We start from the raw sequence: 288,358 nt of genomic DNA on the forward strand, positions 1-288,358 counted from the left end.
ACCCAACCCCACCCGACACACACACTATCTCAAGCATTTCATGGGAACCGTTCTGAGGGCACTACAACCATTTTAGATGTTTCCCCATCAGAAGGAGGTTTATACAGAAATGTCAGCATTCTCCATTGCCCTGGATAAAGTGCCATGCCAAAGATAAAGCAGTAACCCCACATACCTCTGATCTATGCTGCTGTTTCTTGCTCTCAACTTCAAACATCAGCATGGCCCCTGAGGAAGCCGTGTGTGGCCTCTGCATGCCTCAGACTCTCTCTGCCTTTCTGGCCCCTGCATCTTCCCTGGCACTGTCTCAAGAACAGAGAGAAAGAAAGCACAGAGCCCACAACACCAATTATCTAATGGGGTGCTAGAGGCCCTGACAAAACAGCAGCAGGAAGCATCGTTTTTCTTCCTTGTGCTTCTGTCTCAGTCTCACACTCTCTCTCTCTGACTCACTTACTCTTTGTCTGTCTGCCAGCCTGGGCGAGGGGCTGCTGTGTCATTGTGCTTCAATCTCACTTGCTGTTCATAAAGCTTGTCTCCTATCCAGCTTTTTCAAAACTCAAGTTTGTCAAGGTACAAGCTACTCATAATTTCAAAAAGTTGAGTTACAATCAAGCTACCCACTGTAGTTAGCTACACTGCTGGCTACAAACAAAAAGTATAGAAAATTAGTTTGAAGCTATTTAAGAGAGCAAGATCTTTAAAAAAAAAAAAAAAAGTTCAGTTATATTGCTTAATCAACGCATATTTAACAAATAATTATAACAAAAATAAATAATAATAATTCACACATCAAGAAATCATAGGGTATTGTATAACATGGATTGTACAAAATGGTACAATAGAGGTGTGCCAGAATCATAGATATCAAACGTAGAGTCAGTTCTGTCAGGCCACGTTAGCCTATTACTGTATTCATATATAAGCTCCTTCAGTATTATCAACAGCTACCGCGTTTCTCAGGAGCTAATTCCCTACTCCATCCCCAGCTCCTCCTCTCTTCAGTCAGGATTTGGCATTCTGATTCCCCCTGAATCAGACTAAAATTCTCTAATTATGTTGTACATTAAAATTAATTAATGATATCTGCAATACATTCATGTTGGTTCTGTTCTGTTTACGCTAAGGGGAGTTATTGCTGCTCTCCCTGCTCTTAGGGATTTCTTGCCCAGAACAGAACCATACCGCCAATCCAAACTGTTTGCTAACTGTCAATCGTATTTGACGACAGTGGTCCTGACAGAATTTTAATGAATGTCCTATGAATCTTAAAAATATGGTATCACACACATGACATGTGGAGAATGGCCACCATTTAACTCAGGAGTTTTCTAATCAAAAACAGTAGGCCTCCCTTCTAACAAAACATACACAACGCACTGTATGCATTACATATACACAAATTCTTAATAAAGCTATGAAAGAAAGAGCAGTGAATGATTTTCTTTTTCTTTTGTTGTTTTAAACATGAACAACATAAGCAGCAGGTAGGCCATTATGGCAGCATTTGCACTGCGGGTCTTGATGCCTTGTTCCGATTTGTTGACTATATCAGATTCTTTCGACGACCAGCTTACATCTACTTTTAAAAGTGACCCATATCCACTATTCATACTAAACACTTGGCGAAACAACCAAAGGTAGACATACTTTTTCAATGACGTATGACTCACATTTGACGGGAATATCCGATCTGTCCTCTTACATGTCAGACACAAATGCCTGTATCCGATTCATAGATTTATTTCCCCATATGAATAAGGCCTGAAACCGATCTGAGAATATCGGAATCCAATGGTCTTTTTCCGGCTTACACGTTCGTAGGTCATATCCGATCTGTGCCACATGAGAGGAAAAAATCTAAATTGGGTCACTACCTCTGAAAGTGGGCAAAAGTGGACAAGCTCAAAATGTTTTAGACCCCGTTTACACATGTATTTAGTGTCGTCCACTGGTGATCTGATCGATCAAAATGCATTTTAATACCAGATGTAAACAGGGCCTAAATGCGACCTTTGAGGCTGCTGTCACTTTAAGACCTTATGCATTGATTCAATATTAGGATAATTTAGCCCAACTGTTTACATTCACTTTAGACATAAATGACTGTGTTTATCTGAATACTCACCAAGATGGGCATTTTGACATATAAATGTGTGTATTTGACTGTTCAAGCGCAATAAGTCGCAAAAGTGAACTGAATTCTGCTCTCATGCGCTTTTGGATGTGCGCCACAGAAAGCCACCTGTCGGTAGCCAATTCAGTTCTCTTTCGTGGTTTATTGTGCTTTTAATAACTCATCATCAAGCACGTCTCGCTCTTTCTTCTCATTCATCCATATTTCATCCCTGTGCTGCATGGATATATTTGCATACAGATAAACTATAGAAAAATCTCTATTGCTCGTCATATCACCCAGCATTACTCACACTTTGAAAAAAACACCTGATTTAACTAAAACGAGGGAACTATTACAACTATTGTATTATCAATTACAATCATGGTTAAGTTCGATGTTTGGGTCGAATGTTTTTGTACAATTCTGCCATCGTACAAATCGTCACAAATTTGTCTTCGAACAAATTATCACGATTTCTCCTGAGAGAGTGAGTTGAATTTCAGTTTCTAACACCAAAACATGAAGGGATTTTGATGGAATAAACAATTAGGTTATACTAATACATTTTATCAGATACATTTGCACCAAATGCAACTAATAAAACAATACAAACGACAGCAGTAATTAATTCAAGTTCAATTAAATATAATAAAAAAACTAAAATGCTGCACAAGGACTCAATCAGAGAATTGTTTTTACATGAGTCAAAGTTTTAGGAGAGCATGTTTGACTATAACATTGACTTACTAAATAATATGCAATAAAATGCATCATGACAAACAGCAATGTGTGATGTGACTGTTAGCTGTTGGAAAACTTTTTGGCTATTTTGAAAACTGTCATTGCAGAAAAACCAGCAGTTCTCCTCACTTTCATGGAAAACCTGGATATTTGAGGTAGCTGAATTTTAAAGCTTATTTATAGACCTGGAAAAATCATGTCAGTTAATACAATTTTATGACTCCATGGGCATTCTATGATGAATTTACATTTTTCTAGTTATGCCAAGCTCTAAAATATTTTATCGGGTAGAAATTGTGAATAAACAAAAACAACTACCTTAACCCTAATCCTCATCCAGTAAATCACATATTCAAATATTGTTGTGTATCATTAGTGTTGAGAACCAATTTAAAGGGATAGTTCTCCCAAAAATGAAAATCCTGTCATAATTTAATGAAGTAACCAAATATGCAGGGCCTAACTTTCAAAGTATCTTCTTTTGTGTTCAGCAGAAGAAAGAAATTCATACAGGTCTGGAACAACTTGAGAGTGAGTACATGATGACAGAATTTAATTTTTTTGGTGAACTATCCTTAACTAGAAGTTGCTATACTACTAAATTAACAAAAGTTCTTCTATGTTAAACAACAACAACAACAAAAAACAAACAAAAAATGTTGAGGGGGTGAATTAACATTAAAAATAGCTTGACAGTGAAAAATACTTTGAGGCCCCGTTGGAAGGTTGCTGAGGTCCCCTAGTGGGCCCCGGGCCCCTGGTTGAGAACCACTGTTTTAGTTTGTTATTCTCAACACTGCTCCAACCTTCACCAGTCACCCATTATTTTAGTCAATAACAGTGGCAACAACAAAAAAAAGAAAACGAAGGGGAATTAATCATGTTAATTATAATGCGTTTCAACTCACAGAACTTTTATAAATATAAAAAGATACATCAAGACACTTTGTATTCAGCGAATAGTCTGCTCTACAGATTAACTAGTGTTTGAGTGGCTAGACAATATTGGCAGTATTTGTCCATCTTCCTGAAACGTTGCTCAGACACATGTCTATTTTTTATTTTCTCATTTTTTATGTACCGTAATCATGACCAGCTATGACAGGCTGAAAGGAATTTAATTGAGCTAGCATTACCCTCGTGCAAATTGCAGAGCAAAAAAAAAAATTAGCAAAGGCAGCAGTTCGCTTTGGAGATAATTCATCAGAAGATGAAATGCTTAATGCAAAGACCGTAATTTGTAAAGATAAACGTGCATTTCCTTCTCCACGCACTTTCACACAGATTTAATAGAGCTGACAGAGCAAGAAAAAAAAAAAGAAAGGGGGAAGTGGGGGTGAGGGAGAGTGGGAGAGAAGATAAAGCCTCTATTTTGCTTCTCCTGCCGTACATTCGCAGCTGCTTCTGTGTGCTGCAGAGATTGAACCGCTGACACACGCAATGAGAGGAAGTGAGAAATTTCACCGCTGACAATAGCCAGACTTGTGATGTATTAACAACGTTTGCACCCTCAAAATGTTACTATTTCAGAGTATTCAGTTCCACCGCACAAACTAGATAATGAAGAGAAACAGACGTAAATACATGGGGACATAAGACGTAGGCGTATTTACAAAGCAAATTCTAAGAACGAGGATACGGCGGTATTTTACAGGTCTTTGACAGAGCGAATGAAGTTGTCAAAGGGAAGCCATTTTGAGCGCTTTTACTCCCTTACTTCAACGTTAACCATTGCCGCCCTCCCTTTTCCCTCTTTTCTTTCCCATCGGAGAGAACCTGCTCTATGATGTTTGCTATGCACGCCACAGCCGTGACAACGTCTCAATAGCTCAGTTCTCCCTGATGATCAATGGTGTGTCAGAATGACTAACTGAATTAGCTGAGGAGGTATGCCATGTTAATCTCCATCAAAAGGTCACTTTGAATATGAGCATAATAAGCTCTGCGCTGGTGTTTCAGAAAGGAGGAGGAGGAGGAAACTGAATCACAGCTTTTGGTGCCATTCTATTTTTTCTTTTAGGTCTGACTTGTGACAAACGCAACAAGTCTGTGTTTCCTTGTCAACAGCTCAAGATATGGCTCGGATCTCCAGTATTTATTTTACTGTGTCATTCTGTAGACATATTTCACAGCATGTGGTCTGAAGATTAAAAGCAAACATAGGTTGGATTTCTTTTTGTGTGTGTTAGCATGCTAAGCTTCTAGAAGGACCTCTATTAGGTTGATACTGATATCAAAGCAATGGTATCAGACAAGCTTGAGAACAAGTAGACATATTCATACTTTTATAACTTTTGAAATAAGCCTTTGAAATAATATTAAAGATCTACCTCCATGTTCTGTTTGGGGTCTCAGAGCCTCCACAAGCCTGAAAAACGTAACGAATGATCAGGTTTATACTTCAGGTCTTTTATCTTATGAAAACTTGTTAAAAAATTCTTTCATTTTCTCACCCTCATGTCATTTCATTCTTCTGCGGAACACATAAAAAGATATTTTGAGAAATGTATCAAACTTGGGAAGGTGCTTGGTCAAAAGAAATGAAAAAACCCGCAAACTGCTTTATCAACTCCCATAAAACGTTAATATTGCAAAGTTTTCAATAATTGTTTGATGTCTTCTTGCTTCTTTTTGCTTATTGGATAATTTGTTAGTTTGCTGAATGGCTATGTCTTTAATCAAGTATGAGTGTTTACCATGTGAATATAAAATCCCTTCATATTTGTAGCTCAACAAAGACATTGTTTGGTTAAAATATTGCAGTATATTAAAAATGTATGGAAGCAGATGAAGTATTGTGCAGGTTTTTTCTTTTATATTATCACAGAAGATAAAAATGACTCATGAGGGCGAGTAAACGATACCAAAATTTTCATTTTTGGCTGAATGATCCCTTTAACTTCATAACATGCATAAAACATTCTTCTTGAAACATGTTACTCATGTTTTGGGTCTCAGAGACCCCAGATGTGTTTTACTGAGGTCTATTTGACCACAAACAGACATAATGTTGCTATTGGATAATGGTCATATTTCCTAAAAGTTACATGACCAGTACTGGGATTCTCTTGGACCCCAAATATAAAGACGGTACAGTCAATCTCAGCAGAACACGAGGGTTAAAGAATGTTTGAATTTTTATTATCTATTGTGTGTTGGCATGTATTTGATTGCCCTGCACAAACAAGTCACTGCAGATCTATTAAGATTGATTATAATATTAAATAAATTATTTGCTCTCTAAATCTTGTTGTTGTAATGTCAGTGAAGCTCCAGTCAGGGTGCAGATGCTAATAAATCACACATAAAGGTTACATAACCATTAATAACTATGTCATCATAGTGCATACATTCAGTGTGGCAGTCAAATACATTAGACTTAAAATAATGAGCTACACCAGACAGCTCTTTACATTTTCAAATAATGCCATTTCAAAAGCCTTGAAGGCAAATTGAAAGATCCAGTCAGCTCAGTCATGAGCTGAGGCTTATATTCAATCTATTGAGAAGTATTACAAAATATAATCACTAATGAAAATACTATTGGTGCTCAAGGAGTCATCTTATTAGCGCTTAAAATGGACTTGCACTTTTTCTCTTTTAATATATGACTAGGTAACCACTACTGCTTGCGGATTGTGTGTGTGCACTGACAGGGACCATATTTGTGTGGTTCAATCCGCTTGGGCCTTGGTGTGTATGCTTTTCCATAGAGAGTGAAACAAAGACCATTTCCAAAAGAGAGATCAATGGGTTACAATTATACAATTCAGAACAGTATAATGATGGTGACGTAAGACCCGTTCACACCAAGAACAACAACTATAAAACGATAACTATATTAGCGGTATAACTATATATATATACCAGCGGATGAAAACTTTCTGTTTATTCTAAGCGCACGCTGCAGTTTTGTCGTCACAAGCTTTAAATGCTCAAGCTCTTTGCTGTCAAAAAAAAAATCTGAAAGTGATTCCAACGATATCGTTCCTCTGTGCCGTTATCGTTATAGTTGTGGTGTGGACTCTGCTATTCTTTTATATTTAGAACAATTGTTAGAACTATATCTTCATTGTTATTGTTAAAGGCACAATATGTAAGATTTTTGTAATAAAATATTCACAAATCACTTCCACAGTGAGTATATTTAATGCAGTTGTGTACTTACATGATCTCAAAAGTTCCCAAGGATTTGTAAATCCGGAGAAATTCCAGTTTTAAATAATGGCTCGTCCATTGTCATTGTCGCCTATCAATGGCGTAATATCCACGCTATCCTCGGTTTCCTCTTGTATAAACCATCGATATATACATAGAATTGTTTTAATCGTTCCTCTCCTGCGTCATCAAGCTCCGCCTTTGTTATTGTTTTGAGAATGCGACCGCTTTAAAGTTATTGTCCTTGGTGTGAATCATAGGCGTAGCCACGGGTGTGCCAGGATGTGCTGGTGCCACCCACAGCAGCTGGCACATCTAAAAATAGATGCAGAATTATTTTTAAAGTCTTAATAAAACAAGTTTTCTAAACTTGGGCTATTGTTGTTTACTTAATTTTTGTTAATTTAAAATTGAATTAAATTTTTTAATTATTATCGTTAAAAAATATATCTACCGACATTCAGACTGCCAACCAATCTGCAAACAGCCGCTAGTAACAAGGTTGTGCTTTTGAGGCTCGTGCCTCATGAGGAGAAATGGAAACAAATGAGCGCAGCTCACACAAAGAAACTCAGTGAACATACAGCGGTAAAAATTCATGTGTTTTCATATTTTTAACATGATAAGCAACATCACACGACCAAGAGTGCTGAATACCATCACGATTGAAAATGTGACACTGATTTCATATGACAGTTCAATAAACAAGAAATTAATATTAAGTCGCTTACATTTTAGACACAATATTGACTGTTTTTGTTCTATTTAAGCAGCGAAAATAGTTCCAAACAAAGATCACAGAAGAACCATAGCGCATCTCGCCAGGGGCCAGTTGCATAAACATAGCCATTATGTTAAGACTGTGTCTTAAGAACTAGTATGATCAACTAGAATTTAGTTAGGGGTAATCAGTCTTACTGTTCGGTGTCAAATTAGACCAATCTACGTTTTTATGTTACTGACTTTACAAAGTTATTAACAGTTTTAAAGAATAAAATTGGATGACTAACTTGTAAGACTAGTCTTAACAGTTTATGCAACTGGCCACAGAACACATTACCGTGTTTTCATTAGGCTACTGAATGATTCAGCGTTTTGAAGGAATTGGTTGAGTCAAAGATTAAATGACCCATTAATAAACAAATGCCTCATTCCTGAACGAATCAGCCATTTGAACGAATCGTTTGAATAAATGGCTCAATGACACACTCATTAAGATGGTCACCTGCCGCCACCTACTGGTGGTTTAGTTTCGTGTTTAAAAGTATCATTCTTTCCAATATTTCATATTTGTATATTCAAAAAATATTTAAAACAGTCTCATAACATTATTTAATGCAGTTGTAATATTTCAGTGTAAATTATTTAATTTGATTTGTAAGAACCAGTGTCTTATTATTCTAATTTAATTTATTGATCAAATTTAAGAATTCAAAATGAAAGATGAAGCATATATTTAAAACAATTAGGGAAAATGCCCTTTATAAAGGTTAAAATATCATAAATATGCAGATTTATATATGTCAAAGCTGACTGAACACTGATGAGAATATTGCTTCAGAATAAATTATAGCCCATTTCCTACAACACAAAAAACAACAAAAAAACTAATTTTCTGGACAAACGTTTTTTTTTACTTGGACAAGTGAATGACCGATTTACTTGTTTGAAGGACAATCACATGAAAAGGCTTAATGTCAAGCCCTGAGTTATATTTTATATAGTATTTTATGGTTATGTGGCGAGCCTGAGTATGGTTTTACACATGAACCCAGTCTATTCTGTAAAGTTAGTGATTTGCAAAGTTGTTGTTTTTTTGCACATTAATCTGACAAAAAACAAATGCACTTTCAGGAGTGTTCTAAAGAACAATCAAACTGACTTTTGATTAAAGTCAAGGGTCAATGTGCATTTTGTAAAAAAAAAAAAAAAACACAATTAGGATGGTAAATATGACTCTAGTTAAAGAGTGTTTTAGCAGCTTGAGAAAACATGTTTAAAAAAAGGCACACTTCACACTAGGGTAAAAGCACAAGATGATACCAAGAAAGACAAAAAGAAAAAACTCCAGGAGGGTTAAATATGTCACCTTCCCCTTCATAACTTTGTCTCCTAGGGATTGTGTGTGTGTGTCTGTGTGAATGAGAGACAGAAAGGGACAGTGTGAGAGACATAATAAATTGCAGATTCTTGTCTGCCTGACAATAGTTTACAATATTTTTGTATTACCTTCATAATGATATATAATTCAGCTTAAATATTATTATTACTATAATTATTATTTTCTTTATCCATATTTGTAACACCATATATTAATATAATATATATATATATATATATATATATATATATATATATATATATATATATATATATATATATATATATATATATATATTTACATTTATTTCACCTTTATTTAACCAGGCAGGTCAGTTGAGAACAAGTTCTCATTTACAACTGCGACCTGGCCAAGACAAAGCAAAATGTAACATATAATAGTAACATATTATAAAATATAAAAATATATGTATAATTATATATATCCCATAAAAAAAGCTTTGAAAAAATACATATAAAAGCTTTTAAATGGATGATACAAATGATGGCATGATCTTTGGTTTGACATCTCATGATTAATCACATACAGACTATATTAAACAAAAACTAATAAAATGAATACGTCACCATGCTGTTCTGTCATTTAGTTTCATGTAAGATAAAGGTTTAGGCTCAGACTGTGTGCTGTAATTTTGCTCTTCAGAGAGAGAGAGAGAGAGAGAGAATGAATTCCTGGGGCTGCTGGGGACAGCAGGCTGGCAGACGCAGCACGTTGTACTGTGTTCTCTTTCATGGTTTTTAATTAACAGCCTGGGAATTTCCAAATTCCGGGGGAAAAGAACTTGAATAAATGAACAGTTCTGTGAGACAGCTGTTCTGCTGTGCCACAAAGTGAGAGAAACAGGGAGGTGAAAAAGTCTATAAATATGCCATGCACATCAATCAGCATATATTTATCTTAACATGGGAAAAAGCACAACAGTCTTGTCAATAAAATTGAGCTTGGTTTTATTTAATATTCAGTGGATTATGTTCACTCTATCAACTTAGCTTCAAAAACTGCAGGTGGTTTTCAAAATCTTTGGCCTTGCTGAAGGTACGGTATTGACAACGTCTATAACAGTTTATCCTTTTGAAATCAAAGTTGAGTTAAAATTTCACAACATTATGTGTGTTGACCACAGTCAATGCATGGCCAAATAAAATATTGAATTTTGAGACAAGGCAGAACTGTGTATGTAGAGTAGGGCTATGACTAAATAGACAGAAATTCCCCAAATGCTCAAGTATGATTGCAGAAAAAAAAGACTAGGAAACCACTGGCTCCCAAAATAAAACATTTAGGTTTAAATTACAAAATTGCTTTTAAATTTTTTTATTTTTTTTTGAATACCATTTATTACAAAAACTGTTCCCAGTTCATTTTGAATTTGACATAACACAAAAATTAATCACAAATTGACACATTAATGACACATTAATGACACTGAAAGATCTATTCCCTGACTGAATGAGCCTGATTCAAACCGCAAACTCACGAGCAAGAGCGAGCCTGGTTCATGAATCTATTTGACTGAATCATTCAAAAGAACCAATTCATAGGAGACATAGGTTTATTGTGAATCAAACAGCAAATACACCTCACAATATGATATCTGGCAAAACCAGTCTGTATGGATGCACACAAAGTTGTCTTGACAATCTCCAACGGCCACTAGATTTTAAATTATTGTCATCATAATAATTAACAATCATTTTAGAGACGGGTGATTTCTATTTATATCCAACATATTGGGTGAAATAATTAGTTGGCATTTCAGTTAATATATTTATGTCATGCAATTAGCATAAAGGCATGAAGGCATGAACATTATCATGTATCATGGTGCATAAATGGTCTAAAAGAACATTCTAAATTTGTTGATTGCTCGCTTATGAATATTTAATCATTTTAATGGCAATGTCTTTCAAAAAGCAAAAGAATAAAAATGGAAACAGTAACAGCCACGTAGTAAAGAATGATATTAAACATAGCTGCTTGTTCCTGCCAGTTTTTCATTTCACTTCTCTACAGCAAACCTGTCTACATTACCGAACAAACATGGTAAAATAAAACAGGGTTGTATCAAACGGATTGACTAAGTTTGTTATGACAGACCTCTAGCTTGTAGGTTTTTCCATGCAGCCTGATTATCGGTTGTTCCTTTTTAACCCAGGTTTGGGTTCATTTTACCTGTGGTACAGGTGGTTAGTGTCCACAACAGTTGCTCTTTCAGACACACTCAATAATCAGTGAACTGAGACATAGCCTCAAGGACTTGGATATGACACATTTTAGACATTAAATTTAATTTGGGAAAAACTTTATTACAATTACTCGTGTCTTGGCTTGGCCTGAGATATCCTCTGCAGACTTCAGTTCAATGCATTGTAAAAGTTGATCAGATGATAAAAATGATAGGATCACACTTCCCAACTGGCAAGTCAACCCGAATACAACAATCTCTGAGGGAAACGCATCATCCTGTTAGAAGACACGCCACTCAGATGCAAACAAACATGGGTATATGGGAGCTGGCTGCTGTTGCTGTAGTTACTATGTTCCAAATCAGAAAAGAAACAGGCCAAGCACATTTGGGTGCAGACTTGGGTGGAAAAAGATATGGCCAATATGGCCTCTGTAAACTGCAAAGTGATTTGGAAGGGAATTAGAATGTTAGCTAGCAAGTTAGATGCACTGTTTGAGATTTGATGTTCCAAATTGTCAATTTGCATTGGCTTGTCACTGTAAAACTTCAAATGTGAGTTGTGGAGCAGCATACACTACTAGAAATGGCCACGGGAACTAGGGGTGTTGAGGGTGCAGGAGCACCCCCTGCCGACAGATGTTTCACTACATTGGAATTTAAAATGACAACTTAAGTTTTGTTTTTCAACATGTTTTTAATTTTCCACCTTTATTCATAAAATTACTCTAAAGATCGAATATGGTTTTATGACTTTGAGAAATGAATATACTGTAGGCTTTTTCAAAAGCCGATCTCACATGGAGTGAGTGACGTGACTACGCTGGTTGAGGACCAACATGTCTCAGAATTCATTTGACTTATGCATGTTCACATAGACATCGGTGAAAAACAAAACATAGAGGTCTTGATTAAAGCATTCATTGGCATTAGGGCCGTTCACACGCGTTTTTCCATTCCACTGTGCTACTTTAACATTGTTTTTTTATGTAAACGGGATAGATGGACGTCTTTAAACGTGAGGAATGAGGAAACAAGATACAGCTGGGGAGACTAATCAGCATAAAAACTACAAAACATGGCACAGAACAGAAATCTCATAAAAAGAGCAATGTCTATTGGAATGAGAAAGTTCTTGAAAAAGTGCTATGAAAGTAATTTTAGGAAGATGAAACTGATTATATCAGGGGTTTTAATGATTATACTTCCATTACATTTTGCTCACTACCCATTTTATTTTGCTCAGTACATATTTTATGATTCAAAAAACAAAACTTATGTTGAAATCAATGGTTGAAATGTTCCGTGCCTGAGAAGGTTGAGGATAACTTCTTTACAGGCTTTTCAGGAAGGTAAAATGAACATTATAAATCTGCAAGTACACACATGATTTAAATTGTATAAACTATAGTAAATAATTGGGCAGGCAACTGTCAAGAAGAAAGTTATTTATGGATCAAATGCATTGCTATGTGTTAAATGTCACGTTATTTGCACGTTACATGAATGCTTCATGTTAATGTCACTTGATTCTGTCTTAATGTTTTTCTGCAAATCAGCAAATATACAGTATAAGAGTGTGTAATCTTCTTTTCAGGAAGTTTATCTGTTGTTTAGAGAAGAGAAGAGAAGAGAAGAGAAGAGAAGAGAAGAGAAGAGAAGAGAAGAGAAGAGAAGAGAAGAGAAGAGAAGAGAAGAGAAGAGAAGAGAAGAGAAGAGAAGAGAAGAGAAGCACTAAAGATTCTAGCAAACACTAGCAGTGATGGTGTATTCTTGGATGGGACACCGTTGGGTTAATTCACAGGTGGTTAGAGTCCACCATAGGTGCTTTGGGACAGATAAGGAAGTTAGAACATTTCTAAACTCAAAATAAATCATTTTAATGCTTTGTTTTTTATACAATTTAAATGCATCTAACATAATTTCATGTTAGATACATTAACATAACAGAAATAGAGACGTGTGCTCTTTACATAAGTCTTTGTGTTGCAGAAGCTTTAAATGTACACAACTGACAAGGACATGGTCACCTTACAAACAACCTGTGAATCATCAAAATAAAAATTCTCAATCTAATAAGAAATGTATAGCTATTCAGGTTGTGAATTGAAGTAATTTCAAAAGAGGACTTGCAATTTAAAAAAAACATGAGAACTGGTTGAGAGTCTGAACACTATTATTTGCAAGGTACAGTGAGGTCTAAATCTGAGACCACATTGTGATTTAAACACCTGTGATTTAAAATCTAATTTAAACCTGAATACAAAACAAATCTTAAGGATTTAGGACATTTTGAAAAACCCTTTCATGTAAAATGAGTAAGAGATATTTCAGATTCTGCATTATTTGTGCGTCACTAATTAATATGCAAATTTGTGACATTGTTCATGTGAACTTCTTTGCACAGTTCATGTTCAAAACAAAAGGAAGACATTCAGAAATGTGTTTATCTTTTCTCTCAAATTGTTATGCTGATAACAATTTATAATGAAAAAATTTGAAATGTAAATTATCAAAAATATGCCAAAAAAAAATCTCTAGCATTCACAGACATTTGAACCTATGAATATTTAGAAGGTTGAAATACAGCTAAAGGCATCTAGGAGTCATCTAGGCTAAAAAAACACTAGACTACTTTTTTTGAATTGTCAAAATCCTGCCAGGTTTTATGCTCCTAATCTGCCACATTGATGTTGAAGCATCATTTCCTTACAACTCATATGATATTGATGTTTGTGTTTGCATCTTATTCAGAGCTTGGAATCATTCTATATTACTCAGCTCCAACACTCAAAAGAAGAACCTGATTTGCTCGCCTGTTTGTAGTAATGACAGGAATAGTCTGAATGCTGACATACGCGTCTACCAATCAACAGACAAGGACAGTCCCTTCACTTCACAGTCTCCACAACACAGTGAGTCGCATGATAGATTGACTTTAACCTTCCTGCTGATTTCTCTCTGGATGTGACAAGACAAAAAAAAAGAACTCCATGTGTTTTCTAAGAATCATAGACAACAAATCAATGACAAAAACAAGCTAAAATTAGATTCCCAAACCCACTCTTGAATTACAGTCAAAATTAAGTACTGCACTGTGCCTTTAACAGAAAACATATCAGTGAAATAGTCAAGGGAGCTCAATAGACTCAGTGAGGAATATGGAGAATTAACATTCAAAGCTAGTCTCTGACATTCAGCGAGCACTTTAGGAGCGAGTCTGGCTTTTTTCTTTTTTCCACGTGTGCAGGACGCAAAGTCTGAGCAAACAGGGCTATAAATAATATGTTGGGAAACTGTCACCCTACTTACCGGCTCCTACGGGCACATCTATGGCAGCTTTTAGCTCCTGCAGAAGTGGAATTTGATTCAGAGAGCCGAATCCTTTAAGCAGAAGTAGTAGTAAAGCTAAATCAAATATTTTATTTATCAGGTCGTTGAATGCAGCAGGACAGGAAGTCAAGAGGTCACAATATACAGTGTTTATTTGCAGCCATGTGTCAATTGGAGTCTGCGCTTCTTACTGTGAAAGAAATACAAGCCCAGGCAAAAGCCATATACCGTAAAGCAATCGCAGCCGCTCTACATTTTGAAAGGGTCTTTGCTGTGTGTGTGTGGTTGTGTCTGGTGAGCTGACTGAAGCAAGCTATGTTTTTATTTTTGCCATCCTTTTCTAAGCTGCAATTCATGCTGTCGGGAAATGATGACCAATGCGGTCCTCCACACCCTCCTATACCCAGAATCCCGATCCCTCCATTAGCAAGTCCATGAGCCTGTGTGTGTGTGTGTGCATGCTGAAAAGGGCAGATATAGTGGGTGACAGGACCTGTCTGGTTGGGAGGTACACCTGCCTCAGTGTGTGAGAGAGATCAAAGTTTCCTCCATCGCTCCTCATAAATCCACTCATACGTGTCATCCTCTCCTCTCATGCAGCAGATTTCAACATACAATAAAACCCTCATGAGCTCCATTGGAATATATTAAGTGATACAAGTTTAACTCTGATAATTGCTTTTCATTGCCTCCTCAATTCAAGCCTCAAAACTGCTTTAGTTTCCTTTATAAAATTATAATATCTCTTGGTTTTATTAATTAAATGTTCTCAATATTTTCTATACAACACTAAACCACAATTTCCCTAATAAAATATACACATTATTTTTCATTATCACCTTAATTGTTTTAATGAAAATTACAAGGCACATGATTCATTTATTACAGTTTACTAAGGGTTAGGGTTAGGAACAGGGGTTAAAGTAATACATTTATACTCTTATCATTTACTCACCCTCATCTCTTAATTTAACATAAGACATTTTGAATAATAATAATAGTTGGTTGCAGTAACATGGCCACAAAAGCAAAATAAAAGTATCACAATACTGTGATTCATCACAGACATCATGCTTCTTAATTTTTATCACTTTTATGATACTTTCATTGTTTGTTTGTTGCTTGACAGCCCCAGTCGACCATTCACTTGTCATTATACTGAAAAACATAAAGCATGGGAGAAATAAGGCAAGTAAATAATTAAGCCTATTTTCCTTATTCATATTAATGCATACTGATAATAAGATAAGAGAAGTCCTTCAAGCAGTAGTGCTCTGGATCATGCACAGGTCTGGGCCAAGTGCCACACCCCCTGCCCCGCCCCATCAGAGCATGACCTCATTCCACCAGCAACGCTGCCACCCTCTTATTGGGTCAGCGAAAGCCTGCCGACACGTTTTCACCTCATTCAGCTTCAGTAAATTGAATTTTAAAATACAATCTTCCCTCCGTTCGATATTGATGTGGTGTGATTTTTTCCCTCCCCCTACTGGAGGAAGGGCTGAGTGTATTTCATATGGGATGGGAGGCTAAAAGAGGGGAGGGGAAGGAGGAGGGGTGGTTATGACACTGTGCGTCTTACCTTCACACACATACACAACACATGGTATATGGCCTCACAGCGGATTCTACTTAACCTTTACTGTTCCTGAGGTCAGGCTTTAAATTCACCTTTAAAAGAGCACAATGGCAGCTCCAACAGGGCTCATGGGATTTCTGTCTACAGGGCAGGCTTGCGTTTATTTCATCCAGTGCAGGATGTCACCTCCTGCAGGCGTTTTTTTTCCTGCAGAAATGCTGCTGGCCAGAGTTATTTGGGGCCGTGTGATTGACTCATGAATCTGTTAGATGGGAACAGGCCGAACAGGCTACTCCACCTCACACTACATCAATCAGAGACAGTGCAGGATCCCTAAGCCGTGTGCGTTCTGTGGGCTTTCAGTCAAACTCACACATTCGTACAGAGGAAATTCCCAACCTCACGAGGGCTTGAAAACTGAAAACCAGTTCCAGTTCTAAAAAACAAATACCGAACGGAGGATTTTCTGTTCATCCATAAATCCACTGATGTGTGCAAGGCACCGCACTACCCTGAAAATGCATCCAGAAATGCAGTGCTATTGTATCTACAGCATCACAACTGTAGACGTTTTAGTTAGTAATGCAACAATAATTTTTTTTCATGTCAGGTTCAAAAAAATATTTTTATTCAGAAAAAAATAGTATAGAAATTATTTTTTTACAGTAAATGCTACAAGTCAAATTAAGCATCAGTAGTACAAATAAGAATGGATATTAATTTTGAGATTTACTAAAGATTATTATATTATACACACTACTAAGAAAAAAGATTATAATAAAAGTTCCTGATCAGTAAGATTTTTGAAAAGGGATCATGAACTGAATTTTTAATATACTAGCAAGATTTGTACACACACACACACACAAAAATCATAATTTAGAAACAATAGTCTATTTTTGACCCTCTCTTTGAAACACTGCATTTTGATGAAGTAAACTCTCACTGCTATGATTTGGTAACAGTTTTGCAATTTGCATATTAAAATAATTATCAATGTCCCCCGGTCCCCGCCCTTACACGTGGAATTATTTCGAAAAGTTCTGAAATTTAAAAAATGGCAACCAGTGAAATTCAACCATACATGTTTGATTCTAATCCAGACACATAAAACAATGAACCTACACCTCAAACACCAAGGATACTCCAGTCTGTGACAGTTTGGTTATTAATCATCTTTATTTAGTTATTATCCTAATCATCCTTATGTATTTGTGAGGTAGTTATTACATTATATGACATTATTATTAAATTATACATTATAGAACTAGGACAATACAGAAAGGTGTTAATCGTGTTAAATAGTTGAAACATTTTCCAAATGTGAAACATTTATGAATATTACATATGCTTTATCATTTTAAGTAGAGTGAGTACATATCAAACTATGTGTAACAGAAAAAGCAAGAGTGACACATAGTAAAAAAGTTGTTAATCACACTTAAGTGTTGTGACATTACTGTCGGATTCAATATAGTCTGCACTGCATCGTCTTTTATTTTAAGCCTCTCTGAAAAGCCTGCGTTGGTCTTGTTTTTAAAAAATAAATCCGCAGTAAAATGAAGCAAACAAACGAACAATGTCTTACTGATGCGATCCGGACATTTGTTAAAAATAACAAGGAAGGCAATGCAAAGACTGTTTTTCCACAACTTGGCACTGCAAAACGTCTTGTAATCCTCAGATGCATCTCTATCGTTTTGTAATTCGGGTAATCCTGTGTTTGCGTCTCTCTCGTATTACTTCACTTCTAGTCTCAGCCTCAGACATCCCGCCCACGGACCATGGCTGAACGTCTGATGCATATGGCACATTTTTCTGGAAACACTTCAGGAGTTTCGAAGTCGCGATCTGATTGGTTGAATTCTACAGGATGTCCGGGAGACGTGAGTGTTGCGTTCTTTTTCGGTCCACCTGGAAACAAATGCTGTGACGTCAAAACCCCTTGTGGAAGAAGAAAGCCATTGTGTTTACAACCGTGACAATGAGCGCTTATCAGGATCAACTAAATGCTGGATTTTCAAAAGTATGTGAAGTTCACGGCTCCATTTTTGCAGTAAACTTGCACAACGTTCTTGAATGAATAATTTATTAGATGCACGCTGGTCTGTTATTGTAGGGACATCAACATTATATTGTCACGCCCCTAAACATGACGCGGAACAAAACAAACAGTGATTGGTTGCGTTACATGTCAGTCAAACGTCCTCTTGGGTAGACCTTGGCCAAGAAAAGCTACGACAGAGTCCAGACCTTCTGCCGTCAGTCTGAAGGTCTGGCTACGCGAGACTACTTCACTTCCTACTTCATGCACGAATCAGTGGGCGGGGCTAAAGAGGCTGTATCGGTATCGGCCGATATATGTAAATTTTTAAGTAAATTTTTATCGTTATCGGCCCAATAAGAAAATTTGCCTGATATATTAAAGCCGATAAATAATGGATTATTTTCTTCAGCTGAGATACTTCAAAAGTGCAATGTTCGCTGTGATGGTTTTGAATTGCTTGAAATATGAATGGAATCACTTTGAAAAAAGGAAAATACAGTTTGTTTGTTTTTTGGCACTTGCCTTTTATTAGGATAGGACAGTAGCTAGACAGGAAGTGAGGTGGGAGAGAGAGAGAGGGGGGGACAGGATCGGGAAAAGTCCAGGAGTTGGGACTCGAATTCGGGTCGCCCGAAGCACAACGGCGCTACATGTCAGCGCACTTGCCCACGAAGCTAATGGCGCCAACAAGTCAATACAGTTAAGTGTGTAACATGTGCAGCGCAAGTCTGTCATATAGGCTATATAAAATTATAATGAGGCCATCATTATAATTGTGTGCGTGGGACATGGTGAGACTTTTGTTTTTGTTATCAGGCTCTCAAAAATTATATCGGCCTATATATTGGTTATCGGCTTTCAAATATAAAGAAATATCGGTTATCGTATCAGCCAAAATTTTCATATCGGTGCATCCCTAAGTGTTATATATGATCAATTATTCTAAGTACTACAACAAAAACTAAATGAATGCTAAGGAACAATAACCGGTCAAAATCAGAATCTTTTGATTCCTTTCAACTCCCATCCCCATGAATCATCACATAACGGCAGTGAAAATACTGAAACATTTCCTTCGGTTCTGCTCACCAGGCCTAAGCTCATAAATATCAGCCTTATTTTGACAGCTTCATTACAATATAATTAGATCACGGATGGCCCATAGCGGTATTAAGTAACACCACACTGTGGAAAAAAGGGATCTGTTGTTCTGGTCCATGTCACTTTGCTGAGTCGCTACCTTTGCAGAAAGCCTGTCGTCTAGTCTTTGCGTCATGCCAGCTCCTTAAGTAGGGAATAAGTGCCCAGTTATAGCTCTGTTTTACAGCAATGAATGTCTGTTGGGGAATAAATCATTTATTGTGAATGGATGAAAACAGCACTATAGACGTCTGCTTTAAAGGGCTTGACGGTCAGACTGCCTCACTCCGTAATCAGGCCAGAGTACCATTTCACCACTTACCGACACAGAGCGGGCACTTGTCTGCAAGAGCCTTGGCCATGTCCAGTGCCAGATAAAGCCGCCAAGATCATTATAAACAGAATAATAAAAAGTAACAGCAAAATGGCAACAACACATGGAACAAGACAAAAATCAAATGAATCACAGACCAAAGGTCTGAAATCTCTTGCACATAGCTCTGGTCTAGAACTGAGCTGTGTTTTTGTAGTTGAACCACACCTGGACTTGAATGTCAATGTGTGCTGTGTGAGCAAGCCATGCGTCGAATGAGGGGCATACAGATGAGGCTGCTTCTTAACAACCACAGATAATGATGAAGAATGGTCTGCTTCACAGGGTCGTAAAAGCACAAGGAGCTTTAGAAGCGTCGATAGCAACCCCAGGCAACCATTCTTCCTCCTGCTGTCCATTTCTTTCCATACTTAGCATGCAGGAGATAATGAGTCAACACTTCTTTCTGAAAACAAAGAAACAACTGTGAGTATGATAACCAAGATCATCAGACTCTCAGAGGAGTGCGGTATCGCGGCTAGACGTGCAGTTTGTGCGAAATTATCCAAATGGCTTGTGTCAAAGAGAACAGATGATGACGGATGAGAGAAATGTTAAAAATGATCTCCATTTCACATCTTACATGTTAAATGCAGACTTGATGCGCGAGTGTTGGTGCTCATGCATTTCTCTATTCAGTCTGCATTCCTTTCTGCTATGACATCCATTTAATACATACATTGAATGCTTTTTCACCTGAAGAATACATGTCTCACATGTATTTTATTCCTACACTCACCACAGCCCTGATATGCCTGCGAGGCATTGTCACTAAGCTCACTGCTGAGCTGCACATCTTTGAATAAGGAGGCTAAACTAGGAGAAGACATACATAGCAACAGCAAGGTCACCATGGATGAATCCTTCCTACATTATTAATATGAGCAGAGAAAAAAAAAAGAAAAAAAAAGAGGAAAATGTGTAGAATATGCATTGAAATGAAATCATGAATGTCCTTAAGCTTCAAGCTACACAACCTTTACTTAATGTTCTCCTGGATATAAAAAAAAAAAAACGTCTTTTTTTTTTTTTTTTTCTGCTCAGGTCCAGTTTTCAGTCTGATGCAACAGCATATTCATCACCCAACTGATCTAGCTCGCAGCCCTTTGATTGCATTAATTAAATCCCCTTTTCTTTTTTTGCATTAGGGTCATTTTTGTTCTTTTTCACAATGTCATCTCATTACTGGAAATTCTTGTGATGATTTGCATATAAATTATTACATCTGTAACTACCCCGCTTCCCTTGGTCAACTTCACACACACACACACACACAGACGCATTCACAAAAGAAGTTTGAAAAAAGAAAAAAATGCTAATCTGGTGTAAAAACAAAATATAAAAAAGAGAGAAAATTCAATCAAATGTTCATGCCAATGAGTGCACAGCAAGAATCGTTTTCTTGATCAGTATTTATTTATTTTTTTCATCTTAAAATCAATTTACAAATATTACTGATTGTTTTCAGAGAATTTGTCGTGAGAAATTGTTTTTCTTGTTTTAAGCATAAATTAGCTTAGCATAAATTAGCATAAATTTAATTAGAAAAATATACAAGAAAAATACACTTAATTCAAGGTATATTCTCTAAAATATGTCTTATTGTTTGACACAATTTTGACTCAAGTAAATGTTTATTCTAAGGATGTTTAGATAATTTAGGAAACCAGTTACGTCCGATGTCCAAGTTGTCCGAACCTCAGTTGCAGCTGCAACCCAAGCTTCAAAAATATCAAAGACACACAAGGAAAAAAAAAAATCTCCTGATGTTCACTGTCTTTGATATCTAGGAGGGAGGTAAGACCACAGAAGAGGAGAGGTCACACACGGGAGGGAAGCCTCCCACTTTTGATGTGTAAATCAGTTCATTTATATATCAGAGTGTGAAAGAGCCAAACGGAGATGTTCTGTTGAAAAGAACCAAACGGACTTGAATGGATCTAAATCCACGTTCTCCAACATCTATATGCTGATTAGGTTTGCTGCGGTAGTAGGTGTTACCGGTGTTACATTGTGTTCCATACACCGATTATATTACTTGCCCACTGAGGTACCAGTAGTTTTGCTTATTCATAGAAATAATTTTTTTTTTTAGTTCAGTTGGACAACCGACACTACAATTATAAACTGAAAGCGTCAGCAATACAGCACAAGCTTTACAGTGCAGCAGATCCGTAGCATCATTGACAAATATATTTTCTTGTACTTAAAATGTACAGTCAGTATGCAGTCTTCGTAGGGCACCAACTACAAGGTGTGCATCATCATCTTAAGTTAAAGCAAAGAGCGAGCACGTATTGAAAAGCGAGTAAGAAAATGTCCTCACTGTGACATCCCTAATACTGTCACACTAGGCTCTTATTGTTTTTTCACATATCTGTAAGCCAAAATCTGACCCTAATTGTAACCATAACTCGCACTTGGGTGTGTTACATAAAGTCTGGTCTATTTTGTAGCTTATTCTGGCCAAGAACCACCCACTTAAAACAGTGGCAGGGGCAACCACAAAAAAAAAGAAGAAAAAAAGATTGCCACATAAAAACCATCACGGGAGAAATTATCAGAACATTTTCTGTACTTCTATTTGCCCAGAAGAGAGAAAACAAAGTGTAATTCAGTTCTCCTTGAGACAGTGCAAGAATTCCACTCACATTTTTCAGATTCTTCTCTCAATCTTCAATGAAATTAACAAACATAGATTTCTCATGTCATAATCTGTTATAATTAAATATGCATGTGTTTAAGAGTGCTCAATACATTAAATATGCAATATTCTCTGGACAAAAAAAAATATAATCCACCCTATGACTTTATGCTCTATCCTATGCTTTACATTTATGTGCCTGATTAAAGATATGCACATAAAACAGCTTCTGCTGGAGAAGATAAGAACAAGGACTAATTAAAGCGATATTTTGAAGAAGAAAAGCAGAAAGCAATGGCATCTAGAGCAAAGGGTTCAGAGAACGCCAGGCTGCGAGATCTGCCTGTGGAAGGACTGTTCTGCAGTGTTTCTGCGTCTGAGAGCGCAGGGCAGCGCGGTGACACAAACCATCTTGTATATTCACAGGACGGTCCATAGGGAAAGACAGAAGAGACAGGAGACAGGGATTTGGTTCACTGGCAAAGTGGAATTCCAGAGCTTAATGGGCCTGTGTAAAAAAATAAAAAAATAAAAAAATTCAGACTGCCATTCACCAGACAAGTGGAGCGTTGGAGAAAGAGATGGGGGGAGGGATTTAGCAAAGGGATGAGGGAAGAAACCTAGTACATACTGCGTCCCATGAGCAGAATACAAATTAGAGAAAGCGGGAGGAGAACCATTAAATGGTCATTAATGTAGGAAACAACTCTAACTTTTTATGGCACTGTTTATGTAGTCTACAGTCATAACCATTTATAAAGCTCGACATCAATTGCTAATGATTGTTCTCTGCAGATTAGGGACGATGCATGAAAACTACAGAGTGAAACTAACAGCGTCCCTGAACGCACAGCCAGACACCTGAAGTCACATGTCTTCTCTTGAAAGAAGCGGTTTTGTCAGGGTGAGGTGCGGAAAGAGAGTGAGGCATGGAAAGGTAATGTTCTTTACCTGCTCCCTCATGGATTGACACAAACCAACCCGAGAGACGACGAGCATTCAAAGCAGACATTCCTCCCTCACCCCGTGTCCGAAGAAACGTACTTCCCTGCTCCACAGAATGCAAAAACGAGTAGGATATCCAAACACTCAGTATTCATGACACAGTCAGTGAACAATACCCGGATGATGAACTGCATCTGCTGAGATTCTGAAGTGAGCAACCAGGAGACACTTTGCTATCCCATAATGCCATTGGAGCTGTTAGCTGAATTTCTCTTTTCAAGTGCTATAGGTGCCAAGAAAGCTGTTACTTGTGGATAAAATGTACTTGTTTAACAACATCCAATTCTTAGTATAAAATGTCTGATAGTGCAGCATAGCAGGGCTCTACAGTGTGACAATTTAAGTCACATTTGTAGTCTGACACACTTTGTGTTTCAGAGTGAAGCGCAGCAATGTGTTCATTTTTCACGCTTGCAGCTCGTGATCCTGTGTTTTCAGTATGGACTGGGTTTGGTTTGCTTATAGTGAGCATTCTAAAAATGCAACATCCTTAACATCTTCCCAAATTTATAATGAGAATCGTTTAGAAATCGGTTTTCAAGCTTATGGGGATTTCTGCCAAAATAAAAGCTCTATGATTTAAAAGCAAAGAAATTAAAACCATAAATATTACTATTGTATACTGTTCAATGATAATATTGATAATATAATAATATGATAATAATAATATTATTACATTATATTAATAATATAATGTCCAGAATTTAGATTAGGGTCCAATTCTCACGATTAACTAACTATTAACTACGATCTATGCCTCAATAAATATTTATTGCCTAAATTCTTATTAATAGTTAGTAGGTAGCTGTTAAGTGTAGGTATTGATTAAGGGATGTAGAATATGATCATGCAGAATAAGCCATTAATATGTACTAATAAACTGCCAAAATCCTACTAATATGCATGCTAATAGTTAATAGGTAGAATTGGACCATAAACTAAAGTGTTACCAATATAATAATATATTATTTTTATTATTATTGTTGTTGTTGTTTACGCAGTATTATTTTACAGTAAAATAGTATTATTATTACTATAGTAACATATTTGTTGACTGATTTGTTTATTTGTTATGATGATGATGATGATGATGATGATGATGATAATAATAATAATAATAATAATAATAATAGCAATCACTTTTTCAATTATATTGATGATTTTTTTGCACCCTCATATTCCAGATTTTCAAATCTCGGCCAAATATTGTCCACAAGTAACAAACAATACATCAGTGGAATACATCTATGGAATTTATGTTAAACTTATTTAATTGTTAAATCATAGAGCTTTCAGATTATGTATAAATCTCAATTTCAAAAAATTTACCAATGTGACTGGTTTTGTGGTCCAATGTCACATTTGACAAAATAATTGTATTTTACAAAATTACATTTTGTATTCCATGAAAACAATTGTATAATGCTATCACTGCATATGATTTACAAACATTACAAGTGCTGACATGCTAAAAATGTTATTACACAATTGTCTCTATGAGTTCCTGTTATTCAACAGTTTCTGGTTATCCATTATACAAGAAGAAACAATTTGGGTCCTGTAGAAACACTGTAACCGTTATTTAACACCACTAGTAGATGCTTTGACATTGCCCAGCTTTAGGTCAGCAGTCTTTACAGAACAGATATAACTTTATTAGTTCTGGAGTGGAGGATACTAGATTTTCAGATAGCGAGGATGGCAGCAAATACAATCATGGATTGAAGAAAAGGAGACAGAGAAGGAAACCCTGAGGGGAACTGATCATATCTATGTTGTGTGTCCATCTGATGTGGTACTTTTACCTGTTGGCACTGATTTATTAGCCATGGCCAAATTATAATACATTAATAAATAAATAAATAAATAAATAAATAATTTTAAACAACTGGAGTAATTAATCACAATTAATTTCCAGCATTAATTTATTGTGCTGTAAATATACCTCCACGTAGCCTTATATATTTTTGGCCTTTTAAAATCTAGTACATTTAGTTGGAATGCACTTATCATATAACAAAAAAATAAATAATACAATTTAAAAAAAAAAATAGGTTTATGTGTATTACACAGCGGGAACTGGCTGTTCTTTTGGGTTGCTTGACAAAGAAAAGCTTTTAAAAACATACTTTCTTGCCAGATAGATTCTCCCACTTTGGACCATTTTGCCATGATCACAAGTAGTTCTGATACATCTCAGGGGTCTTGTGCCATTCTCTGATATTTCAGCGATGTATTCTTCCCTTCATCAATCATAAGCCAGCTACCACTATCATAATTGCTGTAATGTGCACACTAAGAATTTTCTCCCTACTTATTTTTTTAATCAATGAATGCCATTTAAGTCCACTCAACACATAACATACTGTAGATCTGTGTTCCATTTTCACAGATGTATAAAAAAAAAAAAAAAAAAGGATAATGAATTTCTTTAGAGTGCCTTTAGACATCACCAAAATTAGCATCCTGCGCTATTTACATTGATCAAAGGGTAACACACTATTGCTTCACATAATTTCATGACTCGGAGAGACCTAAACAAGCAAGAGAAAAAAGCAAACAACTGTAATCTGATTTAATAACAAAATATGGATTATTTTAATCATTTATATATATAAAAAATATATATATATATATATTAATGTTTTTGAATAATTTTTGAATCTACTCATACTGCACCACTTTCCAACTACTTTTTTTTTTAAATCTAGAATCAGCACATTTCTGTCTTGTTCTGCCTTTTATTTATAGGACGGGATATTTTTTCTGCACAACAATAATTTAATCTTTGATGACTGAATAAGGTGGCGATGTCTGATACACAATGATGAAGTGACATTTCACTTATAGTTAATGCAGGCAGAAAACAAAAGAATAGGTATCATCAGCAGAATAGGTATCATCAGCAGAATAGGTATCATCAGCAAAACTTGAAATGGCTCAGCGATTTACTGGAGAGCAAGTCCTAAAGAGAATCAAATATTAGTGTCAGTGTCACTTGATGGTGAATCTGGAGAAGAAGCTGTTAGCGATCAAAATCGATTTTGAAGATGTTGAAAATGATTGTTTTGAGAATATGTTTGAGATTGCAAATATGAACCAGATGTTGAATGTACTGGGAAATGAGCTCTGATGAGGACAGTGATGATGGTATAAAACATCTGCTCAAACTGAAAACTTCAAAGTTCCAAAAGGTAAAAAAATATATGCTTTGTTTTATTCTTCTGTAATTGCTACTCTAATATCAGGAGAGTTTTATATTATCGCGACAGGTAGAGATCCATCCATGTTAGATATAGATCCGGGTCGCAACTCGTTAAAGACCCAAATATGTAATAATGATTGGCAAACATTCATGCATTTAAGGATTAAATGGGGGGACTATTTAAAAGTGTCACATCATAATCCTTTTTGTCATGACTGTTGAATGAATTGGGGCAATACATGTATGTATATGTTGCCTGACACACATCTGACAGAGTATACTTAATTTGTTGGTGAAGTTATTTGGGCACACTCATATTGCCTGTGCTTGTGTGTATGTGTGTGTGTGTGTGTGTGTGTGTCTGTGTGAGAGAGAGAGTGTGTTAATTATCTTTAACACAGAATGATAGGCCATGTGTCTGTGCTGTATTCTTTTTTTGGCCAGAATGGGATGCTTGACCTCTAGCTGAGGGCTGCGCTAATGGGCCAGTTGCACACAGCAGATGTATGCTGAGAGCATGTGTGCCAGTGTGGACTCTGTCCAGCTAGACAGCCGGGGAAAAATGACAATGCTAGTCACTGACATCATTTACGAGCCCATTAAACCTTGATTCCGCTGTGATAATGACATGTGATGTAGCAAAGGACGAAGGCCTTTTTGACATGAAGCTGAGCATTTTGTTAAATCTTTCACTTAATATATGTAGACCCTCTCAAGGGCAGATGATAAACAGACAAAATCAACCAGATCTAGATGGATTAACTAGAATAAGCAGAGTTTATTTTATGGGTTTTAACCTTACGTATAGGCTTAAGGTATATTAATGAAATGCCATTAAAGAGTTAAGAATGGATATGATTTCAAGAAAGTAAAAAGAAACGTCTGAGATCGTACAGGGTTGACAAGAAAAATGTGACTTGGATTTAAAGAAGAGCAAGTTAAGCTCAGATAACAGTATTTATGGCACATTGTTAATTACCACAAAACATTTATTTAGAATTTTCATTCCTTTTTAAAAAACAAAAACATAGGTTACAGTGAGGAAGTGAATGGGGCCAATCCCTAAATGTTAAAATACTCAAGTGTTTCAATACAATCACAAGACTTAAACATCTAACTTGATTTAGTGTGAAAAAATCTAAAAATCTTACCAACCTTTTCTATGTATAGCCAATTTTATAACTTTGTTGCTATAACAAAGCCATTGACATTAAAACTCTAAAATGACTGTAAAAAATTGATTTAAACAGCATTTCAGCTCAGATAATACAAAAAAAAAAAAATGTTTTAACACAATAATTAATAGAATAATTGGACAAAGGACTGTAAAAAATGAAAGTTGTAAATAAAACAAATATTATTAAAGCACATTTGTCAAGAAAATGCTATTTCAGTCTTTCTACTTCAAAAAAGCTGTTTCTTTGTAGAATTTTGTGAAATTTACTAGCAAAAAGGAAAGGAAACACCTTTTTTTTCTCAGCGTGTTGAAATGCTGTTGATTCAGCTTGACTTGTACTGAACCCAAAATAATTCTGTAAGCCATGAGCTAGAGAAGGTGTAAATCCACAAAATTGTGATAAGAATCTCAGGGTGGGCGACATGAGCAAAAAAAGAAATAAAAAAAGGGTAGATGTCTGAAATGAGTCAGTAATGTTCTCAGCCAGTTCTCTCCCCTCCTGTGGAGAGAGACCTTTGGTGAATATTGAATGATGCTAATGTCAGTCTGCCTCCAAAAGTCATTCTCATTTTCCATCGACCAAAGCAAGGAAAACAATTCTGGCGGACCAGCAGAGCAGTCAGTAATGAAGCTGGGACGACAAATTAGAGCTGAAATTAAATAAAGGAGATTACATAAAGCGCATACAGGGCGTGGGAGCACGCTCCTCCACTTGTGTAGTGGAGAGAGGCAGAAAATATGAATATAAAACTCTTTTTTTTATTTTAAATCCTAGACAAAAAGGCTAAATTCAGACAGAAAATACAGTATATGACAATCTTAAACCAGTCTTTTGTTCACTTTCTTGAATTGGTTTTTCAGCATGTAGCCTCAATGGAGGCCAGCAATGATCCTATGAAAGGACATTGAACAGAGTCTACCTTTATCACCATGGTAACTTCAGAAGCCCATGTAGAACTGCTGGTTCAGATCTGAGGAGAGAGGAGAGAAGTCTCTTGAACAGTGCTGCATTAGGGCTCATTAATTACAGCAAAAATCAGTTACGCCTGGCCAAGTCACACATCTGTTCAACACTCCTGCCTGCCTCTGTCTAATGCACCACTGATCACACAGAACACAAACCTTCACGTATAATGCTCCACATATCATTCTCTCTCCTCTTCGTCGTCCACTTTCCCCTATTTCAGTCTTTCAGTCTGTATAATCTTGATTTCTTTCTATGCGTTCACGATTTACTAACATCCCAGATAAAGAACACTAATGTGCGCGCACTTCACTGGCGCATTGTGGCTGATTTGTTATATTTTTCAGAGAGAAATGTCTCTTATACTTTTCAGCCTATTGATGATATTCAGTATGTCATATTTGTTAGTTCCGAAATTTCTCTTAAACACTTGAATATATGAAAAATGCCAAATGGCTGAGACTTTAAGTGAGAACATTTGTAAGTGGCGATGCCAATCATTGAATAAATTCACTACTGATGTTTAAATCAGAGACGCTATTGCAAAAGTCTTTAGAATGCTCTTTAGAAAACTTTATAAGCAAAACAAAAAGCTAATAATTAACTTAAAATTAAAATCATTATGTTGTTGATAATCTCTCTTATCAGCAGCTCACTAATTGTGAATATATGTAATAATCTTGGCATCGTTCAGGCCTAGTGGTATATTAAGTGAGATGATGATGTAATGAGAATCCTGAATAAAATCATGGCTTCCACAAAAAATATTAAGCAGCATGACTGTTTTCAACATTAATAATAATAAGAAATGTTTTTTGAGCACCAAATCAGCTTATTACGAGTGTTTGTTCCAGTGTTTGTTTTTGATGGGTTTGGACACGTCTTACGGGACGTTTACAAATCAATGATGTACTAAAAACGGAAAGGCCTGGCAGCACAACACAGGCTTTTTAGTCATTTTCGCGGATCCGTGTGATCGTTTAAATCGTTTGTCATCTGTTTGTGAATAACACAAAGGAAAAACTTTTCCGTTTTTAGTACATCGGTCGTGTAAACGCACCCTTAGTATCCTGAGTGTTTCGTTTTAAGTTTAAGTTTATTAAAATTAACTGCCTGCATTTAGATCCAGTGCATTTCATTCCTTGCTTCAATCATGAGAGTGTGACACATATAATGGCTGCAGAAAATTTAGCTTTGCCAATAACAGGAATAAAATATAGCTGCAAGCAGCCATTATCGGGGCCAAGCGCAAAAAAGACGATAAGACATGCCAACATGGCTGGGAGTGTCAGACCAACTGCAGCAAGGAGCAATTAAAGACATTTAAAGATGAATTTAGGCAAAATGGCTGAAAAATCATATACATTAACTAAAAATATGATTTAATGGATTATCACTTTCGACCAATAGGTGGCGTAGTTACAAAATTGATGTGATGTGGTCAGAGTCTGGTGACAATGACAAACTTTAAGACCAGTGGCATTACAATAGGCAGATTTATTCAAAAGTTTTTTGCATTTTTGGAAATTTTGTTACAACTTTTTTACCACAAGGTGGCGCTGCCCTGAAACTTTTTGAGTAGCTTCAAGGCATGGTGCCGATGACTCATACCGAGTTTCGTAATGATACGATAATGCGTTCATAAAGTATAGCATTTTATATCACAGTACTGTACTGAAGTCAATGGGAATTTCATGTTTTGTTCTATTATAGCGCCACTAAGAGGCTCAATCCCACCTTTTTTTTATTTGTCCTCAGAGTGACCCCATACATCTGTGTGTCAATTTTGGTGAAAATATCTCAAATCGCTTCGGAGTTATAGACATTTATATGAAAAAACACGTACCGGTAAATAATGACTGACACCTGACTTTGATTGGTTTTTACTACCCCTTACTATCAATATTTTGACATTTGGGCATTAGCAAATAGCCAGCGACCTATGTTTCCGAACTTCCTATGCTGGTTTTGTCTCGATCGGACTAACATAGGTCTCCAAGATATTGGCAAATGTTTTTAAGCACTAAATCACAACACCACACAAACCGTAAGGCGAAACCTAGCATGTTTGGTCAACCACACCTAGAGTTATAAGCATTTGAAAATGTCCTTTTACCACTAGGTGGCGCTGGTTCGAAACTTCTCAGGCTCATTCAGGGCATCGTACTGATGACACATACCGAGTTTCGTAACGATACGTTCATGCATTCATAAAATACAGCATTTTGGTACAAAATTCAAAATGGCCGACGCCTAAAATGGTCGATATGTAAAAATTTGATATCAGTCGACTCGGCATGACGCCCTGAATCTAACAAGACCACTTTAATGATTTTTGGACATAAAAGAAATTGTAAGCAAAAATAGCCATTTTTCGTATCTCCGGACCAGTAGGTGGCGCTGTGCCGAAACGCAGCATGTAGCCTCAGGTCATGCTTGTGATGACATGTACCAAGTTTGGTCTGAATACGATAAAGCATTGCGGAGATACAGCCTTACGTCTGTTGTCGTAAGCGCTACATAATATTAGTTTGCGTGGTATTCGCGAACGGTTTGACGAATCATCAAGAATAGAAAAGCAGGTTTTTCTGAGAATTCAAAATGGCGGAAAGATTTTCATGACAGAAAATGACGTCATAGGATGCAATCGAATCGGCTTGAGCCACGTAATCAGAGGAAATTATTTTTTTTTATAGCCTTTACGGTTCAAAAGTTATTAGCATAAACATTAGTGAACATTTGGACAGTTGGTGGCGCTAGAAGAATTGAGTTAGAGACTCCAAATTTGCTATGGTGACTGTTCTCTATCAGTGTGCCAAATTTCATGACTTTCCCGCAAGCGTTTCTATGGGCTGCAATAGACTTCTATATGGAAAAAGAATAAGAAACGGAAGAAGAAGAATAAGAACTCTAACGATTTCAAGAGGTGCCTATACGCACTTTCAGTGCTTGGCCCCTAATTATATTTCCAAATTTAAATTGTAATATTTCACAGTAATACGTTTTTTACTGTATTTTTGACTGTAAGACTGTATTTTTGCAGATAAGCCACTTGCCAACCCCAAAAGCTTGAACAGTGTACTGTACATGTATGCATATTTACATTATACTTGAAGAGATTTATGCACCTCAAACACTTAATCCTTGATAGCAGATGCTAATAGATCAGCTCTGCTATGTTTTCACCCAAACCATTAGTAAATCAGGGTCTATGTTTTTCTCTCTCTGCTTTTCTGTCACCCTCTCTCTGTAAGCTTTCAAAGAGAAAAGCTCCCTTGACTGCCGTCTCATATGAGAAGCAGAGAGCAGTCTAAGTTCATTTATACCCAAGTGGCACTTGCATGAAGCACTTCCTAAGACATATTTTAAATATTGAGTGTTTGAGTGAAAATTAAAAGCTTTAGGTTAGTTATATCTGCCTGCCGTTCTCTCGCTGAATGTCCCTCTGAAGACATGTACAAAAATTGTAGTAGCCTAGTATGTACTTGTCAAGCTAACTATGGGAGTATTTTTGATTTGCATGTCTGTTGAGAATTTTTATTTCCATCTGCTGTTGTCAACAAGAACAGGATTAGTATTATAATTTATGTAGTTCTTCAAGACTCTATAAACATAAGATGAGTCCCTGAATGTATTTCTTACATTCTGAGACATGTTTATATTTAATAATTTGAAACAAACACAAGATACATATGGAGCTTATAATATGACAAATTTATTTGAATTTGAACTGTGTAAATATGAATTATTGACAAGTGTAATCTAACAAAATTGAATATTATGTGGAATTTTAAATCATTCTGAATTTGATTTCTTTAAATGAATATTGAACATTTGAAATTTAACGAATTTAAATGTTTTCATGGGTAAATTTTATAGACCTGTATTTTCAAACAGCTTTTTTTTTGTTCTGAATTCTTAGACCAGTTTTATAAATAAACAGTTTTCAAACATACAGATTCAAGTTTTCATGATTAAGAAGAAATTCGGAACTTCAAATTCAGTTTTCTAAAATTCAAAACGCTGGAAATTCAGATCGTACAGAAAGTAGGTCACAAGTCATCCACAGGGAAGAGTAGAGGGTCGAACGGAGCATTTTGGCCAGTTACAGAGCAGCACTGCATTAGTTTTCTGGCGCAAACGTGGTGGTGGTTCAAGAGAATCCTTGTATCATTTGTTCAGTCGTTTTATGATTTAATATTGAAAGTACAAAAAAAAAAAGGAAACAGCTTGAATATTAGATTTCTAATATTAGAATAATAGTCCTCCGCTGCTGCAGTCGTAAGGATTCTTAACGCGTTTATTGCAACTATTTGAGTGTGTATTTTAATATCTCTGTTGTTCTCTTTTCTACAGTTGTCAGATAGTCAGTCTGAATGACAGTTCATGCGTGAACGTTAGGCCTATTATATACCCAAGTCAATGCATTATTCTTTCCTTTTTGTATTAGTGTTTAAAATATTTAATGTACAACTAATTATATTGATTTATATCTTAATTTTTTATTATTATTTTTTTTAACTTGCTGGGCGACCATGGTAGGCTATGACAACCGTAATTTATCCTGCCATACCCTGCCATACCCAGCAGCAAAGCGTAGGTGAATTTATATCTACACAGAAGAAAGCCCTGTCTAGGCTCTTCCCCGGTACGGGTTGTGACGAGCCATTCGTTAGTCTGGTTGTTTGATGAGAACAAGTTGAAATGTAGTTGCAATAAACGCGTTAAGAATCCGTACAACTGCAGCAGTGGACGACTATTATACTAATATTAGAAATCTAATATTCAAGCTGTTTTCTAATTTTTTTACTTTCAATATTAAATCAAAAAACGACTGAACGAATGATACACGGATTCTTTTGAACCACCGCCACGTTTGCGCCAGAAAACTAATGCAGTGCAGCTCTGTAATTGGCCAAAATGTTCCGTTTTCTGAGACCCTCTACTCTTCCCTGTGGATGACCTATGGTGCATTCCATTCAACAGTTAGTGGACTGCGAAGTGGACTTCACAGGGTATTCCGCCATCCAATCCGAAGGGAGCGAAAATGTTCAGTTTGAAGGGCACTGCGAACGGCGTAGGGAACAAGGGAGCATCGATACAACCAGAAAATCCAGAAGCGATTTTAAACGCCTATGAGTTTACGTATGCATTTGAGTATTCATAAATATTGTTATTATTATACAAAGTATTTATGAATGGTTAGGGTGATGAATGCACATTTCCATAGTCTATTGTATGAATTTGTAAACAAATGTGAGAAGCAGCTGAGGTGCTGTCACTTTTTTTATTTTACTGCTTAGGAATGTTCTTCATTTTGAAAACTTGAATCTGTATTTTTTTAAACTGGATTTTTGCATTCTTAGGTTTTTTTGAAGAATTTGCATTCTTCTAATATTTGCATTCTAAGAATAACCCTATAGAAAGTACATGTAGTTGCTTAATATTACTCATTACTTCAATATATAATTACACTGTAACAATGACACCTTAAAATAACCCAAAAATGGTAATGAAAAACTAAATTATTTAGGTACAAAAACTTTGCATTTTGTAAAAGCATTATAGTGGGCAAATGCTAAAAATGTATGATGGCAAGTCATTTGACAGTGTGATATGAAGAATGATGGTCCTCATGGAAACATTAACCACAACAAATGAAATACTTCATGACACAGCAAACATTGGACTGAGAAAACTGATTTCCTGGTAATGCAAGTGACCAGCATTATTATCATCATTGAAGGATTATTGATATGTTGACAAAAAGAACACAGTCAAATGTAATTAACAAGAGCGAGGTGAGAGAACGGCTGACATTACTCTGTATAGGGTATTGATCAGATTAGAGTTTCGTTTAGGTGCTTGTTTTGTACAGACATTAGTCAACAATAAAGTATATAATCTGTAATATTCTAGTGAAATCTTTTAACTACTTAGTGATTTCTTTAAGGTCTATGGTTCAATCCAAAAGTATGAGACCAAAAGGAAAATGAAATTAAAATTAATTAGAAATCTTAAAAGATTCTACACTATTTCTAGGTCACTAATCAAATAAGCACATTTGTGATATTGACGATTTTGACTTTTGTTCAATCAATGCAATGTATTACTCAAGTTATGCTGATTATATAATATGTATATGTATAATTGTAATACATAATTGTAGCTATATTGAATTAGAAAATACTAATTTTCACTAAAGCATTTTTGCTACTTCACTTAAGCAATTTCACTCACAGTTTTTGGATGCTATACACATAATTGTTCATTTGCAAAGTCCAGGGCTGCGTTTCCCGATAACGTTGTCTCTTAGCGCACTACGAAGACTCTTAAGGTATAACTTAACTAAAGGTATACCATTTCTAGGCGTGTTCCCCGAACCATACCTTAGGAAGCTGCTTTAAGATATACCTTTTTACGTGAGACGTTACCAGGTGCTGTCCATGGCGATGGTGCTGAATTGGTTAATATCGATGGATCGAGAATCAATTATTCTCTCGTGCAGGGGCTGCTTCACTGCATTATGTGAGAAAGCGGTGTTCTTTATAAAAGAAGCACTTCAGAAAATGCATTTATATGGGATATTATAAAAAATAATCCAAACCATAATAGACTAGCCTACATATTTTAAAATTGTATGATATATTGCTGCCATAATAACCATTTAAAATTTTACATGCTTTCTTCTCTTTCGCATTTTTGTTCGCTGAGGTGGAGCTGCGATGAAATATTGTTCTTCTAAATACTTTCCAGCAATTCAGTAACAAAAGTGTACATCTTACTTATGGTGCTCGGCAGTGATCAAAAAGGATTTAAACAGTGAATTTTGAATCTCTTCTTGGAAACTCAGAGATGTGGATTCAGACGGCAATTAAATTACGACAGAAGATTTAATTGTCAAAAAACAGAAGGTTGGCTAATTTGGCCAGGGATTTTTACACAGGTTGGGTGAGAAAAAACACTGACAATTATGGATTCGGATGGCAATAAAATCACAGGCTTACCCCTGTAAATGTTTAAAATAGGCTACCGTACGAGCCCATGAGAAACAAGTAGCATCCGAATAGGACTTAAAGCTGCAGTCCGTAGCTTTTTTGGGTTAAAAATTATCCAAAATAAATTTTTGAGCAAGTACATCACCAGCCAGTGTTCAAAACTATCTGATTGTAATAATGTAATAATGTAATAATGTTTTAATTCTAGTGGTACTGGTGGATTTCCGTGGGAAATTCGAGCATGTCTTTGCGTCATTGCGTCACATCTGTACACATAAAGAAGGCGTCTCGGCTAGTAGGCTATATTGCGATTGCTTGTGTAAGGATGTTGGTGGTGGAGATTTATAGCCTTTTCTCACAACACTTGATATAATTAAACGTATCAATTTGATGGCGGATCCAGAAAGGTTCAAAGAACAATCACCAGTGACAACTGGAGATTTACCCGTTGTAAAACACGAAAGACTTCGGACTTCGGAGAAAAAAAGAGACTGCAACCGGGCCCATGCGAAAACAAGGACAAATATCGGAAGGGCATTAAATGTAGTCACGCAATGCTGATGTTGTTAACATTAACAATTTGAGAACAAAGTATTATTCGCACGGTTTGACGAGATATGATAAGCGATCGTTAGATTTAATCAGCGCTATTTACTGCAATGCTTTTTTCCCTTAGTTGGTCAGAACAAAAGTGGATGTTATTTACTTGTTCAGATGACATTTTCCGGTGAAAATTCTTATGTTGGTCATACTTCCAAAAAGTAGAATCTGTGATTGCGAATGGATTCATCCGCGCTGTGCCATGCCGAGGCACAACTCACGTAAGGTTAATAATTCCGCGAATAACTGCAATTGCAGATTTCGAACAGAGATGGCGACAAAGAGGAAAAACTGCGGACTACAGCTTTAACTGACAGTATGCTTTCACTGGCCTTTGAAAGCGCTCCACAGACGGCGCCGGCTTTTAGACCAACTATTCGCTGTATCGCTGCCATAGTTTGTGTAAACTCCCCACCACAATCATTCCCTTTAAATAGACTATTAAGCCTTTAATGGTTTGCCAGATGATGTACCTTTGGATAATATAATTAAAAATCTAACAACGATCAGTGTAATGACAATTTTATTCTTTGCATGAAAACACTTGAATCAGCCTAATTGAACACTGTAAAAACTATAAGAATTATATTCGTATAGACCTGCAACAGTGATAAAGTAAAGCTAAGAGTGGTCCAGACCAACCTTCCTTACGTATGACTTACAGAAGGTATACCTAACTAACGTTTCAGGAAACACGTATTAATGATAAGGTACAGCTTAAGGTGTAACTTAAGAACGACGTAGCGTTAAGAAGGTTTCGGGAAACGCAGCCCAGTTCTCTAGTTATTTTTAAATAGAATATTTTTGTATTCTAATAAAAAAAATTCCCATTACACTTTCAGATTTGACATACATTTTCCCCTTAGTTGTGCTCCTTCCAGAAGAATAATGTTCATGAAGAGTTTCAATGAAGAGCTTTAGTGAAGAGCTTCAGGGTTTAGGTCTTGTCAAAGCATAGAGACAGCACTTGTCAGAGTAACTTAAGTACATTTGATGATGGATGTATCTCTTTGCTTCTATTACTCGACCTTAACCCTGCATTTGACGCTACAGATCATAATAAAGTTTGAGAACTACTGTCAGCATTTGCTTGCCTGGTTTATATCTCATCTGTCAGATTGAGCGAGATGAATTCTCTCTTTTTTCTTTTTCCACATTAGCTAGCAGTAATCAGGACATTATAGACTGGGTGACCAGTAATTTTCTCTTCCTTGTCTTTGATTAAACTGAATTATGAGTCACTAAACCTTAATAACATCTGAATAAATCTCACAACGTTGCAAAAAAAGTGCAATAAAGTTCAATTTCCGTTTTAATGGTTTCATGTACTGCAATATGTGATGTCATAACTGACAGTAATTTAAAGGTGCACTCAGTATTTTCCCTCATTTTTACACAAATAAAAATCTGGCGATGACTACTAAGCAGTAATAAAAGCAGTGAGATCACTTTTTGAGATTACACAACCAGCTGAATACTACCATCACACAACATAAACCAAAAATACTAAGCGCACCATTAAATGTTGAAATGCCACTTGAATAAAGGAAAAACAGCCTTAAATATTAAGATGGTCTTCCATCCATTTGGATTACACAGTTGTGATGCACATTTGTCAGTCATACATAATTGAAACAAGTAAAAAATAAGATTTATGTAATAGTACTAACAAACTGAATGTGTAAACAAAATCCAATTTATTTTATGTACATTTAAATAAATAAATAAATAAATACATTTAAATAATTATTATTAATAATTAATAATTATTTATTAAATCTTGCTTGTTCTACAGCTAGCCATATTCGAACTATTTTTATACTTAACTGATTAAATTGAATTGTTTTTACAAATAAAAGGTAAGGTAGGCAATTTCGGAGAGACTAGCAATAGTAAGCTAGCTTTGAAGAGATCCCACCCTCACTCCAGGGCGTCTCCAAAGCTATGCCTCCTTCAAAACACATGCACAGCAGAGTCTGCAAAGTGTCACGAGACGAGAGACAGCGTTAAATTACCTCATGCCTCAAAGCACTTAACATAATAATAATTAGTTAAGTAAACAACTTACAGAGCTCTTACTTGTACCACCTGACTGCTGCAGATTCATTTCAGCGTTGATAGTGTTGACATAGAAACGCAGAAATCAGAGTCTGAGGACGTGAAAAGCTACAGGTAGAACGTCACGGGTTGCCATCTCGTAATTGTAGTTACAACATGGTGTGAACGCAGCATAAACTCGTTGTTTTGGTTCAGGAGGAACTGTAAAAGGCGGCTAGTGTTTGTTTTTGGCGCTCCGTGACTGTCTGTCTACAATGCTGCGTAGCCTTACTGAACACGCTAATGACATGTGATGTCTGCGTGAGCAGGGTGCACGGAGGTATGGAAATACATATGTTGACAGGCAGGTAGGATATCGCATCGGACCGAATGCAATGATTGGATGAACATTTTTTGGTACTGAGACTTCCACAGAAGATATATACATGTTTTAATATTAAGACCACTTCTATTATTGTTTGCCATCAGGATGTTAAGAGAGTTTCAACCAGCATAACAAAAAGTGTTTATAAAAAAATGGCCAACCCTACCTTTAAAAAAATTAATGAATATGAATATAATCAAATAGATGCAAAAACATAATAATTTCTTGATTTTTTTTTAATTTTTTTTTTAGTGTAGACAAAATAAGGAATGTGGTTTAAATGTCTGATTTGGAGTTGTGAGATTAAATTAAGTAAAGTACATTAATAACTTCAAATTGCTAAGGAGTATATAATGTACTACTGGCTGGATGCCCCATTGTATCCATAATCAAGCTTCAGCTGGTCTAAAACAGAGCAGCTTTAAAGTTCTTGGATCCATAACGTTTTAGCATGGCAGGCCTACTTTCTCCTGCTGGCTACTTGTTCAGCTTCTCATTGACTTGAAAATACCTGAGAAATCTCCAAAGTCTTGTAGCCTTTTGCACCCCCTACAGTAACAAAATGCAGGTGTTTTTATCACTACCAATAATAGTGAAATACAGAGCAGAAGGAAGATCCCTCTCTTATAAGGATAAGGATAAGGATAAACTTTATTTGTGGATAAATCTATATTATGTGGCTTCTAAACTTTGGAACAGCCTGAGAAGCCACACATCCGGCCTTCCCTCATCTCTCATGTGTAAACAGTGATGGATCTAAACAGTGAATGATACTACTCCAGTAACTCAATGCATCCCTGCAGTGGAATCTGGACTTTTGGCAATCTTGTATCATCTTCTACTCCCCTAACTGCAGGGGAGTCAAGCTTGTTCATTATCATTTGGCTAGCAATACAACATAAATGGCTGTTTAGAGTATCTTCATTTTTGAAGTCACTATAGTGCCTGAGACAGATCAGACATGCAATTTTTTTTTTATATTTAATAAATAGTCCACAATACCCCTCACTAAACACACAACCGTGACACACCAAGCCATTGTCAAAGAACTAGCGGTGACAAAAGCTGATTGTGTTGCCGCCTCGTGTTGGCTGCGTCTTGGCCAAAAAGCTGGCCATGAACACCCCGCAAAGACTAAAGCCAACTGCCACATAGCATGTGCGTTATGCGCCTGTGTGTAAGGAAATAATTTCTATATTAGCAGGTCTCAATAGTCTATATAGTCAATAGCCCGACAGTCGGCTTAGTGTGTCAGCCATAATTTAGAACTTTATTTACAAAAATATTGATCTGCAACAAGCGTTCAAGAGAGCGGCACGACGCATGCGTGTTGTGTTCAGACTCGCGCGTCAACAATGCACATGTGCAAGTGTTCACGAGTGCATCTCGCAAGAGCTGACATTGTTGCGCGAACCGCTTTGTATAATATTATTTTGTAAATAAAGTGCTAAATTTTGCACAAACAAAGCACTCACGTCGCTTCATAAAATTGAGGTTAAACCACTGGAGTCACATGGATTACTTTAATAATGTCTGTCCTACCGTTCTGGGCCTTGAATGTGTAAGTTGCGTTGGTTCTCTATGGAGGGACAGAAACCTTTCGGATTTCATTAAAAATATATCTTTAATTATGTTCTGAAGATGAATGAAGGTCTTACGGGTTTAAATTACATGAGGGTGAGTAAATGATGAGTAAATTATGAGAGAATTTACATTTTTGGGTGAACTAACCCTTCAAGAGTTTCTGTGGAACAACCTCCAAACTGCAGCTAACACCCAGATGCAGATGTATGTTAATTTACATTACATTTAGCTAACTCTGTAAGAATCTTGAAAGTTTTTTCTCTTAACACCCAATCCAATTTCATATGCAAAACATCCTGCAAGAAGACAAATTCTTATTGGCTCACACATCTCCTGAGGTTGTGACATCTTCATGTTTTAAAAGATCACTGGCTAAAAGTCATCAAAGAAGGAAGGAAGGAAGGAAGAATTATACATTTTGATGTAAAAAAAAAAAGGATGCTGAGGTAGAAATCTTAGAAGAACACCTAAGTTTGCTCCAGGCTGCTGCCTTGTCTTTACAAATAATCAAAGATCTTCTCCAGCAACCCAGTTCTCTCTCATGAACACAACTTCAGCAAGGATCAACTGGAACCTCAACAAACTGCATCAGGACAGTATATCAAAGCATATCTGAGTATGTCTTACTTTTTGATATATTAAGTATCACCTATGCCTTTTCACAAAGGTGTGTTGGAACTAAGAAATTGATGTTTTCTTCAGCCTGTTGGTCTGCTGAATATCAAATACTGCATAACTTCATACTTTTATTCTTTACTCTGCTTCAGCTTTAACCCTCTTCTTTTACTGTATGTGTGTGTGTGTGCATGTTAGAATAGTTCAAGTCAGTGTTTTTAGAGTAGTTAATAAAGTCTTGTTTGTATCACACTTGATGATGTTCATTGTTTTGCTCATAACCTTGGTAACCTAATCATACGGATCACAGATAACAGCTCATAGAAAGTGTCGGATAAGTATTAGGATATTATTGTCTATGCCCAAGAGAGTGATATCCTACTATAGTCAATAGATGTTCTCAAAAACTACGGAGGGAAAGTGTTAGCAGGACATCTACAGTAAGACTAATTCTATGCGTAATCCCGCCAAATCAGTTGCTTGATTCAAATACTTTTACTTCATAATTAATTATACATATTTGCCTTCTTGGCTAATTTGCTAAATCACTCTTTTCAATATAAAGGGCATGTATTGGAAGTTTGGGAATCCATACATTAAAAAACGTGGTTGTGCACTATAATCCAAGTTTTCTGAAGACATACAATAGCTTTTTGTGACAAACACCAAAAGTCATTATACACAGATTTAACTTCCAATCCAGTGAGCTGTTAAGTGTAGTGACTGGATCGTGAAAATTAACTTGAGGAACGGATCGGCCTGATTCCTTAATGAATAATTTAGATGGTTTTGTGAAGTGGATCAACAGATTATTTGAAAAGCTAGAGAAAATGTCAAGATTTTCAGTCAAGAACAAAAAAATGTCGTATTCGTTTTTCTTAAAATATCTTTGTCTGGGCTTTTGGAGACAGGGCATGACATTAAAAGAAGCAAAGTGGTGGAAGATACAAAGTGGCATGAAACACCTACAGCACCATTTAGAGCTAGAGCGACTGACCTCAAAAAACAGGGTGCTTTAGGTTTAAATAAAAAAAGGAAGTGTGCACTAAAGAAAATTACACATGCCAAAAAAAATTAAAATAAACATCTAGGCAACTGCCAAGAGAAACAATAATGCTGAAGAAATACATCACTGGGTTGAATACTTTTAACTGACACCAGTGACAAAATCTATACTTCCCAGAATAAAGGATCCTTGTGGTGGAAGATGGTGCCAGAATTTTCCGATACAAGAAGGCACAATCTCAAGAGACCCTCATCTGAAGAATGAGTGAGCACTAGAAAGTGCCAGCTAACATTACAACCCCCCTGAGCTTAAGACTGCATGACTCTGTTCCAAAACCCAGTGAAATGTCTATGTAGGCAATATTTTAAGGCATCATAGGACACAAAAGCTGTGCCAAAAAGGCATGGAACATAATTATGCTGCCTTGTCTGGTAGCATCACATGTATAATGTACAGAGAAGGCAATCCCACAATCCACTGCATGTAGACAATAAGGCAGCTTACTAGGTTTTGGAAGGGAGCCGATGTCTGACCTTTCACAGAGGGTCTGCCAACAGCTCTGCCAGACCTGCCATTCAAGGTTTTTTTGTCCGTCTATTTGTGAACCACCACTAAGTCTTCTGTCCTTTCAAAATGATACAAGTGAACATAAATATGAACAGGCTTAGATGACTGGTATTTAATTCATTCAACCACAGCAGTCCCACATGGGCAGCCATGGAATACAGCAGTGGGCAGGTGTTCTCTTGGATCTGTCTTATTTACAGTATCAGCCTAGTGCAGATGCTCTGTTAGAGGATCATCATTTGCACCACCTTATGGCCATTTCAGTTTATTAAGCCAATTATGGAAAATAATGTGCAAAAGGAAATTAAACGCATTACACTGTTTAACATTGTACATGAAGTGGTTGTAGCTTTGGAAATATGCTATTTAAAATATAATGATTGTAACATTAGAAATGTATTTACTTCACTTTTGATCAATTTAATTTTTTCCTTGCTGAACAAAAGTATTAAATTATTTTCTTTTTTAAACTGTACTCACCCCAAACTTCTGAACGGTAGTATATTAATTTATCAAAACAAACAAAAATACTTACAATAAGTCATAGGGATACGAGTGACCTGTAAACATACAAATGTTTAATCTTTAAGCTTTGAGTCCAGAGAAAAGCGCTATATAAATGTAATGTATTATTATTATTTAAAAATTTATTTGAGATATACCATATACAAGACGATGTTTCACAAGAAGCCTTAAATTTTTGCTATGACACAATTAGAGGGTTTCATGAAATGTTTATATTTTCAAGAAGCTAAATGTTTATATTTGTATGAAATTCAGCTTTTACACCCTTCGGTCCCAAACTCAGCATAATTATTATCACCCATTATAATGCCCGTACATCATTAAGCGCAAGATATTTTCATTTCACAGCTAATTATTGGCAAGTATGGAAAGTTGATTTAATTTCCTGAGGAATAATATTCTAATTGGTAAAGTAGTGTGATTCAATGTTTGAGGTAATATTTAAATGAGGAGGTTTTAATAAACCTGAAGCTTAAACTGTAGCGAGGGCAGCAGTATGTGTGTGTGTATATGCAAATCGACGTTTGAAATAAGGTAATTAAGGCAAGATGGTGATCTGCTCTCTCGCTCTCTCTCTTCACTCTAAATCGGTCAAAGTTGTCCCCCGAGGTCGACATGGCACCTCTAACAGGCAGAAAGTACCGCAAGCGAGCACGGACACCTCTGCCCCGCCAGAGGGCATATTTCTGTTCGCCTCTCGAGAGGTCAAGTGTTGAGTTTCATGTGACCACACAGGCCCAGTTTTCCGAGCGTGTCCATGACAGGCTGCGCAGCCTAAGGGAAAAACCAACAGATCAGCCTCATACTTCTGACAGACTGTGGAAACAGTACTTTGCTGAAAAGTACTGTGATTTCCTCTTCCAGACGTCCCTTCAGTTTGCCAGACTGTCAGATACTTTATGGAGTGACCAGACAACAACCCCATGCCTTACGAGTTGGACTTGTTTTAGGGTAGATTACTTTACTTATCTTTAAATCGGTGTGTCTCCAATACCCTCTGCTGTGCTGAGCCTCAGACTGTGCAGGAGGATCTGGTGGGATTCTGTGAGTCACGGTGTAAGAGAATCTCACCACTTTCTTGGACTTCATCGACTGTAGGACAAAAAAGGCAGAGAAAATAAGGGATACATGAGTGGGAGTTTATGATTTTATTTGCACAGGCAATTAAAGGCTGACTAGTTTATAAATTCAGATGCTTGTTTGTGTATGACTGTTTCCCCCATGTAGGATGCGTAATCGTGAACTCCTCTGTGGCCATCTTGATGGAGGCTGTTTAATGCTGGCTGGCTGAACATTGCTGCAACTATTTAAAGTAAGAAGTTGAAAAGTTCTACATAACGTCACAGTGTGTAGAGCAACGTGTGATGGCTGGAGAGCATGTGACAGTAAGATGTAATGATTTATAAATAACCTTAAGACCGTCACACTCCAAAAATGGACAGTTTTATGCACGCTTCAGCACAGACACATACTACAGTCTGAGAGCACTAATGAAAATGCTTTTACTTTGGTTTTTTTTTTTTTTTCTTCATTGCAAATTATATTATCAGCATAACAAAGAGTGATTTCAAAGTTGAATTGAAAACCGTTCTGAATATCTTTGGATAGCTTTAATAAGAGAACACAGAGCTGCAACTCTAAAATGTTGAGCAAAAAAATGATGATCATGACGTCATTCAGGGTTATTTAAGAACATGAGCTCAATTCAACTAGTAGAACAGAAACATCAGGCTGTGGATGTGAAAGCAAACTGTATGTCCAAATTCACATAGTATTCATAAAACAGTGAAAGTGAAAAGTACCCAGATGACTTACTACTTCCAGCAAGATTCTGAACTACGCATTTAAAGGACACTTTACTAATTTAATTTAATTTGTTACATTTATAAAGCGCTTTTCTGGATACTCGTAGCGCTTTACATTTGGAAGGGGGGGGATCTCCTCAACCACCACCAAGGTGCAGAATCCACCTGGATGATGCGACGGCAGCCATGGTGTGCCAGAATGCCCACCACACAAGAGCTAATTGGTGGAGAGGAGACAGAGTCACAAAGACAATCAGTATTTGGGGATGATTAGGAGGCCATGATGGACAGAGGCTTTTTCCGAAGCTTTTTGGCTTTTTCCGAAGGCCATACTGGGATATTTAATGACCACAAAGAGTCAAGACCTTGGTTTGACGTCTCATCCGAAGGACTTTTTGTCCTCTCTTTGACAGTATAGTGTTCCCATCACTTTACTGGGGCGTTAAGACCCACACAGACCACAGGGTGAGCACCCCCTGCTGGCCTCACTAACACCTCTTCCAGAACCAACCTAGTTCCCTATCAGTCACTCATGTTCAAAGTTACGTCGACGTGACGACATAATTGGGATCGCCTTGAGAGACCAATCTACTTCGAGAGTATTAAAACGAGCCAATGCAGATTGGCATAAGATAATTGCATCAGTTGCTCTGCTTGCAGCGCGAGCATATAACGAGCAGCAGGTGCGTCGCATATTTGTCTTTCGCTTCGGAGCCGAGCGGTTCAAAAGAAGGAAACGAGTCTGCTTCTTCAGGAGAACGCCTCTTCAAAGCTGGTGTTGGCGTTACAGCACATACAGCGCTGGCCGCGATCTCACAGAGAGCCTTGAATGTTGCCCCAGAATGTTGTCTCTTCAAAGAGAATGTGAGTGCTCAAATCAGGCTTGCACTATCATCCTGTTTGTTTTTCCTAAAAGAGCATTAACTGTTCGACACTGTGTCTTTTTGTCACTCGTGTGTTTCTGGATGCGGCCGTTTCCTATCGTCATATGACGTTTCACATGCCTGGGCTTAAGCATGCTGAAACTGCGCTTGTGGGTGGTTTATGTTCTCTCTTGAGAGCATGACCACGTCGGCATGTTGTTCGTCTTGCCATTTTCATTAAGGTTTAAGCGTTCAGCGTGCCGTGTGCCGTCGAGCTGCCGGCTGCCAGCGGGGGTTGTCACGGCAACCTAGGGGCACCCTATAGCAGCGTCCAGACCTCTGGAAACTCCATGTCTGGTCTCTGGATGGAACGTGGAGGTTCTAGGTGGACAGAACGCAAAGCCTCAGGACCTCAGACCAGCTCTTCGTCTGTTATGGAGGCCAGCGGAAGGGAAAGGCTGTCTCCAAGCAGAGGATGGCCCACTGGATTGTGGATGCATTCGCCTTGGCTTATGAAGCCCAAGGTGTGCCTTGCCCGCTCGGGTTGAGAGCCCACTCCACTAGGAGCGTCGCTTCTTCCTGGGCACTGGCAGATATCTGTAGAGCTGCGGGCTGGGCGACACCCAACACATTTGCAAGGTTTTATAGCCTACGTGTTGAGCCGGTTTCTTCCCGTGTGCTCGCTTCAACCAGCCGGTAACACAGAAGTTCCCACTCTAGTGTCGGCTTGCTGCGCCACTCCCCTCCACAAGGAGTGGATACCTGCGCTTTTTGCTCCAGTCGAGTTCCCCACTTGGCGAACCCTGTAGAGTTCCTCCGCACCCCTTCGGCAGTCAGACGTTGTGGAGCGTCCGACGCCAGGCCTAGTGCTCGTATGCTTGTGTAACTTGTGCTAGGCTGGGTTCCATATGTTGTGATCCCTGCGGCGATCCCATATGTGTATTCTTCCCATGTGTATACATTTGTAACTGAGACGTTTTCCCAGGAGGTCACCCATCCAGGTACTGACCAGGCTCAACCCTGCTTAGCTTCAGTGGGCAACCAGTCTTGGGCCACAGGGTGATATGGCTGCTGGCCATGGGAGAGGATGGGAGAGGATTTGTGAATTGCAGTGAAGCAACGCAACTGACTCTGGTTGGTCACATGACAATTACAACATGCCATGACGAATGTTGTATGTCTGGATTACAATCATACTACACACATTCATACTATAGAACATATTTTTTGCAGTCAATAAATAATGACTTGTTCAAAAGAAGTGCCTACTCAAAGTATAAGATTTCGGATGCAGCCAGCAAAACAGAGGATGAACTGTATAGCTTCAATGTAATAGTCTCTTTGGGACAAGTGTCTGCTAAATACATGATATGATCATTAACATTAATTTTTGTTTATTTTAATATTTCTTATGAAATTTTCATATAATTTTTATAGAAATATTATATATTCTATATTTATTTTAAAATATATTTTACATTTTAAATTACATTTAGACTACCAGACTTTCAGTGTGGACTTCAGAGCCCCACTGTACCAATATAATAGAATAATATTCCAATACAACAATAATGATAATCATAGAAATTATAATGAATACATTTTTCTTTCATCCAAAGCAACTTAAATACTGAATTCAAGCGATATATTTAATCTGAGAATCAAACCCATGACCATTTCATTGCCAGCGGCATCTTTTTATCTTTTAGGAGTGTCAAACCTTGCAGTTCACACCTTGTCTCTATATTGAAGCCTTAAAGATGAACTGTCCATATTCTCCCATGTTTTTACAGACCGTTTTACTAAGAAACCACTGGGGCTTTCAGTCCACACTCACTGGATCGAACAGGCATCTGACCAGGTTATCTGGTGTAGCCAGTGGGCTGGGACAGAAATCGAAGCAGAGTGAAGCTATGAACGAAAGAAGGGTAATGACTGCAAGAAACGCACTGACCTCAAACATGCACACAAAAACACACTTTGTGCACACAAAAACACACTTTCAACTTCCTCTCACACGCCATAAACTAAAGTGCTAAATAAACCCGCTAATGGATGCTTTAGTCATAGTGGATGAGGAACTTCAGAGAACCTCCTCAGTAGTGCCTAGCTGATGAACTCCATCAAATACACCTCCGGCACATCTATGACAGCACAAACGGAGAAGAAGAGAGCACCTCTGCTTTCCACTCATATTCCGAGGTGCTGTCACCATGGCAACAGCCTCCTAATATCCTACAGCAAGGTTTCCACGGCAGGCTCTCTCTGCACCCATAATCAAAGACACATATTTGCTTAGTCAAATCTAGATCTAGTCCAATCCAGCTGTTCTGTAAACATCAGTGATGACACACTCTGACTTGATGGGTCACGGCATTCACTTGTACATTAGCATATTTTCAGGGGGGAGCAATGAAGACGTCAAATGTCAGATAAATGTCAAAATGCAATAAAATATTCAGCCTTTAAATCTTTCATTTGATGCAGAATGAGAAGCGTGCTGGCTCAACTCCTGCGGTGTAACCGTATTATCTGTAATGCGTTTGAGATATTTAACAACTGGAACACAGGGCAGAATTTAGTGCGCACAATTCCTGCAGAAACACTTAGATGATAATGGTAATTACAGAAGTGGAGGTTCACACTGTATTTGCCTATGTACTGTTCTGAGGAGACTGGCGTACCCTCAGCAGTAATGCCTCTGCAAAACATCAATGAGAGCGAATCAATGCGGTTTATAGTGCTTTTAAAAGGATAGCTTGATCTGTCATCATTTTGAAGAATGTCCATGCAGCTCTTTTTCATACAAAGAAAGTGGATGGATACCAGAAAAAAGGAAAAACAAAAACATGATAAAAGCATCATAAATGTACTCCATATATTAATGCACAATATATTCGTCACCATATCGGTATCGACCAATATATGTTCATTTTTAATGTTATCTTTATTGGCCTGATAAGAAAATTTAGCCAATATATTAAAGCCGATAAATAATGGATTATTTCCTTCAGCTGAGATACTTCAGATGTGCACTGTTCACCATGATGTTTTTGAATTGCTTAAAATATGATTGGAATCACTTTGAAGATGAAAATACAGTTCAGTGCAACATGCACAGCGCAAGTCTGTCATATACATAAAATTATGAGAACATCATTATAATTGCGTGCTTGGGACATGATGAGAGACTTTTATTTTTTGTATTCAGGCTCTCAAAAATGATCTAAAACTTTGGATTTAGATTTATTTGCCAATATATTGGACGGTTATTGGCTTTCAAATATAAAGAATTATTGGTATAGGCCAAAACTTTCATATCGGTGCATCCCTACTCTATATGTCTTATGCACTATATTCAAAGTCTGCTGAAGTCATATAATAGCTTTAAAGCAAGAAACAGAATGAAAATGAAAATGAAAGTCAATAAAAGCTCATTCACAAAAACTGTTGCTGGGCACCATGGTCAACATTCACTTTTAATGTATGGAATGGAAAGAAGCAGCTTGGACACTTATATAAATACCTTCTTTCATATTTCACAGAAGAAAAAAAAGTCATATTGTTTTTCGAAAAATATTGCATATTGGATCACTTTAATATATATATATATATATATATATATATATTACTTAGGAAATATAGATTCGAATGTTGATGAAAACTACCAGGTTCAGCATTTAACCCATGTGCGTCCTTGTAGATATTTTTGTCTTTTTCAGGTTTGTTTTGTTTGATCATTTTGCCTATTTTAACGCCAACTGCATACAAGTGTGCATTTTTATTTGAATTTTACTATTTCACCCTCATTTCCTTTTATTAATCTATTTTACAATAGGTACACAAAATAGTTAGGCCCTACACTTAGGACCTCAATGACAAAAATGTCCCCATTGAAACCCATTAAAACTGCAATTTTTATTCCCAGGGCCATTTAACTATAAAACGATGTAGTCTTTGTTAATAGGCTTTCATTCTGTTGGCAAGGCTTTATAATGAAAAGTTTTACTGTTTTTTACCAGATGGTGCCATTTTCTCTAAAGCAAACACTCGCTTTATTCTTGTTTTCTGCTTCTGCATATTATAGAGCAAATTGGATAAATTATGCCGCTATAATTGTGTGTTGTTATGGATGTGTGTTGTCTGTGTATCAGTGGAACTTTCCTGGCATCTAAATTTGGTACTGTGCCCAAACAAAATCTTACTGAAAGCTCATTTTTTGAGATATCAACCTCAATTTTGGAACACAACTTGTTTAGATTTATGGCTTTGGTTCTCTAACAGTTTTTGAGTTCAACATGTTTTATTAAATATATATTTTATATAAAATAATGTTCATAAATCATTTTCATAAACTTAAACCACTATAACTTTTTTAACTGTTGTTTTTTACTTCAACAAAAATCAGCCAAAGATATTCTTTAAAATGAGATCAAACTTAAGTCTGTGCTCCAAAGCTTCAGTTTTTCTTTTTAACATGGACATTTTTGTCCTCTAAAGACCGCAGAGTAACTTTTTTAAATTGATCCACAAGGGTTAATGCTATCAATCGACTCTACCAATTCACATAAACTTAAGTTAATTAAATAACACACACACACACACACACACACACACACACACACACACACACACACACACATATATATATATATATATATATATATATATATATATATATGCTTATACTATATAGCCTATATATACTTGCACACTGGTAATGAAGGTCAACTGGTCCTTCGTCCTTTAAACCTTTTGTAAATTCCATTTCTTTCATTTACAAAACTACTTTTATCATATACCCCCACACACATGGCTTAAGCCTAGTCCCAGACTAAAATGCAGTGACATTGTTTTTGTCTCAAGATTATGTTACCGGTTATGTTTTTTTTTTTCTATGGCATGTTTATAAAAGCTACTTAAATGTCCTAATTGAACGAAGGTCTAATTCTGGCTTAATCTAAGCCCTGTCTGTGAAACCAGGCCTTAGATTCTGTACTGCTTTGAGCTCTTATTTATCATAAAGCACAATATCCTGAAAGCTGATTGACACACTAGAGTGGAAAAACACAGACACAGTGACATGCTGTGGTGCGAACATGTTGTTTAGCTGTGTTTTAGTCACACTGCCAGGCACAGCATGTCTAAATGGCTTGTCTATGAAAAGGTTTAATAAGCATCCCCAGCTGATGATAAGGACTCTCTGTGGTGGTCATACATGCAGCATTTCATCAGCAAACCACATCATGTTGAGTGAAATAAGGCATAGCATTAAGACTCGTTTCAATTGCAAATACCCTTAGTAACCTTGAATAATATGAACATACACATTACACAGTACTTCAAGCTAACGTACCATTAGCTGCTATTACATTAGGTCAGATTCCACATGGTGCCAGAAAATCATTGACAATATCACTCACTCTGTGCCTGTGGGCACTGGAGAACATGTCTGACAAGCGTTTCCACAGATTCTTTTTTGTAGCATTGGTACCACCGTACACCCATTTTATATAAATATGTACATACTGCTCTCTGGCCCATGGACAGCAGAGGAAAAGTGGAAAAAGGAAATACAAAAATAGCACAAAAGGACAGCTGTGCCTCATCAAGACTGATCAGCAGCTTCATAAGGTGAGCAAGTACTCCAAGCCAAGATCTCCTGTCTTTTTCAGCTTTAGAAGTCTAACCTGAGCCGCCTGACACCTCGCGCCCACCCCGGCTTGCCATCATCACAACGCACCTGACTTCAGCATAGCGCCTAGGAACCTTGTGCATACTATTCCCTTGACAAAGGCACTAGAGACTCTGTCATGTGAATTTTTATTTTAAAGTGGCTCTCCTGGGCATTTTCACTCCTTGTGCTCATTTTCATTCCCTGCCACATTATGTAATACAAAAGCTGATTTCTCCAGTGCCTTAAGGACTTTCAGCTCTCTCTTTAAGTATAATTAAAGAGATATACTACAGGTCTCCTGATTTAAAAATGTCATTACTAGTGTTACCCCATTTCTGCGGCCAAAAATGAGAATTATGCTGGTAATTTCTGGAAATCACTTTTTCTTTGATGTCATTCAAATGAATGTTTAACACCTTAGAGGAAACGGCACTGAGAAAAAGTGTTCCAGCTAAGGAAAAATGATTTTTTCAATAAAACAAAAAAGCACTAGATAGAGCAGATCAGGTACACACGGTTTTGCAACAAATAAAAAAAATTATATACAGTTATAGAGGCCTATATCTTTCAATTTTGTTAGTAAAGTTTCCCATTAATTGCATCATTCTCATGTCAAAAAATAGACTTTCCCTGTCTATGAAGCTCCAGGGACACTTACTGCTACACTTAACAGTTATAAGATGTTACTTATTACTTATTCAGAAGGTCTTTATTAACCCCATCTACACTTGAAATGTTGTCGCTTTTACAACATTTCAAATCCCTCAGTTCTCGCCATCTCTGAAAAGCCTAGCCAATGTTGACTCTTGTTTTATTACGAGTCATGCTCCATGTCAACCTTCTGGCTTGTTGTCACAACTAGCTATAGGCCTACCATTGCCTCACCATACATGAGTCAAAATAAGGAGCAACTTTTCTCTACGGATATGATGACACACATAGGAGATAAACAGTAACGTTAGGCCTTCGTAATTTGTTCAAGCAAAAAACATTCCGACAGGTATAAAATCTTAAACACTTATAAGCTTACCATAGTAAATCAGGGTCAAAGACAAAACACGTTTTGGAAGGATTGATGACTGACTCGTTTTTGATCTTGTTAAATTGTTTGTAACGTTAGTCAAAAAAGTTCCATCAGATAATGCAAGATAAATAACAAAACAACAACAGCAACAGCACAGATAGCCTACACATAAAAACAAACAAAGTTAACATTTGGGCGGTTACATGAATTTGAAAAGATTTAGAATTTGTATGTACTAGTGCAAAATGCCCGTGCAAAATCAGTTTTTGTGTGTGTTTTTTTAGTAATTGTTGGTTTGGTGCCCGTGAAAGAGACTGTGAACGCATTGAATTCAGGGAGCAGGCTAGGTTACTACAAATGATGGCTGTGAATAAACTATAATATTCAGAAGTAAACAGTGTAGCTGACTGAGTGTTTATGTATACCACAACCTTCTAAGTGCTAGTGCAAAATGCCCGTGCAAAATCAGTTTTTGAGTGTGTTTTTAGTAATTGTTGGTTTGGTGTGTTTGAGGGCTCATTGTTACAATTACACAGCAAAAGTTCAGTGACATTTTTATTTGTGCATGGTAGAAAACACACAGTGAACTCCGAGAAAACGCTTGAGCAAACAGTTTGTGAATAGGCTACTACAAATGATGGCCGTGAAAGAGACATGTGAACACATTGAATAGGATATGTTTAGTTGGTGAATAGCATAGGCTACTATTACACAGTAGCGATAACTTTAAGCGCACCAGAATGAAATCTAATATTCAGAAGTAAACAGCATAGCTGACTTACAGATTCAGTTTACATCCACAAATGAATAAGCGCGTCGATTCAGGGAGCAGTGCAAAGTGCCCGTGCAAAATCAGTTTTTGTGAGCTGATCGCCGTCAAAAAAGTTCAGGAGATATTTCTTAGTGATGGCTGATTTCAACAGTTTCAATATGATAGCATTTTGAAAAAAAAAGTGTCATGAATTTATTGCATTTTTGGGGAAAAATAATCAGTTTTTATAATAGATCTTTGAAAATCCAAAATGGATTTATCACGTTCTGGAACCAAACTATAATATTCAGAAGTAAACAGTGTAGCTGACAGAGTGTTTATTTTTAAACCACAACCTTCTTGGGGCTTCTTTGACCCATACAACCCTCTAATGTCAGAATGTTTATTTTTAAACCACAACCTTTTAAAAATGATATATTTAACGATATCTTTAGCATTTCTCATCCAAACAACGTCAAACTTGGCACTGCACTTACCCGTGCCCGTAGCAAGACACCTGTTGAATTTGAAATCCATCGGACTAACGGTTCGAGAGATATGTGGTTAACAGACACACACACACACAGACAGACAGACAGACAGACAGACGTTTCTGTAATTTATAGATAGATTTATAAGTTTCTTATTTGCTTCGATGTCATGTGAAAAGGTTTTTATACCACGAAAAACCAATAGAAACAGGTCCCTGTAACGACAGGGATTTTGTGTAACTTCCACATTTTGATATCTAGGCTACCTTGACCTTAAATATACGAAGATCGCGATTGATGTTGTTTACATTGACTACATTATTTATATAGTAGCCTACATTGAAAGCTATTAACAAAGCATTTTAATTTAATAATGATAAATGATTGTGGTATAACTGTATGTACTTGCCCACTATTTTACGATTCAAAATACTACAGCGACAGACAGTATCATAATTTGCATCAGATACATCAAACAAGCAACAATCTAAACGAGAGATATCGACATTAAAAAAGTAATGAATCTACATAGGCCTACCTATCAAATCCTGTTCATTTGTTAGGACCAGACTTCAGTAACTCCATTAGGTTGGGTTTTTTTTTTTTTTTTTATTACGAACAAATTATTCTTTATGTTTATGTTTATTCCACTAGATATGAAATGAGCATTGCGGTCAAGCTTTTTTTCAATTCCTCCAGAAAGCCAGAGGGCGCCCTTTAAACACAAAACAGCCAGAAATGAAATGCATATTATGAAATGTGCTTTTTTTAGGTAGAAGTTCAACAATACCTAAAAACAATATTAAGTTAGAGAAAATAATAAAGCTGTATGTGTTAATATTTGAAAACGTTTTTTTTTTTTTAAATCTTTTTAATATATTTATTTTTATTTCATGATGTTTTTGTTTTGTTTATCCACATAAATTACCCCCAGGCTGTAAATCTTTAATATCTATAGACCTTCTATAGTCTGTATTTTCACAGCGATTTTGCATTTATTAATGAACGGCTCGTTTTAAAATCTTCCCGGTCGACTGACATTAGTTAAGTCATCTGCTTTAAACATTACAGTCCTCATGATAACTTTCGTTAACTTTACATTAAGTAAATCCACTTCAAAAGCTAATTACTCCTGGACAGCAATGCCATAGAAATATACAGAGCGACCACAAAAATGGAAGTTCAAAGACAATATTCTAAAGATGGCGGCGCCCTCGTTTTCTCTGGCGCATAAGGTCTATAGGCCTATAGGCTATTCTTGGTAACACATATTTGGGTTGTTTCTCTTCGTGTTCATAAAGTAGAGCTAGAAACGATTTGACAGATGAAACATGAAGCCATTCCTCACTGCGAACATCACTTCACCAAGTACAAAATGTCCCCCTGGAACAACATTCCAATCAACCAATCAGATTTTAGGGACAAGTTTACAGTTTATGTCAAGTTTAAGCTTACAGCCAGGTTTAAGGTGATTCTAAGGTGGTATTCATCTATAAATTCCCTCTGGTTTTATAAGTTATAGGTTTAGGGAAAGGGATAGGATTAGGACAACATTTTTGGACAGGAATGTTGTTCTAGGATCAACAAAATATGTTGACCCAGCCATATTTTTTTATGTTTAGAAAAAAATATATAATTTTTATACATATCAATGTGCTTTCGTTTTTATATCTCTGTATTATTAACAGTTTGAGTAATTAAGTTGTGTGTAGTCAGAGGCACACATGAGTGGGAACCATTTTATTTTGGGTATGTCATCATGCACTCGTGAGTTTGTGATTTTTTTTTTTTTTTTTTTACAATGAGTTTGGAAACTCACACAGCACAGAAAAATGTGTTAATATAACAGAATGTGTTCTATTTCTATATCTCACCAGCTAAAAAACTCAGCTTTCTTGGAAAGAACAAAGTAATTCATGCCATGCGCTGCTGCTCAACTCTTTTTCTTTTCATATTTTGGCATTCAGATCTTTAATATTTCCCAGTAACATGACCGCTTTGACTTCTCTCTTGCCATCTACGCACTTGCTGTACAGCAACAGAAGATTGAACCTGATTTGAAGAGAGAAGAGGGACTGTGGATTGAAAAAGGAAAAGAGCTTGTGTTACAGAATCCATGAGCATCTGTATGTTTATTTAGAGGTAGGAAGCGTTGAATTAATAATACTAGATCCTGCATCAGTCCTATTGGAAATTTTGCAAGCCTTTCTTTGGAATCTTTAATGTTTCTGTCAATCATAAACTGTTCTTTGCATGTTAACCAGAGCTATAATCAATCTATATCTATCTGACAATCTTGTCACATCATGTCATAATCTGCATTTTACGTTCTAGAATATTTAATACATATGCAGCTCAACTCTTTTTATTTTAAATCACCCTTAAAGTGCTGTAACATAATTATAACTCTGGCCTTCTCACTGACAAGTGAGGACAACGCTGAGAGTGCAACTGGGAAGAGGCATTCAAATCTGGTGCAGATGAAGGCCGTAATTTAATGGATGATGACAACTGATTGTGCAAGGCTTTTCTGAACGACAAGTTGAGGTTGTTTTAATGAGGCATGATTACAGGGTTCTATATTCCTCTCTCTCTCTCTCTCTCTCTCTCTCTTTTGAGCATCTCCGTCAGAGAGCCTTGGCCCCCTTGGCAAATGTTGTATAGTATATTTATCACCTTTGAAAAACCAGCAACAAGCGTGGTGATTTTCCAAGAGCTAAATATGGAACGAATGTCAGTTTTTCTTCTCTTGACTGCCAGTTTTGAGCAGTTTTAAGGTCCCAAGTCCATAAAGGGGCTTGGTAAGACCATAAGCAAGGCCATAAGAAACCACATTTCCCACAGTGCAAAGCATCAAAGACTGGTAAAATGTAGCATAGTTCAAAATTGCCCACTCTTCTCTTGCAGGATAAAAGTAATTGCTTCAAAGGTGTTTGTATGGAGGAGCTGAGCTGACTTCTGGAGGGAATGTCACCATGGCAACAAGCCCAAGACGATGACATTTAGAATCAGTGATAAAACATTAACCAAGGAATACAGCAAATACAATTACCAAGATAACATTTGTTACATTGGAGGCCAAAGGCAGGATTCTGATCTTTCGACAGTTAAAAGCGTGGATGCAGGATGCAGAGCTGGCGTTTTTGCTTAACGGCCTTTCAAAGCGTCTCGCTTTCATCAGAGCCCCGCTCCGAGTCTGTGAACGGCTTGCTGGGAGCCAAGTTGATTTTCTGCCTTTGACTTTTAGAGGACCTTGAGAAGGCTGCAGTCACACTTTAGCAATGGGTTTCCTCCTGAGTCTAGTCTCTGCGCAGTCCCTGGGAAAAGCTCTGTGAATTGCTGTTCACCCTGAAGGACCGCGGCTGAGGAAATCACACTAACCTAAGACAAAAGAGACGGGACAATATTTACACTATACACTCACATTCGACATTCCCAGATGTTTCTTACCTGTATGTTTTACCCTTTATACAAAGGGAACAACAAAACCTTGTATCATGTGTTTTTGTGTGCGTTAGAAGATTTTGGATATAAGAAAACATCTATTAGTCCCTGCAGTAATTGTAATGCAGCACACCAAAGAAGTCTGACGTGAAAGGAATGGAATGAGACTGACATCATGAGGTCTATTATATCTTAATGGCTGATGTTGTCAGCAACAACAATGAAAGATGGATGATTGCACTGTGACATCTAGTGGTAACCGGTTGATTGATGGCCTGTCAAACTGGGGATTTCTCATACACAGTTCATGTACGTCACCCATCAGTCATTTATCGGCATTATTGATTAGCACATACGGCAGAAATATTAAAAATATCATCCACCCAGCACTTGTAATCAAAACTTATGGTAGTCACATTGTTTACATGCAGCACTATATAATCGATAATCAAATTGATATAGGCTATTAATTGCTGCTAAGCTGTGTAGTGCCTTAAGGCGAATTCATCAGCAAACATAGATCAGACAAACAAACGCTGATCTTTACAAACTCTACAGGAAGTGAGTTATAAGAGTCTAATGGGAGATATTTCAAATTAAGTTTGGAAGTATCTGAATGTGAGCTAGAAGTCGGTTGTACGAAAGAGAAGAAAGAGTTAAGTCCACTTTAAAATCTTTCAGAAAATCTACCCTGTCAATTCCTCCATTTCTAAATAGTCTGACATTGATGAGCCATGCTCATTTTGTGGTCTTTTAGAAGAAGCAGCTTTACTTTTGATTGTGAAATAATTAATAAACATTATTTAAGTTATTGTATTTTTAAACCACTCCGGTATTCACAAAATTCATAAAAAATTGTAAATCTCCATTGTGTCTTGTATTTTTTTCTTTTTGAATTCAGCTCTCTAATTTTATTCTTATACACAATAACTAAAATATATATTTTTTCTGCTTTATGAGTTTGTTTAAAGATGTGATTTAATTAATGACTAATCAGAATTAATGAGTTTACTTCTATCTGTGTATGTGACTCCATGTGTTTATTCTATTTTGATCTTATGTTGTTATTAGTGTTTCATATTCGATATCTGAATATGTTCCCTGTTCATGTATTATTCTGCAATAAAAAAACCAAACATTTTGAATCAAAATTACAAAGTAAAAATTTCAAAATGAAACGCGCATAGAATAATTGCTCAAAATTACATCAAGATGCATAGAAAATAGATGGAGTTAATATCCATTTCATGCTGACTTTAATGTATGAGAAAAGGACATGGAATGAAAACGTTTGTGACAAGTCTGACAACAATACAGTGGTGTATTTGAGTAAATATAATTAGTTACTGTACTAAAGTATCTTTTTGGCTACTTTGTTTTACTGAGTATCAAAGATATTAGCAACGTTACTCACTACTTGACTACATTTTTTAATGACTATGTGTACTCTTTACTCCATTACAGTTGAAATGAGTAATGCAATTACTCATTACATTTTGCATGGCACCTAACTTTTTCTGCAGCAGTTTATTTCTGCTACAGAAGAAGTGATATTGCCATCTACAGGGCATTAAAGGTAGTATATCTTGAGCGTTTTGCATTCAAACTTGTCAACAAGGCTGTATATAAGCGAATGTGAGTGCATTAGCAGGCATTTCATATATGAGATGAGGACATTCCTGCAGCCATGATGAGGCTGAAACCAGCACAAGCAGTTCATTTTACTTAAAATCCCCCTGTAGTCAATAATTGTATCCCTTAAAACTTATCTTTGATCACCAAAATTGCATATTTAAACGTTTTTTTTTCATTGAAAAAAATGTCTTAAAATATCTTGAATGTAACTCTACACCCTTGCCTCATTTAGTATACGCGCTTCTATGAATATGCAAATTAGCCCCGCCTCCACTCGCTCACACCAGCTCAGAGATCCACTCGTTGACGATCACACGTTGACCTGATTTGGTTATAAGGTAGTTTGTGACGTCAGAAACACCAGCGATTTTAAACCACGTTTTTGAGACTGTCTTTGGTTCACTGCAGTTTTAAAAAATAAAATACTCAGCAATGTTGTTGACTTATGCATTTGTACATGGTTTGTCTTAAAGCATGTTAAAAACACCACATAGACGTATAGCCTAAACATCATTAAAAGCTAGATTTTCACCACAGGGGGACTTTAACATTATTTTATTTATCCATCATATTAAAGAGACCTTTTTGAAGCATATTGGTTTATTTATTCCCTTTTTTGAGCACTTGAGCGTTTGAGACTTGAGTGTCTTTAGATGTTTAAGAGGCTGCTGTGTCGATTATTGAGGGGTTCAGTTTTATTTCAATTTCGATCAGATACTCTTAAGACTTTTACTTAAGACATATTGAAATTGATGACTTGGAACTTGTAATGTAGTAATTTTTGTAAGATTGTACTTTTACTCAAGTATGGTTTGTAGCCTACTCTTAGCGCCTAAACTGTAAGCTGGAAAATGACTTAGTTTTGAGTGAATTGTAGAGGTTTAGATTGTTATATTTTACATGCTACTGTGTGGTTAAAAGGCTTGTGATTATTTCAAATGGAACTGCTCCATATATGAATACAAAGTAAAATGCCAAGGACAAGGATGCCTGTGGCATGCATTAGTAATACCTGCACAGATTGGAAATGGGAGAAACTCATACTCCTATGGTTGGGAACGGTAAGGCATGTTAATTTCCTCTTGTGAGTAATACTTCTTTTTGTGCAGTGAAAAGATTTCGGCCTCCCATGGGGGACGTTCTTTCTCAAGATGTTATTTTTGTTCAAATCTCAAAGGCTTGCAGTTAAAGTTTATGAGGGATTGAAAATGGATAATTAGCATTTAAATGATCTAACACTTTTTTCTCCGCCATGGCTGTCACTGTAACCTTCTGTGATGCGCTCTCATCGGATAGCACTTATGTTCGTCTGGCTGGGGAGCTGACAGGGTCTGTGACAAAGTTAAGTCTTCTGGTGTGGAGGTTGCCAAAGGGTCATTTCTTATGGACTCGCAAGTTGTTGAGAAAGAGCTTGATAAGAAATGACCGACTGTTCAAACACCGAGATCACGTACGAGGTTAAAACCAATTCTTTGCCTGCAGGGAACGGTAGCGGGGTCACCGCAGGTGTGGATATTCCTAGCAAACAAAGCACATGAAGTGTGAAAATTTGCCGGGTTGCCTGTTTAATTACTCAGGGAACTCATTAAGAAGAGTGGCCTGCTTTTAATATAGGTTAATTAAAATTTTTATTTCCGAGTCTTGATAAGGCTGATGTAGTCATGCAAAGACAATAACACAAGCACGCACAAAATAGATAAACATGAACGGCTGGATGGAGAGTATAGGACCGTGGAGGATTAGATGTGTCCGGAATCTCTCTCTCTCTTTCTCTTTACCTATACTGAAGTAATCTCCTCCATCTTCTCTTCTGCTGGGCTCTGTACCTCACTGATTAACACAATGTCTAAGTGATTGACTGCAGTCATTATTTAAACGGACATTACCTCACCAGGGAGGTTCAGATTTCTCTCAATCAGCAACTTCTTCACACAATCAGCGACTGTTTCACACCTGGAACACTCATGTGATGAAAGTACCGATCCACACCAATTATTTCTGCTAATCTGCTCCGGTAAGTGAGGACGATGCAGAACACACAACTGACTGGAGTGTCTTATTGGGATTGTATATCTATGAAAAACGTGTGATTATTCGCTACATTTCATTCTTCCGTGGAACACAAAATGAGGTGTTTTACTGAAAGTTCAAGATGCTCTTTTCCATCTAATGAAAGCAGACAGTGTCCAGATACTGTTAAACTCTAAAATGAACAAGCACACACAGTAGGTACATAGTTCGAATGACTCTTGTACTATAGCCTGGAGCTGGCCCGGTTCCACAATCAAATCACTGAGGGTGCTCTAGTAAAGTGCAGAAGTCATCACTTCTTTTACCAACAATTTGAATAGAATTTTAAAGTTTAGCTACGAATATTTTTCTATTAATCTATTAGTCTACCTTTACATTGCTTTAGTGCATTACTGTTTTAACAGAGTGAATCCAGCATTTATATGTAGATATCACTTCCAAAACTTTGCAGCATGCAATTGCTCGTCTGTCCTCTTAGCAGGATGAAAAACAATAGTTTTATTCAATGGATTATGCTGTAGCCTCGAACGTGTCCCAAGACCTCTCCCTTTACAATCATTAAAACGCCATCAGTTCATCGCGATCTCACAAATTTGCGTTATAATCAACGAAGCTGCCAACAATGCACAATAAATTGCTTACATTGTCTACACTTTCTTTGTTAATGAGAGGTTTTGCGAGCCTGCATAACTCGGTGAGTGGATTCTGACTAACTTAAACACCTGATTGGCCATTGCGTTCAAGAGATCAACACAACTGTGTCTGTGATTGGCTAAATTGCTAGCCGCTGCAAAAGCACGTTGTAAATAGATACATTTGATGTTCTCCAGAGCGCAAACACAAATATGCACTAGAGCGTTTGCCAAAACTGGTTCGCCAATATAGTATTACAGTATCAACTGAGGGTGCTCTCTTGCTTGCGTTTGAGGGTGCTAAGCACATTCTAGCACCCTCGTAGAACCACTGGCCTGGAGAGCTGGCGATTTCCAGCAACACGAGCAACAGCATGTCTGCATGTCCAGCGATGCAAGAATGTTGAGATTTATGATTTTGGGAGCAACAAAGCCCCATTCACACTGCCAGTGACACACAATGTCAAAGTGACACGATCCCATTCATTTTCAATGGAGGGCTGTCGACTCCCGGCAATACGAGCGACAGTGAACGTTGGCGACAGAATGTAGGCGTGTCAAGAAAAAATTCAGAAATGTTAACTTTAGGCAAATGAGCAGTAAATTGGAACTCATGTCTGCGTCTCGAGCGAAGGCAAGGCAAGACAGAGTTCTGGAGCAATTTCACTGTAATATGATTTAACTGTAACCACATAGCCTACATGGACACAATAAAATGATGTGTGAGTTTTATTCATACATTGATAGTTTGTGCTGTTCATTAATTACATGAAATGCAGTGTGAGCAGTTTAGCACTGCAGCAGTTCATAGTTATTATGTTGATTATTAGGGAGTCGGTGTGAACGGGGCTTAAGTCGGTGCTCGGGAAAATTTCTTGTTTGAGATCAAGTCATGACTCGGCATTATCGGCAGTTTTGTGTGAGGGTGAAAAAGTTCCCCGCGCAGATTTTGCTCATTCTCAAGTTGGTCACATGAATCGCCACGCTGACCAACGGCTGACTGGTTTGAAAGTGACTTGGTTTGACAAATCAATTGAGATTTGATAGCAATGGCTGAGGGGAAACCCATTGAGTGGCTTTGGAAGAGTATATGGACCACTTTTATGGTGCTTTTTTGGCAGCTCCTGGTAACATATGCTTTCATTGTGTAAAAAGAGCAGCATGGACATTTTGCCCAGCATCTCCTTTAGTGTTCCACAGAAGAAAGAAATAAAGTTGTATGGGATTGAAACAGGTGAGTAAAAAAACAAATTTTCCAATTCTTTGTGAACTATTCCTTTAGCAAAACACTTCCTATCACTTCAAATATCATCACCCACCAACAGCAAGTCTTATATCAACACTGCAGTTCTCTTCTATTCCCTGAAACAAATGTCCAAATGAAATGGCCCATTTCCTCTGTCCAGATTACTCCTGACAAAACAAACACACAGACACAAACACAAGCAAACGAATACATAATGACCTGTTTGTGAGGTGGCAAAGAGTAAAATCAATGAGATGAGACATGTAGGACCTGGAAGATAAAACAACAAATTGACTTGGAAAAACACATTAATCTCATGTTCAGTGAAAGCAAACAGAAGCCCATCACCCTTGTTTATTTCCTTGGAGTGTGTTAGCAGTGGGTAACAGACTGCACAAATGCAATAAGATCCAGAACTCCTCCATCAAAAAGGCAAGAATTATCTAATCATACTGAAGGAAATAAATCATACACACAGCATCAAAGCTGGACGATTCCCAACAGGTGATGCAATATGCTGAGGCAAAGAAGCCTAAGCTTATCTATACAGTATTAGCATGAATACACCTTGTATGAGATGTTCTGCAAGGTCTAGAAGAAAAGATCCCCTGGTAATATTTTAGCAGATATTTCCCTTCAGTCGCCAGGCAACTGTGTCCTCATGATTCAGGTCCATGGTGAGAATAACACAATGAGGCAATGATCACAGATATGCTTCCTATATCTGGATCTTACACCTATACCTGGACCCCCCCACCCACCTCTCGGTTTGTGTAATTAACACTTAGAGAACCGTAAAACAATTTTTTAACACATTTGCCAGTGAGACGTACCATGTGATTACATAAAGAGACAGGCAACGCGCTCCACTGTGACAATTTTCCTAAGAGCTCAAAGCCACAAATTCCTGAGCCAATCAACAAAATTCACAGTATGAAGGGTGGTGGCTGTAGAACAATTCAGGCTTCCAGCTCCAACCGGGTGGACTGGCTTAGGGCTGCACGTCACATTGGCTTTTTATAGAACGTGTACCACATTTCATGACTGATACATTTTAGATTATGTTGCATCAATTATGTACGTGCTCTATTCTAGACTTCGTTCCTCTGTGCTGCTGTCACATTTTAATTAGGGAGACAAATCAAAGTGGTTATTAGAGGCTGAGTTTTAACATTTCTGTGAAATTGTACACCAGTAGACACCAGATGGTACATGCTCTTAAAAAAAAATTATATATATATACGATACTTACTACATACATACATGTATATACACTTAATATATATTTTTAAAATATATTATAGAAAAATATATCTTCAAAAATGATGTGTATATTGTGTGTGTGTGTATATATATATATATAGTTTTATATATTTATCTAAAAACATATATATATAAAAAAAATCATGTTCAATCATTGTTATACATGTATAATAAACCTTTAAAAAATGTTAAATATATATTTCTCTAAAAATATATAAACATGTCTCTTCAAAAATGAAGTTTGAAAAACAATGACAAATATTTTTACTCTCTCTACCTCTACACACACACACATATATAAATTATATGTGTATATATATTTTCTTTTCAAATATATATTATATAAAAATCATCTCTTCAAAAATTGTTTTACAAATAATGAGAAATTATATTTTTGCTTACTTGTATTGTACTTGTCTCTTCAAAAATGTGGTTTGAAAAACAATGACAAATATTTTTACTCTCTATATTAGAAATATATATATTTATCTAAAGATATATGATATATAAAACTTATATCTGTTCAAATATGAAATTGTAAAATTTAGAAATTCGATTTTCAATACTTTATGTATATAAGAAAGAATGTGTGTGAAAGAACGACAAAGTCAGTCAGTCCTTTGGCTGAATTTCAAAAGCCTGATTGCTAATCAAAGCCGAACCGTTGGACCCGAGCTTACCTGCAGCACAAGAAAAGCTTAATGCGCATGATTACTGATGCCATGCCTTTCCAGAGTCTCCCACAGAGAGGTGGCCTGATTGTCTAGAACAAGGGACAGAGTTGCTGAGACACAGCCTCCGGTTTGCTCTGAATTCAAAATATCAGGGAGGGAGCAGAAATGGCTCCTCTTTCATGTAGTCAGGCTGCTAGGTAGCTACAGTAGTGCGGGGTAGGACTGTCAGTTATCCGTGTTCTCCCCCTGCTGTTTGCACATGGTATTCCAAAAGAAACGGCATGGAAATAAGGAACACCTTGATGTTATATAACAGTTTTTCTTTCTTTTTTTTAAGCAATAACGCAAGCATCACGTGGTCTTTCCGTAATTAATGTTAAAGAGGTGAAGACAGTTAGCCTGGATGTGTGAGCTTTAGAAAAATACTGGAACATTGATGTCTGTGTGAAACAGATTAACCGTCTATTCTTAAAGGTATGACTCAATTCTGAAAGCAGCAGGGGATTGAGAGCATCACGCCGCAGCGACACGGATGATTTTAAATTAACAGCGAGCTTTTGATGGTGTGCTATGGGCATTCCTTAAAGGTAACATAAAATGTTAAATAAATAGTATGACCAAAGGCAGATAGTAGCATCTCTGAACGAGTGTGACTGCGTTGGGCAATTAACATTCGAAGAGAGTATGCGTCTTTCAGGCAGAGTGACCTTGGAGGCAGACAGAGAGGAGAGCCGCTGAGAGAGAGAGAGAGAAGATAACGAGGCAGACCAAAGACACGGAGCAGAGGTGAATTTCAACATCAACTCAGTATGAAGGCCAGCTGTGTAAGAGGGGAACAGAACAGTGAAGAGAAATTGGTGAAATTCTTCATTTGTCCTCCCATATTTTCTAAATATCAAGGTAATGAAAAGAGCCAGAGTCCAGCTTTTTTTGAGCAGTCATTAAAATTTTATTAACATTATGTACAAAATACTGCAGTGGAACAAGTCGAGATAACTTAATTAGCCACAGATGACAGTCAGGCAGCTATGTGAGCAAGCCTGAGACGTCGCTGAACTGAAGGTAGTCCTGAAGCAGTGTGGGGACGGGCAGCTGTTGGATAAAGGAGGTCTTAGAGAGAACATCGCTGCCCACCGATGCCCGCACTGCCAGCCTGCACAGATGAGTGAGGGGAGGGACTGATTCTGGAAGCAAGAGCAAAGGGTTACTGAGCTGTGGCCACTTACCACATCAGATGATACATTCCAATTCATTAGGATTGGACAATATGGATTTTTTTTTTTTTTTTTAAATAAAATTTATGAAATAAATTAATACTTTCATTCAGCAGGGATGCATTACATTGATCAAAAGTGACACAGTAAAAGCATTGTTACAAAAGATTGCTCTTTCAAATCAATGCTGTTCTTTTGAACTCTCTATTCATCAAAGAATCCTGGAAAAAAAATTGGCATATATATATATATATATATATATATATATATATATATATATATATATATATATATATATTAGGGGTGTGCAAAGCAGCCGGTATTTGTATCTGTATTTGTATTTGTTGAGGGGGGAAAAGTATTTGTATTTGTATTTGTATTTGTATTCGAGTAAAATTCAAAATAGGTGTAAAAATCCATTTTTTTTGCGTTACACTTCTAATTTACGTTATAGTGTAAGTATTCTTTAATTATATCCATTATAATAATTATGGATATGCAATATTGGTTGATGTTTTTCCATAAATCCAGCAATTGAACATGTAACAAGGAACGTCATTGAAAAGAAAATAACATAACAGCCATTACCAACAACTCTGTCAACAGCCTATTGTCTAAATTACAGAGCTAACAGAGCTACTAGTGTTGTCACGGTACCAAAATTTCAGTATTCGGTACCAATACCAGTGAAAATCCACGGTTCTCGGTACCAATTTCGGTACCAAAGTTTAATTTAGATTAAATTTACATATATTAAAGTGTATATCACGGTTACAAAGATGGAAACTGTAGTATTAAAAACACTTTACAATAAGATTCAATTTGTTAGATAACATTAGATAAAATGACCTAACAATAAACAATAGTTATATACTGTCGCAATTATTCTCCTTGGGGTTAATTTAAAAATACATTTTTAAAATCAAAAGTTAACATTATTTATGTTAACATTATTTAATGCACAATGAATGAAGTGAACAAACATGACCAATCAAGTGTTTGTATTAAATAACATTCACAAACATTAATTAATGTTGTAAAAATATATTGTTCACTCAATGTGTTGATGTTAGATGTGCATTAAGTAATGTTAATGAATGGTATCTTGTAGTGTTACCAAATACAGGAGATAAAACGTGTTTTATTTGACTTGGCTGTACTTTTATTTAAATCCAAAACTGCATTCATATTTAATTTTAAAAGGGCTTTTTAAACCTGCTAAGAGTTATCCAGCCAAGAATAAGCCTAGAACAGCTTTTCTGAAGGACTGATATTAATGACATGATGACAGCTTTTTATTTCATTTCTCATCTCCATAAATATATCTAAAGCTAATGCAAGGGCTAGAAATCAATTAATTATTTGCTGATACTTCCTCGTCATCATGGAGAGCGCAGTTCGCACCGCGTCTGTCGTTGCTATGCAACCAACATAGGCGCGCCTGGAAAAACGAGCGCGCTTACCGCGCGCCTACATTTGAAATCTGCACGCGCAAAAAAAGCGCTATGTGAACGACCGCTTATGGCAACGTGACATTAGCCTAATCCAAAATATTTCCGTGTCATTTCCTCCTTTCTTATCAAGTGGATTTACAGCCGGAGGAAACGCAGCTTTTTGATATAAAGTTTTTCTTGTTCCCGAATACAAATATTTTTTTAAGTATTTGTTCGAAATAAGTATTCGTAAAAAACACATTATTTGTGCCTTTCCGAATACCGTATTCGGGTTCGGCTCCACCCCTAATATATATATATATATATATATATGCCAATTTTATATATATATATATATATATATATATATATATATATATATATATATATATATATATATATATATATATATATATATATATATACACATATATACATACATATATACATACATACATACATACATACATACATACATACATACATATATATATATATATATATATATATATATATATATATATATATATATATGCGCATTTGCTCATCTGTACATTACTTAAATAGTTAAAACTTAATAATCTTCTTAGTTAAAACTTAGTTTCTTGGTAAACATTTTAATACATAAACATTCTAATGCAAACTAATTAGTGGGTTTTTAATCATTTCATTAAAACAGTTTGAACTGATTACAAAAAATTAACAGAACTTAAAGTGCCCCTATTATGCTATTTTAAACATTCCTACTTTTGATTTGAAGGTCTCCTACAATATGTTTACATGTATCCAAGGACAAAAAAGCATTGCCTCTTTCCCCTCCCCAATGTCTGAAATGGTTCAATAAAGGATTCACTATCTCTAAACCCTGCCTTTCCGAGAGCTTCCTCTGCTCTGATTGGTCAGATGGTCGCATTTGTTGTGATTGGTCTATCAGCGCGTGTCAGAAAATAAACTCCCATTACCATATCTGAAATTCAACTCGTGAGGCTTCCTCGGCACTTGTATATGTAGAAATATGAACAGTCCTCATCCTATAAAGTGCATGCAAATTAAATTCGCAGCAAAGAAAACAGCATCTTCTCAACATGTCCACATGCTGCTACAATATGATGCTTCTCAGCTACAATTACAGTGTTTGAGGACGGGTCAAAGTGGACGTTGCTTGCGGGCAGCCGATGAAGACCATAAGCTGGCATTATGCAAATTTGTTACAAACCTATGTAGATTTGTTTCGGAAGTGAATTACTGATGATTAGTTTCGGCAGTTTAGAATCGATCCTTTCTTTTAGGAGACAATAACTTTATTTGTTGTGCGCTCTGAGCTTTTAAACTTCGCAGACCTTTTGCATAACAGCTATGTGAATGAAAGGAATGAATATCAGCACTTTAACTGTAATAAAGAAACTCTTCAGGAAACTTAATGAACAAATAAACTCACTATTTAGCTTAATTTCACTTTACCAACAAAATAATGGTGAATGTACAGTTCATATATGATATATGCAATGTATTGTTGAAAAACACCTGATCAAAGTCATAAAACCCACACAGTTCATACCGAAATGCTTCCGTGGCGTCCAGGTGCCATCTGTTCGACGGTGAGAGAGAATCTGAAGCATTGCGGAGGGCAGAGTCTTCCAATGAATGAACTCCAGAAAGAAATTAAGCACTCTGTTCTCAGCTTCTTCAAGCCTGCACCCAATTACAGCATTACAGGCAGAAGAGAAGAGCTTAACTCAGTGGTTTTTAACTCTGACGTTAATAAAGCACGATTATTTATTAAAAGCCATGCATGGTGAATCCACTCATGATTAAAATAAAAAAAAGGTGTGACACAACAACCGTAATGTGTCACTTACATTTTGTCCTGTAGGAGCAGCATGGGGTCCATTCCTGCTTTGAGCAGCAGGGGGAGCCAAAAAGAGGCGCTCTGCAGCTCGGCAAGGGCTCTATTGGCCAGCTCTCCGAGTCGGTCACCCTGAGGGAGCCCAGCGTGCTCCAGGATCAAGGGCAGGTGCTCTGGTACATGGCCCTGTAACGCAAAGGCATATATGCCCATGCTCACATGGGCCCCTGCTGCCAAGAGCATCAGAGTGATCTCACGAGTCTGGTGACACTCGCTGTCCAAACTGAAAGACAAACGGAAAAAAGAAAAAAAAAAAGTCATACTGTCCAACTGATTGTGTTTAAAATGAAAAGCAGGACATGAGTGTACATCTATGTCATACTTCCAAGAGTTGCACCACAGAGCCATGTCCAAAGGGCAGCTGTATCCAAACTGTCGACAGCTCTGGGCGTCTGGACTGTAGCCCTTCTTTAGCAAGACCCGAAGGCTGTCCGCTTGTCCGCTAAGTACTGCCAAGTAAACTGGACTGACCTTTCCTTCACCCCGGTCACATTCTCGCTTCGTTACCGGAATCAGCTTCTCTAAAGCACTACACAGAAAGACAAGAGATGAGCGGCCAGATTAATCCAGTGTAGCAAAAATTATTTCATAAAGGCCAAAGTTACGCTCTCATTTAAAAAGTAGAAAAGGTTAGCTTTCAAATGTTATTTATATTATACTAAGTAAATGTCACAATGTGGATCGTTTTTTAAAACGAGGTCTTCGTAAGCACTAAACAGACCCAGTGTGTAATTGACAAGCTGCCGTACCTTAGGCGACTGAACTGGGCCGCCGCATGGATGGGTAGCTGCCAGCAGTCCTCATTGCAGTACAGGTTAGGGTCAGCTCCATGGGCCAGTAAAACCTCCACACACCGTACGTGGCCCTCCTGAGCGGCAATGAGCAACGGTGTGGCCAGATCGTTTGCTTGGCAGTTCACATTCGCCCCTGTGACAACGACAACCTCGGCTTAGGCACACATCCTGATTTTAGGGGTCTACAGATTTTGTTGATCCCGGAAAAACATTAATGTCTGAAAATTTTATCATAACCATATCCCTACCCCTAAACCTACCCATAAGTTATCCCTAAATTCAGAGGGAAATGATAGGTAAATGAAATTGATGTAGAAGCACCTAACCCTGGTTGTAAGCCTAAACCTGACAAAGTAACTGACTGGTTGATTGGAATGTTGTTTCAAGGTCAACAAAGATGTTGATCCAAGAACATGTTTTACTTTGTGAAATCAGGTTCTCTTGCTATTGGTTCTGTTGCTATGTTGTTCGAGGAAAAACAAAACATGTTGATCCAGGAACCTGTTGTGCTTGGTGTGGCATTCTTTATTTAATTCCCATTTAAGTTAAATAAGGGTGTTCACCATAACGAAAAATAAATAATAATTATTAGGGATGCACCGATACCACTTTTTCCAGTACGAGTCCGATACTCCCATTTTTGGTACTCGCCAAAACAGATACCAAAAAACGATGCCTGTATTTTCACTGCATTTCTAATTTTTAAATGTATTAGATACACCAAAAGATTATAAATCATTAGTGATGCACCGATGTGAAAATTGTGGCCGATACCGATAACCGATATTAATATTGCTGTTATGGCCGATACCGATATTTACCGATGCCGATATATCTCTGTATAGAAAACACATTTTTATGATAATCAAATAAAAATCTATTTTCCAAAACACACATGCATTATATTGCATTGCATATAATGTGTGCTGGTCAACTTGTCTAAAATTAAGAAACCCCTAGAAAACAGTATAAAAAAAAAACATAGGAACATTGTGTATAGGATAGGCTACTTAATTTATTATTCCAATATCCAAATATGATACTAAAAAATACCACAGGGAAAAGGGCTTCTATTTGTGACGTGCTGTCTTTGCGTTTGAACATTGCACATTTTAAACAGGACACGCATTAACTGAATAAATGTTAGTCAATACAAACATATTTATAGAAAACAGTTGACAATGAATAGACAGGAGTCCAATAATAGCATAACGAAACACTTATTCTAAAAATAATAAGTAGGCTATAAGACGAATCCGACATATGGGCTGTGTTAACAGTAAAACGTCCGTCATTTAACGAATTTTAAAAACACGGATGGATAATACAAAATGCTTTCTGACATTTTGACAGAAAAAAAAACCCAAGCAAGAACAAAATTTAAACTTAGCCTGCCAATTTTTCATTTTACAATGATCTTCTCTCTCTGTGTGTGTGCGTCTGTGTTTGTGAGAGAGAGAGAGAGCGCAGCACTGATACAATGGTAGCCTACTTTTTAACCCATAGGCCTAAGTAACGAACGCGCTAGTTTTCATACAAAATAAATATGTAACATATTAGGTAGGCTACTTTAGTTATTATTAACACAATAACGTAACACATGAAGGCTACGTTTCTCAACACTGAGAATGAATAAATAAACACCTGTTTCTCCACTCGCGCTTATCAGTAATCCACAAATCACACGTGCTGTCACTTTTGAGAAAAATCAAATTTGAACGGGTATCAAATATCAAGCAATATATTCAAATATCTACGAGTCAAAAAACGATCAGTCAAAAATGAAGAGGAAAAAAACATACAAGTCGCACTGGACTGCGTTAACAATGTTACGGACGGGACAGTTCTCCGTTATGGACGTGAGCACTCTGAAAGCGGCACTAAAAGACTGCTTTAAAACTTTCACAGAGACCTCAAATAGAAAGCACAAAGCCTGTATTTAAATTTAATTTAGTTTTGTATTAATTGTATCTTAATTTTGATCAATGTTTCATCTACAATTTGCCTGGATTTAATAAATAAGAAGTAAATATAGTAGAAAATATTTAATCAGGACACGGAGACGACGGTGCGTGAACCTGGAGCGCGTCTCATAAATGAAACGAAACCTACCTGCCTCACAGACCTGAGACATATATAGAAAGCTTGAAATGTCTATTTTTAAACAGAACAATTCAAAACGAAAGAAAACAGACTGTTCTCTGCTTATGTCATCTGTATGAAATGTGTATTTCTCTCAGGTGCGTTCACTACTGCAAAGATCGCGAGTCAGCATCGTCAACTTCATCTTCAACTTCACACGTCAAACATCGGCCTGTTCACATCGGCCATATTTTGACATCAGAACGATACCAATGTGTAAAAAAATGACCATATCGGCCGATATTATATCGGCGGCCGATATATCGTGCACCACTATAAATCATATTAGTTGGCTTAATTTGTTCATCAAATATATATTTCCTTAAGTTATTTTCATGCTTAATTAAGCCTGCTAAATGCATTGTATGAGCTTCTGTTACTTTCACTGTTCATTCTATTGTTCTATCATATTTTATCTTTCATTTAATAGCACATCACATATTTAGAGCAGCTCCAGAAGGGCTCAGTGCTGAGGATTGGGTCAGTGTTACAAATGTTTAGACACCAGTGAAATATCAATTCTTTATTCCAATTTTGATACTACAAAAACTACCAGCCTAATTAATGTGAATTTTAAAACATTATTAAAGACAAGTAAGCAGTCAGTAATAAAATAAGGACAAATAATCAAATTTACACATATATAGCACAAATAGCACAAATAAATACAATAGAAAAAAGAAAGGCTACAAATGAAATAAACTTGTGTTTTTAGAGTTTTTCGGGTAGATCTAACAGGTACAGACATTTTAATAAAGTAATCAAATGTGAAAAAAACATCGCATATTCTTTATAAATTAAATATTGATGGATATTTTTGTAAAGTTGAAAAGGGTAGCCTATTTAGCCAAGAACAGTGAGTAATTTATTTGTCCTTTGTTTGATTAACATTAAAACACAGCAGCAGGTTTATTAGACTGCTGCCCCTTTAAGACCGAACACGGACACGGATTTGAATATACTCTCTATGTTCACTTGAAATATAACCGACTTTGTTTACTGGGATACTCGCCAAGACGGGCGTTTTTGCATAAACTCTCTCTCATCAGTTAACGTTAATAATAAGCTAAATGCCTTGTTTTACTTTTCTTTTTAGTTTTCTTTCCACTGATGTCTGTGAAAAGGAATGCGCTCGACCAGCTCGCACGCTTCTGTGCCACTGCGCGCTCGATCCACTGCGAGTTTTTCTCAGCTCACGGACCACAGCTATATAGGCGTTACTATATTTCGTTTAATATTCCACTAATAAGTTACATTTACTTCATAGACAGCCTTCTTTTCTTTATCCCCATTATACCCTCTGTTGTCAATGTTTCTTTGCCTGGACACAAACACTGTTTACACGCTGCCTGTGGTAGGCTATCGGTTGTTGGTATCGGAGCATTTTTACGAGTAGCCTACATGAGCTCGGTATCGGTGCATGCATCCCTAAAAACGTGAAGAATGTAGGTCATGTCAAGTTCTTAGAACAACTCACTGAGAATGTACTCTTTGTATTAATGTTGGTTTAATATGACTTCTTTAATATAAACTTCTTAATGATTTTCAAGAGAAATTGTGATGACTAAAATGTCAAGTAAAAAGTAAAACAATTTCCCTACACATTTTACAAAACATGGGATAAAAATAAGTTTTTGTAACATTATAAATCTTTTATCTGTACTGTCACTTTTGATCAATTAAATGCATCCTTGCTGAATGGAAGTATAAAGTTCTTTAATTTTTAAAAGAAATATTAATAAGCAGCAAAGCAAGCAGCCAAACTTTTAATGAGGCTTTTTTCACTATGAAGACATATTTTTTACATGATCCATTTCTTTTTTTTACTTTATGCCACCCCTCCTTCACCACCCAAAAAGTGTGAACATGAATTTTAATTAAGAAATTAAAAATGTATTCAAGTCTCTGTATGTCTATATTGAATTTTTACTGCAATCATTGAATACATTCTTTTTTTTTTATTGACCCTTACATCAAACTGCTTATCTGTCTCAGAAGAATGTGTCACTGTAAATAGCACAGTGGATACAGTAGTGCTAGCTCTAATGAGTTGACACTGAACATTGACCAAAGCATTTAGTGTACAAAAGTGCAATGCAGTTCATACTTCATACAGGATTAATCATTAAAGAAGCGTTCTCACCGGCATTTGCAAGAATCTCTAAGCATTGGTGATGTCCATATTGTGCAGCAACAAATAATGGTGTGATCCCATAGTCATCCACTGCCTCCAGAGAGCACATGCTCACCAGGAACCTCACAATCTCAGTATGGCCCTGGAAGTGTTATTTACAGATATTTATTGCCTCAATTTCTTAATGAAAGATTTTGATAACTGCCTCAGATGTAGGATTTAAAAGCTTGATTAAATTACACACACTATGGCCCTGGGCTTTCATTTTTTGAAGTTTAATTAAACATTTAGAAGTATAAAGCTTATTGATAGAGGTATAAAAGCAAAAGAGTAATATCGGGCAACATAAATAATTTGATTGATGTTCTAAATAAGTAGTTGTTTTTTAATGATAACAACTTGCTGATAAGCCCTTACACTTAACGGTCAGTAAAAAGAGCTGCAGAACTTATACACTCACCTAAAGGATTATTAGGAACACCATACTAATACTGTATTTGACCCCCTTTCGCCTTCAGAACTGCCTTAATTCTACGTGGCATTGATTTAACAAGGTGCTGAAAGCATTCTTTAGAAATGTTGGCCCATATTGATAGGATAGCATCTTGCAGTTGATGGAGATTTGTGGGATGCACATCCAGGGCACGAAGCTCCCGTTCCACCACATCCCAAAGATGCTCTATTGGGTTGTGACTGTGGGGGCCATTTTAGTACAGTGAACTCATTGTCATGTTCAAGAAACCAATTTGAAATGATTCGAGCTTTGTGACATGGTGCATTATCCTGCTGGAAGTAGCCATCAGAGGATGGGTACATGGTGGTCATAAAGGGATGGACATGGTCAGAAACAATGCTCAGGTAGGCCGTGGCATTTAAACAATGCCCAATTGGCACTAAGGGGCCTAAAGTGTGCCAATAAAACATCCCCCACACCATTACACCACCACCACCAGCCTGCACAGTGGTAACAAGGCATGATGGATCCATGTTCTCATTCTGTTTACGCCAAATTCTGACTCTACCATCTGAATGTCTCAACAGAAATCGAGACTCATCAGACCAGGCAACATTTTTCCAGTCTTCAACTGTCCAATTTTGGTGAGCTTGTGCAAATTGTAGCCTCTTTTTCCTATTTGTAGTGGAGATGAGTGGTACCCGGTGGGGTCTTCTGCTGTTGTAGCCCATCCGCCTCAAGGTTGTGCGTGTTGTGGCTTCACAAATGCTTTGCTGCATACCTCGGTTGTAACGAGTGGTTATTTCAGTCAAAGTTGCTCTTCTATCAGCTTGAATCAGTCGGCCCATTCTCCTCTGACCTCTAGCATCAACAAGGCATTTTCGCCCACAGGACTGCCGCATACTGGATGTTCTTCCCTTTTCACACCATTCTTTGTAAACCCTAGAAATGGTTGTGCGTGAAAATCCCAGTAACTGAGCAGATTGTGAAATACTCAGACCGGCCCGTCTGGCACAAACAACCATGCCACGCTCAAAATTGCTTAAATCACCTTTCTTTCCCATTCTGACATTCAGTTTGGAGTTCAGGAGATTGTCTTGACCAGGACCACACCCCTAAATGCATTGAAGCAACTACCATGTGATTGGTTGATTAGATAATTGCATTAATGAGAAATTGAACAGGTGTTCCTAATAATCCTTTAGGTGAGTGTATATAAGGTATGTGAATGTAGTATTTGTGCAAATTTCAAAGTTTCCAAAACATAAAAGCTTCATAAATCATAAATTAGAATTGTAGTTTAAAGCTATAACCTTGTAAACAGCTTGATGGAGACAAGACCAGCCTGACACAGAGTGAGTCCCATTGACTTCTGCTCTATTTCGCACCAGCAGCTCCACAACATTTTTGTACCCACCATCTACAGCTAGGAGAAAAGAAAAAAAAGACAAATATATAACAAGACTCCAAAGAGGGAAAATACACATGGTAAATATGATCTGAGATGACCTGTGATCCTAGGTACTTTTGGGTTTACCTGCAAAGAGGGGACAGGAGAGCTCATTGGTTGTCCTGTTAATGTCCGCACCACCTTTGATTAGCCACTTCACCGCCCGGAGGTGTCCATTCCTCGCAGCAAAGTAAACAGGAGTCTCTGAGTTATGTGTCAAAGTGTTGACATAATCTTCACAATTCACTGAAGTAAAGAGGAACATTGAGATACAATTAAAGACCTGCACATTAAAGAAAACATATCTTGAACAGTTTAATAATTATACAAACATACCAGTGTGTCAAAAGAGCTCTGATAGTTGGTCTTCAAGGGACAGTTCTTGTAACTAAATCTGAATATGTGCATATTTAAATACTTAAAGGGTTAGTTCACCCAAAAATGAAAATTATGTCATTAATGATTCACCCTCATGTCGTTCCAAGCCCGTAAGACCTCCGTTCATCTTCGGAACACAGTTTAAGATATTTTAGATTTAGTCCGAGAGCTTTCTGTCCCTCCATTGAAAATGTATGTACGGTATACTGTCCATGTCCAGAAAGCTAATAAAGACATCATCAAAGTAGTCCAAGTGACTACAGTGGCTCAATCTTAAGTTTATAAAGCGACGAGAATACTTTTTGTGCGCAAAAAAATAAAAAAAATAACGACTTTATTCCACTATTCATTTCCTTCTCTCTGGGCCTCGAGTTAGTTCATGTAGTACTGCAGTACTGCAGTACAACCCAGATGTGCTACGCAGTTATACTACGTGAAAAAACTCGAGACCCAGAGAGAAGGAAATGAATAGTGGAATAAAGTCGTTATTTTTGTTGTTTTTTGCGCACAAAAAGTATTCTCGTCGCTTTATAAACTTAAGATTGAGCCACTGTAGTCACTTGGACTACTTTGATGATGTCTGTATTACCTTTTCTGGACATGGACAATATACCGTACATACATTTTCAATGGAGGGACAGAAAGCTCTCGGACTAAATCTAAAATATCTTAAACTGTGTTCCGAAGATGAACGGAGGTCTTACGGGCTTGGAACGACATGAGGGTGAGTCATTAATGACAATTTTCATTTTTGGGTGAACTAACCCTTTAAACCAGCACTGGAACTGAAAAAACAAGCAAATACTGTCTGTCTCATGAGGGGAAGATTTGAAGGACTATAAAACAGAAATGGTTTCTCACACAAAGCTTAGAATATGGCGCTCAAGTTGCATAGATAAATGTTTTAATACATTTATGTCATTTGTCAAGATTGACAACCCCAGTCCCCAATCGTTTTTACTTTGTGGAAAAGAGCAGCTTACACATTTTGCCCAATATTTCCTTTTGTGATGTATGCAAGAAAGAGATTCCAACAGATTTGGAATCATACAGGTAGCCTAAATGAAGCTAGAATTTCCATTTCTATGCGAACTCCCTTCCCTTCAACATCCCTTCATTGCCTAAACAAATAACTCTATTTGATGGTCCATAATGCATCTTTACACAGCTGATTTAAGGCGGCTCAGTGCCTGCTCAAAATTCGGTGTAAAAAACGTAATGTTGCCTAAAAGCCAGACTAAACTCTGTCGGCTCTGACCCACCTTAGGCCCTAGTATAAAAGTATACTATTAAAATGGCTGTGTAAATGCATTTATGCCACATTTAAGCAGCATTAAACAGTCTGCATAAAGAGACCTAATTGGCACTTCAGAAGCGTCTGTGTGTAAGTAAGCTCTTACCGGCTGCAGGGAGGAGTAGCCGCACACACTCCGCTGACCCAGCCGCCGCGGCCTCATGCAGGGCGTTCCAGCCCCGGTTATCTTTCACGTCCACCGCGAAGCCTCTCTGGATGAGCTTCTGCACCCGCCGACCCTTCCCCTCCCGGGCTGCCAGCGCGACGGCTGAACAGGTGTCTCCAAAGCACTCCGTGAAGTCCATCGATTTTTCCCTCCACACAACACTAACTTTACCCCTTAAACATTACTGAAATAGTTCATGCTAACATTATATAATTTCCACACAGTGGCTTTTAACTGTGCACGTTGACAGTTCCAGATCTTGAATTACACCTGCCTTATACTGCAGTGCCACAGGTTAAATCTCTGTAATGCAGTGAAGTCAAGTGCACACTAGGTTACATGATAAGCAGGGCAGAAAACGGTGCTTTGATTGCAAAATAACGAGTTAACCACTTCAAGTATGCTAGTAGTCTAGTTCATTTCCCCACTTTGAATCTTTAAGATGTTCACAAGACAACAAAAAGATCAAGTGAAAAATCATGTTGCGGTTCTAAACATCTGTAAAGTTTAAACACATAAATTAATAATGACAGAATCCACAAGCCAGACCAAATAAATTTAACGGAACTTCCGGCGATGCTGTTTCCTGATTGGCTGATTCAGGGCTCCGGCTAGAACAGACATGTGTTACTTTGCGTTCCGACTATAAATAAATAAGCGGAAATTATAATAACAATAGTATTTTATAAACAAAAAAACGATTCCAATATTTCGTTTTACATATTTTGAATTGATCCACCCACTTAACCGAAACCCGACACTTCCTTAAAACAGAAAGGGAGATATTATTAAATAACTGACAGTATCTAGCAAATTCATCATTCAAATATTTAACTAGATATAATTACATAACATATAACAGCAACATATAAAACAAAGGCGAGGCAAAGCATTGCTTGTCTATTGAACAAGCGGTCAGAAAACCTAGAAATACCATTTTAATTTGTGTAATATAAAAGTAACTAAGTAAAAATAAAGGAATGAATGAATAAATAAACAAACAAACAAATAAATCACGATCATTTCGATTTAACTATTGTATTTTTAACAAGTCTACATAGTTAACTTCCTTCACATAAATAACAATTATTGTATAACTTACCCATGGGTTTCATCAGAAATCCATTGCTACAACAACCAGGGGCGTAGTTTGTGGGGGGGTTAGGGGGGAGATAACCCCCCCAATATTTAAATCTATGCATTACAACCCCCCCAATATTTATACCATGATCCATCTACGCCCTTGACAACAACTATAATTATTAGCGTAAGAATTCTAAAATGATTACTACTGTACTGTATTAAATATGTTGATATTCTGGTTACAGTGGTGATTCATTGTAAGCGTTTAATTTTAAACCGGTAAACTGGCTTTTATTTTGAAAAATGATATCTCCCATTATCCAGTTTATACAGTCTATGGTTTATACCTTCAACTAATGGCGTACAGGTTTTAACGTTGATTTTTGTAAACAATGTTTTTTATGACAGCTTGTAAATTAGACGTCAAACGACGTCAAGAGAGGAAACTTGATGCGAGGCGACTTCGGCTGGATCTGTATCTGCCCTTGACAAGTATGTGTTTCTTTTGAAATCTTCAGTAATAAGTTACTAATAACACCTAACTTATGCATGCCAACCCTGTCACCATACCTAACCAGACTCGTCAGTGGCACGCAGGCCCTAAAAAACACGTCCAGCATCTACATATAAGTCGAGGCTGTCGAGTATGTGTTCAGCAGACACACCGTGAGCAGAGAGCAGCAAAGATGTGGGTTTTTGGTTACGGATCTTTGATTTGGAAAGTTGACTTCCCGTACGAGGAGAAACGAGTGGGTTTCGTCAAAGGTTTTAGTCGCAGGTTCTGGCAGGGAAGTACGGATCATCGAGGGGTGCCTGGAAAGGTATGGACCCGATTATTCCCTATCAAAGTCATACGAGTTGATCAACAGCATGTGTCCAGTCATAGTGACCTTTAAGGATGACAGAGCACTTAACACAGGACGATTAACACTCTTATTTCTTATTGATTTTATTTCAGCCTGGGCGAGTGGTGACATTAATAGAGGATCCTGAGGTAATGAAATACTGCTAACGTTACCTTTAAGCCATTCTACTTTTTTTGACCCATCACCCATGACTTGTTTTTCTATTGCATTTTTATTTTTTTATTTTTTTTACATATTTTGATTAACGTTACCATTATCTAACAGTAATTATATACAGTTATAATTCCCTAGCATTAAAATGTATCCAGTGCTGGGATGATTACTTGCAAATTGTAGTCCATTACTGAATACAAATTATCCTACATGATAAAAATTGTAGTTAGTAACTATTACATTACAAATTTAAGGTAATATAGTCAGACTACTTTTAGATTACTTTTGACCGAACTATTTTGAATTTTGAAACATTGCATTATGTCACGGTTTCCCAAATTAGGGTTTTGGGAATGAACTGCAGCTGGGGTTCAAAATAAAATAAAATAAAACTAAAACACACTAACTAAAAAAAAAAATACAATATTTTATTTGTTTATGCTGTGTGGCATCTCAATTTTAAATGTATTTATATGCACGACTAGTCGGTCTGTGTGCCATTCCATAAAACTGGAAGACTTTCTGAACATATATGAGCAGTAGGCTTTTTAGAAAGGACATTTTAAAAGAAAGAATAATTAGGGAGTCAATGAATTCTTGATAATTTAATGCCAATTTGTGAATATTAAGTAATCATGTAATCAATAAAAAAGTTACTGTAGTCTGAATATTTTAAAATGCAATATAATCTAATTACAAGTATTTAATTTTTGGAATCTGATTAGCCTATGTAATCTATACAATGAATAGTCTATTTTCTCATTTATGTTCTTTGGACCATTACAAATTATTTTTGCATCATGTAGTATTATTTTAATGACATTTAAGTATGCATTCCTGCTTTTGTTCTTTATTGATTTTTAAATAATTATTAAACGACTTTTTATACGTTGTCTTTGTTTTTCAATTAACTTGAAAAATATATATATATATTTCATTTTTAAATACATTATCAGTTTTATTTTGACCTCCTGAGGTTGACAATCAACATCTGAGATTTAAACGCACACTTTCACTTACCGTTTATTTAAAAATATAACTATTTAAAAGTTTCAGACCCTGTTTTGTACCATTTTCATGGGAAGTGCCTTTTTTTTTATATATATTTGTAATATTATCATTTAATGATAGCATTAGATTTACATGCATTTCATTCACATGCACAAATAATCCAAACTGTTTGTGTGTGTTCGTTCACTCTCCTCTTTCCTGTAGGGATGCGTATGGGGTGTTGCTTATAAGTTGCCATCAGGCCAAGAAAAGGAAGTGAAAGAGTATCTTGACTACAGAGAAAAAGGCGGGTATGGGGTGATCACAGTTACATTTCATCCCAAAGATGAACAACACCAACCAATGCAGGACACGTTGCTCTACATCGGATCCTTTAACAACCCAAATTACCTTGGCCCAGCGCCTTTGGAGACAATTGCTCAGCAGATTGTGAAGTCTGTAGGCCCCAGTGGCAAGAATACAGATTACCTGTTTGAGCTCGCCGATGCCCTCAGGCAACTAGTTCCTGAAGACTTCGATGATCACCTGTTCTCTCTGGAGCGCCTTGTGAAGGAGCTGCAGGAGCAGGAGATGGAGTGATCTGCTTTTGTCTATGTTGTCCTTAATCTTCTTAAGAACTCAGGAATTTAGTTAATTTCTTCCTCGTTTATCAACTATGACAGCTGATGCAAACGAAACCCTGTTACCCGCTAAAGCATTAGATAACCAGTACTTTTCTGTTCTTTCAATAGAATTATCCAAGGCAGTCTCTTTACTGAACACTAGATTTGTATGACGTGACGTTTCACATTATTTGTCTTTTATGTTGAACATTACAGCATACACTGAAATCCATTTAAGTATCTGAAAATGACCTGATTTTAAGTACCTGATACAAATCAGGTACTTAAATGGATTTCAGTGTATGCTGTAATATATATCATTGCTGTCCATGAAAATGTAAAAGTTATTCTACTGGGGAAACTTGAATATATTACAAAGCCATTTCTTATTCATTTCTAAAGTTCCTTATCTTCAAATAAACCATGGAAGGGTGAATCTCATGAACATGTTCGTCACTTTAAAAAAAAAATATATATTATTTATGAATTTGATAACATGAAACATGTTCTTGAGACCATTAAGAATTATTTTTGCTTCGTGTAACATTATTTGAATGGCATTTAGGTATGCTTTACCACCAAATTCCATTAACATACTATTAATTCTTTGCACTTTTTTACTGTAACATGGTAAATTTTTCTGGTATGTGTGGATTCATTAGAATTATGATTATATCAGTAGAAAAAAGAAAACTCACTGGGTCCTCAATTTTCCTTTATAAAAACAATACCATTGGCCGGTTTCACAGACAAGGCTTAAGCCTAATCCAAGACTAAAATTCATGTTTGAGCTTTAATTCAAAGCAACTTTCACATATCTTAAAATATATCGGTGTCATTGTTTTGTCTCAAGATGCATGTTTTTTTTTCTTTTTCTCGTTAATAAAATGTAATTATTTTATTTTATTATTTAGTTAACTAATTTAACTAAGGCCTATTCCAAGCCCTGTCTGTGAAACCAGGTGAAAACTTTTTGGAATGTTTCAAACTGAATTTGTGAGATTCACCCAAGTTAATCACTTTCTTTATTAAGGATACTTTGTCTGAATAGTTACAACTCCACTCTGTTGTTGTACCGATAACATTGTGTACTGGATCTTTCCTGAATTTACTACAATGTTCCAAATGCTAATGTCTCCCAAGAGTTTTTGTTTAGTATAATTATACTAGTCAATAAGGACTTTGACATATTGCGAGACCCAGCAAAAAAAAAAAAAAAGTAGCAATATTATGGGGAAAAATAATGTTTGCATTTTTAATTTGTTAAAAACAAAAACTCATTTATTGGCCTTGAGAGTAAAATGAAGCAAACATCTAAAAAAATAAAATAATAATAATAATAATAATAATAGAGAAAAATCACTGCAGTTTTGGCGTTAAGCTAAATAATGTTTCTGTTATGTACACTCTCAAATGTAAAACAGAACTAACCTTGGTAGAACCTGAAGCCCTTCCTGGCGCTGTGTGTGATTCAGAGAACAATCTTAAGTGGTTTTGTACTGAGGCTGGAGTGAATTGTGACAGAAGAACAAAAACAATCCCGGAATCTGTCACTTGCCAATAAGTAATGGCTCAAAACATCATCATCACCCCGCCATAATTTGGTCAAACTACAAACATGCACACTCAAACCAACATGCATGTGTATCCCGCCGCCTTCCACAAACTCGCACAATTCTCACACTAAATCTGGTCAGGCTGTTCTCGATCGAAGACGTGTCAGTCGTTTATGCATAGATAAATGCATATGTACAATACACAAATGCATACATACACATATGAATACACAAACACATAGGACACAAAACAAAACCCTGTTGTGATGGCAAGTGAGCAGAGAGCTACAGGACAATGTCAAAGCTACCTTCCTACAATAACGTCACAGTACTCAGACTTGCGTCCTCATGTAATGATAAAAAATAGGAGGGCTCAGCCCCAATATATACTTCATCAAGTTACTGATGCCAGTCTAGCGTAGAGCAATAACAGCCAAAGAGGTGCATGCCGCATCCGATTACCACGGAGATTTAAGTCGAAAAGATGCCTTTTTCTATGTCTCTCAACCAAGAATCACATGCTGCTAGCTGTAAAAGGCTTAAAGAAAAAACAAAATGCTAAACGATGAAAAATATCCCAGTGAAATGGGGAAAAGTGGTTTTGACAATTCTAAACATGCTCAGATCACTGAGAACCTCACATCAAGAGAGCATGATGGGGGCTTTGGAGTTGGATTTATGGGGCAACCCATAGGCATTATGTCCTTCATCACACTTTTAATGTCAACACAGGATTAGAGAGGGGGGGGGGGGGGGGGAAATCATCTAACTGTACAACAATATTACAGACTGCAGGCAGTACATCCCTGCGCTGGTAAACCTTAAATATTAAGTATAGTTGAAATGCAAAAATATGGGCTAGATATATACATACAAACAGTACGTACAGAGTATATTTCTAAGTCGTTGAATCGCTCGCTTCGTGTCTGTGTACTCCATTCGACTCCATCATGCCTATACGTGCCTCCTGCCCTCCTATTTTATTTGAATATAAAGTAAAAAAAAAAAAAGAAGAAATAACTAAAACCTGCAGAAACACTGTTTCAACCTGAAAAGAAACAGATAAAATATGATCAGGTCACAATCACGCAATTAAGCAGCTTTTAAAGACTAGAACAGCTTTCATTAATGAGTTACTTTGGCAACAGGACAGAACATTATTAGCAGAGTCTAAATCAGTATGGCTCACTGATCTATATAATGACTATCATGTCATTCTATACAGATCAGTGGTATGGCTGCATTTTAAAACCTAGTGAGCTGCCAACCTAGACAGCATTTATTGGGCATCACAGGATTAACTTCCTAGGCTGGCGGTTTGCTTAAATGAGCGTCTTTGCAACATACCCAATCTATGCATAGTAGCAAGGTGACACGAGAAGGTCTGTGAGCACCACGAGCTGGTCGTCCGTGAACTGCTGCTTGTGCTCCAGCCAGTTGTCGTGATGAGTGCGGCGGAAATTAGACAGAGTCTTTTTCACGGTCATCTAAATCAGACGGAGAAAGGCTTGTATTGATTTTTGTTAGATTTAATGGGCCGAAGCGCACAAGAGGGAGACAGAAAGCAATTGTGTTTGTAGTGACGAGCCGTGTACCTCGATAGGCTGCGTGTCGTTGAGGTGAGCGCTGAGGTCCATGAGGAGCTGAGGCATCCAGGTCGGGACATCATACGGGCTGGATAAGATGCAAGCGCTGATTCCCAGCACTCCGGCGTGACGCCGCACCAGATCTGAGGACAAATTAAACAATTTTCTGTTATTTTTTTTAATAAAAAAATATCTGTGTGCTTTAGTTTAGTTCTTTTATTCAGCAAGGACACATTAAATTGACCAAAAGTGACAGTGAAGACTTTTACTTTATATTTCTTATACAAATAAATGCTGTTCTTTTTAACTTTCTATTCATCAGAGAACCTTTTGTATCTGCATCATGGCTTCCGCAAAAATATTAAGCAGCTCAACATTTTTTCAACATCGATGATCAGAAGAAATGTTTTTTGAGCACCTAATCACCATATTAGAATGATTTTTGAATGATCATGTGACACTGAAGACTGGAGTTATGATGCTGAAAATTCAGCTTGCATCACAGGAATTAATTATATTTTAAAATATATTAAAGCCCTGTATTCCTTGAAAGAAAAGAGCAGGGGAACAGATCTAGACGACAACAAAAAAAATCTATTAAAATAGAAAACAGTTATTTTATATTGTAATAACATTTTACAATTTTGTTGTTTTTACTGTATTTTTAATCAAATAAATGCAAGTTTTGCTTATCAAGTGAACTTATGTTTCATCAAAAAATATATACATAAAAATATAAAAACAAAAAAAAGAATAATTTATTGTTTTTTATGTACAGGTGTTTCGTGCCTTTTTGTAACAGGATAAGACAGAGGGAATGGGGGAATGGGAACTTAAATTCTGTGGGCATAAAAGCTACTGTTGTGCCACAGTTACGACCCAAACTATTACAGCACTGCATGTGATTAAAGCGTGATCATACCAACTGAAGGAATGGTATCCACCACAGAGCCCAAGTCTCTTTTCCTCTTTTTGGGCAATCTGGTTTTGCATAGAGCCTCAAAGTGAGTCTGCATGGAGGCATCCATTGCCAAGAAGTTACACTGCAGGAAGCCGCTGAGAGTGGTGGCAGCCATCTCTCTCACCTACGGCACAGAGATGCAAAGAGATGAAGGTTGAATGAACATAAACTGGCATGCTGGCATCATCATTTATTCAGTGTTGCCCAGAAGGTACCTCCAGCTGCTCATCCTCCAGTAGCCTGATGACCAGTGCTCTTACGTCCTGAACAGCCTGCTCGGTGCTCAGTATGGTGAACAGATTATAGAACACCATTATCTGGAGGTATGTAAGCACTGAGAACCGTGCATGCCAAGAGCTGCTGCCAGCGATCTGAAAATATAACAAGAATCTTATGTTATGATGTGCTCATAACATAACATAACATAACTATGTCGTTCATACCTCTAGTTCATAAATGCCAGAGGAGAACTGGCCCACGACTGAGCCTGGGTTCTCCCAAGGTTTTTTTTTTTCTCCATTAGGTCACCTGATGGAGTTTTAGGACACCATTAGGTCACTTGATGGAGTTTTTCGGTTCCTTGCCACTGTTGCCTTTGGCTTGCTCAGTTGGGGATATTTAATTTTATTCTATCAATCAATAAATTCCACTAGAAACAAACTTTGTTGTATTATTTTATTTTAATACTGTGAAGCTGCTTTGATACAATCTGTATTGTGAAAAGCGCTATACAAATATACTTGATTTGATTTGATTTGATTTATGATTCCACAGCAAACAGTACTCACTAGAACTGGGTAAGTAACTAATTTGAAAATAAATACATTTATAGATAAATGATATAATAAAATTGTCATTATTTTTTATAATTATAATTACAATTATTATAGGGTTTTATTATAGCATTTTGTATGTTTTCTTATAAAAATGTCTTGAATAAATGTTTTCATTGCAAATTGTATTTATTAACATTACCAGTGTTATTTTAGGATTATTTGTAAATTATAACTACTAATATTTTTAATTAGCTTTTATTTTCATATTTTCAGTTCTTCATTTTAGTGTAGGTTGTAGTGATTTTTTTTTATGTGCTTTTGTCATTTTTATTAATTTTTTCAATATTTCTGTATAACTTCAATTTTTACTTCAGTTTTACAGGGTTGCTGCACACTTTTTAAGGCTTTTTAAGACCTTTTTAAGACCTGAAGAAATCAAAATTAATACCGTACATTAGGAGTGCGCAAAAATATATCTAGATATTTTCAAAGTTTTGTTGATAATAATTAAAAGATATTTTACTGATTGTGTTTTTGTACTGGTACCATGGCTGGTTTAGGCCTGTTGTTGACAGCAGACTCACAAAGATATTCATATTTTTCATATTCTATGCAGTGGTCAGTTCACAGCAGTGACAGAAATTAACATTTTTATTAAGGGGCAATATTTGCCACCTTAAATTGATTTCCTGGGGCATTTTCAGCTATATATGGACATTTTTTCTAAACTTATTTAGAGGTAGGCATCACCTTTTATATCACATTCTAACATTCCAATTAAATTCTATTAGAATAATAAAGAACTACTGTTACCAGTCAAATTAAATCATTAAATCAAAATCCATCTTTGCAGCGCAGAGATGACACAGAAGCGGCATCAGAACTGGCATTAATATATTTAAACTCCATTTACAATTGCATAAATAAAGCTATGATATTAGTTTTTTTATTCATTATTTAAACATGAAATTATTTCTAATTTTAAAGGAGAACTCTGGTTAATTTCAACATTTTTTTGTAAATTTGGAGTGCTGTCAATACAGAGAACAACGACAAAAATCGGTGTTGCCTACACCATGTTATCCTCTTTTTAAAATTTGCACCCCGTTGACTTCAATGGGGCAATTTTTAAACCTGCTTTTAGCCTCTTAACATCCTTGATGTGTCATTACAAGTGCCCAGCCATTTGAGTGATTCCTTCAGAGTGAACACGGTGAATGTAACTGCATTAGATGTGAAAGATATGAATAAAAGTGATGTCAATTCAGCCAGCGCACATACCTGTATTTACTTCCTGTTTTCGGTCAAGATTTTGTCAGATTCACCCGTGTTCACTCTGAAGGAATCATCTAACATGGCTGGGCACTTGTATGACACATCAAGGATGTTAAGAGGCTAAAAGCAGGTTTAAAACTTGCCCCATTGAAGTCAACAGGGTGCAAATTTTAAAAAGAGGATAACACGGTGTAGGCAACACCGATTTTTGTCGTTGTTCTCTGTACTGACAGCACTCCAAATTTACAAAAAAATGAGCTCAATATTAAAATTGACCGGAGTTCTCCTTTAACGTTTTAATTTAAGGGTAGCTACTTTAAATCTAAGACTAAAACCGCCAGTAGGTGGCGGCAAGTCAATGCCTTAAGTGAGTTGAGGGAGTCATTCATTCAACCGATTTGTTCAAACGGCTGATTCATTCAGGAAAAGCAAGTGATTGTTCATTGAAACGTTAAAATGATTTGTTCAAAACGCGGATTTCAGTCCAAAAAAAAAAATCATCGCTGTCTGTTGGACTATCGCTGTCTGCTACAGTTTCATTTTGAAATTTTTGTCGGCGAATAAAGGGAAAACAAACAATATTGACAATATTGTGTCTAAAAAGTAACTCACAATGTTAACTTACTGTTAATTTAACTGTTATATAAAATAAATATCACATTTGCAATTGTGCACAGGAAAACAACACTCTTGCTCATGTGATATTCTAATATAACAACATAATATGATATAAATAAATATAAGACAAAAAACTAATTTGGGGACATACCTATAACTGTACGGACACATCACGCAGTGAAAGCACGACAAATGTGATGCCAGCTCGCAGTGCCTCGCACATTGTTAGAACGATTACAATATCATCATAGACGATAAACATCACACATTCCATCCTAAGCACAAAGAATGAACTTATAATTGAACTGACATTTACCAACTTTCTTCTACTCTCCTCCTTTCGCGTGCAGGAGACAGACGTAATATGCTGCCGCGAATGACACGAATTGTCAGGTGAACAAGAAAATCCACAAAGATAGAATAATAAAAAAGAATACGTAGCCTAATTAGATAGTTTTAATTTGGAAAGCATTTAGAAACGTCTAAGTCAAAGTGTCATAAAAAAATTAAGACCTTTCATAAGTAAAAATAAGATTTTTTAAGGCCTTAAATTTTAAAAATCTATTTTAAGACTTAACCCTCTGGAGACCAAGGTGTTTTTGGGGCCCTTGAGATGTTCTGACAAGCCTTGACATTTGTGCTTTTTTCAGTTATTTATAAACATGTTAATGGCAAAGGTGTAAATTTACTCTATATAGCACAAACAGGGCTACCATAATATGCGAGCAACGTGTATGTAGATGTTTGTATTTTTAAGAGAATAATGTTTATGCGTGGTTATTGGAAAAAATAAAAATGAAAGTTGCTGAAATAAGACCACAAAACACATTAAATATGTGTCCACAAGACCTTTGACTAATGGATGTTGTCGCTTTGAGTTCTGGCTTCAAAATTATGTGAAAATAGTCTTGCTTTATCGTTCACAAAAAAAAATACATTGATTTAAATGGTGTAAAACAGGTTTTGCTTGGAAAGCTAATATGCGAGGGGGGCGTGAACGAGGAGTGGTTTACACCTGAGAATACAATGTCCCACCCATTACGTGTAATGAGCCATTCATTCAGGTGTGACACTGACTGAGCCACAATGCAAGGACAAAAGATATATTTAGAAGAAGACTTATATTGACCATTTAAGATTTCGCTTACATCTATCTTGTAAATATGTTTTGCTATTTTATTAAAAAGGTTACAATTACAACAATAATTACAATTTCAACAATATTTCAAGTGTACTCTTTCTTTGTAAAAAAAAAAAAAGATTATAGGCCTACATTTTATCATATGTATTCATTAGTTTGAATATAGCCAACATTGGAACATCTAACATCTTAGTCTATGACTTTATTTTTGACAAAAATAGTATTTTTTTTATATATATATATATATATGAGCAGAAATTGCTAAACAAAAGCTTATTTGATGTGGCAGTATATTCTACACTAAAAACTGTACCCAAATCTAGTCAACAAAATGTTGTCTTTCATACTTCGCCTGACTGTAACGTTGTTTTTATGAAATATTAGGGCATAAATGTTAATTTGCAGTTTAATACGTAGCTTATACAAATACATTTTATTTCAACATATTTCAGTCGATTTTTACTCATCTCAGTAGGCTATAGCAAAGCAGTTTATTCTTTCACACACAGACGCGCGATTCATATTTAGGCTAAACAGTCTTTACAAATATGTACCCTTCATTCATCTCACAGAAACTCGATTCATATTATAGAAACGCGATTCATCTTTTTGCGGTTTACATAGGCCTACACTAACGTTATTCCATAACGTTATTCCACATTAACACTTGAGAAAAGATAACAGCCTACCTCACTCCTCAGCGGGATCTATTGCTCCTCATATCAGCACTGTTCTGAGGAAACTTTTCTCCATAAGGTAGGCTATATTATGCCTCACTCGCGGCGCTTTGTTTACAGCTGATGTGGGCGTTTCACAGGTCTGAAATGGTTCTCAGAATTTGCGTTTGAACAGCACGCGCTCTCCGGGGAGTGGTCACATTACTTTTGAATGAGCTCGTAATGAGCTCGACTGGAATCGCTCTCTTTTTATACAGATTACAGAAGCTGAGAATATTTGTTTTTTATATAAATTACTTCATTTAAAAGATGCGATCTCAAGCTTTATGCCCGTGGGTCTGTTTGCCTGTTTGACTGAATTTTCGCGGAGTTATAGATCATTTTCGAACGCGTTTCAAATGGGAGTTTACTGACAGAGAGAAGGCAGAAATCGCATCATGTTAATTTTTCTTTATTTGTCAAAAAGCAAAACACTTTATTTTTATTGTAAGTATACAGAAAAAAAAATAGAAACTGAACAGGATCGATTGATGTATTACACGAAAATGAAAGATCAAAATTAACAGAGCATTCTGTGTTTATTTTTCATTGCAAAAAAAAAATTTTTTTAGTTAAAAAAACTAAAAAAAAACCTATTTTAGTTTCAGTAATTTTAGTAGCTACTTCAACTGCAACTTTATTTTGTGTTTTTACGATTCAATAGTTTGAATCAAATATTTATATTTTATTTCCACTTGCCTTTACTGACAACCATTTTTCAATAGTTTTTGTTTTTTTATTTAACAACTTGGTGAAAAATTAGTCAAGGTCAAATTCGGCCTTGAATTGTTGTCCTGTTATGTGTCTGGCACGGCTGAGGCCTCACCTCATGTAGCACCTTCAGTACCAGAGGGATCTGCTGAGGATAGAGGAGACCCTGAGACATGAGGGACAGACACGTCTTTGCATCTCTCTTCAGCTCATCATAGCTGTCATCGTTTTCAACAGGAGCAATCTGTAGATGGAGAGAAACAGGCACAGAGTGAAAGTCAGCATTTCACTTAAGAGCACTCCACACAAATGGATAAAAGATGAGCATACGCTAAGATAGAGATCTAGAGAGAGTATCCGAAACCTTAAAAAGCAGGGGCAGCAGCTGTAGATGCTGAGGTACTGGTGTAGAGAAGGAGCGCCCCGCACTGGCCATCAGCCACTTCAGAACCGTTTTAAAGAGTTTAATGGCCTGTGTCCTCTCGTCCTGCTCTCCCACTCCGTTCTCTTCCACCACGTGGTTCTGAATCTCTTCGTCCCCCTCAATCAGGGGCTTCAGCTGAGACAAGACCCTTTCGGTAAACTCGGCGATGTGTGGGGACTTAGTAGGCAGAGTACATGGCAAGTTGACATCAATCATGAAAATGTACGTCAGCACACTGCAAGTAAAGAAATCATGACAGCAGAGAATCAGTGGAACTGCTAGAGTATTATAGATTACAGTGACGGCTCTAACCGCAGACCTACCTGCCGATGCGCTCTCTCACATTCTTATAAACCTGAGTGAGTTTGGGCTCCAGGTAACTCAGCAATCTGTGTAGCAGCTCTGGGACCCTCCACTCCTGCTGCGCCAGACCACCCTGCAGCACATACAAGTGGCTACGAGAGAGAGAGATAGGAGAGAGATCAGGGTAAATATCAGGTATGCACTTGAAGTCTGAATGGTATCAGAGTTGGCCCATGAACCTAAACACAATATACAGTTACCAGGCATCTACAAAGGATCCACCTTCCCCACTGAGAGGACACTCCATCAGCATCTCGAGAAGCCAGTGGAGCTTTCGTGGATCTCGGCTCTCCTGAAAACATCAAACACCAACAGTTAGTTGTTCTCATAATTATAGTCCAGTCATTTTATGAAAAAAGGTTGAACAAATTGCAACAGAAGCAAACTCAACTGATTTCGTATCCTCAATATGTCCCGAGTAAGGAAAAAAAAAGTCCAGAAGAATCCCATAAGGGGAAAGTTTTCGAAAAAGACCCAAATATAGCCTATTCATACGCCTATTCATTATTTTTCTTATGTGAATAGGGTAAAAAAATGTACCTTTAGATATCATCATGAAAATTACTGTCTTGATTACTTGCATCAAGACAAACAAAACATGTATTACAAGATTTTTGAAATTGTTTGTTAACATGGACAAACGTTGCATAATCTAATTACATATGTGCTAATTTGCATAAATACCACAACAGGTCTAAACATTGGGCCTTGCCAGGTGAAAATGTCTTGTTGAATCTTGTTGACACATAACAGTAAAATACTTGATGTTAAGGTCTGAATGGAACCCATTTATGAAAATTAATACATAGTGGCAGGAAGAAGTAGGCCTACTTTAAACCAGCCTTTATTAATTAAGACTTAAAACATTAAGTCTTTTACTGTTGTGTCAACAAGATTCAACAAGACATTTTCACCTGGCAAGACCCAATGTTTAGACCTGTTGTGGTATTTATGCAAATTAGCACATATGTAATTAGATTATGCAACGTTTGTCCATGTTAACAAACCATTAAAAAAAAACTTGTAATACATTTTTTGTTTGTCTTGATGCAAGTAATCAACTCAGTAATTTTCATGATGATATCTAAAGGTTTAAATTTTTACCCTATTCACGTAAGAAAAAGAATGAATAGGCTATATTTGGGTCTTTTTCTAAACTTTCCCCTAATGGGATTCTTCTGGACTTTTTTTTCCTTACTCAGGACATATTGAGGATACAAAATCAGTTGAGTTTGTTTCTGTTGCAATTTGTTCAAGGCTGACCCCCATTTTGGCTTAAAATGACTGGACTAATAGCTTCAATAGCAATTTAAATGTCACATAAATTGTTTTATATGTATTAGAAAGAGAGAGAGATAATTTAACGCAACCTTGCCGAATAAAAGCATTCATTTCTTTAAAAAAATATTAATATTTAAATATATAATATTTATGAAGAGATTTTTTCTTTTTTCCCTGAAGTCCATTTATAATGTTTTCATGATCATTTACTGTTGGTTCAGGTAGTGAATTATGTGGCATAAAATTCAACATAGTTAAGATGTGACATACACAGGCAGTGGCCACACAGGTACCCCAGTCAGCGTAGGTCTCAACAGTAATCTTGGACAGTGCTGTTCGCATCAAAGGAATCAGGAACGCCCATAATGCCTCCACCTATGTGTGAGAGAGAGGGGTTTCAAATGTGAATATGGTTAAACATCTCCGTGGCTCCCTAATTTTAGTGCATCCCTCAAACTTGCAGCGGGGCTCACCTTGCCAAAGCTCCAGTGCTTGCTGCCTCTAACCAGGCCTGCGATGATCTCAGCCACACAGCGCTGGGTGCTCTCGTGAGAGTCATCTGCCAGCCGCTCCATATGAGGCTGTAGAACAGGCAGGAAGGCATCACTGTAGTTCCGGAAAAGTCCCTGTGGACATTGAATGAGAAAGCAAGCCATCTGTATTTTGTAATAATTTGTACGGCAGGTGAGAGAGGCAGGATTATGAGCTGGTAAAAGTGCAGAGATTTGCAGAGATGTGGCTGGGAGCACAACTGTATTTACTGCTCTCCACAAATCATTTATTAAATGCATCCTCAAATTCTGTGCGACCTCTCGGTTTGGGAATTACAGAAGGGGAAACTGCAATAAAACTGCTGAAATCAGTGAACATAAACAGGATGATAACGATCCAATAAATGCTACATTTTAAATGTTTTCTCTTTGCTGAGAACTAAAAAAATAGAAGCCAGATGAATTATGTGGGGATTGAACATATCCTTTCAACTATCTTAATGTACTTATGTATGCACCCTAGTGCAGAGGACACTGTAAGCAAATATCCAGGACAAACAGTGACTTGTTAACAGGATGTACAGGCACATCTAAAAATAATTCTACAGCTTACATCAAGGCCATTCAACGTATTTTAATTAAGAGCCGGGTAAGAAACGCGTCACACAAGTCACAACTCAATACACTGCAATGCATCATAATACAATTATTGGGTTGTGAATGAAACGTTGTCAAACATGTGAAAGAGAGAGTGAATATGCGTTGTTTCACGTCTCTGACCACACCGATTGCACAGTTTTCACATTTAAATGACCTGAACTGTAGGAAATACGAATGAATGCACATAAATAACCAAAGAAAACTGATTGAGTAAAGAAGCAAAAATCAATGCAAAATTGTGAGGAAAAGATTTGCAATTTGTTTTGGCACTGCATTACTTACAGTTCTAAAACTATATATACACTACTGATCAAAAGTTTGAGGTCAGTAAGGTTCTCTTTTAAATGAAATTAACACTTTTGTCTGAACAATATATGTACAGGTTACTATACTTGACTATTTAAACTGACAATATTGTCTCAGTTTCAGATTTAACAGTTGGAATTCATGATTATTGCCTTAGGATGCTGGTACCTTGAAGAGACAGAAGCGACGAGGATTGAACTTGTCTTTGCCCTTTCGGTCCTCAAGGGACAGGAACTCGATGAGCTGTTTGATAAACACTGGGTCTGTGAAATGGTCATAGATGATGCGTTCCCTCTGTTGGAAAATAGTTTACATAGTTACAAGTTCATCAGGAAAACAAAGTGTAGGGAAGTACGGTTGAGATATGTCCATGTATACCTCATTCATGTTCTCAGCAGCAAGATCCTTAGGCTGCTCTGCTTCTGGGGCATATAGCATCAACTTCCTATGTGCAAAGGAACAGAGAGAGTGAGGAAAAAAGGCTGGAAGCACAGATTTAGACTGAATCATACCGTGATCAGAAGCTGAGAGGGTTTACTTTGGCCAGCAGTAGTAGCCCCAGTGTGTCTTTTCTACAAAGCGGAAATTGTCCCAGTCCTGCTGGGTTTTCGGCAGGCTGTCACCGTGGTACTGCAGCCAGTCGTTCCCCGGCCTGTCTCCTGCCACCAGCCCCTCCGGCTCGGTTACACTGCCTGCAAAGCACCACATTTGTAATTGTTCCTTCCATAGATACTGAAACCTTGCAGATGGACCAACAGATGGATGTGAAGAGTAATTTAATCATCTCATTTAATTGTACTATTTATTTGTTTTCACAGGGATGTTTACTCACTTATATCACAAGGAATAACGGGTATTTTCTTGCGTGGTCTCTTCAGCTGTTTCAGTATGCCTGCCACAGCGGCAATCGCCATCTATATCAGTGAGCATTGGAAGCAAAACCAATTAATATACAATTTACACAATGGTTTTAAATATATAACGGACTACCATACACTACCATTTAAAAAGTTGGGGTCAGTAAGATTTGTTTTTGTTTTTTTTATTAATTCTTGTATTCAGCAAGACGCATTAAATTGATCAAAAGTGTAAATTTGTACCTTTTTTTTTTTTTCAATTTACCATTTTCAAATGATTTCGATAAAAAAAAAAACCTGTTCTTTCTATTCATTAAAAATTTCTGAAAAACAATGCATCGTTTTCCCCCCCAAAAAAAATTAAGCAGCACAACAATTTTTACCAATAAGAAGAAATTTATCAGCATATTAGGATACGTTTACATGACAACGATGTGCTAAAAAGTTTTCCCCATACAGACAACAACATTGTCCAAATGATCCCTGTTCACACGGATCTGCGAAAACGACTAAAAATGCTGTATTATGTGTGTCAGGCCAGCAGTTGGCGATGTCACTTTGTAAAGAGAAACTACTCGCCAATAGACTGAACACATAATACTCATGACATCACTGTTTTCACAAATTTGCCTTTTTGTAGTTTACACGGAGAGGATAACAGTTATTGTTTTCAAAACCTTGTACTGTGAAACCCATTTTTTTAAAAGTTTGCATTTTCAGGCCCCCAAAACACCATTGTCGTGCAAATGAACAGCCAAAACACATAAAAAGTTTTGTTGTGTAAAATCAGAATGATTTCTGAATGATCATGTGACACTGAAGACTAGAGTAATGATGCTGAAAATTCAGCTTTGCCATCACAGGAATTAATTACATTTTAAAATATAAAACAGTTAGTTTGAATTGTAATAATATTTAACAATATTACTGATTTTACTGTATTTTGATCAAATAAATGCATCCTTGGTGATCGTAAGAGACTTTACTTTTTTTTTCTTTTTTTTTACAAATCTTACTGGCCCTAATTCTTTGAACGGTACTGTATATTGGAATAGGTTGGAGCTAACGCTGCAGGAATGGCCACTCCTGATATATAGGAATTGAATATAAAATGAACAAAATAACAGCATTCAACCAACCTTGCGAACAACCAGCGCATCATGGTTGAGGCTCCGTATAAAGAAGAGCACCGCAGGAGCCGGGAGAGGATAGTCATCTCTCAGCAGTAGAGACAGGAAGCCAATAGCAATGTGCTCAAACTTCCAAGGCCTGATAACACGCAAAATAGCATATTCACAAATCAGTGACGTTTTTATGCGTCTAGTTTTGTAAAAATGTAGCACTTTTAAACATCTATTTAATACTTACAGATCCCTCTCATTTAGACATTCCAACAGATCTTTCAAAAGCGTTTCATATTTCCTGGAAGAGGGAACAGTGAAGATTTAGCACACCATGTTAAATGAGTAGTAAACGTTGTGAGTCTGCATGCGTTCAGCACTTACTGCTCTGCATCCTGGTTTTTGTCTTGTTGAAGTGCCAGCCCTTGCTCCAGCTCCTGGTCTACAGGAGTCCCAATGTATGGAGTGGGTTGCCTTGAATCGGTGAGGCTCCGGCCTAGAGAAACCGCACTCTCAGGTACCTACAGATTCATCAAGGCAAACATGAGTCTTACAAAATAAGATTGCTGTCATTTTACACCATACACATAGCCTAAAGGTGATAGCAAACTTTCGCAGTCAAAAAGTTCCATTGTCTATTGTCAAGAGTGTTGCGATTTATGAAGCACCAACTTGAACCTGTTGTGAAACATGCAATCCTAGGTGTATATGACATTCTTTCAGATGAATACAATCGGAGTTATATTAAAAAATGTCCTGGCTCTTCCAAGCATCATAATGGCAGTGAATGGCTGTATGTCTTTGGAAGTCCATCAAAGCGAATCTATTCATTATTAAAGTGCTCCACAGCTCTGCGGGGGTTAATAAAGGCCTTCTGAAGTGAAGAGATGCATTCGTGTAAGAAAAATATGTAACGTAATGACGAACGCGTTTGCCCAGCCTGTTTTGTTCTTTCGTCTGAAAGAAAAATGTCATATACACCAAGGATGGCTTCAGGGTGAGTAAATCATGAACTATCCCTTTAAGCGAAATTCTAGACATGGATTTCTATAGAAATGACTGGATTTCACCTGCAAATTTATGCAGAACAGTAAATATGTCTGAATCTTAAAGAGTCTGAATGACACACCGCTGTGGCAAAATATCTATGTTTATGAACAAAAGAGGTGACGCTGCTCACAGAAAAATCGATGCCGATGGTTTCGTACTGCCGGTGGACTTTGTCTGCGAGGTCATCGAAGAGTCTGACGATGGACGGCTTCTCTAGGGACATAGCAGAGCTGAGGCCTGAACGCACTATGGACGGCCATGTCTGAGTGATGCAGTCCCAGTCATGCAAGTTAGCAAGGCACACTCCACTATGGTTCCCAAGCAAGCAGTACAATGCTCCCTACAGCAAAATATGATAAAAACAATGATATTAAGTCAAGAAAATAAATTAACAAATGCAGCAGTTTCTATTATTTCTAATTATAGAAAGTGAAAACTATAGATTGCAGACCTTGAACTGTTGCTGGGTGACATCAGTTCGTGTGGGCTCCAGTAGCTCCAGGACACGAGGAGTAATGTCTCTACAGCAGAAGTTATAGGTGCCCAAAGCTGTGAACAACACATTCTGGGCCTTGCTGCGGACCTGAGGGGCCAAAAAAATGGACATTCAGGAGTACATATAAAATAAAATGATTATTTGAATGTAAAATTTGGCAGATGTGGAATCAAGACCTGGCTGTAGGTGCTGGTAGAAAGACGCAAAAGGTCCCTCAACAGGTCCTGATGAACAGACTTGTATTCACACCCCTCGACCAACAACTTTCGCATCTAAAAGTGGAGAGCAGATTTTTTTTTTTACTTCCTACTAGGTGTGTTGCAATATACTGGTATTGACAATAATCATCATGTTAAAGCTACACATAGTACAAATTCGTACATGATCCAGCGTTTGCCACCTGGCATAAAAAAAAAGAAGACAACGGCGCAATGTTTACAAATTTTGCAGCATTGGCCAAACAGCAGAAAACATAAGATAAAGTTAAAGATAAATTTGACTGAAAAAAAATACTTTTTTTTTTTATAGATATCACCATAATATTGTTCTTGTGAAATATTTTGGCCACGATAATAGTGTAGAGAAAATCTGATGTTGACAGCCCTAAAATATCTATTATGTGCCAATTCCCTATTATTAGCATTGGCTCCTACCTCATGCTGAAGAAGTACTCTGTCAATCAGAAGAGCTCGGATGTGCTGTTTCTTCCCATGAAGCTGGAGAGAATAAGAAGATTCATAAGACAATTATGCGTTGCAAATATAAAATGCCACAGGAGACTTCTCAGGCCCAACTACACACCCTATTCTCCATAGACTTCTTCACCAGGGTGAAACTCTTCCAACGAGAGTCAAACTCGTGTTTGTGGGAACCTTTGAAGTGCATTAAGTCACTGATGATCTGAGGGAGACAAACAACTGTTAAACCCAGAGACTTTAACAGCTAATTATTGCTATATGATCCCATTCAATTAACAGCCTTATAAACAATCAATTCATGTTGCTCAAATATCCACTGTGCTCACCTTGATAATGGCGAAAAGGGACTTGGTGTCATCCTCTGAGCGCTCCAGAATGTAATCTACAAAAGAGAATTAGAAGATGCATGGGATTACTGTCTCAAGAATTATGGGTAATTATGATGCAGTTTAAGTGAGTTTTGTGTGCAAGTAGGTGTGGTAAAAGAGGAGCACTCACGAAGCAACTGTCTCATCACTTTACAGATTGCCTCACGGTAGTTCTCTCTGGACTTATCTGAAGAAAAATCAGCAAAGCCTTACTGAAAGGTTCTGAACTGTACATTCATCACAACAACACGAAACAACAGGTTTCATAAGCAGTTTCACTAAGAACTTCCTCAGTTGTGGCTTACCATAGTCAACACCAATGTACAGCTTTGTTTCCTCCAAACTAATCAGGCTGGGAACACTACAAAGAAGAGAGAGAAAAAAAAGGCTCATTAAGGTTGCATTTATTTGATCAAAAATACAGCACAAACAGCACTATTGTGACATTTTAAATCATGATTTCAATGTATATAAAAATGTAATTTATTCCTGTGAATAAACCATTGGGCTACTCCAGTCTTCAGTGTCAAATGATCCTTCAGAAATCATCCTAATTTGCTGATTTGGTGCTCAAGAAACATTTCTTATCAATGTTAAAAACAGTTGTGCAGCTTCATATTTTTGTGGAAACCTTGATACATTTTCTTTCAGGATTCTTTGATGAATGAAAAGCTCAAAAGAACATTTACCTGACATAGAAAACTTTCTAACGTTCTCAATGTCCATTTTATTACCAACTTTCTTGCAAAAAAAATTAATTCTTACCGACCTCAAACCTTTGAATGATGCATTTTAAAATATACTTTCCCCCCGCTTTTAACAATTAAATACAAAAGATTAAATAATCATGATTTAATCAGTACTGTGTATTTCTTTGCACATCCACTGCTTAGAGGGAACATTGTTCTATATCTCAGTGTGTTTTAGGACTTACAGGCCTGTGACTAAGGTTCCATCAAGAGGGGGCAGCATGCTGCCAGCACCCAGCAAACAGTGCTGGACTATACACAGACTCTGAAGAACATCATCTCTGTTTAAAAAGCAGAAATAAGTCAGCATTAGCAAAAACAACTGAAAAGAAAATTGTTTTTGTCTTTACCATTATTACAGAGTGCACTTTTGACCCCTGACCTGCTCATGTCCTGTTCTCCCTGTGCGTATCTCTGCAGGCGCTGGAGCTCGGGCTGCAGCAGCAGGTCAAGAACATAGAAAACAAATGCTGTCTCCTCTGCGCTGGGCACGTGCCACTGGATCTCCAGATGCCACAGATCCCCTGGACGACCCCAATCCTGTGGTAAGAACAAGAAAGAGGGAAGAGAAAACTCATGGGATCTACAATGATCCAATACATTTGAGAAAACAGAAAAGACTTACACACTTACACAAGCCTACACAAACATTGGACACATTTGCAGTACCTTAATGGGCAAGTACTCTTGCAGGGGTCTGTTGAAGCCGCCAGGCACACTGCAGTAGTCCGTGGGGTAGATGAGCGCTGTGGAACGCAGGATATGGTGCAGCAGGTTGCAGGCCAGAGTGTAGCCCTGTTTACAGCGCATGCGCAGGGTCAGCTGCAGAGTCTGAACCAGCTGTGTGCGGTATGGGAGGAGCTTTTCCCCATCCACACGAGTCACCTGAAGAGCAGCGAGAGGGGGTGGCAATGTGAGACACAACAATCCTTGTCCAGTGTCTAAACTAAACTTGTCTTGTAAGGTGACTGATTTGAAACACTTTTTATAGGCATTGTCTCCATTATGCTCCTAATGGAAAGTGCATGCGAGACAAACTTCATAGTTGAGTCTAGTTTAAAACATATGTAAATGTGAGGCTGATCCAAATTATTTTAACAAGGTATATAGTATTAATGACAGCAGTTTAGAAGAGTCAGGACAGAGGCTATGATGCCTAAAAATGTTGCCTAGATAGGTAGCCATCATGATGTTGGAACACAGCTGAAGATCTTTTATGTGTAGTGGTATGATATAGTGTTGTGTTCACCTCAGACAGCAGCTGAAGGCTCCAGAGCAGTTCTTTATCCAGTTCTTCCTCATTCAAAACATCTTCATCTGAAATACACCAAAACTCAAGTAAAGATGGTGACACACACTCAACATGACACACAGATTTATTTTCTTGTACGCACTGGCAGTTAGATGAGTAATGGCGTTACAGCAGTGTGGTACAAACAGCCTGAGAGACTCAGCAGGGTGACACTGAAACAAAGCAGAGGAGAGTTGAATCAATGCGGCCTCACAGTCGTGTATCTGTCTGCACAAATTGGGGAAAGGGGAAGTATTACCTTAGCAGATGCTCTGCACATGTCTGCCACCATCCTGCCTGCGACACGAGTCTCAAAGATGTTGGTGGTGGCAAAGTTGAAGACTTTCTCAAGAGCCACCTATAGACAGATAACACCTCATATGAGTCTATTTATGTGCATGAGTATTTACAGTGCCACGGTTTAAAACATTTTTTTAATGTTTTTGAAAGAAGTCTCTTATCACCAAGGCTGCATTTAATTGATCAAAAATACAGTAAAAACAGCAATATCGTAAAATATTTGAATATGTTTAAAAAATTTAATTTATTTCTGTAATGGCAAAGCTGAATTTTCAGCATCATTACTCCAGTCTTCAGTGTCACATGATCCTTCAGAAATCATTCTAATTTGCTGATTTGGTGCTCAAGAAAAAACTTTTATTATTATTAATGTTGAAAACGGCTGTGCTGCTTAAATCTATTATGAAAAAAAACTTTGAATAGAAAGTTCAAAAGAACAGAATTTATTTGAAATAGAAATCTTGCACAACATTACAAATGTCTATACTGTCACTTCTGATAATATTTAATTCATTGCTGAATGACGTATTAATTTCTTTAAAAAATGAAAAAAAAAAAATTCCTGACTCCAATCTTTTGAACAGTAGTGTCACAAAATAATTTATAGCAGGGCTGCCAACTTTTAGGTTTGGCTTGGAGTGGTGGTGGTGGTGGGGGGTTAAAAACAAACTTGCATCAAAATAAGTGTATTGTGATTGTCAAAGTATTTGTGAACTAAACAGAATTTCATTAAGTTTAGTGACAACATGTTACAATGTTTACAAGGTACGATGACTGGTAGGCTACTGTTTTTATTAGTGCTTGACACAAATTTCACGATTTCAATTCATAAGCTTGCGATTCGATTCCGATCTTGATTCAATGTCGATTCATTTGAATAAATATCAGGTACAGTAGCTACATGTGAATTTTTCTCAGGAAAAAAAAAAATCTCTCAACTAATGCTGTAAAATACAGGGAGCCTTGCCAGCTGGTATTATTATTAAAGGTTAAAATTAACAGCTAAAATTAATATAATGCTGTTTTCATCATCATGTTTTTTGAGTAAAAATACAATAATTATATAATATAGTGCATATATTTAACAAAATACTCCTCTCTATAGTTAATTTTTCTAGCTAACTAACATGCTATGAACATTAAATGGCTTTTCCTGAGGTAAATATACATGACATTGTTCTCCAGCTTTTTTATTGACCTCTTTCCGCAGTTGAAACAGCTTTTTTATTGACCTCTTTCCGCAGTTGAAACACTGATTGGTCAATTACATGAGACATGATACCTTTCGGTAGGTCAGTGGCGGCCCGAGCCTTTTGGGGGCCCTAAGCAGAATTTGATTTGGGGGCCCCCTCCCACCACGAAGAGTCACTTGTGCTTTACGATTATTGACACAAATGTCACGCTATAGTGTTACATTATAAATTAATACAATGAGGTTATGTATTAATTCAAAATAAATACTTAATAAAAAATAGATACTTAAATAAAAAAGTTTTAACTTTTTCTTTACTCTTTTACTAACTCTTGGAAACTTCTGAAAACAAACTATAAAACATATCACAAAACATATTAAATTATTTGCAAAATATCCACCAACGTTTTGCAACACTTTGCAGTTTGAATCATGTCTTGTATGAACATGACGGAGTATGTTTTTATGTTTCCACTGTTCGATCGCGCCCGCGCCTCACACACACACACACACACACACACACCATAGCCTATTCCAGCATTGTAATCTTGACATCGCAGCCTTTTCATTATAGCCGTAATAAAATATAATAATAAAATAGTCAACCTAACATATAAAAATTACACTGCTCTGTTCAAATAGTCAGTAGTACAGTTCGTACAATTCAGCGTAAGCACCGCTCCACTGTGATGTTTCCAAGCACATTTTTGCGCGTGTGAAGAGGATGATTTTTTCCATCAATATTGGAACGTGAGTGAAGTACAAAGAAGCCTATAATAAAGAATAGTTTAGCATCCAAATACATCGCGAATGTTGAAACATTTTGATTCTAATGACGAAAGCGATACGTGAGCCCAACGCCTACTTTCACTTTCGCTTTAAAAATTTTTCGTTTTGGCTTGTTTACAGTTATTTTTTTATTCTTGTTCTGTTCTGAATATCATTAAATTTAAAGGATAAATTATTGATTTAAATGTCAATCATGTGAGGCAAATCAAATTTTTGTGGCATGGCTTAACATTACCGTGACTTTGCGCACGAATTGTCAATGCACGCGAGATGCACGTGACTCAAACACTGGCAGACACAGCAGCAGTTGTAGGCAGGTATATTGATCATGAAATCAGAATTTTCTTGTCTTGAATTATTCGTTCATTCACTCATTTATGTCACTTGTTTAAGTTAATTAATATGTAGTAAAAAAAAAATAATCGATTGGCCGCTTAGTTCGCTTATGCTTCGGGCCGGCCCTGCGGTAGGTAGGAGGGTAGGTTGTCATTTACTATTAACTAGTAGTAAAGAGAAAGTTCACGTGCCACTTGAACTGAGGCGCTACAGCAATCTGTCAAGTCACACTTAAGAGCGCCAAAACAGTATTTATTGTTTGAATTTTGTAATAAAATTGAGAGAATTTGAAAGCTGAGACCTCTGTTTCATATCAAAAGTAACCTGCTCTGTCTTGACTGTTGGTGTCAGTGTCCTCTTTGCTTCGCGATTTTCCACTGTGTGAGAAAATGGATGTGTGAAGCGAGTGTGAGAGCAGTGCCAATTGAATGAGTCTCACGCTGTGTGAGAGTTGGCAGCCCTGTATATAGATCATCAAAACAACTTTACATTGTGCTGTCTTTTTGATATAATTTGTAAGATTAGTAAAATCAGTCTAATTACTAAGATACGTTAAGATATGTAAAAAATGTAAGTGTAAAAATCCTATTAAATAATAAAACACCTTGAATATCTCCATGGAGCACTGTGTCAGAATGGTGCTGAAAGTGGATGAAAGACCCAGCTCCACCAGACTCTCTAAATGAGTCATTTTCTCTGTCTCCGTCTCCTCGCGCGTCTGCTCCAGAGTGCTGCTGTCAATTAATGCAAAACACCTACAGACACATAAAAGAGGGCATAAGACACAGCAATACAGTGTTTTATACTGAAGCAAGCACCACTAAATGACTCACCTGTCCATAAACTGCAGAACAAAGTCTTCGAACTCAGCTGAAGCCGAACACAACTCTCTCTCCATCTAAAAAAAGCAAAAGACATTAGGATCAAACACAGAAAGAATAATAATGTAAAAACTCTGTAATGGGTGTTTTTATATAATATTTCAGAGCCTTACCTCTGTCAAGTCATTCTTCTCATGGAGGGCTGATGAACAGTCAACTAAAGGCACTAGAGTAGTGAAAGTAGCAATGAACTGGAACGTGATCTAAGAACAAAAAAAAAAAAGTAGTTCAAGACAAATATGAATAAATTCACATTTGAGAGAGCAACAACAAGGAATTAAAATTGTCATATTCTGGGTGCTTTATTTCATGAACACCATTGTTAATGTTTATTTCACAGTTTACCCACCATGCATTTGCTGAAGTCATTAGGGTCAACACCAGGTAGTGCTCTCATAAGCAGGGGCAAGACGTGCGCGGGACCTTCGGGATAATGTCGGCCTCCACTGAGAAGACTGCGGGCCATGCCAATCATGCAGCTGAGAGTGGCAGTAAGCTGGTGCGGCTCCGTCAGTGTCTCCATAGCAGGATACGTCCTGCAGGGGGCAGCACATTACACACTGTGGCTTTTAGTTTGTTCCACCTTTGGGAACAGTCCAGCTCCTGCTTTACCAAACAACTGCTTACAAAGCCTATTTACAAAGATTGGATTTGTAAATCCTGACAGTGAATAAAAGAAGCCACTCTAAGGGCTATGATAAAGCTTTAAGACTGTCGCTTATTGATTTTTATACTGCAAGTCATCTCCTAAAACCATTTAAAGATACAAAAGTAAACATTTTAACATTTAATCAGCTCTACATTAGTATGATAAAATAATACACTAATACATGCAACAGAATAGATAAAAAAAGATTAAGGGTTGAATTCATATTTGTGTATATCTTTGCTAGTTTAGCATTTAAATCATCGTCATTCTTTTCAACACAACCTTTTTATGTAAATTAGTCAGTGCTATTTTCCTGATATTAGCGCCGCCTACATGCCCTGAACATCTCCAGCACTTCCACACACTCACTTCTCCAGCACAGGTGGGATGACCAGCTCTGGTCTCATCAGAGCGAGGTTCTGCAGGGCCTGAGCTGCGTCCATGCTGCCCGTCTTGCTGAACATGGCCATCAGTACCGGCTGCTTCATGCTTTCCACAAAATCCGTCACATCCTGGTCAGTGAGTCTGTGACTGGTGGGAACAGGGGTGATCCAGCAGGGTTTCTTATAGCGCTCCCGATGTAGACGTCGAACCACACTGGCAGGCAGACGCTGTAGAAGCTTCATTAGCTTCATCTGGAGAAGAAAATAAGACAAACACATGAGCTTGGAATCACTAAGAAAGGTTTAATATTGTAACGATTTCAATACGATTTTCACCTAAAGTTTGGTCCCATGTTTTCTGCAGCACCCTCCATAATAGTGAAAAGCTTGTAGATTAAGCTTATTCTTCAAAACCTTGTCTAAAATGTCAGCAGCAACCCAAAGTATTTGCTTCACTGTTGAAGATGAAAGTAGCATTTGGCATGTACTGTTCAATTTCTGTTCAATTAGCTCTCAGTCCTGGCTTGCTGCCTTCTTCGTAGACAATAGTGCTACTCATGCAAGGAACAGCCTTCAGAACAATAGACTAAAGGTTTTCTAGAAAAATTGGATTCTTTTTGGTCATTTTGAAACAAAAACATTAGCATTGTCAAATTCATACATTAGCATCTGAAAAATAAACATTTGCACTGGGCTTTTCACACTTCTTCAAATACCACAACGGTCTGCCAAAGTTTTTGCTAGTACCAAGATTTAAGGAAAATTTTGAAATGACCGTAGAAACAGTTTAACTGCTAAAAATTGGACTTTTGTTATTTCACACTAATAATAGTTAACTAAACTAAATTTTCGGAGTTACACGTGTTGCACATCATAGAAAACAATGTTAGCACCTGTTACTTTTTTAATCTTAGGAGAAAACTAGTTTGCTTTTTTGCGCTATTTTCATCTTCCGGGATTAAATTAGCCAGAGACAAATTTCCACTACGTGGACAATAAAGTAAAGTAAAGTAAAGTAAAAGTAAATTCATCTTCATGGCAATGTCACAGGATGTGACGTTTTCTTACACTATAGAATATTGATGACTAATTTGTGTCTCAAAAATTATTCATGAAACTGCATGCCCTTATCCTACGAGAAGACGTTTAACTTAATTATTCAACAGCACGTATTGATTTCATATGACTAGCACTTCAAACAGTGAGATCGCATACAGCAAGTGAGAGATGCATTAATGGATAAAAAGAGTTTCTGCATCGCATAAGTTCTATAGATCTTGAGTCTTCGGCCCAGACGTGATTCATCCACAATGTGAGTGCAACCGGTCTTTACGGCCCCATAACCAAAGAGCACAGCAAAATAAGCCTCAAAAGTTATTAAAGATGCAACAGCATATTCATATATTTTCAATGTGGAGTACAAATATGAACGGCTGTGCAGAGTACAAATGCATCACAGGATATGCATGTATTTGTGTAGTTTATGGAGAGCTTACAAACCGGGTATAATATAAGTTACACATGGTATAAAAAAGGCTTGACACTCTTGAATAACATCCGGTTTCAAAGAAGAAAGGCTTTATTGCCATTGAGGGTAAAATAATTAACTTTGCTAACTACACATGATATTGTATGACACTTTACTGAGTCATGAGTGCAGGAAAAGGACGCATGTCAAGGATGACAGGTGGTCGATAACTAGAAAGCTGTTACTGGTGTTTCAGAAGCTGGAATGTGGAGTGACCTCACTCTGCCTGAGAACCATGCGTCACTGCACATCACACTCATGCATGCAAACAAAGCTCAGCTGACAACACACACTGCAGACCGTTCTAGATTGGATTGTGGGCTGGACTTTGATGGGGAAAAGGGGAGCAAGATTTCACATTGCACCATATTGATCTATTGTTCTTACCAGCCAGCGTCCATTATTTGAAGGGTGGTAGAAGGATGCTATACTACTGAAGAGCCCATTAAGCTGTTTCTGGGCCTGTTTCTGTGAGCCGCCCTGAAAAAGATGACGAAGACTATTATAGAATGTGATCTGTAATATAAATGCGCCTCTTTAATAATTAACCTATTTATAGGAGTGTGACTCATGAAGCTTACCAGCATGGAGGAAATCCAGAGGACCACGTGACCGATATCATAGGAGTTGGTCAAGTATCTGGGAACGACCATTTGGCTGGTGCCAACAGGCAGATTGAAGCTACGTAGGATCCTGGTAAAGATCTGAAACGAGACAACAAAGTATTAGTACACAATGCACCAATGTCTTTAGATTATCATCTATAGTAAGGCTCAAACGTTTGGGGTCAGTAATGGGGGGGGGGGGTTCTTTTGAACTTTTTATTGAGCAAAGAATCCTGAAAAACGTATCACGGTTTCTACAAAAACATTAAGCAGCACAACTGTCTTTAACAATAACTATGTTTCCATTCAAAATTGCGAATTTAACTTTGGAAAATCGCATCCCATGTGTTTAAGAGAACAAAACCGTAACTTCCTGAGAAATTGGGTCACAGGGTCCTAAACACGGTCATGTTATCTTGCATTCGGATGCCTCGTGTTTAGGAAGGCAATTGTGCGAGACGCTTCTGGGAGGTCATTATACCAAATCATTTTGATGACAGACTTTGGTTCAGGCATTTCAGAATGATCAAGCCAACATTTGAAATGCTGTGCAATAAAATTGGTCCACTGATTAGTTTAGTTATCCAATCACATCCACTGTTGAGGTAAAGTCAACAGTTTTTTGTTGTTCATCAAGGGATTTATTTGGTAAATGTGTTTCAATCATAGTTTATACGCATGTCTTCTTATTGGATAAAAAAAGGTATCCGCCTCAATTGAACGCATACGTTATTTACAATTTATGTGCATCTTGGCGTTTCCATCCAGCCTTTTTTTAATGCGACATCCCAAAACGCATATAAAAATAGGTGGATGGAAACAGCTCTTGATTATATTTCTTGAGCACCAAATCAGCATATTAGAATGATTTCTGAAGGATCATGTGACCTTGAAGACTAGGGTAATGATGCTGAAAATTCAGCTTTGCCATCACAGGAATAAAATACAATTTAAAATATATTCAAATAGAAAACCGTTAATTTAAAAAGTAATTATATTTCACAATATTACCGTTTGAACTATATTGAGCAAATTATTGCCTTGGTGAGCATAAGAGACTTCTTTCGACCCCAACATTTTGAAACGTAGTGTATATAAGCAGGACAGTACCTTGGGAATGTATGGATCCCAGTTCACATAGCCAATGTTGTCATTAGCCAGACGTGCAAAAAGATTCACTAGATTCTGCAAGAGGAAACAGAGGATAGAAAGCCGATGGTGAAATAATTTTTTGCACTTAACAAATGAATTCACGAATGAGAAGTACTTACACCCTCCCAAGCGGGCAGGTTTTGCACTGAGACCCAGAGATCCATCAGTTCATCAAACCATAACCTAAAACATGCACAAATACTCCCATTACCCCAGGGTCATACTTGTTGGCTGCACTTTATGAATGACGAGTAATTTGTAAATAGACTGCAATCCTCTTATTTCATTACTAGGTTGCAAAAGAGTGTCTTACTTGAAGCCTTTGTGATGCTGTTCTGGGGACATGATGGTGGGCAAGAAGAGCTCAAAGTACCCGATGGCCTTCTGCATAGTGACATCAAATGGACACAGTAACGGTCGCCACTCATCAAGCATCTCCTGTGTGGCAGACTCAGGGAAATAACTACACACACACACACACACACACACACACACACAAACAAACATGAGATCAAAATCACATGCCAATTTCTTAGATCCACGGTTATTTATTTGTTATGTGACCTCTTGCAAAATGATGAAAAGTGCTTGTTATATGAACAAAATGGTATAATGTGTTAAGAGAGCTGTAATCGGCTCAGTGTGAAAGCTGTGGGCTTGACTAACAACGCCTGATTACATGATTCTTTCAACAGCACAACGGAAAGGGGATTAACACAATGTGCAATTCTTTTGTGAAAGGGCTCGAACATTTACAGGTTCATTAGTGAATGAAAGAGGATTGAAAGAGAACTCACAGTCTGCAGCTCTTTACTAGTGTCTTCAACACATTCTCAACCGAGCTAGAGGGAGAGAACATGGGAGAAATGGAGAAAAAAAAAAAAAAGTGCATTAATATAATATGAAAGGCAAGGCTCATTTGAGGTTGAAGCAAAATATGCGATTAGACCACGTGCAAAGCAGAAACCCAACTATGGTTCGTTTTGTGAAAGTGTAAATGAGAGATTCCCAACACCAGCGCCTGGGCACATGAGTGCAAAATGCCAGGTTATCAGGTTCTCCTCATGTACTTTTTATAACTGAGCTCAAAAACGTACAGTCACAATGCATTAACAGCTAATCCTAAATACATATTCACTTTACCTTGTTAAAGTTGGCCAAGTTGTTTAAACTTTTAGCTGCGGGTTATGACATTAAGAATACAATAATGTTATTAAATGCTGCAAATAGGGAAAGGTCAGGATGGTGGACTAGTTCATTAGGATAACTAGTTTTAGCTTTGGTATTTTTGGCTGTGGTGCTTCTAAGTCCATAGTATTTTTGTGAGGACTATGATAAATTATAAATTATAAATATTCAGCCAAATTATTGTTCGATATCAGCTGCTTTTTTTTAATGCAAGAACACATGATGAACGTCTCCTTAAAATGCATCCGATTGGGGTCTACTGGATCTTATTCATTGCTCAATTAAAAAGGATAGTTCACCCAAAAATGAAATTCAGTCATCATTTCCTCACCTGCAAGCCAATCCAAAACTGTATGACTGACTTTATTCACCGGCACAAAAAATATATATATTGAGAAATGTCTCAAAATGAATACATTCAATGGAGATTACAACGTTGTTTGGTTTGCAAAATTCTTCCAAATATCTTTGTGTGTGTGTGTGTGTGTGTGTTCTTCCACAGGAATAAAGTCATACAGATTTGCAACAACATGAGACAAAGTAAATATTAATGAAAGAATTTCAGTTTTGTGGACTATCCCTTTAAACAAGCTAGTAAACTAGTGGTTCAGATAACCCACTGACTAGTTGATAATTAAAATATGTTGTCTTCTACATCCTAAAAATACACCCCCAGTGATACTTAGCAGCTGTTGATCTTCCTCTCAGTGCAAGTGTAAACAAACCCCTTCCACATTCAGCGGCAGCGCACTATCATTTCGGACGAGATTAAAATAGAACACAATGATACCAGAACCCAAGGGGAAAATTGGCAAAAGTTGTGTGACCTTGTCCTCTAAAACAGCGAGCCAAAGTGATCCGACCCACATTTACAGCCTGACCTAAAAGAAACACGACTGACACCAGACTGTGTTACATTTCCCAAAAGCATTGTGAGCTTCACCCAAAATGTAGTATGACATTCATTCTTCTTCGGACCACAAAAGGAGATATTCAAATGTGTCCGTGTTTTTTGTAGAAGTCAAAGGGCTCCAATGTTGTTTGGTTCCCAAACTTAACAAAATATCTTCTTTTGTGTTTTAGGTGAACTGTCCCACTATACCATTGGTACCAGTGATCTCTATAGAGTGCATTAGGGCCCGTCCACTTTTTCAGCAGTTGTTGGCTCCGGAAGTATATTTTTCCAATTAATTTTTCCCATAGTGTTTATAATAATAATAATTTTTAAAGTGTTATAAGCCACGAACCAAACCAACCAGCTACGAGGTGAATCACAACATTACAAACTTTTATTTAAAAGCAAAAAAGTATTAGAAAATCTGACCAAAAAAAACAAAGCTATAAGAATGTGTACATAACAGCTTCAGTGAGGAAAAGAACTAGAATCCCAAATGACAAAATCTAATTAAAATCGATGATGAAATATAAAACTATTCATTTAAAATTGTTGACAAAATATTAAGTATATTGCAAAATATGCATACATGAATGTACAAATATTTAAGTACTCTGACAGCATAGCAAGACCAACTTGACTTCATCATCGCCACGACTCTGATTGGTGGAATTTTCTGTACAGCATTATGGGTAATGAAGTTTTTCATCATGAATTCAGCTGTTAAACATGATCATTTTAAAAATAAGTTGAAATAATGCAAATGGATGGCTTCAACAAAACAATCTCGTAGCTCACAGTACGTCTGACTTTAAAGGTTTATAAGTTATTGTTAAAAAACAATTTGCCTATGGAGAAAATGAATGTAGTTTTTACTTCCGGAACACAACTGTGGCATTCTACAGGGTTACGATGCTTTTGGGAAACACAGCCCTGAATTTTCTTTAATATAAACCCTTCGCCCACCTGTGAAAACAATCAAAAGATTCTTAGATTAATAGAATGAAGTCACAGCAATGAGTCTATCCCATTCCTGGAGGATTTGCGCTGAAGAACAGTTTTTTTTTAAAGGTTTTTGTCATTGTGCAGCTCTAGTTTGTCAGGAGAAATCTGTAGCCTAAATATAAAGAACTGACTGACACCTCTGAGCCACCAGGAATTGTGTTTGACAGACAAAGATGAACTATTAGAAACTTTAAAGGGAGCACCATTTCCTGATCTGTTTGTGAAGCATGTTATTGAGTGGATATGACTAGGCAACTAAAGGAACAAAGATTATAAGTACAAACCCAGGTGTAAGCTGTGGTGGGATTTGTCATTTAGATAGTTGATTTGCTTTTAATTTTGGACACATGCAATTAAACATGAGCGACTGCCCTTGGAAAAGTACAGTGCAACATGTAAAACAGGGCTGTGCTTACCGCTTCCGCACAATACTAAGCATTTTTTGTTTAGTTGAGGCTTCTGCTCGATAACTGAATGTGAGAAAAGGAAAAATGCATAAGCCAACGCTACACATACCAATAGCATAAATCTTACAGTTGTAATTGTTTAACAGGCTCTTCTAAGAATACTGTGTGTTAAATGGATATGGTTGTGTAATGAGAATCAGCAGTGCTCATTAAATGGCTCAAACTCAAATTTGGAAAGATAAGAATAATACAAGCAAATTGCTAAATCTTAGGCAGTGTCAGGGTCCTCTTTTACCTTGAACCAAACGTTGCACTGACAAGTATTTTTTCCCCATGATTTCAACTTGCCCTGTACAATGAACCATGTGTCATATCCATGTTCACCATACAGAAAACACTTTCCATCTCTGCAAATATGATATGAAATATACTTGTTTGCATATTTTTTGCTATGTTTTTAGGTTTAAATAAGGTAGATTACTACACTTTAACTGGTAGCTGAACGCAGAATCAAATTAGCTAAAATATCTAATAAACAAACTTTCAATTGTGGGTCAGGAATGTGTAAAACTTTGTGAATGATGGCCAGATGGCAAATTCTGATCACCAGGTACCATGCTATGAAAAAAAGAGTATCCAGTCACATATAAAATGTTGTTCCATGGACATTAGACTTGTAAGCAAAGTTCATAACAAACTAGAATCAGTGAGAGGTAGAAAGATTAAAAAAGAGAGAGGGACTTACTTTGGGAACCAGTTAAGACCAAGATGCTCTGTTTTGGAGTACAGGATACTCTCATAGAGATCGTACAAAGGCCTCCAAGGCAACTCCAGATCATCCCGGGAAAGCAGTTCTTTCTTTCTGTACATTAGAAAAGGGTTTTCAGAAAACAGAAAAAAAATTACATAACTAGGGCTGTCAATTTAAAACATTTATTCCTTAAAATGACTGCATTTTTTATGCTTTGTAAGGGCATTTCTTTATTATAACCTTATTAAACCTTATTAAATGTGTCATCTTTTATGTCAAATTCATAAATTGATATTTATAAATTGAGTTAAAATAATAATACACAATCAGGAAGAATAAGTTACCAATCAAATGAAAACAGTATCAACAAAATTCATCTTTGCACTGCAGAGGTGGCATCGAAGAACAAAAAAAGTGGCATTTAGGTATATTTACAGACTGTTTAATAAGGTTCAGAAGTGGCATGAATGCATTTAATTGAATTATAACAATGTTAAGAGATTAATGTTTTAAATAGAAGGTTTCATAAACGAAACACCCGTGTTTGCTCGGAGATATGCGCAGCGGCAAGTCACTTAATATAAACTTCATCTTTATTGAATTGTTGTATAAAATCAATATTACATTTGCAAACTCCCTTTATAATCATTAAAAAGCTGTCACTCGTCTCAGATCATCGCGATTTAACAAACTTCCCTTATAATCAATGAAGTTGTCTAGACTACACAATGAATCTCTTATTTACATTGTGTCTGTACTTTGTTTGTTATAATGAGAGGATTCGCGAGCTCGCATAACTCAGCACTGAACAAACTCCAGCGTTTTGAGCGGTGAGTGGATTTTAACTTAAACGCCTCCGATTGGCCATTGTGTCTCAAGAAATGAACAGATATGTCTGTGATTGGCTGCATTGCTCAACGCTGCAAAAACACGTTCTCTCATCACGCTCTTCAGAGTGCAAACACAAATTTGCACTGGCGCATTTGCAAAATCTGTTTGGCCAATATCCTAAATACTTTTTCACAGTCGCATGCAGTAGTTTTCAATTGCAAATGCGACTGATTTGGTTGCACTGTAGAGCCTGGATTAATCATGGTCTTGTGTTCAATTATGACAATGGTCAGGTGTTTGTTGGGGACACTTTCACATACTTCAATAAGTTGACAAGGAGTCGTGCAAAGCTCTGCATCATGCTGATCTCCAGGTTGGGGATGGTGACCAGCTCGTACAGAAGCTTGATGAAGAGCACATGGTCCTCCTTGCTGAACTTCCTCCCGTACAGCCGAAGGTACCTATCAAGGGGCAGAGATCATGTCATACGAGTGGAAAACAGAGAACAGGAGAGGAAAAGCATGATCCACAAAACAAAATCTTGCATATTCTCTAGAGTACAGTACATAGTCTACAGAAGGCACACTATTTCTAAAACAAATAATTACTTCATTTTAAGTTTGATCTTAAAATCATCGCAATAAAGCAGTGATAAACAACCAAATATGAAAGTGAGCATCCACCACACCATAACAACACATTATGAAAGAAAGCATTGGGGGGGGGGGGGGACTTTTGTTTGGGAGGGAAGCACATATGGCCATCAGTTAGGCTATCTGTTGGAGCCATTCTGACCTTATCACTAATCATGTAAGCACGAAGACATGATCATGAGAAAAACAGAGAGCACTGCGTGTCTGAATAAAGCTGAGTCAGGCTAGCATGTCAAAAAAATGATTGAAACGGGTCATCAAAATAGATTATATAAGAGAGCCTTTGAAAACACTCAACTAAATGATAAAAGCTTGCACTTCCTTTTCAACTATTAAACTGTAGAGTCATGGCAAACAATATTTATGCTAGAGCAGGTGTGTGTGTGTATATATATATATATATATATAATATATATATATATATATATAGATAGATAGATAGATAGATAGATAGATAGATAGATAGATAGATAGATAGATAGATGATTTTGATCTATATACACAAACATACATAACTGTTAAAATGTTTAGGTCTGTAAAAAAAAAAACTTGTAATGTAAGTCTCATACTCAAATACAAAAATTGTATTTGAACCAAACCAAACACAGTTGGGTGTATATTAATATGAACAATGCATATATTTTCGCCTTTTGCTCGCTCTGCACTCAAAAACGATCATGGGCTCAATGCTGAATCACTTGGCGAATCAATCTAAATGAAGCAGAGGAGTCATTGGTCAGAATTAAAGGTCCCGTATTATGCCCCTTTTCAGAAGATGTAAAATAAGTCTCTGATGTCCCCAGAGTGTGTATGTGAAGTTTCAGCTCAAAATACCCAACAGATCATTTTTTACAGCATGTTTAAATTGTCATTTTTGGGGGCTCAGAAAAACACGCTGTTTTAGTGTGTGCCCTTTAAATGCAAATAAGCTGCTGCTGGACGACTCAGTCTCTCAGGACAATTTCATCTCACGGAATGATGATAATATCAGAAACTCTCAGTAACGGTGTTAATTTCGAGTAGGACAATAATGCCTACAGAGTCAGAGTGCTGTATAGAGATGGAACAGGTATAGTTTAGTAGTTTAATTACGGTTATTATAACGTATTTGTCATCTGCTTGTATGCATCCATTATTTATTAATAGCCTACAAGTCTGCTGTTTCAGACCAGGTCCGAATGATGATCAAACATATACTGATACAGAGTTTAATAAAGTTTATTGTACATCACACAAAATATGAAGCGTCAGTTTTACTTCAGAAAATCACCGTAAGAGCTGAGTAAACACAGTAAGTTATAAGAAGTGCGCAAGTACATAAACGAATTTCAGTAGAGTTGAGGGAGCATTCCTGTGGGCGGAGGTTAGTCAAAAAACTGTTCTACTGACGTCATTAAAGAAGGAAGTAGAGGGATGTAGTCCAAACGGGCCGTTCGATGTAGGCGATTTCTGTTAAATAAAATATCTCGCTTGGCATTGAACTTTGAGCTTTATAATTTTACAGATATTATTTATACTCTAACAACAACATTACACACTAACTAAAGTTTGAAACATGGGATCACGAAGAACGGGACCTTTAAACACGGACCACTCACTTATTCACTGAATCGGGTCGAATGACTCACTAAACTGTAGATTATATCCATCCACTTACAACATGCCCGCCCTCGCTGCAAATACAAAACCCTTTAGGACTTTTTCACGGCCTTGAATTTAATCTAATGATGAGGTAAGAGGCCAAATGGATATGAAATTGGGTTTGTAAACATATTGCCCATTTAAGTATTTTGTATAATACAAACTCTACAGGGACTCTACAGCAGTCAGTGAGGGAGCAAAGCCACTGTGGTAATACACTTAACGTTATACGTGTGATCATACACTAATCATACGAAGGGTCCCATTTAAATGTTATGCAGCATGCACAAGAAACTCATGAAAGACTTTAAGTGTCATTAAATATATAATGACACAGATGAACAATTCATTACAATTTATTTAATTAATTTACAATTTATTTCATATTTAATTCAAAAAATGAAACATAAAACGTAAGCATGCGGCATTTTAATAGAACAATATATCCTTTATCTGACCTTTAAAGAGAGTCTTAAGTTAACCATAAAATAAGGTCCCATATTCTTCTGTCTGTTGTTCAACACGGTGAAAACTGACCATGCATCACTTAAATTTTTAATAAGAAACATATTAAATTGATCGAAATGAATAAAGGCAAGCCATAAAGGCATGAAATGAATATGTAGTCTTTTTAAAGTGTCTTTTTAAAGACTCCATATCCAACCACTAGTTGCAGTGATGCATGTGGCAGCTGCTTATCCAGCACTAATGTTAGCCTCCGTTAGCTGATTAGCTTAGAAATGAGCTTACAACAGTCCCACTTTTCCTGCCTTTTTACCGACTGAAGCCACTCTGACAAACTAGACCAACGAAATATTACGCTCGATATTATGAAAGGTCATCATGGAGTGCTAGCAGATGGATATGTGATGTTTACGTATAAGCAAGGACAGCTGAGTGACTCAGGTAGCGCTTAGCCTTTAGCTCGCGAGCTAACGGCTACAAGCTACCCGAGTCACTCAGCTGTCCCTGCTGTTTATTAACAAACCAGATTCAATTGCCACATCAAAGCATTTTTTGAGTCTTGAATATACTCACGTGGATAGTTTCCGGGTCCAAAATAAAACTCCTGGCCATAACTCACGGAACTGGACAGCCCGACCCAAGTTCCCTTTAATCTGGGCCAAAATGTCATTGGATTCGCGGTCTAGTTTATCTGCGTAGGGGAGAAGTTTGTTGTAAACGATCTCTTTCTGAGGGACAAAACCTAATATCTCGGCCTGCTCCTTTTTCATATTACGATTCCCAAAATAAATATCCTCTTCTGACGTGTCCGGCTTATTTCCTTCCCCTCTTGACAGAAGTTCCCTTGACAAATCTTTGTTTTATTCACAAAATCCGCTACTTTCGCATAAGTGTCGTTATTGTGGAGCGGGATTCAGATCAAAACTGGTTACTTCGACAGATCTGTCTTTCTGACCTCTTGTGTTAAACACATTAGCTTCAGTCACCTACATAGAGAAGTCTCCCCTCACTCTCTTGACACATATTACGAGTCACACGGACAGACACACACTCACATAGACACACGCTCAACTTCACACACATAACACACCAGCGGGTGCAACAATGAGCCATGAGCGGCGCGCCCCCTACTGGTGTTTAGCGGCACATTTAGCAATCACAACACGGCCCGTGAAAATGTTCAAAAGTGTGAAATTAAATTAAGGGATAGTTCACCTAAAAACGAAAATTTTGACATGTAATAGTTTCTTTCTTCTATTAAACACAAAGGAAGATATTTTAAAGAATGTTGGTAATCGAACAGTTGACGGTAGCCATTGAATGTCTACCGTCAACTGTCTGGTTACAAACATTTTTGTGTTCGCCAGAAAAAAAGTTATAGTAGCTATAGTAGACTATTTTGAGTCTTCAATGTCAGAACTTTTTTGTTGCAGTTTTTACATTACCTCATAGTGTATAGACTATGTATCAAAAATAACTAAAGTTTTAGAGAGCGTCACTGTAGTTAGTTGGGAAAAACCATCTCTTTTCTTGTTGTGTTTCTAAAATAAACATGTCCTTTTACCAAAGAAAGTCTGTGAACATATATGCATGACACAAGCTTTGTTTGTATACTGGTCCCTTCACTTTGTTTAAACAGTTTATCCAAGGCAATGATACTAACGAGATAACTTAAATCCGCTTTGGTTATTTCCTTGTGCACTGACCCAGTGCACTACTATTCACTTGATCTAGTGTCATGGCAGACGAAGGGAAGAGTGTTCTGTGAATTCACCCTTCAGCAGCTCTTCATTTGAATGAGCGCTCAGTTGTAGAGATGGGTGCATTTCTGTATCTCAGTGGGCCTTCGGTATTACAATTTAATTAAAATTTTCTCATGTTTCATTTTGTGTTCAGCTCTCAAGTGGTTTACAGTTTCTCACAGATATTTAATCTCGATGAAGATCTCCAGTCAATGAAAAATTAGCATACATGGCAGAGAAAATAAATAGATGCCACATTCCCACAGATCCTTTGCACAACAGATTCCTGAAGGTCATTTACTTACCTATCAACCACACACCCTACTTTTCCAACCAATAGAAAAATTCCATACAGAAATTCCAGCTAATCAGATGCAACGACCTTTTAGCATTCAGCCAATCAGGTCCTTTGCCTGGAGGGTTATTGCATTCCAGGTAAAGCAGATTTGCATGGCCTGATCATGGGTGTTGTTAATGAGATTCTGGATTAACAGGCCCACTTGCAAGTCTCTAAATTATGGTTGTGTGTGATGTAACAAAGAATACAGCACCTGAAATGACCAGTAATTGAATGCATATCAAATAACAGAATAATCACATGCTCATTTTTTCAGGTTCTATATGAAGTCACTCATAACTTGCTAGCATGTATACAAAATGTATGTTCATGGTATGAGCAAAAGTGTTGATACAAATTATTTGCAACAACGGCTATTACTGTGTGCTTAAATCCGAGTTGTTTTCTTAAATGTAGAAATGTCCTCAATCCTCAGTTGGACAGACAGGAAGCGGCTCCTTGGCCATACAACATGTTTAGCCCTGACTTTGATTGGATCATGTGACTTAAATCCCACTTGACCCAACAAATTTAAAGCCTTCACACCTGGTGTCCCAATTGTGCTCTTGTGGACTTATATGGCAGAGCTCATTTATTTTTTGGTAACTACTTTCAGTTTGTGCCATTGATCACTTGCATTCCTAATATAAAAACAGTGATTGATAGAAGGAAGCTTGACAAGATTTAGCTGTTGAGATTTTGGTGAAATTAAAATGATAAATTATTTATTATAAAACTATTGGAAATGTATTTTTGTTCATGTGAACCAAGGTTTTAAACAGAAATATGTCAAATTGAAGAATAAAAAAAGAATGCAAAGGTCTACTACTACTATTACTAATCTACTACACACTCACTTGTGGAACAACAGTGCCCTCTGCTGTTTTTTTTTTGTTGAAGTTCATTGAGTAGATACTATGACTATGCAAGTAGCAAATGAATGTATTTGAGAACAAGAACTCCAAGTTGGAAATTAAGATTACCACAATAAAACATTTAGTTAAATAATTTAAACAAACAGGTCTTCTACTCAAGGGCTTTTAATTCTTTCCAAACTATGTTTGTAGCACATATTGCCTGTGGAAAATCACAGTGTGCCTAAAGTGATGTAAAAATAGGAAAGATTTTGTTTTAAACTTTTGCGTTCCAATGATAAACTTTGCATTCGCTTGCAACACTCTGAGAAACTTTTTTGAGTGAACGCAAAGTATTGGAATATAATTTTTCTTCCCATTTCGTTCCTTTCCAAACAAACTAGTGTAACCATTCATTTTAAATGAAAAGTGATTAAGCAAGTGCAGATTAAGCAACGAACAAAGTATTTATTATCTACATAATACAGTGTTTATTTGCACCAATATTTATTTATATCACAAATATATCTTTAAAATGCAGACTAGCATCTGTCTTTATATAAACTGTACATGAAGGCAAGGCACTATACAACGCAGAATAGAAAGACATTTTCTCTTATTCCACAATTTCATTCAATCCTGTTTGAAGAGACACACACTGTATAGATTTACAATCTCCCATGAACAGTACACACATAGGGTTCTCAAGTTCAAGCATCTGTCTGGAAGGTTAAACGCATCTTGAGGTCATTTATGAGAGCAGATATGAACATACTTGCATAAAGTGCTCTTTTGAGCTTTCTTACATTCAGATAATAACTAAAAGGCTTTTTTTGAAATTATAGGGGGTTTATGTTAAGCTGAGGGCTGCCTTGTGCGTGTTGGACGGTGAATGACCATGCGGACAAAGCAATGCAGAAAAATAAAAACGGGAGGAAAACAAGCTGGAAGCAATCAAAACAAAACAAAATTCACAGATAAAAACAAAAATGGAGAAAATGGGAAAGAAATGTGCTACAAGAGGCTGGTAAACCCTTGCCAATCTTAGTCTTTTCTTCTTCCTTCAGCTCCATTTCACTTCCCTGTGTGGTTTGACACAGGTAGATATTCACTTGCGCTTGTCCCGTCTTGATCAAAAGGAATGAGAAGGTCTTCACTTGCAGATTCAATCCCAATCAGTTCCAAGTGCAGTCAGATTTCCTCTAAAACAATCCTTTGGCTTTCTTCACATTCACTTGCTTCCATCCTGGCAGTGCCTCATATTCACTTCTTGTCATCTCCAATGCTTTCTGTAGAGAACATATACACATATATACATTTAGGAATAAGGATTTAATAAAAACATGCAGATGACATACAAGTGTTAAATCACACTCAGAACTCTGAAATGCTGAAAAATGGATGAATAATCTCACACGCAAACACAACAGCTGTAGGATATTGGTTACTGCCATTCACCAATCCAAAAATGGAAACCTCCATTAGAGTACAAAGTTTTTAAAGTAGGAATGCACAATTTATTAACAGCATAAGGTATCAGTCAATGTTGGATATTTAATTGTTCATACTCATTTCAAAAGGAATATAAAAATTGTATACAGTACATTATAATGTTGTGATACCCACATTCACATGTAGCATTTAAACGATATTTTTTTTTTAGACAAAATAGTATAGATTAGCCATTTACTGGTAATTGGCCATAACATAAAAATAATTGTGTTGATGTCAGTTGATGTGAAAATTGGAGAACATATACAGTCTGGTGTCAGTAAGAAATTTGTAATGTTTTTACAAAAACACACACACACACACACACACTTGCGACTGCCAGCAAATTTGAAAGCCTGTTGATGGAAAGAGCTCATGAGGAACAAGAATTTTAAAAGGGACGCCAAAGTTGCCTGCTTTCTTCTCGACAGGTAATTCAGCCTATTTGTGTAAATTCAAAGTTTTATAGTTGCTTGGCTAACTATAGCATGGTTGTGCATAACGCTAGAACACTAGAATGTTTAGGAATAATACGGCCACCGTAGGAGTTAAAACACCCTCGGAATGGGAGGGGCTAGAAAGTAATATTCAGTTGGTATAGTCATATACAATTTCACCGCTAGATGGGAGAAAATCTTACACAGTGTAACTTTAATCAGGTAATCATTCATATTCCTGAATCTGTATTAAATTGAGAAACGTAACCGATTTCCATTCAGTTTAGCTTGTTTCCACTGAAACACAATAACAAAAACCATCTTGTGTTTATTAAGAATGTGACTGACATGGCTATTTTGTGATATTTAAAGAGATTAAGGTCTACATAAGGTGAATCTGCAGCTTTAAAGGAATAGTTCAGCCCGAAATGATGAAAATTATGTCATCATTTATTCACCCTCAAGTTATTCCAAACCTGCATGAATTTCTTTCTTCTGCTGCACACAAAAGAAGATCGAGTGAAGAATGTTGGTAACCAGACAGTTGATGGTAGCCATTGACTTCCATGGTATTTATTTCCTACTATGGAAATCAATGGCCACCGTCAACTTTCTGGTTACCAACATTCTTTAAAATATTTTATTTTGTGTTCAACAGAAGAAAGAAAATCATACAGGTTTGGAACAACTTGAGGGTGAGTACATGATGGCAATTTTCATTTCAGGCTGAACTATCCCTTTAAAGAAATTTTCATTGAAAAAACCTAAAGCTCTTTTATTCTACAAGATAAACTTGTTACTCGAATGCTATGTAGTTTCACAGAAAGTTAACTGAGATATAGTTAATGATGCGCCTCGGCAGGGAAAAGTGACGTCTAAGCGGAAAAGGGTGGAAGCAGTGAGTGTCTCCACCAGTAAGAGACATAGAGAGGATTCTTTAGCCAATAAAGTGGAGGTTTTGACCTCAGAGTTTGCCCAGATTAAGTCTTTAATATTAAATCTGCAACCAAGGGAGGCACCATCACCGATGTTGGGAAATCCCAGTAAGGAATTACCCATTCCTGAGGAGGATATGCTGTCTATGGCAGCCTCTCAAAACCAGTTGTGTGAGGAGGGTAATGAAGAATTCACTCGTGTATCCACTCTCATGATGACTCTCAGAACACGGCACGGGGTTCAGCAGAAGGAGTAGAATCAGATCAGGATGAAGTGAGACAAGCCATCCAGATTGCGTTGGCATGATTAAGCCTGGACACTGCCCCTACAGTGGCAGCTCCCTCCAGTGCCTTTTTCAGAGGGACAGCAAAACCATCTGCTCTTTGCATTCCCCCATCCAAAGATTATATTGAGGAACTACAGAGGTGCTGGGCTAATCCCAAGTTACTTACTCTCCATACCACAGCAAGCAGAGCCCTGGCAGCTATGCACAAATCGGACTCTTATGGCCTGGGTCAGATGCCTAAAGTGGATCCATTTGTCACCTCTTTCATCATATCACCGGAAGAGGCTTGAAGACCTAATGCTCGCTGCCCGCGACCTCAGTGCAGAATCACAGACGATCTTCTTAGTCAAGCGTACAATACTGCAGCACGCATGGGTCGGATAGGCAATTCGCTCTGCCATCTTATGCTGGCGCTGTCCCAGTCTAAGATCCCAAGCCACAAAAGACATAAATACCCTGGAGCTACAAGCAGTGCAATTAGCTTTGAAGCACTTTGTACCGGCCCTACTGAACCGCCATATTCTCATCAGAATGGACAATACATTGGTGGAATATCATATCAACCATCAAGGTAGCACGAGGTCCAGCCAGTCTCTGAGAGTAGCACAAGACCTTCTGACATGGGCCTTCCTTCGGTTCACAAGCATCAGGGCGATGCATATACCAGGAGTGTCGAATGTGGTGGCAGACTTCTTGCCTCACCACAGACCTTTGCCAGGAGAATGGAGACTCAATCCAGAAGTAGTTCAGATGGTTTGGCGACGATTTGGCAGAGCACAGGTGGATATCTTTGCCAGAGCACAGGTGGATCTCTTTGCCTCAGAGACCTCGACCCACTGCCCCCTGTGGTTTTCCTGGACAGAGAAGTCCAGCCCGTTGGGTCAGGATGCGTTAGAGCATGCCTGGCCAAATCTTCTACTCTATGCCTTTCCCCCAAACCCCTTAATTCTGCCAACTCTCCACAGAGATCTTCAAGGGCACCACAGGATGCTCCTAGAGGCACCGAACTAGCCAGGCAGGCCTTGGTTCCCAATGTTATGCCGGCTTCTCAATGGGGAGCCCCGGAGCCTACCCAGGAGGCAGGACCTGCTCCTTCAGTTGCAGGGGCAGATTTGGCACCCATGCCCAGCCGATCTGATCACAGCTCTATGTCTGGCCACTGAGGAGCCAGAGTTCCTGTTGAAGTCTTGTGATGTTAAGGTGCAAAACACAATCCTGAATTCTAGAGCACCTTCCACCAGGAATATATATGCTTGTAGGTGGAAGTGGCTTTCAATAAAGACTGGATTCCTCTTGGCAATAACGTTAGCCAAACGTTTTGGTGAGCTCCACGCATTGTCAACCAATACGTCCTGTATGCATTGGAATGCGGATGGAACAATGGTGACATTGTGGCCTAACCCCTCATTTCTACCCAAAAGGCTCTCAACATAATTTAGGAATTAACCAATTGAGTTGGTAGCACTCAATCGTTCTGTGTCTGACACACAAGATAGCAATCCAACGGAACAATTATGTCCAGTGCGAGCCCTTCGGGGCTATCTGAGTGCCACAGAGAAACTGCGACAGTCAGATCAACTCTTTCTCTGCTACGGCGGGCCAAGAAAAGGGCAGCCTCTGTCAAAACAGAGGTTGTCACACTGGGTGGTGGAAGCCATTGTCCAGGCGTATAAGGCCAACAACATGACATTGCCAGCCGGCATAAAATGCCATTCGATGAGAAGTATCTCAACATCTTGGGCAGCATTAAAAGGTGTCCCTCTAATGGACATCTGTGCAGCGGCTAATTGGTCGTCCACTGATACCTTCTCCAGATACTACAGAGTTAATGTGGCCGCCCCTGGTGCTATGGAAGCGGCAGTCCTGTTGGGAGTAGCCTCCTTGTGACCTTGTTGTTATGAGCCATCCAGTGGGAAGCACTGCCTCTGGCAGTCAGTAAGAACGGAATAGAACGAAAGTTACGTATGTAACTACGGTTCTATGAGTTCTGGATGACCGCCAGAGCACCCTGTCACTCGGAATCTTGCGAGAAGATTCTGTAGAGACAGTTTGCAGGATGTCACGGGGTTAAATAGAGGGGATCCCCATGACGTACCTGGTCATGTGATGGCTTTGTTGTTATTAGACTCGACCTGTGCATGAGCAAGAGAGATAATATTCATTGGGAAGCACTGCCTCTGGCGGTCATCCAGAACTCATAGAACCATAGTTACATACGTAACTCATTTTCATTGATCCTAATGACCTTGATTAGCTGCCTCAGGTGTGTTTAATTAGGGCTGGAGATAAAAATCGGACACCCCTGCCATAGTGCTTTCTTTTGATATTGAATTATTTATAGATTTTAGAAAAATAAATTAAATAAACAGATTTAACAATACTATAATCGTAGTTAGAATATTTTGTGTTCAGCAACTTTTTTTTTAAAGTGAATCATATTGTGTATATTAACATTCTTGAATGTCACTATGTATGACAACTGAATTGACTTGTTCTTGAGTAACATCATGCTTTTTTTTTCAGATTTCAGAGAACCCAAAGGAAGAAGCAGTAGTCTGATGTAAGAGATTTTTAAAAACCTGAACCGTTGGACAACCTGTAGTAATGACATCAGACTTCTGAAGCCAATTTTATTTTTAAAGGTTGAAATGCTTTTGTCCTATTTCTCCCCTTTTCTTTTTTAAAGAATGATCTTTTAATATATTTTTGTCATTGATTGATTGAATAAATAAATTGACTCAACTGCAGGAAAGGTGTCATTTATATTTTAAAAGGTTTTCACCAAATTTTGAAATGGTCAGGAATTTGTTGACACACCATTGAAGAGTAGTTGAAATATTAATGTTGTTTCAACATTAACTTAGTACATCAGATGGCAACACTGTTTACATTCCTTTTCAGTTGTATTTTCAGTGTTTCAACAAAATGTATTTAGAATCAACATCGCATTGTAACATTGATCAAACCATATTACCAAAGATTATTTTTATTCATTTCAGTGTTGATTCAACAGCAGTGATGTAGATTCAACATCATAGTGTAACGTTGATTCAACAATATTACCATTGATTATTTTTGTTAATTTCAATATTGATTCAGCATCGGTGATGTAGAATCAATCATAGTGTAATGCTGATTCAATAGCATTACCATTGATTTTTTGTTCAACATAGTTTCAACATTAACTGAGGGTGCAAATGTGATGTTGATAAAATATCACTTTGTAATGTTGAATCAATACTATTACCGTTGATTTTTGGTTGAAACCTCAACATTGCTTCACCATTAACTGAGGGTGCAAGAGTGATGCTAAAGCAACATCACTTTGTAACGTTAATTCAATGTAATTAGCGTTGACACTGACTCATCACTGACTCAACATTGTTTCAATGATTACATGCTCTCTGGGTAGTGTACATTATCCCACATAAAATATTAACCAGTTACACTATAAATCTTAAAGTGAGACCTATCAGTGTGAGAACTATCAGTGGTGAACGGTGACCAACACACAGCTAGATAAGGATGTGATGCACAAGCACATGGTGATGCAGTTCACACAGTGAGGATGCAGCATTAGTGGGAAAAAAAACAGTGTTCCTCATGAAACAAAACTCACCTTCCCAGAAGCCCCTACACCCTGCCATGTGAAGGGAAAAATTAACCTCAGTCAGATGCAAGACTACACCAGCATAAAGGGGAAAAGCAGAAAGATGCAGGGAGAGACAGATTAAGAGACGCAGCTTAAAGACGACAGTGGGAGCAGAAAGAGAAATATGAAATCGATGAAGGGAAAAATGGAAAAATAAAACTAGATAGAACTGAAAAGACAGAACATGTGAACAAACACAGGCAGACAGATTTTACAGAACAGATACAGTTCAGTAATATCAGTGTCCAATGTCTGAAAATCATCCAATTCTTTAATGCGCCCAGAACAATAAAGTTAGGCTTATTTACACAACTTAGAAAATAACGAATGAACCTTAAACACTACCGTAATAATCAACTGCATGAAACCTCAGTGTTAATGTGATTTTTCTCACCTCAAAGTCCTCATCTGATAGGTAGATCTCAAGACGCAGAGGGTCAACACCTTCTGGTAGGGGACGGGCTTGTATATCCGCCAAGGGGTAAATGGTCTTGCAGAGTCTAGTCAAGACGTCTTCAACAAGAATGATCTGATTACATACTTCAGCCTCCTATAAATCACAGAACACAACATAAAGATGATGTTTATTGATGTTTCACATGACACCAGCAGCTAAAGTTTCTTAAAGGGTTAATTCACATAAAAATTGAAAATTCTGTCATCATTTACTCACCCTCATGTCATTCTAAATCCGTAAGACTTTAGTTCATCTTCAGGACAAAAGTTAAGATATTTGTAATGAAATCTGAGAGATTTCTGTCTCTCCATTGACAGTCTATGCAACTACCACTTTGTCGCTTCAAAAAGTTCATAAAGAGATTGTAAAAGTCATCCATATGAATTGAGTGCTTTAGTCTGACATGATCGCTTTATTTGATGAACATTTAATTTAGGCCTTTAATCACACAAACTTTCATCAACTCACACATCAGAAACAGTAAATGGAAGCGCAAGCATTTACGCTTGATGTGTGAGAACAAATTCAGTTTATTCTCGTGCAACGCAGCATGTTTGAGCTTCCTCAAGAACCAATGAGGTTTGTTCTCACGTGTCAAGCAGGTTCAGTTGAGCTTCTGGTTATGTTTGCTGATCAATGTTTACATGTGAATAAAAGCCTAAATTTAGAACAAAAGTTCTAAGTTCAATGGGTTTGTAAAGACATGAGGCTGGGTAAATGATGACAGAATTTTGACAGAATGATGACAGCGGTACCTGTAGGTGAGTACTACTAACAGTGTAATAAAGTGCTTGCAGATAGTGTTCATTGAACCATATTATTATAACTCCAAAAAAAAAGGAAAAAATACTTGGTATGTGCATTTAACTTTCTCTCTCACCTTCTCTGTGATCTCAGCGATGTCCTCTCTGTGTTCCCAGCTGGGAAACATGTTAGTGAAGGTAAGGGGCTCAAGCCCTGCGTGGATCAGGTATGATTTGGGAGTTTTTTTCTCATTTTTTTCTAAAAATACAAAAGTAAAACCAATCTTGTTATTGAGACAGGAAACTAGAGAGTTTAAAATCATGGTGTAACAGAAGTAGCAGCAGACAATCTCTTTCTTATTGAGACTTACATCTACTTCATACTTTACTTTATTTGTCCCTTTTAAGGGAAATTTGTTTTGGGTAATACAGATGAAGCTGCATAATAAGATACCCACATCATTAACTATCACATAGTCGTGTCCTTTGGCTACAAGACTGTTAGTGTTCAACTCTAGTGCAAAGGAACAAAATAATTGTTATAGAGGTTGTATCTAAACTTTGGGGTACGAAAACTTCAACCAGATGGAAGTGGTTCGAATTCTGGATAAAGCACATGAGAAGGGTCCAGAGTCACTTTCCTTGCCTGTTTGAAAATAATTTAGTTGAATATAGACTCAACATGGGGGTAAACCCCCAGACCAACCAACTTAATTGCTGTACGCACCAAACGGTTCAACTGAGATTTAAGGGTAACTGTCAGATTACCAAACCAGGCTATACCATACAGTAATTTGGATTCAATACAGACATGATAATACAGCAACATGACCCTCTGAGCAACTTCATAAAGTCTAAGCCTCCGTAAAAAGTAACTTTTTCGTTGCACCTTTCGACACAGATTATCCACATGCACCTCCAATGAAAGTTTATTATCAACAAGTATTTGTACGAAGCAACCTGTCTAATAGGCTCATTGTTAATCATGATAGGTGAGTGGTTGCCTACTAACTTGGGATCAAAAATCATTTCCTAACGTTTTTCTAATGTTAATTACAAGACTGTGTTCTTTACTCCATGTAACAAAGTTGTCATTCTCTGCAGTATAATGTTGAATGTCCTTATCCTTATGCAGAAGACCAAGAATGGCAGTATCATCTGAAAAAACCTGACTGAAACAGACTAAAAAACCTAGGATGGGAACTTGGTTCTCTCCATTGCTTGTTGATTGAATGGAGGCAGATATGACAAGAGCTTGCAGTCAGTTGTAAGAATGGGACAGGGTTTAAACGGACTAAATGTTTAGACAAGTACAGCATACAATGTCACCAGAGAGGTTCATTTGAGAATGATATTACACAGTATCACTCTTCTTTCTTTCCTAAAAAGATCATTAAAGACAAGCATGTATTTCTAAGTCACCTTTGCTATATTGGAGTACAGTTTCCATGGCACACTTCCTGTCGGAGTCCCATCGTATGCGAGCTGAGCCCGTGCTCTCATTGTCCTGAGGCCACCAGCCCTGCCACAGGTAAACTTCATGGTGATTATCCACCAAAAACAGGGCTAAAAGACAATCAAACAGAAAAAGCAACATCATGATACTGCCACAATCATACCTCATGATTTTTCAATGAGTGTGAAGAATCAAATTTCCTTAATACATTATGCATGTAACGAGTGTAGGAAAGCCTAATTAAAATGCAACTGACACCCATCCAGAATAGCTAACAGTTAACAAGCAAGTTGCACACCAGACAGAACTATTAACAGTGTTTAGCGAACATTAATGTGTCAAACACCTGGCTGAGTAGCTGTATACAAATCCTCTTGTAGGAAAGGCATCGAGTTGACCAAATTTGGTTCTCTGGATGGATATACAAATTCCACTGCCACAAACTCTCCTGAAGCACTGCTTAACTGGAACAGCCGAGGAGTGAAGTTGAACTTTCCTGGATCTGAGAAACAATACAAAACACATAAAATCCAGGGTATCTGCAGAGTTTTTAAATCAAATTTAAGACTTTTAAAGTTATTTAAGACCTGCACAAATAAAATATTGTATGTCCATACAGAACACACCCTAACACTCAAAATAAATCATATACATGGTAAATGCAAGTTTAAAATAGTATGTATAAAGCTTAACTTATTTATAAACAAGCCTGAAATACAATGGTACTCTTATTTTGAAATGTCTGCTATCTCCAGCTGATCATTCAAAAAGATGAGGGAGATAAAATATGCAATCTTACAACTAGGGGTGTCCGTGGTTAACCGATTAACCGATTAACCGTTAAAAATTGCGTAACCGAGTGAAACATTTTGCTCGGTTAAGTGGCGTCAATGGCGTGCATTGAATTTAGTTGTAATACATTTTTGCACCACCAGAGACCGCTAGACCAGTTTTCTAATATGAAGCGGGCAAAGAAAGCGCGCGTCCGAGAGTGAAGGCTGTGCGCGAGCCAGAAACAAACATAGTATCCGCGCCACTGATCGCAGCACAATAATATCTGTCTGCAGAGCCGCAGAGGCACAGCTTTACCCCAGCAGTTTTACCCCGCGCATGCGCAGTTTCATCACAACAGTTTTACCCGCAGAGTCCGTTTACCGTTACATTAACCCATACAATTTGTATTATGCATTTCCTAAACATGTACTTGCTAATCAAACACTTTATATGAACAAACTACTAATCTATAAAACACAATCGGTCTTCCGACCTTTTACTATTGTGTTGATATGCGCGAGGGAGAGAGAGCAATGCAGCGCTCTTGTTGTTTGAAGGCGGTGAGAGTGCGCGCGCGCGCGCGGCCGGGGCTCTCTCACTGTTTGTTCATATGCGCCCTGTCCACTGATCTAAATAATTAGTTGTTACGACGAATTATTTGTTCCCTCGTTTTAATAAATCGTGGACACGTTGAACTAATTCCCTCCCTCATTTTGATTTAACGAATTACAACGTGGCCAGAAACAGTTTGATACTATTAATTAGTGAATGCTAAAGACCTATTTTTTTGTGAATTGGTGAATATTCAGGTGAATTATTTCGTGGCCACGAATTAATAATAATTATTAAACTGTTTTTCTTACCTGTGAAGATAGCTCTTCGGTGAAGGCCGACTATTCTCGTACAGCTTTTTATTCCTTTTTTTTGTGTGAATTGGTGAATATTCAGGTGAATTGTTTCGTGGCCACAAATTAATAATACCTCAGCACGTTTTACAAGACCCTTCTCGATCGCAGCGGCAACGAGCACTTTGATCATTTGATTTAAAAAACAAAACATTTCAGCGCTAGCTCGCCTAAAAAAAAAACGAACGAAATTAATGCTCTGCTAGATAACTGGAGATGTTTTGTTTATTTATTCGTGCCGCGAGATGTTTCAAAAGTGGTGGGGACAATATCGACCTTAGAAAATAGTGGTGGGGATGTCCCACCCGCAAATTACGCCTATCTCGGGGTTGCGGCGCGCACACTATGATTAACCGAGTATTAACCGCTAAGGGCCTCGGTTAACGGTTAATGAAAAACTTGAAAACGTGCAGCCCTACTTACAACCATATAAAACAATTACAATATAAACACCAAAATAAACATGGTCATAAATCAACAATAAATCATAAGCAATCGCTTGACATAAATGTGCAGTATGGTTGCAAACTCCTCTGAAATCGTGAGCCTTTAGAATGCGCAACAAAGCCACACTTTTACTTTGAAACTAGCAGTAGTTTATTTTATTTTATAAATAAAATAAAAGTAAATAAAGTAAAGTAGCGGCGCTCACATTTATTTAAATATAAGCCTCATCGTGATTCCTGTTTTCAGACTACAAATGTAAGACCTCTGAAAATAATATTTAAGACATTTGTTGTACCATTTAATACAATCCAAGACTTTTTATGACCTTGAATTTAATCAAACTGAATTTCAACTACAAGTGCCTCTATTATGCGATTTCTACAATAGGATTACATGCATCCAAGGTATAAAAAAAACAAAAACACTTTCATTTCCTCATAATATACATTGCAAATCACCTAATCTCTCAAAGAGTCTGAAATTAGCAATATTGCGATTAAACTTTACCTCATGCAAATGCAATACTTCGATCAAACTAGTGCGATTAAGCTCATAATAGTAGTAACCATAATCGCATTAAACTGTGGCGTATGCTGATTTTAAATTGCAATAAACAGGCATGTAAACACCTTATTCGCCTATCTGAGAGTGGTATAACCATACTTATTAGCCAATAATAAGAACAATTAAAATTGCATGTAAACTGGAGTGAAGAGTTCTGCTTGTGTCATGTAAATATCTTACTGCGATTAATACTAGGGATGTCCCGATCCGATCACGTGATCGGAAATCGGGCCCGATCACGTGTTTTCAGACTCGATCGGAATCGGACGTTACCTCCCGATCAGGACTCGGATATATATGTATATATATTCTCATTATTTTTTAACACATCTATAGTTATGCGGTGGCACAGAGTTACGCCGGTTTCACACTGCACGCATTAGCAGAGCGTAAGCAGCGCAGGAGCAGTGTATGGTGAGCAGGAGCAGGACACGCGCGTTTTGCTTTCACACTAGCAGCGTTTGTCACGCGCGGCTGAACCGCGGGTTGTGTTGTGTAGGCTACAGACAGAGTAAGCTACTCTATAATGGATAAGTTGCCATTGCTTTTTTTTCGTTTTCAAATACATTTAAGAGAAAAGACTTGTCAAGAAGCTTATTTTATTAATAATTTCATATAACTTTTGGTTCATCTTTGTTTTTATTGTTATGGCAACAAGTTTGTTTTTGGACATTTGTTTTCTTTTTAAATTGCTGTTGGTCATTTGATTGACTGTTTAAAACACAATAGATATCATCAGTGCACTTTTTGGATAAAACTGCGGTGTATTTTGGCCATGATCAATGTATTGTCACTTTAATTCAGCAAAAGCGGCGCAGCAAAAATAGACTCGGCGCCGAAACGATCACGGCACTCCTGCTCTGCTCTGCTACGCACTGCCGCGCCACCTCTGCGCGCTGTGTGAATGCTCTAAAGCCTGGTTTAATCTGTTAACATGGGCGGCGAAAAAAATACGCACTGCACGCTCTGCTAACAGTGCAGTGTGAAACCGGCATAAGAGTTAGGAGTGCAGTTCCTAAAAGCACATTACTGGCTTTGCAAACACTGTAGCACTTTTATTTTTTATTTGTTTACATGCCTGCCGGGTATTTTAAGTTGAGGTGCTATTTGTTTATATATTAGACTTTTTTTTATATTTACTGTTGCACTAAAGTCCAAAAGTGAAGAATTTATTTATTACTTGATTGTTCAAGCTACCTCACAGAAGTGCTCTGTTTGTTAACAGAGTTGTTGAATGTTAAAATAAGGTGAATTAAATATAAAATAAGGTGAATTAAATAAAAAATAAGGAACATCCTGGATCTGTTTTTTCGCTCTTCTTTATTCTTTTTTTATGTATTAAGTATCGGATCGGGACTCGGTATCGGCAGATACTCAAAATCAAATGACTCGGACTCGGACTCGAGGGCAAAAAAACCTGATCGGGACATCCCTAATTAATACCCTACTCTGATTACTAGAAATAAACGCATTATTGGTGCACATGCAAACGTAGTCAATAACTTTATTTGCGTTGCACAGTTTACTACGTGATCAGCTTAGGAGACTGACACAGAAGAGAAGTTATTTTTGTATTCGTTATTAGTATTCTCGTTGCTTCATAACATCAAGGTTGAACCACTGTAGTCACATGGATTATTTTAACAATGTCTTTACTACCTTTCTGGGCCTTAAAAGTTGCAATGACATTGCAGTCTATAGCTGGTTCAGAAACCTCTCGGATTTCATCAAAAATATCTTAATTTGCGTTCCGAAGATGAACGAAGGTCTTATGGGTTTGGAACGTCATGAGGGTGAGTAGTTAATGACAGAAATTTCATTTTTCTGTGAACTAACCCTCTAACTCACCTTGCAGCATGCAGTCATACGCCTTTCGATCTCTTCTTCCCAAGGCCTCCCAGAAGCCTTGTGGTTCAGCTCCCTCATCACACTCCTGGATGGACACTTTACTGCTGCTGTGAAGCCCCGCCTCCAGAGGACACCTGAAAACCAGACCGTCCATGTCAGGGGTCAGCCACATTTGATATCAAGTGCCGTTGGTTTGTTAGTATGAACTCACTGTTCTTTTATTTTGTTTGCAGCGGCAAAGCCCACATCACGTGTGTGCATCTGAGCCTTGCAGCCGTGCCACAGGTACATGCTGGCTTTAGGGATGTTTAGGAGGATCAAAGAGGTGCGAGACCGTAGGCTGCTACAGTGGCACACCACCTCCAGCAGTTGGCCCTCTATGGGTTTCTCTCCTCTCACACAGTATAAGCGCCAGTCATCTGCACATGAAGGAAATCGGGTCAATCCATACAAGTGGTCCTCACTGCAGATTCAAATGGGTGGAGCGTGACCTAATCCAGCTCCACCTCTGTGGATCTAAGGGGTGGGGCTTAACTTAATTAAGTTTAGGGATAAGGTTATGGTTAGGTTGGACTTTCTAGCTCCACCGATTAGGTCTAGAGAAGGGGAGCTGGATGCCATACAAGCTAGAACCGCCACTGCTCCACCCATTGGCTGTGTAGTGAGCAGTATCTCAGTCCATATGTTCAAAATATGATTTTCATTATGCATTTGTCTTTTGATTTAACTAATCTAAAAGGGTTATGGAAAAATAATGTAAACTAAAAATTTGGCAACGTTAGCAAAAGAGATTACTTTGTGTATTGTCTTCCTCCTCTTCTCTCTTTCCAGCATGAACAATCATTCCTCCATTGAAGCACTGCAGGAAACAAGGAGGCTCCTTTCCCTGCTGTACCTGGACCTGCAAAACACACACATTTATTGTTTTTATGCTAATATTTTAGATTTTGACATTACAGCTGAACTGATAACAAAGGACACTACTGTTCAAAAGGTTTAAGATCATTAAGATGTTTTTTTAAAAGAAATGTATACTTTCCTCAAGATCAAAACAGTAACAACATGATGTTACATATAATACATACATTTTAAAAAACATTTATAATCTTATAACGAAATATATACGTTTATAATGTTATCTATTTCAAATAAATGCTACTCTTTTGAGCTTTCAATTCAAAGAAAAAAAAAAACTATCCCAGTGTCCACAACAATATTAAGCAGCACAACTGTTTTCAACACTGATAATAATAAGAAATGTTTCTTGAGCAGCAAATCAGCATATTAGAATGATTTCTGAAGGATCATGTGACACTGAAGACTGGAGTAATTCAGCTTCTGCAATTCAGCTTTTCCATCGCAGGAGTAAATTATATTTTAAAATAGAAAAACTATTTTTTATCAAACTATAAAACAATTTTTTTTTTTTACATAAAAAAATCTTACAGACTTAAAACCTATTAATGGTAGTGCAGGAAATACTTAATAACATCCTAATTTTTTTTATAAAATCTTAAGTATAAAATAATACATAGTAAGTACCTGAGCACCTCTCTCCTCATCCAGCTCTACAGTCATCAGTGCTGATGTTCCCTTTTCATTCACCGTGGAGTTACGACCTTGCCAGAAGAAATAACAACATTTCTCCTTCCCTGGACCGATGATCCGTTCTGAATGCAGCCTCTTGCCAACTGCACAAAAAAAGCAGAGAGTTTTGGATCATGGGCAAACAAACAGCCCAGCAACAACATGTTCAGACACACTGTATCTTATGGTTTTACACAGTGATCATGTGAGAAAAGCAGGTTTATGGCTGTTTATAGAAAATTGTATGGTGGGGAGACAGTACGGAATCAGATCTTGGGAAAGCAGTTTATTTTATAAGAAGCATAAAATATTAAAAAGGTGGAAATATAGTGTCCAGGGGGATGAAGTGACAGACAGTCCTTTCTCCTGTGCACCCGTGTTATTTTTAGTATTATTTATAAACTACTAGTATTTATTAACATTTTTAATCAACGTTTATTTGTACATTTCATTCTAATTTTAGCTTAAGTTTGAGTAATATTGTTGTGCTTTTGTAATTTTTATTAGCTTTTTATATATTTCAATTTACTGTAATTTATTTTTATTTCAGTTTTAGCGATTTAAGTAATTTCATGTTGCCAAGGCAAGTTTCAAATTTTTTTTTGTTTGTTTTTTAATCTAAAATCTCTCTCTCTCTGCTTGATAAAATCATTTTTAATAGTTTTAGTTAACAAAAACAACACTGCTATGCACACCTTCAATACAACTCACCTGCTGTGCTGATCATGTACTTCCATTTGACCACGTACGTGTCCCCTTCATGGAACTGGCCAATGCTCAGTTTAGGTAATCGACTAAAACAAGCAAGAGAGAGAATGTTTGTACATAAAAATCCATTAATTTAATAGTTTTACCATATAAATAATTCATCCTACCTGTAGTCAAACTCTAGAATGTGCCAGACATCAACAGACAATGTGCTGATCTCAAAATTACGCCGCTCATCACCTTCCACCAGTCCATAACCTCGTCCCACATCGACTCCATCCAGAACGGTCTTGACTGGCATCCATACTGTTGACAACATCCGTGACGCATCATAGGGCCGACATTCTCCGCTCCTAAGCTCCTAAAGAAATTAACCAACCAATTGCATTTCAAGACTAACTACATTTTTAAATATAATCAGGAGTATCTAGTGTATTAATACTTGCTTTTCAGAAAAGAGGTACAGATACAACTTATTCTGTGAAAAATGTACCTTGTTTTCAACTAAAGTCGAGTCACCATTCTTTTTAGCGGATTTCTTGTTGTCACTCCAGTCCAAAAACTTCTCTTTAAAAAGAGTAGTCTCATTGTGCTGAGTTAACCTGCCAAACACAGCCCAGTCTGGTCGTCCCTGGCCTTTCCTATTAATAACAGGTTCAGCAAAGACAATAATTATTTTAATTTCATATAGATTTCATAAAAAGCAAGGATTTAAATTGTGAGAACAGAACAAACCCATGAGACACAAACACAGCACTCATTTATTTCTGCTGGTAACCCAAGTCTGCTTATACGAACACTGAGATACTAAGCTGTTGTTTTGACAGGTGTAGTAAGTTAAGCAACAATGCACTTCTGACCTGAGAGGCCTCTTTGAACGAGCTTTTAAAGGTCACAAGTGCCAAAACTTGATCTATGATAGAACAATACGCATCAACAGAGCCTCAGCACATACTCAGCTCTGATTTGTACCTGGGTATAAGTTTGTTGCACTCTCCAGGGTCCAGAGGATTAATATCACAGTTGGTGTAGTCAAAGGTGCCATTCCACAGGTGCTTTGCCAGCTGAAAAGCCACTTTTCTCTGTGCCAGCGTCACCTCCTTACCATGCCATACATAGACCTCACTACCAAAATCCAACACCAGCACCTAGACAAACAAGAATAAAAAGTTGGTTTACAGTTGAATAAGCCTCTCTATTACTTTAGTTTGAATTATATAATATAGCATTCAGCAGAGATGCACAATATATTGCTGACCATATTGATATGCAATTTTCAGATATTGACCCGAGTAGTATTTTTTATTTTTTTTGTTACATTCTAAAGCAAGTTACCTATCTTTCCTACTTCAATCATGCAAAATTGTAGACCATAATTTGATTAAAGTATAAATAAGATTAAATTAGTCAATAATTATGTATGTATGCATGCATGCATGCATGTATGATATCAAGTACTTCTTTAGAGTTAAGCATGGTGCAGCGAGGAACTCGACCCCAGTAGTCATCATCAGGAATAAGTTTATCCTCCAAGAGCCTATAGATGCAGTTGGTTTCTACGACAGCAGTCTCATAGAACTCATCTTCTTCTGGAGTGCCAGCGGCTGTAGGGTAGAGGACCATATTAAGAAGGACTGCAGTAAGTAAAGGTCATCATTCCTTAGCATTATGCTTGTATAAACAAATAAAATTGTTCAAAGTCAAATGCTGCTGAATTGTCAGCAGATGAGGAACTACATAATATCTCACCTTGATAACTGGCTTGGCCGCCGAGAATCTTCCAAAACTCTTTGGCAGCAGGAGTGTGAGTGTTGGCACCTTCCTCGATGGTCTGCACATATGTGGCTCTGCATCCCAGGTCATGCTTGGTCTGAATGAACGTGGACAACTCTGCAGCCTGCACGATTGAAGATACAAGCACATTTAATTTTCATTTGCACCACAAATGCAGATTATAATATAATATAATATAATATAATATAATATAATATAATATAATATAATATAATATAATATAATATAATATAATATAATATAATATAATATAATATCACTGATAATACACATCACAAAAATCCTCACATTTTCATTAAATTAATCACTTTATAGTAAGGTAAGATGTAGGTCAAGAGTTCAATGACCTGCAGTCTGGACTGAACAAAGAAAGTTGTGTGTGTGAGAGAGACACATGAGCTTTTACAATTCACCTCCTGCTTCCTTTATGGTTCCTTTGTGGTTAATTCTGTTTACTTCCTGCACGTGGGGGACTCACCGATATATGAATAGTACTGAACACACCAAGGCAGAGTACAGGATATGACATGTTTAACTGTAATTAATTAATAGTTTGAATTTTTATTTTTATATTTTCCATTTTAATTTTATTTTAATAGTTTTATTTAGCTTTAATTTATTTTTATTTCAGTGTTAGTGATTTTGGTACTTCAACTAATTTTATTTCAGTTATTTGCAACACTGCTAACAGCTGGAGATTAAGCAACGTTAAAGTGATAGTGTGATGTTCGTTTGTTGGTACATGCAGCAGGACACTCACTTTGGCCTTCTCAATAACATTTGCAAATTCTCCAATCCAGACAAAGCAATGATGGGGTGTAATCAAGAGGAAGCAGTCACCACTGTTCAAGGAGGAAGCTCTGGGCTCAACCAGTCTGGTCTGAACGTGCCGACGACCTAATTAAAATGCACAGAGAAATCGGGACAATAACAATGTGAGTCACATGCTAAACCCCCTGATGTCAGGAGCAAAAACACAAAGTGATCTGTTTTGACTGTACAGCATTATCTCGGTTAAATTTCAAACTCAGAAGATAATTATGTTATGATATAAAACATAAAATGTGATCTGAAAACAGAAAAAAATCAGAACGTCCTGGTAAGCAGAACATTACAACAGTTGGACAATGCTGTTGTTCTTGGACTGCTCACATGTTGCTCTCTCCATTAAGTCTATCTGGTTTCTTTCTCTCTGTTTTGATTAAGGGAAGTGTAGAATGTTGTTTTGGGAACATGCAGGTGGGATTAGATTGAGAGGGATGCCTTATGAGGAATTGGTATCCACAGCCTTCTACATCATACAACAACAGCCCCCACAGCAGCATCTTATGCAACATGAGGACAGAAGTTCTCCCATTTACTTTTAAGTAAACAACACTATTCATGGCAGTCTCCCTGCCTTCTCTACAGGAACGCACAGATACAGCACACACTATGGCCACATTCACACAGCAACAGAATATGGTTGTCAGCTCTGTATTTGGACTAGAGTAGAGGTCTGTGCAGGACTGCTTTTTTCATCCCGCTAGGTTCTATTCCGCACCCACCCGCTCTCCCCCTTAATATTTATTTCTCTGTTCACCAGCTATCCACTTAGAATAATTTTTTCCCGACCCGACAATCTCACATTTAAAATTTCCCCTACTGAAAGAGAGATTGGATATAACAAATATAAAATGAAAAATAAATTAAATATGACATCTGTCACTCAAAGTTATAATAGAAAACCATTGGCTTAAAGCTATGGCGAAAATCACTTTATGAAACAACTATTTAACATCCACGCAAGAAAAGAATGTCCTGACGAGAGCCGCAGAATGCAGGAGAGATGCAGGAATGCAGACCTGTAGACTGGAGTGATAAAACTTTTCAGTTTTATTGATGGTGCCATCCATGATATTAGACACTCTCGCTATAATTAGTATTAATATGGGCTTGACTCCCGTTGCACATTCATACAGACAGTTGTCAATCCCAAAAATGACAGTGTGCACGTAGCCTATATGGCTGGCTTCTAATCAGAGACCATTATTCTTCATAATCAAAAATAGTTGTGAATAAAACTGCCCAAACAAGGTCAGAATGGATGATGAATATTATTGACCTCTAATGGCTCTTTTCCACCGAGCGATACAGTACAGTATACGATTTGGGACGGTAAACCCTGATCCGGCTTGCGTTTCCACCGGCAAACGTACCCTTACTTGATAGACGTGGTGTAGAGATCAACGTCATTCTTGCTCGAAGAAGAAAACGACATACAGCAGATCTTGTTTTTGCTTCTCGGCATGTGGCTGTTTGTCACAAGACAGCTTTGTTTGAGCAAAGACTGCAGGGAAAAACACAGCCGAAAAAACACGCACAAGTGGCGATTCTCTGTCAACCAATCAACGTTCTGCAGTGAGTCTAGCTCCATCCTTTAGGTACCGGACTACTGTGCTAGGTACACCAATGGAAGGGTCCCAAAAAGTGGTACGGTTCGGGATATTTGGTACCATTCACAACTTCTGACAATCGAAACAAAAATAATTGTGTACCGCACTGTACTGTACCGCTCGGAGGAAACAAGCCATTAGTCTGCAGTGCCATTTGTAAAAAGAGTCCTCCATCCTGTCATTGAGCTCAAACATTGCAGATCACAAACAGCTGCTGATATCACTGTCACTCACCTTTGACCTGAATGAGCATGAGTTTTTTATATGGCATGGCACTGTTGTTGGAGCTCTGCTCAGAGGCGTTCACACTTCGCAGACTCACACTGCTGAAGTTTTCTTTACTCGCCAACCCAGCAAGAGCAACCTCAGAGAAGCCGCTGTTCTTATTCACTATGAAAGAGAGGACAATAACAAGAATGAGAAAGTGCAAAAGTATGAGCTATAGCATACCACAATCATTAACTACAGTATTTGAAATAGATATCTTATAACATTCTACAGTCAATTTATTTAAAGCATCAATTTAATGCATCCTTGCTGAATAAAAGTATTAAATTATTTATTTATTTCACTGACTTACCTGAATCCCTGTGCAGAAACTTTACTTTGTTCTATACAAATATTTCTAATTAAAAGTTGCTGTTCATAACTATAGTTTCTAATAATAGTTTTATTAATTGTATTTATTGTAAATAAAACAGTTATGCTGTTATGCTAATTGATTATTTTTTTAGTGGCATATAGCTTGCAGACACGTGATTTTGATGATGTTCGAAATTCAGATGGAGGGCAGGAGGTGAAAAACAGAATGGACTATGTTGGTTTCGAAAGGTAAAGTCCATACTGTGCTGTTTTAGAAAGGTATAAACAGAAAATCACAACATATGTTGGACGTTACTGCTACAGCGGTTCTTGAGTCAAGAACTGCAGTTGTTGCAGTAGTTCTTGAATCACCAGTACAGAACCGAGAACTGTTTCTTTCAGACACGTTCGATACGGAGAACCGATGAGCTGGAGATACTGAGCATGCGTGATAGCACCGTCTCTGAACCGAACTTTCTTTCGGCCAACTGCATGCTGTGCTGATACATGAGCACAGGTGAACCAAGGACTTAAATGAGGGGCCGAATCCGGCAAAATGTAAGTTTATTTAATAACAAATAAAATAAAATTGATGAAGACCAGTTTATTCACTTTATAGGCTATCGTTTAGACATGTAAAACATCCGCGTTTGCTGCACATTGCCTGTACAGGGTTCATTTGCAAACGTAAATGTAAGAAACTTATCCATGATGATTATGACGATGATTACTATTATTTAACTGAAGTTATGATTACAAATGCGAGATTTGAATATTTACAATGACAACAATAAAACTCCAGTAAAATTTCACCTTTCCAACAAAGAAATGGATCAATTTCTGTCACCTTGTTTAACTTTTTTTTTTTTGTGTCGGCAACATATATGCAACCTATTTTTTTTCGTTTAACGCAATTAATGCAGCATCTGTTTTTTCTGTCATCCTTTGGCTGCGCTACATTATAGGATCATGCTCCTATTCATGAAAATGCTTTTAAACCATTCAAACATGACAAGACAAAAGAGAATGTGCTCTGTGAATTTCCCAACACACACATGACGCACAGAAAGACACGCACCAGTATCATGTGCACAGATAGCGCGCCAGAATCGAGTTCTCTTTCACGCTTGAACGAACAATAACATACATATGTATATAATATAAAATTATATCCTTTCAAACTAACTGTGATACATTTTTGCACTATATGGTAAAGAGAATTGAGCACAATTCAGTTTTGTTGAGTATCCTCATAAGAGCAGTCTTAAATTAGTTAAATAAAGTCTTAAATGAACAGAGTTGTGAGAAAATGGAACGCGTGCGGTACGTGCAGCAGCGGCAGATCTTAAAGTGACAGCAGCCACTAATGCTGTCTGTTATTAATGTTGATCAAAGAACAGAGGTAACAGAAAATTGCACTCTTATTCAATTTCTGTACATTTCCTACCTGTTAGACAGGAGGGCACAAGTAAATATTACATTTATTATGGGTTTATGTTGTGAGGATTGTTTTAAGTTAATTTTTGAAGCCTAACAAATGTTTAAAAATTGTTAGCTTTCAATTACATTGTAATGTTAAAAAAAAATGAATACTGGCCTTCATTCAAAGATTCCATTAAATGTTTCCACGTTAATGTATCAACATTAATTTGGAGATTAACTGTGAAATTATTACATTATAAGATATACTAAAAACTTTTAAAAACGATTAAATCAAAGAAAAAATGTGTGATTAATCTAGTTTTTTTTTTTAATATATATATATAGATTGACTCCACAATTTTTTTTTTATTTGGACATTTCTTCCATATGATGGCTGAAGCAGCAGCGTGTGACACTGTTGTCACAGTAACCAGATCAACATTGTGAATGGAATACTCCAAAACCAAAAACAAATGATCACGCAATGGGATAAAATAGCTTCTCATCCCTACAAACGATACCATGAAGAATGTGAAAATTTAACAAAGTCAAAAACAAAACAAAAGGTAAGCAAATATCCATATTAATTTCAGTATCAGCAGACGCAAACCAGCATTAAATGTGACAACTTTTAAAGTAAAAAAAGCAATAAAAGTTACGTAAACAATAAAAGCGATGCTTGCTTGATGCTCACTTTACGCGGCACACTTATCCTACCAGCTTTCGTCATCACTTTCTTCCTGACTGCTCACCTCACTATCTTCTTTTCTCTCGAACATGGTAGATGGTGATGTTTTTTTTTTTATTCTATTAACATTAATGACAGACAACAGCAGGACTATTAGGCTGCTGTCACTTTAAGACCATATGCACAGACCGAATATACTGACACACACCCACTTATCACAAATATACTTACACATACACAACATAACCAAGAAAATACTTGCCGAGACTGGTATCTTGACATAATTTTGTGTATATGTGTCCATTCAAGCGCAAGTAAACGTGAAAGAGGATTAAACTCGGTATTTGAACGCTGTCTGAAACGCGCCCCCCGTCTCTCTCTCTCTCTGCGTGCACGGCTGTGTGCGCATATAACAGCATGCGAGTCCTGATTTTTGCCTTTTCTTCCCCATTTAAAATCATTTGAATGTGTAAATTGGCAAGACAAAACACGTCCAAATGATAAACTTTCACTCTATGATGGTTATACTTAGCATTTAATCCACAAAACACATGCGTGCCGAATCGTGGGGCACCCCTAATAATTAATGCACACACTTATGATTGCTATCTTACCAGAGATGGAGAAAAATACTACTCCAGTCAGTAAACGTGTCCATGTCCCCAAAAATGTTGGTACTCAAAAGCGCTTCCCTTCACGTTTTCTGCAGCGCATCGTTTATTTTCACCACGCATGCGCACCAGTCATGTGCACCCCTGATTATAAATGTGTAAATACTGGCAATAAATTAACAAAATGTGCATAAAAAAAAAGTGTTCATAAACTAACTACTCCACCTCCTTCATTCACTCACTCTTTTCCTGTTTCATCCTCTTGCTCTCCAGAAGGCCGATGTTTAGCCTCTGTTCTGTGTATTCATGTCTGATGTCCTCCCGAACAGCCAGCATTTTCAGAGGGTTTCTGGATGACTGAACATTTCTGGTTGGCCGTACCGCCCGCTTGTGCTGCACCATCTCTGAGGTCAACCTTAAAAAAAAAAAAACGTTTCAAAGCTAGTTCCTCAATCTCACGCTTGTTTAATTTCAAGCTGTAGATAGAAAATTTAATTGTCAATAAAACAAAATATGGCTGCTTACTTATTGCTACAGAGATTATATTAAACTCTACTGTAATAGCCACACTTTGTTTGGTTTTACCTGGGCAGCTCCACTCCAAAGATGGCATCAAAATCGTCGTTGATTTCCACTCTGCTGGTAATCTTGGCTATTTCCTCAGTGTGTCGATAAAACTTATCGAAGGTCTCATCATCCAGAGTCATGACCTTTTTAACCGACTTCTCTGTGACTGCAATTGTGGCTTCCTGAAGTCCTGCAACTAAGAAATGTATAAGAATACATGCATTAAAAATAAACTGAATAAAATAATAAGTTGATATTATAGCGAAAGTCCACTGAGTCCACCCAAGTGCAGTTTTTATTAACAAAACTTGAACAAATACAAAAATAAACAGACGTGGCTTGACTAGGCTTGAGCATGAACATGAAACAAACTGGAACATGGACATAAATTCAACAAACAGGGGTACAGGAAACCAAGGCTAATTATACACATGGACTAATCACTAAACAAGGAACACCTGAACACAATGAACCAATAAATCAATGAGAACAACACAACACACAAAACAATGGAAGCATATGACAAGATCACATGAGGAAACAAGGAATCACATGACTATGTCTGATTACAAAATAAAAGACATCCAAGCATGGACTTGAACAGAAACTAAAACCAACCGTGACACATATAGGAGAAAATATGTTATCTCTAAGGTGCATTACACATTTTCTAATCATACTCACCTTTACCATTGAGACGACCAAGGAATGACTCCAACTTATCCAGCTTCTTGTCTGACTCCAGCTTCATGTCCTGTCTGACTTCAATCTCTACAGAAGAAAATAAATATGTATGATAGGCATATAAAAACATATATTGACCGACATAGAAGACAGATGACAGGAAATCTGATTGGAAGAAAGGGGAGTGGGACCAGGAAATGACACAAGCTGAGTACAAGTATGGCTTCTCACCTTCGTGTGGCTTTGAGATTGTATTGGAGGCATTCTTGTTTTTAGAGGACAGAGGGGACAGCACTGGGTTTGTAAGAGCAGAAGGTGCTGCCAGGCCTTGGAAAGAGAAAACATAGTGGAAATTGATCTTAACTGCACATTGTTACAAAGCAAAACCATTTTCAATATGTTTTGTCCACACAGTACAAAAAAATATAGCCTGGGTTTCCCCATGCTGCCTTGAGCGCAGCGCGATTTTATTCACGCTGCTAGGCAGCCTGGACACCATGGACCAGATTTTCCCCTCAAAAAGGGAACCAATCACAGAACGGGGAGGGAGCAGCAAGACGATGACGACGTCTATGCGACACACCGAAGCAGTTTGTTTATATCTATGGATCCAACATGGCATCAGACGCGAAGTTACCTTTCGATGCAGCCTTAGATAGTGTTCTAAGTAGTTTAGAACGCAAGTTTATTTTGTCTTCTTCCTCGTTGAATTTCTGTCGCTCTACATACGTCATCTGGTATAATTGAAACGATTGGCTATGAGCTACATACAGGCACATTTGATAGACATTCGTAGCGCCCAATAAACGGCTCTGGGCATTCGTAAACCTCGCCTCAAATACGTGAAAATTAACATGTGGTTCCCAGACTACGTCTCAATGAGACGAGGTCTGACTTTAGCCAGGCTACAAAAAATACATAAAAAAGGCTCAATCTGTGTCACTGCAGTGAAGTAATAAAATATGAATGTGTGCATTTTTCACTGACCTTTTTTAACCATACGGCCAGCCACTGTAAACTGAGTGGAGTCATTGGCTGCTCTGTAACCTTTGACCTTCCACGCATCTTCTTGTGAGGTGATGAGCTGCTTGCGTTCCTGAATAGACATCTCTACTCGATCACTCCGCTGGCTTTCCACCATCTCATTTCCCATCCTCTGAGATGCCAAAGGAGAAACTAAATTAAGCATCTGAGCAAGTATTTATATCATTGTCAGGGCAACTTTTCACACTTCTGCCAGTAAAATTCTTCAAGTTTAAATGGTAACACTTTATTTTACGGTGTCCGTGTTACACGTTACATGTAGTTACTATAGTAATTACTATAAATTGTGCATAATTACATGCAACTAATCCTAATTCTAACCCTATAGTAAGTTAATGTAGTTAATTATTATTACTCAGTACTATGATGTATAATTACACTGTAACATGGACACCTTAAAATAAAGTGTAACCGTTTAAATATCTTTTTGATTTTAATCTAAAAAAAAGGGATGCTCAGTTGATAAATATTAAAATTGTAAAAGTAGTGAGAGAAACAACATCTCATAAGAGATTTAGTAAAAACAATAATAAAAAAACAATTGTGAAGTGTAAATTATAATTTTCCTAACATTAACCTGCAAACCATTTAACCATTGTAAAATACTACAAACACACTGACCATACATTTACATACATTACAACAACAGTCTCAGTGTTGTGTTATGGAGGAATAATGGATGTGTGTTTGGGGGTGAGAAGCACCTTCCGTCTCCAGGGGTGACGCTCATCCACCTGCAAGGGCAGGGGGGTAGCCTTCACACGGAGGGAAGAGCAGGAAGACAGGCAGGAAGAGAAAGGGATGAGAAAAGAATGGAAAAAAGGATGAAAGATGAGAGGATGCATCCTAGACTTGAGAGGCTCTTATTAATAGACAGAGGAAGGTGATGCTTCACTTGAGATCTCACCACTGACCTGTTAAAAGACTCCTCATTTAGATTTACAGTCAATCATTGTTGTCTTTAATTATACAGGCTTGTACGCATCCTATCATTTGGTCATGATAATAAAGATAGGTAGAAAGACTTCATTATAATATAAAGGTTAAGGTTTAAGCGAAGTATATAAAAACATTCAAATTTACATAGCCATTTATGTAAAATGTCGAGAGTTCTTATCAAATTAAATATGGATATAAAATGAACAGAACAATACAACGTAACTGCAATTTTGTGCATAATGAACTCTTATACTATTATTAAAAAATAATAATAATTAAATAGTAAAAGGATGTTCCCACACGTCTGTACTTGACGTCACAATTGTTATCTTTAAAGGGGTGGTATAATGCCCTATTCACAAGATGTAAAATAAGTCTATGATGTCCCCAGAGTGTGTATGTGAAGTTTTAGCTCAAAATACCCCACAGATATTTTTATATAGCGTGTTAAAATTGTCACTTTTTGAGGGCGAGCAAAAACGCACCGTTTTTGTGTCTGTCCCTTTAAATGTAAATGAGCTGCTGCTCCCGGCACAGAGGGCGGAGCTACAACAGCTTGTGTCCTGAAAATTTAAAAAAACATTTAGCCTTTTATGTTCAAACCGGAGTCAGACAAAGATGGAGAGACTCAAGAAGAAGTGACAACATGTAGACAACATTTCTGAATGGTTAGTTGATGAATTTATGTGTAGTTATCTTTTAGTCATTGATTAGCATATTCTGTCATGATAATCTATAAATCGCGTTCCCAGGGCCGGGTTTATGTAAATTTTAGGGTTAGTGATGTCACTAACCCGGGAGAAATGTTGTGTAGTCCCTACAAGCCGTTTGTTGTAGTCCTTAAAAAGCAATTTCTTTAAAAGAAAATATCTCCCTTTGCTTTGAACTCTGAGCGTCGTGACTCTGCAGATGTCGTTTATGCACAAACAGCAACATTACACACTAACTAAAGTTAAAAAAGTGAAATCATAAATCAACTACACCTTTAAAATTTATTTAAACACTATCCTGTATTTTGTATGATGGATTTATGGAAACCTAACAGTTTTTACCATAAATTTGATAGGATTTTGTACAGTGTGGAAATTACAACTGGAAAAAAAAGAGAGACAGGCTGTCCGTATCAGAGGGTGGAATGTGGAGGAGAGCTTACATTGGGTGGGAGTTCTTGCTCACCTTGGGGAGGATTGCTATTTGATCCAGTGGCTCAGATGCACATGAAAAGGAGGAGGAAAAGACAGGATCCTACAGGACAGAGAAGGGAATCAAGACAAAAGATGGAGAGACATATGACAAAGCAGGAAGGAAAGAAGAGGAAGTTCAGGGACAGACATCAGGCAGGTGACATTGGTCTAAATAACCACATGACATCAAAGAAATTTGCAAGAATGCTATGGTCAAATCTAGAGTACAACACTCAACCACCAGCCTCGCACAACCACCCTGAATCTGAGGATACTCAAATCTTTCTCCAAACTAACTGCTCTCAATCAAGCAGCTTCAAAAGAAACCACAATGAAAAGTGCAAGAGAAATTGGTGGGCAGATACAGTACTATAAATAAATACATAACAAATTCAGGCTGTTTAAATGTTTGACTGATATGGTCCCAGAGGAGGCAGATCAGTAGAAACTAAAATTGGGAGTAAAATTTAAATCTAAGTGACTAAAGCTAACTAAAAGGCCTTATCTATAAGAGTGGTTGAACAAGGCAATTAATTAACCACACCATAACCGTCACCACAGGGTAAAATGACAAAGTCACCAAAATGGCTGTTAAAAAAATTAAATAATAAAAAATAATTCTTGGCATTTCAAAATTCATACCGTCACCATGGTAGATATGTAAAAGGACCAAGCAAATAAAATCACCACCACAAGCAACTGGCTCATCCTGAGTTGATGACAAGGTCCGAAAACCAGGACAGCACACAGACATCACCAAGATTACAAGTCAAGGATTAATTAAATGCAAACACAAAACCATAACCCTTGTACACTGTTAAAACCCGTGCTAAGCCTGTTAGCATGGTGGCTAACGGCTAACAGCCTTACCCAGAGTTGATCAGACACAGCAAAGTCATCTATCATCATCCCATCATCCTAGAAAAAGGGGTAAAATGAACAGGGATGACCCTGTACTTAAATTTGGATATTAAACTTAACAGTGAATCTGGTTACTGTGAGAAATAAATATTTCATAATGCAGTTGATTATAAACATAAAATAATGTGTTTCTTGATATTTTTGCAATCTCATTTGTTAACTCAGTATGAAAAACTGTACAAAGTATTTAGATGTAAAAATGTCTTTAAAGTCACAATGAAAAGCGAAGCGGCAGATTTTTTTTATGTAATGTGGCGTACATCAGAGTGAAACAGATAAGCAAAGAAAGAAATGCAGGTCAGGTTCTATCCATTGGTTTTTGATTGGATGGAGGCAGATTTGCATGCAAGCTTGTGTAACTGGTTCTACTAATTCGAACCAGTGTCACCGGCATGGGAGGCGGCCATTCTAACAAGGACACTAAAGACCGCAGCCTCTAGTGTCAGTTACTAGTGTGGCTCTTGAGATCAGAGGAGTGAGGTTTACCTGCACAGCTCTTTACCAGCTGGCCTTCATTACATTCACTCCCCTAAACCTCACTCCTTCGGGTCATGGCACCAACTTTACCGGTCCTACTCGCACCGCTTCGAGTGGGATTCTAACCAGTCTCACTGGCAAGGGAGGCAGCCAAGCTAACGAAGACGCTAACCGGCATGAACCGGCAAGGGAGGCAGCCATGCTAACAAAGACGCTAAAGACCGCAGCCTCTAGTGTCAGTCGCTAGTGTGCCTCTTGAGGCAAGTGGAGTGAGGTTTACCTGCACAGCTCTTTACTAGCTGGCCTCCGTTACACTTGCAGTCGACCATTAGAAAAGGGCAGGGTTTAAGCAGACTAAATAACTGGAGAAGTCTGGCATACATCACCAAAGAGAAGTCTATCATTTCCACAGAAGATCGAATGATATTTTAATGCAAAATTACGAGGTAAAAAAAAAAAAAAAAAAAACATTCATAAATAAATCATTCACAATAAGAAAGACTGTGTGGATTTTGAATTTAAAAGTTTCTGTCACCCTCATTGGTTAAGAAATTGTGCTTTTACAAAATCTGATCTGCCAGATCATCAGCTAAATATTGGATATAATTCTAGCTTCTATAATTCCCTTCTCTCAACTAGCATGTAAGTGATGTTACTACATTACAAGACTTGCGCAACCTGCAATGAAGTGACTGAAACCGTCTTCAGAATAATTCCAAACAGAGAATGGCACGTGAAACCTCACCCCATTCCCCATTGCACTAGAGAATTACTATGAAGCATGCAAAGATTTTAAACATTTTTTATTACAATAAATTATATTATAACAATAAAAACACAAAAACATGCAGTAAAGAAGTGGAGTGGCAGAAAGACAGATTCATGCAAGTTAAGAACACATACTGTCTCAAACATACTAATAATCCAGAATCTATTGCTACAAAGATGTACACATGCATGTTGACCAACTTCCCTCTACTAGCCCTACCAAAAACAAAAAGAGCAAAAAGGATCACCCATTAATGCTCTGGGACTAACATTCGTGCTGTGACTTTTAAAATTATTATATTATATGTCAGTGACTATAAATCAAGGGTGCATAAATTATAGTCTAATTTGATCATTTCCAAACATGATTAACAATGAAAAAGTCTACACCATTTAAATTAAACGTGGGGCAGCTTGCACTGAGCAAACTTAGTGTTCTTGAGAAATAAATAACATTGTGAATATGACCAGAAAATGCAAATAGAAAAGGACAGAACATAAAGAAACGAAGAAGACAAAATAATGGATAGCACTAGGGGTGGGCAATATGACCAAAATCTTATTTCATTTTATTTCACGATAACGATATATCTATTTTTATTTTATTTTTGTAATTAAAAAATAAGAACAAAATAAGCTAAATTACAAACAGTAGGGCAAATACAATAGAGCAAAGACAAAAATTAAATAAACTATGTTTTTTAGCTACAGTAGGTTTATTTAACATACAAGAAATACTTCAAAAATGTAATCAAGTATATAACTAAAACACTTAATAGTCTTCACTTTATGAATCAAATATTAACTGATTCTTATTAAAGATACAAAAGTGATTCACTCAAGAGCAGCGAGCGATTTTCTCTTTGTCTTTTGTTGTTTGATTAACATTAATGAGACAGACAGACAGCTCCCTTTAAGACAGAATGCAGGATCCAATTGACTGACATGCATCCGGTTTTCACCCAATTGTTTATTTCAATTTAAGACATAACCGACTATGTTTACGTAAATACTTCACATGACGGGCATTCTGCCATTATTGTACATCTATATGACCGTTCGAATTGAATTCGCGATCACATGTTGTCTGAGAGAGGCCGCTTTCTGTGTGCACGCTTTTAGTGTATGTTAGTCACGGCCACGGACCGTGGGATGAATGTCTGGTGCAAATGGCGCACAAAATTGGAAACCCTTCAGGAGATTCAAAGTCTTCATCTGATTGGTTGAATTCTACAGGGAGACGCATGTGTCGTGTTCTTTAATGGTCTACCTGAACACAAAGATGATGTGACCCCAAACCCCCTTATGGAAGAAGCAAGCCGTGTGTTTACAACTGTGACAACGAGCGATTATCGAGATCAACTAAACGCTGGATTTTCAAAAGTATGTGAAGTATGTAAAGTTCACGGCATAGACTCCTTAAAATACGTCCAAGAGTCTGTTATTGTAGGGACATCAATGTTACATTTTCATGCCCCTAAGCATAAGGAAAAAAAACAAACTGTGATTGGTTGCTTTACATGTCAGTCAGGTGGCCTCTGGACGGTCATTGGCCAATAAAAGCTGCTATGGAGTCCAGACCTTCTGCAGTCAGTCTGAAAGTATGGCTACGTGAGCACCAACCGCATGGAGTTCCTTCCTATTGCGCTCAACATCAAGCATGTCCCACTCTTTATTTTCTCATTCATGCATGTTTCTTTATCACTCTTACGTGTATACAACTTTAAGTAGTGCTGTTTACATATGGTGAAATAAACTATATAGTAGAATCTCTAACTATAGACACGTTATACCGTGGTCACGATATATACCGTCATACTGCCCAGCCCTAGATAGCACACACCCTTCTCTGTTTAGAGTTACTCAACTGCACAAAGGCCAATTCTATGCTAAAGGATGAACTCTTCTGAAATGCTGAACTATGCAACAAATGCAAATAAAATTACTAAAATCACACAATTAACCAGTTGCATGATATTTGCTCTGCATCGCCTAGAGCTGATAATACAAGATGCTATTCATCAACCTAACACAACAGCTGTTGAATACACATGGCATACGAAATTAGACAATGAACCGTGACCTATGACCTGTACAGTCAGGTGAGACAGTTCAAGGTTCAGAGGTTACCTTCTTCTTGAAGCTCTGCTCCACTTCCCATAGCTGGGCGTGTCTTTCAGACACAGCAACCTGCACCACATCCTGTTTTTTATTTATCCTGTTCCTCCAGTCTTCTTCTCCACTCTTCTTCAAGAGGGCCAGCCTGCAAAAGACAGAATCTTATGAATTCTTGCAGCATTTTTGATTATCAAATGTATTGCCGTGTGAACACATTTGAGTTTACGGTCTAATAAAAATTATTTAAATGCTTGAATTTTGTAGATGCATTTGAATTTATCCTACTTTCGAATTTCTTCACAAAAATACTCATTTACATTTTAATGGATGAAAAAGACAGAATTGTGAAAATAAAAACAGCTAACAATAGCCAAACATGTATGGGAACTGCTGGAAAAGCAACCCAGGAGGACACCTCACAAATAATGACAGTTAATGATAATAATTAGATTACCAATTTGTTTAGATTAATTTAAGTTACACTGAACTAAAAGCTGTGCTCCCAAGCTTAAAATGATCACTTTTTTTTTTACATTGACATTTTTGTCCTCTATGGACCTGTGTGTAACTTTTTTTTATTGACGCACAAGGGTTAATTTTAGATTTTTAAGTTTATTAAGAGTCTATTTATGTAATTTCATCATTTTAATAACTTTGCTATTATTCTAAAATAATGGTAAAAAATTATAATGCAAATCTATCTCTGTGGAAAAATAAACAAAAACAACAATGCATAGGCATTTTTCATGCTTATTCACACACATTTAAGCCAACTCATTTCAAGTGTGGGTACATATTTGTATCTGCATACACATGAGTGGTTTTCTTTTCATCATGTCATTATTAATCAATTTAACCAGCTTGCGTCAGCTTGCTTCCTATGGCAACAGACATCTGCCCATCAGTTACACAATACTTTGATCTCTAACCGTACACAGCAGTACAGATCTGACTGAAACAAACCAATCAATGAAAATACACAGCACAATATAGAGTTACACTGAACTGCAATATCCGTCTCTCTTCATCTGTATGCTTAATGTCAGACCACAGCACAAGGATGCAGTCAGTATCAGTCAGTATCATTTGTATTAACAATGAACTAGTCTTAAGTCAAAAATTGTATAAGGACTTTGAGCATCTGAAAAATTTCCATTTCTAATGTAATTTTTTTATCCTAGCTCTCAATCTAAATGGAAAGGACAATGCGACTATATTTATTTGACATATATTCAAAAGACACACAGAGCAACCTACTTTCCACAAATAGTCTTTTCAAACTGTGTGTTCCACTTTGACTAAGGCACCCTCAAAAAATATACAATGTCCTGCTTTATACAAAAATGGAGGAATATTTGTTTTCAATATACATCTATAGTTTAAAATACATGTTCCTATTACAAAACAATAATACGACATTCTGCTAGCTGACTTCCATATAAAAAAACGATCACAAACTACACAAACTTTTCAGAAATATCATTAGGGATATTTCACATGTTCATACACTGACCTGTCTTTGATGGACATCTGTCTGGCAGACATGATGTCTGAGAGCTCGTCTCCCTCCTCTGTTTTAAAGTCCGTCTCCTGCTCTTCTTCTCTCCTGTCGTCCTCTAGGAGGTGTCCGGCTGACTCTGCGTGCGCATGTTGTGCAAGAGAGTCGCTCCGTAATGAGGATAAGCCCTGCGATACAGCTGCCGCTGCACGTACTGTGGCTGTGTGCACAGGAAGATCTGTTGAACACAGACACAGGAAAGGGTTAGAGCAGCTCTAGTGATACCATCAATAACAGCTCAGTGACAGGCGGAGCCACCACAGACACCCAGAACACAGCAAAACTCTCTCACACACATTCAGTCCTGTCAAGAGATGATGCTCACGCAAGCATGTGAATACAGACACAGTAATGTGATGAATATGTAAGAACTACTACACAGGAAGTGAGTGTCAGTTTCTAAACATAAAGGGAAGCTTTGTTGCCAATGATGTGCAACATGTGGCTTACACAGACATCTTTGTCTTTTTAAAGGGGGGGATCTTTAAAACCATCAGCCTGCATGACAGACACAAAACAGGAAGATGCAACAGAAGAGACACATCACATCCTATCCACACCTATCTTTTGTGTAGTCACATTGATATCAGCACAGAACACATGTACAGCTGTCTCTGGAGGAAACCATCATAACAAGCCATCCCTGATAAAAACAAAGTACTGTACATGATTGTGTAAATTGTAGAGTATGATGGGGTAAGATAAACTTTAATTTCCTCTTAGCCTTAGCCACATGTAACTAATTCTAAATGTTTTAGATAATGTCTAAATATTCTAAGTATTTTTGTTGATGGGGATTTGCGGGCACAGTAATTCATTTAGGCTGGAGAGAGAAAAATGCATTTTTTTCTATTTTAAAAGGTAAAGTTTGACACTTGGGGTAAGATGCAGAAAAAGCCTGCACTGGGTATGGTGTAATTTTAAATGCTTAACTGGAATTAGCATTTACTAATTCCATACAACTCATCTTTTACATGTCCCCCCCCCCCTTGATTGTGATTTAGACTATTTTAATTTGAATGTTTGATTTATTCTTTTTAATTAAAGACACTTTTTCAAAGAAATAGACAGGATATTTTTGAAAAGTCTCTTATACCTACTAAGGCTGCATTTATTTGATCAAAAATACAGTAAAAACATTAATATTGTTAAATATTATTACAATTTAAAATAACTTATTTTAAAAGGCAAAGCTGAATTTTCAGCATCATTACTCCAGTCTTCAGTGTCACATGATCCTTCAGAAATCATTCTAATATGTTGATTTGGTGCTCAAGAAACTGTTGTACTGCTCAATATTTTTTGTGGAAACAGTGACTTTTTTCAGGATTCTCAGATGAATAGAAAGTTTAAAACAACAGCACTTATTTGACAAATCTTGTTACATTATAAATGTCTTTACTGTCATTTTTGAACAATTTCATGCATTCTTAAGTATTAATTTTATTCCAAAAACATATCTCACTGACCCCAAAGTTTTACTTGGCAGTGTAAATGATTAATAATGACATCAGATATATTTAACATTGAGCAAATATCTGATTATTGCTGGGACCTGACCCTTATCCCAGGGGGCTTTCTGCCCTATTTAGGGGCTCATCTTATAAGTGAAAATAATGTAATGTAATGTAATGTAATGTAATGTATTGGATGATGTGTCTGTGTCACCAACCTGTACATGCATCTCAGTATATCACTATTTACCAGTAAATATTCACACTGCTCTTACGGAGAGCATTATTTTCTTATTATTAAATAGGAAAATGAAAAAAAAAAAGTGTGCATAAAATAACAGTACAGACACACAGAAACAGGTCTAGGAGGAACGATGGCACTTAAAACACAATCAAATACACCACTAATATTCCTCTACCTGACATGGCTGCCTTTGACTTGTGCTCTCCATCTGTTTCTGAAAGGTCTTGAGAGGTCACCAGCACCTTATTGTGCCCTTTGAGCTCCTCACAGTCTTTGGCCGGCTGAGCGTGTGGTGTCCGTTTCATGGTCTCTGGAGAGGGGAGCTTCCTCTTCCCCATGTTCAATACCAGCCTTTCTCCTTGGGTCACCAGGGACACATCTGGACTCTGGTGTGACTGGATCTCTTGGGCAGGTTGAGGATGGTGAGGTAGGGAGAGGTTCTGCTCATAGTAGGCGGGGCCAGATACATTGGACATGGTCAAGTGGATGTCCCCGGCATGTTCAGTTGAAACAGTGGAGGATCTCAGAGCGGAGGCAGAGGTGGACGCAAAACGAGCTCCACCCGTAGGCTGCAGCTACAAGAGGACAACAAAAGAGAGCGATGGAGGACAGGAGCAGATGGTATTATAGGAAATGGAGTAGAAGGGAAGGATGGAAGGATTTAAGAGCGAACCGTGTGAGAAAGAGAGAAAGATAAGAGCAAGATGGTAGATTGAGGGGAAAGTGAAAATGGGATGAGAACAAAAATTGAGTCAGCAAGGGGCAGGAAACAGCACATTCATCAACAATTCATCATGCTGACTAATCAGAGGCTGACTTAGTGCATTTCCTGTAGCTGAAAGGCAAGCATCAAATCAGCCGCCAACACAACCATTCACAAAACCATGCCCTTTATGCACTGAACCAAACTGTTCCCATCATGCCCTCAGAAACAGATACATTAAGTCACAGACTCAATCGATAATATGTCAACTCTAATGTGTCAGCAGGGCTTTAGGCAGAGCTGTGCATTCAGAACAAGATTACGCTGACTCATTTGTCCTGTTAGCTTAAAGGTACACTGTAACTTTTGGAGCTCTAGAGGTTAATAAACAAAACCGCACGTGTCTTGCGGAAGAACATTGTAGCCAGAGCTACAGACTAAATTCAGTTGTCTAAAATAGTCTGAATATAAACACTTATCATAGGCCGTACCGTAGTGATTCAGGATAAGACAAAAACACAGATTCAAAGATGGATTCATAATGTGCTCGCTTATTAAATATATTTTGTACATTTGGAACAAACAAAAAAAATTACATAGTGTACCTTTAAAAACACTAAAAATCTATGATAAATATTCACATGATAACACTCAAAATACTCATATGATAGTAAAAATAGAAGGGAACAATAATGCATAGGGGTGGGCAGTATGATGAATGAATGAATGAATGAGGCATTTATATAGCACTTTCATATGTACTACTGTACACCCAAAGTGCTTTACAATCATATCAGGGAATCTCTCCTCAACCACCACCAGTGTGCAGCAGCCACAGTACAATGGCGCCAGTGCGCTCACCACACACCAGCTATAGGTAGAGAGGAGAGAGAGTGATAGAGCCAATTTAGTGGATGGGGATTATTAGGAGGCTATGATTGGCAAGGGCCAATGGGTGGAATATGGCCAGGGCACCGGGGTTACACCCCTACTCTTTACGAGAAGTGTCATGGGATTTTTAATGACCACAGAGAGTCAGGACCTCGGTTTTACATCTCATCCAAAGGACGGTGCTCTTTTGACAGTATAATGTCCCCTTCACTATACTGGGATGTTAGGCTATAGGGATGCACAGACCACAGGGTGAGTACCCCCTGCTGGCCTCACCTGTTTTGATTGATTTTCTCTTTTTACTTTACATTTTTATTTGTTTACTTGATTGATGCAAACCGAAAAAATATATGATTGTTTGCTTTGTTCTGAAACAGAGACGTAAATTGTTAGCAATGTAGCATTTTCTTATTAGTCCATTTCGCTTTCACAATGCAACATTTGAAAGCATACCCAAAATATGTTTAATCAAATCAAATGTAAAATTGGTCCTGAGAGGACACCTGTTTACGTTTAGAGATGCCACTCATAGTGGTCATCCATCACAGAAGCCTTGATTACTGTTCCAATTAATAAGTTACAAAGTACATATACCGTATATATACACACATTCACACCTACACTGTCACTTGGGTAGTTATTTACCCCTAAATGGTACATATTAGTACCTTTTGAAAGGGTACCGCCCCAGTGACAGCCTTTGTATGTTTTTTCCCCTGATATATAAATAAAAACAGCATCATCCAAATTATCAATATGTGATTATCAAAGACAAAACATTATGACTTATTTCAAAAGCACATAAAGACTGAAGCCTGTACTCGAGCTACCAGCAATCTGGAACTACATTCACATAGCAGCACACCAAGGATGATAACTGTAACAATAACGATAAGATATAATTTTAAAAATCATTCTAAATTTAAAAGAAAAGTCCACAACTACAATGATAACAAAGAAATTATATTGGAATCACTTTCAAAACTATTTTTTTCCAGCTGATGAATGATAAAGACTATTGACAGCCAATCAGAATCCATTCTGCTTTAAAGACAGATCTCCAGCACAGAGTGTTATCGTGTTTTGGTGTAGTTATTGTTATAGTTATCTTTATTGTTATTGTTCTTGGTGTGAACAGGCCTTTAAAAGACTTCTTTGGGATAGTAGGATTTACATTTAAGCAAGATGCTTATAAGAAATGCCTGAATTCAGCTTACTAGCACATAGGGACATATATGCTGAAGAATTAGAACAACTGCTTCTAAAACACAGGACAATGGTTTTACTGCAGGCAGTGTAAAACCTTGGGTTCTATAAAACATCATACGATTCTAGGGGACTCAGGCATCCTCACATGTTCCAGATCACTCAGACCCTCTGAGAACTCCGATTCCTCGTCAAACATCTCAGAACCAGAACCATCCTGCATCAGAGATAAACCTTTAAATGCTCAAAGCTCAATCATGTGTGTCTGTGTGTGTGAGAGAGTGAGAACCATGTCCATTGTGTACCTGGGTGCTAATTGTTCAATCGACAAAACATTAAAAAACATCAGCTGTCAAAAGTTTGTGGAAAGACATTTTTCAATGTTTAAGCGGTAGGGTTAGGCTGTCATTATACTGTATTCCTCACAGATTTTTTATTTTTTTATAGAGTAAAATATAAAATAAAGTGTGTCTGTGATAAGATTGGACTTTATTTATAGGTGAAAAGTATTCGGATGACCTACTACTTTGGCAAAGATTCTGAATGGTATCCAGTGGACACTTTACTATCCCACGAGGCCACAGGAGAGGATTTGTGAATGTGTACGCATTTAGTACACATTCATACTATATTGAACATAATAGTCATGAAGTATTCAAAAAAAAACTATAGTAACTGCATCTGATTTTGGATGCAGTCTATGACTTCTTAGTCCTACTGAACATCCTTTCTCTTACAGGATATGCATTTGTTGGGCTATGTCGGTTTCTGTCTGACTGGCTTTGTAGCTTCATTGTTTGTTTGCTTGTCTATTTATTTTTTGTCTTTTCTCTTTACCTCCAGTATTGAATAGACATACATTATATAGCCAAAAGCATGTCCACACCCATTTGTGCTTAATTGTATGACCAGTCATGAGGAGTAAAGTACTAAACTGATACAATTCTCATTTGAAACATGAATAAGCATGGTTTAATTATTCAATGAAGGAAGAGACATGGTACGTACCTGTTCAACCTCTCCAAGTGTGATTGGCTGAGTCTGGTACCGAGTGCCGCTTCTGCGTGCACGAGTGTCTCCTCTGGCCCGAGGGCCGTGGTTGGAAGGCTGTGCTAAGCGATTGAAGAGTGCCATCTTCTCTGCCAGAGTGAGCGTGGAAAGGTCTGGTTCCTCTTGGCCATCCTCCCCTGGAGATGCACGGCGAGCTTGATCTGTCTCTGCCGCCTCTTCAGCCAGCCGAACTTCTTTGGCCTGTTCCCTCACCAAAGACTTTTGCCGAGACGATGCCTGCAAGCTGTATGACACATCCACAACACACTGCTCAGGAACACTCAATGCGTTTCATATGAAATTCATTACATCACAATGGGCTAGGCGGCATGACTATTTACAATGTGAAATAAAGATAATAATAAAGAAACGACACAATGTTATCAAGTTACATATTATAGATTAAAAACACATGCATGGATATACACTATACAAGCAATTGTGATTCATGTAACAATTTGAATAAAGCAGTATAAATGTAACCACAAAGAAAAATTGCAATATTTTGGATGTGTTGTTCATTCCATAGTCCATTTATCAACACAAATGAATACATGTCTGTTAAACATTGTCATGCATAATTATCTTCATATTAATATTATAGTAGCATGTGCAGACAAACATGTCATGCTGTTTTATATGCTCAACATGCGTCTGATGAAGCAAAAAAAAACACAAAAGTGGCATGACTTGAATCCCTCCCAACAGTGTCTCATACTTTTACAAGCCATTTTTATTATTTCATGGCTTTACAAAGCATTACTAACAACTCCCTTATGTATACAAATCCGTGGCTAATATAATATTAAGTACTTGTAGTCATGAAATAGTGGGTGTGCTAATTCTCACTCTTAATTCTAAAGGTAAATTTAAGCATGACTTAGACAAATGTTCTGTGTTGGCCTGACAGTACCACAAGAGGGTGCTGCTTCTTAATTACGTCTGTCTTCCTACATAAACCACAATTCTTTGACAAGCACACACTACCCTTCAAAATTTGGGGGACAGTAAGATTTTTTTTTAATATAAATTAATACTTTTATTCAGCAAAGACTACACTTTTCTTATGGTGCATGGATCTACAGAGATTCTCACAGCATGCTCTCAGTGACAATCATTAGTACTGGTAAGTGTGACTATGCCTGTATAACACACACACTCATGTGAGTGTTTATATGCGTGTTCTGAGTACCTGAATTTGGTCACAGAGCTGTTGAGTACAGTGTGACTAGGAACACGCGCTACAGAGGTTTGTACAGTCGCGGACTGTGACAAGGGGCCAGGGACACTTTAAACCACACAGAGAAGGAGGCAAAGAAACAGAGACAAAGGAAAAAACTGAAGGAAACTGAAGAAAACAGATCAGAAATACATACACACCACATGAAGTAAAAGGAAGGGAAAGACATATGAAGGAAAAAATAACATTGAGAAGAATGTACATATAACATTGTTCTGAAGCCATATTAATTCGTTTATAGATACATGGTTGTAAGATGCTTAACATTTTGGGGGTCAGTAAGATTTTTTATGTTTTGAAAGAAATGTACACTTTAATTCAGCGAGGACACATTAAATTGATCAAAAGTGTCAGTAAAAACTTACATTGTTACAACTTTTCTATTTCACATAAATGCTGTTCTTTCGAATTTTTCTAATCATTGACAAATCCCAAAAAACAGTTGTTTATGTGGTTCATCATGGTTTCAACAAAAATATTAAGCAGCACAACTGTTTCAACATTGATAATAATAAATGTTTCTTGAGCACTAAATGAATCATTTCTAAAGGATCATGTGACACTGAAGACTGGAGTAACAATGCTGAAAATTCAGCTTTGACATAACAGATTTTTTAAAATGTATTAAAATAGAAACAAATATTTTAAATTGTAATAGTATTAAACAATATTACTGTTTTTACTGTATTTTTGATTAAATAAATGCAGCCTTGGTGAACATTTGACTTCTTTCAAAACATTAAAAATCTTACAGACTTTTGAATGGTAATTTACTGTATATCTTGCCAAATTTTCATGTTGACTGTAAATGTGGAACCTAACAAATGTAAACATTTGAGTTTTCCCCCTCTAACTTAAAAACTGCCTCACATGAAGATCTAACGGGTATGAACTTACGTAGCAGCAATGACCACTTCCTCTGAGGTGACCGGCTGAGTGCGGGAGCGATCCTGACCTCTCCTCAACCTCCGTTCAATGGCAGGATTACGGCTCCATGCCTTCAGAACTGAACCATCTGAAGTCTTCTCCAGCTCCTAAGAAATAGTAAGACTTCATAAGAAATAGTTTACACAATAACAAACATATATACATATACATATACATATACATATACATATACATATGTATATCAGATCAGAAATTTTCCTTCTGCTGGACTCACTAAATTGTGTTTTTGGTCACATTTTCTTCTGGAGTTTCAAATGTCATATTAAAAGAATATTAATAATTGTGGGGTAAATTGACTGAGGTGTGTCCTCTTTACACACTTCTTGGAATGCAAAATGAATAAACTGTTAACAGCAATACGAACAGGAGTACTAGTACTGAGACCTGCATATGCGATGGACATTGGTTATGCTCCTCTTTGCTCACTTTTGAAGGTTTCTTGAGTAAAACAGCTCTGTATTAAACAAAGCACATACAAAAGGCCTGAACCGGAAACGATACAACCCGTTTTACAGAATACAGAAGTTTGTTGCACATAGAAGTTTGTTGCGCAATATGAACTGAGTACTAGTACTGAGACCTTGTTCTTTTTATTGGTGGCATTTTATTCGAATTAAATATGTTAGTGAGAACAAAACAAAAACAAAAAAAACCTTTTAGATATCAATCTGCATATGCGATGGACATTGGTTATGCTCCTCTTTGCTCACTTTTGAAGGTTTCTTGAGTAAAACAGCTCTATATTTAACAAAGCACATACAAAAGGCCTTAACCGGAAACGATACAACCCGTTTTACAGAATACAGAAGTTTATTGCGCATAACCTCTATTGTTGGACACCAATAACATTTTCTGAACCCAAAGGCTATTTTTAATGTGTGCTTTACGTAAGGGGCGATATATGAGTGGTATGCATGAGTGACCATTGATGGTGTTGATACCAATGAAGAGAGTTTCAAATAAATCCCCAGCAGAAAGAGCAGCAGCCCTCTTCAGCATTTGGAACAGAAGTACAGACATACCCTGAAGAGAGAGCGTTTGGCAGCGACACTCAGCTTTGCTCTCTCATCTAGCTTCTCTTCATCCACTGGAAAAACAGAAAGTAGAGATGAGTCAAGCTTTTTCATGAGAACTATTTCATGAAACCCCATGACTTTCAGAGGACAACACAATGCTAAACACATGGTAGAAATGTTACGCAAGCAAGTTTCTGCTTCTCCTCTGCTTTCAGAGGTTAACCTTAAAAGGCACAACAGTGCAAAATAAATGCTATACATCTACCAAATGCAATGTATTACATTGATATCTGTTCTAACAAAGCGTTGCATGACTACTGTAACACTAAAAGGGGTCTTATAAATTCATAATTTTACTATTAGCCAGAGGTCCACTTACAATGCTGAATCAGTTAATATACACTACTAATAGTACACTTAACTGTGTATATAAAAATATCAAGGAAAACAGTAATATGATCCTTGAATGTTTTTTTTAAGCATATTCCTTGAGGCAGCACCTTAAGTAACACACAAGTGTTCAAAGGTCTGGGGTCAGTATGATTTTTATTTTTTAAGAAATTAATACTTTTATTCAGCAAGGAAGCATTAAATTGATTGATAAAAGTGAGTAAAAATATTTATAATGTTACAAAAGATTGCAATTTCAAATAAATGCTGTCCTTTCAAAGAGTCCTATGTTTTCTACAATGTTTCTTGAACACCAAATCAGCATATTAGGAATAAATTACATTTTTAAATATATTAAAATAGAAAACAGTTATTTTAAATAGTAATAATATTTCACAATACTGCATTTTTTAATCAAATAAACGCAGCCTTGGTGAGCAGAAAAGACTTGCATTAAACATTAAAATAAAATCTTACGGACCCCAAACTTTTGAACGGTATAGATGTTAGTTTCAGTGAACACTACATTGCGATGCAAGTTGACACTGCTTACACATACAGTACGGCTAGAAAAGCAAAACAGTACTAGTTTTAACAGATCCAGAGGCCCCAAAAAGTAGGTCTGCTGCTCTCTGGAGTATTCATGGATTCTCTAAACAGAAGCCGTTTGGCAGAGTTATCTTTAAAGTCACAGTGCCATGTCTCCATAAGCTTTTCCAAGTGAAAATGTTTCCCAGTCAGTTCAGACTCAGATTAACAGTAACTTATTGTATGTAATATTAACATGTCTGTTTATATTACAGTGGTGCACATATGAAACAAATGCAAAAGTTACGTAATGTTATTGCGTCATCCTGCACCATCACATAATAAATCTAAGACAGCATCTAAAGCTTGCTAGAGTGACTTTCCATTTTAAAAAGGTATAATAGGAAAACATGCTGAAAATTTTGTAGTGTATGCAAGCAAAAAGACTTACCCTCAGGGCTTAGTGGTTCAGGGCTTGGACAAGACCTAAAGAGAACAAAAAGTAAAAGTCTTACAATTAAAGTCTTACAATTAAACAGATCGGTAAGGATTGGAAAATTATTATATCAACCAGCTGATTTGGAAAAAAATTGCAGCAAATGCAGCAGCGTATTAGGAAAAGGGGAATAAGGAAAACACAGCAGCTAGTGGGAAGGTGCAGAAAACACATCAGAACAGCTTAATCCACAGCGTTAGACAGAATTATAGATTTCGCCACATGCCACAGAAACAAAAGAGGAGGAAAAAAATACAAAGAACCTTTCATAAAAACCACTGACCAAACATTTGGATTAGAATCCACTACACATAAAAACATTATACAGCGTGTGTATTATATAGCATTAGAGATAGTAAGCCAAAAGCTAACTTTAATCAGTGAATTTGTAAATACAGTGCCGTTAGAAAAAGAAAAAGTACTAGACATGACACAGACCAAAGTTTTCTGGGTTATTACCAAAAACAATTTATTAGACTACTTCAAGTGTAATTTTAATGTGCACTCCAGGCTAACTCCACAATAACGTGCATAAATCTACACATGAGGCCTACCGGTCCAACTGTTCACGCTCAGTTGATGTGATTGGCTGAGTTCTAAACCTCTCAGATGTCTTTCTATTCTCAGTGGGACATATATACCGCAAAGGGCGACGAGATAACCGATCTTTGACCCTCTCACTTCTCCAAGGTGCCTCTGTAACCACAGGCAGCTCTTCTGCCCTATTATGTCACAAAGCATGACTGAATGAGGCAGCATTGAAGAATGGCAGGTGCATAGGCATGACATAGAGCAAAACACCAAAGCTTGATGAACTATAATCTGAGCATCCTCATAGCGGGTTAAATGAACTACTGAAAACAAACATCAAAAGTGGTTAAGAATTATTCTGTCAGCACATTTAGCATAAACATCCAACATTGTCTCTAGAAAGGCAAGGATGCCAAGCCAAGGTGAGACAAAAGACAGGAAGAGATGGTTAATTGACAGTGCACACTAGTCAAGCTGAGCAGCATGATAGCTAAAGGAATAGAGCATTAAAATCTGCTGGTTAACTCTGAATGAGCGATTCCTCTGTAATATTAAGGTATTTTCCTTCATTTAATTCTCAGAGCAATTACATTATGAGATTTTGATTGTTAATCGTCAATGTTAGACAGGTTAGTAAGTCGATACATAATAATGTACCACCACCTACAGTTCGGCTTTCCGGGGACTCGCAACACTTTCCAGGTAGGTATGGCGAAGTTTGGCCACTGAAACCCTGGCATCAAGGGATAGGTGATCGCCATTGGGCACAGCCTCTCTGACTGGGTCCTGGACGGGGTTCTCTTGAAAAGCTGCCTTTTGGACATTTCTAACATCCAGGGGTTTGGATGAATTTGGCATATATCTCCCTCTGGAGGTCTGAACTGGGGCGTAGCAGCTAGGGTCAGCCCTCTTGTGGGCCTCTCGAGCTCTTGCTTGCATAGACTCTTCAGCCTGAAGACGGGACACATGCTCGGTGTAAACTTCCTGCCTTGACCGACCTCCACGCCACCCTCTGGGGTCATCTACAGCACCCTCTTCTGTGCTCCGTTCTTTATGTCGAATCTCAGAGGGTAAAACGGCCTTCCTGCTCCGCAGTAGCCCCTCAGTCCTCACGTTCTGTTTTCCCTCCACTTCTTCAAGTACTTCCTGAATCTCTAGTTTATGCCTGGAACCAGGTTCACTACCCATAGAAAAGTAGCTCTGGCACCCCAGGTCATGGCGTTCCTCTTTCCCAGGGTGAGTCAGCCGCTGCTTGGCTGGAGCATCAGGGAGGGTCAGAGTGTGTGGGTGATATTGAGGGTACGCCTGGGGAAACTGGTTGTACGCAGGTACCTCTGTTGTTTGACCCCTGTGAAATGGCTCGTCACGGGCCAGTCTCTCCCTAACTCGGATTCTTCAGAAGAAGAGAAAAGGGTTGGTTACTTAGAATAAAATAAGTAAAATATTCACTGACTGAGCAAAAGAAAGAAATAAAAAAATAGAACCATTTCATTGGCCTGGAAGTAAGTGAAAGGGAAAGAGTCTGATCCAACCAAAACAACCCTTAAGCCACAGAACCAGTTGAAGCATCTCAATATGGTTTGTGCTTATTAGAATGTGGTTAAAAGCAACCTTGACAGTATTTGGAATAAAAAGACACTAAAAGTGTGTCAAAGTGGATGTTTTCACAGTGGTCGAAATAAGTAGAACCATGTGAAAAATTGTTGCGCTCACTGTAAAAAAAAGAAAATCAAGACACAACAACCGTGATATGAAACATAGAACATACATATTAAAACAAATAACCATATTGAAACAATCTGAAAAGTAGGGTTGTAGTCAAAACATTATAAACAAAGGTTAGTTCTTTGGTTCAGGGTTTTTCTTACTATTTGATGCGAAAGATCCTAATATATGATGTTCCCTATGCAAGGGATCCCATTATTATAATATAAAAGCAGCTATATTTTCATGTATAATGAGCCATTTATACTGTGTGAGGAAAAATAAATATAAAGAAAACATGTTGTTTGCTAAATTAGCTTTGATATTTGTTTTTTATTAATTATATTCATATTATATCAAGGCCAAATTAAATTAAAATATTACATGGGAAAATATTATCCGTAGTCCTTCATGTATAAACCTAAAGAGAAATAATTTCAGCTTAAAGCAAATATTTGTAAATATTTTTTTCTCCCAAATTTTCTGTGGACTCCAATCACCTTGCGGCATCCCCGGACTGCAGTTTGAAAACCCCCCTTCTTCAGATGACAAAATCCAACAGATTCTGCTTTGAGGATTTTACATAAGTATATTTATGATCCTCAGACCATTTTCAACATTTTGATACATAAAGGCGGGTTCTTCCCTGTATATTATCATATAAATTTCTAGCTATGGGCATCAGTTAATTTCACACTACACAGCGTTTTATTACACGCTGGGTGAGAGAGGTTTGCTGATAAACTAGCTTAGTTTGTGATGACTGGCTCTTTAGGTTTAGGTCAGCAGAATCAATGCTCTCAGCAGGGGGAGGCAAAAGACTCTCTCATCCAAAACCTTTTGCAGTTAGTGCACTACCAGTGAAGTGAGACCTAAATCACAAAGAAAACCTCCTATAATGCTTTTAAAAGACGTCTGTTTATTTCAGGGTTACTCTCTGTGTCTAACTCTTCTTTTCCACCCATTCACCCAATTAAAAGTTCAAATTCCATTAGCTGAGAGCTACAATAGTGTTAAAAACAGACTTTTTAAGCAACCCAACCCTCTACACATCACATCCTTTTTATGAGATATATTCCACACTCCACTAGCTGCTAAAATCGGTTTCTCCTGACCCAAGCTTGACGGCTGCCATCTATACACTCACACTTCAGTTTTACATATGGTAACATGCACTCTTGCTTAGCTCCTCTGGAACCCTGTTTAAGTGAAACCATGCTCTGCACTGTAATTGTTGAGTCATATGAACTGTTCTTAACCTCCTCTAAGTGGACTGCATTTTCAAGACTAAATTAGAAAAATGGCTGTAACAAAATGCAGCCAAAAATTATGTTTGGTATATGGTTCATGAAAAGGAAAAAAAGTGGTTGAAACTGTGCGGTAAATGCAAATATAAAAGACAGAAGAGACAATTTCTGTTGAAAGGGTCATGAACTGCATTGTTTTATTGTTTTATAATGTTTGGGGTGCACTTATAATGTTTTAATGATTTTTACAATTTAGAAATAAAAGGAATTTTCCAACCCTGATTTTGGCCTTCTGATTTGAATGCTCCATTTTAAGGGGCGTGTCTGCTGTGAGACTTCAGTGTAAACACCCACTGCTGTGATTGGCTGACATCTTTGCATTTTAAAATAGCTAGTATTACAAGCGGAACTCTCTCGAAAACTTTTAGCACGTTTTTACTATTATTACAGCTTTCAAGGTTAACTAATCGTGAAAAGTTTTGATTATAGCATTATACTTAGATCTATGGCAATATATTTAGATTGTTGCAGTGATGAGCATTGTAACCGATCAGAGACATGTTGAGCGCATGAATGCAGTGATATCGTCATTGCAACATGATTTCTGCACACTAACGAATACTTTCATCATAACTAACAGTGCAAACACAATGTAAATAAGAGATTTGTTGATTATAACCAAAGAATATAGATAAAAGGGATTTTGTTATAACGGGAGTTTTGGCGAGAGTCCAGAAATCAGTCAATGATAAACTTGTGCGTTTTGATTGACAGCTCCAGCGATTTTAAAGGGAGTGTTCTTTGATCGCTTTCTATATTATATATATATATATATATATATATATATATATATATATATATATATATATATATATAGAGAGAGAGAGAGAGAGAGAGAGAGAGAGAGAGAGAGAGAGAGATAGAGATAGAGATAGAGATAGAGATAGAGATAGAGATAGAGATAGAGATAGAGATAGAGATAGAGATATAGAGAGAGAGAGAGAGAGAGAGAGAGAGAGAGAGAGAGAATTGACCGTTTAGTCACTGGTTTGATTTACTGACACTGACAAAGGACTGTAGGCTACATGAATCATTACATATCAGGAATCACTGGTCACAGATCAGGCATTAAAATTAACAGTTACTTAACATGTGGTCGCATTACTGTCAAGTCCATATTGTAAAAGTTTCAAAGCCTGCACCAAAATTGCCACTGATCAACCAAAGAATCCACCGTGAAACATACTGAATACATATAAATAACGCTCAACTGAGACATTCACATTGTTGAAAATAAATAACCACTTCTCTAGCATTAGGATCCTTTGGATGGTAATGTTATTTTTATTCCAGTGATCCTGTATCGCTCTTCTCTCCTAGTCTTCTCACTAACACGCAAGTGGGCAGGGCCAAAGTTGCAATAATGAAGTAGGCATTGATTTTCTTCTGCAGAGGCTGTCTTTCACCAATGCGTCATTTGCTGGGCTTGGTTACAATAAAAACAGTTTTTGGACTAACAAGGAAGTTTTCAGTTCTGAAACTTACAGGATATTCTTTTAGTATGATGACCTCTTATATGTCAAAAGCTCAAGGAAAATGTGATTTCTCAGTTCATGACCCCTTTAAACATTAACTATGAACATTAACTTTAGACATTTGCAAGAAACATCCAAAGGGGAACCTAACAAACAAACAAATAAATAAATGATGATAAATTAGATTAACTCAAAAAGCATCTATATCTCAGACTTGATCACTATAACAAAAATAAACTATTTTTAGAAGGTTATGCTTGTGCAAATACTCTGCAGATTCAGGGGATGAGGTGGAGATGGACAGCCTATGCCGCTCTATTTTGTCTCTATATAACTCTTTTATCTATGTCTGGGTTTGTCAATGTCAGCAGACATTCAGTGACAAGGAATTGCAGAGGAGGAAAAACCCCACAGTAAATAAACCACTAGGCTAGTAAAGTCTGGGGAGGAACATAAAAGAATAAAAAGTTAGAATGAGAGAATGGGGCAAAAATAGAGAAAACTGGTGCGAAATGGGAACACAAATTGCGTGTGAAATGATTCCCAGAAAATGTGGCTCTGGTGTTTTGCATGACTAACCAAGTTATCACGCTCTCCATTTGACATATTGAGCTAATGCAGGCCAAATTATCTGCGTTTACATTCTTGTCAAGTTTGGTGACTCATAGGTCAACAATTTTCTCACCACAGTATCACAAACACAATCTCAAGTCACGCTTGATTCAACCATGTACTGAAAAGCAATATGAGAACCAAACCTGCCATGTAGGGATAAACCACACACATTGGACTCATTGGACAGTGGACTGTGAATAAAGTATATTAGAAAAAGTTAAAGGTACACTGCAACAAAAGAGTCTGAATGTTCAATGATCAAATTCAAACCCACAGCACTCATTAACAGTGTGGATGGGATGGGTGGTAGAAATGTGCACAAGGATGGCAATTTTGTTACTGAGATGATGAGCCCAACTCAAAACCACTCCCTAAGCCCTCTACCTTGCTGGTTCCAAACAACCTGACAGACTAAACCATGGGTTTCCAACCTTTTCTTTAAAGCCAACCCCCTGTGACTGAAAATATTTAGGCCCTATTTGAGGTACCACCTCTGATTTTGAACAATGTATAACAAAAATAATACATATCACAACATCTCTGCATATTCACTTTCTTTTTTTAAATACATTACTAATCCAAATCTAGGATCGGTAACATTTTTAAAAATATTTTTGAAAGTTTTAAAATGCTTACATTTTCACCAAAGCTGCATTCATTAGATTAAGAAATTAAGTAAAAACAGTAAAATATGTGTGCATTAAATTTATCAGAATGAATTTCTTCAACCTCAAACTCTTTAAACGGTATTATATAGTTATATGTAAAAAAAATAATAATAATAATTACACCTTTTTTATTTTTCTTGTAACTGGCCTTTTGATCAGAATCAAAAATCCATGGTTTGAAAACAACGCCAAGACTACAGCAAGAGAGAATAATTAAAATGGAATTGATTTCATCATCATACAGCACACCCTCAAACTGATGCATATTATTTACAAAGAGTTAGTTTGCACTTTTTTATAAGCATTTTGTAAAACCAGGTTGCTACAATGATCACTTAATAACCACTAGTTTCTTAATTTACAACTTTGTCTCAGTCTTCCAAACTAAGTGTGGTCCCTAGCTAGAATAACAGTGGACCAGACTTTTATTCCAAATAGACAATAATCAAATAAACCACTAGAAAACACATGACTCCTATCATATTGTCACTCTCACCCCATTCCAACAAGGACGTTCATTGGACAGGACTAGAGGATGGTTTGAGATAGGGCCATGAAGTTAGGCGGGACCACTGTTAAGTGAAGGGTGTCAAACACACCCATAAATCCCAAATGTATGGTACCTGGAAGGCCAGTTGATTGGAGAGAGGGTGTCTCCTTCCGAATCAGTCTGAAGTGACCATTGGTTGGCTGACTGGCTACGGGAGCTAAATCAGTTGAGAAACACCCAAAAGAGTGAACTACTCAACGGTTTATGCGTAGAGAAGGGACTTTAAAAAAAAGAGGGGGAAAAAACTTAAGAGAAACCAGGTTCCTGAAAAGAGAGTAGGGCCTCAAATAAATTACGAAAATTAAGTCTGGCTTGCTGGGAACTGGGTTTTAAAAGCCAAGTCCTCATTTGTTGACATTAACTAACCAATCAAACTTTATACTGACATTATGAATGGGCTCTGGGTCTTTCCTGAATATCATTCTTTATCATATTCATTTGTAATTTTTTGGCTTGACTTCATGTTGGGAATTTAGATTTGGCTGGAATCTTTTGTTGCTTAATTTGGCAAGCACTTTAAATCCAAAGCATCACACAAAGCATTGACCCATGCAAATAAGAAACAGCTGCCAAATGACAGTAAAGGTCAATGCTAATGTTTCATACTGAATAGAGCCCACCCATCTTTAAGGAGTTGTAGAAACACTCCTAACAGTATACGAGCCAAATCCTGCAAACTGACGGCTTTCTTTTGGGGAAAATACCTGTGAAAGACAAATTCAGGGGAATACCGGCCAACATTCTTTCCAAAAAAAGGAAAGAATAATAGAGGAAAATTAAGATACTGACATATTAAGATTTTACTTGGTGACTGTAAGATGGAGAGACAAAAAAAGAAGAAGAAACAGCTAGCGTGTTAAGACTCACCCGTGTCTTTGAAGGATGTTGTGAGCCTGCTGCTCAATAAACAGATCACCAGGAGATGCTCCCTGTTTGGGAGATGGCATCATGGCCCTTCGGCCTGTATTAGGCGAGCTGGGAACCCCCATCGCCCCTGGTTCCCTCCCTGGAACCCTGGCAGACCCGGACACATCCATATATGCAGATGGGTTAGGTGCAACCCCTCCACTTTCATGCAATCTATTCCGCTCTAGGGCCCTCCTCTGGTTCTCCAGATTCATCATTCTTTCGCGCTCAGAGATGGAGTCTGTGCGTTCTCTGCTGTATTTTGGATCGGTGTGAATGTGAGAGCTGGCCCTATCTACATGATGGCTGGTGGAGTAAGCATTATGCTCCACTCTGTCTTCTTCTACACTTGACCTGGGTTGTCGGTCTGAGCTGTCGGACTCTCTGGAGGTTCTGGAGTAGCGAGCGGAATAGTCGGTTTCTGTTTCCTGATCCAGAGAAATGCCATAGCGCTCTGCTAGTTGACGGCGCCGTTCTGCCTTGTAGCGAGCAATCCTTTCAGCTTTAGAGTCCAGCTCTGCCACATGAGTGGAGCCAGTGCTGTAGACTGAATCCGGTTGGACTGTGTGGGTTCTGGACTGAACCTCTGCACTGTGTGGATTTGGGAAGTTTGGATCATTTTTGCTATAGTGCTGAAGAGAAACTGCGATGAGAGAGAAAAGAAGGCAGTTTACACTAAATCAATTTGACCAAATCTTTAACTTTAAGTTACCGAACACCAGCTAATCAACCCAAACCTATCATCATGTGTGTTGATATGCACCATATAATTATTATTAAGGGTGTACTCACACTAGGCACGGTTGTCTTGTACTGAGCCCAAGCGCGATTGTCCCCCCTCCCCCGCTAGCCTGAACTCACATTGCACTTAATGCTCCGAACCGGAACACACTTACGTCATTTACGATAAAACTTTTTCTTTTGAAGAAATGTGCTTTCGCAAATAGACTGTATGGATTTATCATTTATGCCACGCAGCGATTTTTACTTTATTGGGCTGCACTTATCAGAAGATTATTACGGAGGCAGCAGACTTTGATGGAATTTGCAGCTATACTCGCGAATTGCAAATCCTGTTCGTCAACAAGGTGGGAACCAGACCCAAAATACTCTAATTAAAAAGTGTACTACCAAAGTAGTAATAGAAGATGTTTGCTGTCGTAATAATGATAAAGTAGCGCACACAAATAGTAGCTGTTCCGTGCTCCGGGCCTACGGAGCTATCACATGCGCCAGATCGCCAAGTGTGAGTACATCCTAAGATGTTAGTGTATGTAATTTCTCATTCATGTTATAGAGGAGTGAACAAATCTATTAAAAAATAAGCACAATTCTCACCTGTACAGGGGTCACAGCTGTCTGCTGCACGGGTATATCTAGGAGTGTCCTCCTCTAGCATTCGATTGGTTACTAGACCGCCACAGCCTGGGAGATTTTGAAGAACATCACCATCGATTCCCTCCAGACGCCGTGCAATTCGTTCTTTCCTATAAACAGGAGTGGTAGTGTTAAGGATAATTCTCTATCTAGGAAAAACATATTTACAATTCAAAATAATTTTTTTTATGTTTCTGAGTCTCTTGTTTTTTAACAAGGCATAATTTATTTGGAATTAAAAACACAGTAAAAATAAAAGTAATATTTAGAAAAATTACTGCAATTTAAAATAACTGCTATTTGAATATATTTTAAAATGCAATTTATTTCTGTGATGGCAAAGCTGAATTTTCAGCAGTCATTACTCCAGTCTTCAGTGTCACATCCAAAATGTTTATTATACATTAATTATTTTGGGGTGTATGCTACTTTAAATCTGATGAAGAGCATTGCTTGAGACATTGTGTGTGGTGGGAGGAAAATTAAAGTCTTTTGGCAATAACAGCAAGCAGACAATTTTGTGATTATGTTATTCTCACCAAACACCTGCAATAACTGAACTTTGGCTGTGCATGCTTTGTAAGACTGATTTAACTTCTCACCTGTTCATGTCCCAACTCTGACTCGTGCTTATACTCTCAAAACGTTTCCTTAATTCTGAGACTAAAGAGAAAAAGAAAAGCAAAGTGATGGATGGGTAAAAGAATGAGAGACAAAAGAGGGAGGATAAATAGGATAAATCAAACCATTACAAATAGTGAAAAATTGTACTTTATATCATGCATTTGTGATATGTCTACTCAGAAATGTAAGCAAAGCAATCAGAGCTTACTGTATACTGTAAGATGCACAATGTTTCACCCAACATGAGCACAATCTAAAGACTGGATTGTAATCCAATTTTTACATAATTTAGCTTTTCTGTATTTAATACCAAGTCATGTTTCATGATGTATCTGATGCATTACACTAACCCTGCAGCCTAGCAAGTACAGTATACTGCTATGTCCTTTCAGTGACATTTCCAATAATAGTCGAGGTGACAGAAGTCCAGTGTGTTATCTGAAGCAAAAGCTGCTTACACTTAAGTCGTCTGACATTCGCTAGGAGAATGGCTGCATTTCCACAAAAGTTAGCCAATCATAGGTGCATCCTCAGTGAGTTTTTCAGCAGTATGGAAATATGACATTCAACTGTGTCCTGTCACTAGGTGACCAGTGAAGTGATTGAGAGGGGACTCATCATGGGCTAAAGTGTACACACACGACACACTAACAGTGCTTCCTTAGCCTGGGGCCTATACCATGAAGCCAGTTTAGTTGGTCAGCCAGGTATGTTTCAGTTTAGTTTGCGCCAACCCTGGGTTTTAGGCACCATGAAAGTGATTTGGCTTTTAGCAGCGTTCATCGCCATAGTAACTCACGCTCCACGGCTAACCTGGTCCGGGGCAAGTTATGTTCCAGGTAAGAGGTTGCAAACCAAACTTGGACCAATCAGCTGTGCTCAATGAAAGTGGTTTGGCTTTTAGCAGTGTTCATCGCCATAGTAACTCACGCTACACGGCTAACCTGGTTAACCACGGCTAACCTGGTTAACCACGGCTAACCTGAAGCAAAGTGACATGTCTGATGTGATAGTGTCACTCCACCTATTTCTGCTCCAAATTAAAGGTCACTACATAGCAAATGATTTTTAAAGACAAAATCGTCTGGCTTTTAGTAATGCTTATTTAGAATAATACATTTGTATGATTTAGATATTATTTATGTAATTATTATACCCTTAATCGATCACACATGTACAATTTTAGTTAATCAATTATTATTACGCAGTTTAAATGAATAAATATATAAAGGTAATATAAATCCGAATCAATTTAAATTTAGAATCAATAGATGAAGCTATAAAATGACTACATGTGAGCTTAAATGTTCCTTTATCAACTGTATAAACTAACTTCACAACTTTTACTTGCACTGATATACAGTAGCGAGACTTTTTCTTTTAGTTGTCCTCTTTCATAGACCGCTATAAATAAAATAAGTGAAATAAATGCCTTTAATTCTTTAAAACAAACAGAACAATAAGAACAATTAATCATATTTATCATATTTTTATTAATTTAATCAGACACTTACAATGCATTTAAGATAAGACAGCATGAGTGTGTTCAAGTTGTCATGTTTTAAATCAAGTTCCCACTTGGAAAGGGGGGAAAAATAAACAGCAGCGTGAATCTGACATTAGACAGACCTGATTCTAACCAGCCAGGATTACACAACTCCAAAAGCTGCATGTCAGCAAAGTGAAGTGAATGGGAAACAAACTTTTAGCCAAGACTAACCACTGTCATGAGGTTTTCTGAAATGGGAACACCAACTGTTACCTCATCAAATAAACAAATAAATGAATAAAAGAGAGAGAGAGAGAGATTCACATTGTTAGCCTTTGATCAGATTTCACAATTCAATGTGGATTGCCAACCACAATTCGTTTTATCATAACAAAATATTTGATTTTTTGACTTGATTTCATCCATCAGGAATTAATTGGATGGTGAAAAGTGTTATGTACCAGAAGGGAGCCAAACCAAATGTAAGTTTGATAGATTTTTTTTTTTTTTTTTTTTTTTTTACAATTTTGCTATTAGGTAAATATCCAATAGACTGTGTAGCCTATAAGTGACATCAGCAAAAAAAAAAAAAAAAAAAAAAATTATATCGAAAAATAATTTCAGTGGAACAAAGATATTACATTTTAATTGAAGATTACAAAGAGAAACTAAGCCAATTTTTTTCTTTTGAATAAAATGCACAATGAATTATTCACAATAAGACAAATATGGTAAATTTTGTTTTCTTTAAGCGTTATAACGTCATTAAAATCAATAAAAAACAACAATCTAATCAGAGACTGACAATGTGTTCTGGCCTATAGAGCGGATTACATCAAAACCTGGAAGACTAACTCGCCAATGATTCCCTAGAGATTCTTCTATGGGTTTTTCTATATTTTTAAATGTATGAGTAAAATAAGGTCTGTGGTAAACCGAACGATATTGTGACGTTTTGTTCTACAACGTAAATTATACACACCCATTCTGAAAACGCAAATTTTGAAGCAGTTGTGTTTATTTTTGAAAATGTATGTTTCTAATAAGTAACTAGATAAGGGTGTGTGTGCAGGGGAGTGTGTGCAGTTTAAGTTGTAAAAAACGTCAAAGTATCGTCAAGTCATGTTTACTACAGACTTTATTTTACTCATGAATTGAAAAACCCTATTATAAAACCCCATAGGAAAATCTCAAAGAAACCACTGGTGAATTAGTCTTCCTGTTTCTGACATCATCCCTGTACTACTGGGTAAAAGTAACAATGTAACAACATCGTTTATAATATCTAAAATGCAAAAATGTCTTTTGGGGCTTACCAGAAGCAGGCTGCTCATGCGAGAGCCCCACAGAATCCTGTTCACCCACTCTCTTTCACACAACCATCACATTTTCAGGGTCAGTAAGCAAGACAACTTGCCCAACAACAGGTGGCCCCAAGCAGACCAAATATAGGTCATCAGTGTCCCATCCCCCCCAACACATATGTCCAGCACCCATCAAGACAATGCTAAGTGAAACAACATACAGTCTTGAAGCAACTTGTAAGAACTTTGATCAAGGCACTATTACATACTTATTTTAGCAGACAGTTGTCATCTAATGTGAATACAAAATGTCTCATGTGAATACAGTATATCAGGGACAGCCCTCCTTAAATTAAGTGGGACTAAGAACCACAGTGATCATTTAGTGTTCAAATCCTCTTTGGGATTGAACCTTTGTATTAAAATTCTTGACCATTAGGATAACACACCTCCATTAAAAAGGTGCAGAAGTCAACTGAATCTTGCCAAGTACAGTCGTTCTCAGAATTAATCATACCCCTGGTAAATATGATCAAAAATGGCTGTAAAAAATAAATCTGCATCGTTTATCCTTTTGACCTTTCATTCAAAAAATTGGCAAAATCCTAACCTTTCATTTAAGTAAAAGAATTGAAAGTGTGGGGGGGGGGGGGATCACATTATGAAATAAATGTTTTTCTCCAAAACACGTTGGCCACAATTATTGATACCCTTTTATTAAATACCTTTTTGCAATCTCCTTTTGCCAAGATAACTGCTCTGAGTCTTCTTCTGTAATGCCTGATGAGTTTGGAGAACACCTGACAAGAGATCAGAGACGATTCCTCCATACAGAATCTCTCCAGATCCTTCAGATTCCCAGATCCATGTTGGTGCTTCTTCTCTTCAGTTCACTCCACTCATCAGGTCAGGGAACTGGGACGGTCATGGCAGAAGCTTCATTTTGTGCTCCCTAACACATTTCAACACAATCAACACGTGTTGATTTTGATGTTTGTTTTGGATCGTTGTTCTGATGGAAGATCCAACCACGGCCCATTATAAGATTTCTAGCAGAAGGCGTCAGGTTTTGATTTTTTATCTGTTGATATTTGATAGAATCCACGATGACATGTATCTGAATAAGAAGTCCAGGACCTCCAGCAGAAAAATAGGCCCACAACATTAAAGATCCAATGGTATATTAAATTGTACACATGGGGTACTTTTTATCCTTGTGTGCACCAAACCCATCTAGCGTGTTTGCTGCCAAAAAGCAAACACTTTTTTTAGTTTCATCTGACCACAGAACCCTGTGCCGTTTGAAGTTCCAGTCGTGTCTGACAACTGAATATGCTGGAGTTTGTTTTTGGATGAGCGAGGAGCATTTTTCTTGAAAACCTCACAAACAACATGTGGTGATGTAAACAACCCCTACATTTTTTTTTTATAGGCTTTCTGACCCCAAGACTCAAGTAATCTCAGCAATTCTCCATCTGTGATCCTTGAAGAGTCTTTGGCCACTCAAACTTTCATCCTCACTGTCCATTAAGACAATATAGACACACGTCCTCTTCCTGGCAGATTCGTAACATCTTTAGTTGATTATAACTTCTTAATTATTGCCCTGATGGTCAAAATGGGGATTTTCAATTCTTTAGCTATTTTCTTACAGCCACTTTCTATTTTGTGATGCTCAACAATCTTTTGCTGCACATCAGAACTATATTCTTTGGTTTTACTCATAGTGATGGATGATTAAGGGAATTTGGCCTTTGTGTTTCCTCATATATAAACTCCTGTGAATCAAGAAGTCATAGCTGGACAATTTCATGTTCCTAGTCACCCTGGTGTGCTAAAAAAATGTAAATATTAATGGGAATATACTTCAGACATATTTTATTCATAAAAAATTCTAGAGGCATCAATAATTGTTGCCAACGTGTTTTGGAGAAAAACATTTATTTCATAATGTGATTTCCCCCCACTTTCAATTCTTTTACTTCAATGAAAGGTTCGATTTTTGCCAATTTTTTTAATGAAAGATCAAAAGGATAAACGATGCAGATTTATTTTTTTACAGCCATTTTTGATCATATTTACCAGCGGTATGATTAATTCTGAGCACGACTGTATATGACAGAGCTTCTGACTGCTAGTATAGTGAGAGTATTCACTGTGTAAGTATTTAACTAGTATATAATAGCCATGATAAAGAACCACACACCTGAAGTGTTGATGTATTTTGTACTTACCCTTGGGTGTATTTCCCAGCAGACTGACATCTACTTCTTTGTTGGTTCCCTCGTCTTTCTCCTCAAACGAGAACTCTTTCTGGAAGCTGGACAGAGTGAACCAACTTTAAATTTCAATACATTTAGCATATAATACAACAGAAACAAAAGAGGTCTCAGTATTGCCTGCTTTTGTAGAAGCAGAACCTGAAAAGGCATCTGAATCTTGGCAGAAATCACACAGTCCCATCCCAAAGAAAATGTGAAATGCAATATTTGCATATTTTCTTTTTATAACTGGATTTTTGTTTTTGTTTTTTTAAGATTAAATATTTTCCTGACATGAAATAAGGTCACAGCATACAAGAAAAGGGCAACAACAAAAAATAATTAGCTGGGAGAATAAATATCACACATTTATCTAAAAGTGTAGACATCTCAGTGTTCAAGTGAATCCACCATTTTAAAAAGCATGACTACATCTGTACACAAGAGGTACACATACAAGACTTTTAAAGACTGAGATACTGTTGGTGTGGATATTTTCCATGGAAATTGTACAGTAAATCAAAACCCAAGTTATATAAACATTCTACATATTTGCATAAAAATAAGGATCTTACCTAAGAGCTCTCCGTTGTAGTTTGGTACTGTCAACTTTAGGGGCTGTTTCTCCTGTGAAGCCTGTGCACACAAAAGAAAGCACAGCCTTCAGACTAGAAATACTCCTGCTGGTGACAGAACTGATCAGCGAAAGATGTTTCAAAGGCCCCATGTGAAGGGCAGGAACGAAAACAATAGTATCCATTTCATGGACGTCAACATGGTGCTGTGTCCATAGCTGAACAGACTTATTTCTGCATGCACACATGGGTACATCTGTATGCAGAGAGTCAACTGGCTGGGCCCATGTGCTGAATGCTGTTTCAACAGCTTTGTTAGTCAAAGTGACTACCATGTAGGCCTAATGCACAAAGTCATCTGTATCTCATCTGCATTTATACTATCTGCGTGGTTTATACTGTCTCTCAATATAAATATAAAATAATAATATAATAAAATATATCAAATCAAATAATGGCCGATAACCAATATGGTGATAACCAATATACAAGCATCCCTTCAAAACAAGAAAGAAAAAAAATATTAGTCTGAAGGGATTCATTTAACAATGTTTTGGTTCAATATTCACATGAGTAATGCAATGAAATGACTATATGCTGTTGTTATCATGTGAATAAACACATGGAGATCTGACATATGAGCCTCACAGAGGGATCAGAAGACCAGAACATGCGTTTCCACTTTACCCACAGATCAATAGCCTTACCACACACATTCATCCAGACCAAACAACCTTTCTGACATCTAAAAATTTGATATTCAAATATGTTAATCCACATTAAGGACTGTGGTTAGATGTCATTTCCTCCTCCTCTCTACAAACACTATTTGAGGAGAGAAAGTGAATGAGAGTGCCAACTGATGGACTCTGTTTTGGTACAGAGCGAGTTTTCACAGCTGGGATGAGTATCTGCTAAAAACATTCCTCAGCACATAAAAATCTCCTCTTACTTAAGTCACAGGGCCTGCGGATGAGACAACATCAACTGAAGGGGGAATGAAAGAGAGAACAGGAACATTTTGGAAGGAAAGAGAAAATATACACTTATGAAACTGGGTGGAGGCAAAATAATGTGGGGATTTGTGCAGTTATAGAAATTGTTGTTTTTTTTAAACTGTGAATTCGCAACAAATGACAGACATTCTGGTACCCTGCACTGAGGCTAACTTCATGTACCATTTGTTACTGATGTTTATTGTTGCATCTGGGATAATTCAACTACAAAGCTATTGCTGCTCAGACAAACTAAGTGATTAATGATGCCAACGTTAAAAACAAATCGTTGACAGATTTTCCAATGTCCTTACAGTAAATTAACACTACAGGGTAAATGAAAAGTTAATGACAATGTTTCCCATGCAGAAGCAGGAACAAAAACACACAACCATCAAGCAAACTGACAGTTAGTAACGCAGATAAAGTAGATTCACTCAAATTTTCCTAAGCACTCATTATGTGCATTGCATGGTCTTGTTGAGAGCACCCACCGCTAACAGACATCCAGAAAACACTGGCTCTGTGCCCTCTTAAGTACAGATGCTAATCAGACACAGTCAAGTGTGACATTTGAAGCACTTTAAATAGCATGCATGTTATTCCACAGCCCTGTAACACACCAAAATACCTCTCTGATCTACAACAAGCATCACATTGAAGCTGATCGCACAGCTCTGAAACTTGTTCCGGTTAATTTTACGTTCCAGCATATCACACCTGTTTTCCAGCACAGTCAGTATCTAAATAATAATATGGTGACTGATAAACTTGCATAACTGTAGGGTTCAGTCATTGATATCTGGCATTAGTCGGAGATAAAGCACATGGAGGTTATTGAAGCAAGTCAAAGCCTGTGCTTTGGTCATATGACCAGATCATAAATCCAAGGCTTACAACAATTGTCACAGTTTATGAAGGCACATTTAGAAAACGTTTACCACAATGTAAGTAAATACCGTAACTTAAAAAAAGTTATAATATTTATTTATTGTATTAATAAACTATGTAAATAGATTTAAATTAATATGTAATATTTAATACAATACATGCATTCGATTTTGTAATATTTATCAATAATGAAATACTTTGATATTTATTAACAATAAATTATTCAAAAGTTTGTGGTCAGTAAGATTTTCATCGTTTCTGAAAGAAGTCTCTTATGCTCACCAAGACTGCATTTATTTGATCAAAAATACTGTAAAAAAAACTGCAATGAAATAATATTACAATTTCTATTTTAATGAATTTTAAAATATTCTTTATTCCTGTGATTGCAAAGCTTAAATTTCAGCAGCCATTACTCCAGTCTGCAGGGTCACATGATCCTTCAGAAATCATTCTAATATGCTGATTTGGTGCTCACGATACATTTCTTTTTATTATCAATATTGAAACGGTTGTGTTGCTTAATATTTTTGTGGAAATCGTGAATTTTCAGGATGCTTTGATGAACAAACTTCAAAAAAAGAACAGCCTTTATTTGAAATAATATTATAAATTTCTTTACTGCTGCTTTTGATCAATTTAATGCATCCTTGCTTTTTCTTGAATGATGACTGAAACGTTGTATTGCTGGCAATTTATTGCTTTTTTAAAAGCAATACTTTGGATTAAAGCGTCTGCTAAATGATTAAATGTAAATGTTCCTGAATAAGGATCGATCGATCGATCGATCGATCTATCTATCTATCTATCTATCTATCTATCTATCTATCTATCTATCTATCTATCTATCTATCTATCTATCTATCTATCTATCTATCTATCTATCTATCTATCTATATATATAAATACAGCCCCAAATCACTTCAAGTGGTAAAACTACATGAAAGTCATCAAGTAGTACATGCTAGTCATGAATTCAAAACACAGTTACAGGATGAAACCTGTTAAATAGGAAAACACTGTGCCAAAATGTGGCAGTGAAGTGTTAGCACTTGTCTCAGCTAATAAAGGATTAGTCTTCAAGAGGAATAGGATTAGCCAATGTGGACACAGGAAGTGTGCCATAGTGCATATGTATGGCATCACTTAAATCATGATTTTTAATGGCGCTTTATGTTTTAATACCAGATCAACTCTGAACATTCTTCAATGCCCTTCAAAAGAGTCAAACTGTAATTTAGCAATACACAGACAGAGAGGGAGATCTTAAGAGTCTTTTAAAAAGACAGCTGGTGTCTGCACTCCAGGAAAGGGGGAATTAGGTGAAGGGGAATCTCTAAACCCATTCACACATTTACGCATTAACCCATTTACATTTAAAGCAGTCAAAACACTGACTAGGATACTTCCACTATAAATGAAAGCATATTGAACATTTTAATAAACTATAAATTCATTTGATGCATAAAATATGTCTAAGAGTGCATTGCTGGACACAAACACCTGTTATAAATGTGAAAATGCACCATTTACTTAAGAACGCACAGGATAAATGGAAAAGCATGTGCCGTTGCGCAAGTGCACAGTCCCAAACAAAACCATTAAAAGGCAATACTATGCGTCAAACTCTCTTAAACTGACTAACAGACTCAACTACAGAATTTAAACTAGTGAAAATATTCATATCTAAACCACAGTATGCAAAAGAGACGACACTTGCTCTGCTTCAAAATGCCTCAGTTCTCTTTTTTAGTCAGCGAGTCCCTTGTCCTGAATACTTCTGTCCTTGGAGGCTCTAGCACCATTAAAACCCAAGCAGTATTAACAGAGATGTGGTGGGCCCGTCCTGTCCTGTCCCACCCCAACTGCCATTTACTCACCTTGGCACAACTTGACATGGTTGATATAGTTGAAGATCCAGGGGTTCCGGTACATATTGATAGAATAAAACAAGGAGTGGATGACTGATAAGAAAAGAAAGTGACCAGAAAGGTGGGAGGGGGAATAGTGAAGGACCAAAGAGAGGAGGAAAATAGGAGAAAGAGAGAGAGAGGACTGCAGAAAGGCAGCAGAGTCTGAACTGCAAGGTGATGCAGAGTTAGCTGCAGCAGTCCTGGGACAGCCAGAGAAGGGAGGTGGAGAGAAAGAGAGAGAGAAATGCTGCGAGAGGAGGAGGAGAACAGTATCTCTCCAACACTATGACACTATGCTGACGGAGAGCCTCTTGCTGTCTGCATGGCTACTGCTAAATGCTAGCAAGGTAACTACGGTGCTAATGCTACTCACTGCTAATCAGATTAACAATACTGAGGCTGGGGGACGAGGAGGGAGAGAGAAAGATATAAAGAAAGGGGAGAGAGATGGAGGACAACAACAGTCAGACAGTAGCGGTTGTGTGCACTAGCAGCTGCATACAGTGGATGTGTGTTTAGCTTTTAGGACAGCTGAAAGGGTGAGAAAGTAAGAGAAAATAAGTGCCTCAAAGGAACAAGAAATTCCAATCGTCTCTTAGCAATGACATACGCGTGGTACTTAGAGAAGAAGAGAGTGGAAAAGCAAGATCTCTGCCATGGAGAACATAACTTGCCAAGTCATATTGTTGTGCTAAGTGCTCAAAGGAGGGACAAAATAATAGACGATGTGTGGACTAGAAAAATGACTTGATTTATGGACTCATCAGGTCTTTCCCGTTCTGTTTTCCCAATATCAACAGAAGATGCTGCGTGTTAAATAGGTTTAGATTTTTCACTTTTACTATCCTGGTCCCTGTAGTGTACGGGGGGAGGGGGGGACTTCATTGCTTGAATTTCTTCTCAGGATTACTGGTGAGTTTCAAAAGAATGAATCTGACCGTGTGCATCTGTTAACTCCAGGGTTCAAATGAAATAAAATATCCATACCAGCAGCCAAACTCAGAAATTCTCATGCAATAAAGTCACCCGTTTGATGAAGACACTGACTGCTGAAGTCTGCTGGATAATAGTATAAAGAGAGAAAAAAATAATGGTAAAATAATGGATAGTGGAAGAGAGCTAAAGTTAAAATGTAATATTATTCTATTATAATTGCAATTTAAAATAACTCTTTAAATGTATTTTAAAATGTACGTAATTTCTGTGATGGCAAAGCTGAATTTTCAGCAGTCATTACTGTCTTTAGTGTCACATGATCCTTCAGAAATCACTCTAATTTGATGATTTGGTGCCCAAGAAACAGATTTTTTTTTATAATTATCAACGTTGAAAACAGTTTGTGTTGCTTAATACTTTTGCGGAAATTTGTGATACATTTGATAAATTCTCTCAAGTTAAAAAATAAGCATTTATTTAAAACGATTTTTTGTAATATTATACATTCCCTTACGGTCACGTTTTATCAACTGAATGTATCATTGATGTATTCAATTAAATTAAAGTTTCAAAATCAAAAACTTATGGATCCCAAACTTTGGAACCAGTTTATAATAAAGATTTAACCCTTAAATACCTATACAGCTGCCGTCGGCTAAAAATAACTGTTGTTCTTAAATTTTTTAATAACTTTTGAACTGCTAATCCAATCTGTATGCTTTAAAAATTCCAATAAAGAGGAGATTCGCTAAACTTTTGTAACTTTGGTTAAAGCAACTTGAAAAAATAACAAAGGACCTTTTAAATATTGCCTGTAATATCATAATTCTCCTCTCTTTTATAAGCCATACATGAACATACCAAAGCGGTTCACAACACAAAAGAGTTCCCAGTCCGACCCAGAGGATTTATGGAAACTACATAGCAAAAACTGAATGTCCATTCAAAAATCTGTGACAAAGCAAATATGCGACAAAAACCATACATCCAATTTCCAAATCTCTTATCCTATGTAAGATCAATATGATGCTGGAGCCTTAGCCAAGGAAACAGCCTGGACGGATGGCCAGTCCACTGCAGGACACAACAACCATGAACATATCCCAAAAAACTAACAGAAATTGACTAAATTGACACAGTCAGTTTTGGGGACTAGCAAATGTATTTATTTACAGATTCATCAAACACACTCTCCAAATCAGGTATGGCAAACACATTCTGTTGCTGTGTGAATGCAGCCCAAATTACTAACATTATAAATGGACTATAAGGGGAAGAAATATATTGAAAAATGCACAACTGGGACACAAAAGAAAGGACCCAGGGAGGCAGTGTAAAGAAGGCGAGACATTAGAGAATGAGGCCAGTGTGGAATGTAGGGAGAGTACACAGCAGCAGAGAGAAATAACCTCAGTGTGCATTCGAGCAAGCAGGGCATTTGAACACTCATGTACATGCAGAATGGCATTTGGCCTGCACTATTTCTGGCCTTTTATCCTGACTGCAATGTTTCCACTGCAATACTTATCCTCGTACACAAACACACACCCTTAAGGATGGCCCGAGACTGAGACCCATCAAAAATCAAGAATGTGTCAATGAGTGTCTCAAGTGGCCAGAAAAACCAGCTGCTGTTGTTCTTGACACAATTATAGGGCCAATTCAAGATAGGGCGCATCAGTATCTGATGGAGATAAGATTAATCAAAGACCATGATCAGGAAATCAAAGACATTCCAGAGACTGAACTAATATCTAAGATAATCAGCACTTGAGTTCTTGTCAGGATCTAACTAAAGTCTGAATAGGGATGACATCACCATGTGACTCTCGAGAAGGGCATGTGCACTGCCTTGTCATTACACATAATCTACTAGTTCCTCAGAGACCAGTCTGCTTTCTCAGATGACAAATACCACAAATATGACATCAGCCCTTAATCCAAAACACACCATCTAATGACACCATCGCATGCACACGTGCTGAGTATTTACAGCTCAAACTGTTGGGCTTGGTTTAACACCATCTGCTCGCTACAGTTGTAAATAAAGATTGAAGTGGTAAATGGTGACAATATACTCAAGCAAACAGAAATAAAGGGGAATTATGAGACAAATTAATCAAAAAGGCAATGTAAAGGGTCTAAGCTTAAATCCAGATTTTTAAAAAAATATTATAGACTTCCTGTGTATCAGAAAATTTCATAAAAAAAAAAAAAAAAAACTGGCCACAGTTTGTAGTTTGTAGAACTTTAGCTTCAGCATCTACCATTTATCAAACAGTAAATGGCAAATGTCCCAGCAAACATTAACGGAAATTAAAGGAAACCTGCTTTCAGAAATGGTAACATATGGGAAAAGACAGAAAAAAAAAGATCGGTTTTAACAATTAATAAGATGGAAAGGGTCAAATATGACTAGCAGAGAACTAAACCAAAGGGTGTCTGGGCTCTCTTGATAAAGTTAACATACTGTAACTCATGTTCAGCTTGGCTCTGACTTCCACACATATCAACTTTCAGAGTGTCTCATGCCAGAAAAACAAATCCTGGCAAGGAAGTTTAAGTTATTCTGACTTTTGGTTTTCTAATAGATCTAACTTATCTTCTAAATGAAACCAGACAAGTCTGAAATATTCTGCATAAATGTATGTCACAAGGTGCTGCCTTATCTTGCACTGGATTATAAAAATAAAGTTTAACTGCATCTCTTTAAATTAGTATCTGTCTTTTCCCTAAGAGAGTCCAGTTTTAGAAATACTGTTACTGTATGTATATATTTCTTCCCTGCTACATTCAATAATAAAGTAGAATAACCTTACCACAGTTTACAGATCCAAAGCAGCCCATTTGATGAAAGCCATTTCAGGTTATGACTCTGAATTTAAAAAAAGCAATGCTGAACTTAATGAACATCTGTGTAAAACTGAATCAACTGATAAATGGCAGGAATCCTCAGGCAGATCAAGATTCCATTTATGTTTATGCTAGAAACCTGAATCATTATAGGTGGAATGTGAATAATATGCAAAAGAATCACGCTACATCAGTTACTCAGTGTTTCACTTCACCCCTGTAATTGATGTAGCAGAATGAAATCTCAGACTGTAACAAAGGAATGAACCGATGACCCATAGAGGCATTCTGCTCCATTTAACCAGTATGACTTCTACAGTGCTTGATATATGATCGAAGTCCTGAGATTGGGAGGTGACTGGTAAACGCTCATGGAGTCTGGTTTTAACCACTCATTGGTCACCTGATAAGGGTCAGTTTTACTATGCAATAGGAGGTTAGAAAACTGTCCACTGGGGATGTGACGGTTGGGACATTTTCCCACCGGTTAATAGACACGTGACAACACCGGCTCACGCTGAATTGAGCAGACTCGTTTAGTTGTTAATCATAGTGTCTGTTCTCTAACTGAACTCAATTATTTTTATTACTGTAAAAAATAATAATAATAATTACGGTGGGGGGCTGTTTAACACCGACTATCATAGCAAGCCTACTGTCCACACATTCCACATCACATTTACCTAAAATTACCACACACACACTAAAAAGGGAATGTGTTTTCTGAGTGGCTGACTCTGGGTCACCTCTTCTTACTTTCCTTTGTCTGAACGGCTGGACGGTGTCAATGATGTGGCTGGACCGTGTCAATGATGTGGCTGGACCGTGTCAATGATGTGGCTGGACCTTATGTGTTAAGCAATAGGAGGGGTGTGTGTGTGTGTGTGTGTGTGTGTGTGTGTGTGTGTGTGTGTGTGTGTGTGTGTGTGTGTGTGTGTGTGTGTGTGTGTGTGTGTGTGTGTGTGTGTGTGTGTGTGTGTGTGTGTGTGTGTGTGTGTGTGTGTGTGTTCGTTCAGTGGATAACCTTCACTGAGTATCTAGGGCACCAATGACATGTCATCTTCTAAATGAAGCCAACAGTTTCAACCAGGGTTTTGAACTTTACAGAAAATATAAACAAGTTTAAGTATACAGAAGACAACACTCACCCAAAAAGTTGTGTGCTATAATGTACACTATTGCTCAAAAGTTTGGGGTCAGACAAAACTTTTATTCAGCAAGGACACACTGAATTGATAAACAAAGTGATAGTAAAGACAGTTAGTGTATAATGTTACAAAAGATTTCCTTTTTTTTTTTTTTACTTTCTATTCATCAAAGAATCCAGAGGCTGCTTTAATATTTTTTCTACAAAAATATTAACCAGCTGCATTCAACATTAATAATATGAAATTGTTTCTTGAGCACCAAATTATGGCATAACAGAATGATTTCAGAAGGATCATGTGACACTGAAGACTTGAGTAATGAATGCTAAAATATTCAGCTTTGCCATCACAGGAATAAATTGCATTTTATAAAATATTAAAATTGAAAATGCAGCCTTGAAGAGCGTAAAGACTTTTGAACATTTTAAAACAAAAAATCTTACCAAACCCGAAATCTTACCGAATTTAACTGTAACGTACACATGTCAGAATGATGTCTTTGGCTGTTCAGCGCATCACAGAATAAGCATTATTTTTAAGAAGCTGTCAAGTAAAAAATAGTTCAACATTCTAAAAGGCATCTCAGCAATCCTGTGTTCTGTTCTTTGCGTTCAACGTCTTTTGAATACAAACTTGACACTTCAGAAATGCTCTGAGCTAAACACTGTTGTGACGCATCACACAAGTGAATTTTGTTATAGTGACAGAAAGCACAGAGAATTATCCTTAAGCCAGATAATAAGTCATTGTTAGCCAGTTGAGCTTCTTAAGCTAGAGTGAGTATATTTAGCACAAGGCATATAATTTACAGCTAACACGCAAGTCATGCTATTAAGGACTACAGACACAAATACTCAATGGAAAATGATATTCCGGTGGGGATATTTACATAGCTTAAAAGCTTATCCAGCAGTACAAAATGCGTTTTCACATCCTAATCACATTTGACTGCATATGGGTATAAAGCCTAAGAGCCTAATTTCCTCTTCTGACCTCATGTTGTACAGAAAATATTGTTTGTAATGTGTATCTGCCATTTGTGTGGGTCTATTTTGGTCAGAGAAGTGATGGAGAGAGAGCAGGTGGGGTCACTGAACAGCTGTAAAGCATGAGGCATCGTTATTTAGGCTTACTGCCCGCACACATATACAGGCACACACACACCATTAAAGGATACACAACAGAAAGTGGTCACTGGTCAGGAAAAAACAATATGGCTGCATCTATAATCTAAGGTCAATGATTCACAAATAGTGGTTATGTACAAAAGCACCTCCCATTGAAACAGGCTTTCAATGCACATGATGTCTAGTGATCTAGAAGGCATTCAAGTGAGCTTTAAGCAAATATAATTTAGTCACAACATGTATTCCTCTGTACAAATTAATAAGTTGTAATTTATAAATACATTTACTCCGTCAGACACTATTTCTGTTTTTTTCCACCAACTGCCAAACTGCACACACAATGGGTAGTGAAGAACAAATCAGATTGGATTTGTGTGTGCCCTGATGGCTTCTTACCTCCATATACATTTTTCAGCTTTCAGACTTAACCTATATTGTTCAGATGGGATGTGCAATGACACCCAGTGGAACAAGCTAAATACAGTACTGACCTGCCCACTATGATGTTTAAAAAGCATTTATAGCAACTTCACACAGTCCAAAATACATTCTTACCTAGAATTAAGTTTTAGAAATTTGTCTGTAATGGGAGGTAACAAATACCCTTTAGGATTCAAGACCACTCAGTTCTGCAGTCTATAAGCACTTTCTGCTGTCTTTCTGTGTTTGTCTCATATCAAAGTTCACTCAGTCTTAATGGACACTGCTCAGTCTCTCTGCACTCTCAGTCGCTGTACTTACAGTAAAGAGAAACCAGATACTGGGATTCTGGGTTCATTAAAATCTACACACACTAAATCTTATAAGAGGACACAATTCATTAAAATTCACCATTTTAAAAGTCTCAAACACCACATACTTAGTTCAATAGAAGAATACAAAATACATATGTCCAAACTACTTACTATAGCAGTAACGGTTTTCAGATGCACCTCACTGGGAAAAGTGGCCTACAGTTTCAAAAGTGAGAGGGTTAAACACAGTAGTATTAAGGATGGATGTATTCGCTGCTCTTCAGAGGAGATGTATCAGCTCTGGAGAAGGTCAGAGAGTGAACAAGCAACAGGAAGAAGGGAGGACAGCAGAGGGCCATGTGGTACTGGTACACACACACACACATACACACACTGTGTATGCTCCCCTTCACTGTCAGTCACACCCCCTCTACAGGAGTACTGTGTGGCAGCTAAAGATCTATGTCAAGACAGACATCAGATGTATTCAAATATAGCACGGTGCTTTCCCACCACAGCCATGCCATAGCAGGCCTCACAGAGTGACAGGGAGGAGAGTAGTGGAAAAGTGATCATGTGATATGAAAGCTCAAGGACAAAGTGAAGTTTGACACACTGATGTGATGTGCGAGCCAGCTAAAGCATGAATGCAGATCGAAGTAATAAAACTGATAAAACACAAATATTTCTGAAATAAATTATATCACGTTTTCCACAAAAATATTAAGCAGGCATATGAAAACCATGTATCCCTGCTTAATGTTTTTGTGGAAAGCGTGATACACTTTTTTCAGAATTCTTCGATAATTAGAAGGTTAAAAGAGCAGCATTTGAAATTTTGGAATTTGGTACATTAAATGTCTTTATTGTCTATTCTAAATGTTTTATTTGTCTCTATCAATGTACTTTAATAATCATTGCTAAATAAAAGTATTATTTTATTTTTTTAAATACATACTTATGAACCCAAACTTACATTTGAACAGCAGCACATACTTATTGAATAAAACAAGTTATTTTCATTTTAACATTTACTCGAAAACTGTACTGATAAAGCTGTGAGTAGAATTTGGAACTGAACAAGTGAAAAGATAAACTGCTGTTTGTTGTTAATCTGAAAGTGGCCAAATATTGTGTGATTAATGTTCCTGCTGAATTAACTTTACAGTAGGTCTAAATCACTAGGCTGGAACTAACTGCTGTACAAATAACTTTTTTATTCTGCTGCCTCTTAGATCAAAGCAAATGTGTAACACATTGTGAAAGGAAGGTGTCCAAGTTGTTTCCTCTCTAAACAAAACTAATGTTCTAATAAACTGTACACTAAACAGACAGAGGGATCTCTGGAGTAAATGTGATGACAGTGTGCAGGACAGAGTCTAGGTGTCAGCATGAGATAAAACAGATCATGGCTGTTTAAGATTACTGCAATCTGTGAGAGTGAGGAGTAACAAGGGATAGCAAATGAGTGTGTGAGAGATATAGATATCACACAAATAACACAGAGAAATACACTGAATATGGCTGAGATCATCACCTGAAAGAATCCAGAGCTCCACCTAGTGCCCCTTCTCAAACCCTCACACACGCATGCAAATTCAACTATTTTTCCTTTTCTTTTTCCTTATTATCTTCACTTGTGCAAATAGGTCAAGTAAACAACTTATCAGTAACCTTTGAGGAAAGTTAACTTTGAACAGAATTAGCCAACAGCCTTTCCAGCAAATACTTGAATTTTCTAGCTAAATAAAACAAAACATTCCTTTGGAGACATAATTATTCATTATATACTTTTTGTAATATTTTTGTAAAAGAATAAAAGATAATATATACTTTAAAAATTAAATAAATTATATAATATTATAATACTTTATTATTTATCTAAATGAGGACATACATATATACATACATATATACATACATATATATATATATATATATATATATATATATGTATATATGTATGTCCTCATTTAGATAAATAATAAAGTATAATTTAATAATATATATATATATATAATTCTATAATATAATTATAAAAAAATATATATATAATAAATAATAATAATAGTGTGTGTATATATATATATATATATATATATATATATAATAAATAATAATAATAATAATAGTATATATATATATATATATATATATATATATATATATATATATATATATATATATATATATATATATATATATATATATGTATATGTATATGTATATGTATATGTATATGTACTGTGTATATGTATATGTACTATGTCCTCATTTAGATAAATAATAAAGTCCTCAAACAGCAATTAAACTGATAATGTCTTAATTCAGTTGGGCAAAAGCCAAGACATATCAGTGAAGTTCAGTTATGTCTATATATGTAAAAAAAAAAAAAAAAAAAAAAAAAAAAAAGTACCATGATAAGTGGCAGGACAGTTTTCCGGTTACTTGTTTTCTATTTTATGGAGTTGTGTTTTTACTTTTAGTCCAAATAGTGTATCTGCATGCTTTACCCATAAACCAGTAAATAACTCAATTGAATGACCACACTCTCAAACCACTCCTAAATCAACAGAATAATCCTTACATAGTAACTTGTGTTCACACAAACAGGAATCATCACTATGTAATCAACTGGTTATTCTGCTTTATGTTCTTGGCTCAAAGCAGGACACTCTTACACAGTTCAAAATACTAATATGACAATGTATTTTTGTAGGCAACCTTGGAGCCCGGAATAAACATTTCTCTGTCACTAGAAGAAAAATCTTATTAATCTTATAATACCTTATTAAATATAGTATTAGGCAAAGCAAGTTTGAGTGATAATGCATATTTATAGGGGAGTAGGAACAATTACAAGTTAAACTCCAACACACAAAAACGCATTCTTTCATATGCCTCATTCAAATTTGCTAAACCAAATGAGGCTTTATAACACACAACAAGAAACAACGATAAACAGCACAAGAAAGAGATCTCTGGATGAGCATTATCTGAATAACTTATCAAGATTAGATAAGCAAAAATATGACAGCATGGAAACAGAGTAAGAAAGATATGTTGAATCTATAAGCACTTTACCTCTCAACATGCTCTCTCCCTTTAGCATTTCTCTCTTTGCACATGGACACCAGAGTGAAATCTAGGATCAGATCTGATCCATCCTACAAAGACTGTAGTCACTGTACACAGGCATGCCAAATGGGATGGTCTGGGAAGGACAAGACAGCCCAGTGAACTGAGAAACACGTGACAGGACAGTGTGCCCAAAACCATGATGTGGTTTCACACCAGAGCAGCTTTGGTACCACAGACTGTTTTTGTTAGAGGTTAACTCTTCATGACCAGTAAGATGCGAGAGAGTTTTAGGGTAGCAGGCAGAAAACAGACACTGGACCTTGCCAAAGCTACAACGGCTAGCCCAAACCAGGGGCACAAAGGGATAACAAAAACCTGGCCAATTCATCAAGAACTCAAAATGAATGGAGATAACAGTTCATTAGTGCTGCAATGTTTATAAAGGCACAAATCATCACGGAAAACTTTTAATGAGGGTAACAAGTGGGTCACGGCAGGAAAACATTTCGTTTTAAATATCATGGAACGATGCCAGTTGGTCCATCTGGCTAGACACACAATCAGTGTAGCCTCTTTATTCGTTGGGACATCTGCATCTTCCTGTGTTAGCAAGGAACTGAAAACTCAGTCCTTGCCAAAAACAACCAGATCTGATCTGTGAACAAGCCTGATGCTTATTATGAATAAACAAACATAGAGGGACACTTAAAAATACACTTACTCTATAATGTACATTTAAAAATAATAATCATACACGAAATTGGGAAAGATTTTATAGGAAAATGTTATTTTAGGCATAACAGGTGGATAGAGGGAAAAAAATGTAAATGACCAATAATATCACAGTTGTCAATCTGTTGTATCTGGGAAAAGCTGACTTGAGTCTTTTGAATTGATGACAAGACTTTCTGAGAAAATAATATTTTTTTTTATTACTCTCTTTCCTTCTGTGCTGTTGGTCTCCTTTTTACTAGTTACTATTGTACAGCACATTGGTCAACATTGTTTTGTTTTAATTGTGCTCTATAAAAAAAAATAAAAAAAATTGAAATAAAAATATAATATAAATAAATAAATTAATTAATTAAAAATAAAATAAAATAAAATAAAATAAAATAAAATAAAATAAAATAAAATAAAATAAAATAAAATAAAATAAAATAAAATAAAATAAAATAAAATTAATATTCTATGTAATTTAAGATAATTTACTAATTTAATTTAATTTCGCTTAACTCTGATTAATAATTTGAATGGTTGTTCGTGAAAAATAGTAAGTTAATTTACCTGTGAAACACCATTGGAATTTTTTTGTTTGTTTGTTTTTCATACACAATAGTACATTTCTGTTGTTGGATATTTTGTTGCGTTAGAACAACTGTCCCACATTAAAAAACAATGACATGGAGTGCAAATATTGGTGAAAAATATTCTAGTCAAACCAATTATAATTAGTGCCAAAATACCAATTTATTTTGATAAAACAAGATTGTTTGATTAAACAAGATCACAACATTCACATCATAAGACAGTTTTAGCCTTTAAAATGAAAGACACTTTAGGCTAAAAGACAAAAGGAGTATTATATCCAGTTATATAAATTAGTACCCCCCTTGTCAGTCCCACCCCAAATGTTTCATGCTTAAATGTTAGAAACCTATTCTATTACTAGATTAAGACAGGTAAAATATATACAGCTTGACATTACTGTATATATGCACAGCATGGGGCAGGAAAACAAATATAGTTAAATGTGCATCACTTTATCTCTGTGAATGCTTTTCAAAAGGCCAACCATTAGCAATAGAACAGGAACGGATAATAAAAGAGTGTGAAAAAGACTCATCCTCTTTCCAAGTCTCTCCTCAGGCAATTTTTCCATCTCCGCTTCTCCATCGATCAAATGAAACTTAGAGACTTATCTCTCCATTACTGCATTATGTCTGACAGATATATTGAGCAAAGATAAGCCCTAATCTTTTGATAAGCATTACTGGGAGAAAAGACAGTGGTCTCATAAAACTGTAAAGTGCCCAATTTCCTGTGCTTCTTTTTTTAGCTACTCTAATGTCAAACTAGTAAATTGAAGTCAACATGATTCCAATGTTTTACCAAATTATATTGTAACTCATGGCTTGTATGTTAAGGACAGTAGAGAACTCAAACATAATGAGGTCAGAAAGTCTGAGACCAACGAAAAACTATAAAAAGAAGACAACAGAAGCATTTTCACTAGCGTCTCAGACTTTTAGACAACAAAGTACACTAAATAGAGAGGACATTGTGTAAAGATATATTTACATAACTACGTAATTTACACATGTAAACTATTTTTTGCATATGGATTACTAGTATATACAAACTTTAATATGGAAACTATGCAAAGCTTTATGCAGAAGCACCTGTAGACACAACACTCTTTTCTGCATAGTGCCAAAAAGCAAAATTGGAATCAAGGAACAGGTTATTTCCAGTAAAAGTGTATTATACTACATAAACTGAAGGTACACTATATGGGCCAATGACAATGAAAGAGCTTTAAAACTACACTGATGTTTATCGAGTTTAAGGTTTCAAACATAAAATTAAGCCATAGTATTTTATTTTGAACTTATTATCAAAATATTTTCTTAGTCTGTTAATTTGTGCGGACTGTTGTGCCACCTGACATTTTGGTTTTAGTTTAATAGAATAAAGTGATAGGCCTACATGTCTTGAATGTATCAAATTATTATAAAAGTAAATAATGCACTTGGACACAAAAAGATGCACGTCATGTCATTGACCCATATGTGAAATCAACACAACCCTATACATTGCGAGTAAATTACTTGAATATTCCTCCTAAATTTCATGCTAGATGCCTAAATAATGTCTGTCCAATTGCTAATTGCTGGATTTCACTCTAGAGACGTTACTGTAGCTCATTTAGGAAGGTGTGGAGAGAGCAGGAATACAGCAAATTGGGTCACAAGTTCGCAACAATTGGGTTTTCCCTCTCCATATTTACAGAGCACATGCATTGATATCAATGATTCGGTGCTAGCTTACAGGGTTGAATATGAAGTCATTAGCTAAGTTTCCATCCACTTGTCAATCGAATTATCTGAAGTTCGGTAAAAAAAACTCATGCGAATAAAGCTGTTGAGAGTGTGTTTCCATCCAACGGCTTTAAAGCGAATAAAAACCTGTGCGTAATGACGTCACATGCTGTTTTGCGATCAAATTGGTATATCGAATTGATTTGAGACATTTTAAGGCGTTTCCATTCATTTTCGCACTGAATCGCACAACATTCAAGCAAACATTTGCGAACAAAGTTTTGCTAGACAAAATGGATCGCGCCATCTACCAACAAATGATCAATATTGCACAACTTGTAATAGTGCTTATGTGCCAGCTGATAGCGACATATCAAGCTATATAATAAAACAATGACGCTATCAACACATTGCTATGATGATGCAGATGCACGTAAATGCCCGACGATATTCGGCAAATAACGTTTCCATCAGCGTTTATCGCATAAGCCGTATATCGATCAAGATAAAATCCGATGAGACCGAACGTATTTCATTTGAGTCGATATTCATGAAATTCAATCGAATTTTACTGTTTCCATAAGGCATTTTTCATTCGATATCACTTAACTCGGATAAAAACGTGTGGATGGAAACATAGCTATTGTCAAAATACCACACAACATGAGCTGTAAAATCTTTAACATGGACTTGAGACTATTGGCATTCTACTTAAATTATGTTGAAGAGAAAGATTTTAAACACGATGGGGTGGGTTCTTTGTGTGTGTGTGTGTGTGTGTGTGTGTGTGTGTGTGTGTGTGTGTGTGTGTGTGTGTGTGTGTAATTTAACATGCACTAACTTGGGTGGAGGTTTGATCTCCCTCCAGATCTGGCTTTTTGCACTCTTACGAAGAAAATTCTGAGGGGAGCCTTAATTGAAAAATCATGTTCGCTCTCTTTCTCTCGCTCAACCACAGGCTGAACCCATCACCTCTGCAAAAAACTGCCTCCTTCCTTTTTTCCTCTGTGACATCCACTTTGCTTAAGCTTAGTGCCATTTGCACAGGCAAAAGTTTGCAGCCGACAAGGCTGTATATCGACAAATCGATATGAAAAACAGAGTTGCACTTAGAGTGCAATCCATCCACAACAAACCATACAGCAGGCAACCAGGAAAAATAAGACGTGTGTCTCCAAAGCACGTTAGTATTTTTCTGAAGTGCGTCCTCCTCATGACATGCAGGGATTACTAGATAACCTCAGGTGCATCCAATAAAAAGCTTGGATCAATCTCCACTTAAACCATACCAATAAACGATCTCATTCTCATTTTGTGTTTCTTGGCTAACTGATTTAATTGGCATCATTTACTTCAAGCTACAATAAGTTACAGAAACAAAAACCATCCACGTAAAAGTTCCGCTAATAAAATTACTGCTGACTACCTGCCAAAGTCGAATGATTTCGCTGAGAGCAAAAGAAAGGCTAAACTATCCAGCCAGGAAAAAATTAACACAACTGTGCCTGCATATTCCACATTAAGAAAGTAACCAAATGCCATTTGTAAACCACACATACTGTAGTTTAACAACTGTCTGGAGTTGTTAACTTCCATCAAGTGGGCACCAATATTTTAAACAAATGCAATTAGATTTAACCTTCTCAAAGCAAGCATTCAAACAGCTGACGGTGCACATAAAGAACCAACCTAAAAGCACTGCTGTCTCAAAAGGAACGAGTGGAAGAAAAACAAAGATATGACCCTTCCTAACCTCGAAACGGATGTGCTTTTTCTGCTGTGACCCACTTTCACAAACACATAGATTTGAGCAAGCAAATTACTCAAGAACAATAACAGTCGTGGCCCCCATAAGAGGACAATGTCTTCATTAGGCCTTAGAAACAGACTGTTTTTCCCAGAGTTCCAGAACTCATGTGGCCCACTGCCAGAGAACATTCTGAGCGATCAACACATCTGGGATCCTCATGTGAGCACTAAGTTTACGTTTTTAACTACGTGTGTCTGGGCAGAAGGTATGTCAGTGTGTAAATATGGTGCTAAGTCAGTCTATGGTCAGGAGCGTACTCTGCAATGAGAAGCTTAAAATGGGTCACATCACAAGGATGAAAATCTGATTTTCCTTGAAATTTGCAGAAAGAGTTCAGTGTACTGTAAAAACATACTATGAAATAACTATGTATAACTTTCGAAAACTTTAAACTTCCTCCCCTGTGAAAAAAAGACATTTTTTTTAAATTAAGCTGCATGTCTCCTGCTACTTCTAAATTAAACATCAGACAAATTAACACATTTATACATCAGCAATGGTATTGAGAAGCGCTACTGTACCTGCCCAAAGACAGAGATGTTATATGGAGAAAGTTGGATAAACTATTGTTCCTAACAACAAATGAACAGAAATAATAACATGTAGCACCTACAGCTCTGCACTTCCTTTTGTTCTGAAGAGCAACAGCATTATTTTTTAACAAGATCCCTGATCAATTTCCCAAAGGTTATGTCCAGGCAAAATCTTTCAATGGAGAAACCAAATGCAAAGGCACACCCACCAAGCTACAGTTTGGCCTACAAGCAAAACGCAAAAGCCAGGTGCTTGTTGTGCTTCAGTTTATACTATTTCACAATCTTTTCATGCCTCATGAGCCCCAGCTGCTCCTCATCCCAGTGCAGGGGGAGATTTGAGGGCCCCACACCAGTTCACGCTGCTCTTCAAACCCCAGTGCTGGATCTCTAACAATGATGTCAGCCTCTGCGCTTATGCAACAGGGTCAGCCATTACTCAGAAAGAAAGCAGGAGGGTCTACAGAAAGGTTTTGCTCTGGTATAACACTGGGACTGTTTAAAAGAAGGCTCAGGGGCACTAGAAAGGGCACTTTTAAGAACATTAAAGTTCTAATTTTTTACTTTAGAACGAGCAATTGTATCTGTGACATTATATGAGCCTGTCATGTTTATATAATATTGTAGGCAAACTTAAAGGAAATATTTATTTTGTAAATGTTCTCATTTTATTCCACACAGCTCCTCAGAGTGAGATATTGTAGAGTTAGTTCAATAGTAAGATTTGAAAAGGACAGATGAACAAAGAAACAATGATGTGCACCGTCATCCTGTCATATGATAAAAAAACAATGACTTTGTGAAGGAAATCACAATATTAATCAAGGGTAACAGGAAGTATACTGTTGGCGAAATGAAAACAATTGCCTCACTGACTGGTACTCTGGTGCTCTCTCCTCGCGCAGACCAGAGCAGGACTACAAGCTGCTATTATTTTGTTTTATTCTGATTAATAAGCAGTTGCTTCAGTAGGCCCTCTGTGTCTGTTGAATGATGGGTGTTACCGTGCCAACGTCGACACATGGTAATACCCCCATTAAGCAGACATATGGTCTGAGAAGTGTGTGTGAACTGAAACATCAAAGCAAAATGAAACTGATGTATTACTCATGCATTTTCACATGCAAAATATTTTAGGATGGATTTTTTTTTTAAGCCATTTACAAGTACAGTAAAAGAGTTTTGTAAAACATTTTAGGCCCCACTGTTAACAAGTAAACAAGTAAAGTCAGGTAACAACAGAAATACCATGACAGTACTATATCAGTAATTGAGCAATATTAATAGAATTTTTCAGTATCATTAAAGTAAAACTATTTTTAAACAATTGTTAATTGAAATATTTGAATGCTAGTGCTACCGATCCATAATCCGATTCTGACTTGTGACGTAGCCTGAATCATAGGCTTCTGTCACCTGATGGAGTTCGGGTTCCTTGACACTGTCGCCTCTGGCTTGCTTAGATAGGGACACTTAATATTCAACGATATTATTGATTTGACTCCACTGACACTATTGGATGAGAACTGAACTGAGCTGGACAATGACATCACTGTTTTCTACAGAACTGCTTTAATGAAGTAATTTAATAATTTATGATCTTTACAACGGAACTGAATCAACACTGAACTGACTTCAGCTGAACAATGACACTATTTCCTTTTAGAGCTGCTGTACAGCCAAAATAAACTCTTTGCATCATTGAATAATTTTCCTGTTCTCACTATCTTTGAAGCAATCTGTATTGTATAAAGCGCTATATAAATAAAGGCTAAATATTAGATTAAAAAAAAAAAAAAAAAACTAGAGTAAAGTTAGAAATATTGCCTTGGCAACTAACTAAACATTTGAACTATAAAAAAATAAATCTAAAATAAAAATCAATCAATTCTACTAAAGTAATATAAAAACAAAACTACAAAAAAATACACTAAAATAAAAACTGAAAATACCAATTGAATGTTATTAAACAAATAATTTAAACTGTTGAATTTATTCTTTAGCAAATCTCAAAATTAATATTTTTTCATTCTGTTCTTCATAACGCGATGCCTAAATTCACTTTTAACGTTTAAAACCACTGACATAACTTGAATACCAACAGAGTTTGCTGGGACTCTAATTCAAAGACCATTAAAAAGTGAACCAATTAATACAAATTATAGATTTAGAATGATTTGAAGCAGAAAAGGAATTAGCTTTGAGCAGAACGTATACATTACAACAGTCATCTGACTGGAGTACCACAGACGGAAAGTGAGGTTAACCATAGGCTAAACTTACTAGACTAGACATCCTGCTCTGTAATCCACATCATGCTCCTTCCACTGATTTTGCAGAAATATAACAGCCAATGGAAAGACAGCTTTGTTATGAAACATAAGAGCTATGATCAATCACAAGGCAAAGCTCTCCTGATCATCACTAGTATGATGAAAACAAATATGGATAGACATAATGATTTTAATCAGTATTCCGGCCCATTCCTACTGGAGAGAACATTTGCACTAATATTAAAATACATATTTTTTAAAAAGACAAGACTAGGAATAATCAGCATATTATAAGATAAAAATAATAAATGGAAACAAAAAAATCATATACAATTTCATATATAACCATTTTAGCCTACTTTCTCCCTGATGGACAGACGGACATGTCAGTCTCTTTAGAGTATAAAACAGACCTGCATTACTGGGCCAATTCTCTGCTTCAATCTACACCAACCATGCCCATATTTTACCCACTCTCTATCTCTCTCGTTGAAGATCTATGCTAATAGCTGCCAGCATTACAAAACCCATTAAACTCAGATTTTAAAGGCCAAGCAGGAAATCGTTAAGAGGGCTTCCAAATGCAACCCAGGCACACCCTGAAAACAAGGGAACTGACAGCAATATGCTCTTATTATTGCTGTGCCATTGTTTTATATACCTTTAACCTATGCATTTGAGCCATTTCTCAAACAAACTGACAGCCTGCTAAAGGAAATAGTGCAGAAGGTAAATTAATGAGATTAAATTTGTTTTTTATAGCCTGTATAAATGCAAAACAAGCTTGTTCAAATATAAGGGTATACACTTGCTTGTAATACTGTTTGGTTTACAGTAAGGGCTCTTTGGGATGGGTGGATCACTATCACAAATGTAATTCGGATCACTAACACAAATGCAATTTGTTAACCATGTGCATTTAGGTCACCACCTCTAATAAAATAAAAAGAAATGTAACTTTAAGGAACTTGGCTGAAAAAAAAAAAAAAAACGTTAAGCCGATTAAAAAAAAAAATCTATATCAAGAATTTAGGTTAAAACTTGAAGGTATAATGTAAAATGTATCTTATGTCCTAAAGTGGTCAACTTTTAATCGATTTTTATTCATTTATTTATTTTTAAGTGCAAATATTACATACAGTCGCTAAAACTACTTGCCTTATTCTAAACTGATTATCTAGCCTAAATTATGTTTAAAATTATTTTAGACGCACGTCATAGCATGTCACACCGCAGAACAACTTCCCATAACCAATTCAGGCAGGCCAACTACCCACATGTAAAAACAAAGTTGTTTCTGGCAGAACTAAACAGAAAAAGGAACCATAAAAGTCATAAGGCTGCTTTACTGGTGGTGTTATACTGCATTAGATCAATGCAAATTAGACTAGATAATAAAATAATCCAGAGCAGTGCAACAAAAGCTGGTATTGTTTTGTTACTCTGTGTGCAAACTGTACATAGCCTAGAGCTGTGCAAAAAAGGCTCTTAAACTACGAATAGGCTACTTTTACAGAGTATACAACTAACGGAGCAACATTTAGGATTTTTAATGCAAAAGGACACATACATACACACACACACACACAAACCGAGTCCGTCACATCACATAATAAGAGCACCAGTCATCAGGTGTCACGTTAATTTAATTTCTCTGCTTTTGAGAAGTGCATCTCCTCAGGAGCGCGCTTCATGACCGCGCACCCCAGCTGGGAAACATGTAGTGTATCAAATAACGGGAGCGACCCTTCCTTTAACCACAATGAAGGACAAACAGACCACTGGGTACGCTTTACGTGGCGCTTCGTAACCTCACCCTATATCTACCTTACGGATACACTTCAATAAAGTTTATCACTTCAGTTCACGGTCTATTTTGCACACTTTCCACGTGTGAGCACAACTATCATTCAATTAATGGCGCACGGGAGCGCGCATCATGTCCACTGTTATACTCAAGAATCCTTGATGTGAACTCCTGAAACAATTACAAAATTATAGTCGAAGGCTACTACTGCTCAACTGTAGCGCTTAAAGTTACTAAGTAACGTTAAAGAAATACATAATGCCTGTGAATGATTTAAAAATCTCTCTGAGACCGCTAAACAAAATGACAAAAACAAACCACCAACAAGCTTGAGGAGAAACAGCTTTTTTTAAAACACTATTTATCTAATTACTCAAGAGAATTTAAACACAAACCTATTTATGTTTTGTTTATTGTTTGGCTAATTGCTAAAAACAAGACAAAACTAACTTGGGGGATTGCGCACAAGCGAAATGTATGCAAACAATTAATTTAACAACTTACCCGCGGGATTCTTGTCACTGATGTTTAGGAGTTTTTTCCAAACTGTAGTTCGTTAATACAAAGGCGTCATCAAAGAATATCTCAACAAACATATCTTCACAAACTGATGAGTTGCGTGAGTGCAGACACCGCGCGCGCGTCAGTCTGTCATTCACGCTCACTAGAGCGCGCCTCGAACTTGCATTTGTCCTCAGCAGCTTCCGGGCGACGTGAGCTTAATCTTAAAGGCATAGTGGATCCACCAAAATAATAATAATAATAATTTTCTACCAGACTTTTACAACCTGCATAGCTTTATTTGTTCTGTAGAGCACTAAAGAAGATGTTACAAAATGTTAGGGACTTGTATCTTTGTTCCATACAATGAAGTTGAATGGTTGGTGACTCGTTCTTTCTAACATCTCTGTTTTTGTTGCTTTTTTGATTGGAAAAACATGAGGGTGAGTAAATGATATGGCCAACAATTATTAAAGTGAAAGTGTACTTTGGAAATCATAATAGACATAGCAATTGTTCCCTTATCACCAGCCTTTCCATTATTCATTATTTTGAGTGAATACACTAACTGTCCGATATTGTGGTTTGCAACCAAATTCCCTACAATACAAATTCAGCTACAGCAATAAAGACCTCTTTGTGTTCAGAGAGCTAAAGTTTGAAAAGACAACGATTGTGGTTGGCGGCGTAACAAATTCAAAACATGGAAAACATGTGGTTACCAAGTGTGAGACAATGGACCCAGAAGAGCTGTGACACATTATTGGAGCCTTTTAAACATTGGTTACTTGTCATTCATCAGACCTGGAAATCTCACAGTACATTGATTCCAGTATAGTCCCTCTGGAGAAGCTAGAGGTCATGAATACATTGGTGTTAAATCTGTCCATCCAGTTTCTGAGTTAAAAACCTGTGTTGGATATGAGACATGTTATTTTAATATTATAAGACCCACTTCAATCCTCTTTGTGAAAAGCAGAATTCTGCTGTAGAACACTGTAAATAAAGTTTATAAAGTAAATAAAGAACCGCCATTTTACACGCAAAAGGGAAATATGATTGCAAATCCATTTGGTGTTTTAATATGTAGGAAACAGATGTGACCTGCATCAGCGATCTTGCTTTTTATGTCTTGATACTGCATTTCAACTCTCATGCAATGCACTCAGACCAAGATCTATGAAAATTATGCAGAAATATCAAAACATTTCTGTTCTAATCAGTGTTGTTATTGTTAACTAAAACTACTAAAAAATGTATTGAAAATTGAAATTAATAAGTATAATAAAACTTAAATTAAGCTTAAGTTGAAGCACTAAACTATAACAACTATGAAATAAAAATGACTGAAAATATAAAAGTAAGCTAATTCAAAATACCAATAAATACTAATATAATAATATAACACTGTTTATAATGTTCTTATGAGCAGAAAAGGAGTAAAAGAAACAAAACACATAAAATGAAACCACAACCTTTGGATTTAAAAAAAATAAAAAAATAAATCAGGATGTGTAAGGTCAGATCTGGATTTTCAGCCAAGGAGGGATAAACAATGCTCTTTTGACTTAGGCTGTTGTAATGCCACCGGTGTACCGTGGTGGTCAAAGAGGTTCTGTTCATTGGTCACAGCTCATATCCTCAGTGTCTGATAAAGAGGCATATGAATGAAGTATATGGATAGGCAAACACACAGAGAATCTGCGTCTGACTGTTACCGCATACATCATCTTTTAATCCCAACACTAAAAATTGATTAGCCTTACATTTGTTATGAATCAGTTGTTGTTTAGCCTATAATCTTTCAAACTTTTTCCTATTTACACTTACACACAAAGAAAATGTTTCACACAAGCACATAATTGTTACTCTTTTCATTCAGAACAAAGAAACAAAACTTTATGCATAATTACATCACACATACAGAACACAATTTCACTAAATCATTATTATTTCAGCACAGCAGTGGGTGTAAAAGCCTGGAAGAAAATGACCCAGATTACAACAAGCAAATGTTATGAAGAGGAGGACGCTATCAAACAGGGTTAGTGTTAATTATACAGATCCTGAACTCTGTGGATCTGAAGATTATTTCATGAAACTGTGTGTGGAGATTGTGACAAACTTCCAACTCTGACACCAAAGAATATGTTAATGTAGTTTGATTAAAGAATTTATTAAGCAGCTTATTTGTCATGTTTAAGTTTAGTGCCTCAAAAAATGGATGGATGGATGGATGGATGGATGGATGGATGGATGGATGGATGGATGGATGGATGGATGGATAGATAGATAGATAGATAGATAGATAGATAGATAGATAGATAGATAGATAGATAGATAGACAGACAGACAGACAGACAGACAGACAGACAGACAGACAGACAGACAGACAGATAGATAGATAGATAGATAGATAGATAGATAGATAGATAGATAGATAGATAGATAGATAGATAGATAGATAGATAGATAGATAATATGAATTATTCAATAGCTTTTTCCACTGTGATTATCACAGTAATGGCCACTTGAACACAACACTCTGTACAGCCCAAGCTCTGAGGCCTTGTTTCTTTTTCTTCTGAGGCCATGAGACAGAGAGCGAAGGATAGATGGTTCATGAGGGACAAGGAGGAACATATCTAAACAGAAAGGAATGAAGACATGGAGTGTAAAATGAGAGTGACAACAACAGAACTTATTACATTGGCTAGTGTTGATGAGTCTCTGGGTTAGAGAAGAGAGCGAGAAATATATGTGAATGATAGGAGGTCTATTTTGCCTACAACAATGAATCTCCATGCAGTACAGATTTATGGGAGCTAGATGCTATTAAATCAGACATAACTTGGAGGTGAGAAGAAAAAAAGCCTAATAAAAACCCAATGGACCCAGGTTACACCATACAGTATCCAGATAATAGGGAAAATGTGTCTTTTGAGAGCAAAAACCATTAATCATGGGTTAAGTTGACTGGAGAATTGCGAAGCTTGACTTCTTGTTGACCGGTTGTCCTTGGCAGTTTGCATGCACACTCATCACCTACTTTATGATTTATTAATCTCACATGGCACAAAGGCTTTGGTTGCTTTGGTTCTCTTTTGTAGAGAAAATGAGATAAGAGCTGTAATTAAAACTGGACCTTAAATTAAAACTCATTAGTCCAAAGATTCAAACTATAAGCTTAACCTTCAGATCGAAGCGTTTTGAAGGATTTTAAGACAAAAAAGAAACAAAATAGCATAGAAACACTGCAAACCAGTTGTGAAATGACGAGTAAAATAGTCCTGACATTAATTACAACACAGATGCACAATAGCTAAAAAGCAATGCTTTCCACATGTCTCCGATGACTAAAACTACTGAATTTGTAATGTAATGTCTTTTTCATAATACAAATCTTTTTAATAATCCAAATTGCGAAATTTTTTATCTATTAGTGTTTTATGCTCACGCTGAGCAGAGTCAGATATTTTTAGCCCCTGCTGAGACAAAGCATGTGCTAAAAAAGAAAGTAAAGGTAAAGAATACAAAGGCCTCAAATATGACCAACCTCCCCCACCCATTGAGTTAGACATCATAATAACATTATGGATCAACTATAACATCCCCGCGGCTGTATTGTGTTTATGTCAAACTGTACTTTCATATGACTCAGATATGCATTATTCAGTCAAGCCAATTGAGAGGAGGCTGAATACAGAAAGATCTCATCCTGTATATGGCCTCCGGTTACTCTCACTAAATAATTTAAAGCCATCCACCCACTCACTCATATAAACAGAAAAATTACAAAAGAAGAGAGAGAAACTGACAAATAGGCCCAATAACAGAATGAATGAGTGAGAGAGAAGCAACCCTCTGTCTAGTTTAAATAGTTAAAGGTATTTTTGATCTATTAACAGAACTATTGCACATCCAACAAACCAAACCAAAATGTGATTAACTGTAAATTAAAGCTAAGCAATTACATGCACAAAATGTTTATCAAAAAACACTGATTATTTTCACCAAAACTGCATTTATTTTATTAAAAATATAGTAATAAGAGTAATATTGTGAAATATTATTACAATTCAAAAGAACTGCTTTCTATTTGAATATATTTTAAAATTTAAATTTTAAAATTTTGGACTGTTGAGATCTGAATGAGATTTAAAATGTGAGAACCAGAATTAACTGTATCTAAATTAAGATGGTACTGATAGATGCCTGTTTGCTGAATTAGGAAAATATAAACCATCAAATATTAGGACATAAATGAAAAGCATATATGTATTTTTTCCTCCATATTTCACACACATATAAAATATCACACACAGACTATGGGATAGGTCATAGGACTTTCTCTGTGGGATATATGGTGGGTTAGTTGACTTGGGCAGGCCAAGCTCATAATTAGGTGGGCCAAACCCTCCTGTGGAGCCGGGCCTGATTCCAAACATGATTCTGATGGAAAGAATTACCAGTCAACAGCACACTTTTAGATCTTTTTACTTAGTGAAGACTACCAACTAGAATGTCTGCCATCTATCCTTGTCACAAGTACAATCACTTTAAACCTTATCCAGAGCTTGGGACAAGAAACCGCATGGCAATCCAACATAAAATGCATTTTGGCAATGAACTTTACTAAATCACACTGGACAAGCTGGGTAAGATAGCAAGGATTCCGTTGCATGATCTCAATCTGGATTGAAGTACTGACAGTAAGTAGTTCTTCAATTGCCAGTGGAAAGTGAGTGCACTGAGATTGCTCTGAAAGGTCGGTTAGGTGGTGAAATCAAATGCATTAGACAGACAATAAATGGCTTTTTTCTATGTTGGTCTAATTAGAATGAGCTCATGTCCGTTTGCTGCTGGCTGAATGCTCAACTAAGGGTCAGTTGTGGAAAAGGCCACTGGCTCTGGCTCAGTCCATGGAAGGGTAATTCTTTAGCCTAACCTTTTCTTTCTGTAACTTGAGACAAACACACACACACAAACACTCATCAACTGACAATTTCGCCTGTGACTGTAATTGAAAATGGCTGGTGATTTATGTTCCTGACCTTTTGAAATAACACAGAGGCATGGGAAGGAGGCAGACAGGCTGACAGAAAGAAAGCTGAAAGATTTACTATGAGCCACTCAGGGAACCATAGTGATACTCAGACTATCTGCATTGAGGGGCCTGGGGGCCCAAGTTTAGCAAGTTTATGTAATAATGCAAATTTTAGTAAATTGCACTTAATTTTAGACTTTTTCTTCTTACTTTGCCCTCTTGTCAAATCTTGGAAAATGCAGTTGTAACAAGGTTAGATGTTGTGGGAAGAAGGAAGCGGTAACCGACCAACATACAACAGCTTTAATAATAAAATAAACAAATACAAAACGAAAGTAAAAGACAACAGCCTCTCACGGACGACTGGGTTTCGGCACCAGTGTAACATAGTTAGATGTTGTGGGCCTGGGGTCCCAAGTTTAGCAAGTTTATGTAATAATGGAAATATTTGTAAATTGCACTTAATATTAGACTATTTCTTCTTTCTTTGCCTTCTTGTCAAATCTTGGAAAATGCAATTGGAACTAGGTTAGAAGTTGTGGGAAGAAGGAGGTGGGAACCGGCCATCATACCACAGCTTTAATAATAAAATAAACAAATACAAAACAAAAGTAAAAGACAGCAGCACCTCACGGACGACTGCTGTCACATACAATAAAAAATAAACATCAAATAAAATAGTCCAGGCCTGGCCTCTCTCGTCCTTCACTGTCGTCGCTCCTCATTTTATGCTTCCACTCCTCCGTGAGAGATATGAGACCGGTGTGTCGCGCAGGTGTCGCTCATCAGTAATCACGCCACCGGCCTCGTGCCACTCTATCACGGCCCTCGGCCTCGTCCTGCTCGCCACAGCAATTTGATTAATTAAAGGGATAGTCCACCCAAAAATTACTCACCCTCATGTTGTTCCAAACCTGTATGATTTACTATATTCTGTGAAACACAAAATAAGCTATTTTGAAAAATGTTGGTAACTTCCATGCTGTGCAGTTATTAAGGCCAAATCCAGAATGTTATCTCGAGCCACCTAAGATATTTCCTTAGATCCCAAATTTTCCCAATCAACCAGGTATTCGAGACGACCTCCACAGTGTCGAGAGTCCAAGATGTCCCCAACCTCATAAATGGAGTCCCTGTAATCCAGGAGCGGAGGAGGGGTTTCAACATCACTGCCTGGCTCTGTGAAGGAAAGACAGGGGTGAAAGGACTTAAGAAAAGAAACATGAAAAGTAGGATCTTATAATATGCTGGAAGTTGTAGTCTGTATGTGACAGGATTGATTTTATCAGTGATGAGGAATGGACCAATGAACCGGGAACTTAACTTCTTCGATGGGAGCCGCAGCTGGATGTCTTTAGTTGAGAGCCAGACCTTCTTCCCGGGTTGATTGCTGGGTGGTGTAGATATTCACACATTAGCCTGACTCTGATGTTGGCATACGGCTCGCTGAAGATGGAGATGTGCTGAATCCCAAACCCACTTGCTTTGGCGAAACCAACGGTTAACAACTGGAACCTTTGACAGCTTGCTGGTCCAGGGGAAGAGTGGAGGCTGATAGCCGAGTAGCCAAGATATCCTGTGGTGGACTGTTTGAGTAAATTCTGTGCATACTCGGCCCAGGAAATAAAGCTACTCCATTGGTCCTGCTGGTTATGGCAGTAAGTGCGCAATTAGCATCCAATCTCTTGAATCTTGCGCTAGCTTTGCCCATTTGACTGGGGATGGTAACTAGAGGATAGACTAATGGTCACACCTAGCAGTTGGAAGAAGGCTCTCCAGACCCGAGAGATGAACTGCGGCCCATGGTCAGACACAATGTCTTCAGGAATGCCGAAGTTTCTGAATATGTGTTGAAAGAGAAGCTTTGCTGTCTGCAATGCCGTGAGTAAGGCCTTCAGTGGAATCAGTTTGCAGGCCTTAGAAAATCTGTCCACTACAACCAATGATCGTCGTGCAGTCGTCTGATGGTGGTAGATCCATAATGAAGTTCACTCATAGGTGTGACCAAGGGTGCTTGGAGGAGCTTGCTGGATGGTAAGTGGCGAGGACTCTTGGCCATGGTGCAGGCAGGACATGTTCTGATGAACCGGACACCTTCTGTGTGATCTTATGGCCACCAGTACCGGTTGCGAAGAAGCAAAAGGGTTTGAGAGACTCTAGGAGGTCCTTCTGCAAAGATGTGGGGACGTATGTTAGCAGAGGCGGACAACCTGGCGGGTGGCCTGGGCAATCTTCTCGTCCAGGATCCATTGGATAGGACAGAAAAACACTGAGAAGGTAAAATCAGTGGAGGCAGTCCCTCACATTGCTCTGGAGCATTGAACCGGTAGAGGGCATCTGCCTTGGTATTACGGGACCCTGGGCAATAGGAGACAGAAAAAATGAAAGCGGGCCCACCTGTCTCGACGTGGATTCAACCGTTTTGCCATTCTCTGGTATTCTAGGTTTTTATGGTCTGTGATCACGGAGGATGGAGGACGGGCCCCCTCTAGCCAGTGTTGCCACTCCTCCATGGCTAACTTGATAGCTAGTAGTTCTATGTTCCAGATGTCATACTTTCTCTCTGCCAAGGACAGCTTCCTAGAAAAGAAAGCACATGGATGGAGATTAAAGGAAGCTTTATTCCACTTAGATAACACCGCCCCCATTCCTGTGGCAGAAGCATCTACTCCTGCTACAAATGGGAGTTCAGGATCAGGATGTTGAAGGATGGGGGCTGTAGTAAAGGTCAACTTGACTGACTCTAAAACAACCGGTGCTCACGAAGATGCTGCAGGGCCTGGTGAACGTTCCTGCGGTGCTCTGAGAGAGAAGAATAATAGATCAGAATGTCATCAATACAAATTAGCACATTTAGATAAATAGTCACAGAAAATTTCTGGAGAAGATTGGTTCTGGAGAAGCTGGCTGACAGGAAATAGCAATAGCACTATAGCAATCCTAGCTCCATGGAATAATTTCCACAGTTTTCCATGAAAGTTGAGGAGAATGCTGAATTAACCACGGTCTGCCTAGGATGATGGAGGTGGTGGAGGATTGGAGTACATAGAAAACGATGGTTTCCTTGTGGCAAACCCTCACATGCAGTTCTAATGATGGGTGATTTGTCCTCTACCCAGGGGCTGTCCCACAACCGACTGAATGGCCAACAATGTGTTCAAGGTGATGGGTCAGAAGTGTAATCATGCTGAGCTCCTGGGAGATGAAGTTGCTCGCCGACCCTGAGTCAATGAAGGCACCTACAAGATAAGATAAATTAGAAGTAGTAACAGTCACTGGCATATGCAGGGGAGACTCACTGAGACTGTTTGATGAACAGAACTCATTTTAACTCGAGGTGGACGGACAGGACACTCAGCGAGTTAGTGCTGCAAGGAAGCAACGAGGAAGTTTCCGTTCTGAGACAGGTAAATGTGAACAATCCACTTGCATGGTTGAATCAAGGCTAATGGAAGAGCTCCAGACGCTCCATCCTGTTCTCATAGGGGTTTAGCCCATTGTAATGCATGGCCTGAAAGACGGGAGATAATGAAGCCCACTTTGGCTTTCTCTGTTGTATACAGGTGAGGATTCATTTTAATGCGTAAGTGTTAGCGGATGTAAACAAGCTAGTTGGAGGACTACCGCTCACCTCAGATAAATCAGCAGTGGTGGGGTTGGTAGAAGTCAACAAAGAGGGGCGCAACTCCTGCACAGCGTTGTCCATGGTGGCAGGAAGTAAATGGAAACCTAAATATTTTGATTATGAACATTCTTCAAAAAACCTTCTTTTGTGTTCAGCAGAAGAAAGAAATGCATACAGGTTTGGAACAACAAGAGTGAGTAATAGAGTGCTGCAACCGTGACATCAAAACCCGGAAGACTAATTCGCCAGTGGTTCCCTTGAGATTTTCCAATGGGCTTTTATAATGGGGGTTTTCAATTAATGAGTAAAATCAGATCTGTGGTAAAAAATAAAAAAATAACTTGACAATACTTTGACAGTGGACATATTGTTTTACAATGTAAACTGCAAACACCCACACCCCTAATGTTCTAATCTACTGTAGTTACTTAGAAACATGTTTTTAAAATAAACATAACAGCTTCAAAAATCACGTTTTCGATATGGGTGTAATTTACAAGTTATGTTTACCACAGTATTTTACCCAGAAAAAAAAAGAAAGGTTAAATCCCATAGGAAAATCTCACTGGAAATAGTCTTATGGGTTTTGACATCACGACTGCAGCACTCTATGGGTGACAGAATTTTCATTTTGGGGTGGACTATCCCTTTAATTGCACAAGACATTAAGCATAAAAAGTTGAATGGTTTTAATTTAAAAGTAAACATGAATTTTAAGTGACAACAATGAATGTGAATGAATGAGTGTGAGAAACAAAATTTCAAAATAATGACTCAAAATAAAGACTTTTGAATAATGAGAAAAAGGTTTTCTTTATTACTTGGCATTCATTTGTTCAACAAATGTGTTTGATTATCATGTATATGTTTGCTTCTATGAACACTTTATTTACACATTAATTAAATGCATTGCAAAAGAGAATCATCTTTTTTTTTCCAGAAGAATGCAAGCGCTGTTATAGTCCAAACATGTGAATTGTGTTTTGTTTTATATGACTCTTCATAAACCTGTTAAAGAGGAAACAAGTAAATTGTTTCTCCTTTCCATGTTACACATAAAATTATTAATAGATGAAAATAAAACAAAAGTCCATGCAAGGATTTTATTAATGAGCAATCTACTATAATGTACAAAGGAGTTTCCTCTCAAATATTTCATTCACATTCACCCAATACTTCAAAGACACAAGTACTGAGGTGCACAGTAAACTTTCTGTAAAATATTCAAAAATAGCTTGTTTTGAATTTAAATATTGTTCAAAGCTTTTTTTAGCAGGATAAAAATGTGCACAATGTAATATAATGAATATATTTTAATGTAGTACCAAATGCAATTGTATGCAAAACATTTTTCCTGACCCCAGTTTACATCTTTTATCTAATGCAGAGAAGGCAAATCAGTTCCAACTCAATACAAAATAATCATGTACAGTTTCTGTATGAAAATAGAAAAAGATATTAAATGCCATATACGTTATATGCAACAATATAATCATCTGTTTTGAAAAACAAAATTGTACAAAATGGTATAAACAATCAAGGACTACTTACAACAAAAATGTGATGCCAACTTACAAAAAGTAAATGTGATTAATGCTAAGTCTTATTTTTTCCCTATCCACTGACTACAGAACATCTTTTTTCATGAATTCATGGTTTATTATAATTATTCTTATGGCAAATATCAATAGTAATATTACTATAGCATTATGGTATTTGCACACTTTATCCACAACAATAACTATATTCAGAGTAAATGGAGGCAATGACTTAACTGGAGTTTTTGGCAGAGACCACTATTTCTGTTTTTTTGGATGCGCTAATTTGTTTTTACTTAAATTCATTTTAGTGCACTTTGGACTGCATTTATAAAAACCATGTGATGGAAATATAATTAGGCAACTGTTGTCCACCTCAACTATGCAAGTACAGAGTCATAACAGAAAGTAACCAAGCAATTACAAGGGTAAACTAGTTAAACACTACATCTGGTAGGTATACTCACAATATAAGTTTTTAGAACTGAGATGGACTTAAGATTCAGAATACTTCATTTGTGCATAAAGAAACATAACAATATCTGACATCTGTGCAACAAAAAGCACGCCACACGGCACAATAAAAGAATCATTCATTGCCAGAGTAATACAGGATAATAGACATTCAGATATGATATATCCATAATGATTGTAATCAAGCAAACAAACTCACAAGGTAAAATAAAATCCACTTTTTCAAATATATTTTCATCTGTACAGATTGTTGATAGCTTGATAAAAATAAATACATTTTTCTTCTTTTTTTATTGCATTTTGTGGTGAGATGATACATTGTCAGATTGCTACTCTGAAAAGCTCAAACTGCATATGAGATGTGAAAACTCTTAAGTGCAGGGAGTAATTTTAAAACAATTACTACGGAAACTAAAATCACTGCAGTTAAGATTAAAGTTGCTGAAGACCAAGATTTTACACAAAATATCTTTAAATCTTTGCCTCTCTTCACCTTTCTTCTTAGCTGCCTATTTTGGGTAAAAGCATCCTATTCCATAATTTGCAAATAATAATAATAATAATAATAATTTTGTATTGCAGTTTTACCACAGTGACATACATGGTTTCTTACTTTCCTTTTAACATTTCTTACAAAAATATTTTTCTGTGATTAAAAGCACAGTGTAATGTCACTGATTCAGCTGCTACCTCGCCAGTTCAGTTCATTGCTTTGTTACATCAAGGCCTCTCTCCTTTCTCTCATTGGTAATACTGCAGAAAATGAGAAGTGCAAGCTTTTGTGTCTTTCTTGTTGCTGTTGGCACAATGACCCTGTGTTCTGTGAAAGCCAAACAGAACTCCAGCATTTGCTGGTGCAGAGAAACTTTAGAAAATTATTAAGTCTGTACAGACTGATTTGTAGCTATATTTGTGTAATATCTGAGCTTTACTTGATATACATTATACATTCATATCTCATCTTAGCTATTCCAGCCATCAACAGGTCATAGAAATTCCCAGGATTAATAGTCTTAATAGGTGACATGAAGTCCATCTGCCTGCTTATAAACTTCTCTGACTATTTTTAATAAAATGAGTGGTTCTAGCCTACATCATTCTCAGTTTCAGATGAGTGTTTGTTTACAGCCTGTATTCCAGTAACAGTCACAGGGTTTCCTCTGACCGTGTCCAAGTTTAGACTCTCTCCACATGACTGGGGTCATATCCATCTGAAAACAAATAAAAATTATATTAATCACTTTGACTCAAAACCATAGCATGACATTATATGTCTAGTAGAAAAGGAGAGCAATATCAGTTTAGACTAGAGTAAACTTCTTTGAAAAAAATGTTTTTATAATATAATATAATATAATATAATATAATATAATATAATATAATATAATATAATATAATATAATATAATTGTTTTGGTCCATTATCTATTCTCGCTTGATTTGTTATAGCAATGAATATAAATCATACCACACTTCCCTCTTGTGGTGAAAAAACTCATTGCTCATTGCCCTCAAGTTTTACGACCAGTTATTGTGGCTTGGCAACTCATAATGCTACAGAATGTGCCAGGAAAAAAACCAATCATTATTTCCACTGGAAGTTGATTGTCTGTCCAGTTTTTTTTTTTGTATACCACACCAATTAAAACATATTGCTTAAGGTGACATTTCCTAGTAAGGGACTTCACATGATAGACATCACACAATACATAAAGCAAAACTGTAATATTGGAAGCAGACTGCTATGTGTTTAACTATTACAACCTAAACAACAGCTAAGCTGACTGTTTGCCAACTGTTATCAACATCTTTAATAGGAACTATTATGAAGCTAAGATGTATCTACTCTTTAATGAAACTGAGAAAATCTTGTTTCCATATATGATTAAAACATTTTATATTGCATTTAATTAAAAATGTTTTTAACGTTATGAATGCTGAATTTAGTCTACTGACCTGAAATAAACAGCTTGTCATCATCCTCTATTGCAGACATTGTATTATCCATGTTGAATCCTTGTGGCAGAGTGATCTCTCGCTTTGCTACCATGCCGCTACGGGGTAGTGGGATTGGACGTGCCATAGTCTTTGGTTGCTGTGTTGATCTGGCTTGTATCAGCTCTTCAGCTAACACTTCCTCCTGAACCCTTTCCTCATCCTCTTCTTGCATATAACTCGTCATGTCTTTGTTTTCTCCGATTGCATTCTCACCACATTGGTTCTCTTCCACTAGTGTTTCATCCACTTTTGTTGATTCTTTTAGTTCTCCCTCTTCTTCCAAGTCTGTCTCTTTGGCCAAGGTGATCCTGGTGATAGTTCTCACTAATGACTGAGAGCTTTCTTCTCTTGCATAGACATCGTACTCCAGGGATGCTTGATCATTTGTGAATGAGAGGGGCAGAGGAGATGAGCAATAAACCTGCAACTGGTCCTGTGGCGCTTCTGTTATCTCAGCATTAACTGTCTCCTTCTTGTTTCCCTTACTTACACTAAGAGTCAATTCCTCATCCTCAGCAAGTGGAAGCGACAAGCATAAGTTACTCGGAGGAAACTCTGGCAGCTCCAACACTGAAGAGACTCTCTGGCAGTGCTTCTCAGCACTCGGTAAATCTCCAGACTCCTCTCCTAGTCCTACCTCTGACACATCTCCATGACTTTCCATAGACCTATCTAGTACCTCCTCAAACTCTCTACTGGCATTCTGCGTCTCCTCATTTAAGCGCATCTCTTTGGTTTGTGTTGCCAAAGCTGGAGCATCTGTGGTTATCAAATTACTTTCTACTGGTTTGCCATCAACCTGATCAACAACCAAGGCTTCAACTGGCACAGCAATGCCAAGAATCCTGGCAGCCCTTTGTTCAATGGATTCATTTTCAGGAATGCCTTTGGCACACTGGACTTCGTACAGATTACTAAGGTCTTCGGTCTGCATACTGTTGGCCTTCTCTTGACTCAAAAGAGTCTCAAGATGTTCATCTGCCAAGGTCTTTTCATTACTCCAGCTCATATAATCAGAATAAAAATTTTCGTCATCATCATCATCCTCAAAATTTGGCTTAAACCTACAATGAAGACTCTTGATCACATGGATGCGTGAGGACCTCCCTGATCTAGCGACCTCTGTGCTTTCTCTCCCAGCTTCCTTTTTGAGAGCTTTGGAGTTGAAGGCATTATTATTGTTCAAGCTTTGAGTACCATCGGCAAACTCAGGGCTGTGCCTGCTCAGATCTCCGCTACTGTCTGATGATGTAATCTGCAAGGTCTCACACATCTCTGAGTTATCTGAAGGGCTGGTTAACATAGGTGACTCAGGACTCAGGCATGTGGGGGATCCAGAGGTCACAGTGTCTGGAACGGCAGTGTATACTGTTAAACCAACATCCTTAAGCATACACTCCTTTGGCACTGGGATATCCTGCCGATGCATCTCTGGATCTGTGTCCTCACTGTGCAGAATCTCAAAGTTGACATAATTATCAGTTTTGGTGACAGGCATCTCTTGCATATGGCTGTCCACCTCTGGCTTGGACAAATAACTTTTTGTTCCTTTGTATTCTGGATGGCCTCTGTTCCCTGAATTGGACATTACATTTAAGTTATTGCTTTTGAGTTGTGTCTCTGTGACCTGCACTATATGTGACTGCTGAACAGTTTCTTTCTTCGGGTGAACTGGGGTGGTTTCTTGTTTTGTATTGTTGACCTCTCTGCTTGTGTCACTCAGCTCCAAAATACTGTTCAATGCATCATCTAGCTCCTCTATAGTCTGGTCAACATTTGGAGACTTCCCAGTATGATCCTGTATTTCCTTATTAAAAGACTCAAGCTCCCCAATAGCATCCCATTTTCGTCTGTTCACTGGCTTTAGCAAGAACTGTCCAAAAACTTCTTGACCATCTCCTGTTTGCTTGGTCTTTCTCAGCAAAGGTTGACGGTCTGGAGATGGTGGAATTGATGCTGAATGGGGTAGAGTTGGGCTCCTTATACTTGAACTACTTCCAGTCCCAGTTCTGGAGAATGCACTGTTGCTGGAAGGATTGAGATCCTTTTGACCTATCATGGGATATCCGTAGCTGGCACTACAGTCGGTTCCATCATCATTATCAGTGATTGCGTAACTGGAGGGATGGTCATTTGCAGGAGGATGGGTATTTCTGGAAACTTCCGGAGAGCCCGTCTGAGTTTCCTGGTTTCTGTACTGATCTCCAGGCCAGGATCCTGCATAGAACAATTCATTGTCTTGACTTGGATCAAGTGTCCTAGTATCTACAATCTCTTTCCTCAAAGGGGAACTTTTAATTGACAGGGAGCTGCTGGACTGTATATGTTTATCTTTGCTTGATGTTTTTATAATGTTTTGGCTGTCATGCTGCACCACTGTGTTTTCTATTGAATTAGTCACTTTTTGATTGTTATTTGGGTCAGAGACACTTTTGTTTGCTTGCATACTAATAGGGACAGAAACCAGGCAAAACATTGTCTCTTTCAGCTTCTTCTTTGAGTTTTTCTTGTTCTCAGCCACAGTTTTTGCCTCAAATTTCTTTACTTGTGTCACTGTCTCAATCAAACCCTGGTCTGAGTTGGAGTTTTGTTGCATTGTCATCTGAATAGCAACTATATTGCCATGGGCAGCTGGATGCCTGTTGCAGTTTTTGTCAGGTATTGTGTTTGAATTGTCTGTCTCCTTCAACACTATCTTGTGCATACTGTCCTCATTAACAGAGACACTAATATTGCTTTTACTTGGTTCAGTGCGGTCAAAGGGTTTCTCTGTGAGAGAAAAGGCACTGTCATTAGACTTCTCAGATATGAGGTTGACCGGAATCTCATTTCTGATGTTTCTGATTTTGTCTGCATCCGTTAAAGAGTTCCCATCTATCCCTGCTCCTGAAATGTGTCTGACACGGGGGTCATCAAAGGGAATGTACTGAATGTTACCCATCCGTTCTTCACTGTAGCCTGGATATGCCTGTCTCCTGCAGGGCATACTTCTTCTTCCATCTCTGTAATGGTCTGGCCAAGCCATCCCAGTCTGCCTAATAAACCATTCCTGCACTTCTGTCATGGCAGAGCCCTGCATAAATGGGTCACCTCTATACTGGTGGTTAGCCATTGAAATAGGATAAGTTCTGTGAGCCCCTTTAACTACAGACTGCCTCCTGTATGATGGAGGAGGGATATAACCAGGGGGCTCTACACCAGAACCACCAAGTTCTTGTACAAAGTACTCTTGCCTTGAGAAGGGCAGTGGAGTTCTGTCTCTGGCACGAGGAACAAGCTCCCCTGTGAGCATCTCTGCGCTCCCACGCATCTGCTGGTGGACTTCGTAAGATGGAGGTCTGAGAGGTCGGCTGAATCTGGGTTTTGATAGTGGTGCGGACTGTGCTCCTGATCGGTCAGTCCACCGCAGCCTGCACTCTTTATCATTAAGATGCCGTCCATGAGGGTCTCGTGTGTGGTGGCCGTTTAACTTATAGCTCCCATATGAATCTTGTCCAGCAGTTGGTATGCTGAAGTACTGGTGGCTTTCAGATTGCAGAGCCATTCTGGGCAGTGACTGGGACTTGTTTTTGGTTCTGGGTGGAACGGCTCCTTCAGCAGTTCGTGGCCTACGTTGCTCCTGTGCCACCTCGTTTTCAGACGGATGACGGCTCATGCTGGTCATCGGACGCCACTCCTCTGTTCCCAAACTTTGGTACTTTCTTTCAGCAGCAATTCTCCACTGGTGGAGGGCCATCTCTCTCTCTCTGGCACGTGCGCTCTCTGCCCGCCGTTGTCTTTCACGGTTATGTTCCTCTGTGCTCAAGGCGGATTCTGGCCTCCGCTGCATGCCCTCTGGTTTGTTGGGAACCCCTCCTCCACTTCCACGTGGGTCCCTGAAGTCTGCATAATCCAGAAGCACACTAAAGTCCTGACCTCTTCTCCGCCAGTAGGACACATCCTGCTCAGATCTAGGCTGAGAATGTATTCCTCTGTGGGTCTCAAAAAACCTGCATTAAAAAACACACAGATGGAATTAAATAAATAGAGGTCAGCTGTTATATTTGATAAGCCATACTTTGGCAGGCAGTATTTATAGGACTTGAGGATGTGAGATGAAGAGATTTAATGCCTTTTTTTTTAACTATAAATTTCCTTTTTATATTAAGAAATATTAATAACAACATATTGATTCATTATGTCAGTGGTTTTCAACTATATGTCAGTGGTCCAGACACAAAAATCATTTATACAAATAATAAACTGACAATGAAATTGTTTCTAGTTATATACAGTATAAAAACATGAATATACTTAAAAGTGAAGTAAGCGAATTCTGAGAAAAGCAACTGAAAGTGGATCGAACCGAGCACCACAACACACATGTAGTTAATCAGCAGTAGGGGGCGTATACACTCATGATGGGGAGGAGAAAGAGTGAGCAAGAGGAAGATTTGAAGAAAGACTGTAGAAAGAGAGATGGCTGAGAGACATTACAAAAGACAAAATTTCAATGAAATTTCACTGGAAAAAGAAGGGTTATGATCAGAGCTTTAGGACCTGCATAAATATTAGAAAAGCTTTCCAGCGCTGGAGAGACCCACGCAGGAAGGCCTGGGTGCAGATGCATAGGCTGCGTTGTTTCTGCTTCATACATGAGTAACATTGGTTTTGCTATGTTTCATAGAACCAAGATATGATATTGTTGTGATGTTAGCTATAGTAACAGGACAGTTTTGAGTGTCATTGTTTGTCTGGAGCTGGTGTCCTGCTGACGACTAACAACAAACTCTTACTTGTGTACTTACTCTTGTGTACGGTATGTTAATTTTTTATCCTTCCTTCTCCTTTTTTCCTCATCTTTGCTTTATTTTTCACAAAGCATTATATTGCATTGCTTCAGCTATGATAGAGAAGCACCCACTCTTGCATTGCATGTTTGTGCATTTTGGGGGTGGAGCAATGATGACTGTTGATTTCAAATATGATTTTCAAAAATGTTCAAATCCCACTATGCCAACACACAGGCAACATCACACTAACATTAAAAGAAGGAGGTGCATGCTGACAATGATGTCAACAAAGCAGAAGACCTCAAAGGCCCCAATAAACTGGGAGGTTTTAATGGTGCAAACACACCAAAATAAATTAGCATTTTATCTTAAGCAGGAACATGACTAACTTGTGTGGTGCAAAACGTTGAGTCAGCACTGAAGGTCTGTTCTCTCATCCAATATCTTGGCAGCAGAGAGCATATGATCTGCATGTTAAACAATTCTGACCTGCACTCATGGAAGGATAATCAAGCTTAGTAACAGTCACAGCAGTGGAGCTGCTTCCTGCCCTGAACTGCTGAGTCTCAAAACATGTGACATGCAATTACTTAAAAGTGCAGAGATGCACTATAGCTTGATAGTATGCCAATAATTGTCAAAAGAGACATCTATCTATCTATGACATTTATGACATTCATAATCTATGACAAAAGGACATTATGACTGACTAACTGATGAATGTAGGGAAAAAATGACATTTTGCAAAATTCGTAAGGAAAATTAAGCATTCTCATGTAATTTTTTTCTAAAGAAAATTAATCTTTGAAGCTGCTCTGCGACAATGCAGCAGGCAGAATTCAGATATTCACCATGTTTTATTAATAATGCTGTTATATAAGAGATTGTTATAAGGAATGGAATATTGATCTGACAAAGGGCTCATGGCCATGGGGCATGTGGTTTACTGTTGGCTCTGCTTGCAGAACTGAGCATGCTCAGCAGGGGGTGCTGCGGGCTTTCAGACAACATTGGTGTTTATTCCACTACAGTCCCGTGTGAAATGAGAGGAAATAAAAACCGCACTGCACTAAACATATTAATGAATTCATCTGCTACAGGGGGAGTGAGGTAGGAGAGAGTGCAGGGAAATGAGTGAGACTGAGGAAACGGAGTACATAAAAATGTAGGAAGTACAAAGAGGATGACGTGAGGATGAAAGAAAGTGCAAACAAAAAATAAGAAATGGAGGGAGAAAGGCGACAGGGGAGGAATTCAAAAAAAAGAAAAAAGGGAAAACTGGGATATGTCCTGGTGCAAAAGGGAAGTCCTTGACAGCTCCTACCTTTACGTAACACTCTTCATCATGCAAGACAGCTTAAACCTCAGATCAAAGGAACGAATGAAAAAGAAAGAAAGACAACAGCAATACAAGAATGTTGGACAGAAGATGAAGAGGTCAAAAACAACTCATGAGCACAACTCACCCACTATCCGTGGTCATGCTGTCTTCTGGCAAACGTCCATCTCCTAGGTTACCGTTGTCCACGTCTTGTGTCCTCTGCTTCCTGACCCTGTTTTCAGTGTCACCGGGGAATCCCCTGGCAGGAGCTTGTCTGATAACTCCACCGCTGTAAACATGGTCCCCCTCGTAGCCATTCACGCCGCTGTGTCCTTTCCGCTTCTCAGCGATTTCACACCGGCTGTCGCTTCGTGACGGCAGACATTTCTCATAGGTTGCAGGGTGGGGGGAAGACGACTGTGAGACGGGGACATTGTTGCTGCTCCTTTGTGGGACTTTGTATCCATGAGAGATGAGAAGGTCTTCCACGCTGTACATGGCTACGCGGTGTGTTTATGCTTCTAGTGGTGTGTGTGTGTGTGTCCGTGCGAGTGTCAGATGAATTCCACTCCTAGTCCAGATGAGGCAAGCTCATGAACAGCTGCACAGGAGAGGCCATCGCTGTGAAAGAAAACGGGACAGAGGGGAGGGAGAGAGAAAGAGAGAGAGACACAGACACAGATGAAGTTAAAATGATTATCTCTCACAGTTTTTTTCATAAGAGGATTGCTGCTCACAGCCAAAACAAAAAGGTCCTATCTTGCCACGAGAGAAACGATTCGTATTGCTGTCGGTCTGTCTATCCACTGACCCAGTCTTCTCTTCTCCCATCTGCCCCCTCTTCTCTTCTTTCCTCTGTTCTTTATCCAGAAGGAAAATCTCTCCAGGATGACTGACTATCCATTCTTAGAAACTTTATCTTACCTAGGTGTGGAAAAAAATCTTGAGCCACTATACCGACTTTAGTTGTTATAAAGACTTTATAAGAGGCCCTTTGTGTCTTTTATTTTAATAAGATGACAATTAATGACAAATGCAGTTTGTTTGGATATTTGAATATGCGTGGATCTTTAAATATACAAGGATAGAAAAACCTGAGATTACTTACAATGGAAAGAACTTTGAAATAAAGAATTTCCCCTATGAGGAAACCGGTTTAATAAAACTGTTAAATAATGTCTTAATGAATATATTAAAAAATGCAAAAAGGTTTGCATGAATATTAAGTTAAGATAGAAAATATCAACTACATTATTTAAAACCCATATTACAATGATGGTAATTCAGATTGTGATGAAACCTAATCTCATGAGATCAGATTTACATATACATGCAACAGATTAAAAAGTAGTAGGCCTACTGGTGTAGACAACAGGCAACCAAAACAAAACCTGCCTTGAAAAGTCTGAGCAAGACTAAGGAAAAAACCTAACCTGTCCTAAACACACACACACACACACACACACACACACACACACACACACACACACACTGAGAGAGTAAGAGAAAACAAAATTGCCTGCAATCTCCCACCATTGTAAGTATTACAGTTACTTCATTGATCTGCAGAGGGTGAAGTCCAAATGGTAGCTTAGACTTCCACAATACCTTAATGTTCTCACAGCTTTGCATGCTGACTGATTCTGTAATCTCCCTTAAACAAGCTAAAGCAGAATCTTTTATGGAAAAAACATGATTAGGCCTAATTATAAAAATGTAGTCAATGACAATTATCACCACAATCAATAAAAAAAACAAAATTGTTACAATGTTACATGTTAGAAGATATGGACTGAGATTGAGATTGTACTGATGGCACTGAAACAGATAGGCATGTTTTCATACCACATTTTTCCAAAAGAAAATGTCTGTTTTGATCTAAATGATATTTGTCAGAAGTTGAAGGAAGCAGTTAGCAGAGGTATGACTTTCACATTTTCACACTTTCCAACCCAGATACTCCAGACTGATCCACATTCACCATTAAAAGCCCTTAGAGAGAACTGCCTTTCACAGCATCATCTAGCACACACAGAGGTCAAAAGGGGCAATAAAAAAAAAACTTTCTTTTCTCTAGCTCTTTACGTCTCCTCTTGCAGACACTCACACTGACAAATTTAGCACAAAAAAAAAAAAACACGAAGGAAGAGTTTCCATCTCTACTGGAAAATTCTTAATGTGAATTTTATCAATGACATTCATTAACACTAATCATGTCTTTCAGAAACATTTAGTCCACCTGCAAACACACGCACACACACACACACACACACACATTTACTGTACATCTCACTAATCAAATAATTAAATTTGTGGCACTGATCATGTGAAATCCTTTGTACAGTCGTTCAGATGTTATTCAATTGAAGCAAAGGATGCTCTTTGCGTAATTCTCAAATAATGCTGGATAACACGACCATAGGCTTTACACAAACTTCTGTGGTTCATATCAGCTGGTGAGCAGCTGTCAGTAAATTCTTATATTTAAATATTTATAAATAATTTATCGGTGCACATCATTATTTTTTCATTCATGCACCATATTAATATTTAATTAAAAACATTAACTTTCCCTCCCCCTCGATGACATCTCTTCTCTGATGACGCGTGCACTGGATTGAGAGAAGGGCAATAATCCCTCCCCTCCAGCAACTTGTCACTCACATGACATCACAGCAATTAGCAAACAACAACAATCCAATCAATTCCAGATGGACAAAATCATGTCACGCACTAAAGAAATTCTCGTTCGAGAAGAAAGAAGCAGTTTCACTTGGATTTATGCCACAATAGGGAAGAAAAGACCCAAAATATCTCTGTCTTCATCCCATTGCAACACAATAAATTCAAAAGCCTAAGACTTCAAACAATTCAAGCCAGGTCCATGGAGACTCTAAATAGCATAGAAATGTCTGCCTGCTTCAGAGCACAGCTGACGTTTTCTCGATGACAAACTGCCTCTTAGAGCATGAGTAAATTCATAAAATTGCAGATACGTGATCTAGACTACATTGCTTTTTTTTTTTATTAATGACCTGCTTTTATGGCTAACACATGTCACAAGCTAAAAATGAACAAAAGCGCAGACAGACCAGTGATGTCATGAGGCTGCTCTGAGCCAAAACGCCACAATAGCAGTGAATCATTTAATTCCATGCAGATATTGAGAACTTTTTCCAGCAAGAAATGCTGAAGACCACCTTTTTGTGTCACCCACTTCGTGTAAAATCCCTTATTTGCAGCTAAATGCTAAAGATAAAACCCATAAAGGTGGTGGGCCTCTTACCTCAGAGCAAACTGAACTCTTTTCCTCTATAGACTGCAAGGTTTGCCTGTGGAGCCAGCACTGCCTTCCCTCATAAATGAATCACACATTTTTAGGTCTGGCCTGCCTCACACCCCCCTCACCAGCAGTCCTGCAGAGCCCAGAGCTGCCGCCATGACAGTTTGGTGTCAACTCTTTATTCTTAGACTTAGTCAGATTTGTGGTATGTGTTTGTGAAAGAAAAAAAGACCAAAAGAGAAAAACCCAAAACAAAGTACATTTTCACTCAGAATCGGACAATGTACTGAATTTTTGCAAAACTTTTTTATAAAAGTTATTATGCAAAAGTGTGATTAAGATGTACAGCAAGCTTCATTGACTGGGAATTGAGTAAAAAAAAAGATTGACTTGCATGTCAGATGAAAAAGAAAGTCAGAGGTGGATCAAATACAATATTTTGTATTCTTTGAAATAACATAAATCAATAAATCATGCACATTAAGACCAGGAACATGTATTAGAGAGTAAATAAGGTCAATTTTGATTTCATGTTAACTTCCAGTCTGGAGTGACAGAACAACTGCGATGAAGCTCATGATGAACGACCTCATCAGACTGATGTCTCCTCACAGATTGCCTAATAAGTGCCATAAACATGAACGTAATGGCCAACGCAGTTTTAAGCCTGAGAGCACAACCACTGTACCATGACACAACATCATCTCATTCACTGAGTCAAATGTAAATAGGGATTCTGAGTGTCTATGGTTAACCAAAATAATATGTTTTATAACAAACAATACAATGTCCACCCTGTCCTATAAAAAGTCCTTTCAGTGCCTCACCCCTTCATTGTTCAGTCCATCCACAAGGAACTCCTACACTGTCCCTTAACAGGCACGTGTTCACACTCGGACAACAGGCGCTTCATCGTAAACACATCATCATGTGACATCATCACTGTTGACCTCTTCTTTCTGAGGATGTGTGCACATTTCAAGAGACAGAGACAAGGGCAGATGGCTTGAATAAGCCTTTAACATTTACATTACAGTAATTTAATAGATGCTTCATATATTTAATAGAATGGTAGACATACACTACCATTTAAAAGTTTAGAGTCAATAAGATTTTATTTTTAGAAAGTAATTAATACTTTTGCTCAGCAAGAATGCATTAAAGTGACAGTAAAGACTTTTACATTGTTATAAAAACAATCTTTTTCAAATAAGTGCTCTATTAATTGCGATTAATCACATCTAACATAAAAGTTTGTGTTTATATAATATATGTGTGTATATATAGTATTATATTTATATGTAAATTATATATACACTCACCTAAAGGATTATTAGGAACACCATACTAATACTGTGTTTGACCCTTTCGCCTTCAGAACTGCCTTAATTCTACGTGGCATTGATTCAACAAGGTGCTGAAAGCATTCTTTAGAAATGTTGGCCCATATTGATAGGATAGCATCTTGCAGTTGATGGAGATTTGTGGGATGCACATCCAGGGCACGAAGCTCCCGTTCCACCACATCCCAAAGATGCTCTATTGGGTTGAGATCCGGTGACTGTGGGGGCCATTTTAATACAGTGAACTCATTGTCATGTTCAAAAAACCAATTTGAAATGATTCGAGCTTTGTGACATGGTGCATTATCCTGCTGGAAGTGCCATCAGAGGATGGGTACATGGTGGTCATAAAGGGATGGACATGGTCAGAAACAATGCTCAGGTAGGCTGTGGCATTTAAACGATGCCCAATTGGCACTAAGGGGCCTAAAGTGTGCCAAGAAAACATCCCCCACACCATTACACCACCACCACCAGCCTGCACAGTGGTAACAAGGCATGATGGATCCATGTTCTCATTCTGTTTACGCCAAATTCTGACTCTACCATCTGAATGTCTCAACAGAAATCGAGACTCATCAGACCAGGCAACATTTTTCCAGTCTTCAACTGTCCAATTTTGGTGAGCTCGTGCAAATTGTAGCCTCTTTTTCCTATTTGTAGTGGAGATGAGTGGTACCCGGTGGGGTCTTCTGCTGTTGTAGCCCATCCGCCTCAAGGTTGTGCGTGTTGTGGCTTCACAAATGCTTTGCTGCATACCTCGGTTGTAACGAGTGGTTATTTCAGTCAAAGTTGCTCTTCTATCAGCTTGAATCAGTCGGCCCATTCTCCTCTGACCTCTAGCATCAACAAGGCATTTTCGCCCACAGGACTGCCGCATACTGGATGTTTTTCCCTTTTCACACCATTCTTTGTAAACCCTAGAAATGATTGTGCGTGAAAATCCCAGTAACTGAGCAGATTGTGAAATACTCAGACCGGCCCGTCTGGCACCAACAACCATGCCACGCTCAAAATTGCTTAAATCACCTTTCTTTCCCATTCTGACATTCAGTTTGGAGTTCAGGAGATTGTCTTGACCAGGACCACACCACTAAATGCATTGAAGCAACTGCCATGTGATTGGTTGATTAGATAATTGCATTAATGAGAAATTGAACAGGTGTTCCTAATAATCCTTTAGGTGAGTGTATATGTAAATTATATATATACACATATATATGCACAATATATGTGTGTGTGTGTGTGTGTGTGTGTGTGTGTGTGTGTGTGTGTGTAGATATACATACATAATATATGCATACATAAATGCACACATAACATATATATATATAAATATAATAATATAACACACATATTATATAAACAAAAACTTTTATGTAAGAAGCGATTGATCGATTTGACAGGACTAATTTAAATGCTGTTCTTTTGAAAGTTCTATTCATCAAAGAATCCTGAACAAATGTATCAGTTTCCACAAAAATATTAGGTGGCATAACTGTTTTCAACACTGATAACAAATAGAGATGTTTCTTGAGCAGCAAATCAGCATATTAGAATGATTTCTGAAGGATCACTGAAGACTGGAGTAATGATGCTGAAAATACAGCTTTGCATCACAGGAATAAATTACATCATAATTAGAGAAAACAGTTATTTTAAATTATAATGATATTTTATAATATTACTGTTTATTTTACTGCATTTTGATATAAGAGACTTATTCCTGAAACATTAAAAAACTGGGTGAACCAGAGCAGTACAAAAGCTAATGCAAAAGAGAATAATGGAGGAAGTGAAGAAAGATTTATTTAATGTAGTGCTTGCTGATGATGTCTATGCCTTCAAGTTCTTTTTTAAAGTATGTGATGGTCATAGTTGCCACCAAATTATTTATGCCTCTATTCTCTTAGTGACAGACCAAAGCTACAGCTTTTGAGGAAAAACAAACATTAAACAGCTCTTGTTTTGTTTGAGCTGTGGTCATGGAGCCATTTTGCTTTCTTTGAAAAGCGGGGTTTCAAACAATAGTCTACAAGTATCATGGTGTCACTGGCAGCACTAAAGAAATGTTTTCAAAGTCTGGTAATTCAATTGGCAGGAGGACCAGAGGATCATCAAAGTAGGAAGTAATGCTTTTCCAGGCTGGAACTAACCACAGCTGAACAGTACAGAGTCAAACAGTACAACTCAGTTCTCCATGTTCTCCTACAACCCTGAAAAATACTACATTTAGAATTTACCAATAGACAAAGTTACAACAGACTGTGTAAGATCTAGATCTACATGCCATCTTTATAAAATTAATTCCAACAGATTTAAAAAGTTCATACAGAAATTAGATTTTTGAGCCAAGATGGGTTTATTTACTCGTCATTTAAACCTAACTAAACATTTAAAAGCATAAAGTGCCGTTTCTCTCCTCGCAGTCCTGAAATGTGCTGGCTCAAAATGAGGTATTTGCATCAATGCTTGAACACACTGTCAAGGTCAACTGCTGCTCTGTCTTCTGCTGTTAATGTGGCAATTTAAACTGAACAGAATGGTCAGCACTTGAATGAAACAAATCAAAATTTATATGTCTATTAAAATATATGCCTGTGACTGTCACTAATGGGTGACATTTTCAATGTCATTTGAGACATTCGTGATTTGTATGCCCAATCTTCTTGTTTATGTCAGGAAGCACAAAGGCCTTGAGAAAGATGATCCAAAACCCACAAGAATATATAACAACCTAATCGTGAGGGGGAAAACGATTATGTTAGGCCTTGTAGAAGGTGATTTGACCGAGGACGTCTACAAAAGCATGCTTATAAAAAGCAACAATCAAACAACACACAGAGTACGACTTATTCACGGTCTTAACACTGACGATAAGTACGACTTATCCACAACAGGGTTTCTAATGAACTAACCCGCATGGCTGTACATAATTCGAGTGAGGAGACTTGACTTACAGAGAGACGACAGTGACAAGGTTTATCAGTTAAAAACACTCTGATCAAAGGACTGGCATACACAGGCATTCTGCTAATTACGCTCTTATCCTGCCAAAGAATATGATCTCAAATGAAGGGGAAGAAGCTTAGAGACGTTTCAAAAAACACCACTGTGTTAAGCAGCACAGACAGGAAAACTTGGTGACTATAGACTATCACTGAAACTGCAAGAGCAAATAAAAGCCTACAATTTAGTATTAACAAATAAACGGCAAAGTAATGACACTTAAAACTGAATAGGCCACCTAATACCAGTACTACATAGTGCTATACTTCTGCTCATATACCCTTCAAACATTCAACAGTGAAGAAGGTTACTGTTATAATCAGAGGAAAAAAGCTGACCAGTGATTCTTATCAGTTTCTATTCCTCCCCTGAGCTTAATCATCTCAGGCTAATGTATTTGACCAGAGGAATCCATACAGGAGCATTGGAAAGTTCAGTGGTCCATCTGTTTTCCATATGAGTTTAAGGCCTCTAATCTAATGTATGACATCATCATATGCAAGAGCTATTACCAATCCTTTACCCTGGATCTCTTTTAATTACCATTAGGCCGCTATTTCATTCCACAGTTTCATCTGCAGATGGTTGCACTTAGCTTGTTAAATGTTTATCACAACCAAAATGCTTCTGATCTTAAAGCAGTTAAATTGTTGATCCACCAGCTTTCATTACTATGCAATATATAAGGAATTTGTGGGGGGGGAAGCTTGTCTTTTACATTTTATTGCACCCTAATGTCGACCAATATGCAACTCAAACTATTGTAATTAGCTTAGTAGTACTGTATATCTATCAAACTTGTGTTTTTAATAAACTGTTCTGAGGTGAAGTTTTAAAAAATAATAATAATAATAATAATTTGTTTTTATATATTATATAAATCTAAAAACTGTAATCCAAGTTTAAAAGAAAATAAAACTTTCACAGATTTTCAAATGCAGTGTCAGAATTTTGGAACTTCAGGTATCTTCTGTTCTCTTTCTGTTTTCTTTTCCAATACAGGCAATGGCCATTCAATTACATTCATGATCTGAATGGGAACCTGTGCAATGATTTGCCCAATGCTACTAAAAAAAAAGGAGATTGTAAGAACATTCTCTGTTTTTTGAATGAGGAAACTCTATTCATTAATCTCTATTATGGATTAGGTCTTGTACGCTCTATGCATGTTTACAAATGAACACACCACTGTAAAGTGCCTAAAATTCCACTGAAATCTGAATGAGTAACTGAGCAATTTTTAAAATTAGGAAAGAATTATGTCATCAGTCTATTCAGTAATGAACTGCCCTCACCACTTAAATGTGACCAACTGCATGTGTGCATCAGTGGTATCAGCACATTTCGAGGAAACAGACTCCAGCCTTTTCTCCACGTACCACTAGATAAGTGATGCTCTGTGATTCAGCTCTCTTCCTCTTCTGTCCTTCCATTGCCCTCCCTTTCCTTTAGACTTAAGGAATACTTTAGTAGACTATACTTTGGATGTACATGTTCTTAGTTCAGTGTCACTTGATGAAGATAAAGTTCTGTGAAAGAAAAAAGCACATCTTGACGTCAACCAATATGGATTTTTATGGATAACTATATACAAGTGATATTGACTAAATACTCAATTGAATTGCAATAACTGCCTTTAAAATAGGCCTGATTTAATAGGCCTATAGCTATTTTGAAGTCTCTTATGCTCAAGCCTGCATTTATTTGATAAAAAATACAGAACAAACTGTAATTTTGTGAAATATTATTATTTTCAGCATCATTACTCCAGTCTTCATTGTCACATTATCCTTCAGAAATCATTCTAATATGCTGATTTGATACTCCGTTATAATCAATGTGTTGTTGTTGTGTTTTTTTTGGAACCTGTGATACTTTTTTTTAGGATTAATTGATTAATAAAAAGTTAAAAAGAACAGCACATATTTCTAGCCATATAAATCTTGTTTTATTCATCAAAGAATCCTGAAACAAATCACAGGTTATAAAAAAATATTAAGCAGCAAAACTGTTTCCAACATTGATAATAAATCATCAACATATTACAATGATTTCTGAAGGATCATGTGACACTGAAGACTGGAGAAATGATGCTGAAAATTAAGCTTTGCATCACAGAAATAAAGTATATTTTAAAGTATATTAAAATAGAAAATATAAATATTTCACAATATTATGTTTTTTTCTGTATTTGTTTAATCAAATAAATGCAGGCTTGATGAGCATAAGAGACTTAATATTTATATATATATTATTTTATCCTTTGGCCAAAAAAAGCTGTAATGTGGGTGGAAAATATATCGATAGACCAATATATTTTGGTTTTCAATATATTTATATTCTGCCAAGATATTTTTCCCTCACATTAGACATTTGTTTGATCATTTGATCCTTTTGGCATCAACTTGACCTATTCACATTTTATTGTGATCAACCATTTGTTTGGCTTCTTCACCTTTTACAACAGCTTCCAACATGCGAAGCTTTATAACAAATGGCCCACATTCTTGCTTTTGAAAACAAAGATCTGTAAACCACATGAAGACAGATATGCTTGATTAGGTCCTTTCCAACAGCCTCTTAACAGGACCTTGGCAATCAAAAGACCTGTTGTACATTGTGCCTACTCTGATCACAAAACATCCCTTCACATAGATAAGGGCTCATTCTAAACCAGACTCCTCTGCACTGCTGGCATCTAAGTCAAGGTCAACCAAAAGCAGCCCAGCTCTTGAACAGTAGCTTCCCAACTGAGTGGAGTTACCATCCGGCGCAGAGTTGTTGACCTCGCACCTCACTGTTCGCATCCCGCGAACTGACACAGGTCGCTTCCTCTGCACGTGAGACACATGCCCTTTGATGTTATTCACTATAACCAGCCAGTGTCAACACAACAGGAGGCTGTTTGTCTGAACAGTTTAACAACAACTGCTGACACAACCAATAGAAGCTGCCTGATCTCCATTCACACAGGTATAATACGGGAATAGGCTACTATCGTTTTCAGAGAGGTCGACTTTTTTTGGGTCCCCAGTCAACTTGGTTTATTTTGTGTAATAATGTGTCAAATAATAAAGGGCTGTCCACACCCAAGAAGTATCATAACTATAACTATAAAGATATAGTTTTAAAAATCATTCTTAATTTAAAAGAATAGAAGAGTCTATCACAGCAACTATAACGAAAACGGTAGGCTACAGAAAGATGATCCTATAGAATCAGGTTCACAATCACTTTTTCTAGCTGAACATCGACAGCCAATAAGAATCCATCCTGCTTTAAAGAGCTCATTTAAATCAGCAGATGACAGAACTGAAGCGCGTGCTTAAAATAAACAGAACCATATGGTGTGTTAATGTGGACGATAATATCGTTCTTGGTGTGAACGGCCTTAACGCTAGTTCGGAACGATGTTGTTATGGTTATCTCCTGATGAACGCGATTTGCGAGCGCCTTTTAACCGCCAGGTTGGAATTCGCTAACTTATATTGGCCTAACCAAACTTATATGGTTATTGAAAAGTTTGAAAACACACTTAAAACACAGCCTGTTAATATAAACGTTAACGACGTTTATAAACGTTAACGACGTATGCTAATTAGGGGGTTAAACAACACCCCCTAATTTTGGATTGTGCGAGTGACACCAAAATGATGGCGTCAGGCGTGCGTGTAGGCTATGGCAAAAAAAATGCATGTTGTTTTAAACATTAAAAAAAGAAAGAGTTGTCGTAATCTGTGGATTTGAGCACTTGAAATAGGATAGGCTACAGAAAAACCGTCTGCACAAAACTTGACATCAAAGTTATAATGGCATGCTACGTGAAGCCCATTTCTCCTCTGCACTAGGCTACACAATCTGCTCACTTCACCCTTTACCTCTCTAATGTAACACACATCTTGCGCACTGCGCCCGACCCCTAAGCACACAATTTACAGACAAGCAGCAAGCTGTCTGCCTTCTGGACTATTTTTATTTATTTATTTTTTCACAGCGGAAAGCAACAAATTAGCTGATAATCATCAATGCAATTCATCTCAGTCCACAATATCATTCCAGCCGTATTCGTGGTCATTTATTCTGTGATAGATGCAGGGACATTAGCCTAAGGGACGATAGATGCATGAGACCGTTATCTCACAAGTTCATCCCTTAGACGCTTCATTCCCTGCGTTTATTGAACGGCCCGGGTCAGTGTACTAACGTCAGCAGCTGAAATCGCGTTTAATTCGGCAATGTCTACAAGAAAGCCTCGTCAATAAGCACATTTTCGAATATGTTAATCAATTTCAGTAAAACGGAACGTCCACGTACCTGAGATGTGCTCTTTTCGAGGACCGCGTTTAGTTCCTGATGTAGTGTGCTGAATCCGCTCTGTGTTGAGCATATCTGAGGGAAAGGTTGTGCAGAGGAGAGGGAGAGAGAATTGAGCTCAAATGTGTCTTGCGTGGGTCGGCTGGCGAGGGGAATGGTTCCTCCCAGCGTGTGGGTAAACTTTTACTGACGAGACTGTAACATTACCCCACCCTCCCCATCCCATTCCATTCCATTCCATTCCACTATTACACAAACCCAAACTGAGGCTTATTCATGCTGGACATGATAACTACAACTGTTGATTAATGATGAATAATGCGTTGTCTAACAAACATTAAGCTGGAGTCGGAGACCAGCTTAAGAAGGGTTTTTAGTAGGAGATAGGCTACACTTTGAAATAATAATATTTTACAAATTATATTCACTTTGGTACTTTTTTTTTTTTAAGTCACCTTGAAATCCAAATTGGCAATTATTGTTTTTTATGGGATACTGAAGTATTTATTAAAAATGATTTAAGCACGTTATAAAAATAAAAAAAATCACGTGCCCTCGTAATTTCTAATAAAAAAAACTTCCCCTATAGCAACAGCATCTCTTCTCTGATAATGTGTTTACTGGCCGGGACAACCTGTCACTCACATGACATCACAGCAATAAGAAACAATAAAGATCCAACCATCAAATCAATTCCTAATCGACAAAATCAAGTCCCGCCCTACATTTTTTTTTCATTCGGATATACAGTATATAGGCTACTTTACAATAGGAAAGAAAAGACCATCACAACTTTTCATGACGACTTCAAGTAAATGGTTCAATACCCTCAAAAATGCATTTATAAAAAAATCTGCATGTTTTTACTTGATTTTGTACAAAATAATAATAATAATATAATTATAATTATAATAAAAATAAAAGTGCTTCATCTTTGCTTCAATTAATTTAAATAAACAGTTCATTCATAATGCAGTAACTAAGATACTTTATTGTCATTGTACAAGTAGGCTACAACGAAAAGCAAAAATAAAATGTGCATCTATTAATTTTAATTCATTTGACTAGCATTTAATCCATCTTATTTTAATAGTTAATCAACAAACCATATATCTATTAATTTTATATCAGAAATGACAAAAAAAAAAAAAAAAAAATAGATGTCCGAAACAGTATTGCAAAAAATAGTGAGTTCATATTACAGTAGTGTCAATATATTGTTTACCATATATATATTTACAAACTGTGTGTAAGCATTTGCAATTAATTAACATAGAGTATAGCAGGATAGACTGCCAAAGAGAGGAACCAATCAATGACTATGTGAAAAGGTCAAAAAGGTGAATATCAGATTGAAGGCTGTATCAAATCATTGTACAGTGTCCCATGTGTAAAAGAAAAATCTTACCATGTGGAAGCTGGCAGATACTGTAATTTGCCCTTGAATTTGAAAAAGGTCAACAGCAGTATTAGTCCAGTCATAGCTTTAAATGAACAGCACTTTAGTAATCCGTAAACATATAGTGTACAGTATTACTCTGTTTTACTCTAAATTGGCACAAAACTTCATGGCGGTTTCATAACACATTGGATGGATATGATGATTACCGGATCAATTATTAGTACATTTCTTGCTTTAATCCTTAAAATCAAGGCCTTTTAGTTGTTTGTTTGCAAACCTTCAATGGTTCAAGGCAAGTTCCAGGAAAGTGTGGGCTAAAATATTTCCTTGGACGCTTCAAGTAGTTCAGTAGCACACACACACACACACCCCCCCCCCATACCTGAGGGTTTTCATGGCTGACCATTCTCAGATGGAAAGTGGTTTGCTTTGAGCAATTTAAAAGCACAAAAAGGCTGACGGATCTAATAATATTGACACAGATGTTCCATATAACAGAATCCACACAAGGTTTTTGGAATGGGAGTGGGTTGTTGGAGTTTCGATACATGCTTTTTTACTTCTCATATTGAAATCACCAGAGTTGATCGAAGCTGTGGTTTACTTGTGTTTCCAGTGAAATCATTAGGTTTGTTTTGTGAGGTCACCTTACACTTACACATCTGCTGAACTAACTCTGAAGGTCATGGACCTTCATCCGCTTCAATGTTTGCGATAATTCAAGCCGCCTTTAAATTGCCTAGTTGCTGCTTATCTGCTTCCTGTAAATCTAGCCATTGTTTAAGTCTGCCTCCCTTCCACTAAAGTTTGGACAAACAGTATTAAGGAAAGTCATAGCTTGTGGAAAAAGAGGTAGTGTCTGATCTACCGGTGTCCATTTTGCGAAACAGAAACAATACAAAGGTAAAAAAAAAAAAATTGGAAATCTTCCAACTGACTGCTGCGATTGAACAAATCAAGCCAAACCTATACAAAAATTAATGAATATCAGTGCACCTGGAAACCATTATAGTTGGATTTATTATAAAACAATATGATACATCACTGTTATATCCAATAAAAACAGTATCTTAATACATATATTAAAATATTTTAAGTCTAATGTGAATCAGTCTCTCATCGAAAAACAGCATTTTTTACTTCTGTGAAATATAAAGGACATACCATCTTTATAAAACGAGGTATTATTAGCATAATAAATTATATTAAATACTGGGTGTGTGTGGTATACGTATTATATTAATTTATATTTGACATACAGTCTAAGTGATTACTAATTGATATCAGATGAAGTGTTGAAATGTTTTCCTTAGCCTGCGTGAACGGGAGCAAAAGGGGAGATGCTTGGCAGCCTGAAACAGAACACAAGGTAATGGGCTTTGGAGGACAATCAATCAGCTGTGATAGCTAGCATAGCTCCAGCCCCTTTAGCTCAATCATACACATACACAACTTGGCGTGGTGAACAGAGAGATTGTCTACCACTCAAGGTTTCAGTGCCTCTTGGCCAATGTGCTTCACCTTGGACTGTCTGCTCAGCTCTGATCTGGTTCACTTGGCATTTACAGCCTGTCAACTAGAAACTGTCAGACAGATTATTTAATTGGCTTCCAGTTAATCTGTAAATAGATCAAGGGGGCGCCTTTATAAATATGAAGCATGAAAACCTCAACAGCTTGAACAGACTATATTGTGTTGAAGACTGAAAATTCATATCTGCAATTAACATTAAATACAAACAACAGCAAATATACTAATCTCGGTTTTACATTTTAAAGATAAAGTAGGTGTTTGCGGACTGACATACCTTACAATACTGTGGCTCTCCCATAGACATCTCATTAGTCTGCCAGACTGAATAAAACACCAAAATACAGACTTGTGGTTTTGAGATGGAAACCATTGCAGGGGTTTGCTAGTTCCTTAATTGCACAAAAGAAAGTTTCCAAACTCAGATCTGCTGGAATAACCAATAGTGTTCATAGACATATTCTTAACATACACTGAAATCAGGCTCTGCACTTTTTGGGTCCAAAGTGAACCTATAATTTAGAGTGACTATTTTAGGGATTGCAGAGTGGCTTGTGGTGACTGGACCCATGCCACCTCAGAGCCAAATACCAGGTCGGAGAGTTATCCATTCCTCAGACTTGTTTGACCGAAACGGGTTGACTGTCTCCACATTGATTGCTGTTGACACACAAGTCTGTTAAAAAGGAAATTGAGAAACCAGGGGGAACATTTTTGAGATATTTAGGCGTAGTTGATTTGCATACAAGGTTGAGCAATGATTGAAGGCGGCAATGCAGTTATTGCTGACAGAACTGAAACTGTGACACAGTTGGCGTTAAGAACACTTGGAAAAATACGGTGGACAAGAGAGCTGCAATCGAAGAAAACACATGCAAATACAAAGAACACCAGCAGATTAAGAAAACATCTTCATCAGTTTGACAACAGATGTGCTGCAAATACTCACAACGCAACCATAAACAGAAACGTTAAAGTAAACAAAAAACTCACCTTTCAGGTCATCGACAACACCACTGATGAGTAGACATTGAACAATACGCATGTCCCAGCCAGGTTTGTCACTTGTTGGGGTCCCCTTGAAACATTTCCACTGTGATCTGTGCTATTTGCAGCAATTTTCTGTTTTTGGTTGCATTGTGAGTATTTGCAGCACGTGTTGTCAAAGTGATGATATTTTCTGAATTTGCTGGTGTTTTTTCTATGTGCATGTGTTTTCTTCAGTTGCAACGTTTTGAGCCCTCTCAGCCACCGTAGAAAAAAAATCATTGTTATTTGACTGGAATTGGAGATTTTCCTTTAGCGTGTAATGTATCTGTTTGTGCATTCTCAAGGTTAAAAAGTTTATACTCTCCCACAAAGGGATTTAATCTATCTAACAGAGAACACTGCTCTAGACCTGCCTACAATACCTAGAATAGACTGAAATCCAGATATTACTTCCTCGAACATCTACATAACAGTGTTAAATATTAGCATAATACCCGCCAAAAGGCATACAAAAAGAAAGAAGGTGAGGCTAAAGAGAACTGTAGTGTTGTCGCCATGTCACAGAGACGCTGCGTTTCAGCGAAAGGGGGTTTCCCTTGTGTGGCTTTCCGAAACTGGATGAAATTAGGAATCAGTGGTTAAGATTTATTTATAACAATGGTCCAGAGCAAAAGTGATTGTTGACCAACCTTGGAGAGTACAACGCTGGCAATACACAAGTCACGCTTGTGTACAAGTTGGTTCCGACTGATCTGCTTGATTATCTGCATATTCAGAATCTGACTCGGGGCTCGAACTGATATGATAAAAATGACGACATTAACAACATTAAAAAATGATGACGTTTGTGTTTACAATTGCTTTAGAAGTCTTGAAAGCTGAAGCTCATGATTATGGTAAGGGGCAATGCATTTCCGACACATGCTTGAGGTGTTTAGCCAATCACAATGCACTGGGTCATCTGGCCAATCAGAGCACTCTGGGCTTTTTGGATAGAGGGGCTTTGTAGAAACCGGAACTCAATCAGCGAGTTCCATACAGACTGGGAGTAGAGGTACTGCAATAATGTACAGTATGTGAAAAATGTTTTTGAACATTAAAGCCTATTAATATATTCTATTACACCCAATAAACAAAATTATGAATTTTAAAAATAGCCTCATCTGACCCCTTTAATATGTTTACTTAATTTCTAGCTACTAATCACTTTAATGGCATTTGGCAACAGTGTAACTTATGTTGGTATATGGCACTTGAACATAAATCATTGGAAACTCTACTCTACTCTATACTACTGCTGTCTGAAGAACAAGCATTGTTCACTCCACTTCTGTTATGGTGATCCCATTTTTATCTCATGTACTCAATTTTTCCTTCAGGTAAAAAAAAAAAACACCTTGTGGGATAAGATAAGTCCCTGATTAATGGCACAATAGTCTCTATTGACCAAACTGAAATATTGTATACCATAAAAAAAAGAGTAGTTAAATGTTAATGTATTAATGTAGTTAAATTAAATATGTATTTAATTTATTATATTTATATTAATATATGATATTATATTTATTATAATAAATATATTATTTTATGTAAATATTGAATATTAGCCCTACTTAAATTATTTATTACTTAAATAAATTATGCATTCATGTTTATTAATGCATGGGTGAAAGATGAAAAATAACACAAAAACAAACAGAAGAAAAGGTTAAAGAAAATTGTCTATAAAAAAGGAATGCTGTGTTAACAGGTTGTAATGGGAATTGTATTGAATAAAGAATCTAAATAAAACACAATTAATATTACTGAAGACTTCATAACACACAAAGTGGATAATCAAAATAATTTGAGCTGCATGCAAACACCAGTATTTGCCAAACATATATATTTGACATCCTAATTAGACCTTCTTCATATGCAAAGACTTTTTCAACCTCAAACATGGCAGATCTATAAAATGACTAATGCTTTGGCTACCACCTGTGCTGACAAAGAGCAGTAGTACAGATGCATCACTTCAGCCAGAAAAGTGGTGCTTGGTGCGGACCAGGGCATCAGATCAGAGACTAAAGGCCGGGCCTAGTTTATGTTTCCACCTCAGCTGTGGCATCTGGATATCATGAGGTAGGATGGACCACTGGTGTGGCAGAGGGGTTGCATTAAACATATAAGGATCATGTAGAACCCACTCACCTCTGAACTGCCTGTGCGAACAGCTGCCAGCTGTTGATATTAGGGCTCATGCTGATCTTCTTTGATGTAGCACAAGCCCACAATCTCATACTGAGAACTTCTGTTCAAGAGCATTCTATAATGAAACCCATCAGGGAAGTGCGGAGATGGCTTAGTTTGAATTTATAAAAGGAATTCCAGATCAAATCTCAATTGCAGTTGAACTTCCAGCTGAATGTCACCTAATTAAACATTGCAGTATTTGTCTAACGCACACAGAGAGTGAAAAATAGTAGAAAACGTAAAAAAGCTGACCTAGATCCTCAGCACATTTTGTCATGTCTTGTTAAGCGCACAGACACATTGAACTGAGAGCTAAGAGAGTGATCGAAGTCCTCGGGGATCCGTCATCTGCCACCGTGAAATTCCGTGCCGGTGCGAGTTATTACACAACTGCCATTCTGCCGTGGAATATGAAAACCCAACTGCTGTCCTTGATAGACAAGCAATGAACATCAAAGGCATATGCATGAAAATGTGCTGTTTGTATATGTGCAAAATAATCACAGGCTCTCTGAAACTAATACATCTCCTTATCGTCATCCTGTCAAATGTCAAGATGAGCATTTTTTTGACATATTTGTCAAGGTGAAATCATAACAAGGCCTGTTCATTTAGAGAAATGAAAATAAGTAAACACAATCATCCCAGTGGGGAGTCTGGAATGGGACCAACAGCCACGTGCCAGTGGCTGATTACGAAATCCTTCCTGTTTTTATAGGCAAGCAATGCTAAGCATCTGACAGCAGTTTGGCCTGATGTAAGCAAAGATGGCTATCAGGCTGACCAGACAGAACAGGTCAGTTAATATATCCCACACATGAGTCCACCTGCCAACATTTAATATTATATTACAGTAGAAGCCATAAAAAATGGAAGTTCCCAATTCCAATGCAATTACAATTTAGAGACAAAACAAGTTGAGTGCATATGAGCTTTCTCCTCAGGGTCTAAAACAATTGCAGTGTTTTCTTAAATTGTTGCTGGATTTGAATGCAGAATAAAAAACAAATTCTATTAATTTTTTTAGGGCCCTATTTTAACGATCTGAAACGCAAGTATCAAGCGCGAAACGCAAGTAACTTTGTGGGCGGGTCTTGGGCGCTGTTGCTATTATACTGGCGGGATAAATGACTCTTACGCCCGACGCAAATCTAAAATGGTTTGGTCTGAAGTAGCTTCATTATTCATAGGTGTGGTTTGGGCGTAACGTGAAATAAACCAATCAGAGCGACATCTCACATTCCCTTTAAGAGCAGGCGCGCTTGTTCCATGGCGGATTGCTATGATAACGGCGGATTTGCCAGGCGCACACCAGGAGCGTTTCACAGCCGAGGAGACCGACGTTCTCGTCAGGGCCGTAAAACACAGAGAAGTGACATTGTATGGGGATGGGAGAAACCCACCCAAATTAGCTTCGGTTAAATAGGCGTATAAAAATATGGGTAAATGTGTAAGCTAGATTTATGCCTATTTTTTCACATCTTCATGGGCACCACAATGATTTCCCTTGTGTGTTAATATTTTTCCTTGTATGGTTTTCTAAAAATGAGAACTGCTGCGTCTGTGTGTAGATGAGATAAGCAAAGTGCATGCGCGTTGTTAAAATAGCATTTGAATAACATGCGCAACGCGCCACTGACTTTAGACTAGGTTTTTCCTGGTCAGTGGCGGAATTGTTTTCTAAACCTGCAAAATAGCACCAGGGAACGTTTGCGCCGGAACACCGCCCCCGGGAGCGCAAGTTAATTTCCTAATTTACCAACGTGCGTCTGTGGAGGGAAAAGTCTTTTGTGCGCGGGTGCAAAATAGGAATGATACATGCATCGTGTACAAAGTCAATTGCGCTGGGTGCAAGATAGGGCCCTTAAAGTTTTTAAATCTTAACTTTAATTGAGCATTCAATGATGGCAAAAGTAATCTAAAATATGAGAAATTGGCATGAACATATATACAGTGGGTAGTAACTGATTATCTGGATTACGTAATCAGATTCCTAAAATTAAATATCTATCTATCTATCTATCTATCTATCTATCTATCTATCTATCTATCTATCTATATATCTATATAGATATACAGTGAGGAAAATAAGTATTTGAACACCCTGCTATTTTGCAAGTTCTCTCATTTAGAAATCATGGAGGGGTCTGAAATTGTCATCGTAGGTGCATGTCCACTGTGAGAGACATAATCTAAAAAAAAAAATCCAGAAATCACAATGTATGATTTTTTAACTATTTATTTGTATGATACAGCTGCAAATAAGTATTTGAACACCTGTCTATCAGCTAGAATTCTGACCCTCAAAGACCTGTTAGTCTGCCTTTAAAATGTCTACCTCCACTCCATTTATTATCCTAAATTAGATGCACCTGTTTGAGGTCGTTAGCTGCATAAAGACACCTGTCCACCCCATACAATCAGTAAGAATCCAACTACTAACATGGCCAAGACCAAAGAGCTGTCCAAAGACACTAGAGACAAAATTGTGCACCTCCACAAGGCTGGAAAGGGCTACGGGGAAATTGCCAAGCAGCTTGGTGAAAAAAGGTCCACTGTTGGAGCAATCATTAGAAAATGGAAGAAGCTAAACATGACTGTCAATCTCCCTCGGACTGGGGCTCCATGCAAGATCTCACCTCGTGGGGTCTCAATGATCCTAAGAAAGGTGAGAAATCAGCCCAGAACTACACGGGAGGAGCTGGTCAATGACCTGAAAAGAGCTGGGACCACCGTTTCCAAGGTTACTGTTGGTAATACACTAAGACGTCATGATTTGAAATCATGCATGGAACGGAAGGTTCCCCTGCTTAAACCAGCACATGTCAAGGCCCGTCTTAAGTTTGCCAATTACCATTTGGATGATCCAGAGGAGTCATGGGAGAAAGTCATGTGGTCAGATGAGACCAAAATAGAACTTTTTGGTCATAATTCCACTAAACGTGTTTGGAGGAAGAAGAATGATGAGTACCATCCCAAGAACACCATCCCTACTGTGAAGCATGGGGGTGGTAGCATCATGCTTTGGGGGTGTTTTTCTGCACATGGGACAGGGCGACTGCATTGTATTAAGGAGAGGATGACCGGGGCCATGTATTGCGAGATTTTGGGGAACAACCTCCTTCCCTCAGTTAGAGCATTGAAGATGGGTCGAGGCTGGGTCTTCCAACATGACAATGACCCGAAGCACACAGCCAGGATAACCAAGGAGTGGCTCTGTAAGAAGCATATCAAGGTTCTGGCGTGGCCTAGCCAGTCTCCAGACCTAAACCCAATAGAGAATCTTTGGAGGGAGCTCAAACTCCGTGTTTCTCAGCGACAGCCCAGAAACCTGACTGATCTAGAGAAGATCTGTGTGGAGGAGTGGGCCAAAATCCCTCCTGCAGTGTGTGCAAACCTGGTGAAAAACTACAGGAAACGTTTGACCTCTGTAATTGCAAACAAAGGCTACTGTACCAAATATTAACATTGATTTTCTCAGGTGTTCAAATACTTATTTGCAGCTGTATCATACAAATAAATAGTTAAAAAATCATACATTGTGATTTCTGGATTTTTTTTTTTAGATTATGTCTCTCACAGTGGACATGCACCTACGATGACAATTTCAGACCCCTCCATGATTTCTAAGTGGGAGAACTTGCAAAATAGCAGGGTGTTCAAATACTTATTTTCCTCACTGTATATATATATAAAAAAACTTTGTTGTCATGTTGTTATGGCCCAGTTGATTTGTGTTATTACTTAGAACGTGCCCTAAACATATTGTAATGGAAAAACAGTCATGTTTCATAGCTTAATTTCACTTTGCATGCAAGCCACATCCATTTTATGAGATTTTAACAAGACTTTGCAGTGTGTGTGCTTGTATCTGGTTCATGCCCTTTGTTTGTGTGCTCTGACGTATGGGTGCGGAACACCACCATGTTTACAAGGCAGTCTAGATCCCCAATACCACTGCAGTGTTAAAACACACTCACTGCCTCATTTCAACTCGAAATCTTATTAACAAGAACACACACATTAACAAAGACTCACCCACTTTTTTTTTAGCAGACTGTGAAATATAAACATTAAGCTCTTATCTGTCTTTCTGTGCTTGACTGCTGTAAACACAATAATAATGCCATCTACAAAATATTATAAGCATAGCGTACTGCTTTGTCTTGTATTTGATGAGACAGTATCTGTTAAAAACATAAAAGTAATAGTGTAAATGTTTACTGTACAGTTAAACTGACCAAGGCTGAATGCGAGTGATGCCTCACAGTCCTGTCACTCCCTATATGCAAGTTACAGCAAAGCAAGAGAAAGGGAGGGTAGAAGGAAAAGGGGAAGAATAGATAGTGAGCACAGGGTGAATAAGGGAGTGTATTGTGAAGGACTCGAAAGCCAAATGACATTAAGATAACCGCCATCTGGAGCCTAACAATGTTAATTTAAACAAAACAGGCACACAAAAACATTGCATTCCATGTTGGTGAAAAATCGAGTATGTTGCGTTTAAAAGTTAAAAACACACATCGGAGGACTTTAGCACAGCTGTGTGTTTAGAACAAGAGATAAAATTCCAGACCGTCAAGAGGGCTGATGACACATGCTAGCATGACTTGCTAATAACCCCCGTGGCTTTCTTGCACTGAACCGTATGTTACCCGTGACAAATGGGGTTTTCTCTGGTGGACTGAACCTTGAACCTTAAGACATCACCATCATTCCTTCTGTCATCATTAAATGAATGAAGAGAGAAGGAAAGAGCATGAAGTCTGCCTTCACTTTCAGAGAAACCATGTTAAAAGAAGTACAGTAAGTACGAGAAGCAGATCCTCGGGTAAACTTCAAACACTCAGATATCAGAGGTTTGACAATTTAAAGATGCAAGATACGTGTGCGCACATAAGACTTTTTTGAGCGAGGCTTCATTTGACCATGTGCTTAATTTTCAGGAATTGGTCTTTCTGCAGCCACTGTTTTCTTTTCCTGGAAGTGCTCTTACCAAACAACTTGACCATAATTCTCCAAATCCACACCCAAACACTCCCTGCATCACACTCAACACATGTGAAGCATCTGTAGTGTAAGAGCATGTGCTTTACAGTGGGGTCCAAATGTCATATATAGAAAATATATCGAATTTTTTTCCCATTTAAACCTAAAGTTTCAGGATTTAAAAAAAACTAAACAAAGAAAAGTTAAATGTAAAAAAAAAAAAATATATATATATATATATATATAATAAAATATATAAGCTAAAAGTTTATTTTACAAAGGTTTAAATATAAAATATAAGCCAAAATGTTTATAATATAATATAATATAATATAATATAATATAATATAATATAATATAATATAATATAATATAATATAATATAATATAATTAATATAATATAATATTTTAAATATATACTGGCAATTATTGGCACCCTTGGTAAATACTGTATGATCAAAGATGGCTGTAAAAATAAATCTGCATTGTTTATCCATTTTATATTGCATTAAAAAATATTTGCCAAAACCTTCCTTTCATTTAAGTAAAAAAAAATTTAAATCACATTATGAAATAAATGTTTTTCTCCAAAACACGCTGGCCACAATTATTGGCACCCCTAGAAATTCTTATTAGTAAATATCTTTGAAGTATTTTTTTTAGCACACTAGGGTGACTATATAGGACATGAAATTGTTCAGCCATGACTTCTTGTTTCACAGGAATATAAATATGAGGAAACACAAAGGCCAAATTCCCTTATTCATCCATCACCGGGTAAAACCAAAGATTATAGTTCTGATGTGCAGCAAAAGATTGTTAAGCTTCGCAAAATAGAAAGTGGCTGTAAGAAAATAGCTAAAGAATTGAAAATCTCCATTTCTATCATCAGGGCAATAATTAAGAAGTTCCAATCCACTAAAGATGTTACAAATCTGTCTGGAAGAGGACGTGTCTCTACATTGTCTTAATGCACGCTGAGGAGGGGAGTTTGAGTGGCCAAAGACTTTTCAAGCATCACAGCTGGAGAATTGCAGAAATTAGTTGAATCTTAAGGGTCATAAAGCCTAAAAAAAACAGCACATATATCATCACATGTTGTTTGGGAGGGTTTCAAAAAAGATCCCCCTCCTCTCTCATCCAAAAACTCCAGCAAATTCAGTTGTCAGACACGGGACTAGTTTCTGTGGTCAAATGAAACAAAAACAAAAAAAGCTTTTTGGCAGCAAACCCACCAGATGGGTTTGGTGCACACAGGAATAAAAAATACCTCATGCCCACGGTTAAATATACTGCTGGATCTGTGAAATTTTGGGCCTATTTGTCTGCTGGAGGTCCTGGACATCTTGTTCAGATACATGGCATAATGGATTCTATCAAATACCAATAGATAAAAAATTAAAACCTTTGCTAGAAATCTTGTAATGGATGGATTTTCAATCAGGACAATGAGCACAAAATGACCATGCCATGACCATCCCAGTCCCCTGACCTGAACCCTAGAGTGGGCTGAAGGGAATCTGAAGGATCTGGAGAGGTTCTGTAGAGGAATGGTCTCTGATCTCCTGTCAGGTGTTCTCCAAACTCATCAGGCATTATAGAAGAAGAATCAAGAGTTGTTATCTTGGCAAAAGGAGGTTGCAAAAAGTATTACCAATATTGTTGCCAACCTGTTTTGGAGATTTTCCTCACATTTTCAATTATTTTACTTTAATGAAAGGTTCGATTTTACAGAACACTTTAATATATTAACTAATATCACATAATATACAGTGAGGAAAATAAGTATTTGAACACCCTGCTATTTTGCAAGTTCTCCCACTTAGAAATCATGGAGGGGTCTGAAATTGTCATCGTAGGTGCATGTCCACTGTGAGAGACATAATCTAAAAAAAAAAAATCCAGAAATCACAATGTATGATTTTTTAACTATTTATTTGTATGATACAGCTTCAAATAAGTATTTGAACACCTGAGAAAATCAATGTTAATATTTGGTAAAGTAGCCTTTGTTTGCAATTACAGAGGTCAAACGTTTCCTGTAGTTTTTCACCAGGTTTGCACACACTACAGGAGGGATTTTGGCCCACTCCTCCACACAGATCTTCTCTAAATCAGTCAGGTTTCTGGGCTGTCGCTGAGAAACACGGAGTTTGAGCTCCCTCCAAAGATTCTCTATTGGGTTTAGGTCTGGAGACTGGCTAGGCCACGCCAGAACCTTGATATGCTTCTTACAGAGCCACTCCTTGGTTATCCTGGCTGTGTGCTTCGGGTCATTGTCATGTTGGAAGACCCAGCCTCGACCCATCTTCAATGCTCTAACTGAGGGAAGGAGGTTGTTCCCCAAAATCTCGCAATACATGGCCCCGGTCATCCTCTCCTTAATACAGTGCAGTCGCCCTGTCCCATGTGCAGAAAAACACCCCCAAAGCATGATGCTACCACCCCCATGCTTCACAGTAGGGATGGTGTTCTTGGGATGGTACTCATCATTCTTCTTCCTCCAAACACGTTTAGTGGAATTATGACCAAAAAGTTCTATTTTGGTCTCATCTGACCACATGACTTTCTCCCATGACTCCTCTGGATCATCCAAATGGTCATTGGCAAACTTAAGACGGGCCTTGACATGTGCTGGTTTAAGCAGGGGAACCTTCCGTGCCATGCATGATTTCAAACCATGACGTCTTAGTGTATTACCAACAGTAACCTTGGAAACGGTGGTCCCAGCTCTTTTCAGGTCATTGACCATCTCCTCCCGTGTAGTTCTGGGCTGATTTCTCACCTTTCTTAGGATCATTGAGACCCCACGAGGTGAGATCTTGCATGGAGCCCCAGTCCGAGGGAGATTGACAGTCATGTTTAGCTTCTTCCATTTTCTAATGATTGCTCCAACAGTGGACCTTTTTTCACCAAGCTGCTTGGCAATTTCCCCGTAGCCCTTTCCAGCCTTGTGGAGGTGTACAATTTTGTCTCTAGTGTCTTTGGACAGCTCTTTGGTCTTGGCCATGTTAGTAGTTGGATTCTTACTGATTGTATGGGGTGGACAGGTGTCTTTATGCAGCTAACGACCTCAAACAGGTGCATCTAATTTAGGATAATAAATGGAGTGGAGGTGGACATTTTAAAGGCAGACTAACAGGTCTTTGAGGGTCAGAATTCTAGCTGATAGACAGGTGTTCAAATACTTATTTGCAGCTGTATCATACAAATAAATAGTTAAAAAATCATATATTGTGATTTCTGGATTTTTTTTTTTAGATTATGTCTCTCACAGTGGACATGCACCTACGATGACAATTTCAGACCCCTCCATGATTTCCAAGTGGGAGAACTTGCAAAATAGTTCCTCACTGTAAATAAATATTTTGGTGACATAAAAAAACAAGACATTTTGGTCCACTTTAAAGTATCTGAGTTTGGTTCATATGGACATTTATGACACTGACCATGTGAAAACCTTTTGGAAACCTTTTGGAGTTCATGTAATATATATCACCAGGTCCATTTCAAAACAAACCAACAAAAATAGCTTGCTTCATTCAAAAAGATATTTCATTCATATAGTAGACATTAGCATTGGTATGCATCACACACAGTCAAGTTCATAATAGAACAAAAATAGGCCTTATGGTAAACAGTGAGCCCCCCCTCACGGCACTCAATCCAGAGAGAGTCTTTGTGTCGGGACGTGCGGTTGACTGAAATATGATGAGATAGACAGTGTGTGGGGGGAGAGCAAAAACTAAAGACAGCACATTCGCCTTCTCAAGGACTGTCATAACTCATAGTCATTCTCAGACATTCATTTCTCAACTGCAGTGTAAAGAACAGCTGGGAGAAGTTTAGAAAAGGGTGTGTGAGCGAGATGGAGAGATAGAGATAGAGATCAGAGTAATTCTACCTCCTCCTTAGTGTGATCCTAATCTAAAATAATATCATCGTTATAAATCATAGTTGTTTTAAAATCATCGCATTATAAACCATTTTAAATAACACGCTTTGCCCAAATAAAGATAGTGGATCTGAGCTATAAGACTTGCCAATGTAATCAGCACTAGAGGAGTGATTGCTGGATTGTTCTGAATGCGACTGAGAGGGAGAATATGTTGCTGCTCCACTTTAGTCCAAGTGCAACACGCTGGTCTGCGGTCTGAAACCTCCTCCAGCTAAGCAAGACAGTGTAAACAATGAAGAAAGACGGAGAGCCAGGAAAAAAAAAGACAAAGACTCCATCCTGACATCTTACCCCTTTGGCATAGTTATAAAAAGGGCCATTTTTGTTCTAAAAAAGAAAGAGGGAAAAAAAAAACGTTTTATGGAATTTTATATTTGGTGTGCATTTAAAAGCTCATTTGGAGTGGTATGAGTTTATGGGCTTTCAGGGCATCGTCTAGTTTAGAGGAAGAGTTCTCTCTCTCTGCTGCTCCTGCAGGTCATAAAACTCTCTAGAACTCCCACTTATAAACATCCACACAGGTAGATCAAGAAAAACCTTCACACTCCAAACAGCGCTGTGTGGTAATCGCACACACATGGGCAGGTTGAGCTGTGGGAATGCGGCTCTTAAAACCCGGTAGGATTTGGGAAGTCCTTGTAAAAACCTGATCTCTCACACACAGATAACAGTAAGCGGTGCTATCTCTCGCATTTTAAACCTTCTTAATACAGCTTTCACATGGCACAGGCACGCTATCTAAGCCTGCATGGACTTATACAAGCATCAAAGCTCTGGTTCCAGCTGCTGTTCGGTGGTTTACTACCGTATGCCGTTCCATATCAAACATCTAATTATAAAGGTATTACTCAGAAGGGTCTCGTCGATGATAAAAACCACACATTGGTGGAACTGAAATCTGCAAAGTAAGGATATTTATACATTATTTTACTTTTATGTTAGGAGGTCTAAGTCCCAGAAGCGAGCATAGCTCTGATGCCAAGCTTATATTATAGCGTATGAGTTTATACTCCTTCAGACCCACCTGCTGGGTTGCCCAGACTACACCACAATGCCAAACTGAGGCCAGACCACCAACACACAGCCTAGCATCACTGCTCTTAGATGGATTTTCCCCTTTCTCATTCTCTTTTTCTCTTCTTCTCATAGCAAGTCAGGTATTTAGGATGTCGAATAATCAAACTAGTCTGGTCCACCTTGCAGACAAGAGGACAGGATCTGATGGACTCATAACATTTGCTCGTTTTTATGTGCTGTTTAGACAGGTATATATGAAAACTAATTCTATAATAATTCTAATTCTATAATTAATTAATTATATAAAAACTATTATTTATATAATATAATTATTTATATAATAAATCATATTAAATATATATATATTGTTTTCTATTATTATTTAATAAAAAACAACAATAATAATAATAATTATTATATATATATATATATATATATAATTATTTTATTCAATCATAATATAAAACAAATAATAATAGTAGAAAATGTTTTGGGGGATTTCAAACACTTCAAAAGTAACAAATATTGATAATTTTAGAGACAAAATTTGAAAATAATTTAAAAATAGATTATATGACAATAATTCATTCTATGACAATAATATAATTCTACATTTTTAAATAATTGTTCAGAAGTCTGTATATGAAAAGTTGCTAAACAAACAAACAATGAATTATATGACATTATTTATATAATTCAACAATTAATTACATGAAAATGTATTTAAACACATCTTCATGAATGGTTGTAGGCCTACAACAAACAAACAAACAAACAAACAAACAAACAAATAAATAAATAAATAAGTAGGTAGGTAGGTAGGTACAGTGAGGAAAATAAGTATTTGAACACCCTGCTATTTTAAGTTCTAAGTTCTCCCACTTAGAAATCATGGAGGGGTCTGAAATTGTCATCGTAGGTGCATGTCCACTGTGAGAGACATAATCTAAAAAAAAAAAAAATCCAGAAATCACAATGTATGATTTTTTAACTATTTATTTGTATGATACAGCTGCAAATAAGTATTTGAACACCTGAGAAAATCAATGTTAATATTTGGTACAGTAGCCTTTGTTTGCAATTACAGAGGTCAAACGTTTCCTGTAGTTTTTCACCAGGTTTGCACACACTGCAGGAGGGATTTTGGCCCACTCCTCCACACAGATCTTCTCTAGATCAGTCAGGTTTCTGGGCTGTCGCTGAGAAACACGGAGTTTGAGCTCCCTCCAAAGATTCTCTATTGGGTTTAGGTCTGGAGACTAACTAGGCCACGCCAGAACCTTGATATGCTTCTTACAGAGCCACTCCTTGGTTATCCTGGCTGTGTGCTTCGGGTCATTGTCATGTTGGAAGACCCAGCCTCGACCCATCTTCAATGCTCTAACTGAGGGAAGGAGGTTGTTCCCCAAAATCTCGCAATACATGGCCCCGGTCATCCTCTCCTTAATACAGTGCAGTCGCCCTGTCCCATGTGCAGAAAAACACCCCCAAAGCATGATGCTACCACCCCCATGCTTCACAGTAGGGATGGTGTTCTTGGGATGGTACTCATCATTCTTCTTCCTCCAAACACGTTTAGTGGAATTATGACCAAAAAGTTCTATTTTGGTCTCATCTGACCACGTGACTTTCTCCCATGACTCCTCTGGATCATCCAAATGGTCATTGGCAAACTTAAGACGGGCCTTGACATGTGCTGGTTTAAGCAGGGGAACCTTCCGTGCCATGCATGATTTCAAACCATGACGTCTTAGTGTATTACCAACAGTAACCTTGGAAACGGTGGTCCCAGCTCTTTTCAGGTCATTGACCAGCTCCTCCCGTGTAGTTCTGGGCTGATTTCTCACCTTTCTTAGGATCATTGAGACCCCACGAGGTGAGATCTTGCATGGAGCCCCAGTCCAAGGGAGATTGACAGTCATGTTTAGCTTCTTCCATTTTCTAATGATTGCTCCAACAGTGGACCTTTTTTCACCAAGCTGCTTGGCAATTTCCCCGTAGCCCTTTCCAGCCTTGTGGAGGTGTACAATTTTGTCTCTAGTGTCTTTGGACAGCTCTTTGGTCTTGGCCATGTTAGTAGTTGGATTCTTACTGATTGTATGGGGTGGACAGGTGTCTTTATGCAGCTAACGACCTCAAACAGGTGCATCTAATTTAGGATAATAAATGGAGTGGAGGTGGACATTTTAAAGGCAGACTAACAGGTCTTTGAGGGTCAGAATTCTAGCTGATAGACAGGTGTTCAAATACTTATTTGCAGCTGTATCATACAAATAAATAGTTAAAAAATCATATATTGTGATTTCTGGATTTTTTTTTTTTGATTATGTCTCTCACAGTGGACATGCACCTACGATGACAATTTCAGACCCCTCCATGATTTCCAAGTGGGAGAACTTGCAAAATAGCAGGGTGTTCAAATACTTATTTTCCTTACTGTAGGTAAATAGGTAGGTTGACAGGTATATAGACAGACACACAAATGAAAATGTTATTGGGAATTTGTATCCATCCAAAAGTTTTAAGTACTGATTATTTTACAGACACAACTTTTAATATAAAACTATAACACATAAAGTTTAAGCAGAGAGATTACTGTGTATTGGAAGTTTCTTAAAAATACAATAAGACCAATGATTACCATTTTTGTGCGCAATATGCATCAATGTCATCGAACGAACTGTGGGCCTACCATTTGCAATTAAAATTCCTGTGCGAGAAGAAATACTGCATTTATTGTCCTAGAATGGCCACGGGAACAGGGTACAATGAATCTTTAGATTAAACAATTTGCAGACACAGTGTGCTTGTTTGTACGTGAGAGAGAAAAGGAGACAAAGAGAGAAAAGAGAAGACATAAGTTCTAAATTAGTCTAGAGAACATCAAAATATGCAAAAAAACAAGTTTAAAGCGGGATTCTCTATATTAGCACTTACAGAAGTTTTTCATTATCTACAGTCTCCATTTGTTTGTGCATCTATTCTCAGTCCAGTCCATTTTTCCACTTCTTGAAATGACCTCAGAGTAACACTCCCCCTCCCATTCTCACTCCCATTCTGACATACTCACTGTGGGAATAACAGCCAGTCACTGCCCTGAGTCTGGGAATTCCTCTCTGACAAAGTGTGACTTTTACATAACTCTGAGCTAACAATCTCATCCCCTCCCAAAAAAAAAAAAAAAAAAAACCTGTGACCACAGAATTCCCAGTTCGCCTCCAAATGCGTTTGATAGCATGTTTGCATTCCAACAGATAATGAGCAAGAGAAATGAGATATCTGCATCCTTATCATCAACACAGATACCAACCAAGAAAACACAACACTATAAATAGAGCCAATCACAGGACAGTAGCATAACCTCTCCTTAACACTGTTCATTTTAATTCCTGGCTCATTATATATGAAAAAGTATGATGTCAGATGTGATGTGCAATAGTTTGTTTCTCACTTCGAGAAATACAAAATCAGCTTTGCTTTATTCACACAGGGATTCAGAGATCTGGTAAAGCTGCAGTCTTTGAGGGCCACCCATTACCCGCAGTGATTCATTTATCAACAATAAAAGGCCAACAACAAATTTAAACTTCATTGTAGATGATTTCAAATTGTTATTTCGATGTAATTAGGCTTTATTAGATCTGGTTGTAAAAACAATTTCTCAAAGCGATCAAAGCCAAGATAAATGTTGCAGATTTATTGCTCCTCCCCACCCATTCCTATCTCCATCATGTCCCTTTTCATAGATTATGTCTCTTTCATCTCTCAAACCAGACTTGGAAAAAAACTTAAAAAGTTGTAGATCAGTGCGAAATGCATGTCATTGCTGAAGCACGCAACAATCAGCCAGGACTCTCCACACAAGCCCGACCAGGCGAGAGCACATGACCCTGTGACCTCTGCATTAACCTCTGAACTTCTCTAGCCTTCATCTCTAACCTCTCTGGTTGGGTCAGGCCTGTGCGGTGGTGGCCAGGCATTAGGATTACTCATGATAGCGAGGGAAAAGACACAACACATACAAGGCCTGGGTGTGAGCTTGTAGTGAGAAAAACAAAGTATACCAGAGTGCAAATGTTTGGGGTCTGTAAGAGTTTTGAATGTTTTTGAAAGAAGTTTATTCTGAAAAATACAGTAAAAACAGTAATATAGAACAGTTTTCTAATTTAATATATTTTAAAATGTAATTTATTACTGTGATGGCAAAACTGAATTTGCACCATCATTACTTCAGTGTCACATGATCCTTCAGAAATCATTCTAATATGCTGATTTGGTGTTTAATGCTGCCTTCACGTGCTATCAGAAATGTCCTACTTCCCACTTCTGAAGTCGTGATTAGGAGCTCATCGCATTCAAGTGCTTTATTGTCAGAAAGAACAGGAACCGAAGGACACGAGGTTTATTCTTGCCTAATTGGGAAAATCGTAAAGCAAAAATGATAGATTTAGGCTATTCCCATTCACTGACAACAATATAAACATTCACTGCGCTATCTAGATACTTAGCTTGCTGACAAATCTGGAATTTCAGTCAAATTCAGGCTATTTTTGCTGTGTGTAATTCATACAATAAGCTTCAAATGATTGTTCATATATGTAAATATGCACTAATTTAACGACGAGACAAAGGGGATGTAGCGGTTTTGGAAAAACCTAATAAAGAATACCAGTCACAGCAGCAATTGTTCTCCCCTCCGCCATGTTTAAAGTATATGGCCCGTCCATCTCAGGAACGTGGATATGAAAATTATCCCTGCACTTCAGTAGTAAATATGACTTGAGGACGTTCGTGTCCAATTTTTTTACTAAGAAATATTATCGTATTTACGATAATTCTTGTGAAGGTAGCATTAGAAACATTTATTACTATCAATGTTAAAAACAGTTGCTGATTAAATGTTTTTGTTTTTTAGGATTCTTTGACAAATAGAAATAATAAATAACACTATTTGAAATATAAATCTATTGTAACATTATACATCTTTACAGTCACTTTGTACAATCAGAGTCAATTGAATGTGTCCTTGCACACAAAAATATTAATTTCTTTCAGGAAAAATAATAATAATATTACTGACCCCAAACTTTTGAATGATACTGTTCACATGGATCACAGGGTTCTTACAGATGCTCTAAATGTAGTCTATCAATGTGGTCCGCAGCTGCAAATTTCCATTCAGGAAACCAGAAACAGAAAATATCAAGGCTTTGGGTGCATATGAGAGAGAGAGAGAGAGAGAGAGAGAGAGAGAGAGAGAGAGAGAGAGAGAGAGAGAGAGAGAGAGAGAGAGAGAGAGAGAGAGAGAGAGAATGAAAAATGGTATGACATGGAACATCCTCCTAATTAAACGTTTCACAACATAAATCTAAATCTTACTAGTACTAGCTGACAATGAAATTTACAGTAAGTTAACTGCATTGTCATTTCCACAAAACTACAAGTGCTTACAGCGCAGTGTAAAGATGTAATATTGTGGTTAAATATTAGGAAAGTGATGATTCAGTATGCAGATGCATGCAAGTAAAAACTAATTGTAATTCAGTATGCAAATATTGCAATGAATCATCGCTGAATTGAGTATTGAATTTCAAACCTCAATCTTAAAGAGATAGTTCACCAAAAAAAGGAAATTTTGTCATAATTTACCAGCCCCCTCATGTTGTTCTAAATCTGCATGACTCACTTTCTTCTGTGGAACTCAAAAGATATTTTGTATATATAAATGTATCAAGTGTTTTTTTTTTTTTTTTTTTTTTTTTTTTTTATACAATGGAAGTCAATGGGTTCCAATGCTGTTTGGTTCCCAACATTCTTCACAACATCATCACTTTGTTCTGCAGAAAAAAGAAAGTCATTTTGGAACAACATAAGGGTGAGTAATGGATGACAGTAGTTTCATTTTTGGGTGGACTGTCCCTTTAAATTCATTTGCAGACAAAAATGATTTTAATAAAGGTTAATAGATGAATTTAGAACTAATTATATTTCATTGAAAAGAAATTTCTGAGGAATATCAATACCGTGCTGCTTTGCAAGCACAGTAAATATGGATTTCATATATACATAGACAGCATGCAGCTAAAATGGAGAATAGCTCTGGAAAAACAAAACAATTTGCCAGTTATATGAACAAATGCTTTCCGTCCCGGACCTGAGGTCATTAAGAGCTCCAGAGAGCTGTTCACTTTACTGGACATGAGATTAATCAGAGCCATGGGGTTCTGGCTGCTCTGGACATCCTCAACCGCCAAACGAGAGAAGAAGAAAAAAATCTCTTTCATAATACTTTATTTCCACAGCACACGCCTATGTTTTGATTCCTTTGACACTGGTGAGAGTGTGCTTTCTTAAAAACAGACTCATAATGGAATGATACCAGGACATTTTTGAGATTCTTGATTTAACGATGCATGTTTAATTTAAAGATTTCTAGAAGACAGCGGAATAGAATCGATCATCTTTATGATATAAACTTACTCATTTCTCTGTAACTCATCTGATAAAATTCTACTGATAATAAAGGCTCTGTTGTTATTAACAATACCACTTGTTTACATATCAGCAGCTGATATTAATTGCTTTCTGTATTAATAAACTAATTACTTATTTTGCAAATAATAATTGCACACAATGACTCAAGATGCAAAAGCAAAATGAAAGTGCACTCTCAGTCCCATAGTCTCACACACTTTTATGTTCTTTCAACATAAAAGCCTTTTTCCAAAGACTGCAGAACTCGTTACAAGCGAGATCTTTTTTTTTTGCTGCATTTCAATGAGGTTGAGGAAAGAAGGGAGAACCAGTTCTGTCTGCAGTATCGTGCAAATCAAAGCCCCCTTTAATTATTATTTTAACTCTCAGGGATTTTCCTCTCCCACCTCAGTATTCACTGAAACAATACTCTAAAATTTGAAAGCTGACTAAAACTGCTTTCTTTCATCACATAGGTTCAGCTCTCTCTTTCTATTTAAAGGCAGATATAGCCTTGTGGAACCTGAGGTACCTTAATAAAGTAACTTTAGAGAGAATGATAAAAAAAAGTCACATGTTTGCAGAGACAAACCAAAAATCACCCAAGAATTCAAATTTTGTCCTTTACTCGCACTCATGCCGTTCCAAATTCATATGAATTCTTCGGAACACAAAAAGTCAATATTTGAAAAATATTAAAGGAACTGTATGTAAGATTGTGGCCAAAACTGGTACTGCAATCACTTTCAAATTACTGTAGAGCAGTGTATCCCCTCCCCCTTCCCCCTGACTCGAGGTTGCCAGATAGGCTGCAGGATCCAGCACAAACGTTTGTAGCTGCAGCTGTGCTAACTAGAGCAGAGCTGGCAACCCGGATGCTGAAACACAACTGACTTCGTGATTGGTAGATAGGTGGAGGGTGGCGCTTCAGGCCAAAACACAACATGACAACATCAACATCAGTTGAGGGCTGCAACTATCACTTTTAAATGACAATATCCTGGCCGTACTACTGTTGTCAGTGATATAAGTATTTGAAATGAACATGATTTCTTAATGTCTAGTGACACATCAGGGCCATTTTATGATTAATGGAAATACATTTCTTACATACAGCTCCTTTAAGGCATTTTTTATATAATGAAAGTGAATGGTCACTAGGTCTGTAAAGCTCCAAAATGTCTAAATAAAATACAAAAACTTACATATTTTCATGGGTTATGTGATGTAAACATCAAATTTATTTCACAAATCATGCATTAGTGTTTTGAGGTCATAATATGGTATTGTGTAAGGAACCGTGTGAAAAGAAATCTTTATTAAGCGATAATCTTTCCCTGTAATTATAAGTTGTGTGAACAGGAATAGATGTTAATTGTTAGTGTTTTGCTGACACTAGTGGTCATTTCAGATGAAAACGGCAGTGAATTGTATGTATGTAAATCTTTTGAGTTTTGCCGTTTTGAGTCTAGCTTGGGTTTGAAATTACATGAGTAAAATTGAATAATACATTTCATTTTTAGGTAATACTTTTCTAGAAACAATTTATGTTGCATAATCAGGTCAGTTAAGACTACACCAGTCTTTCTGTCCTCTATCTCCTCTGGGAATTCTAACAAAAATTCAGATGGAATATTATTACTTCTGTCTGGCACCTCAACTCACTTCCTGTGGACTTTGAGACTTTCATTTCGGTTCTGATTTATCCCACAAAGACTATAATAAAAACAGCATTGTAATTTGTAACACCAAAATGACAATTATTAGAAAAGCCTAAAATGTCATCTCAAATTCAGTGCAATGTGCCGTGCCGTCTGATTGTTCGTGACACATTTCCTTGTGCCATTTCCACTTCTCACCCTCATCACTTCTCCACAAGCGCCCATCCTGTTCCATTTCACCCTCTCCTCCTTTCTAAATCACTCAATAACCTCATCTTTTTCCAATCATTTCCACATTTCTTCATCTCAATCTACTTCTCTTCCCTTTCCATATCGCTTTGATGACCTTTGCACCACCTTCATTTGATGGCAACTCACTAAACAGCCCGTTTTGGATCTCAGCAAAAGGGGGTCGGGCCAATCCGCTGATGGCCCCACACCTCCTTCTCCCTCCGTTCTATCAACGTATGTGCAGATTGGAGGGAGTGTGGAAAATTCCTGAGCTGTAAGCTAGCTGAACTCCTGGGCTCCCTCCCTCCCAAATTAAAGGCATGTGTGGAATCTCGAGCGGAGGTTCTGACAGCAAGGAAAGAGGGGAATGGGGGAAAGGCGAAAGGCGAAAGGGAATTAGATGATCCTCGAAAGTGTGGATGACCAAAAAAACGATAGATGAAACACAGGAGTTAAAAGCAGATGAGAGTGCGCAGAGAGCGATTTTCTCTAAGGATATAACGTAGAGAGGATGAAAGAGAATAGTAGAGATGGTTTGGTGAATGAGAGAAAGAGAGTGAAGGGTGGAGTCGCTCCCTTGGGATGGAGCACATGTGCTTCCTATCCAGCGCTCCATGTGCATCTCTCCTTTGCTCATTTGTACGCCCCCCAACCCCCCCCCCGTCTTTCTGAGCTCCTGGAGTGGGCGGAAGAAAGGGTGTTCGAAAGTCTTTAGCACAGATGCGAATAGCCCAAATGCCAGTTTAATAAAAAGAAAACAAACTCTCCCCTGCTTAACCTGACTCACCAGAGGGGGAATTAGAACAGGGGGTCATGTAAGATTGTCCCACCCAATCCCACCCTCTTCCTTGCTATTCCCCCCTTAGATAAATACAGATGAGGAGATGAGATCTCATTTGAGTTTCTCACTGAACCTCCTCTGGAGACAAATTGCTATACTAGCGGTATAGTAGTCACTGACACTTCACGAAGGACTGTATGCATATACAGTGGGGGTCCATAAGTCTTGTGAAAATATTTTGCATTCTTTTCAAATTAAATAAAACATTTTATTAGGGGGTGCTTGATTATGGCAAAAATCATAATCATGATTATTTCTGGTCAATATTGAGATCACAATTATTTGACACGATTACTCAGTGACTTTAAAAATATCATACATTTACAGAACTTATATATGATAAATATAAAAAGGTGTATATATATGTTATATGTGTGTGTGTCTGTGTGTGTGTGTGTGTGTGTGTGTGTGTGAATTTGCAGGAAAAATAATTTAGAGAAAAATCGAGTTTTTTTCGAGAGAAAAAAAAACGAGAATTTATAATACAAGACAAAACGACAGCATCATTGCAAAAGCAAACGGTCATTTTATCTCTATTTTGTTTTCATTATCATTCATGCGAAAATTGCAATTAAAAAATAAAATATGACCAAACGCAAGCCCATTTTATCTTAAGTGACATTTTCAGTGAAAATTTTAAATTAAACATTTACATGCATAAGAGTTTCTTAATATAGCATGTCCTCCTTTCACTTTAACGACAGCGGCACTCAGGCTGACATGGACTGATGATCATGTTAACATGATTTGAGAATGTTCACATGATTTGAGAATGTTCGCATCTTGTGCTGGAAGCAACATCTGACATCTGAGCTCACATGGTTGACATAAATTTCTTTACATTTAACTAGCAACCTAGAAATAGTGCACAATCGTATTGGTTTTTAATTATTATTTTTACGCTATAATATTTATTTTTACATTTAAATAAAAATGGATAAAAATCATGATGTTAGACTTTTGGACTCCACAGTATAAGAGTTGTTCTAACAAATTGTGCATGTGCACACACACACACTCTCGCATGTGAGCGTTTTAATGAATTCTTACACTATAAAATTCAGTACATTTAGTGAATTATCCTCAATATCCTGGCCCTGAAAACCCTGAGGAACCGGACCAGAGAAGAAACGAGTAACACTGCTGATGCTCTGTATATTTGTGGCACCTTATGAACCCATTTAAGAATCTTCTTGACAACAAATGAGCTTTAGTCAACTATAAATGTCACTACCACAAGGCACTGAGGAGGAACACCAGAAATTAATGAGTTTAGCTCCAGGTTTACAAACAAGATGAGCATCACAAGTGCCCAGAGAAAACAAAAACCTTTAAATGGCAACATCATAATGCAGACTCAATGATTCTGGCCCCATGGCTGCTTATTTATGCTATCGTCGAGATTATCTCTTATCAAACGATAAAAATAGCATGCTTGCTTCAGTGGAGTTACTTCTAAGGAACTGTTAATAATTCTGTTATTTTTGCTCCACTGAATGATAGAAGAATTTAGGACACATCACTCTACGAATTTCCCTACCATTTCCTTGGACAGGTGACCTCTGTTAGAGGTGAACTAAAAACGGCCCGAGGGAAAGGACGCAGAGACCAGCTCATCGCCGCAAAACTAATGCCAGACGCCAGGATGCACGTGCAGAGCATGTGCCGTGTGACCTTGCACAGATCAGCAACATAGCCTTAAAAAGGAGACCTTTGAACTTTGATCTTTAAAAGCCATAAAGTTTTGACATTAGAGTGTTTGTTTACCTAATCAGGTCACTGAACATTCTTGTAGTTGTCAAGACCTCTCAATGGACTCTCTTGGATTCTGAGCTCATTTCCTTTCGCTTTTCTCTTTTCCCTAAACTGAAAATAAAATGGGAATGAATGTGTTTTCACTTACTGCTCCTTATGTTGGTCTTTCTATTTTAGTTTAATGCTGACAGCATCGAATATGTTATGTCCATATGACATCAGCAGATGGGTTTTTCATTGCCATGCCAGATATCATTAGCCCATAACAACCTCTTATTAAAAATGAATTGACCTGTCTACATGTGTGCATTTGTCTGTATTTAGATTCAGGCTGAATCAGGATCTAAGGTTCAACTGAATGCTAAGATAATGGGTAATGAAATATTAAAAAAAAAAAATCATGTTTTTTTTTGTTTTTTTTACCGAGGACAGAGTGAACTGTGAAGTGCACAGAAATGCCAAACAACCACACACAAACAGTTTCTGAGCACAAAGAGAATGCTGGGTCTTTGCATGGGGGTGGTGGGATAATGGGGAGAATCCCTAACAAAGGCCATTTTGACTGAGCGTGCTTTGTCTGTATCAGCCCACAAATTCATCCACTGCAAATGAACTCGGCAGAAATAATGGGACTTTAAAGAGTGCTGGCCCTTGAAAAACAAAGCTGTTCAGCACATGATGTTGACCTTTTGTTATTTATCCCAAAATACTTTAATCCTACCACCCCATAACAAAAATAAAGTTTATAATGCGCCGAAACATATCATTACAAAAGCTTGGTCACACTTTATATTAGGTGTCCTTAGCTACTATGTACCTGCATCAAAAATGCAAGTGCAATGTACTTATTGTGTTCAAATTGTATTGAAAAACACTTTTGCTACTATTTAGGTGGGATACGGGTGAGGTTAGGGACAGGTTTGGTGGTTATGGGTATGTTTAAGGGTGGCTTAAGGTGTAAGAGAAGGGTCAACAGTATCCTATATAGATGTAATCACAGAAATGAATTACAGCAGTAATTATATGCAGGTATTTTTTTAAATATAAGTACAATGTAAAAACATGTATGTACACAATAAGTGCATTGTGTCAAATGATTCATTTAAATGTTAATACACAGTGGTTAAATACACTTAATATAAAGCTTGTTTTACATCCTTTATTATATTTAGCTTTTACAAGGTTTGTTGTTGTCAATTTTATAGAACATATGGAGCAGTGTTTATTTGTACTAAACTATCAAAGCTATTATCTTAAAGACATTTTACATGTGTATTGTGTGTGTGTGTGTGTGTGTGTGCCATGCAGACAGTCTAATAAGGGACCATTAAAAGAAAAAGCATTTTTGTCTTCCACTGCACTGCTTTTCCATTGTTTTTTAATGTAAACACGACAAGGGGTTCTAAAAATGCAACACATATTTAATTCAACAAAAACGTGTCTCTAAATCGTCACTGTCACTGATTGGTAAGACATTATACGCTTTAGTAACATTTTAAAGTATCTTCTGTAAAAGAGTCTCCTTTTTTTTTACGTTACCTGCTTTGTAACCAGTCCAGTCAGAATCAGTGCGGAGCTGAAAACAATGTACTCCTCTGACCTTAGCTTCTCCGTACTGTGCGGTCATCTCATCTCCTTTCAATCCAAGCTATCCACCATTCACCTAAATCACGTTAACAGAGAACCCAGTTACTGCCTTGCCAAATATAGACCCATTCAGAATCTCTTTTAAGACTGAAATTTAATTTCATCAGTTCATTTACAAGCACACAGTGCCACTCCTGTTCCAACTGTATGACAGGATGTGCTTTAAATGGGTCATGAATTCAGAAATCAAATTTTACTTGGTCTTTTGACATGTAAGAGGTCATTGTGCATCCTGTAAGTTTCAGAACTCAAATCTTCTTTGTTAGTCCAAAAATAGCTTTTATTGAAACCAAGCTCCTATAACAACTCAATTCGGATTTTGTGACATTATGAAAGAGCACCTCCGCAAAATCAAATCAAGGTCTACTTCTAAATCATTGCATCTTTGGCCCCGCCCACTGGTATATTATTGAGAGGAGAGAACAGAGATTCAGGATCACTGGACTTAAAATAACATTACCTTCCAAAGGATCCTAATGCTAGAAAAGTGGCTATTTATTTTCACTTATGTGAATGTCTCAGTAGAGCAATATTTGTATGTTCGGTACATTTCACTGTGGATTATTTGGTAAATCAGTCGTATTTTCGGCGCACCATCGCTTCGCTATCTCCTCATCTTCCTCCGAAGCTGCCTCCATCTCCTCTTCATGTTGCGAGGTTGCGCCTTCCAGGAGGGGGCGTAATGTTACACATATACAGTTATGTTTGTTCTCAGTTTCATTTTCATGGACTTTTGCTTTGTATTCGGTAGTTCCTGTGTTCCTTTGGCCCTGTTTCCACCTGGTATTAAGATGCGTTTTGGTCAATCGGATCACAAGTGGACGAGGGAGACGCATATCCGTTTACACCTGGTGTTTTAATCTGTCTTGTTTGTCCACTTTCGACCGCTTCTGTCCTGATTACTTCCAAGGGGAGGGTCCATGGGCGGGTCCCTTTACTTCCATCAAGTTTAAATGCCGTCTGACAAGCGTGCTTCCCAATAGGCTTGTTCGACTTGAACCGGCGCTGCACAGACGATCGGTTTATGACATCAAAGTACCGCGAGAGCAATTCAAAAGCACAAGGAGCCGTCTACTTTCTATTCGCTCTCGCAGTACTTTGATGTCATAAACCGATCGGTCTGTGCAGCGCCGGTTCAAGTCGAACAAGCCTATTAACATGTCCCGCAATGAATACGCATTAGGTCAGTAGGCGGAGAGTAGGCGGTCAGTAGGCGGTCTTTAGTGGCTGTTCGAACGCATTCAACCACATGAACGTTTCCATTACGAAAGCATTCCAGTCGAATGCGTTTTCGACTACCTCTGGAAGTGGTCGAAAGTGGACAAGCTCAAAACTTTTTAGATCCCATTTACACCTGTATTTAGTGTCATCCACTTGTGATCCGATCGACCAAAACGCATCTTAATACCAAGTGGAAACAGGGCCTTTGTTTAGTTTCCTGCTTCTCATTTGTTGTCATAGACATTAATTAATCATCACAGGTGTAAATCATTAGTTCCCTCATTTGCCCTGTATTTAAGTTGCTCTGTCTCACTCTTCAGTAGTCAGTTGTTGTTCGTGTTTGTTTCATGCACGCTGTTAAGTTTACTGTTTAATAAACTTTATTGTTATTTTTTTATCCAGTCGTCAGTCTTTTTCAGTCTACGTACCACACATTATAAGTGCACCTTAGGAAACATTATAAAATAATATGCAGTTCATGACCCCTTTAACTACAAAAATGGTGTGCCAAAAATGCAGAGCAACAGTCTTGCATTTATGGAAAAAAGATTTTAATAATTCATAACCAAATCCTAAATTAAACGATTAATTACAAAGATTACTGTCAACTCTGCTCCTATTAACGCTTTAAAATGGTATTAAGGCAGATAATCCTATAGGCTCCAGTTTGCTGGGCACAAACGCCTACTCACACACCTAAAGAAGAATTGCAGAAAGAGGAGAGTGGGAGAAAAATGTCCCTATAGTTCTCCAAGTGTGAGGTGAAGATGTTTAAAAGATCCAACAGTTGTGTTTTTCAGTAATGAAATGGGGAAATAGGAGAGCTGCCGTTTCTCTCTAATAGTTTTAGCAGAGACAGATCATAGAGGTTATGGTTCAAGGAATGGATGTCATTACGTATGGATTTACCACTACTGATGAAAAGCAATATTTATGGAAAGGCTCATGCTGATGTCTCAGAGTGTTTGAGAAAGAACAGGGAGAGGGTATACAATTCTAATTTATTCAGACTGATAGCAATCAAATGCCCATGTAATCAATTTCATGCATATGGTTCTAGTTTTCATTGTGTAATAAGACACACATACAGTGAGGAAAAACTGGTAGCTAAAAACAAATTGTCTCAGACCTGAATTCTTTCCCAATTTTCACTCCGAGCATCAAGAAACACCTCAACAAGTTCCCTACCCTATATCATGACCATAAATACAATCAGGTCAGCACCATCTCTGATAAACGTCAAGTTTATTACTCACCCTGCTACATTTGGTGATGGGAGAAACCCTGACCTCAGGCCAGTAAGAGTAAAGTGAGGGTTTAGGGTTTTTCTGTGAGCATTAAGAACATAAAAAATTATATCACAGCATGAGATAAATCAAAATCAGTGAAAAACAGTGCATATGGGGTTATCAAAGCAAAGTTTTTATTTCATGTGCAGGAAAAAAAAAAAAAATCCACCACAACCGTTTCCAACTCTGGTGATAGTAATACGAAATATCTTACAGACACCAAACTTTAGAATGCCACACACACACACACACACAAAGTCTGAACAATGATAATATACGAGGTAACCCAATCTCTGACCCCTTTTAAAGCTGGCAAGAACCAGACACAAAGACCAGAATATGTGATTCTAAAGTGGTGTTCATTTTTGCAAGGTCCAGTTAGCTGTTTTCACCCCTCATTAGTAACTCTAAACTGACAAGTTTTAAACACAGACAGGCCTATTGCAGTAAATGGAGGTCTTTCCAGACACCCATATTGTGTTAGTGCTGACTGAATTGCAGCCAGGCCCTCTGCACTAGAACAGCAGACGAGAGAGAAATGCCATCGACCAGCATAGCTCTATCGTTCCACTGAGGTCGAGTTTTGGTGCCAGGCTCAATTAAGCCTTGCTGAGGTAGAGAACTAAAACAATGGGAATTGTGGGTGTACACAGAGGCACATTCAGATAACCGAACTTCGGTGTGTGTGTGCGCTTGAGCTAGCTAAAAACAACAACAACAGGGCAGGACTTTCCACCAGTTTACTGAGCTAATGCTATTGGCTGGCGCAGCGCTTCCGATAGGGAAAATGACTGTGTCAGAAGCTTTCTCAGATTCTCTTTATCCATGAGGTACTTTGGGAAAAATCAGCGACCAAAGGAAAGGCAGATTTAGAGACACTGACCCCTCAGTGACAGGGAAAGATTGAGAGAGAGAACATGGGGAAGGACGGTCAATGTGTTTTGGTACTACGTGGCAAATGATTGGCACAAGCACTGCAGGGTTGGAAAGGACCGTCTATCACCACTCTGGACAATGGACTCCAGGAGGAAAAGGAAGTTAGATTACGCCTGGGTGTGAACAACACCAAATGAGAAATTGAGATCATGTGATTATAGTCACACTTTAATAATCGATGCATATCAGTTGTGAACACTTTAAAGTAACGCACAAGTGTCAAATCACTGCCTGGAAAAGTGTAAAATAATATATGGAGCATTTTATAGATATCAAAGGCTTCAAAATAGTAAATTGCACCTAACCAGCAAAATCCTCTAAAGAGGTTTTAAATAGCACAGGTTTTGACCGAAATTCCACTAAGACGGCAAAGCCAAGACCATTTTCATTTCATGTTGTTTTTCCTGCAAATCCCCCCTGTGTTTTTCAAACCCTCAAGCCACCTTTCCTAAATTCTTTCAGGCTCAGGAGAAAAACCCAGAGCCAAGAATAAGTTGAGGGAGCAAGAGAAAGAATGGGAGTATATATTTTGTACATACTCAAAAGCAAACATACTCTATAGGGTAGTACCGAGAACAGTTGGAGAATATGACTAAAACACCTCTCTACTAGTGCCAGGGTCATAACAATCATCATTTCAGGAAATAATCATCATATTCGAAAGGAGTTTGTTTAGTTTGGCAGCAGGGTGAAGAAAAAAATTATAGCGCAACCTGACAAGTATTACACCCAGCGGAAGCCTCAACCAGTCTGCTGCCTCAGAGACCGAGCAAACACACAGGAGGTTGAGTTCCCTGGCCGAACCAAAATAATGGTTTATATTGGTTAGATTTCAAATGACAAAATAGATAGATCTGTTTATAAGCACAGCATTTAAAAGTTTGGGGTCAGTAAGACCTTTTTTGGAGAATGTTGGTGATCAAACAGTTGACGGTAGCTATTGACTTCCATAGTAAGAAAAAAAGAATACTATGGAAGTCAATAGCTAAACATTCTTTAAAATATCTTCTTTTGTTTTCAACAGAAGAAAGAAACTCATACAGGTTTGGAAAACTGAGTAAGTGATGACAACATTTTCATTTTTGGATGAACTATCCTTTTAAGCTAACATTGTGTGTATAAAGATAGAGAAGAGTGAGCAGATAAACAATTGCAAACAGTTTACACACATAAGCTCATAAGGATATTGATTGAGTACTTATTACTTCCTCTATCAATCCCTCCTTCACCTGTCTTAGGGAACCCATGACCTTCCTCATGTTCTCATATGTCACTGAAGTTCAAAGACAATTCAGATGGTTTAAAGCCTGTTGTTCTCTGGCTCTCAGTGGAAGTGGTAAGGTTAAGAGAAAGGGTTTCATCTTTGACCTCATCAAGTCGAGTGGTAAAACAGTCAGGAACATTACAACAACTAACCAGCATTCCCAAGAGACTTAACAGTCTTTCATCCTCTCCCACTACTTTGCTTCCTTTTGTAGTACTTATCCTGCGATACACGCTCAAAACATATTTCCTCTCTATTTGCCAACATTCTCCAACAATCTACTCACTATCTGTTTCCTGCCCTCACCAACAAAGTGCTGTAGTTCTTCACCTTTCCCATGTCTTCTTCCATCCATCTTCTCACACTACCTTCCAGTTTATTATGGAAGTTAGGCTTATATTGAGATATAGTCTCAATGACAAGAAGTCACAACTGTGAAACATAAGGTGACGTTGGAGTCACAATTATGGGAAATAAATTCCCATCCACAAGAAATAAAGTCCCAATCACAAGAAATAAAGCTGAAATTATGAGAAAAAAATAAAATTTTGAGCAAAGTCTCATTGTGAGGTATAAACTCACAACTACAGAAAATAAAGACGCAGTTGTGAGAAACAGTCCAAATGTAAGGTCACGTTGTGAGACATCAAGTCACATTTTGAGATATAAAGTCACAATTCACCAATCAAGCGAAATAAAGTTGAAATTCAAAGATGTAAAGTTGCAATAATGAGAAATAAAGTTGCAAATGTGAGATATAAGAATATACATTGTGATATCAAGTCTCATTGTACGTTATAAAGATACAATTACAAGTAATTAAGTAGATTTAACATTTAAGGTCATGTTGTGAGATAAAAAAACACAATTATGAGAAATTAAGTCTTAATTCTGAGATAATAATTCTGAAATAAAGCCACAAAAACTTTAACTCTGTGACGGAAACAGGATCCCATAGTTTATGAAACAAGCACTAATATTTTTTTAGAAGTATGAAAAGATTACAAGTAAGGAAGCCCAAGAACAAACAAACAGTAATGGTCTGATTGTAATTCCTTTGTTTTAATATCTTATAAAATATTATGTACACTAGTTGACAGTGAATGTTTATTCTTTCTGTACCTCTCAAAACACTTTAGTACTGATGTGACATGACCTTAGCTTTTACATAAAATCATTAGACCGTTGTATTGGTATTGCAATGCAGAGAAGATGGAGTCTGTGTGTGATCTAACAATCATAACTGTTCCATGCAAGCCGTTTAGTGTTCCGAGGTTCTGTTCCACTTCTGTGGAAACTTTAATGATTGCTGTTATCAGATCAACACAACAACCATTAAGCTCCATTTTCCTAGGAGTCGAAGACTGCAGTGGACCTCTTCTTCCTACATTATATCATGTTTGGATCTACAAAGTTTCTCTTTCATGTGAAATACTTTAGTGGAACGGTGACTGAGCTTAGTTTGTAACATTTCTTAAAAGACTTACAGCTTCTGACTGTAGAAATACATAAACTTCACATTTGTTCCCATCTTTGGAACACTTATCCGCATTGGTCATTCGCATTTGCTGTTCAGGACACTTTTCTCTTATTCTTGTGGGTGAGAGATTTATTGATCACATCACCTACTAGGATCTGCACTTCCCTTCTTTGCAACAGTTTCACCACCTTTAATCTTCAGAGAGTCTAACAGGTTCTTTATTCTTGAACTAGCTGGTTCCAGTTTTCTCTTCCTGCGACTTTTCACCCCTGCTCCTGAGGTGACTGAAGGAAGGAGAAGTGCAGAGAACCCCCACGGCGAAACCGACTCAGCCGATTGGCTAGAACTTCGGTTAAGAATTTCGCTTTTCTGAAAAAGCCAAGCACTTTCTTGACAAAGTTTCACGAAGCGTTCAAGTTGCGTTGCATTAACGTTTTTGCTAACGTTTAGAGTGGTTTCAAATGGATTCTGGATGTACAAAGCTGTTGTTTCCGGTTTGCTCTGCTCCTTTCCCTGGTGAAAGGGATATAAAGCAGGATATTTAAGTATTCAGACACTTAAACACACACAGTGCATGCACAGACTGAATTAACAACAGTCGCATCAGCATTTTCACACAAATTGTTATCCTGATCATTTAATTTGCAACATAAAAAAAAACATTCAATTAGAAAAACACAAAACAAAAACATTTTCACTAATGGTCACAGACTTCTGGACCCCACATCTAACTGTGTCCACTGCAGTCCCAGACACGTTATTTTGACTATATATACACTGCCCTCTGGTGGCCGTTTGTGGAGGTTCCGCTAAGACGTCATCAGTGTCCTTTGGGAGTTTGCGCATGCATGCACGTGTCATCAGTGGATGACTCACCTTCCTAATATTGATCGATGCCTTGTTGAAGGGAAAATTGCCATAAAACTCGAAGAATTCCTGCAACAGTTTTGCTGTGCAAGAAAAAATTAAAACAACAGAAAAATTAACAGCATAATTTTTTTTATGTCAATAACGATCAGTACAAATTTAATGCATTACAAAAATGCATAACAGAAATGAGCCATCTGTCCAAGGGTGAAAAGGTAAAACCTTTAATTATGAAAACAATCGTATGCGCTCACCTGATGTGTCTGTGTTCTTCTGCAGTGTAATCTTGCTGAGGTCACTGACAATAGTGCAGTCATTACCCTCAATGACACACTTATCCGATGGTCCTGGAAAGTGCACACACAAAACATAAATATAATGCGAGTGGCCTTCCATATAGAAATTGACTGTATTATTATTGTGGCATCAGTGTTCTTGACCCTGGAAGACAATAAACAATAATTGAGTGTGTGTGTAGAAAGTCGACTCAGGGGAGAGCCATATAGTATGATGTATAGCAATTTTTCTGGGGTCACAGACAATGAGACAGCAGTCTCATAAAAGCTTTGGTCTTTTATATCTATCTATCTATCTATCTATCTAGAGAGAGAGAGAGAGAGAGAGAGAGAGAGAGAGAGAGATAGATAGAGAGATAGATAGAGAGATAGATAGAGAGATAGATAGAGAGATGGATATATCATAGGGACATAATATGTATCTTCTAAAAAAAAAAAAAGTGGTCCAGTTACACAAAATATTAATTTTTAAATTAAAATAATGATAAGAAAAAACAGAAAAGATGCACAATCCTATGTGTTTTAGTATGCATCGTATACTTGTTAATTTGAAGTATTAATTAAATAAATAAAACTGACCCCTTACTCTTACTGACCCCAAAATTTTAAAGTGTATAGTCACATGATAAAATGTATGGGGGGGGGGGGTATGTTTTCTCTGAGTCTGAGCATAGTTGAGCCAAACTCATGTGTCACAGGGCAGATCATCATAGCTCAATTTTGACCAAATGTGTAGGTACTGTTCTCGCCTCTATGTGGCAGTATAGTACAAAAGAGAACTGCAGAAAAGCATGTCTGTCAAAGTACAATTGTGTATACCTGCCAGTTCCGTCAGTCGGTCCAGTGTGGGCAGTATGGGAGGACTCCTCTGCTGTAGAAAGAACACTACCATGACCGTTAAAGAGAAGTTGGTGATCCAGGCTCCTGGAATACTGCTTGTGATGCTATGAACCCGAGCCCAGTACCGAACACTGAACACCAGGTGCCGAACACGAGGGTCCAGCTGCCCGTAGATAAACAGCAGTTCTGAACTCTTCATCGCCACCCTGCACACAACAGAGCATTCAATTAAACAGAATACACATACCTTGATAAATACGTCAGGGCAATTTAAAATGATGGCACATCTAAAAATAAAAAATAAAAAAAAAGGTTATCATTTCAGTTTGTGTTGCTGTGGGGAATCAAGCTAAAGAGAGCTTATAGTTTTCTCTGCATGTAATTTTCTAAAAAAGACCAATAGTGAGAGTTCGGGGCAGAACAAGTGTTTGGGACAAAGTTTAAAGTCACCAAGAAAGTATTTATTATTAATGATTTATCCATGCAAGATTATATATTAAAAGAAAAATCAACTTCCCCCTCGCTCTTGCAGCGACATCTCTTCTCTTCTCTAATGGCATGAGACAACCTGTTCCTCACATGACATCACAGGAATAGCAAACTGTAATGATCCAATCAATTCCAAATGGACAGAATCAAACCCAGCCCTACATTTTTTTCTTGTTCGAGAAGCTGTTTCACGTCACAACAGGAAAGAAAAGACTATCACAACTTGTTTAATGTTTCATTTAAGGTGGTTTAGGGAAACCAAAAATGATAAAAATGTGCAAAATCATTATATTTTGCAGTTCTATCTAGTGTCACTAGGGGCGCACACAGCAGCTTTTATATAGCTTTATATAATATAGCTTTATATATAACTTTTATAATAATATTTAACAAAAATAAACAAAAACCTTTAATAATAATAACAATAAATGCATTTCATGTTCACCAGTCAATCTGTACACAATAGATTCCTCTTAAATCATTCAAGGACAAATACATTTCTGGGTTTCTCATTATGCACATATGGGTGTACAATATACACATCTGGGAATACCCCTCTCTAACCCACAGGGGACACAGTACAACAAAAAGAGCTGAGCAGGTTTCTGTGCATTACTGGTGTGTCACCTAAAAGAAATCATCATGGTGGTGACATTTGGTTTGGGGAAGTGTGAATAGGAGTGAGAAAATAAACTTCATGTCAACATAGCATGGCATTAAGCAGACAGGACAACAAAAATATAAAAATTACCTATTGTTGGCAGTGAGATCACACTGAAAGCCAGAGGGTTGGTGAGAAAAGCGGACAAGAGGACATCGAGCTTGGAGAATGTTCTGGACTCCCACACATCCAGGGCCGAACTGGTCTACGCATTTCCCAATGACTGAGAGGATGCTCTGGGTCACAGCCCGCTCTGAGGCCCCTCTCTTCACCTGGTACTCCAGGGACAGTCCTGAGCCCTGTTTAAAACATGACGGCATAATAAATCAACTAAGAAAAATGGCATCGCTATTGCTCTAAACTTAATTAACTGTAGAAATTCAATGCATATTTTTAATTGTAAAATGTAAAGCTTAAAGGAATGGTATGGAAGCTTGTTTCTGCCACTGAATAAAAAAAGTTATTGAATTAAAAAGAATTTATGTCTCACAATTCTGAGAAAAAAAAGTCTAAATTGTGAGATGTAAACTCGTAAGTGCGAGAAATTTTGTAATTGAAACAAGTCACAATTGCCTTTTTTTATTCTGTGGCAGAAACAAGATTCCATAGAATGGGAAAATTCATCTAAAAAAGGAAAATTCATTATTTATTCAAATTTACACTTAATGAAAGCTCATAAAATTAGGTCTTTCAAATATCTACTTTTTGTTCCATGGAATAATAAAATAAAAACATTTATATAAATAATTAATGGAACAAAAAAAAACATTAACTGACATTTCCACTCAAATACTTCAAGTATCTTGTATTTTAAAACAAATACTTAAATATTAAAAGAGTAAAAGGACAGTTCGTCAAAAAAAGAAATGTTTTTTGTCCATTCAGTGGAAATCAGAGGTAAACTAACTGTTGGTAAACTAATTTTAAAAACTAATATGAAACGATTTGGTTACCAACATTCTTCAAAATATCTTCTTTTGTGTTCCATGGAAGAAAAGAAAGAAAGTCATACCGGTTTGGAACGACATGAGGGTGAGTAAATGATGACAGTATTTTCAGTGCTGGTGACCTTTTCCTTTTCGATTCAATCTACTTAACCGAAGCCCACATCACTGACCTTTTTCTGGCTTGTTGCATAGATGCCATCGAGGTCCAGAATCATGTCGACATCACAGCCCAGTTTGCCGAAGCCGTTGACAGTGGAACCGAAAGGCCTGATGATGCATTCTGGGAAATATGCTCCAGCAATGTCTCCAAGCAGAGAGCAAACGAGGAAGCGCAGACTGATGTTCTCTTCTGTGAGCTGTAAGGCCTCTGTCAGACACTGCAGTTGCTCATCTATCTGTGGAATGAAGAAATGAAGAGTAGATGCTTATTTGTCCTCAGATCTGAAGCACCAACAAGAGGACATAACACTCAAAAAAATACAAAATATTGCCTAGGGAAGACTTACACTGTCCTTTTCCAATAGCAGTTGGCTGATGTCACCAATGGATGGAGGGGATTGCTCTTGGAAAGTTGGCATGGGCTGGTTGTTCATTTGACTGCCTGGCCATTTCAATGACAGCAGACGTGATTTGAAAGGCACTGCAGCTTCATGTTCAACAGCTGGTAAGTTAGTGCTCTCCTTCAATGAGGAGATGCTCTCTTCACTGGAGAATTCAACTACTGCATATGTTCCCTACAGACACAGAATCAATCATAAACACAGTTCAGTCAAAGTGTCAGATCTAGTTAAGTGTCTAGATCTAGATATAATATTACTTGATGTAGTTTTGCCACACTTACGTAGCTACTGTAGAAGAAATGCTTGTTGATTGTCCCGTGTTTAGACAGGTAATCTAAAAACTTATTTTCGTTGAACTTAGGCGGACAGCTGATCAAGACCGATCTTTCAGCTTGTTCTCTTCTCTCCTCCTGGATTGCTTGAAATGTTTTATTCTCCTTGGCTTTCGTGACTAAAACGAAAGTGAAGCAAGTGGAAAGAAGCATTTAATTAGTGTGGTGTGGTGTGATCAAGCAAGCACATTCAAATTGCACCACGATGTTTACCACGAGAAGACAACCTGGTTTTTCTTTTTAACATAAAATGACAGATGAAAGCATTTTTTTTCATCACGTCTGCTGTCATTGGGACGTTTTGCATCTGTCATTCTCAATACCTAATTGAGATTTTTTTAGTAAATGTCATGCCTATAGATCTACAGAGAAACAGTGTTACCGGTGTTGTTCCCTGCCTGGGCTTTGATTGCTGATATAGTTGAAGTGAGTCTTCTTTGAGTTTGAGTTTCCAATCCTAGATAAAACCTATCAAACCCCCCTAAACTCCTGAAACGTAACCTACACACGCCAAAGGAGGCCGCCATTGTTGATTTGAGACGGGCGCATGCGTAGACACTGGTTCTACGGTGGCTATGAATGGACATGCAGTGCTGCGTTTCGAGTTTGGAAAAACCCGAAATATCCTAGCCAGGAGATTGAAAAATGTGTAATTACAGACTTGAAAGATATTGTTGGAAATTTTAATTAATTCCTGTGACTCGAACAGTTCGCATTTGATCATCAAAATATTTCTGCAAGTTTACAAATTACAAACACAAAAGATTCGTTTAGATTCTGCAAGTTTACAAATTCTGAATAGGGACAACTTCAGCAAAGGAAAAAAAAGAGAGAATAAAAAGAACACTTAAAATATTTGTACTATATATATATACACATATATATATATATACCATATATATATATATATATATATACATATATATGTTACCGGCAAAGTGTGAAATCCCGGTATTGTATAGAATGCCTAGGCAATGTATAGAATTCCTGATGTTTTTTGCAAAAAATACATTACCTAATTCTATACATTACCTAGGCATTCTATAGAATGCCGGATTACACACTTTTATATATATATATACACACACACACACACACACACACACATATATATATATATGACAAACAAAAAAATTGATACTACGTTAATTTGAATTGGATATCTTCATAAACACGGGTCTCATCTATCATACCATGAAAAGGAACAGGTTTTTTATAAACCACTTTTTATAAAAATTTACATTTACTCACTTGAAATTGACACATGAAAATTTGTTTTTTTGTGTGTTTGATCAATTCAATAACACTATAAAGTCTTTAAGTGTGTAGGAATGGTGTGCTTTAGCAAGGTTAAGTGATACATTGCATACACTTTTAATATTATTTTACATTGTTTTGGAATAAGCCATTTTAAATTACCTTCATTTAGTTTGCTAATTTTTTATTAACACAAGACATTGATGCATGTAGATAAGTTGGTGTTTTAATGTATGAACACACTCAATTGAACAAAAGAAACATACTTTTTTTTATAAAAATGAAAAACCTCCATCTTACGGTGTTGACACAATTGACGGTGTTGACACACAATTGACAGTGTTGACAAAATAATCAAACTGATTATAGATATTTACCTAGTTTTGACATGGCAAAGGGAGTGTCACTGTGACACCAGTCTTGGACTTTGTTTTGCCTTCTGTGTTTGTGCACCATGTGTTTCCTTGTTAATCGGTTTCACCGTGTGCACCTGTTGTCACTTATTCTCCACATTTGTCTGTGTATATAGTCTCCCTAGTTTCAGTTCTCCCTTGTCGGTTCTCGTCTATACTGCTTGCTAAGTTTGGTACGTGTCTTGTTCGTCAATAAATAGAGTTTAAGCCTGATCCGTCTTCCTGGTCTTCCTGAACGTGCCTCAGGCCAATAAGACTCTAACTACCATTATTCATTTTATTTATACTAATGTCTAATTAAAACGTCTACAAATATATAAAACTGATCAGAGATCAGGTAAAACCCACAGACACTTGTTCATTGGTTCTCAGTGACTCCTCATGATTCATGGGTTGACAGAGATCATCGCCCCCAGTGGTGAACCATTGAAATTTTGAAGTGTTTCGAAGTGTTTTGAAACAGTTATGACGTAATGAAGCCTCGTTTACTGATATCACGTGACTCTGGCTGTTTGATACACGTTCCGAACCATTGATTCGGAACAAAAGATTTGTAAAGGCTTCGCAGCTTCATGAAGCAGTGTTTTGAAATTTCCATCACTACTTGTAACCTTTTTCCAGGAAGGCCAACTGCTCGAGAAATATGTTGAGAGGTTCCTCGAAATTTCTCACCATGTGAACTGGGCAGATGGCGTCCTAAAGACTGTCTTCTGGTATGGACTGGACGATCATCTGCACCAGCAAGCTCCAGCAGCAGCGATCCCGGGTACGTTCGAACAATCATGTGCTGTGGTTGAGCGGTTCAGCCTTCACCGTGGGTGAGGCTGATTATGACATCACCGCTCAACCATCTTCATCGCCACACCTCCTCTCTTCGTCCAGAGTCTCGTCCCATCGAGATCACCCTTCCAGAGTCTCTTCCCGTCGAGATCACCCTTCCAGAGTCTCTTCCCGCCGAGACCACCCTTCCAAGTCTCGTCCCGTCGAGACCACCCTTCCAGAGCTTCTTCACGTCATGCCTGTCAAGCCTGAGCTTCACGCAACACCTGAGCCTTCGTCTCCTGCCAAGATGGCCACCGCCAAGCCTGAGAATCCGCCCCCGCCAAGATGGCCGCTGCCATGCCTGAGCCCTTGTCTCCGGCCAAGATGGCCACCGCCACGCCTGAGGCCTCGTCTCGGGCCACACCTGAGAATCCGTCTCTGGCAAAGATGGCCACCGCCTCGCTGCCCAAGCCCTCAGCGGAGATGGTCGCCGCTACGCCTGAGTTGGTTCCTGAGCCTGAATTCCCACCCAACCTCCCTATCCCGCATCCTCTCATCATCCAGCAGCCATCCTCATCTCCTCTGCCTCCTGTCAGCCCCATCACTTGCCCTCTACACGCCAGTGGAATGGTGGGCTCGCTGAAGAGCTTCCAGTCCTCAGCATCATCTTGAACAGTGGATGCCTGGGATCCGACTTCAGCCACCGCGTCCAGGATTCCACATCTGCCCATCAGTCCACTAGCTCACCCTTGGCTCCTACCTCCTTCATCTCCGCTGTGGCCCATCAGTTCACCAGTTCCACCAGGCTTCTTCTCCCTGTAATCTGCCTGCCTTCTCTAGCCCTTTGCCCTGAACAGTCTGGTCCAGAGGACTTTCTGGTGGGATGTCTATTTCATTTAGCCATCTATTCTGCATAGCTCTGGACCTTTTCTTTGCTTTCCTCCAATACTTTCTGCGTTGCCTCTTTGCTCTTGGTCCTAATTCTCCTACTTGTTTTAATTTTTTGTTTTGGACCCTGTCCTTCCATCTCTGTCTCTCCTTTTCTAACTGGTCTCTTCTGCTTTCTGGGTCAGTAGCCGCGTTTCCATTACCCTTCAAATTGCGCAAATTGAAAATACGGCCCAATGAAAACACGTCAATTTCGCAAAAACTCTCATTTATCGAAAAAGTTTTTTACGCTCACATGGGGTGGTTTTTTAGGCAATTCGAAAAAGAAATATTTCGCAAAACTGCAATGGAAACAGTTTTTGCGCATTTACAGTCACTCGACGTAGAGGACACGGTATGTTTGGACAGAATACGAGACAGATTTATTTCTTAAATTCATAAAAGACAAAAGAATTACAGGAATACTGGATTCTAAACCTCAAAGAAATGCCACAATCAAGACCTCGAAGCAGACAGGTATTTTATAAAATTACTATGAAATAATATAAATATATACAAAACTAAGGGTCTAAACATACAGAAGTCTTTCATATTTTCAATTTATTGTTTTTTAAGGCAAATAAATATATTTGAAAATATTTATACTCCAATGACTTCAGTTTGAAATGACTGAAATCATTTGGCGAAGTGATATGGACATGTAATGTTGTCAAGACCTGCTGGAACTACTTTAGCCGTGGGTTTCCCTGAAAATAATTGCACACCGTAGAACGTTCGTAAACCAATCAGATTGGTTACATCGTCAAGCTTCGAATCGCAGTTCATTTATTCCGTTCATGAACGATTCAGGGTACGGATGTGAACGAAAACGATTTACGTGCCATTAAAAATATAGATACGTTCATGAAGCACCGATTGTGCCAGACCAGCTGAATTTACTACTATTCAGATTGTCAGTAACTTTTGAAACAGGTGTTGTGTAATATTCAGTTCCTGTGAAAAACTGTTCCAGTGGGTGGAGTATATATACATGAATATTCATGATATGTCCTCTGTTGTGAGCGTGGCCTTGAGACAACGCGCAAGAATGGAACTAAAAATATTAATGTAGGCTATGCTCCTCAAGTCGCAACTCGTTTGGATTATTTTGAAAAGGTAGCCTATTCAATGTTAAGCATTAACTGCAACAGTTCACATTTTCAAAACAATTAATAGTTTGTGAAAATGTGATAAATCGTCTGAGCTGTTTTTCCTGATTGATTACAGGCATTCAAATAAATGGGTAAGGACACATACACCTTTTCGAAATAGTCCATTAAACGAGTTGCGATTTGAGGAGCATGCACTAATATTTTCCTTCCAATCTTGCGCGTTGTCTCAAGGCCACGCCCACAACAGGGGACATAGCATGAATATTCATATATACTTTTTTTACAGGAACTGAATATTACACATCACCTGTTACCGCTACAACTGCATCCCAGACAGAGCTCCGCAAAATTTGATTCGTTCTTGTTACTCAAATATTTTAAGTCAGTTCACCAAAAGATTATGTTTCGTTTAGTGATTATTTCTGCAAGTTTACAAGTTATGTTAGTTACCTTCATCGTTATACATCGTCCAAGAACGAGTGAATAGAAGTTAAAGAAAACGTTTAACCTCATAGGCTATATCAAAGGAGATAAATGTGGGAGTGTTTTTCAAACGAGATAACGTTTTTCTTTGCTATCACGAGATTGTTAGAAGAAAGTAGGCCTTTTGAACAAGTGAATCATGAAGAGGAAAGCAAATTACATCCTCAATTTTCCACGGAACATTCTGATAGGGGACTGTGGCAGGATTAAAGCAGATACGTGACCTATCATACTCTCAACGAGAAAATACCTCTCAGTGAAAACAAAGAGAAAACGAAACCACAGTTGACGTATGAGCGAGCGGAGGCGCAGCTTACACACACATTCCTCTTATGTGCGAGCGTCAGTCTGTTAGAGCTTCAGTGGGAACTATGGACCATCAGTGAGCATGAGCCCTGCTGTGAACACACTGACCGAAAGGTAGGCAAACGCCTGGTATTTATACATATTATATCGTTTTGTTTTTTGTGTACTAGGCTACATAATATATTCCGAACAGCTGTATAAGTATTATCATCACAGTATGAACATATATGTCTGGATTAGTCAAGCGGGTTATTGGCAGTTACTCAACCTTGTCAACTGCCTAATTTCTAGGCTGTGTTTTTGAGCATTAGTTATTTGTATAATATAGCCTATATATTTTTATTAATGTAATGTATTAAAGTGTTTTATTAATTAGTAATTACATGAAAGATATTTCAGGAGATGATGTTTTCGGAATGTTTCAGAATCAGCACCGTATTTTGGGGGAAATTGGGCATGTGGGGGTCTGTCAAAACAGACGGTCAACTTCACGATTTAGGTTGCTTTAACATCTTATTTGGACTTGTGAGTTTGTGCTGAGGGACATTTTTGCAATGTAAAAGTTTTTGCTGGTATTTGTTTTGAAAAAGAACCCCCATGTTGGGGTTTCCCTCCCCCTGTAAACCACCCCTCACTTGCAGGCAAAATAGAGCGAGCAAGCAAGCATGGTGATCAGGAAACACCTGACCACACTGTATATATGAGTGCGAACAACATGAATGCATGAATGCACAAGTTCATGTGCTGTTTCTAATGATCAACAATTCTGTTCTAGAATTCAATCAAGGATGGAGTACAAGAATGAAAATGCTGGTATAGAACTGCTTCTTGCTCACATGAATATTGAAGACTTCATCCAAGAGGCAGAACATTTCTACTGTGTTGGCGAGGAGGTTGAATCAGGAGTTTCATTTGAGGAAAGTTTCTCACAAGAAGACATGGACGAGAATGAGGAAACGCCACACGATCTAATCACACATGCGCAAAACCCCGGAAAGGTCCGTTATGGGACATCATCCGACCTCCTGGACTTTGTCAATATGGTCTCAAACATACCACCCTCCTCTCTCCTAGAAGTGGGTCAAGAAATGGGTGTTCTGCTAAACAAGGTAAGCTCTATTGATGGTTATTTACCATATATCCATAACATATAAAGCTGATCTATACAGTTTGGTTTCAGCATTAAGTAAGTGAATGTATTTAAAATGCATTTACACTGTGAGATTGTTGGCTTAAGGGATAGTTCACCCAAAAATGAAAATTCTGTCATCGTTTACTCACCCTCATGTTGTTCCAAACCTGTATGAATTCTTTCTTCTAGAAGATATTTAGAAGAATGTTGGTAACCAAACAGTTGATGGGACCCTATTGACTTCCATGGTATTTTCTCCCCTCCATACTATGGAAGTCAATGGATCAACTGTCTGGTTACCGACATTCTTCTAAATATCTTCTTTTGTGTTCAGCAGAAGAAAGAAATTCATATAGGTTTGGAACAACTTGATGGTGAGTAAATGATGATAGAATTTTCATTTTTGAGTGAATTATCCCTTTAATTAAACCAAGCTTATTTGTAAATACTTTGAGTAAAGGAGTGTTTATACTTGTTTTACAATTTGTCATAGCCTTACTCTCATAAACGCCCTGCTTTGTTCCTGCAGACAGACATGGTCATTAAGGAGGGGCATTATCGCATAAATTTGGACGTTCTTCTGTTTCCGTGGAAACTGACCTACAAGCCCATAGGCCCTGGACATGTTCCCAAAGGCTCATTTGGGAAGGTCCATCTGGCTCAGGATACCAAAACTCGGAAGCGAATGGCATGCAAACTAGTAAGTTCGGGAATGCAGAGAATGTTTGTTTCAGGAAAAGTTTCTTTTTTCTTTTTTTTGCCAAATATAGTTGTTTTCATTCCACTGTTAAAGGACATGACTTCCCTTCTGGGAATTTGTGTTCTTTTATGACTAAAGCAAAAACATATTATGTACTGCTTGTTCAAAATAGTATGTTGAAAACAATTTAATAAGCACAACATAAGGATTTCAAACATAAATTAGTGAAGTAAACAGAATTTTCATATGAAAATATAACACAGATGACACATTATAGTGAATGATATGTTCTTGTGACAATCTTATGCACCAGCATGTAAGATCACAAGGATTTATGAACAATGGAAAAAAAAAATGACTCTGAAAAGAGAAGCACTTGTATAACTCGTATAAAATGAGGAAGAGAAAATTTGGGAAATAACGCAGTTTCTCTAAAATATTCAGGAGGTCAGCCTGCAGTGTGCAGTGTTTGAACAGAAACTGAGAATGGCTCTAACGTACACAGGAAGCTGACAGGAACGCCCCCGTGGAAACATGCAGCCCACAGAGACGGTGTCTAAACTGTGTGGCAGTGTGCAGATGTCTAGTGGGAGAATGAGTTTCAGACTTGTGGTCAATATAAAGTCGGCACGAAATGGAAGTTGCGATAGGCTTTTCTTTCCTATTGTGACGTATATTTAAGTGAAACGGCTTCTCAAACAAGAATCAAAATAGGACGGGGCTTGATTTTGTCCATTTTGCTATTGCTGCAATCTCATGTGAGTGAACACGTCTTCAGAGAAGAGAAGAGATGTCGTTGCAATAGTCAGGGGAAGTTATTTTGATGAAAGATTATGACATGACGTGAAAATAATGATGTGTCATGAAATAATGATTGTCAATTTATGAATCAAAAACATTCCCCCTCTTGATGAGGCCTTTAGGGTTTTGGTCAAATAATTAGTAATCAATTAGTGGTCAAGGCGGCCGATGTCTGGAACAGTTATGCAATATCACACAAGCAGTGCAAGACTGCACATATATTACAGTGTGGGGTCTACCTTCTCTAAGACACCTGTATTTTGTCCTTTCTTATCAATTTTTTTGCATATATGAATTCTTAAATCTTTTTATGCATTTAAGCATAATAAGCAAGTATGTCTGAAATGTATAAGTTATAAGTGTACATTCTCTCCAGATTCCTGTGGAACATTTCAAGCCTGCAGATGTGGAAATCCAAGCCCGGTTCCGACATGAGAACATAGCAGAGCTGTATGGGGCATTGCTGTGGGAGCAGACGGTGCATTTGTTCATGGAAGCGGGCGAAGGGGGCTCGGTTCTGGAGAAGCTGGAAAGCTGTGGTCCAATGAGAGAGTTCGAGATCATCTGGGTCTCTCAGCAGGTTCTGCGAGGCCTGGAGTACCTGCACTCCCACAACATTATACACCACGACATCAAACGTAAGAGCTTTGGATTGCATCACAAAGGATTTTTTTTCTGAAATATCACTACCAAACACAATGTGTTTGACCATGTTGGATCAACTGCTTTGAATGAAGAACACACTTCAAAAGCGGGGTCAAACGCAGTTCAGTACTTTTTCCATTGCTACCACAAGCAACAAAACAAACACTGTTATTTCCCTCACAAATGCAACAAAAGGTGCTCTGTAAGTAAGTCAGATAATGACTATGTGGTCAAGAAAGGTATTCAGCTTATTGACAGAACTTAAAACTAGGCCACTGGGAGGAAGCAGCAGTGTTAAATGTTTGACAGAGGATTGGCCACAGGCTAGAGAAGTTCATTTTTAGTGTTTTTAGATTGTGCCCTTCAAAGATGAGGAACACAACATAATGAAATATGGTAGGGTTGGGACAGACAACATTCTGCTGCTGTTTAGTCATACGCAGAAGCCCATCAGTTCTGCAGCACATGACTTCTCAGGCATCTGGAATTTCCAGTCAGGACAGCGAGAGGAGGGAGAAGACAGATGTGATTACTCAAATGCATTACTTTCCAGGGGTTATTCAACAGGCCATCCGACTAACTAGTGCTTTCAGATTTCAACAAGACTGAGTGGGTAATGTGAAGAGATATAGAGATTCAGTGAAATGAGTGACCAATCACAGTTGCCTGCTTTTGTGGTTTTGAGGTTTGGCTTCTTGAGATTCGGCTTGTAGAGGAAACATGTTATTTCAAGTAGTGTAAAATATGGAGGGAGAGCAAGAAAGGGGGTTTTGAGACTTCTGATGTTCTGTTTTTCAATCCACCATGAGTAATGACTGACCTTAATCTGCTTCTGGAAAACAACACATTGCTACTTGTCTGGTGCAGCACATACACGAACTGAACAACCTACATTTTGCAAAAACAACTGAGATATAGTTGCAATGTCTTTTATATATCAAATGAAATATCTCAAATATCACTACACATTTCTGAACACTTACTTATTATGATTATTTTAGATTTGATGCGTCTAAGACATTAACTAAATTCTCTTTTTGTCCCTGCAGCCAGTAATATTGTGTTGATGTCCGCCAAAGCCGTGCTGGTGGATTTTGGTCTTACAGTACAGATGAAGGATGATGTATATGTTCCTCGGGACCTACGTGGCACCGAGGTGAGTGTGTTTGAGGTCACTTTGCACACTTTAATTTTTCCATACTTGGTCTGTCACTGTGTCGTGACTAAATGCTAGTCTATATTTAGAAACAATGCCGTATTTGGCAGTTCCTGATTGTGCAGATGGCAGACATCCTTTAGAAAGTCACTGAATAAATATTGTCTTATGGTATGTACATTTTTAAAATAGATAAAGGGCAATTCTGACAAACTGAAAGGAGATCTGAAACACTAGAAGGCACACACACACAGATGCACTTTTTTCCCCTCTTAGCTGACATTCTATTCCCTTACAACCTCTGGGAAAGACCGAAAAAGACACAAACACATGCCCATTAGCACACTGAGGCGTATTTACTTTTTGCCCCATTTGGAAAGTCCAGCATGCCTTTCTAAACAGCACTTCCAACATAGAATAATAAAGTTGTTTACTACGAGGAAATAGACTGAGCAGTTTGCCAGATGTCACATTTGCCTATTACATCACCAGTTGTTTTTCATATTTATATTATTCATAGTGACTGAACTGTAGAAAACAGCCAGTCCAGTCCAGTGTTCAATGCACAAAATTGCATAACAAAAATAAGAAAACCTGCTGTGAATTTTGTTAAAAGCCTCTGCACATGTGGGATCTGAGCTCATATTTCTTGTTTTTCCTTCTGTACAGATGTACATGAGTCCAGAACTGGTTCTGTGTCGAGGACATAGCACAAAGACTGACATCTACAGCCTGGGGACCACAATCATACACATGTTGAGTGGCAGTCCTCCATGGGTTAGGAGATATCCCCGAACAGCCTATCCCTCATACCTTTACATAGTAAGCGTGCTTTTTTGATTTGATCGTGGTGCATCGGAATACCTGCTCTTTTAATTATATTTTGTTTGTATTTATTTTACCGCACCAGTATTAGGGAGAGTCCTTGAACGTGGCGAAGCCTCACCATATGAAAAACCAACTATATGCATTAAGGGACTGTTCGTTATTTATTTAAGGGGCCACCGGAGGAGTTTTGAGATCTGTTGTCAAAAAAGACATGACCCTCCCTTCGCCAGCAATAAATTTTTCTATGACCCTCCAAAATGATTGTGAAAAAAGGCATGACCCTCCCCGATAATTTATAGCCTACTTCTGTACTGGTTTGCGCTTGGCAAAGATAGCCATTGTTTTTTGTTTTGTTTTTTAACCATAAACTCTTGCTTACTCGTCTTACTAGGGCTGTAACGATAGACCAAACCTACGATTCGGTTCGTATCACGATTTTTGATTTTAGATTTGAAAAAAAAATCATGTTTTCAGTGCTGATGCGTGTGACGCGTTCAACATGTCGGTGGCGTTGCCAACAAAGCATCTAAAAGCTGTCACAAAGAACCGGCAAAAGTAATGATTATTAATATGTCAAATATAGCAAGGAGACATTTTAATTGTTTATTAATAAACAAGTGTTTTCTGTGTCGACTGCAAAGATGAAGTTGACGATGCGTCGCGATCTTCTCAGAACGCGCCAGAGAGAAATGCACATTTCATAAGCAGAAAAGCAGTCTGTTTTCCTTCATTTTGAATTGTTCTGTTTAAAAGTAGACATTTCAAGCTTTCTATATATTTCTCAGGTCTGTGAGGCAAGTAGCCTACCTTACGCTGAGTTTCGGTTCATTTATGAGACAAGAGTCCAGTTCACTCGCCCGCGCCTCCGTGTCATGATTAGGCTATCTATTTTCTACTATATTTACTTATTTATTAAATCCAGGTGAAACATTGATTAAAATTAAGATACAATTAATACAAAAACGAAATTCACTTTAAAGAAAGGCTTTGTGCTTTTGTTTGAGGTCTCTGTGAAAATTTTAAAGTAGCTTAGAGCAGTCATGACTGTAATGGAGAACTGTCACGTCCCTAACATTGTTTTTTTTTCTTCACATAAATGCGAACACGAAAAATAAAATAAAAATAATATTTTATGTTCTGTGGAGGCCGATCTTTATTCATCCGTTGGGTATATACATTATCTTTTGGTTTGCACAGTGTAATTTATAGAATTACTAAAAAATACAACTTACTACAAAAATACAAATACAACTTACAAATTACTAAAAAAAAATTGTGTCACGTCACATATGTATTTCCCTCATATTAAATATAAAATGCATGTGTAGACTGATATTTTTCTAATGTCTTGACTCCTTTCAGACGTTTCAAAATATTGGTATTAAATGCATTTCCTGAGAATTTATATTTCAAGTTTTGACTGCAAATGTCACGTCCATAACACTGGAATCGTGAACCAGTTTTGGATGGGCCAGACGAATCGTGGGTAGGCCTTAAATTAAAAACGTTAAATTAAAAACGTTATCCAATCACTGTTTAACCTAATAAAAAATATTGACTAATAAAGTCTAATGCTATATTATCTGTGCGTATACATAATATAGATTTTAATAGCTTGATGCTCTTTAAAAATTTTGTTGCATTGTTAAAAGTTTCTGGTGCATATGGACGGACCTATCCGCGATTGCTCTCCATGGTTCTGACCAAAGAAGAGCGCTTTGGAATCTCCATTACGCATCATACGCATCATACCTGGGCTGCATTTTCAGGTAACATTGTCTCTTAGCGCGCTGCGATAACTGAACTAAAGGTATACACTACCACTAAAGGTATATCATTGCTAGGCGTCCTCAGGGCGATCATCCACTCGCGAGGCAGAGGCGCTGAAAGGCAGAGGCGCTGGCGCCCTCCTAGCAACGGCGCTGTTTTTGGTAAAACATGATTTTGACCACTTCATTAAGTTTTGTTTTGTAGAAAACTCTTTTTAAAAGATTTTCGTTTTGTATAAATTGTATCTTAATTTTGATCAATGTTTTATCAACCAATTGCCCGTATTTAATACATAAGAAGCCAATATCAGACAATCTAATAAGGCGCCGACACGATCACTTGCATTGCACGTGAACTGGAGGGCGCCGAAAAACTCAGCGTGTGCCTCACAGATTTGAGGAATATAGTCTATATTACAGAAAGCTTGAAATGTCTACTTTTAAACGAAAATATTCAAACCAAAATAAATAGGCTACTCTGAATATCCATATGAAATGTGCATTTCTCTCTGGCGTTCATGGCGAGCATCGTCAACTTCATCTTTGCAGCGACACAGAAAACACCAGTTTATTACTAAACAAATAAATGTCTCCTTGCTAATTTAGACACATTCATAATCATTACTTTAACCGGTTATTTGTGGCAAGGAATGAGCGAGCGGAGCGGAATATTCAGAAACGCGCTCTCCGCTCACGAGCTCTGATCAGAACAAACCCGAACCGCACTGTCTGCTGAACTTGCGCAGAAACATCAAAATAGACATAGCCAGCTTTTAAAAAATACTATTTTAGTACAAATTAATGGCTTATTATTATTATTATTATTATTATTATTATTTTAGTTTTGGGTGCGCCGAAATCTAACGCCGTGCCTGGTCCCCACGGAAGAATTTTTTTAAAAATAACCCCTGAAATGATGACTTCTGATGAATATTGTGAAAACTAATTGATACATTTATATTGGCTAAATATATTTCATAGCCTACATTATAGCATATTATAATACAACTTATTAGGCCTATATATTTATAGAATAGCAAAGTAGGCCTAATAAATAAGACTGAACCAAAGAAATGTGAAATATAAAGGCTATCATCCCGCTGTTGTCACTAGTCGTCATCGTTGCTACGATACGTGACTCACAATGACTGAAACGACCAATTAAAAGGGCATTCTCTGATGATGTTCCAAGATGTTACATTCATAGATGTTTTTCTAAGCGCAAACTGAAGTGCGCGCGCACTGTCAAACAGCGTCAAACTGGATTTTTGTTTGGTCAGACCCATCTGATATCGAAGGGGGGCTGATAACGCGAAATCAACATGGAAAAAAATAGCACCAAACAAGCCACTTTGAAATGCTTCTGTTTTCATGAATATAAAAGTTGGGTGACCCTCCCCCTAGACTAAAAAAAAGTTGGATGACCCTCCCCTCAACAATGAATAAAAAGACATGACCCTCCCCTATTTTCCTCCGGTGGCCCCTTCCATAAATACCGAACGGTCCCTAACCACAGAGAAAACCCCAGAAATGTCAAGCAGGCTGATGTCATACCTTCATGACATTAAGCCTCAGTCAGCAAAGCATATCTCATGCTAATTCTGTATAGTTTTATTTGTTTAGTAAAGGATGCAAAGGATGCTAATTATGTATAATTATTTAATTATAATAATTCTTTATACATTTTATTTCCTGCCTTTTTTCTTTATTATTTTTCTTTATTCGCTTTCCTTTTCTTCATTTGTGTTTCTGTTTTAACTACTATAAAGCAAAGGATCACAAGATATAACTTGTGATGGCAAGTTCTCCTTTCAGCAGGATTTCAGAAACAATTTCTAAATAACCCTTTTATTAAAAATCCGCAGTTCATCAGCTGTTTAAGCTTCCTCTACGCTTTGCAGATTATTTTGACATTGGCAGTTTTGCATGTTTCACTTTAAGAGCTCCTCATAATAGAAGCAGACTAAAAGCTGGCAACCTTTGTGTAGCAAGTCCAACTGCTTTCAGTTCCCTTTTCACATACTACACTTCCTTTTCATGTAATGGAATGTAAATTCATGCATAGTGTCTTTTTGCATGAGGTTGCTTGCAAATGCACCTGTGCCACCATTAATTTTCACCTGGGGTGGGTTTTTTTTTTTTTCATTGATCGTAGACTATTTGTTTTCGTGATTTTCGTTACGATAATAACCTTGTATGCACAAGTATCTTCCAAAATTGTGTTAATTGATTAATTAATAGAGATCAGCGGTTGATTGTCATAGATGTAGGCTAAGCCTATTTACACAAAACGTGTTTTTGCTTATCACTGCGCTGCTTTTATATTGTTTTTCACTTAAACACGCGGTA

General features: G+C 37.4%; 7 protein-coding genes across 49 annotated transcripts in view; 2 read left to right on the top strand and 5 right to left on the bottom strand.

The window, feature by feature from the left end:
- Positions 1-65,571: 65,571 nt before the first annotated feature.
- asb3 (ankyrin repeat and SOCS box containing 3) lies at positions 65,572-79,980 on the bottom strand. Its single transcript, XM_084134822.1, has 10 exons — positions 79,250-79,980; positions 77,951-79,138; positions 76,260-76,418; positions 76,036-76,148; positions 74,278-74,410; positions 69,948-70,125; positions 69,521-69,727; positions 69,152-69,421; positions 68,851-68,984; positions 65,572-65,829 (listed from the first exon to the last, which is right to left on the bottom strand). Exons 2-10 carry the CDS (start codon positions 78,147-78,149, stop codon positions 65,672-65,674), a joined length of 1,551 nt encoding a protein of 516 aa, XP_083990948.1. The 5' UTR covers positions 78,150-79,138; positions 79,250-79,980; the 3' UTR covers positions 65,572-65,671.
- On the top strand, positions 79,778-82,857 carry chac2 (ChaC, cation transport regulator homolog 2 (E. coli)). Of its 2 annotated transcripts, XR_014608921.1 has the most exons (4): positions 79,778-79,914; positions 80,052-80,087; positions 81,328-81,927; positions 82,025-82,857. XR_014608921.1 is itself a non-coding variant. In XM_084134823.1 (3 exons), the coding sequence occupies exons 1-3, from the start codon at positions 79,780-79,782 to the stop codon at positions 81,700-81,702; spliced, it is 546 nt and encodes a 181-aa protein (XP_083990949.1). In that variant the 5' UTR covers positions 79,778-79,779; the 3' UTR covers positions 81,703-82,857. The 2 variants fall into 2 exon arrangements, 1 of the variants encoding a protein (XP_083990949.1); XM_084134823.1 differs by having other exon boundaries at positions 81,328-82,857.
- On the bottom strand, positions 82,733-117,943 carry psme4b (proteasome activator subunit 4b). Of its 2 annotated transcripts, XM_084134820.1 has the most exons (47): positions 117,445-117,943; positions 114,433-114,573; positions 113,276-113,392; positions 112,540-112,593; positions 109,833-109,877; positions 109,349-109,498; positions 109,155-109,218; positions 108,994-109,068; positions 107,860-107,982; positions 107,666-107,758; positions 105,737-106,002; positions 105,068-105,254; positions 104,832-104,921; positions 104,671-104,735; positions 104,442-104,592; positions 101,480-101,578; positions 101,324-101,393; positions 101,179-101,246; positions 100,599-100,814; positions 100,312-100,469; positions 100,115-100,210; positions 99,486-99,541; positions 99,311-99,367; positions 99,139-99,194; positions 98,916-99,014; positions 98,768-98,830; positions 98,291-98,386; positions 98,070-98,201; positions 97,749-97,958; positions 96,953-97,089; positions 96,816-96,869; positions 96,587-96,716; positions 95,423-95,504; positions 95,129-95,282; positions 94,969-95,035; positions 94,759-94,884; positions 93,607-93,759; positions 93,404-93,508; positions 92,053-92,144; positions 91,813-91,944; positions 91,430-91,724; positions 91,181-91,309; positions 86,044-86,199; positions 85,790-85,952; positions 84,877-85,010; positions 84,629-84,768; positions 82,733-84,329 (listed from the first exon to the last, which is right to left on the bottom strand). In XM_084134820.1, exons 1-46 carry the CDS (start codon positions 117,639-117,641, stop codon positions 84,634-84,636), a joined length of 5,538 nt encoding a protein of 1,845 aa, XP_083990946.1. In that variant the 5' UTR covers positions 117,642-117,943; the 3' UTR covers positions 82,733-84,329; positions 84,629-84,633. The 2 variants fall into 2 exon arrangements, with proteins under 2 accessions (XP_083990946.1, XP_083990947.1); XM_084134821.1 differs by lacking the exon at positions 112,540-112,593.
- A 2,309-nt stretch (positions 117,944-120,252) lies between these two features.
- On the bottom strand, positions 120,253-203,254 carry svila (supervillin a). Of its 39 annotated transcripts, XR_014609055.1 has the most exons (44): positions 183,206-183,578; positions 179,440-179,500; positions 178,838-178,923; positions 173,789-173,849; positions 173,148-173,296; positions 171,771-172,452; positions 165,252-165,977; positions 164,608-164,775; positions 164,009-164,043; positions 162,646-162,710; positions 161,573-161,709; positions 160,628-160,723; positions 159,394-159,679; positions 158,534-158,602; positions 155,761-156,160; positions 153,843-154,065; positions 152,342-152,474; positions 148,916-148,963; positions 148,038-148,106; positions 147,347-147,424; positions 146,627-146,677; positions 145,866-146,034; positions 145,110-145,205; positions 144,879-144,965; positions 144,213-144,390; positions 143,870-144,042; positions 140,559-140,714; positions 138,650-138,786; positions 137,845-137,992; positions 137,554-137,699; positions 137,068-137,243; positions 136,589-136,736; positions 136,263-136,456; positions 136,099-136,181; positions 135,343-135,491; positions 134,596-134,701; positions 134,012-134,219; positions 133,801-133,934; positions 129,609-129,764; positions 129,229-129,372; positions 127,944-128,065; positions 127,001-127,156; positions 126,574-126,636; positions 120,253-121,093 (listed from the first exon to the last, which is right to left on the bottom strand). XR_014609055.1 is itself a non-coding variant. In XM_084135795.1 (43 exons), the coding sequence occupies exons 4-43, from the start codon at positions 173,794-173,796 to the stop codon at positions 121,007-121,009; spliced, it is 6,576 nt and encodes a 2,191-aa protein (XP_083991921.1). In that variant the 5' UTR covers positions 173,797-173,849; positions 178,838-178,923; positions 179,440-179,500; positions 203,086-203,254; the 3' UTR covers positions 120,253-121,006. The 39 variants fall into 39 exon arrangements, 38 of the variants coding, with proteins under 38 accessions (XP_083991921.1, XP_083991916.1, XP_083991922.1 ...); XM_084135795.1 differs by lacking the exons at positions 126,574-126,636; positions 183,206-183,578 and adding an exon at positions 203,086-203,254; XM_084135790.1 differs by lacking the exons at positions 126,574-126,636; positions 183,206-183,578 and adding an exon at positions 193,121-193,170.
- A 9,589-nt stretch (positions 203,255-212,843) lies between these two features.
- jcada (junctional cadherin 5 associated a) lies at positions 212,844-233,978 on the bottom strand. 3 transcript variants are annotated; one of them, XM_084134825.1, is made up of 5 exons: positions 233,806-233,947; positions 230,871-231,020; positions 222,002-222,477; positions 215,722-219,752; positions 212,844-214,977 (listed from the first exon to the last, which is right to left on the bottom strand). In XM_084134825.1, the coding sequence occupies exons 3-5, from the start codon at positions 222,352-222,354 to the stop codon at positions 214,943-214,945; spliced, it is 4,419 nt and encodes a 1,472-aa protein (XP_083990951.1). In that variant the 5' UTR covers positions 222,355-222,477; positions 230,871-231,020; positions 233,806-233,947; the 3' UTR covers positions 212,844-214,942. The 3 variants fall into 3 exon arrangements, with proteins under 3 accessions (XP_083990951.1, XP_083990950.1, XP_083990952.1); XM_084134824.1 differs by lacking the exon at positions 230,871-231,020 and having other exon boundaries at positions 233,806-233,978; XM_084134826.1 differs by lacking the exons at positions 230,871-231,020; positions 233,806-233,947 and adding an exon at positions 230,787-230,854.
- Positions 233,979-268,284: 34,306 nt separating this feature from the next.
- Positions 268,285-274,305, bottom strand: mtpap (mitochondrial poly(A) polymerase; the record flags this gene model as incomplete). The annotated part of the gene is made up of 9 exons (XM_084135140.1): positions 268,285-269,239; positions 269,603-269,676; positions 269,848-269,940; positions 270,709-270,935; positions 271,970-272,178; positions 272,997-273,221; positions 273,333-273,560; positions 273,668-273,837; positions 274,101-274,305. 9 exons carry the CDS (start codon positions 274,303-274,305, stop codon positions 268,868-268,870), a joined length of 1,803 nt encoding a protein of 600 aa, XP_083991266.1. The 3' UTR covers positions 268,285-268,867.
- Positions 274,306-278,793: 4,488 nt separating this feature from the next.
- Positions 278,794-288,358, top strand: part of map3k8 (mitogen-activated protein kinase kinase kinase 8) — a 12,080-nt gene continuing 2,515 nt past the window's right edge. Inside the window, exons 1-6 of the mRNA XM_084135277.1 lie at positions 278,794-279,092; positions 279,754-280,087; positions 280,640-280,810; positions 281,988-282,249; positions 283,306-283,412; positions 284,082-284,234. Of these exons, the coding sequence (XP_083991403.1) occupies positions 279,061-279,092; positions 279,754-280,087; positions 280,640-280,810; positions 281,988-282,249; positions 283,306-283,412; positions 284,082-284,234 (1,059 nt within the window). The 5' untranslated portion in view covers positions 278,794-279,060. The remainder of the gene's footprint in view (positions 279,093-279,753; positions 280,088-280,639; positions 280,811-281,987; positions 282,250-283,305; positions 283,413-284,081; positions 284,235-288,358) is intronic.

This window comes from Abramis brama (genome assembly GCF_963993115.1).
Source record: "Abramis brama genome assembly, chromosome: 14".
NCBI classification, from domain to species: domain Eukaryota; kingdom Metazoa; phylum Chordata; class Actinopteri; order Cypriniformes; family Leuciscidae; genus Abramis; species Abramis brama.

Bases quoted from the DNA above. Each gene is read 5' to 3' on its own strand.
- asb3 (XM_084134822.1), bottom strand. From the start codon at position 78,149: ATGGACTTCACGGAGTGCTTTGGAGACACCTGTTCAGCCGTCGCGCTG. The intron at 69,728-69,947 runs GTACGGCAGCTT...CTTTCTGTGTAG, and splicing joins GCCCAGTTCAGTCGCCTAAG to TGCTTTAGAGAAGCTGATTC. The intron at 69,422-69,520 runs GTATGACATAGA...TTTGTCTTTCAG, and splicing joins CTGTGGTGCAACTCTTGGAA to TTTGGACAGCGAGTGTCACC.
- chac2 (XM_084134823.1), top strand. From the start codon at position 79,780: ATGTGGGTTTTTGGTTACGGATCTTTGATTTGGAAAGTTGACTTCCCG. The intron at 79,915-80,051 runs GTATGGACCCGA...ATTTTATTTCAG, and splicing joins ATCGAGGGGTGCCTGGAAAG to CCTGGGCGAGTGGTGACATT. The intron at 80,088-81,327 runs GTAATGAAATAC...TCTTTCCTGTAG, and splicing joins CATTAATAGAGGATCCTGAG to GGATGCGTATGGGGTGTTGC.
- psme4b (XM_084134820.1), bottom strand. From the start codon at position 117,641: ATGAAAAAGGAGCAGGCCGAGATATTAGGTTTTGTCCCTCAGAAAGAG. The intron at 98,202-98,290 runs GTCTTGATTCCA...TTGGCCCCTCAG, and splicing joins CTACCAGCACCTACAGCCAG to GTCCGCAGCAAGGCCCAGAA. The intron at 96,717-96,815 runs GTAAGTATTAAA...GCGTGTTATCAG, and splicing joins TGTCTAAATGAGAGGGATCT to GCCTTGGAAGTTTGAGCACA.
- svila (XM_084135779.1), bottom strand. From the start codon at position 183,260: ATGTACCGGAACCCCTGGATCTTCAACTATATCAACCATGTCAAGTTG. The intron at 148,964-152,341 runs GTAACCTCTGAA...CCCTTTTTCTAG, and splicing joins AGCAGAGCTTCAAGAAGAAG to GATGATGGGATGATGATAGA. The intron at 146,035-146,626 runs GTGCTTCTCACC...TTGGCATCTCAG, and splicing joins GTCACCCCTGGAGACGGAAG to AGGATGGGAAATGAGATGGT.
- jcada (XM_084134824.1), bottom strand. From the start codon at position 222,354: ATGTACAGCGTGGAAGACCTTCTCATCTCTCATGGATACAAAGTCCCA. The intron at 219,753-222,001 runs GTGAGTTGTGCT...TTTTTAATGCAG, and splicing joins AGCATGACCACGGATAGTGG to GTTTTTTGAGACCCACAGAG. The intron at 214,978-215,721 runs GTCAGTAGACTA...ATTTGTTTTCAG, and splicing joins TGACAAGCTGTTTATTTCAG to ATGGATATGACCCCAGTCAT.